The sequence below is a fragment of the Bicyclus anynana genome, chromosome 19 (assembly GCF_947172395.1).
Source record: "Bicyclus anynana chromosome 19, ilBicAnyn1.1, whole genome shotgun sequence".
NCBI lineage: Eukaryota > Metazoa > Arthropoda > Insecta > Lepidoptera > Nymphalidae > Bicyclus > Bicyclus anynana.
This window is the reverse complement of record NC_069101.1, coordinates 1,230,467-1,474,380: the sequence shown is the minus strand read 5'-3', so window position 1 is coordinate 1,474,380 and position 243,914 is coordinate 1,230,467. Positions and strand designations below refer to the sequence as shown.

The 243,914-nt window shown below is 36.9% G+C and overlaps 3 protein-coding genes across 3 annotated transcripts; 2 read left to right on the top strand and 1 right to left on the bottom strand.

Annotated features, from left to right (window-relative positions):
* The first annotated feature begins 20,889 nt into the window (after positions 1-20,889).
* LOC112055646 (serine protease inhibitor swm-1-like) lies at positions 20,890-28,362 on the top strand. Its single transcript, XM_052887585.1, has 4 exons — positions 20,890-20,956; positions 24,232-24,396; positions 26,786-26,977; positions 28,109-28,362. Exons 1-4 carry the CDS (start codon positions 20,890-20,892, stop codon positions 28,360-28,362), a joined length of 678 nt encoding a protein of 225 aa, XP_052743545.1.
* Positions 28,363-28,883: 521 nt separating this feature from the next.
* LOC112055645 (uncharacterized) lies at positions 28,884-34,030 on the bottom strand. Its single transcript, XM_052887583.1, has 4 exons — positions 33,931-34,030; positions 32,738-32,826; positions 29,671-29,856; positions 28,884-28,925 (listed from the first exon to the last, which is right to left on the bottom strand). The coding sequence occupies exons 1-4, from the start codon at positions 34,028-34,030 to the stop codon at positions 28,884-28,886; spliced, it is 417 nt and encodes a 138-aa protein (XP_052743543.1).
* Positions 34,031-40,930: 6,900 nt separating this feature from the next.
* Positions 40,931-229,013, top strand: LOC112055268 (potassium voltage-gated channel protein Shaw-like). The gene is made up of 10 exons (XM_052887287.1): positions 40,931-41,149; positions 77,902-78,051; positions 104,336-104,468; positions 136,548-136,727; positions 151,235-151,453; positions 171,122-171,436; positions 186,340-186,549; positions 224,290-224,437; positions 225,102-225,203; positions 225,931-229,013. The coding sequence occupies exons 1-10, from the start codon at positions 41,106-41,108 to the stop codon at positions 226,488-226,490; spliced, it is 2,061 nt and encodes a 686-aa protein (XP_052743247.1). The 5' UTR covers positions 40,931-41,105; the 3' UTR covers positions 226,491-229,013.
* Positions 229,014-243,914: the final 14,901 nt, after the last annotated feature.

Genomic DNA, 243,914 nt, shown 5'->3' with positions numbered 1-243,914 from the left:
CACCAGACCCTAATATAGTCACAACCCATCTAGGTGGAAAGTTCTCATCAATACAAATTTATCAAGTCCAAACACAAGGTAGCTACTGTGAACCGTCGAGGAGGTTCTCTTCACTGTCCTTCATCTTCATCATCAGACCCTTAATACAGTCACAACCATCTAGGTGGAAAGTTCTCATCAATACAAATAAATCAAGCCCAAACAAAAGGTACCCGTTGTAAATCGTTGACGAGTTCCATCGTCTGTGTATCGGCTCCATCATCAGACCAAATCCAGACCTTCATAAAATTGTAGTGGTTTAAAATACCTTATGGAAACACTAACAAACGCACTAGCCGTCTCTACAATTTTTGAAAGTTCTCCTCAATTTCTCCAGGATGCCATCATCAGATCCTGACATGAAAAAAATGGGACCACCCTGGAATCAAACCCTTCAAAACAAAAAAAAGAATTTTCAAAATCGGTCCACAAATGTCGGAATTATCGCTGGACATACATAAAAAAAAAAAACATACATACAGCCGAACGTAGAACCTCCTCCTTTTTGGAAGTCGCGTAGTAGTTCCGTTCCCGTAGAAATACGGGGATAATATATAGCCTATAGCCTTCCTCGATAAATGGGCTATCTAACACTAAAAGAATATCTCAAAACGGGCCAGTAGTTTCTGAGATTAGCGCGTTCAATCAAACAAACACTCTTGTTCACTTATAGGAAAACAGTATATCGAATAATCCGTCGGTTCGGTCCTTACAACTTCCTACTAATTTTGAGTATGGCGGTTATATAGCGAAGTTAAGTTGTTTTAGCTCAATCTCTGCATTGAGCCAGCGTGGTAGACTTGTATATTTTGTTATTAGCCTAACCCTTCTCATTCTGAGAGGAGACTCGTGTTCAACAGTAAGCCGAATATGGGTTGTTTATGATGATGATAGTGACAACAAAGTCAACCAAGAGCACTAGCGGGTTCATACAAAACATCGTTACAGAATAGTTCCTGAATTGGTGCGGAATTCGAAATTCAAATAAATTATATTAAAAATTGTTCCGGCCGGTTAAAATGAAAATTTGAACAATTTTTAGAGTTCCCAAGTAATGGTGAGTGACTTGTCTATCTATTACTTACTGTTACATCTCTCTTACACTGTAATGTATCTCTAAATTTACTACACTTCAATGTTTTATCTCTAGATGCATTACATATCAATGTAAAAGTTGCTATTAATTGATTATTAAACACGGCTAAAACTCACGTGATATAAAGTTGGAGTGTGTCAGTTTGGATCATGCTGCGTTGCAAGAACCAGCTTATGACTAAGGGTCCCGAAACTAGTGGATTCGAAACTAGTCTGGCATACTCCGACCTTATATCACGTGAGTTTAAGTCGTGTTTTATTATCAATTAATATGAAAAACACTGACAATAGTTTAAATTGTAAAAATTGCTGTAAACCAGAAGATACTTCGCAACTTTCATTTAAATTCAGTCTTTCTGTAATTCTTCGACAACTGCCTTAAGGCGCGGGGGATTTAAGTAGTTAAGGGCCTTTTGTCAAGCGAAATAAACATTATAAATAGTTACTAATTACTTGACTTCTGACGTTTCACTAACTGAACCCCGACTCGAGATTGTAACTACGTCATAGTTTCGCTTCATCTTATCCGGCATGAATAATTTTCCGGATTTCAGTCACCATTATCATAATGAATGCCCCGGGCACGGCCGAAACAAAGTCCATTTCCCCCTTTATATGGAAAATTTTCACAACTTTTAGGGTAAAGTTGTGGTACAAAGAACAAAGTGGCCGCACGCAAACCGGGTAAATGGAAATGGAAAACCCTTTCGCTAACTTTTTAATAGAGTTTTTTATGAACACAGTTTCCTTTTCCGTATCATTGTTTTATTAACCCGATAGTTTGCACAAATTTTATTCATAAACCCGTAAGCTCTCGACATTGACTCATGTATCCCTGAAGGATGACGTATCAGGGGTGTGATTCTGCTATTTTATACTCGTCGATGTAATATTCGTCTATCTTCGTCATTATCATCATATCAGCCGATGGACGTACAATGCAAAACACAGACTTTTTGTAGGGACTTCCAAACATCACGATACTGAGCCACCTGCATCCAGCAAATCCCTGCGACTTTGACGTCCTCAGTCCACCTGATGGGGGGTCGACCATCACTGCGCATTCTAGTGCGGGGTCGCCATTTGTGACGAAAAATAAAAAAAAAATCGCCTATAACAAGTTTTATTAGAATTTGTACTTTATTTCTATGGGATGTTAAAAAAACATTTATTTTTGACATCCCATAGAAATATCACTAACTAAAACGAAGACAGATAGACACGGTGAAACTGTAAGGGTTCCTGGTGGACTACGGAACCCTAAAAAGGCAATCCAGTGTACTCGTAGGTAACGCATCTTCAATGAAACATCGGTTGACTGAGCTAATATAATCATCCACTTAGACCGTTAACCAGTCTGATGTAATTAAATCTGAGATGTACAAATGTGTTTTTTTGTCTTCCCAACGCCCCCTGGCGGGAGGAACGACGATTTGATGGACGTCTTCCGGCCAAGTGGAACTTAACTTAGGCCGTGTACACACCTGACGTGAAATTAACCGCTCTGTGAGCTAGGGTCAGGTATGTACGTCGTTTTATCATTATTATCAGTCTATTTTAATAACCCACTACAGGGACAGGCCTCATTCCTTGTAGAAGAGGAGATATGGAGCTTAGACCCACCACGCTGTTCCAGTGTGAGTTGGTGGGCTATGACGTTCCATACATACGTTACCGTGACTTCTTAAATTCAGTTGAATTGCGTAAACTTTTCCCAATTTCTGATCTCTAATGTTTGAATGAAGAAGGTCTCTAAGAAAAAACTTATACTCCCATAGAAAATTTTATCTACTTCCTTCATTCTAACCATCTCATCTTTAGTCTTCTCTCTCCTCTTGTGTAAATTCTTATTTGACTTCCCTCCCTCCCTCCGTATCTCATACCCATACCAAGCGTTATCGTAAAGCCTTAATTAAAAAATACCAAAAAATAAATCTTAATAAAACCCATATTTTTTGAACTACAAGCCAAACGGGCTTTATTCAGGCTTCAGATTTAATTGGAAAATCCCGCGGGCGATAAATATCGACGCATGTAAATCGCCTTAATAAAACGTGCGAACAAATGATTTCGATGAATGAGGATAATTCGGTGAATTTTTGCAAATACAAAGAATTATTATTAATATCTTGGCTGTATATCTTTGCCGGTAGACTGCTAACAACAATCATGACCCTTATCATCATCATCATCATCATCATCATCATCATCATATCAGCCACACAGTATATGGACGTCCACTGCAGGACATAGGCCTTTTGTAGGGACTTCCAAACATCATGATCCTGAGCCGTATGCATCAGCGATCCCTGCGACTGGCGTCATGTCGTCATTCCATCTGGTGGCGGGTCAAACAACACTACGCTTTCTAGTGCGGGGTCGCCATTCCAGCACTTTAAACTCCACCAAATAAAAAGGTTGACAATGTTTGACATCTTCATTAAAACTATAACTTTATGATGTTCATAGATAATACTATAGATACTATAGTCATTCCGTCAGGCCTTTTGCCGTCATCCTTAAAAATGCCGGAAGGTTCTAATTGTAATTACAGTATACTTATAATTGTTACCAACACATATTCGGGTCACTGCTGAGCTCAAGTCTCCTCTAAGAATGAGAGGCGGATTAGGCCAATAGTACACGCTGGCCCAATGCCGATTGGCAGATTTTACACACATATATATAAGGTTTCCTCATGATAAAAAATCACTTTCACCATTTGAGATATGTGATATTTAATTTCTTAAAATGCACACAACTGAAAAGTTGGAGGTGCATGCCCCGGACCGAATTCGAACCCACACCCTCCGGAATCGGTGGCAGAGGTCATATTCACTGGGCTACCGAGGCTCATAATATGCTTACAATACCTACTCTTAACATAAGAATCGTCACATGATTCTAGAAATTTTTAATCAAGAACCTCTCGGTTACAAAATAACGCATACTGTACAATACAGGCCTTCAAAAGTATACCTGAGTATATTCTCTATCTATAATATATATATATATATATATATATATATATATATATATATATATATATATATATATATATATATATATTTACATGTATTGTGCCTGTATGTTGTATAATGTACACTTATCATACGCACTTATGTATATGTATTAAACATAATGAGTTAATAGCATAGTTAATGTATTATAATTCACATAAACACGTGCGTGCTTAAATTGTGGTGTAATTTATAGACTACAGCGATTTAAAATTTTAATTATAAAGCTGAAGAGTTTGTTTGTTTGTTTGATTGAAAGCGATAATCTAAGGAACTACTGGTTCGATTTGAAAAATTCTTTCAGTGTTAGATAGCCCATTTACCGAGGAAAGCTATAATTTGTCACCGTTTTCCTACGGGAACAGGAACCACGCGGGTGAAATCGCGCGGCGTCAGCTAGTTAGGCATAATAGTAGGACACATACGAGACGAATCACTCAAAAGCAATATTATATAAAAGTCTTATTATACAACCGCACGCTCGTATCCATTAGACCATACAACACCATGACGGAAGGTGAAAATGCACTAAATTATCATATCCTGCCGCGGTTAGGTACTTCGGACACATCCGTTTCACAAATGAACTATGAATATTGTAAAAGCAACTAAATTGTGATGAAACACATCACAATTTAGCTGGAGTTTATTAAAGTGATTTTTCATGATTTTAAATATTAATTAACGGGTATCCAAAGCTGCTGTAATAGGATCTTACCAAATTTGGCTAGGTAGGAAGAACAACACGAGCAGAGAACGGGGAGTGTTGATCGATTGTCAAGGAATTCCTTAACCCTACATCCTGTAGTCACAAGTCCAGGACTCTGCTCGGAGTTTTTCTCTCTACCACGCGATGGACCCGGCACCTGCACGGTGAATGGAATGCTAAGATATTCGTCTCTCTGTTCAAAAATACTACTTGTCAGAATGCCTAGATAACTTAACATTGCTTGGTTTATATCACGGAATACTGTGTCGGACTATGAAAACTGAACTATTTTTTCTTCTAACAAAATTTTTCGTATTTGGGAAAATGGTGGTAATGGAAAATACCTCCGTGCTCACAGAGCATGAGAGGTACCGGTCATTAACAATAAGATCTGGAAGTGATCGTTAATAAGTTAAAAATTATCATCCAGCTTCAGAGCTTTCGAAGTAGAGTTGTGGGTCTAGTAGTGGCCCATTAAATTGAATGATCTTATCTTTAAAAATAAGATCATCCAACCATCAGATCCTATTTCATTTAAAACTGCCGGTGACTATATCAAACCGCCAACCCGCAATGGAACAGTGCCGAGTCTAATTTTCGAATCCCCCTCTGTTAGAAGAAGTCTGCTTCCTTTAATTTAAAAGACCCATAATACAAAACAAAGAAAGGTAACAAAAGGTAAATAGCATGAAGACAATTGAAATATTTAAAGGCGTAAAGTAATTATAATCGAAGAGCTCGCGGTCGGAATGTGCGGCGCGAGCCGATGTCTGTCTGAGTTATTTTCAATTTATCCCGCGTATTATGCCTGAAATACCTATTGAGGTCTTCTAGTAGACCCGACGGACATTAACCTGAACACATAAACAGTTATTCTTGAACTTATAAACTTGACGGTTTCCGTGGCGGAGTGGTAGATTTACAAAACGGAGGTCCTGGGTTCGCCTACAAAATGTAAAAAAGTATAGTAAGCAGTAGTAGCTAGTAAGCATTTTAAAAGCCCTTTTGAAGAGTCGAGTTTGTCTGTTTCATATTATATTTAATTTTGTAATAAAGGTTTGGCTTTGATTGTATTTGTAACGTATACAGACAGGCGTGTGTGTGTGATAATTTGAAAGAGAGTCAGCAGAAACAAATTAATTTATCATTACATCATGGTTATTGGACCCTTGGTAAATAGGTATCGATGTCAAAGGCCTCCTCTTTTAACATTCTAATAACTTAAAATGCGTTTCTGCTTTGCTGACGCGCTTTTCATAAAAATAGACCTGTTTCCTTTAATGATCAAACCTTCAACATATATCTCAATCTATCAGTTATTCAGGGTTATTTTTAATGGGACCACCGTAAGACCACTTTCAAAGTTTTTTTTTGAAATAGTCGGGTATATCGGTGTACATGCATAAAAAATGATCATACAATGAAAATAGAACCCCCTCCTTTATAGAAGTCGGTTAAAAATATAACATCAGATACGACATAAGAGTATCGACATCTCATTCAAACGCATGAAAATGAAATCTATAAAAATGCTAATAACATTCGCGTCTAGTCAAATCAGCATTCATATTTTGCTTTATTCTGACAAATAGAATCCTCCGAGCGCCGACTTCATTTTGCGCAAATGAGATTTGTATTTACAAGGTGCATGTCATATCTGCGCAGTATTTGCGCAGGCGGCGAGTCTAATAACGAAGTATTGGGTAGTTCCATCTGCTCACATGCAGTTGTCTGCAGCGAGACGCAACCTGTATACGATGTGGCGTAGGTGACAAAGCATGAGAGGAAGCGATTGTCCGAGTTTTTTACTACTAGGTGCAGTATTTGCGTAAGCGGTAACGAAGTATTGGCGAGCTCTAGCTGCTCGCATGAACGCCTGCAGAAACATCGACCCTGAAAACGCAGTTTGTTATACACGTTAGATCGTGATCATATACTTTTGACTGAGGGCTAGCTTTAACGTCGAGCGAGGTAGATGGTAATTGGTCTGAGAGGAAGATTTAGGGCTGTCTACGCAGGCGAATTCAACTTCTGCTAGTCTAGTTAATACCATCTTATAAATAAAGTTCCTACTTTCTTTCTTGTCTTGAAATAATAAACTTTGAAAATAGACTTGCAATTCGCTTGTAACTTGTACCAAACACAAACGTAATGCGATTTAGAAGCGCGATAACTCTGTTTGGGTTTGTGAAAAATTCTATTTATCCTACACAAGCTGCGGATACACCGTCTATTGACTATCCACTCAGTTCATTTGGACTTAGGTATCCTAAAGAAATCGTTGTAATAGGTTTCCTATTTTCGTAAGACGATTTGTCGTTGGTTGTAATACTATTACGTGTTACTAGTCGACGCCTCGCGGTTTCACGCACGTAGTTCCCGTTCCAGTGAGAATACGAAGATAAAATATAGCCTATGACACTCACAAATAACATGGCTGTCTAGTGGTAAAAGAATTATCAACATCGGCTCAGTAGATCTAGAGATTATCCCCTACAATACCACAAACTTGACCTTTGTAAAACATTACTATAAAGTAAACACTTCATAGGTGCAAAAATTTAATAAAACTAATTCAACCGACTTCCAACACAAAAATTAACCTTCTACCTTCTGATCAGTTTGAATGCGGTGAGGTTTAATTCAAGCCGTTTAAATTACAAATTTCTGAGGTTCATTCAGAAACGGCTTTCATTAACAGATCCTGGCAGGAAAAAAATGGGACCACCCTTCCAAACAAAAAAGAATTTTCAAAATTGGTCCACAAATGACAGAAATATCGCTACACAGTACACATCCATAAAAAAAACGTATATACAGCCGAAAGTAGAACCTCCTCCTTTTTGGAGGTCGGATAAAAATATTGTCCACACACGTGAAGTCTAATGCAATATGCATGTAGCATATGAATTAGCCTAAATTACAATGCTAAAGTTAGCGTGGGAAGATATACATATTTCATCCACTTTTTTTAGTTTTATGAATATAAAAAATATTATAATGAACTAATTATACTAACGTGCATACGATGTCGTGAGTATGAGTAATGAAATTATTTTAGGATTTTTTATTAGTGGTAGAACTTTTCGTGAGAAAGCTCGATGGAAGCGGTGAGTTGATTTTATTTTCTTTACGAACTGATGGTAACTGATGATGCAATCTAAGATGGAAGCGGGCTAACTTGTAAGGAGGAGAATGAAAATCCACACCCCTTTCGGTTTCTACACGACATCGTACCGGAACGCTAAATCGCTTGGCGGTACGCCTTTGCCGGGAGAGTGGTAACTAGCCACGGCCGAAGCCTTCCACCAGTCAGACCTGACCAAAGAAAACCTCAATAGGCCCAGCCGGAGATCGAGCCTTTTTGACGGCCTCCGTGGCGCAGTGGTATGCGCGGTGGATTTACAAAACGGAGGTCCTGGGTTCGATCCCCAGCTGGGCAGATTGAGATTTTCTTAATTGGTCCAGGTCTGGCTGGTGGGAGGCTTCGGCCGTGGCTAGTTATTATCCCCTATATATATATAATCGGAACGGGAACAACGCGGGTAAAACCGCGCGGTGTCATATATGTACAGTTAACAAGTCCCAAAACAAAACGAGAGTTACATCAAAACTCAGCCCCGCATTAATTACAACTTACTACACGTTCCACTATTGTCGCCTTAATGGAGGATACGCCTTCCCTTTGTAAGCAAGAAACTTACAACTTACTTGTTTCTGCTAACGAGAAAACTATCTTACACTTAAGCTACACGGTTTAATTTGGATTAACACGGAAAACAGTATCATTAATTTCATTATAAAGGGAACTATAGTCATTCCTAATGTAGCCATAAGAGTGTATTTTATAACAGGACATTATTAGGCTTACTTATCTCGTGCTATTAAGAAAATTCGTTTGTCTGATGTTTAAAAACTTTTGAGTTGAGTTGTTCGTTCTAACTCTATTACCGGTTCGGTTGGCCAGAATAAAATAAGTATCAAGAAACCATTGATTTGTTCTTTTTATAAAATCTCCAGATACGAGTATAATAATCATCTTCAGAACATCACTGAAATTATTTAACTGAACTGACACGATAAAAAAAATCATTTGTTTGTACTATCTCTACTAACCGGTTCGGAAGGCATCAACGGAAAATATGTATCAAGAAAATAAACCCCTAATACGTTCTCCATAAAATATCTCCATTTATAATAATCAGCTTTAGAACGTCAATGAAATTATTTAACTGAACTGACTCGTAAAAAAACACTTAATACACTATTTCTTCTTCGGAACTTAAAATCAGAAATTAGGCTGTTTAATGAACTAAACTTGAGACATTCTGAATATTTTAAATTAAATCCACAATTTTTTTTTTGGGATGTTTGTAACGTCCTGGGAAATTTAAATTAATGGTAACATTAACCACTTACGTCATCCAAACCATTGTAGACAAAATAAGGGAGCATGAATCAATTTGTTAACAACATTGAGAATTCAAGAAAACGTATTAATACATTGTCTGATGATACGTTTTTTTTTCGTATTGAGTAAGTGCCGATGGCTCCATGTGGGACCACTACGGTGACACCGGGGGGTTTGGGCGAGCGTAGAAGCATCCCCTGATGAGACCTAAAAGCTGAAATAAAGAAAGAGGACGAAACGACTCTCTAAGGGCGTCTCCTATGAGACTCGGACCTCGACTTTTGGCGACGGCCATTCGGGAGGGGGTAACCGTGACCTGAGTGAATCAGTCCGGGCGCCCCCGAGATCGTGAGTTAGAAAACCCACGTCCGGGTGATGTCAGATATCGGGGACCTCGTCTTCGCCGGCGAAGACGCTGTGTAGCTTGTGATTGTGTTGCCCGGGAAGCATTGTCGGTCGTCATGTCATCGTGGTTTCAATGTAATCGTAAAGGACGTTTTTGGGACGTCTCTGCTGGGAGTGCAGTTGCAGGCCCCAACCACTAGTTGGTTGGGATGAATGACCACGCATTAGAACTATATCGATATATATACCGGCAGGCTTATTCACTAACTGTGACGTATGTTTGTTGTCAAATACGAAGTTAAGATTCTATGTAACAAATGTCATCCGGCGCCTACTGACATTCCTTCGTGGATATCATACAGTAGATGACATTTCTCAGTTGATTTTGTGTTTATTTTAATAGGTTGTTAATAAAAACCAAATAAGTGAGTAGACCAGCAGGGGTTGTCTTAGTCAAGTGTCCTAGAGATACGTATTTTATTCTCTTTAAAAAAAACCCTTGGATATATGTATAAATATTATAAAGCTGAAGAGTTTGTTAGTTTGTTTAATTGATTGAACGCGCTAATCTCAGAAACTACTGGATTTGAAAAATCATTTCAGTTTAGATAGTCCATTTATTGAGGTAGGCTATAGGCTATTTATTGTCCCTGTATTCCTGCGGGAAAGGGAACCACGCGAGTTAAACCGCGCGGCGTCGGTATCTAAAAAGTTAGTATATGTATAAATGTTTACTGTTTTATAGTCAGAACAGTCCAGCCCTCTCGCAAAATCCGTTCTAAATGAATTTCTATTAATTATAAACTACCTCTCTGCCAGATTTCAACTTAATACGTTAAGCAGTTTTCCAGATTTAGGGATAAGTGACCTTTCACATTTATTTAATAAGATATATACGTTATTTATACAAGTTATATCAAGATATATCAATAGTATAGATATAGAAATCCACCCGGTGTCTTACAGTGCGATGGTAAAATTAAAGAATATACAACTGTCATGGTCGAATAGAAACAGATAACTGATTGAACTTATGATAAAAGGAAAATGGTAAATAATGAATTGTCAGCCGTCAAAACAGTGAAAATATCTCCGCAAAAGCTGCAGATTTCGAAAACAACGCTCAAACATAAATCAAATTCATATCTAAATCATAGTTCCTTCTGCCGGTATTGTGCCGATAATGGAGCGATCGAGCGAATATAGCTCTTATGTACATCAGATTTAAGGTATTCATTACCATATATTTTGGTAACAAAGGATTCGTAACGAAATAATCATTTTTCATTTAAAACAAAGAGGTGTCAAGACAACTGTGCTTCGGTAGGGTGACTTGGATTTCTATGCAAACAAGGATAAATGCACTAAGAAATTGTAAAAATACTAGCGGACTCGCCGGGGGGTTAAAATATATCCTTGTTACTCGTTGATAATGTAGCTTTCCTTTGGAGAATGCATTTATTATATAAGTAAATATAAAATGACCAACCTGACAACGAGACACATATTTTTCTCGATTTATATACGTTTTAGTTATAATTTTCTATACAATAAAACTCTAACGCCTACGTTATTAGATATTGTTGTTAGCCTGGATAACAATTGCTATGTGTAATATTGTAGGCGATTCAATACAGCAAATGTGAGGTTTTGTGCAGCTTTATTATTAACTGCACAAAACCTCAAACAGATACTTTAAGCGCAAAGTTTTGTTTAGTTTTCATGTACCAATTAAATATTGCTTATTTAATTTTAAGAGATGTCAGTGAAATATATTAACACTAGCTGAAACCGCGCGGTTTCACCCTCGTGGTTCCCGTCCCCGTAGGAATACGGGGATAATATATAGCCTATAGCCTTCCTCGTTAAATGGGCTACCTAACACTGAAAGAATTTTTCAAATCGGACCAGTAGTTCCTGAGATTAACGCGTTCAATCAAACAAACAACAAACAAAGAAACAAACTCTTCATAATATTAGTATAGATAATTAACGGCCTGCAACTGCTTTCGTGTGAAAATCATTTATTCCATGTTTCACAAATCCTCAAGAATCACAATTTTTTTTCGGGATATACCTAAAGTAAAAATTTAAAAAGTATATTCTGCTCCAAGGTCTATCTTTATTTATCTGTACACTCCTGTTATTCATCTAAATCGGTACAACGGTTAAGCCGTAAAAAGGTAACACACATGACGAACAAACATTCTTTCGTATTTACATTATTATCTATGGATTAGCTATAAAATAAGTTTTAAGTATAAAATTAAGCTATAACTTGAAATAAAACATGATTTATGATAACAATTTCGCAGGTCTCACCTTTGTGTACGTATAGCTTAGTCCGACGTATGGCCTAAATCTGGGTAATTGGTTAATTACGCAAATTAAAGCAACGTCCCCTATTGTTACACGTAATTTATTGCCACCCGGGCATTGTGGCGCTTTCAGATGATCCACAGTTTAGCAATCAAAAGTTTAGCAGCAAAAATATAATCATTTTCAGCTGGTGGATTGAGCAATTTATTCGCATTACTGTTTTGCTAATATATAACTGTTGGGCTTGTAGGCATGTGCTTGCTAGCTAGTCATATTAACAAAGGTTAAATTTATTTCCATGGATTTGTGGATAAGCTGTCACAATTGTGTGCTAAAAACTTGATTTGTCAAACGACCCACGTACTTTGTGACTGTAATATGAGTAATTGAATTACTTAACCAGTAAAAATATTACTAGCGTTAGTCATAATACTCGTAACTACGAGTATGTGCGAAATATATTTTATTATGTACATGAGTTGAAAACGTCATAATTTTCTTACTTATCACAGCAAAAGATCTTCTATTCTCTCTTCTATTGTTGTCTGTTGACCCAAAGTACCTTAGAGTAAAACTCTGGTTTCTAAGCTAGCGTCGTAGTCGTTGTTTCAAATAGATAATGAAGAGTCGAAGATAGTGTATTCCTTCCTTAAAAGCGAACTGTATGTTTATTAAACTGTGAAACAGCGGCATTCTGCCATCTCCTTTCTTACTAATTGTTGCTACAAATAATTTTTCATGTGAAGTTTTCCTTTTTGGGTTAAGTACTTCTTTTTCGCCATTAATTAATGAATGGCGGAAGTTGTGGTAGCTTTTTAACTGCAAATGTTTTGTCATATTTGTGCCATGATACTATTTTTGCTAATAAATTAGTCTGTGTTTTGTTACAGATTGAGAGCCTGTGGTACACAGACCTTCGTGACTTTTTAAAAGTTGAAAGTATGATAACCCAACGGATGGAAATGGAGGCTTTGGGAGGTAGCAGGGTTTAAGTGGACCATCTAGAACAAATAAAATGCTTTTAGTAAAAGTACTAAGTACGCGATTCAAAATTTTATTCCAGACAAGATATCGCGTTTTAAAATGTTACGTTTACTCCTTTTGTTTAAATGACTGTGTAACTCTCCTAACGAATCTCATGGAATCATTTTGTCTGTCCGATCGTGGCCTATTCGATTTCGATTCGTTTCGAAAAATAAAAAATAATATGAGAATGACAGATTCTATGAATAACTTGATCACGTGATCATGTCGATAGCAAATGTCATTTACATTTTACATACATTTTTTTAATTTTTGAAGCGTTTGCGATTGTAGAAAGAGAAACGACGTGTCACATGGCTACGCACCCTGTTCTTAGGAGCTAATGGTTATAAACTGAGATTATTTCAGCTGTTATAAAATGAGGGAGGTCTGGCTATGACAGGCTCTCGTGCTTCAATATAACAGATTAGGTATTTATAAAGCGGTGTGCGTCACCCGGTGTCGCATTACGTAGATTGAATGCAGCAAACAAGCGCCCTCTGTTGACCGAACACACAGCGCTCTATTGTATCGGCCCACGGCCTCATCGCACTACAACTTAACTCTATTAAGTGCTTATCATCTTTTTTAGGATTCCGTGCATCAAGAGGAAAAACTGGACCCTTATAGGTTCACCTTTAGGCCTGACATCATCATCAGCCCATATTCGGCTCACTGTTGAGTTCGAGTCTCTCAGAATGAGAGGGGTTAGGCTGATAGTCTTACACACTGGCCCAATGCGGATTGGCAGACTTCGCACACGCAGAGAATTAAGAAAATTCTCTGGTATGCAGGTTTCCTCAAGAATTTTTTTCTTTCACCGTTTGAAACACGTGATATTTAATTTCTTAAAATGCACACAACTGAGGAGGAGTTGGAGGTGCATACCCCGGATTCGAACCCACACCCTCCGGAATCGAAGGCAGAGGTCATATTCACTGGGGTATCACCGCTGTTTAGGCCTAGCATGCGATCGATTATTAGCGGCAAAGTTGTCTCATTTTTTTACGCGGGGAATACCTCATGGATACTTTCTTGCTACGGGGAGTTGTCTGTCTGTTTCCCAAGACTCTGTACTTCGAGAAATTAACTGAAAACTTATAGTGACAAAATCAAACTTCTAAGTTTATGTACAAAAAAGTCACGGTCGTTTATACCGCAAAATCATACGAGTATACATATTTTAAAGGAGTATTAAACCTGAACTTTGAAGGAGTATTATACCTTAGTGTTTAGAGCAGAGTTTCCCAAACTTTTTTGTGTCGTAGACCCCTTACCCTTACCTTACTTATGTTTTTTCTTGTCGGGTAGACCCCCTACTTATTGATATTGATTTTCTGTATCCTACAACTTACACAATTTTGTAAACATATATAATATTTTTTTTTACTTCATAGTGTTAGATTTATAATTATTTAAATAATTATAAATACATAAGACAACATATAAAAACTCCTTCTTCCAGATAAATATTTTAATCTGTACTGTTTATTAATGATTATGGTTTTATTCTGAGGTTTGGTTGGGTATTTTGGTCTAGAAAAAAGAGGCTGACAGGTCATTATTGTGGCGTTAAGTAAATTTAATTAATGTATTATCCATCTACAAAAGTAACGATTTGTTTAAGAATGAGTATTAAGTTATTTGAAATACAGTTTAATCTTTCCAGCTTGTGTATTTTTTATTCCTATTCTATTATCAGAAGTGAATTACCTACGAACACGATGTCATTACCTACATTAAAGTCGATCTGCAGAAAGAAAATGTAACGGCATTTAAATGAAGTGTAAATTTGGGAAAACAGTGGTTTACATTACGAGAAATGCGATAAAAATCATACGTGTGTACAACCATTAAGTATGTATGCCACTGAACGGCTATGGGACGCACGCCGCACTGGTCCCGGTAAAAGTATTTATGCGATGTCGGTTGTCGATGCTTACAATATCTAACAAGAATGAAGAAACATAAACGTAACACACTTATACCATGTTGACGATATTTATGATCAAAACAGTCAAACAGTCCAACCGAGCAGCGAGCAATCATAAGAGGATATTATTTGAAAAAATGCGAGAGAACAGAGAAGAACGTGTCAAATAAATTAATAACAAAATACAAAGATGCATGTGTTGTGTTAGCTGCAGAGTTATATGAGATGGAATCCTGTTGGTTTGGATGAGAAATACCAATGATGTCTAAATATATTAAACTAGGTGTCTGGTGAGTTTTATTATTTTGATTAAACAGCCTCATAAATTATTCAGTTGTGACTAATATGGAATAAAATTACAAAGAATAAATAATCACTAGGTGAAACTAAGTATGGTTGATAGGTTGTCAGTTTGTCTGGCTTATTGTCAAAACATTTTTGTTAGATGACTATACCTAGGAAACCAAAATCATTTAAGTGAAAAGTACACACACACACACATACACACTGCTCAAGAAATTAACGTATGAAGACAGACCACTCTAGGGTTGTTAGGATGTAGGACTCTGGCATAATATAATATTGAAATATCTTAATTATAGATCTACATTACATCCGTTGCTAACATGGAACTAAAATGAATTAACTAAAATATTGTTTTTTTTTGTACCTGTAACTTCAAACTATACATTTATTATATGTGAGTTTTCATGACTGAATAACATAAAAATTAAAAATATATGAAGTATAGTTTTGATATCATATATACATATATTTTTAATATTTGCTCACATCCATGATGTTATTCATTAATTATGACTTACTGATGATGATTTGTGTTTTGGTAAAATTTTAATATAAGGATAGATGTATTACACAGGCCGACACGATTTTCGTTGTCCAAGATATAATTAATTTTTTTACTGATTTTGTAGTGCTGATTACGAAATCAGACCTAATTTTATCATATCACATCAGATTTTTAGTAAAATTAATATATTCGCTAGTTTTGATTTTTCAGTGCAATTTTCGAGTTTTGGCACTCTTTCTTTGAATTAAGCAATCTCTCATGAGAAATTACTTTAGTTATAACAATGACACACCTATTTGTAACGCGATTCATGGAAATAAGCTGTTATAGTGCCTTTGTTTTAAAAAAAATAGTTAGTTTATTAAAAAAAAATTAGTCAAAATATTTTTTTTTATTAACAAAATATGTTTACGTTTTACTTTTGGTATTTAATATTTTTAATTAATGGTTTTTTGTTGGAAAACGTCTGATAAACATAATGTCTTCTATAAAGTGTCACAATAGTCCAGACATATTTTGTTACATTTGTTCAAACTTTATGATTCTAAGCAAAAACTGGAAAATATGTATAATAAATATGTGGCTTATTTTGATTTCAAAATACAAATAAAATCGTGGATTCTGCAGTTTGTACTAATCGTGTTGAACAATTAAGGCCGTGGACACTGGACATACAGCAAAAGTCAATCTCTACCTTTTGGTACTACCTATGATATAGTGAAAGCAAGATAATCATACAGATATTGTTATTTTTGCTGTATGTTAGAACCTTTTAAAGTAAAACTTGTTTTCCTTTTTGTAAAAAAAAAATTGATGTAATAGAGTAATTGTGCAGGTATTTTTCAATCAAAATACTATAAATTACTGATAATTTTTTACTGAAATCAAAACAACGTTCAAAAAGTTGGCCGGTGTTATTGATAATATTTTGGATAGTATTATAGTATAGTAGTGTTATGACGACTAATATACCGTTATTTGTTTTGTGAATGATTATGGATTTATTTGTTGTATAATAATTTCTCTGTTGATTATTTACACAGCAAAATAAAATAAATAAATAAATATAAAAAGATTCCAACGAATTGATAAACTTTTTTTTTTGAAGTCGTTTAAAAATGTATGTATATGTATTTATATCTGATTTTACATTTTGATTATCTTCTATCACATGTCATCTGGAAGTCTAACACGATCATGAAGTCCTGTAACTATATTAGTTCTGAACTTGATGGTGAGGGGTTCGGTGCAGATGCAACACATCATCTGGAAGTCTAACACGATCACGAAATCCTGTAACTTTACTAGTTCTGGACTTGGTGGTGAGGGGTTCGATGCAGATGTCACACATCATCTGGAAGTCTAACACGATCACAAAGTCCTGTAACTTTACTAGTTCTTGACTTGGTGGTGAGGGGTTCGGTGCAGATGTCACACATCATCTGGAAGTCTAACACGATCACAAAGTCCTGTAACTTTACTAGTTCTGGACTTGGTGGTGAGGGGTTCGGTGCAGATGTCACACATTATCTGGAAGTCTAACACGATCACAAAGTCCTGTAACTTTACTAGTTCTTGACTTGGTGGTGAGGGGTTCGGTGCAGATGTCACACATCATCTGGAAGTCTAACACGATCACGAAGTCCTGTAACTCTACTAGTTCTGGACTTGGTGGTGAGGGGTTCGGTGCAGATGTCACACATCATCTGGAAGTCTAACACGATCACAAAGTCCTGTAACTTTACTAGTTCTGGACTTGGTGGTGAGGGGTTCGGTGCAGATGCCATGAATTGATGATGACGAATTTGACAAATATAAATAATGTTTTGAAATGATGAAAATAGATAAGTTGATTGGCAAAAGCTTCACATGAACATTATGTTTATTTATAATATGTATCACTCTTATTCTTATTTAACATTTTTATGATAAAAGTATATAGAAGAAATCAAAAATTTCATTATAGTTTGATTGGATTCTTTTAAATAACTCATGGGATGCTGTGTGATAATTAATTATAAAATTTTATTGTTAACATTGTTCTATTTATAGTTGATATTATAGTAATGTCATTATTTCATGATATTCTTGTGTTGTTTGGGGACAAACTTTTAGTAAGGATGGCCGAATATTAGAAGATAAAGACATTACATTTGTAAATATTACATATCGTATGTACTATGTACTTAATGCTTTAAATTAATCTACTACTCTGTCTAAGTTAATTACAATATTTAATTTGGATAAGTCAGAGTCATTTGTTTATCTGTTGGAAGTCATAGATAATATTAATCGTTTTATAAATTTTTTTTTTTTGAAGTTATTTAATTAAGTCTCTGTCTAGAGTAAAGCTCCCTCTTGTCATCTGGAAGCTCAGACTAGTTACATAAGACCTACCTCGCTAGATGTTGTTTTTTTTTCGTCAAAGTACATGATTTACTCGTATGATCTAATGCGATAATATAAGAACTGTCTCTGTAGAATCGAGGTTTCATAGTCATAACTTTATATTAACATAACTTTTAGTTTAGTTTAAGAATGACAAAATGACAGAATTCAGTTTAACTGAATTTAAGTGTTTGGATTTTTATCAATAGAATCACTATCAAAATCTGTATAGGTCTGTATTCACAATTTGTAAATATAAAATGAGAAATCTGTTAAACTATAATTATATTAATTCTTAAAGAATAATTAAATGTATTGTAGGGTGTTTCAACATTTTGTTAAATCAAGGTTTAAAATTAGAACGTATCTGTAATGACAAAATTGAATTTTACTACTTGTAAATCAGTGAATTTAGCAAGTAGTAATAATAATAGATTAATTGGGACTCACTTTTATTATAATTAGAAATTATTGGAGAATTAATGAGTTGTGGTAATAAACATAAATTAAAATTTTAAATACTATGAGACATAGTTCAGTGAATCTTTATAATAATGTAATGTTAGAATTTATTTGTGTTTACAAAGTTTGAGGACAAACTTGTGTAGTCAGTATGGCCGAATGTTAGATTTTTAATTATTTAAATAATTATAAATACATAAGACAACATATAAAAACTCCTTCTTCCAGATAAATATTTTAATCTGTACTGTTTATTAATGATTATGGTTTTATTCTGAGGTTTGGTTGGGTATTTTGGTCTAGAAAAAAGAGGCTGACAGGTCATTATTGTGGCGTTAAGTAAATTTAATTAATGTATTATCCATCTACAAAAGTAACGATTTGTTTAAGAATGAGTATTAAGTTATTTGAAATACAGTTTAATCTTTCCAGCTTGTGTATTTTTTATTCCTATTCTATTAATAGTTATTTTTAAAATAATGTATATGTTTTGACATTATAAGATATTATGATGTAAAAAATAGGTACTATCAGTGTATTTGTTATGATCCACTATCGTGGAAACCATTTTCATTTAATGGACTCCCAAATTTTTTGTCGCTGACATAGACCCCTTGCAGTTTGCCATAGACCCCTAGGGGTCGATATATACCACTTTGGGATTCACTGGTTTAGAGTATAAAATACAGACGAGTTCCACCACAGGCTCCATCATCTCTTACTATCAGGCATGTTTGCAGTCAAGCCTTTATAATGAAAAAAATATAGACTCACGCTTTGCTAGACCACAACACAGCAATGCTGTTTGGTGACAGAGACAAGCATAGTATGAACTTTTCCAGGTACATTCTATCTGTAGTAAGTACTACTAAATATTTACTACAATATTTTAATGTATCTACAAAATTATTTTAAGTCCTTGACAGCATGACTTCCTTTTCAACTATAGAAAATTCCTGTCCATTGACAATTTGGAGCGCGAGAACATGAAAAAACTACAGTTAAGGCGCGCTCTCACTATACTCAACTTTAAACCAATGGACACATGAAAATTATTATCGGCTAATATCTATACTAATATTTTTAAGAGGAAAGATTTGTATTTTTGTATGTAACGAATAAACTCAAAACTACTGGACTGATTTGAAAAATTCTTTCACCAACAAAAAGCGACACGGAGTGACGTAGGAGTTATTTTAGCCCGTCTTACCACGGAAATGTGAACTAAGCCGGTGAACCCAGGAGATTATGTTAGTACTTTCCTAATAAACATAGGAAGAATTCCAATAGATAAGTAGCAGCAGCGAAGAGTTCATGCAAGCCGATTCCAGCCTGGTTACCTTTAAAAATCCATATTCATTGTTGTACTGTATCTAGATACATGAGAAACTGGAGTTTGTCCTCTTATCATGCTTTATGAATTTCTTATTCTTTGGGACGGCTTACCTTCATCTAAATTCCATCCTTCGTCACTGATAAGTAGCATAACTATCGAATGCACATACCTATTCAAAGATGACATTGGTTTTTGCTAGGTATCACAAATATAAATTATAACATCCAGTTAGTCATAAAGTAGGTCTGCGCCTAAAAACCTGGTTATCTGTATATTATATAAAAACTTCGCAGTTGTCAGTTTTGCAATCGATTACATAAAAGCCAATACTTTTTGGTACTATAACTGGAAGGCTACCTTTCTTATTCGATGAGCAAAAGCTTCTTTGGTACAGTGGTAAACCTATGTGGCTTCGAATCACGAAGTCTTGGGTTCGAGTTTTGGGTTGTGAATAATATTTTTTTCTTGTAAGAAATTTTCAGTGAAATTCTGGTGTTATGTAGTGATCGTAAAAGATTTTAACTTCGTGATTTTTTCGTGTTTTTTTTCATCTTTTTATGTAACATGGGAGGTAACAGCAAAAATCAATCAAAAATACTATAGTTAATTTAGAAATTACGCAAGAAATGTTTGTTATTTGCGAATTAACTTGCTGGTTCTTCTCCGAATAACTTCCAAACCAGTGGTAGATTCACTACTCACTGATTTACTTGAAGACTTATTTCCAAAAGTGCTTGTCTAAGTCTACTTAAAATAAATAAATATTTTGTATATCATAATAAATCTCATTAATAATAGACTAGTGAAACCGTGGCTTAAAATGCAACGGTTCACTTCAATTCAAGGATGTCACAATTTTTTTGTACCACCGAATTATAACAGCCAATCAACTGTGAAGTTGCCCTGAGGTCACAACCCTGGCTACTGCATAACACTTAGAAATCTCGTCGGTGATAGTTGTTCGAGGCACAAACATACAGAACTGTTTTCCTTCCATAATGTTGAAGTTTGCCTTTATTTTTATAGTTTCGGTGTCCATATGCGGTGGTGTTTTTGTTGCTAAGGGTGAGTATAAAAATCTTTACTTTTGTAGTATTTGATAACGCATTTGCTAAGTAGTGCAGAATGAAGAAGAGAGAATAGAGACTTTTCAGAAGAGAGAAAATTCTCAATAATTATAAGAGGATATCATGAAGTAATGCATTGCGGTCCCGTGCTAACTTTATAGATGAGGCTATTTTAGCTCCTGGAATTCGGACAAGTCTTGTCCATAAGAAAATAGAATAACTATAGATACCAATAAGTACGAGTATATGTGTATAATTATATCCGAAACAGGTAATACTTTAGACATTTGCAAACTCTGCGGGTACTTTCTGTAAGACACCTCTCAGTTCCAAGTCGCGGCACGCCTCTGCCTGTATGCATCTACCATTAGGATATGTGCGGACCAAGCCCTTTCTGAAATTAAAAAAAAACAATACATGAGCCGCCTGCATCCAGCTAATCCCTGCGACTCGCTTAATGTCGTCAGTCCGCATGGCGAGGGGTTGACCAACAAACACTGCGCTTTTTAGTGCGGGGTCGCCATTCTAGCATCTTAGGTTTAGTTAGCATTAAATAAATAGTACTAGATCACATGACCTATAAATTACCTACTCTTACTATTACTACTAGCTAGTTCGTGTTGAAGACTCTGTGCTGGAAATTATAGACAACTATATATACCTATGACACACAGTCCAGTTAGGTAGATCCAATTTCGAGAAAGAGGTGAATCGCCGAATCCAGCTCGGCTGGGCAGCGTTCGGGAAACTCCGCGACAGACGAAAGTCTTCGAACAGTGTGTGTTACTTTATTAGAAGGCTCAAAGTTACTCAGCGGGCGATTGAGCAAGCTATGCTTGGAGTTGCTCTGCGTGATCGAATCAGGAATGAGGAGATCCGCAGACGAACCAAATTAACATAGCTCAGCGAGTCGCGAAGCTGAAATGGCAATGGGCAGACAACATAGTTCGAAGAGCCGATGGACATTGGGGTCCCAAGGTACTGGAATGGCGACCCCGCACCGGAAAGCGTAGTGTTGGTCGATCCCCCACTAGTGGATCGAGGATATCAAGCGGGTTGCAGGGAGCCGCTGGATGCAAGCGGCTCGAGACCGTTGTGCTTGGAGGTCCATGCAAGAGGCCTTTGTCTATCGGTTCATAAGGTAAGTAGGTAAGGTAATAGCTACTTCGTAAGTGTACTTAAAGTTAGTAAATATATCAGCTGGTGGTGTTAACAGTCTGTTCAATTACTATATAAATGATCTGACTTGCAAAAGCACCCTGCCTTGCAGTGCGCCAGCCGTTTGGGCGACGACTTCACCCGCCTTGTGAACCCTTTCGTCTCCCAGCACGTATACTCCTCGTAGAATGAGCATGACTTGTGTATTTCGTCGTGGAGGCAATCCTTTTCTGTACAATTGCTTACACTTTACATTTTGAAAATAGAATAAGGCGGTCTTTAGACCAGCATTGGGACAGGGTAAGCTCCATATCCCCTCTCCAATATGGAGGCCTTGTATTAGGCCGTCAACGCGTTGACTGTGTTAGGGGATTTAAAAGATCATATACAAGACTTTCAGCCAGTGAGGCACCAAAAATTGGGTTCTCTCCCTCTGTGCGGAAAAGATAATCCATAAATAAATGTTAAAATTTAAAGTATAACGTCTTAATTTTTTTTTTATTCTTTAGTAGTTAGCTTAACTACAATCTCACCTATATCGATGCAATCTAAGATAGAAGCGAGCTACATTGTTAGGAGTAGGATGAAAATCCACACCCCTTTCGGTTTCTACACGACATCGTACCAGAAAGATAAATCGCTTGGCGGTACGTCTTTGCCGGTAGGCACTCAAACTTATTTTTGAACGAGTCATATAAAACCCTTATTTTAGGAGATGGCTTAGGTACCACTTATAAGTACAATTAAGAGGTCTTTAATGTACTGAAAAAAAGTCATCAAAAAATGACCCCGCAGTGATAATAGGCAGATAAATTATAATGATAATAAATATTAGATATTGAGAGCCGTGATAGCCCAGTGAATATGACCTCTGCCTCCGATTCCGGAGGGTGTGGGTTCGAATTCGGTCCGGGGCATGCACCTCCAACTTTTCTATTGTGTGCATTTTAAAAAATTAAATACCACGTGTCTCAAACGATGAAGGAAAACATAGTGAGGAAACCTGCATACCAGAGAATTTTCTGAATTCTCTGCGTGTGTGAAGTCTGCCAATCCGCAATGCGGCCAGCGTGGTTGACTATTGGCCTAATCCCTCTCATTCAGAGAGAAGACTCGAGCTCAGCAGTGAGCCGTATATGGGTTGATAATGATGATTAGATATTAACAATATATTCTTACTGAGCATCAAAAAACTAAATTCCTCCACAAACAGACACAACAAACAAAATAAAACACCAACATCCATTTGTGCGGTGAAATGAATCGATGGAACAAACACTGTCGCGATAGAATCAATAGGAAGTAATTTTCATTGTTAATTAAATTTAATTTAGGCGTGAAATTAGTTGGATAACAATTTACTAAACCCAACACTAGAGGAAGTGTTAAATGTTTTGTTATTTTTTGATTTAAATGCATTTATTTTCTCCTATTGCATGAATGAGTAGAGTAATTTTAATTTTTTTGTCATTTGTAATCATTATTATTATCAGCCCATTAAGGGCTCCCACCAGGGCAAGCCTCCCTTTTTTATTCTTTACAAGTTAGTCCTGACTACAATCTCACCTGATGCTAAGTGATGATGCAATCTAAGATGGAAACGGGCTAACTTGTTAGGAGGAGGATGAAAATCTACACGACATCATACCGGAACGATAAATCTGTGGTAACTAGCCACGGCCGAGGCCTTCCACCACCAGACCTGGACCAATTAAGAAAACCTCTATCGGCCTTGTAAATCCACTGCGCATACCACTACGCCACGGAGGACGTCAAAGGTCCCATAAACGAGAGGATTTATAGAGTTGTTAAAATAATCTTTTACTATTTCTTTGTTAAAATCGGTGTTTTATTATCCCAAGTCCTATACGAAATAATTAATAATGTATAGATTAAATTTGATATGAGTAATCCTATTGGCTTCCATACTTTCTTAAGGTACAAGCATAGACTGGACAAACCTTAGTGTTTCGTAAAATGTCATGGTTTTTGCCAGAGCTCTCTTAGTCCATATTATTATTATTTGCTCAGAAGGCTTTACCCTACGAGCTTTACCCTACAAATAGGCAATATTATTGACTGTTCGCCCTTCACATATATATCTCTTTTTTCTAGGCAACTGCCCAACCAACGAAGAGTTTCTTCTATGCGGTTCTGCGTGCCAACAGAACTGCAGCAATCTGAACCCAGGGAATTGCACCGACTGTATCGAGGGATGCTTCTGCTTGCCTGGTTTCTTGAGGAATGAGAACGGAACTTGTGTTAATGCTGGCTTATGTGGTGAGAAATTTTACTTAGTTACTACCTGACGCCGCGCGGTTTCAACCGCGTAGTTCCCGTTCCTGTAGATATACGGGGATAATGTACAGCCTACAGCCTTCCTCGATAAATAAGCTATCAAACACTGTAAGAATTTTTCAAATCGGACGAGTAGTTCCTGAGATTAGCGCGTTCAAGTCTTTAGCTTTATAATATTAGTATAGATTTATTTTTATGAGCCTAATACGAAGGCGGTTATTCATCGGGTTATGGAGCGAGCTATTCTTTGAGTTTCTCTGCGTGATCGAATCAAAATCGACCAAATCTACAGAAGATCCCAAGTCGAACATAGCTCAATGAGTCGTGAAGTTGATGAAAGTTGGAAGTTGTGGTCTCAAGGTTCTGGAATAGCACCTTGCAGTGTTGGTTCGACTCCTCACTAGGTGGACCGACGACCTCTACCGGATTACAGAAAGTCGCTGGATGCTTGCGGCTCGAGACCGTGGCATTTGGGAGTCCATACAGGCCTCCATATAGGCTTATGTCTAGCATTGGACGTCCATCGGCCCTTCCAAAATATCAAGGGCCTTATAAAAACTTTTATAAAAAATCCATAGTTGAAAGCAGTGGCGTAGCGTGCCCTGTATCATAATTAGTTGGGGGGCATTTTACTTAAGTAAAGTCATTGATTCGCTCGACCGCGTTGAGTTTTTTACGTTCCAGCAACTGTCTGGTTTGTTCTAATGGTGTTTTATTGGTATCATTCGATAGCCCTTGAGATCCCGTTTTCAAACGTATATAGACTATACATTTGAACTTGGCATAGCATTGGTGTGGTGACAGTTGCCTTATGACGTCATACCCGACGTCACCGTACCCATGCTACCTGAAAAAACACTTTAGGTTAAGTGACAGTAACTGACATTTTTTTAATATCATATTTAATAAAATACGAGTACGTATTATTATCGTGAATCGCGGCAAACTTTCAAGAGTGAAACGAACTGTCACCGTATCCAATTATCCATGCTATCTTAAAAACACTTCACATAGGGTATTTCCAACGTTTGGGCGCACCAATGAAAAAAAGAGATTGTGTATTACCTACATTTTACTAATTTTTGCTTTCACACGTACGGGGCCCCGTATCATTGCTACGGCAGGCTGATACGCCGGTAGCTACGCCCCTGGTTGAAAGAGCAGTGGAAAATACATTTATTTATTTCATAAGAAACATGCCAGAAGTAAAAGAAGATAGTGATTCTTATCTGACTCGTACATTTTGCGACCTTTTAAATCTTTTCCTGTTTCCTGGTGTATCAAGCGAAATTGTCAAGAAGTTTTTTCTTCGAGTTCTCGGAGTTTATTCGCTCGAATACCAAGGAAACTTTGTTCGTTTTTTATCTTTGTCTAATCTAACTGAAGAGCGCTTCAATGACTTTATTTATGTGTTTATCTGGCCAGGTCGATTCTCTTTCTACAATCGTAAACGTTTCGAAAACTAAAAAAATGTACGTTATGTAAAATAACAGATTTAATCGATAACTTGATCACGTGACCTGTCCATATCAAATGTCATACAATTTTTAATTATCGGAGCGTTTGCGATTGTAGAAATAAAATCGATGTTCCACAGAGCTACAGGCCCAGCTTACTTACTTAGATACATATTGAAAGAAAACGTATCCATCTACACTAATACAGTGTAAACTCTTTATAACGACACTAAAGGGATTGTACATTTCATGGCGTTATAGAGAGTGGTCGTTATACGGAAAGAAGAAGAAATGTATGAGTAGAACTTTTTCACACACATTTTTTTTTAATACACAGTGATTTTCTTTTACTAGCTAAGTTTACTAATTGAAAGATTGCACGTCTCAATCTAGTAGAAAGATAATAAACTAAGTATTAGAAAGAGGACCGATTTACATTTTTGTATGTAACAAATAAATTCAAAACTTCTGAACCGATTTGAAAAATCATTTTATCAATAGAAGCTTACAATATTAGAAAGTAGCATAGGATATACCTTAGACCCATCATCATCATCATGTCAGCCAATGGACGTCCACTGCAGGACATAGGCCTTTTTGTAGGGAATTCCAAACATCACGATACTGAGCCATCTGCATCCAGCGAATCCCTGCGACTCGCTTGATGTCGCCAGTCCATCTGGTCGACCAGCACTGCGCTTTCTAGTGCGGGGTCGCCATTCCAGCACTTTGGGACCCCAACGTCCATCGGCTCTTCGAACTATGTGCCCCGCCCATTGCCACTTCAGCTTAGCGACACATTGAGCTATGTCGGAGAGCTATATTATACCCATATTCCCAAAAAATGGAAAATACGCGGCCGAAACCGCGAGGTTCCGCTGGTTTCAACATTTTCAAAATAATTCGTGTTTTAGCTGCATTCAATTCAACTTGTGGTGCAAACGAGGAGTTCCTGGCATGCGGCAAAGCTTGCCCCGCCACGTGCGCCGTGCCCGAGCCAGAAGTATGTGGACTGGCCTGCAGCGTGGGCTGCTTCTGCACAGAAGGCTTCTACCGAGATGAGGTCACTGGGCGGTGTGTCACTTTGGACAACTGTTCTGCTTCTGGTGAGAAATTTTGACTTAATCCTAACTTCATTATCGCCTATTTTAGCATCCTACTCAGGGTCAGGCCAGGTTTTAGGAGAGGGTATAGAGTTTAGACCAGCAGCTCTAGTGCTGGTTGGCGAGCTAGTTGGAATACTTAAATAAGTCAAATATATAATTATGCTACTTTACTTATAAAAAGAAAACAAACAGTCTTGAATTTTTTGAAATTTTATTCTCTTGCGACGTTCAGGGTTATATTTTTGAATCATTGCCTTGCAGTTTTGCTTATTCTTCAATATTAGATTAATTTGCCTATGTAGGTACTCTTTATTCAATGCAAACGCACGCGACGCGATAAATAAATAAATTATACATCGCAGTGTTGCTATTTAATAATATTTAATTTGTAGATCATCTGTATTTAAGTAATTAGATAGATATCTACCAACTGCAGAATAAAGTAAAGATCGATTTTTTATTTGCGTCATCATCATCATCATCATCATCATCATCATCATCACCAGCCGATGGACGTCCACAGCTGGACATAGGCCTCTTGCATGGACTTCCAGTTTCAAACAAAACGGTCTCGAGCCGCCAGCATCCAGCGGTTCCGTACAATACGCTTGATGTCCTCATTTGACGGCTTCCGTGGCGCAGTGGTATGCGCGGTGGACTTACAAGACGGAGGTCCTGGGTTCGATCCCCGGCTGGGCCGAGGTTTTCTTAATTGGTCCAGGTCTGGCTGGTGAGAGGCTTCAGCCGTTGCTAGTTACCACCCTACCGACAAAGACGTACCGCCAAGCGATTTAGCTTTCCGGTACGATGTCGTGTGGAAACCGAAAGGGGTGTGGATTTTCATCCTCCTCCTAACAAGTTAGCCCGCTTCCATCTTAGACTGCATCATCACTTACCATCAGGTGTGATTGTAGTCAAGGGCTACCTTGTAAAGAATATAAAAAAAAATCCACCTAGTGGGAGGTCGACCATCTACGTCATCATCCCCACACTGGCAAGTGTGGGGTCGCCATTCCAGCACCTTGGGACCCCAACGTCGTTGCGTACTAGCAAATAAAGAACCGATCTTTAATATCAAAACGTCATAATAATTCTACCTATCAAGTCCAACTCAAATATATCATTTTTTAGATGACATGTGCTTCAATAGCAATGAAGTATACGATATATGCAACGCAAACTGCGAGCCCACGTGCGCAGAGCCCGAGCCGATTTGCGCAAAGCTGTGCAAGGGGGGCTGTATTTGCGCACCGGGCCTTTTGCGCAGTCCGGGCGGCGAGTGCGTCAGCGTCGATAAGTGTCCCCCATCAAATGGCACTGCACCTGACGTGTTGAACAAATATCTTACTACTATCAATAAGATACTGCATTTGACTGCGGTGTAAGTTTATACTCTTTGTCAACGGTGTAAGTTTATACTCTTTGTCAACGGTGTAAGTTTATACTCTATGTCAACGGTGTAAGTTTATACTCTATGTCACAGTCGCGGGCATTGGTTAGTTTTAAATAAGTTACTTTAGCTTTATCGGTCTAATTTTTTTTCATGCTGTATGAATAAAATATAATTTGTAGTATTATGTGAATTACTAACATTATATTATACCTAATGCTTAGGTAATAATATAATGTTAGATGCGTGCGTATGACGTATTTATTTATAAATTACTCGTATTTAACTATTATTCAGGTAATTGGTAATTCAAAATATAAATAAAAATAATTATTTATCTCCATGGTTTTATTTATAACAATGTACACCTTAATACTAAAGTAAGTATTTAACAAAATACCTACTTATTTCATGACATCTAATTTCAATTATGTATCATGTATTAAAATCAAACAAAATATAGCATAATATAACTAAAAGTATTAACACGAAAATAGTTTGGCTGTAACCGATCCGTTATCTGATGTTTCTCAATTGAAGAGTGATGATGTTGCTTAACTGAAAAATAAATTAAAGTTTTGATTAATTTATTATAGGCCTGTAAGAGCAAAACCGGGAATAGAACTTAAGTCCTCTTCGTTATCAACTAATACGTTCCTAACGGCAGACTTTTTTTTCTTTGAATCAGTAAAATAAGATCCTTGTTTAAGTTTTAAATTCTTGTATTAGATAACTATTTATTAATAGTAGTGACATCTAGTGGCATTCTCAATAACTACGTGGAAAACCTGAACTTAATCCACTGAAAAGCCATGAAGGAGCGAGATTCCGTAACGCTCTTAGTTTTAATATTACATCATAGATGGCGCTGTTATAAAATCATCGTTAATTATTTTATGCATTCTAATTTATATTTATTTCACGGACCTTCTAATAACTTATAACCGAAAATAGTAATTAATTATTACATTTTTTTATTATGCTTTCTTTCTCTTTATCTTATCTTTTATCTCTTATCTTTCTCAAACAATGTTTTTCTGCTTGTTGTTAAAAACTCAAAAACTACGTACTGATTACATAACTTAGTTTACATAATTAACAAAATTACATTTATTTTTTAAGGTTTTTTTTAGTTTTCTCACGAAACACCTGAAATTTGAAGTAGAGATAGATTATAGTCTGGATTAACATATAGGCTACTTTTATCCCAGAAAATCCATGGTTCCCGTGGGCTTTGTAAAAAACTAAATTCCACGCGGATGAAGTCGCGGGCGTCCGCTAGTAATTATTATATTTATATTACCTTCCTGTATTTATCTTCTTTAATACCATATGCCAGGTAGTTGTAAGACAGGAAATCCGTTTGGTTGGAGATCAACTGGAAGACCATCTTCTTTGAACCGGTTTGACCTTCAACCAGGTTGAACTCTACGCTGCCCGTTATATCTGTGGTTGCCGATACTTGAAGATAGGTTATGACGTAGCCATTCTGTGGAATAATAAGGATTTTTTGAGACAAGTATTTTTTTTCTCTCATTCAATTATTTGTCTGTTAATAAAATATACTATTAAAAAAATACAAATAAGTCAACCCTCCCGCTGCGGGACATTTGAACGCCCAAGCAACCGGTGGTCAGGGCTCTAGAGATAGGAACCTCCTCACAATATGCGCCGTCTCAAGAATATGTATCCGACTCTTGATCCAGCAGTTAAGTGAAAGCTTCTTAAGGTGTCAATCGAATCTTTTTCAATGTATAACTGACTTGACTGAAACGACTTTATCGGAACAATAATAGTTGACTCAACATTCCACATGACGGTAATCTCGTGAGCAAAGTCCAAGTATTTTGATACTTCTTTCTTTTTAGCTTTAACCAAATTCATCATCATCATTATCAACCCATATTCGGCTCACTGTTGAGCTCATGTCTCCTCTCAGAATGAGAGGGGTTAGGCCAATAGTCCACCAAGCTGACCCAATGCGGATAGGCAGACAGACAGATTTGGCAGGTCAGGTGGTGGTCAAATCAGAAAATTAGCCTGCAGTGCACTTTACGAGTATGTTGCAAGAACGCACTGTTTAGGACTTACAAGTTTCTATTAAGAAGATTATTCCATTTAAAACAATTTGGTACGCATAGTGCATACCCGAGTTAAAAACTTGCACTCCGCTGCTTACAACTTAACTAAGTAAACTTAAAATGAAAACTAAGTGAATTCCTAGGAAAATGTTTGTAGAAATGTAGCGCGCAAGCCTTTCTGTCTGGTACAGTTTACGGTCTGATTTCACAAAGGATTCCTTTCTGTTTACCTACAGTGATTCTAAAAGTTTTCGTTATGCACCATAGGTGGTCAACAATGATTTACAAGGGGTCCTAGTGATTGTAAAAATAAGCGAGGGTCCGTGAGGTAGATGTTGGTGCTAGCTGTACCAGTGTTCAAATATGATAAAGATGCTTGGAGGCCGTTTTCTCAGCTTCTTCACACAGGAAGTAAAACTATAAGAAATTGTAATGTTGTCATCAATTGTAAATTATAATATTGTAAGTTTTTTTTAAAAAGAGCAACTGTTGAGTTTCTTGCCGGTTTCTTCTCAGCAGAACCTGACTTCCGAACCGGTGGTAGAATCTTTACAAATAGCCTGACGTATCAAAAGTGCTTGTACACTGAGCATATTTGAAATAAATGAATTTTTATTTTGATTTTGAGAAGGTGGTAACTTCGATTTTGATTTTCTAGTAATCGATTGTCTTTCAATTATTCGAATAAACCGCAATAACACGTAATATCGAAAATCGCTTTACGTACAGAGATGAGGCAGGGAGGTAGTTTAAATGTAGATAGTAGACATCAGCTAAGAATATACAAAGGCCTGATAGGTCTAAGAATTAACAAAGGCGTACGAGGTCGCGGGCTTCCGCTACAGAATAAAATTAAATCTTACTAAATTATTACACCTACCAAATATTGGATTAATATAAAAAAAGCCTTTTTTCTAAAAATCATGTTTTTGTGCTATACTTACCTAACCTATTATAATTAATAATAAAACGAAAACACAAGTTTATTAATTTGCTAAGTCAAAGCTTCACTAAATCCACGAACAATTGAACAATGGCCATTAGTTCTTAAGCCAAAGTTTGGGGACCTTTGGCTTTCGCTTCCAGCTAGAGAGCGAAGGAAATCCTGCGAAATATTGTGTTTATTTATCATATCTGCTAGGTTTCTACCGATTTTGTTCAACATTACATTAGAGAGTTTTTTTTTACTTCTTTGTTTTTTTTATACGAATTTTGCTCCCACTTGACTTGATAGTAACCAAGTGTATCTAGTCTACCTACATAACCAAGATACCTAACTACATAACTAAGATAGAAAACTATAATTAGGTATATTGCCTAGAAAATGCCTCTTAATTCTATTAAGTATTCATACTTAAGTAAAAGTGCCGTGATAGCCCAATGGATATGACCTCTGCCTCTGATTCCGGAGGGCGTAGGTTCGAATCCGGAATCCAGGGCATCCACCTCCCACTTTTAGTTGTGTGCATTTTAAGAAATTAAAATATCACGTGTCTCAAACGGTGAAGGAAAACATCGTGAGGTAACCTGCATACCAGACAGCTTTCTTAATTCTCTGCGTGTGTGAAGTCTGCCAATCCGCATTGGGCCAGCGTGGTGGATTTTGGCCTAACCCCTCTCATTCTGAGAGGAGACTCGAGCTCAGCAGTGAGCCGAATATGGGTTGATAATGATGAAAGCTATTCTTCTCCTTCCCAATTCTTGTGTCTAGTCTTAGTCTAAAAGTGACAACATTCTTAAAATAAAAAAAAACATCGAAGGGTATCCCCGATTGTAGCTAAGTTTGCTTATATATTTCCAGGCACAGATTAAAGAATAATAGGCAGATAGCATGGAACACAGCGGTGTCGTAGCCGTTCCGAATACAAAATTCAAAAAGGAATACATTCTCAAGTCAGTCAATTTTCAATATTATTCAAGAAAAATGGCGCCATATGTTTTTAAACATTTTAAAAACTTTTCACTATAACTAAAGAAATAAGATGGAGTACTTTTTATCAGTAATTATTGATAAATAAATTAATTTACGTAATTGTTATTAGTGTTAAATTTTGAAATACATATTATGAAAAAAAGTTTGTATATGCGGATATCAACGAGACGTGTGACGTTTGTTTTTTTTATTTACATTCTGGATCATTCTTTATTCTGTGTTCCCAGGACTCAAACTCCAGATTACATGATTCAGGCTTTCAGGCTGAATGTGATACATTGATGCTTTAAAGTATACATGATTACAGAACATAGTATTAATAGCGCAATGTATACTGAAGCTATGTTTACACTCACGTTAGCATTAGCTGTGACAGTGATGTAGAAAGGGTCGAGGTTATTCCTGTGACGATACCTTTCTGAACCTCCGCCCATAGGCAGTGAACCTGAAAAAAAATTCAGACTAAGTATATATGGAACGAAAAAAATATGTGTGTATGTACCTGCGTCTCTATTTTTTGGAACTTGGCCCATCCTGCAACTCCAATGCGGTTTGGTGGGTTTAGGAATAACTGTCAGACATGTAGCGCTATTCAGCAATGATGTTTTTTATTGCGAGTTTCTTTTTTCTAGTGACCTAAAATAATGGTAGATTTAAATAGGAGCAGACGGAATTATGAATCGTGAACAATATTTACTTTGCTTATCTATACGAACAAAGTCAACGAAATCCGACAAAAAATCCTCTTCGAACGTTTCAATCCCAAATGCAGCATCCTCTGGAGATGAGATCTTTGCACTTGTAGAGGCAATATTGGGTTTTCGTGGAAAACAGCAAAATAATAAATATATATAGACTTATATACTACATGTAAATACTTATATAATATATAATATATCACACATAATATATAACACATCCAGACAGTGAAAAATCCACCCTCATCATACAAATATTTTCCATACTCCTCTCAGAATGAGAGGGGTTAGGCCTTAGTTCACCACGTAGACTTCACATTTTTTTGATTTTTTACAAGTTAGTCATTGCCAAGTGATGATGCAGTGTAACACGGAAGCGGGCTAACTTGTTAGGAGATGAATGAAAATCCACACTCCTTTCGGTTTCTACACGACATGGTGCCGGAACGCTAAATCGCTTGTCGGTACCGTCTTTGCCGGTAGGGTGGTAACTAGCCACGGCCGAAACCTCCCATCAGACAGACCTGAACCAATTAAGAACATTTCAATCTGCCCAGCCGGGGATCAAACCCAGGACCTTCGTTTGTAAATCCACCCCACTGCGCCACGGGGGCATATCAGACACGTAGAGAATTAAGAAAATTCTCAGGTATGCAAGTTTCCTCAGGATGTTTTCCTTCAAACATGAGATTTTTTAAAATGCACACAACTGAAAAGTTGGACCCCCCGGACCGGATTCGAACCTATGCCCTCCGAATAGAAGGCAGATGTCATATCCACTGGGCTATCACGGCTCTACGGCAATTAATTATTATTATTTATTCGTTATTCAATAATAAGTTTCACAATACCGTGGTATTCAATTCCAGTTTTGAAGGTCTGGGTCGCAAACATATCTGGGTAACCTGCCACTATCACCAAAAATGAGGACAAAATTACCACTTTATACATTTCAATAGATTTAAATAAACCTTATTATATTTTATTTTTATAGCTATAATATAATTTATGAAATCCCGTCAAAAGACAAACACTTACTAATAATATTAGCTCAGAATTTTATCTCAGTTATCGATCTTCCGAGATAAAGCGAGCTCTTTGGAGATTATCTGCAGTTTTTGTCTCAATTCGGCAAATTGTGTGATTTACATTTTTGCGGCGCGTAGTCCGAGTAATTTATAACTACACTCTCCAATAATAGAACATAAAAGTTAAAAAAAATACGGTTCTGCGTCATAGGTTCAGTGGTTGCGATGTGGCTTTATTTCACGAGGTCCTGACTTCGAATCTTTTCTTAATCCTAAGATACTTTCGAAATTCTCAGGCCCTATATCGTTCCCCGAACTCGACTTGATTCATCGATCCTGATCATAATTATTGGCATTGGCATTTGATAGTAGTAGAGTTTAACATTGTCATCCTAAGCTCGTCAACCTTCATTGGAGCAGCATGGTGGGTCTAAGCTCCATATCTCCTTTCCTATAAGGAGAGAGGCCTGGTCATATAATGGGCCCTCGGTGTCTGTGAGTAGGCCCTTGAAATAGGCAGATATTTTTTTTTATTTTAGCAAAAACAGTCGTTACAAAAATTTAATAATAATGGTGATTATGATGATAATTTGATCGATAAATATTGGCCTTATAATAAGGCTCAAAGCCACAACGAGCGATGGAGCGAGCTATGCTCGAAGTAACGTCTTCTGTGTGTACTGTGTGATCGAATAAGAAATAAGGAGAAAAGAACCAAAGTCACCGACATAGCTCAACAATTAATATATCTGAATTATGGCAATGCGCGGGTCATATATTTCAAAAATCCGATAGACGTTGGGGTTCTAATGTGTGAAAAACGTATTGTTGGTGGACCTAGGTGGACTGATGACATCAAGTGAGTCGCTGGAGGAAACAGCTTTTTTTTGTTCTTCAGGCGGGGAAATACTCATGGACACCCTAAAGGGTAGTGCCGGACTCCTACCGGCTAAAACCCCTCCTGCCGCCCTGTTAGTCGTGTACCCTGTCAGCCTATAACACGGTAACATTTTTTGCCTATATCTTAAGTTCTTGTTGTTTTCCTCCTTTTCCTTTTCTTTCATAGAATCATCAAGGAAGTTACTAATCATTTTCCACGTTTTTTCAGATTCCAGCATTTTAGATATTATATTTTCTACATTTATAACCTTTGCAGAAACTTCTCGTCTTTCTGGTGGAAACTGCTAAGATCCCTAAAAATCCCATCGGCTGATGTGATGATTATGATAATATATTTAATTTCAACTTATTTTTATTCCGCGATAGTGTGAATACTGCATGTTTTTCACTGATAGACGTAATGCCATAGAGTTGATACCTTTTGAAACAGTCAGAAATGATTTCGACACACTCTGTTATCAGTTACAGTGAGCCATAGATAGCATTGTAAGTGAAGTGTATGGAACGCTATTTGTTTTATCAACATATTGATAAGGATAGCTTTTACTGAATCATGGTTTATTTGACGACCGCAATGTCACATAGTAGAGGATCCCAACATCTCTGACCTTCACCCATATCTTTATTGGATGAAAAGTTTTTATATCAAATGTAATCAAGTTTGTGTATTTGTTCCTCCTTTGCACTGCGGCTACTGAAGCGATTTGGCTGAAATTTGGAATGGAAATAGATGTTTTTCTGGATTAACACATAGGTTGCTTTTCATCCCATAAAAATCCATGGTTCTCGCGGGATTTGTGAAAAACTGAATTTCACGCGGACGATATATATCAATATAATGCCAATGGGTTGTCTAAAAATTTCTGTTTGGAATATGATTAAATTCTAATTTACTTAGTCTATATAAAAATACTCAGTAAATAGTAGTTCTAGTATACTTTTATTATATTATTTATTTATTATATTATCACTGGTTTGGTTAAACGACAAATTTCATACTAACCGAGCGAGCGAAAGTATGAAGCCTATAGAATATGCAAACGTTAGGTTGATTATTTTTTCCGTCACAACTCTCGTTTAAGTAGGTAATTCGATATCAGTAACTAACACTGATCTGGCTAATGAATTAAAGTTAAGTTAAAATTTCATGACGAACATATATAGGGTTGTCTGGTTGTCTATAAATTTGTCTTGGATTCCGGACATCATATCCTGGACTGAAATTTTTATTGACATATTTAATATATTTATAAAAAATTAAAATATATTTATTGACATATTTAATTTGATTTGGATTACTTTAAATCCAGTAAACAGATGGGTGAAGATCTTTCTGGTTCGGATCTTAGACTAACAGTTATGATTTTTGGAATTTGTTATTTCTGAATTAGCTTACTTAGGTAATGAATTTTCATCATCATCATCATTATATTAACGGTCTACGGCTATGGTGTGCACAAGGTTTGTAGCTGGGGCAGGCACAATTACACAATCTACAGAAAGGATATTTTTATTTTATTTTTTACAAGTTAGCCCTTGACTACAATCTTACCTGATGGTAAGTGATGATGCAATCTAAGATTGAAGCGGACTAATTACACGACATCGTACCGAAACGCTAAATCGCTTGGCGGTACGTCTCAGTCGGTAGGGTGGTACCTAGCCACGGCCGAAGCCTCCCACTAGCCAGACCTGGACTAATTAAGAAAACCTCAATCGGCCCATCCGGGGATCGAACCCAGGACCTCCGTCTTGTAAATGCACCGCGCAGCACTGCGCCACGGAGGCCGTCATATTAATTCTCTAATAATAAAATGCAACATACAAAATCTTTTGTTCTATAAAACTTGACAGTTTCCATATAGATAAGAATTCTGTTTCAGTTGAAACAGACATAACAAGGGCTACATTCACATAACATGGAGTAAGTTCGCATTAACGCGTCGGGAGTCCACGCTATCAGGCTTTACGAGGTATGTGATGACGCCCTCGGGATGAAGCGAGGAAACTTTGTTTGAACACACGAACGAAATAATAACTGCCTGTAGTAATGGCTGGCTTGTACAGCAGATTATGCAGTTTGGGGTTATATTAACTCCCGACGTTAAAAAGAGGGGTGTTCTAAGTTTGACATGTTCATCATAATCATTATCAACCCATATTCGGCTCACTGCTGAGCCTCTCAGAATGAGAGGTGTTATTCCAACACGCAGAGAATTAAGAAAATTCACTGGTATGCAAGAGTCGTGATAGCCCAGTGGATATGACCTCTGCCTCCGATTCCGGAGGGTGTGGGTTCGAATCCGGTCCGGGGTATGCACCTCCAACTTTTCAGTTGTGTGCATTTTAAGAAATTAAATATCACTCAATCGGTGAAGGAAAACATCGTGAGGAAACCTGCACACCAGAGAATTTCTTAATTCTCTGCGTGTGTAAAGTCTGCCAATCCGCATTGGGCCAGCGTGGTGGACTATTGGCCTAACCCCTCTCATTCTGAGAGGAGACTTGAGCTCAGCAGTGAGCCGAATATGGGTTGATAACGACTGGTATGCAGGTTTCCTCACGATGTTTTTCATTAACCGTTTGAGACATGTGATATTTAGGTAATTTCTTAAAATGCACACAACTGAAATGTTGGAGGTGCATGCCGCGAACCATATCGAAATGGCCACATTACCTGGGATTGTACCTATAATGTATTTCATACGTATCAATTGATATAGTCCAATCAGGTCCAGGATTGAATAGGGCTTGCATGTGGTATTTAATATTGAGCCTGCAAGTTTATTTGTCTTTTATTTGTAGTCAATCCATTTTGACCTCATAGGATACATTCTAGCACGGTTCCTATCCAGGGATGTAAGTCAAAATGTCTACTTGACTGTCATTCATTCTGATTTTAATTATTCTTTTTTGTTAGAGATGTAACAACAATGAAAATATTTCGACATCATTGATTGTTTTTTTAGAAATTATACCTCTTTTCTCTCAAAAGATGTAAGTCACTGACTAGTCGAGTAATATGCGGACGAAGTCGCGGGCGTCCGCTAGTTATTAAATTAAAAGTGTATATGACCTTTTGTTCACATAAGCTCTTATTAATTGCACAACGAACACAATCAGCACTTGTCATCCCATGATATTACAGTGCAATTTTCTCTTGTCCGTGTGTATGTCATAGGTACTGTATAACTGACAACACAGTCTGGTATTCATTTACTTGAGTGCTTTAACTTTATGAAACATAACGTTATTTTAGTTGGAAATAATTTTGTTGGTCTGGCCAATAGCAATATTTACCTACTCATTTGGGCATTTGACTGTTTAAATTTTAGCAGTTAAACTAACATCAAATAATTTACATTGGCTACTTACCCGATTGGTGATAGAATAAAAAACTATGTATTGTGACATTTTTAATATTAAATTTTTTTTTTTTTATATTTATTAATTATGTATGTATTTGACAAAAGTACTCGTACTTGCACAGATTGTAATTTTTAACTTTTCATTTAATTTTTATATTTTTGTTTAATCATTTGTTATTGAATTTATTTTTTTATATATTTGTCAATAATATTGTATTTGTAATATAAATTGTTGTATGTCAGAAATGGAAATGGAATACATTACATTGTATGTGTTCTCAGCAAAATAAATGAATTGAATTGAAGGGCTGGCAATTTTGAGAGAATTTTCAACGCGAAAATGCCAACCAGCCAGTATTCTTGTCACTTTTCCACGTGGGCATGATTTGTATTTTTATTAGGATAAGTAAGCTCAAGTTTCTTATTGTATTCTTTCTCTATATAACTAACACAAATTAGGCAAACAATTTAAGTAAAGAAATTTTAATTTAAGTAGTGTATTGAATATAATTAGGAATTACTTTGAGGAAGCTCATCAATTAGTGAGCTTCCTTAAGAAGAAATGAAAAAAACGTTTTTTTTTGCTATATTCCGTGAAAGACCGATGCAAATTGCAATGCAATGCAGCAATGTCATCCGGACCCAACAAAAAAGCTGTTTTAGTTAATTTCATTCTACAATGTTAAATAAAAAAGACGTACGAGTATATAAAGTTATTAAGAATTAAGTAGTAGTAGTACTAAGTAGTTTTAAAACATATCAAACAAACCCAGTAAAGAATACGTATTTAAGAATGAAGTTGTTAAGTTTAAATGTCCAGCAAATGGACTTAAAACGTATCAAACAAACCCAGTAAAGAAGACGTATTTATGAATGAAGTTGTTATGTTTAAATGTACAGCAAATGGACTTAAAACGTATCAAACAAACCCAGTAAAGAATACGTATTTAAGAATGAAGTTGTTATGTTTAAATGTACAGCAAATGGACGTATCAAACAACCCTTGAACTTCACTTAAAACTTGTAGACTTGAAGACACAGAGCATAAAAATAAGTGGAGTACTTTGTAACTTGTTCAACGGATCCAATAGTTATGCTCAACTTTAGCTTTGTTAAGACAACATCACATTAAAAACTGTGGTTAAAAAGTACTGGAAAGTAGTAAACCTTATTAGCTCAATGATTTAGCAGTTGCTTTAAATTCGAAAGGTTCAATTCAAATACGTATATGGTATGGTTGCAGGCTACAGCGGGGTTTTTAGTACGTCAATGGTTAAATATAGAGCCGTGATAGTCCAGTGGATATGACCTCCGCCTCTGATTCCGGAAGGTGTGTGTTCGAATCCGGTCCGGGGCATGCACCTCCAACAGGAAGGAAACCATCGTGTGGAAACCTGCATACCAGAGAATTTTATTAATTCTCTGCGTGTGTGAAGTCTGCCAATCCGCATTGGGCCAGCGTGATGGATTATTGGCCTAACCCCTCTCATTCTGAGAGGAGACTCGAGCTCAGCAGTGAGCTGAATATGGGTTGATAATGATGATGATGGTTAAATATCCTAACCCTTCTATCTTCTCCGAGACCACGGTGTCAAATCGACCACTTTCAATTCTAAGAGTTCATTTACCTATCAGTGGTATAATTTTCTTGTGATTTTTTTACTTTTCCAAGGCGCGCGAAAACTGTGGTGTACCGAAATAAGGTCCTGGGTTCGAATCTTGGATCGAGCTATATGACATACTGAATTTTTTTTTTATTCTTTTCAAGTTAGCCCTTGACTGCAATATTACTTGATGGTAGGTGATGATGCAATCGAAGATGTAAGCGGGCTAACATGTTAGGAGGAGGATGAAAATCCACACCCCTTTCGGTTTCTACACGACATCGTACCGGAACGCTAAATCGCTAGGCGGTACGTCGTTGTCGGCAGGGTGGTAACTAGCCACGGCCTAAGCCTCCCACCATTCACACCTCGACCAAATTAAGAAAACCTTAATCGGCTAAGCCGGGGATCGAACCCAGGACCTCGTTATTGTAAATCCACCGCGCATACTACTGCGCCACGGAGGCCGTCAAATTATAAGTAATTTTCAGTAAAAAATACCAGCTAGGAGTTGGGATGTTCGTGGTGTTACACCCCCTTGCCTCGGAGAGTACGTTAAGTCATATTAACATTATCACCTTAAGCCTGTCAACTCGTACTGGAGCAGCCTGGTGGGTTTAGCCTCCATAATAGGAGGGGTGGTGGGTCCAAGTTTCATATCACCTCTTCTATAAGGGAGGGAGGGAGGGAAAACAGGTTCATAATGATAATAAATTGTGTAACTAACCCGACTGTATTCATAGTAATTGTCCGTAACATGTTGTTTAATTATTGTAGAGACATACTGTCGTAGCACAAGCGTCGCGTCATGCGTGTAATAAGTGTGCCTCCACCATGAAAAGCGTGCCTTCATCAACGTAAAAGCGCAAAGGGTAACTGCAGTGCGTTGTCTACAGGTGGGGGGTGGAACACATCTCCTACCCAGCCTCAGTTGCCTCTGGACCGCCGTCCCGAACGGATGTGTTCCAACACTCGCGGAAAACGGGAAACACGTGCAAAAAAACAACAAACGATCATTGGTGTTCGAAATTTAAATGTGTGAGTGAGTGATCGAAATTGAAGTGGGATTATTAGTGTTGTGAAACGTCGACATTTGATAGTGTCGATGTTTCGACTGTGAGCAGGGATGGATGGCGAGAACCGTATAATTTTGAACGTTGGCGGCATTAGGTACGTTATTTGAGATATTTTATTGAACCGCTATTTGTACTAATGAATCAGTGATGCTCTGGTTTGTATCAATTGATATAATTGCAACGTTAGAGATGTTTATGCATTCACAACTCAGTGGAACGTAAATACTGAGTCGAACGGATGTGGAAATTATTTTCAGTTGTGTCACTATACGTCTTTCATTTATTTATAACTGCAAATAATATGTACTATTGTATATATCAACATACAACTAATTTACTAACTAGCATAAAAACTATGCCAGTTAGTAAGTCAGTTATTTATGATAATATTGAATTGATAGCATAGCAATATTAAGTATGTGTGTAATATAGCAATATTATGTGTGTAGAATTGTTTTTCTTACACAGTGAGTGGGGACAAGGGAGAGTTTTTTAAAAATTTAACAAAGAAAAGGAATAAAAGTTTTATGAAATTTCTTAATTTTTTGTTTGAATAAATATTTTATGTGGGTATTAAATTTTATCTATAATAAACACTAAATTACACTGGCATATAAAAATTATATTTTTAATACTCTGGAATATATTTTCCGTGCCTCGGAGAGCATGTTAAGCCTGGTCATTACAATTAACATATTTTCATAGTAATTGTTCAAGAATATCTTCCTAAGCTCACCAATATGCATTTTAGCAGAGTAGTGGGTTTAGGCTCCATAGCATAGCTTCGGTTGTGGCTAGTTACTACCCTACCGGCAAAGACATACGGCCAAACGATTTAGCGTTCTGGTACGATGTCGTGAAGTAACCGAAAAGGGTGTGGATTTTCACCCTACTCCTAATAAGTTAGCTTGCTTCCATCTTAAAATGCATCATCACTTATCATCAGGTGAAATTGTAGTCAAGGTTTAACTTGTATTGAATAAAAAATAAAGAGAGAGTCCCTAATAATAAGCTGATAATAACTATGATTGTTGCTCAGCTCAATACAGTAAATTGTATAAACAACTGTGTTTCTGATTATATTTAAATAAAGTATTTGATAGGTTAAAATCTGCCTTCCGAACCGGTAGTAGAGTCATCACAAACAAAATAAACGTTTTAAAAAAACTTGCAATCAAAATTTGCCGAAAACAGGTATAAAACATATATAAATAGCCTTCCTCGATAAATGGGCTATGTAACACTGAAAGAATTTTTCAAATCGGACCAGTATTTCTTGAGATTAGCGCGTTCAATCAAACAAACAAACTCTTCAGCTTTGTAATATTTAGACAGAACAGATAACAGATAACAGATATAATTAATAGATACGAATACAATAAAACATTGCTTTCTAACGGCAAAACAAACTTATTACTAATAAGTCTATTGTTTTATTTTATGTCTATTTTCCTTTGCAAGTAAAGATTATTAATATTATTAAAAAAAAAAAAGAAAAATCGCGTATTACAATCACCACTTAACACGAACGAAGACACGGGTAACAACTGCTATGTGATGTTCATTTCAAGAGTTATATAAAGCTAAAACTTTCGACCAAAATCCTATCAAAATTTAACTTGAATTTTAAAGATGATAACGACGTCAGAAACCTCGACTCGCTCGGGGAATAACTAATTCTAAAATTTGGTTAAGAACATCTTATTTTTACCCGATTACAGCAGGAAAGGGTAATGTTCTTTTGGTGTATATTTGTAGCTCTAGATCGTAATAGTATCTACTCATATCATCATCATTAATTAATAACCCATATTTGACTCACGTGATAGCCCAGTGGATATGACCTCTGCCTCCGATTCCGGAGGATGTGGTATCGAATCCGGTCCGGGGCATGCACCTCCAAATTCTCAGTTGTATACATTTTAGGAAATTAAATATTACGTACCTCAATCGGTGAAAGAAAAACACCATGAAGAAACCTGCTTATCCGAGAATTTTCTTAATTCTCTGCATGTGTGAATTATGCCAATCCGCATTGGGCCAGCGTGGTGGACTATTGGCATAATCCTTCTCATTCTTACAGGAGGCTCGAGCTCAGCAAGTGAACTGAATACGGGTTGATAATGATGATTTGGCTCACTGTTGGTGAGTCTCCTCTCTGAATGAGAGGGGTTGCGTTAGTCCACACTGGTGAAAACAGCTGTTTCGCAAAAGATCAGCCTAACTGTCCAAGTGTAGAAAGTATTCTTGTCACCATTCCATGTAGGCATGATTTGTTTAGCTATTAAGTTAAGTTATAGTCTGGCAAGTCGTTGATGACACTCTCATGATATGCGGGCGGCGGGGGGAAAGACTGCGCGGGTGTAAATCGTGCGTGCGGAGAAGTGAGGTGCATCAGTCGTGAGTTTTTCATTCATCGCTACACGCCCCCCTGCCCGCGCGGGCCATTAGGAGTATTACGAATGAAGTTGCCAAGCTATGGCTTAATTTTCTTACTTTAGTCAAAGTCAATGTCGAAATTCATTTGTATCAATTAGACTTAGTTCACAAACACTTGAAACAGTTTTAGTGATGAAGTTAAGGCTTTCATACGCACCTTGGTTCGAGAAAAACTCACAACAAACACAACCAGAGATATTTAATTTCCAAGCTTTTGTATAACTTTTAAAAAATTTAATATTTTGGAAATGCATGTACATTTATATTAACACGCGCTGGTTTGAAGTGGATTTAAGAAGGAATAGTTTTTACTTACTACATAAAAATACACACGGTCGATCATAAAATCAACTTGTTAAAAATTGTTCTTCGATCGTTCGTTTGAAGTGCACACTTTCATGTTCCTTTGAAAATTTAAATCCATTTGTGAACACTTTGTGGATTCGGAAAGCAATTTCCCACAAAAATTGCATGTGACTATTAGACTTAAAAACATCTTCACGTTCCATTTCAGAACTTCCGATTCCGTGAGGGTAATCAAAAATTCCGTTTCTATTTGCGTGAGAGTTAGAATCTTAAAACAAACCTTTGCTCTGCGGAATTTGGCTCGGTTAGTGCAAATAGAGCTCATATACTGAAGTAGCTATATATAGGTGTACCTACATGCCCATTGCAAGCTGTATCAAAGAGATGAGTGATTGGCAAGTATTTTTGAATGTCAGTGGATATTTCGTATTTTTTCGACTTGTGACGTTAGACTTCTGACGTTACATGTAACCCACTCTCTGTACCATTACTACCGTAATTTAATGGCCCATTAGAGGGCCTAGCTACTAATAGAAGGTATGTGGAGGTTTTCGGGCTACGGGTTCAGGTTTTAAATTCTTAAATGAACACTTAGATGTTAATGATAGTGACTGAGACCACAAATTTCAACAACTTAAAAAGAATAATTTCACGTGATTAAATATTAAAAATTTGTTTTTAGTTAATTATTTAAAATTATTTTAGGGCCGAGAAGATCCCATAACAAAACTCAACCAAGGTTTATTTCTGAGAAAAGCCAGTAATAAACTTAAATACATTGGTTTGATTTATTACAATTTGTTTTACTTCCTGTCTTAAGGTGTTCCAATGGCCTACATGCATATTTCGGCATTTTGGAATTCATCAACACCCCCTCACCAGTGACGTACATTCCATAGATGCAAAAATGCTGTGCCTAACCTGACAACTCATTAGAGAAGGAATTTTCCATTTTGTACATATTGTACATACCCTATTCAAACACCTTGTGCACGCCACTGCCCCTCACGGATTCAACCTCGACTTACTTGACCACATATCCTTACGAGTAGGTACTAACCTACTCGTAAGGATATGTGGTCGTATGTGGTCGAGTAAGTGGACCCAAGAGGCTCTCTTCTGAATCAGGTTTTAAAAAAATACTTAACTACACAACCATCATTTTAGCCAGTCGGTTAACTCTGCGGCAGACGGATCGTTGTCAGAGGATTACATTTAAATTTATGGATATGCCTGTGTACACAGCCATTCGTCAATGTCGTATTATACGAATCGACGTTAGAAATTATATGATATTACAATAAGCCTGGATCCCTAGGCTTGGAATGTTTGACCTGGAAATAACAGTTCCAATTGGAACGTGGCATGGCATAGCTTATGATAATTTTTAACCGACTTCACAAAAAGGAGGAGGTTTTTTTAATGTTTGTGTACCACATAAAATCATCATTTATTAACCAATTTTGAAAATTCTTTTTTGTTTGAAAGAGTATACCTACTTCCAGATTGGTCCCACTTCATTTTCGGTTAAGTAATTTTGTGTTAAAATTACTTAACCGAATAACTGAAATACGTCTTTGAAGTCATTTTTATGTTAAAAAGATTATAAAATAATACCTTTTTAATGTAAAGCGAAAGGACATCACGAAATAACGAACATCGCTAGATGTACAAAGATTAAATTTAGCAGGGAGGTAGTTTACCTATAGTTATTAGACGTCCGTTAAAAACGGATTTTGCGACAGGGCCGGATTGAGGAGATTTAAGGGCGGACACGGTTGTGTTTTTTATGTAATTCTTTGTGACATTCATCTCGGTTTGTTATACTGCCAAGCTTCTTTTTGCTTCAAACAAAGTTGCTGTATTTCAAATGAAAAGGTATGATGGCGGTGTAATTACAGGCACGTGAGGCTTCTAACACCTAAGCTTCAGGTTGATAATAATAACATTTGATGGACACATGACATTATTTTGTAACGTTCTTACGAACACGATAATATACAATGAGAAAGATCGAAGTAAGTTCAAAACTTGTGCTTGAGAGTTTCGAATTAAACTCTATCTTTTTCTGTCTAATACTATACAATGAGAAAGATAATATTATAAAGCTGAAGAGTTTGTTTGTTTGTCTGTTTGTGTGTTTGATTGAACGCGCTAATCTCAGGAACTACTAGTCCGATTTGAAAAATTCTTTCAGTGTTAGATAGCCCATTTATCGAGGAAGCCTATAGGCTATCCCCTTATTCTTACGGGAACGGGAACCACGCGGCGTCAGCTAGTACTATACAATGAGAAAGATAGAGGTGAATTCATAACTCGCATTTGCGAGCTATACATAACATCGTTACAGAATAGTACTGCAGCGCTTTTGAGGCGATGTTCTTTGTAAAGTGTTTTTCTGTCTATAGGCGGTGGCAAACCACCACCACTTACCATCAAGTGCATTTGCATAGTCCGTCAATTATAAAAAGAGTAAACAAAAATTCCAGGACAATAAACTAGAGAGTTGGTGACTCGTTTTTCATTATCTATGACATCATCAGCATTCCATTTACGAATTCAAATTTCGAATTCAGAACGAAAAGCGCGATCAGCATTGAATGGCATTCATTGCAACACCGCGAGCTTGGGGCTATCGGCTGCGGGTCTAGAAATCCCTTATAATGATCCCGTGAAGCGCTAAATGCATACAATTAAACTATTAATTCAACGGGTATGGATTCAAACCCAGGGCCTCGTGATTCAGAGCTACATATGCTAATCACTGAACAAGAGAGTTATACGTATATACATTATCTACAGCAATTAAAGACTAAATTATAATTTTAAATATTGGTAGAGTAGAATAGACAGTCAGGTCAATAAACAAGAGTCCAAGGCTCGTTTTTCATTATCTATGACGTCATCAGCATTCCATTTACGAATTCAAATTTTGAATTCAGAACGAAAAGCGCGATCAGCATTGAATGGCATTCATTGCAACACCGTGAGCTTGGGGCTATCGGCTGTGGGTCTAGAAATCCCTCATAATGAACCGTAGAGCGCTGAAATGCATACAATCTTTTCAACGGGTATACAGTGTAAAGCTGTGTGAGTATGAGATAAGCTGGTTGGATGGATGAAATGAGCAGGACTTGCTTACGTGGCTTTATTATGTCGATAATGAATGATATTTTATATTTGAGATAGGGCTAGCGCGTCAAAACTGAGGCGCACAAGTGTGTATAATTGTCCTAATTTCATTTAGTCTCTCATTTAACAACGAAACTTATTTAAACACAGCAATGTTGTGTGTTTAGGAAGTGTAAAAATACAGGGTGCTCGGGTGTATTTCCCATAACTCTAGGGTTATATTCTTTAACAAAAATTAATTAAAAATGTTAAAGGAACATGTGTTCTAAAATTAATATTTTCGGAGTAAATAATATTTCTTTTGTAAATATATCTTAAAATTTGGCCCTTATACGTATCCTTATAATAATGACGTATTTATATTTTTAAATGCTTTGTTCGTGTGTTACATGGATAGTTATTATTATATGAATTACTTTATATGAAAACATTTTTTTTTTGTTTTTGTAGTCAAAAAAATATTATAATATGCAGTTCGGTTCCTTTAAGTGGTCTCGTTATTACCTTGAAGTTATGGGAAATACTCCCCAGCATCCTGTATAAGTACATAACTATATAATGTAAGTAAACACAAATTGTGCATGTGTGCGTCAGTGGAGTCGCTAAATTCGGATCGCTTTTTGCAGTGATGTTGTAGGCACGTAACATGTCTATAGTATTTAAATAATCATTGTCGATAATGGTAATAGGGGTGTTTGTGGCAAAGCCGGTTTGAGGATATTATGATGTCATGAGTTACAGGCGTTTGAGAACAAAACGTCTTAAATGATTCAATTCATTTAAGATGTTTTGTTTGTAATTCAGATGTCATCAACCTGAAATATGCGAATCTAATGGGAAGTCAAATTCTTAAAGCAATTTGATTGATTCATCGTCATCATCATTATCGACCCATATTCGGCTCACTGCTGAGCTCGAGTCTCCTTTCAGAATGAGATTGGTTAGGCCAATAGTCCGCCACGCTGGCCACAGACTACTCGTATAAAAATATTGACAACGTGTAAGATCATATGAAATTCCATTGCATAGTTAAATACAACAAGATGCAAGTGCTTCGATCTTTGTAAGTTCCTTTCAAGATTGAATTCCACTCGAAGGCGGGATTTGCTCGTGAGTCGCGCCAAAGCCAATACAATGTAAATATTTGAGCTTCGTTCAACATCTCATACCGATCTCTAGTCAATAGTTAACTGTTATACTTATAACTTCATATTGTATTACTATCTATACAATATGATAATATGAATAGTTTAAAAAACTAAAAAAAACTTGATACCCATATCATGGGGGTGCATTTCAAACAGTCAGTACGCCATCTCGGAGAGGCCGCCATATTGGATTTGTAATGAAGTTTCTTAGCCATTCATGTATTGTCATCAGAACTCAGAGCGTGTGCAAAATTTCATCCTAATCGAAGACTGGGAAGTGGATCTTTATAAAATTTTCTTACAAATATAGTTACAAGTGAAGTTAATATAAGCGTGTTAACAAAGAGGTAAAGTTTCTGGTATTGTAGGGGTAATCTCTGGATCTACTAAACTGATTTTGTCAATAGAAAGTACTAAATTATTTTATCAATAGAAAGCCTCATTATTTGCGAGTGTCACAGGCTATATTTTATCCTCGTATTCCCACAAGAACGGGAAATACGGGTGAAATCGCAGGACGTCGGCAAGTCCTTACTAAAGGGCTAAGTTTGTGAATATCTGGATTACTGAATCGCTTTTGAAATTATTTAAAACGAATAGAAAACCACGTTACTTGTGAGTGTCACAGGCTATGTATTAAAGCAAGGCAAGAAAGAGTAGCATAATCAACTTCGCAGCTCTGGCCCTCGCTGAGGAGGATGAAAGTTTTATATTCGAACTCAGAATTCGAATCCAGGAACTCTAGGTTAGCTGCACTAAGCTCGGGTTAGGCTAATAATCCCCTGTCCTCCTGGTATTTTATTTTCAAATACGTGGGATACTTAAGTCGTTGTAACGTTTTTAGTAGGTCGTCATCTGTCGACTTTTGTTAATTAATTTTTGCGGATTTTTGGCTATTTTTGGGGGGCGACGTTTGTCTATATATCTGGTTGATATCATGGGCGTTCAAATGGTAAAAAATGGGCAAAAAGCAAAAAAAATTTGGTCGTGGTTTATCACTGAGGGAAATGAAAAAAAGATAACCTATTGTCAGACCTACGGATTTTTTGTATAAAACTTCATCAAAAGAGGTCGAGCCGTTTCAGAGAAGTATGGCTAGTAACATTGTGACACGGGAATTTTATAGATATATATGATTGTTAGATAGGTTTCAGTATAACGCAAGGTATTTTCTGAAGACTACGTATTACCTACTATATATAGCTCATCCGTGCGTTGAATACTAACTACGTACTTGCTTGAAAGCCTTCAAAAACACGTTACGTAATATATAACGTAAAAATTTACGCTCAAAAAAGCCTTGCTGGTGGTTGTTTGCAGACAGTTTACCGCACTGGGCCTTTGAAATGTGGCTTATACACGGCTTAACTATTGTACAGTTGAGGAAAGTTAAATTATAAAAAAAAAACTAAATTAAAGTTAAGTACGAGTAAGTACTGGTAACTAAATGAGGTATATGCATATTTTTTCATTCAATGAAATATTACAACAAATGTACCAAAAATGTTTAATTAAAACTAAATAATTTAGTTCTACATGTAGTAACTAGTAGAGATCACTGTGAATGTGTTTGTGAGGGTGCTGCAATCACTGTTACTTTCGCCCAGCATTGTTGTATTTTAGTCAGAAAGATTGGTTGGCAGTGAAAATACGGGCACACGGTTCAGGTTGACTGTCGCATGGCAACACATTAGCGCACTGGCATGCATTGCAAAATGTTGGTCTGGTACTAGCGATGGCATTCCATCCAAAGTTTTGTTTTGTTTTTAATACCTACGGTAATGCACAAAGTCAAAACATAATGCCTTAAGGCATTTTGCCTTGTTCTATCAATTATTACCAAAAAACATTTTTTTATTTGAATTTGCCGTCAGTTTCCATACTGTACGGTAGCTAGTCTATGTTTTCTGTACGTATGTGAATTGTGAAGCTTATCGGGAGTTTCTACTTCAAAACACAACATTGAGAAGTTTACAGCGCGAAGTTATTTGAATAAACAAATAATGAATAAATTCCTTTCAGGAGCGTAAAATGAGCTTATATTATTTCCAAGTCTAAATTAAGTAAAGTCGAAAGTTAATTTATAATTCACTAAGTCGGAAAGCGTTTCTTTCTTTGTGAATTGAGATCGCAAAAAGTTACTTTATCTAGTGTAGAAAGAGTTTTGAGTTTCGAACGTTTCAAATTAATAATTAATAAATTCCTCACGATAGTGAAATTTAATTTTTTGTAATGAATAACACTAATATTTTATAGGCGAAAGTTTGTGTATATGTTTTTGTATGTATCCTACTGTACTGTACTGTACTTTGCGTTGCGGCTACTGAAGCGATTTGGCTGAAATTTGGAATGGAAATAGATTTTACTCTAAATCCATGGTTCCCGCGGGATTTGAGAAAAACTAAAACGCGGACGAAGTCGCGCACGTCCGCTAGTATAGAATAAAAATTTAATTTATTTAATTTTTGGTTCTGACTTCGCTAGGCTACTCATAACGCTGGTATTTCTATATAATTGTAATACCTACCACTTTCAGTTGTTTGAACGTATTTCAATAATTAGTTTTTTAAAGAAATTATAATAGTTTTACCATTTTTGGTTATTTATTAGGTAAATTAGTAGGGTTTGTAATTTTCACCAACTTCAAAAAAAGAGGAGGTTCTATGTTCGGTTGTAGAATCTATACTTCTATACTAATGTTATAAAGCTGAAGAGTTTGTTAATTTGTTTGTTTAATTGCTAATCTCAGGAGGTTCGATTTGAAAAAATCTTTCAGTGTCCCATTTATTGAGGAAGGCTATAGGCTATATATTATCCCCATATTCCTACGGGAAAGGGAACCACGCGGGTGAAACTGCGCGGCGTCAGCTAGTATGTAATAATCATCTGCAGCCTAACCTTACACTAGGTATATGGTACCTAGAATAGAATTGTTGACTTCATGTTAAAAGTTTCAGCTAAAGCTTTCGTACTTCAGTTCTGTGTAAAGTATTTATAACCCACGCAAATAACTTTGCGTATTCTATGCTGTTGGTAACTTGTATAATAATTGTTGTTCTAACCTTAAGAGTTTTTAACGTAAGGTAAATATAACTTTCGGGATGTAAATTAAATGGATTTAAATTAATTGATTATGGAATGGCTTGTATATAAGAAATTCTATCTATCATCCATCATGTCAAGAAGGCGCTAATAACTTGGAATCGGCTTATTGAATTTGTTTTTTTAAATATAGCTAAGGTCGATCACGTCAGGTTTCAAACAAAATAACCGCATCATAATCTGTCCATTCGTTTAAAAGCTATGAATGATACCACAAACAAATACATAGGCATCTTGAAATTATAAACCCCCTCTTTATCATAATTATATACTATACAAGAAAGGTTGTCACACATAAAGGAGATGTTCCAAAATTGTATGGAGCCCAGGATTAGTCATTGTACCCTAGCGGAAATTAAAGATAATATTTTTTTAACTATTTTTTGATTATAAAAATCTATGAATTTACTTTAATTCTTTCAAAATAATATTCAATAACTCCCAAGAAATGCAACACTAATAAGGGTAACAATGGCGGATTAATGACGTTTTCAATGCAGTAATCGATTTGACGTTTGCTGTCAATTGTCATGTCATAGTTGCTTTAAGGGCGCCATCTTGAAAAAACTAAAAAACTTGGGTTTTAATTTTATTTATATCTTTTTATTTATATTAATTGATTATGAAACACGGCTAAAACTCACGTGATATTAGGTCGGAGTATGCCCGACTAGTTTCGAACCCATACGGGGCCCTTAGTCATGAGCTGGTTCTTGCATCGCGGCACGATCCAAACTCCGACCTAATATCACGTGAGTTTTAGCCGTGTTTCATAATCAATTAATATGAATAACACTCACGATAGTTTAAATTCTATGTTTTTATTTAGTTAAATTTATTCACTTTAATAAAAACCTTTTTTAAATTGTAATGATACGAGGTACAAGAGTGGACCTGAAATGGACCATTTCCTTTATAGGAAAAAAAAAAATGAACAAAAAGTTATTGTTTTTTCATATGAAATTGTATATTTCCAGCGGTAAAAGGCAAGGTCGCGCGTTTTATTGTCGGAACTAAACAAAGAGACAGATGCAAAATTCGGTATACGACAAAAAAGTCACGAATTTGTATCCATTTACGTAGGTTTTACTGCGGCGTATGAAAACTGTGATCCTAGCGGAAACTGGAGGAAAACCTTATGAATATATATCTTGCTTGTTTTGTCCGACTGGATAGTAGTAGTTTTTAACCGACTTCAACAAAATGAGGAGGTTCTCAATTCAGCGCGCATGTTTTTTTATGTTTGTCACCTCATAACTTCTTCAGTTATTAACCAATTTAGAAAATATTTTTTTTTTGGAAGGGTTTTTATACTTTCAAAGTGGATTTTGAAAATTCTTTCACCACTAATAAGTCCCGTTATTTGTTAGTGTCATAGGCTATATTTTATTCCCTCAATGGGAATGGGAAATACGCGGGTGAAACCGCGGGTCGGCTGGTAACATATAAAATTACAGTCAAATAAAGAAAATCTTTCTTTTTAAAGTTGATTAAAAAAAATAACAAATGTTTTCTAACTGGAGTGGGGTATCTTCACACTACGCGCCGTCTCAAGAAACTCTGCCTTTTGTGTTCGACCCTTGACCAGCCGAGAGCGTCTTGAGTCGAGATGTTGGTCGACTGGAGGACGCTTCGCCTTAATGAGGCCAATGACCGATATAATAGGTAAAGGCTTCCATGTAAAACTATGTGTGTATGGCCGGTTTTATTATGTACTACCTACTACATTATTATGTAGTTCCCTTTAGCAGAGACAGTGATTGTACCATCGTTTTGTGGTAGAGGAAACACCTCGAGCAGGTCCCAGGACTTGTGACCTGGGTGTAGGTTTAACGGGTTCCTTTAGAATGCATAAACACTCACCTCTCCTACCCGACATGTTGTCCATGCCCACACAAAAAAAAACAATTCATTATCAATAGTAATTAGTGAAAACACAAACCATTATTGCACAAAATTACTAAGGCAATTAGCGGCGTGATTATAATAATTTTCAAGATTTAATAATTATGCTTGCAAGTATGGTTTTGGAGAGTCTGGAGACCTTTGAAAGCTATCTCTCAAGACCACCACGGCCGTAAATCTATAATTTATTGCCTACCCATAGTAGGATCATGAACTAAAATAATTTTCAGCTTTTATAAAATCACGAAGCACTGGCTAGCTGTCGCTTTATCTAAAGCGTTTGAATTTCAATGGTTTTTGTTTTTCGATTAATTCAATTTAATTTGCCATCAGAATGAAAGCTACCCTATACAGTAGATGCTCGGGAGTATTTTTCGTAACTCTAAACTTATATTCTTTAACAACAATTAATTCAAAATGTTCGAGTAACATGTGTTCTAAAATGAATATTTTCGGAGTAAATAATTTCTTTTGTAAATAGATCTTAAAAAAAACATACATACAGCCGAACGTAGAACCTCCTCCTTTTTGGAAGACGGTTAAAAATGGGCCCCTTATACGCATTTTTATAATAATGACGTATTTATATTTTGAAATACAACGTTGTTGCTTACCTAAAGGTGTGTGTTACATGGTTAGTCGGTATTATATGAATTACTGTGTATGAAAACATAATATTTTTTTTGTAGTTAATAAAATATTAGTAATGTAGTTCGGTTCCTATAGTGGTCTCGTTATTACCCAGAAGTTATGTCAAATACTCCCGAGCACACTGTATATTTTCTTGTAATGCTGATAGCATAATGCTTCAGCAATGTAACTCGCATTCGATGTATCTATGTATTTGTAAGCAGAAACAGTGAGTCATTCAGTATCCTTGTGTAGGTAGATAACAACTGTAATAAAGTTAACTCCCTTTAACTCCTAACATAGAATAGGGTTATTACGGCTTTAATCTCATATTCATTATGCTCTACAGCGTACGTTAGACGCTTACCCCGCGGAGACAGGGTCCGCGCAGTGGGTACATTAAGACCGCGTTTATCGCTGCATAAACTTCATACTTTCTTCGCCTTTTACCGTAGGGCGTGGTGTATGTTATAAGGGGTAGCGTTTTCTAAAACTTTTATTCCTTAAAATTTGGCTAAGTGCGTATCGTGCCACGCGCAGTGTAGATTTCGTAGATTAAGTTAGCACTATAAACCTTTATATAAAGCACTAAAATACCGATAACGATATCCTCACTTTGATGGTAGGGAAGGAACCCCAAATTTCAACTTTCTCGTTTTAACAGAATTTAAAAGCTTAATAATTTACAAACAGATGACTGAGACAGACTTTCAAACACCTATCTAACGATATTCCACGCTAACGAATAAACGAGTAAAAAAAAGTCTTTTCCACTTTACATTTACCCTAAAAAAATATTTTTCAAGATTTTATATTACGACTTTGTGCACATTTCTAATGTACATACTCATGCTAATTTATAGATTTCTAGTATTAATAGTCTCTGCGCTAAGTCGCGGATAGATAACGAACGGTTGGACGGAAAAAAAAGATTTTTCGTAAGGAGCTTAATTGATGAGGAACGAATATCGTTCAAGCGTTACTGAAAATTTGTACGTTTATAGGAAGCCAGAATAACATTTAGCAATCTTTTTGTGTAGTAAAAAAATATCGCGTACGACATTTGCATTACAATTCTCATGATGATGTTGGATGACTTGATGATCATCAGATATCTGTTTTCAATTATTATAACTTATTTACGTAGATTAAGACTTAACACTATAAAATATTTAAACTGACTAAACTGACTACTGACCTATACTGCTTAATATTATTATTCGTACTATAAACATTAAATAGGAATTAAGATGTAGTAGTTAAATGTAGAAGAGAAATAATTAGATTTAAAAAAGGTTAAAAATCCAGCCTTATTGTAACTCTATGAAGAAAAATAAAATACAAATTTCGGCGTACAAGAAAAAACGTTTCTTTAACGCAAACGCCTATGACTTGCACCCGCTAAAAGGCTGTTAAAAATTAACGAAGCCTCTGTAACTTGAACGGCGGAACGATGTTTTTTCTTCGATTTCTTCTCTGCTATTTTGTTTCAGCAATTCTTTACGTCGCCGTTATTTGTTTATTCAACTACAGACTGCTCTTTATGCGCTGGTATAGACGTAACTAAATCAAATCTGCATTAATGTTATAAAAATGTTCTTTTTAAAGAGCAACTGTCGAGTTTCTTACCGCTTCTTCTAAACAGAACCTGCCTTCCGAACCAGTGGTAGAGTCTTAACAAATAGCTGAACTTCATGTTTTAAAAGTTGTTCTAAACTAAGCCTTGAACTGAAAGTAACAACTACACATTGAAATAAATGAAGTTAGGTTTTGATTTTGATGAAGTAAGATTTTGGATTTTACGTTTGCAAATTACCTCAATAGCCATTAAATTTTTAAGACCTGTTTTGTGTTCCCACACCTACACTGTAGGCACACATTTTGGCTACATAGAATTACTGATTGATAGTTAGATGATAATCAATGTATTTATTCAAAATATCTGTCTATTTAAATAATCTGCCTCTCTAACCAGTTGTAGTAAGAGTCACGATAAAAACACTTTTTAATATTTGTACAGTAAGCCTTGAAATAAATGTACCTATTATAAAATTGTGCAATTTAAAATACAAACAAAAGTATCTAAATCCAAAGAAGATAAGAAAGTTAATAATCTTCAGGGAGTTTCAGCTGCTCGCGACGCCTCGACGTATTTAAATGACTTATTTAAATAAATAAAAACAAAGAAACTGCCTATTTGGCGGGGAAATTAAAAGTTTTGAAACGTATACTTTTACCTTCTTTGATTCGTTTTGAGTTTATGGGTTAACGATCTTTACTGTTGTATTTCAAATTCAAATTAATTCATTTCAAGTACCCACGCCACCATGCACCATCATTTTGTAATAGAGGAAACAACTCCATGCCTACAACAACACTAAGCAATTATGATGTATAATTACAACAAAACATTATCAATAATTGATTACAACACTAAACATTATTAATAATTACAACACAAAACATTATTGCACAAAATCACTAACGCAACTAGCAGCGTGACGGTGTACACACTGACTAACAAAGAACAGAACTGAAGTCATCCAAAACCCTCATAATTATACCATCATTTTTGTACAAATACCTCCTTTTTATAATAATAAATCGTCAGCGAATAATTACTGTAAGCTTTCATCCCCATTTATTTATCATTACATTTTACGTTTTCGCAAAGATAACTTTAATTTTTAAATATTTTTTGTCAATACAAGCCAAAACGTCTGTCGTCGTCTGTCGTGATGGTCTATATTTCAACTGTTTCATGACGTCACGTTATCAAACGGAGCGTTCGACAATAATATTAGTTAACAATTACTTCGACGTGTAGTACAACAAGTAACATTGTAACGTCATAAAATGGACGACGGAAAAATACATGATTTTTAAATTGAGTTTTATAAGAAATACTTAGCTTTTAATAATTGATATCTTTATGTTTCGGACTCTTATTCCATGTACTACACGAAATTAATATTGATATTAAATTAGATGTGAGTTAATTATGATAATGTATGTTTTTTTGTAATTTCTGTTGAGTTACTTGCAGCAGAACCTGCCTTCTAAACCGGTGATAGAGGAGTCTTATCAAATAGCCAAACTTGATGTTACAAAAGTACTTGTAAACTAAGCCTTGAAATAAATGAATTTTGATTTTAATAAGCCTATTAAGTAAAAAAGTTCTAAGAATTTTGATTTTAATTTTCACATCCACTGGACCAATAAAGCAGTTTTGTTTGTGACCTAGAAATTTCAGTAACGAAGGATTTTACTATTCTACCTAACGTAGAGCTGTTGCTATTGTGTTGTGAATCGTTAACGCAAGTGTTGATAGACAGTTGCAATAACACAACATTGTAAACTGTTACCATTCGTTGTTTACATTCCCAATACATGATATCACTCGCGAAGATCATACTAGCAGCTAGTCGGTAAACATTCCACGTCTATACTCGTGTAAATTTGCTTTATCTAAGAGCGAGCGAACGATTTTTTCGCTGTTTCTCACCCCAACTTTGACACAGTGCATTTTTTTTCTTAAAAAGTTAGTAGTTAGTTTGTGGAAGTTCACTATGAATGACTAGCAGACGCCATGCGGTTTCACCGGCAGTGATAAAGGATTTTTTAAATCGGTCAAGTAGTTTTTAGGTTAAGTATTAGATTGTAACAGACATACAAACATAAAATTAAATTTTACCTCTTTCAAATTTTAGTTTAGATTGCTTGATTTTTTTGCTAATTATCCGCGAAAAACTTACAAATCTAAGCGACAAAATTACCAAGATGCAACAGAAAATCCTCTTAGTACGTATCACGCCAAAAATTGTGCTTCCCTAGGAGATATTAGCTCTACAATGTTAAATTATTTCAAGATTGTTTAGATTACAGTCACTTTTAGGACGTCAAGCAAAAGGTCAATTGATTTTTTTAAAGAAAAGTAAGTTAAACAATCATCATCCCATTTAAAAATATAAATATAAAGTTAAATGTTGTAACATTAAATTGTAAAAACAATATACCTGACAAATAATTTAACTATATACAAATAAAAACACGTGAAACAAAACAGTTGACCTACTCTTGGAATAAATGCGTTTATAAACATTTTAAACGCTCTTCATCTCAATTCCAGAAATTGCTTTGCATTTTCGTTCTGAAACTATGATATTGTGTAACATAATAAACGTTTGGAAGATGGAATCATCTGGCAGTATTAGGGCCCCCGCACACCCAACAAGGAGCGGCAAATATTACTGTCATACTGATATTTAAATCGCTGGTCTCGTTAGTTTAGAAATTGTCTCGTTAGTCATCTGGCTTCGAGCTCTGAAATACTGAGCCCTTTCTTCTAAGAAATGTTATGTAAAAATTTTCTTTAACCTAAAAATGTCAATTTACAACATACGGAGAATATTAATGGAAATCACACAGAACCTTTACATAGAACATATTTTCAAACATTCCTCTTTTATGAAACGTTAATACGAAAAAGAAGAAGTGACGTTAGGTGTACCATAGAGGCGACAACAAACCCTCGGTGAGCACCTTAAATTCTTTCGGTTAAAGGTGTGGTTAAAGGTTAAAGGTCATTACATCTGATAGTAATAGTACTCTCCGAGGCACAGTGTAGCACCACCAACTATCCAGCTCCGGGCTGAAGAATAATTTTACTGAAAATTTCTTAGTACAAATTTCTGAAACCGCATCGGAGGAGCATGGTAAATCTACATCTTATCTCATGGGAGAAGAGGATCCAAGTGGGAAGGAGGGAAGCCAGACCCGAAGGCCGATAATATAGGCCGATAACGTTGACACTGAATTAAAATCAAAAAATTATATAGTTCACACCTGCTCTGTATGGTTCTGGATTCGAATCCTTGGTAGGGTAGGTATATGAAATATATTATTCTCGGTATTCTCGGTAGTAAAAATAAAACAATCATTGTTAGTCCATCAACTGTCATTGAGCTGTATGATAGGTTATAAGGTCAAGCATCAAATCTCTCTCCTAAAAAGAAAACTGGACGTGGTCCTCCATTAAAATTGGCTGATGATACGTTGTTACGTACGTTGTCGTGATAATTGATTTTCGACTTTACTACAAGGCCACCTTTTTCAATATAGTTTGACAGCTAAAAACGCTTATATGCTATTATTTGATGTGCGGCGGCCTTTATGCCGCTAAAACACACTTGCTATTCCACACACAAAGTTTGCTTTCCACTTTCAAAATTCAAAACTAAACTTTAACCGCCTATGTAACACGTGTAAAAGTTTTAACAGTTGTAACAATATGTCTGCAGAATAAATTAAATGAATTTAATAAAATTATTGGTAATTTTCTTTATTTAAGTATATTTATATTTAAATACGCTTTATATCCGTGAAGTTCCCGTTCCCGTGGGATCATTATCATCATCATATCAGCCGATAGATGTCCACTGCAGGCATAGGCCTTTTGTAGGGACTTCCAAACATCACGATACTGAGCCACCAGCATCCAGCGAATCCTTGCGACTCGCTTGATGTCGACAATCCACCTGGTGGGGGGGTCGACCAACACTGCACTTTCTTGTGGGTCGCCATTCCAGCACTTTGGGACTCCAACGTCCATCGACTCTGCGAGCTATATGCCCCGCCCATTGCCACTTCAGCTTCGCAACTCGTTGAGCTATGTCTGTGTCTTTGGTTCTTCTGCAGATCTCCTCATTTCTGATTCGATCACGCAGAGATATTTGTAACATAGCTCGTTCCAGCGCCCGCTGTGTGACTCTGAGCTTTCTTATGAGGTCCATAGTTAGCTGTCCCGTGGGATAACTTATATTAATTGGACCCTATGACACTCACAAATAACATTGGTTGTAAAAAAAAATTCCAAACCAGTGCGGTAGATCTAGAGATTATCTGCAACCTCACAAATTTTACCTCTATATAATATTAAGTGTAGATAGGCCTTCCAAACAACTCGGTCTTAAGCCACCATCCATCCAGTGGCCTATTGTAACCTGCATGATATCCTCTATCCAGATAGGAGGTCGGTAAAGACTGCGAAGTCGTCATCCAGCACCTTGTGACTCTTAAGCCATCGTTTCTACGAACTATTTACCCCGCCCATTGCCACTCCAGCTATCGAGCTATATAGAGAACTTTAGTTTTAGTGCGAATTTCCCCGTTTTAATGCAAACGTCTATGCCTTTCTTGATGAGTACTGTTTACCAACAAACAAATTAAAAATAAGGGTTTAAATCACTAGTCATTTCACACCTAATAATAATTATAATTAACTTGTTTTTAAATTAATTAAAATAAATTTGATTAATAAGCTTAGAACTATTAGACATGGTTAATATATTTTATATAACATTTTATTGTTTATACCATAAATAATTTAAAATAAATAGGTTAAGAAATGACATGCATTTTCTACTTTCATTTCTAATTGCTCTGTTGGTAAACAGTACTCAAGAAAGGCTATAGTATACGTAAACAATTTTCATATTTAAGATATCAGTAGCATGAATTGCTCCTTTTTCGCTATTCGCCCCATTATTACTTCTGTTTCAAGGACCTCTAAAATTATCATATACCGTACAATTTGCAAACATACGGATAAACTAAATAAATATGTAAATTAGTAAACACCCCTCCTATTACGTCACCAGTATGTTTACGCGTAACATAAACACCTAGATAGCGAGGAGCAATTTCGCGAATTGGGATAAACAGAGGTAAAATGTTTACAGAGGCTTTTTAGTTACGCGTGTGCGTTGTTTATGACATCTCAAGCCAAAAGGAATATTTTTGTTTACTTGTTTACTTAAAAATTACAAGTTAAAGGTAAAGGCGAGTTGCGAATGTTTAACCATATTGTGGCGGTACATTTTAGCCGGAAAGTGGTAAATACTCGGTCGTTATCAATCCATACACGGCTCACTGCTGAGCTCGAGTCTCCTCTCAGAATGACAGGGGTTAGGCTAATAGTCCACCACGCTGGCCTAATGCGGATTGGCAGACTTCACACACGCAGAGAATTAAGAAATTCTCTGGCATGCAGGTTTCCTCACGATGTTTGAGACACGTGACATTTAATTTCTTAAATTGCACACAACTGAAAAGTTGGAGGTGCAAGACCCGGACCGGATTCGAACCCACACCTTCCGGAATCGGAGCAGAGGTCATATCCACTGGGCTTTTAAAATTTCAATCGAAGTTTATATAATAAAGAGGTAAGATTTGAATTTTCGTTTCTTTGTTGGTTTGTTAACTGTTAAACTACACGATCTATTTTAAAATATATACATCACTACCAGAAAGCTACATTATCACTGAGTAATGTAGGCAATATTTTATCCCAGTATTAATACCTACGGCAACTGAACTTTGCGGATGAAACCGTGAGACGTCCGCTAGCGAGAATGAATAGATTGAACAAGAAATCCCCTTATTTTAAACGCCGATTAGAGAGAGATGAGTTGTTCGATCTTTTAAAGTGAGCTGGTGGTTCTTTAGCTGGTGGGAGGCTTCGGCCGTGGCTAGTAACCACCCTATCGACAAAGACGTACCGCCAAGCGATTTAGCGTTCCGGTACGATGTCGTGTAGAAACCGAAAGGAGTGTGGATTTTCTTCCTCCTCCTAACAAGTTAGCCCGCTTTTATCTTAGATTACGTCATCACTTTCTATCAGGTGAGATTGTAGTCAAGGGCTAACTTGTAAAGAATAAAAAAAAAAGAAGTCGAACAACTCAACTGAAAATATCTTAAAAATCCACAAGATATTACAGCCTGTTTCACCCAGAACTAAAACGACTAGTTCTCATAACAAAGAGGTATATACTAAAACTGTACAAAAAATAATAATATGATCCCGACCGAAATGTTTTCACTTTTTCGAAACGGCCAATGTGGTCAATTTCATTTTCAAAATTAACCAAGTACGCAGAAGATACTATAGTGCACAAGTGTGTGTGTGCAAGCACAGGTGCACTCTCTATTCCCTCACTCTCAAAGTCCGATGGGACGGCAGATTGACACGACCGGTGTGAGATCAGGCGCAGGACCGACGGGTTAACGTGCTCTCGGAGGCACGGGGGTGTACCAACATAGCCGATTTCCCAACTCTAGGCTGTTATTAAGATTTTTCTTGTAAGAAAAATCCCAATAACGTATTTAAAAAAAATATTGTATGTACACCTGTATGTCTAACGTAAAAAACCTAATACCTTTTAAATATTGGATAGAAGCAGGCGTTACTTTGCGGAAGTTCATCATGATTATATAATGATTTATTTATTTTGCTATCATCCGCGAACAGTCGACGAACCCATGCGACAACGTCACCCAGGTCCGACAAAATACTCTCTACGATGATGTAGAGTCAACATCCTGAGGATGCTCCGGTTTCGGGGTGAAGAGAGTATTTTGTCGGACCTGGGTGACGTTGTCGCATGGGTTCGACGGCTTTTCGCGGATGATAGGAAAATAAATAAATCATTATATAACCTAATACCTTCTTCGGCAGTTGGGTAAAAACCCAATTTTCTATTATAATAACATTTGATCTTGAAAGGTAAGCCGGTGTCTTAGAGGCCCGCTAGATAACAATATCTAAGCTTCGTATATCAATGGCCACACAAGATAGTTCCAGAAGCCCTGAATTATAAATGTCAAAGGCCAAGCTTTTATTACATTTTTAACGCACTTTTATTACCTTGTAGTGCGGTATGTTTTTAGTTAGAAAAAGGCTTTTTACGTACACCAATAAGTCCTTATTATTGTGTGTGTATCCTTATTAAGTATTAAATTGCTAATAAGGAGTTATTAAGGAAATAAAGGACTAATAAGAAAGGACTTCAGTAGATTTTATTATATTTAGCGGAACCAAATGGGATAGCAATGAACCAATGAGGTAGACGAGACGCTAAATAGCAAAATAAATTAATTATTCATCTATAGTCTATACTAATATTATAAAGAGGTAATGTTTGTGGTATTGTAAGAGGTAATCTGGATCTACTGAACCGATTTTGAAAATCCTTTTACCAATATATAGCGATGTTACATGTGAGTGTGGCTATATTTTATCTCTGTATTCCCACGGGGACGGAAAATACGCGGCTGAAACTGCATTTTTTCGACTAGTCTTCTAATCTTCTTCTTCTATATTAAATAAAAAGGAAAGATTTGATTGTTTGTTTGTATATTTTGAATAGGCTGTGTAACTACTGAACCGATTTGACAAAATCTTTCTCTTTTTGGCTACTCTATCCCCTTATGAGTCACACAGCGAGCGATGAAACGAGCTATGTTAGGAGTATCTCTGCGTGATCGAATTAAAAATGAGGAGATCAGCAGAAGAACCAAAGTCACCGACATAGCTCAACGAGTTGCGAAACTGAAGTGGCAATAGGCGGGGCATATAGTTCGAAGAGCCGATGGACGTTGGGATCCCAAAGTGCAAAAATGACGACCCCGCACTACTAAGCGCAGTGTTGGTCGACCCCTCACCAGATGGACTGACGACATCAAGCGAGTCGCAGGGATTCGTTGGATGCTGGTGACTCAGTATCGTGATGTTTGGAAGTCCTTACAAAAGGCCTATGTCCGTTTGGAAGTCCCTATGTCCCAAAAGGCCTATGTCCTGCAGTGGACGTCCATCGGCTGATATGATAATGATGATGATCTCCTAATGCTATAGGCTATATTGTAGGAACGCGTAAAACCGCGGCGCGTCGGTTAGCAACCTACAAATTGCCTCACTTCCGACTGCCAACGTACATTGTGCTGACGTCGGTTCCGGTTCAAGCGATCAAGTTTACGTACAACCTGCGGTGAACCACTATTCCGACCATTTTGAACTAATATTTCGACCGCAAACCAAATTGATAGATATTTCTGTTTTAGTCAGCAAATCTGTGCATACGACGCTATAACGAAGACTCCTCTAACAAACACTGTATTGTTGCAGCTTTGCCCATGTTACATTTAGTGTGTGAAATCGGTATAATAGGAGTTGGTCTGTTACGTTAATAAATTATTTTTAATTTTAAACAAAATGATTGTAAAAAAAAATGGGACCACCCTGGAAGTAAACCTTTTTAGACAAAAAAAGAATTTTTAAAATCGGTCCATAAATGACGGAAATATCGCTGGATATACATAAAACATACATACAGCCGAACGTAGAAACTCCTCCTTTTTAGAAGTCGGTTAAAAAATTACATTAATATAAAATTCAACGATATACCCTTTGCAATAAAAAAATGAATTATCAAAATCGGACTACTCTGTAAAAAGTTACGCGTGGTTTTATACTACAATATACAATCAATCAACCTTTAGGTTTGGTATTTTTTTACGTAACAGTGGGAGTTTTTGAAAAATACCGAATTAAAAAATTTTGAATCCTACTAACTGTTACTGTTTAGAGCATTAAATAAATTAAGTATTGTATTCCAACATAATATTTTCTAGTTACTGTAAAGAAATTGCCGTCTTAGAATCTATTGGTTCTTAATAATTTCAATCAAGGAACGATCGCTTTATAAAGGTTTCTTTTATTAGTGCCGGAGTAATTCCCATTGAACGGTTGCAGAATATTGAATTTCTCATAATAGAATAGTCAATGGAAGTTGAGATGAAAGAGAAATTAATTATAACAGAATTATGGTACACCTACCCATGATTTTATTGTAATTAGGTCTATAGCAAAATCTATAGCTATTATATTGAATAGTAGACTAACATACATAGGAGATCAACACAAATTATGCAAACTAATTTAATGGACCTTGAGAAAGAATACATTAAGTAACTTGAGCTAATTTATCTTAATATACAAATAATGTCTACTGGGAATGGTAGCAAGAATACTGGTTGCTTTTCCCTGTTAAGTCACGCTTTGTTTCAAAGAAAACATTAAACAATTTCGCACCTTTGGAATTATAATAATAATAATAATAATAATAATAATACTTTTATTTCAAACTTCAATAGGCTCATAGTTATGTTAGTAAAAATACAATGTGTTAGTAACTTATAAACTACTTAAGTATAGTAATATAACTTATTCTATTTCTAGTACTCGTAATATGTGTGTCACTGCCGCTCCAATCCATTTGACATGGAACAGCAGTAATTCACATATTTACAGTCCAACCTGCTCGCAATCATTGCTAGAATGCTGTTGGTGCCGCCCCGCACCCTGCGCACCAAGGATCCACAACGTTTGCGCATTGTGGCGTAAAAACAGTCAACACGCGCATCCGCGAACATCCCCGATGCGCTACAAAAGCGGGGCAACCCCATCAGCACCCTGAATGCGTTGTTATATTGTACACGCAGAGCGTTATAAGATTTTTGAGAGTATTTGGCCCACAGGCTGCACGTGTAGAAACTAGTGCAGTATGCTCTGAACAACGTAATTTTAACGGCATATGAACACCGCGCAAACCTGCGAGCCAGCATATTTGCTCTTACTGATAACGCTCTCCGTTCTCTCTCGATGTCAGTGTCGTCTCTAAGGTCAGGGGTCAACATGTGTCCGAGGTACTTGACTTTATTCACTCTCTCTAATGCTACGCGATTCAGCGAGATAGGTGGAAGGGTTAGATTTTTAGATGTTTTACCCTCTGCCTCAAAGACCATCACTACACTCTTTTTAGTGTTATAGGCAAGACCATGTTTCCCCACATAAGCCTCACATACAGCTATGAGCTTCCTGAGACCACAGATTGACGCAGTCAACAGCACCATATCATCGGCGTAACTTATGTTATTTAAAGACACTCCATCTATGTAGCAGCCGGTTCTGGTGCTGCTGAGCTCGCCTAGCAAGTCATCCACGTACAGGTTGAATAGCGTAGGTGAGCTTAACCCCCCCTGCCTCACTCCGCACTCCAACCCATACGAGTCTGACAATGCGCCTGCCCACCGGACATTATTGACCTGGTTTCTATACCAATATTTAAAAATGTTGGTAAGTTCTGGTGGTAGTTTTGCTTCCTCCATCTTTCGCCATAGGATGTCATAAGAAACCAGGTCAAATGCTTTAGACAAGTCCAGAAAACAGGCGTAAATCTGAGTCTCTCTACCTCTTGGCATAGTATGTGACAGCATGCTTCAGCCCCAAAACAGCACTCTCAGTAGACAAACCATGTCGGAAACCAAATTGGTTGTCGTGTGGTCTAAAGAAATTATTTAAGTGAGAGTTAAGCATGCTGTCAAATACCTTCGCGATGACAGTAGCCAATGAGATGGGCCTATAGTTGGTTTTATCGGATAAGTCCCCGGTTTTGTTTTTCACTATAGGCACAACTATAGTACGCATCATCTCACTGGGCATGTAGCTGTGGCTAATACAAATGTTGTACAACATGGCCAAGACCCTCGGTAGATGTGGCCCAGCATGTTGTAGATGCTCGATGCTAAGACCATCATGGCCCGGGGATTTACCTCTGGTCATATGCTTGATAGTGCTTTCAATTTCTTTATACTTGAATTGTATCCCCACCACCCTGTCAGTCTCAACATCAGGCATCAAATGAGAGGGCCCCAATGGCGATTTTACAAAAAAGTGGTCCTTGAAAACATTGGAAATCGTTTCAGGGTCGCTCACGCCGCTGACGCTCACGGGTATAGAAGGCTTAGCATTTATTTTATTTGTATGCTTCCAAAAACCCCTAAAGTCATTTTTAGAATGATGTGAGGCCAGAATGTCCATTTTTATCTGTTCTTGGTGGTTTTGACACCATTTTAAACGTGCTTTGAAAATTCTTCTGGCCTCAGTCATCTCCGTATAAAACGGCCCACCAGCTGGTTTACCGTAAGATACCCACAACAAAAATTTTTGTCTTGCCTTCCCGTGTGCTTCAGCTACATGCTTATTCCAGCCTATCACTTTGTTTTTAATTTTCCTCTTTCTTGGCTTTCTACTCATTACAGACGCTTCTCGAAGGGCCTGGACGATGTCGCTGTACAACTTTGTAATAGCAACCCTATGTTCTGGATTACTACAAGTACGATCACAGCAATCACAAAGCTCGTGTGGAAAGTCTATTAGTCTTAACCTAGTATGACATTCTCTCTGGTATGTGTATATCTGCTCTTGATTTCTGTCCCCCCATGTGACTTCATTCAGCGAGGTGTTAATAGCAGGTTTCTTTGGTATTAACCCATTTAAGTTGCATTCCACAACCAGAGGGAAATGGTCAGACCACAACACATCATACAACACATAAACATTTTGTACGCAAGCTAAAACGGATTTAGTCACAACGCAATGGTCAAGCCACCGCTTGGAGCCATGAACTTCGCTCACAAACGTGTATGTATCAGACATCAAACCTAACATATCCGTATCAATACAAGTCCATTCTTGCTCTATACAGAACTGAGAAAGTTCGCTATAAAACATTTCAGTTGGATGTGCATTATAGTCCCCTAATATATACACACAACTTTCACTATGAGTGTCAATAATCGCACTTACCGAGCTTAGTGTATCAGTAAAATCCGTTAAATTTGCCACTGAATCCGTAGGCATGTAAAATGATAATTATAGAGACCTAATCCAAAATTTTTAGATTTTGACTTTTAGTCATAGAATGACTTACAATGAACATACCCACCGTCTGTTATTAAAACATGGGCGTATTTTCGTGTAAAAGGAGGGATTAGTTCTCTATCATGACAACCCTTTCCCTGGCATGCATTTTGTTTGAAAGCGACGCAAACAGTAGTGACCCGTCAGTATTTCGAGATGTTGTGCTGCGTGTACATAAATATGAATTGGTTATTCATGTCCGTATTGCGTCTAAATAATACATTACATACAATAAAATAAGGTAAGTAAGTGTAATCTTTTTCATTAACGTAAAGACCTGATGCGTGTTGGGTCTAACTATTTTTAGACAAACTTTTTATTAAATATAAAAATGATATTTAATTAGGCGACATTTTCGTGTCTAAAAAGAGTTAGACCCAACACGCTGTAATAAACAGACTTATTACAAAATGACACGCGGTTTTGTCTAAATTTTCAGAATTACTGAGACTTAACCAAAAAACGGTCTTTTTAAAAATATGTGTATTTAGTCAAACAAAGACCTAAATGGCTATAATTAAAATATATAATACAAATATTTAATAATGATTATTTTCTGATTTTCTATATGCGCTCTTTCCCCCCCTTTTTTACAGTAAATACAACGACAATTCTGTGAGATTTGAATATCGGCTTAGGGGGTAATTCTCCGTGGTTAACACAAATGAACAAGACCCACCTATATAGATAAATAGATAATGATAATGGCATCACCATTAACAGGTCTACAGGTTTTACCTTTTTTTATTCTTTACAAGTCTTTGCTGGTAGGGTGGTAACTAGCCATGGCCGAGGTCTCCCACCAGCCATACCTGGACCAACTAAGAAAACCTCAATCGGCCCAGCCGGGTATCTAACCTCTGTCTTGAAAACCCACTGCACCACTGCGTCACGGAGGCGGTCGAATTTTTTTTCGGTTACACCGTCATTAGTTGAAATATGTCTATTTTTCTTCACGAGATTATCTCGTTGGTTGCAAGTTAGCGCCACAGGCATACACCTAAGGCACGGTTCCGCACAACCTTGACCGAGGCATGCCTGATTGTGAGACTGTCCCACTTTCCTTATTAAATGAGAAATGGTGGATTATGTTTCGGACATAAAGGCCTTTCGACCTAGTGGTTTCTTAACCACAAATTGCATTCGCTTGAGAGGAAATTGCTTGTGGTTTTAATTACTCGAGACTAAAAAGGTGATGATCTGCATCTACAGTGCGTTTGTAGCCGACTTGACTTTTGACGGCCTCCGTGGCGCAGTGGACTTATGAGACGGAGGTCCTGGGTTCGATTGAGGTTTTTTTAATTAGTCTGGCTGGTGGGAGGTTTTGACCGTTTTTTAAAGAATAAAAAAAAAACATAAATGGTGCTTTTATGTACTAGACCCAATTTTTTAAACAAACTAAAAAACGGTTGGAAATGAAATGCACTACTACAACAGGTTACTTAAATATTGTTTAATTGTGATAAATGAAAAAACTGAGTATGTTTGTTTTGGGCTCATCTCGGACAAAGACGCATTTGTTACCCTCGTAACATTAAATTAAATTATAGTATATTAAATTTTAAGTTTTAAAATTATTATATTTATATCACTCTTATAACATTATCTGACGTTACCTGACGTGAAAGTGTAAACTTTGCCTGATAAATAAATTTTGACTTACAAGGTACTGTGAAGACGCGCTAAAAGCACGCTCCCTTCCACCCGCGCAGCAAGTAGCATGCTCATAAATCGCACAACTGTTGATTCTTGAGCAAGCTCGAAATAAGCATGCTCATTATTAGCAATGTTGCGATACACATGCTAATAAGTAGCAACTGCTAAATAGTAGCATGCTTTTGTGCTTGAAATGAGCATGTGTAACAGTAGCTTTACTTTGACATTTATATGCATTATGCATGTTTGTTTATTATACTTATAATCCGGTTTGTTGTAACCCAGTCGCAATTCACTTAGCTTGGCGAACCTTTGAAAAACACTAATAAAGATCAAACTTACCATCTCTGACCATAAAAACGGCATTTTAAGGTAAATACCTATATAGACAGTTCCTAAGAGAATTCAAGCAATACACGATTTGAACGAAATGTAACAGTAGTCACTCTAGTTACTGACCCTCTTTTTGTTGACACATCCTGTTCTCGTAAAGTTAACACTCTAGGGAAATTGAAAAGGACAATAAAATACAAACAAATAGTACCTAATGCTTGAAGGCCTAGTCTGACGGCCTATATGGCCCACTAAAAGGCTTAAAATTTCCATCTCCTGTAAGAAAAAGAATTTGAGCTTAGACTAGACCCACCACGTTATTCCAATGTGGATTGACGGGTCATAGTTTAATAATGTTGTCATATATTGTGTTTGATCCTGTGACGTCACTATTTTTGTTTTACAAATCCTACGGACATCGCTCTTCTCTGTGTTATAGGGAAGGTAATAAATCTACATATTATATTCAAAATTGCAGCAAAATCGATTCAGTAGTTGCAGTGTGCAGTTCATAGATGCAAAAATACATTGTCTACCCTGATGACTCATTAGGAACCTGTGTCGGAGAAGAAATTTTCCATTTTGTAGGTATTTCATTACCTATTCTTATTATTCCTATTGATATTGACTGATATTGATTGCCGTAATAGCCCAGTGTGGTTCACAGAGGGTGTGGGTTCGAATCCGGTCCGGGACATGCACCTCCAACTTTTTAGTTGTGTGCATTTTAAGAAATTAAATATCACGTGTCTCAATCGGTGAAGGAAAACATCGTGAGGAAACCTGCATACCAGAGAATTATCTTAATTCTCTGCGTGTGTGAAGTCTGCCAATCCGCATTGGGCCAGCGTGGTGGACTATTGGCCTAACCCCTCTCATTCTGCGAGGAGACTCGAGCTCAGCAGTGAGCCGAATATGGGTTGATGACGACGACCCTATTGAAAACCTTGTGACGCCACTGAGGGGTACCTGAGTCTAACCAAGATACACATCAATTTTATATCTACAAACGCTAAGAGCGGCACCGCTCAGTAGTTTATGCGTCACAAGGAAGGACACACGCATGTTTGGATTTTTTTTCTAAGTTTATTGTTTATTATGATTTTGGTTGTAAAAATCAAGTACCAACCTATTTTTATTAGTAATATAATAAAATGTTTACTTATTAAATTTTAATTGTAAATTTTAAATTGTAAAGATGTAAATTTTAAATGGTGAAATTGTCATTTGAATCATTAAATCCTTGCATGCAAAATTGGCAAGATACATTTACCATCTACATCTACCGACCCCCTGTATATATATAATGCATGTATCTACAAATAAATAAATTGATTGATTGATTGATTGATAGATGTTATTGATATAGACTCCCTCATAACATTAGTCCAAGAATGGCACCATAGTCCAACGCTGCTACGGCGCTGCTGAGACATAACGACGTTGCGGCGCCGCAACGCTCCTGTGCCCGCTGATACGGTGAAATATTTGCTTTGCGGCGCCGCACCGCTCGTGTGCCATCAGAACTATACAATGTATGGAAATGACATTCGTTATCGATAGGTCACGTGATCAACCTGTCAGTGTCAACCGGTTATGTCAATCCCATACATTTATGAGTTATCGAAGCGTTAGTGATTGTAGATAGAGAATTAACGTGTAACTTGACTCCAGGCCTTGTACAGTTAAAAACAATTGTATATTTTGTAACGGTCCTTTGAATATAGTTTTCTTTCGGGAAATATCAATTACATAAATTATTATCTTGGGAAATCAGATAGATCAGGCGTTAATCAATCCGATGGAATAAGAGGCGTAAATAAATCATCATTTCTGTTGTTATATCGTTTTGATTGATTCTTCGTGATTGGATTATTTCTTCCCTTGGGCTGGAATTTAATACGAGTTAGTAATAAATTAATAATATTCGATTTAGCTATCCAATCCAAGTTCGCACATTCCAGTGTTGGTTGAACCCCCTAAGTGTACTGAAGTGTTACAGAAGGTGGGAGAAGTAAAATAATATTTTCACTGTACACAAATTTATTCGATAACAATTTCAGCATAGCTTCCGCTATAATGTTAATATTACACGCTGATGGTAGTATATCAATGAATCTGCTAAACAACCCTCTATTTTATAATATTTGCAAAGTTAGTGTCTACTGTTGGTAGCACGAATATGTTAACAATACAAGTACGTTTTAATAATAGTTCCGGAGTATTATTATACAAACCAAACGTTATAATTCTATCTAAAACACATTAATAATTAAAAGATATTCATAACGATCGTAAAATAATATTAAAATATCGAAACACAAAGTTGAGAAATTAAATACAAACTAAATCATAACGTGACGTCATAGTTGTCAAGAGTAAAATAACCAATGATGAATTTATATCATGTAAAATAAATAATTATATTTATATCAATAATTAATAATAACCTCTCCACTGTTCGGATTGATAATCATTGTTACTTAATTAAATTTAACTATAATAACCGGAAGTCATAAAAGTATGAAATGAAAGGACGCTACTATACGCTAGGCGGCGACACTTATCTATACGAAATAGGCGGGAAGCAGGTACTATTTGTAACATTCGGCCATCCTGAAGAAGCCGTGTCCCACGGCGTTCTGGTAACACTCTGGTATCTCCCACTGCACCATCATTTATCTGGAAAGAACAGGATCCAGCAGTAATTTGAAACTGACAAGGTTTTGATCAATATACATAATCGAAGTGCTATCATAAAGCCTAATTCGTTTCTGGTAATTATGTTCATGGGTCACTTAGACTTCAAACCCAAACAATAAGTATATTGTGCTATCTATATGAAAGAAATTCAGAAATTATGATAAAACATAAACATCGCTATTAGTACTTCCAGACAGGTACCTAATCTGGAAATACTTATTTTACTATAAAATCACATATTTGAATTTTATCTGCATATTAGTTACTAGGCCATTCCGACTTCAATAAATATGAATCACTAAGATAACTTGATTAATCAAAATAACTCGGACCAATTCAAAATCAAAATCAAAATCTAAAATCATTTATTTCAAGTAGGCTCAGTTTACAAGCACTTTTGACACGAATGTAGACTATATGTAAAGATTCTACCACCGGTTCGGAAGGCAGCTTCTGCTGAGAAGATACCGGCAAGAAACTCAACAGTTGCTCTTTTGAAAAAGTCATAGAGTATTATAATTTACAATTGATAACAATTACAATTTCTTATAGTTTTATTTCCTGTGTGAAGGTGGAAAAGCTGACCCCAATGGCCTCCAAGCGCTTTTATCTTTATAGGAACTCATCAATGTTGTAGTAACCTCGACTAAGTAAATGTTTTTTAACACATTGCTTAAAGCTATGCATTGGCAGGTCCATCACAGTCTTGGGGATCTTGTTATAGAAGAGTACACCCAAACCTACAATAGATTTTTTTACTCTTTGGAGACGATATGCAGAAATAACTAGCTTATGCACGTGTCTAGTAAGACGTGGGTTTAAATCTCCTTTTCGTTTGGAATTCGTTCGTTCAATTTAGGTAAGCACACAAATACTTAGGTATTTCACACAGACAAAAACGTGTGTCACACAGACCCATGTCACACAGACGCAGGTCACACAGACGCAGGTCACACAGACGTAGGTCACACAGACGCAGGTCACACAGACGCAGGTCACACAGACGCAGGTCACACAGACGCAGGTCACACAGACACAGGTCACACAGACGCAGGTCACACACACTTAGGTCACAAAGTCGTATATCATACAGACATATAGTAAAAGGTAAGCCATAGTGGAATATATAGATATAGACAGACGTGAGTCGCATAGAAGTGAATCACTGACGAGTGCCACATAAGACAGAAGTCACGTAGAAGTAAACCAAGAGGAACCGAATCACATATATCGCCACTTATGCATAAGTCACATAGAGAGAATCTTACAATAATATTGTTTCAATTGTGCGTTTTTTTTTTATTTAGAACTGTGAAAATCAATGTTAATTCTCGACTACCGTATATGAGGACATCTGTAACTTCATTTTCCTCCCTATCTACCAGAACAATCTGCAAATACGTAGAACTATTAATCTTGTTAATATTACAAGAATATAATTTAATATCTGTACTTATTCACTACCACATTCTATCAATAGACGAACTTTGAATTGAATTAATTGAATCTGTAAACTGCATCCCATAAGGTCTTAGCCCGCATACATTATAGTACAAATTTTATACGTATCGACCTATCTCATGTTACGCTTTAGAAATCTCTTATGATTAGATTTTAGTATATAAGTACATTTATATTGTAGTTTTCCCAAAAAACATATGTTTCCAAAATCAGTAATTCTGTGTATATCTATAATAATAATATGTGGGTACGAAACACCATTTTCATTACAGACATATTTTTGTTGATATTATTATATAGCTATTGTTCCGTTTATTGTGTAGGTCTTGCTCTTGTACCTACATTAGGTGGCTGTAGTTCGCGGGTTGGACAAACTGACATTCAAACATTTTTATGACTGAACATTATGATGAGCTTACTGGAATAAGGAGTATTAATTCCTCGTGTGATATAGAAAAGTGTATCGTCTCACGTTTTTCCACTATCGGACATAATAACTACTATTTACTCGAGCCATCTCATCTCATGATCGTTTAAATTTACACACACCTGACCATTAGCATACATAAAGTTCTATAGCATTCAATATAACCCTGATTTACCATTCTTCAACAAACTGTTAAATTACGGGTAGTGGAAGCTTTACTCCATTATTATAAAGTAACTAGCTGACCCAACCTTTTAAACCCCAACCAAAAATGTTGCTTTGCTTTAGAAGTTTTACTACTAACCACCCTTATCGTTTAAGGGTATCAAAAATGTATAATAACCTTTTCTCGGACCTACCTAATATTATCTACAAATAAAACTTAATCAGAACCGGTCAAACTATTTTGGAGGATTATAGCAACTAATCATATTATGATAATTTTATATGTAAAGCTAATCCAAATGATATTATTTATTTACCCATTAACTTTTAATCTTTTGATAGTATATAGTGAACTGAAAATTGTAACAGGAATACCCTGACTAAAACACATTTTGTAAGAATAATCAATTGATACAGTTAGCACCATAGTATAAATGGTTCCCTAGTATTTACAAAAGGCCCCTTAATGATGTAGACACATATAATATTCAAATAAATAATTAGAACTCCCTTTAACTTTAGGCATACGATAACTTTCCATAAGCGCATGGTACACAATACTGCATGTATTTTTTTTAATATAAGAAAAAGTAAATCTTTATATTTTTTTTCACTTATTTAAAACCTGTGGTATCAAGTACTTAAATATGATATTTTTGCAACTACTACTAATTGTTAAGTTTTAGCTTAATTAATCGGTCTCAGTATAGTTTTCTTATTTAAGCAGTTATTTTAACTAATATAATAGTTTTGCGTATAGGTGCGATGAAAGTTGTAATTTTCGTATTGAATTTGAAACTAGATGGCCCTGAGCTACAGTAAAATGCGGTAACTTTGGTGTGTTACTTAACCTAAACTAAATGTTGAATTGTGATTAAGGGCTCTTATGTTCAGGGTATAATGCTTATCATTTCTCATCGCGAAAAGAAGACGACTCTGTTCAGTTAGAGTTAGCCGTATACCACTGTATTCTAATTAGAGAGCCAGCTTGAATTGTCAATTTTCTTTCTTTCCTGGCTTATAAGTATCTTATTTGTGAACCGAAATCCTGAATAGCTAGCCACCCTTAAGCTAGGAGTAAACGAGGTAATAAATTATATTAGAACTAAAATAGCCCGTTGAGCAATTGATAAGTACAGACAAACCCTAAGAGCAGATTTTATTATTTATCAAATCTACATCAGCTAAATCCTCGAATTATATGATAGAACTCTTTTGATATCGGTATATGTTAATTTGGTTGTTTTAGGTAACATGGCGTTATGAACAGGATATTATTTATTTTTACTTGGCAGTTGGATGGATCTAAACATAAAAAGGTTTTTTCTAATATTTGATATATTATATGCTGTTTTTTTTTACTGTTTGTGAAAGAGCTCTATTCACTTATCAACTTCGCCAAGGAGAGCTATAATTTACCCAATTAGCTAAACAGAACTTTGTACAAAATGCCTGTTTACTTTTTATTATTACTCAAACAAATCAATAAAATGTAGCTTTGGTAAGAAGTCATACATTTAAAATAAATCAACTAAGGTTATAAACAGTTTTCTTGCTAGAAACTATTATACGACTGCAAGACTTTTGTACAGGACAAGATTACTAATAGGTATTTGAATCAGTGAATAGTTGTACCAGCAACTTGATCATTTACTGCCTTCTATAAAATGTATAACAGTATAATAATCATTACAAACTCTAACTTTCACGTATCACTACTTGAACACATCACGAGTACTTTATCCATATACCTGCATGTCTCGTCACATAGACATATGTAACCTATACCTACTACTCCACTCTAATATTTAGAGACCTCACCTCCAAAACTTTTCATAACAATGGGCGATTTTTACTATTTTTCTGGCAGTATACGCAATTTACTTGTCGTACCAATGTATTATGTAATTTTATATGCACGCGGCACACCAATGGCGAGGCGTTTGTATAAGCGCAAAAAAAAAGTTTACGATATAAAAGTATACATAGCTGGACTAACCTGGACTGTATGTGTTTGCTGCCGCGGAGTTTACGATGTCGCAGCAACCCAGCAAATGGCTCGGCGCGGCGGCGCGGCGGCGCGGCGACTAGAGGCTCGTGCTCCCGCAGGTGTAGCAGGGCCCCAGTCCAGAGGGCTGAAGCGTAGGAGAGGCGCCATACACTGCAAGTTTTCTACATGTTCGCTGCCGCATTGACGATGCTTCTGTCTTCTTAGTTGCTTCTTTCTTGTTCAGATGAAAACCCAAAGAGTTAATCAGACGTTTTGAGGCTGGAAGGCATTTGAACGTAGCTCCATCAGAAGGCTTTTGATGATAGACGATAAAGCGTCTTCTCCAATAATGTTGCACTTCTCGAAGTCTTCCTTAATCCTTTGCTCTTACCGACATGACATCAAATTTTTCAACAAAGTCGACTAGTCGTAGAATGCTGTATCCGGACACGCTTGTATGACGATATTGTAGTCTTCGAAGTCTTTGTACCAGCGTTCATCAGGGTATTGTAGACGAAGCTTGATTACAAACTTCTTTGAGTTTCAATTCTGTGCGTCACATGTAGTTGATTTCTTGGTAAGGGCGTGGTGTAGAAGAAGAAAAAAAAAAATTCCGTTTTTGCTTTCTTCGATTCTTCTTCTTGCCAAGACCCGTAGCGTAGGATCCCAACAGTTTTATGCCCACTTCTGAGATGTTACAGAAGGTGGGAGAAGTAAAATAATATTTTCACTGTACACAAATTTATTCGATAACAATTTCAGCATAGCTTCCGCTATAATGTTAATATTACACGCTGATGGTAGTATATCAATGAATCTGCTAAACAACCCTCTATTTTATAATATTTGCAAAGTTAGTGTCTACTGTTGGTAGCACGAATATGTTAACAATACAAGTACGTTTTAATAATAGTTCCGGAGTATTATTATACAAACCAAACGTTATAATTCTATCTAAAACACATTAATAATTAAAAGATATTCATAACGATCGTAAAATAATATTAAAATATCGAAACACAAAGTTGAGAAATTAAATACAAACTAAATCATAACGTGACGTCATAGTTGTCAAGAGTAAAATAACCAATGATGAATTTATATCATGTAAAATAAATAATTATATTTATATCAATAATTAATAATAACCTCTCCACTGTTCGGATTGATAATCATTGTTACTTAATTAAATTTAACTATAATAACCGGAAGTCATAAAAGTATGAAATGAAAGGACGCTACTATACGCTAGGCGGCGACACTTATCTATACGAAATAGGCGGGAAGCAGGTACTATTTGTAACAGAAGACATTAAGGGGGTTACAGGGAGCCGGTGGATGCATGGGGTTAAGGACTGTTGTGTTTGGAAGTCCTTACAAGAGGATGTCTAGCAGTGGACGTCCATTTGCTGTAATATTAACAATGTTAATTAACATTCCCTCAATAAATGCCTAATTTCAACATGAGACTACCTTCCATAACAAAAATTTAGTTTAAAAAAGCATTATCGAGATTAGAAGAAGATTAACTTTATTCCTAGGTTTTACTCTATACTGACTTGTTTAATATTCGACTCACTTTTGAGCATGGGTTTCCTCTCAGAACGAGAAAGGTTATGTTATAGTCGACCACGCTGCCCAGTGCGGGTTGGCAGAGTTCACGAACGTAGAGAGGGAGAAAATTCTCATATGTGCAGGTTTCCTCACTATGTTTTCCACACTTAAAATGTACATAACTGAGAAGTTGGAGGTGCATGCCCCTAAACGGATTTGAACCTACGCCCTCCGAATCAAAGGTAGAGGTCATATCCACTGAGTCACGGCTATACAATATATACAATTTCTTTTTCAGATACGAAACCTACAAGGCGACTTTAAAAAAAATCCCCGCGACGCGACTGTCGCGGCTGACGGAGGCTCTCGCTAATTACGACCCCGTGCTCAACGAGTACTTCTTCGACAGGCACCCGGGCGTCTTCGCGCAGGTCCTCAACTACTACAGGTAACTTCTTGTTCTGGCGGGGTTTCGAAGGAACTCCAAAAACCGGCCCATAGCTAGCCTAAATGTTCTATCGAAGCAAGGGTTTTCGGCAGCTTGCGTTTCACAGCGTGCCGACTTGCCTCAATTAATAATTACGACAGCTTAATAACAAGAAAAATAATGAGTAACCCGTTAACGGTACAGGCCTGCCGCGGCGATTGTCGCCAGCCGAAGGCGACCAAGGGGATGTAATTTGGTGTAGGTGGGGAAAAGTACAGTCACCCGTCGGTCTCCCTAGTACAGGCTCGCCGGAACCGGTGGACCCCGGCAAATACCACGCATTAATGTTGACAGGCAACAACACGCTCCAAAATCACTGCAGGTGCCGATCAAACTACACTTAGTCTGACTATTCAAACAGTCTGATATTACAAAAGCACACGGCACAAGGCTAATCAAATAACATCACAAAGCGGCCCAAATCGCGACCCGAAACAACAAAAATTCGGCCAACTCGCGCGGACGGCGACTCGCGTGAATTCTTCTCAACTACTACAAGGAAACTCCTTAACTAAAGAACATTTCAAATACAGTTGACGGAGGCGTTCGCCAAGGTATTTCGATAAGCACATCACAAACAACATTACACAGAGAAAAATAAGCTATTTAAATGAGTTGTTTACGTAAGGAGGTTGCAAACTACTACTTACTACAGGTGCAGTATACGTAAATACGTAAAAATTGTAATTTAATTGTTATCAAATGTAAATTATAATACTGTATGACTTTTTCAAAAGAGCAACTGTTGAGTTTCTTGCCGGTATCTTCTCAGCAGAACCTGCCTTCCGAACCGGTGGTAGAATCTTTACAAATAGTCAACTGACGTGTCAAAAGTGCTTGTAAACTGAGCCTACTTGAAATAAATGAATTTTGAATTTGAATTGAACTTTGCTAACTTAAATTAAAAAAAAAATGTTTTTTTACAAAGAAATCCCAACAACTAAAGACAGAGTGGCGGATAATTCAGATACTTCTACAATTATTGAGAAAACTTCGCCGTTTTTGGCACCATTTCTCTCGGAGACGTGAATATTTTCCGCAAGTTTCTCTCGCACACAAATCTACTTAAGTTCCTCTCACATTTGCGCTACGTTGGTAATTTGTCAGACAAATATTGTATTTGAAGCCATGATAGAATTGATCTGACGATTATATGTGGAGTTATGAATTTTGATTTCTGATCTGTATTAAAATGGAAACAATGGAAGCTAACATTTAGTTATTATTTGCGAAAGCTTCAATTAAATGTTTTGAGTTAACATTTCCCGGAGTTATTCCAGTTTCGGGATTGTATTGACATATTTGTCAGGTTTTCGTGGAAAACTACCTAAATGTTTTTCCATGAAACATCTGAAATGGATGTTTTGCAAAAATACGTAAATACATTCTGTTCAATTTGGAAACTTGAAATATAAAGTAATTAAGCAAATCTATACTTATAATAAATCTGTAGAGAGGTCAATTCTGTACATGAAATATATTTCCAAAATAACTATCAGGGGGTGATTAGTGATCGATACTGATGCCAAAAATGCAATCAGTAAATTTTTTGTCTGTCTGCCTGTATGTTCGTTATAGCTAAACAAAAACAACTCGACGGATTTTAACGAAACTTGGCACAATTACTCTTCATACTCCTGGGCAGGTTATAGTATGCTTTTCATTGCGCTACGATCTATAGGAGCAGAGCAGTGAAGGGAAATTTTGGGAAAACGGAAGAAGTTACTCCATTATTAAAGTGATACTACTGTTGGCTGGATTAAAGAGGTCTAAGGACGGACGTGGATTGGCGGACTTGGATGTAGATGAACCACATCCAAGGCCTAGATTTTGTATGAAAAATTTGTCCGGCCCCATTTTAACTAGGCAATCCATATTTCTTTTGCCGGATCTCGTCCCTATAGATGTATAAGTGTCTTCTTGACTCCTAAATGGACGACCGGTCGCCCATCGTATCCGTTACGTGACATGTAAAAAAATATAAAGTAAACTTAGGGCAATAGGCGAGCACAGTATCATGCTCCGCGCGATAGAGGAATATAAAGATTTTTTTAAATGGTTCACAACGGTAGATTAAAATCGCATTCCCTGACTGTCGACTCCTTCAACGCAGACGGGCTTTTCGATAAAATACTCGCGGGCAGCGAATGGTTAAGTAAGTTTTGCTATGAATATAAGCAGTAGCAGGCACAGGGTTTTTAGCTAGGACATGCACTATTGGTACAAAATGGAAAATTTCCATCGCAATACAGATTCGTAACTAGTCCTCAGGGTTTCTACCCTGGATGGGCATTTGTACATCTATGACTAAGTATGCACGCTACTGAAAATAGCGATCTGGCGACTCAGGACATGGAACTGGCAACACTGAGTCCACACGTCACCAGGCTTTCATTAGCATGTAAATATCCCTTTAGAATTTGACCAATCTCATCAGAAACTAGTTTATCTCCACAGCTTTACGACGTTGTTGCGAGCCACGCAACTGTAAAAGCATACTTAACTACCAAGTTTTAATGCTTGCTATAAATCCCTGCTTTGCTCGTTATGACGGCTTTTATTTGTGCAAATAAAGTTGTGTTTTGATGTGGACGGAAAGATTTAGATTGGGAAATTTTCCTTTTGTAAGTAGGTTTTTACCGTATTATAAAAGTCAAGAAATAATTTATTCTTTACAACTTATCCCTTGACTACAATCTCAGCTGATGGTAAGTGATGATGCAATCTAAGATGGAAGCGGGCTAATTTGTTAGGAGGAGAATGAAAATCCACACTCCTTTCGGTTTTTACACGGTATAGTACCGGAACGCAAAATCGCTTGGCGGTATGTCTTTGCCGGTAGGGTGGTAACTAGCAACGGCTGAAGCCTCCCACCAGCCAGACCTGGACCAATTGAGAAAACTCAATCGAATTAAGAAAACCAGCCAAACGCGCATACCACTGCGCCACGGAGGCCGTCAAAAAAATAAAAAAAACCTAACTAACCTAACCTAATCTGCTCGCTGCTTTAACTTCACCCACCTATCTTAGGACACTTGGGTTATTAAGACGAATCTTACGATATCTTAATTAAGTAATGAAGAATATTACATACATACTCGTACATACAAAATCCGCGCGAAAAATGTAACCCTTCTTGCAAGTTGGGTAAACAGAATCGGTACCAGAGTAACTACTCAAGCATGGAACCCGGCACCTCTACAAGGATCATTATCTTTAATTATATCGTATCGTTTTACAAAATTGGTTAGTTCAGAGTAAGTAGAGTTAAGAGTAAAGTTTGTATAAGCTCAGGAGTGCGTTGTACCCACCTCGTTAGTTAGCGAACTTCGTAAATCAGTTTTGATATTATTTGATCTAGCTCGTTACATTCTGATACTACGATACCGTGTTAAGTGCATAGTTATAAATATATACTCAAAGGCACAATTAGCCGCCCACTTTTATGTGATATTTTAAAGTGGGCGGATAATTGTGCCTCTGAGTACATATAATCTTGACGATAACTGTTGTTTGTACATTTTGTTACAATCTCCTCGAGTATAGATTTATTAACATTCATTAATTATGTTATTGTGGAGGGGAGGTATCAGTGTCGGTATAAATAAGAGGGCATTTGATTGCTTGAGCTCAGTTGTTTGTTAGGCAGCGTAGATACCGTCACGCTGCCAGTCGCGTTAGTGATTTTGTGCAATAATTATTCGTGTTTATCATAAATTGCTTAGAGTGGTCATGGAAAACTTGTCGGGCAGGGAAGGTGAGTGTCAATGCATTCTGAAAGGATTTTTTAAACCTATTCCCAAGGTCACAAGTCCTGGGACTTACTCGGGGTGTTTCCTCTACCACAAAATAATGGCACAATCACTGTCGCAGCTACGCGTTACGTCACAATGTGGATTCAAAACACGAAGTGCTGAGTTTGAATCCTGGGTTGAGCTGCGAAATACCCTATAGCCAAGTGGCACATCGATTATCTTTCTACGATCGCAAACGCTTCGAAAATTTAAGAATGGATACGAATGTCATTTGCTATCGACAAGTCACGTGATCAAGTTGTCGATCGGATCTGTCATTCCCATACATTTTTCAAATTTTCGATACGTTAGCGTTTGTAGAAAGAGAACTGACGTGCTACTTACCTACAGGCCCTAGTCCTTATCATTAAAATCTTTTTGTTTAACATTATCATCTTATGCCCGCTAACCTTTATTGGGTATGGTGGGTAAGACAAACGGATATGGAGCTTATCCATCCTTGTCTATAAGGAGAGAGACCTGGCGCCATAGCCCGCCGTTAAAATAATCTGAAAAATATGGTGATTATTATAATTATAATTAATTATAATAATTATTCGGTAGGTATCTATTTGAGGGTCTGAATTCTTGAGAGGGCATCTAAAGTTCCTTTCTAAGGCATGGGGGTGTAATACAATACACCTGTAGCACTTAAAATTTCTAGAAAGATACGGATCTATAGTACGAAGAGTGGATATAAAGCTTAGAAACATAACGCTGGCACAATGCTGGTCGTTATCAACCCATATTCGCGTCACCGCTGAGTTCGAGTCTCCTCTCAGATTGAGAGGGGTTAGGCTAATAGTCTACCACGCTGGTCCAATATGGATTGACACGAGCTCAGCAGTGAGCCGAATATGGGTTGATAATATTGATTAAATGTTAAGGTATATAATAGTATTAATCATATTAAGTAACATAGTAGGTATACGTACCTACATACAATATTATTGTCATTATGCCGGTTCAATAGCGGATCGGATAATGTACGAACGCTTCTAGCGTAATTATGTCCATTAGGAGATAGACTGTGCCCGAATTAATCTTTGTTAACATTCGCTAATGATGTACGTAGTAGATATTCAACAAATATGAAATCTAGGTAGGTATGATAACTACACTTCTAAACTAAATTACATATACAGGTGTCCCGTAAGTAATACGACATACTTTACAAGGTGATAACTGACATCGAGGCCTACTAGATTATCGCAATATATTATGTTAGCCGAAATTTTACGGTTTTTAAGTTTTTTGTACAAAGTACAGATTAGTCATACCATTACGCTTTCAGGTGCGGGGTCGCCATTCCAGCATCTTGGGGCCCCAGCGTCCATCGGCTCTTAGAACTATGTGGCCTGCCCATTGCTACTTCAGCTTCGCGACTCACTGAGCTACTCAGACCAATTATAGAAGGACCTGTATCGCACTCATAGTCATGAACAAAATTGACTGTCATTTTCTGAGGAAAACGAGCTTAGATTTGGTATATATCTTATACTAAACTAGAAGTTTGTGCCCGTTTTTTACACCATTCAATTACACAAAAAGGTACTTTTACGGAGCTTTTTAACCGACGAACACGATTACAACTATGAAACATCGATTATATAGATACAGTTTTTATAATCGCATTAGATCGTTGATCATATACTTTGACAGAAAAGTAACGTCTAACGAGGCGGGTCCTATACAATAATGGGTCTGAGCTGAGCTATGTCAGTGACTTTGGTTCGTCTGCGGATCTCCTCATTTCTGATTCGATCACGCTAATAAAAAATAGTAAAATATTTAATAATTGCTCCCAAACAACAAACAAACGGGAGTCCGGGAGTCCGACTCACGCTTGGCCGGTTTTTTTATTTTATTCTATTCAAATATATACAACGTAAATGTTGTCAGACGCAGGCAAATGTTGGTGTCACATCCACTTTGGCGCTGAAAAGTGAAAACGTGCTACGAAATATTTAAGCGGACATTTAGACGAAGTTTACACTTAACCCTGTGTCATGTCACATGGTTTGTTTCGTACCCTCTCTAAAAGGTTTCTACGTGTTTGCCGCTTACATATTTTTATCTCGATAACTTTACGGTATAGCCGTGATAGCCCAGTGGATATGACCTCTGTCTCCGATTCCAGAGGGTGTGGGTTCGAATTAAATCGAAAAAAATAAGAAATTAAATATGATTTGTCTTAAGCGGTGTCATTCAAAATGAAGTCATTCGGTCCACCCGCGAATGTTTTTGGGAACTAACTCCATTATAGTTAAAGGATTTAATATTAAAAAAGAAGGTCTGAGGTCCATTCTCGACTAGATTTTCAGTACCTACTACATATTAAAGATAATATTTAGAAAAATGATACTAATTTAATTGGCTTATTCATTTTCACATATTACTTCTCTCAATTGGACCATCTTGACTGATCCCTTTGCAGCATCATCCGGTCTTTGTAATATACTAAATGCAATGATAATTTTATAAAATAAATCGGTTAAGTCCCTATAAAATCATAGGCTACAACACTGCGTGCACACAGTCACAATTTTGTCTTAAATTTCATTATATACTTATGTATATATAGTTTTTACACTTCGTGTTCACGCAACTTGACATTGTAGACGGTATTTAGGTATTAGTTTAAGTGTTAGTTGTCTAAATAACGTTCGTTGTTGACCACAACTAACATTGAGTTGACTATTTCCTATTTTAAGCACCTAATTTTTCATGCTCTAGTAACACATCTAACAGTATTTAATATAATTGACTAAATGGCAAAGACAGAAACGATAATTAAATAAGGAGTTTAAAAAATCAAAATTTCTGAATCTAATTGAGCAGTTAACGAACCCAAGTCCTCGAAATTTCAAAGTAACAAATTCTACAGTAACCCTCCAAAAGGTCGTCTAATCGTCTAGTCGTGTTTGTGTAATATTCTCAAGAGACCCTTTTGTTATGAGAAAGTTCCTAACTGAGGGTAGTTGGTACCTAAAAGTACCCCTACATTCGACGAGTCAATACCAAACTTTGGTTACAGGTTAGAAAGCAGATTTTGAATGATTTTGGTAAAATTTGGACTTTGGGATCTTTTTGGAATTGCCTTTATTTTGTAACACAAAAAATAATATAGCAACTAACTAATTTGTTTCGTACATAAACATAAAAATGCTAAAGGTGTAAAAATAAAAATTCCCAAGTTCTTGCGAAATATGTTTTTTAAAGTTATAGATATAACTTATTGATTTTTAAACTTATAGATATAACTTATTGATTTATAAACTTATAGATATAACTTATTGATTTTTTAACTTATACAGAAGGCAGTGATTCTTGAGACGGCGCGTATTGTGAGGAAGTTCCTCACTCTTAAACCCTAACCGGTTGTTTGGGCACTCAAATCTCGCAGCGGGAGGGTTGATTTTTTTTATACATTTTTAAAAGTGTTTTGTATTATCTATACTAATATTATGAAGCTGAAGAATTTGTTTTGTTTGAACGCGCTAATCTCAAAACTACTGATCCGATTTGAAAAATTCTTTCAGTGTTAGATAGCCCATTAATTCAGGAAGGCTATAGGTTATATATCATCCCCGTACTCCAGACGGGAACGGGAACCACGCGGCGTCAGCTAGTATTTTTATATGTTAAAAATAAAAAAAGACAAATAAATAAATGAGAGTAAATATACTTGAAAATATATTATGTTACTAGTATAAAAGCACCACTTGATCGCACATTTAACGACGCGCAACTTCTCTCTGATCGCCTCGGGCACGTACTTAGGTCAGCTTCCCCCAAATATATTCGCGAAACAAACGCAATGTGCTTATGTTTATTTGTGTAGGGGAGGCTTTTGTTTCGATATTTTTGAAATAAATTTGCCGCAAGGGTTTCGAGCTTTTAAATATTTATTTTTAAGACACAGACTTTTACAAAAAAATATCGAAGTTGGTTTTTTAATGAATAGGGCGTCTGAAAGACGTTGTATAGGACAATACAGCTATGATTATTTCGTTTGACAGCGTTGCTGTGTTTCGTACGGATTCGTGTCTATGTATTTGTGGATATAGAGCTTTGGCCCACCACGTTGCTCCAATGCGAAATTGCGGGCTTAGGGTTAGAATTTTGTGACAACTTATATCAGATAGTGATGACCCGGGCTGAGAATTTTTACTAGAAAAGCTCAGTGTTACATAGACCGACCCATGACTCGAATCCAGGACGTCGTGATCCGAATCCGTATCTAACCACTGGAGCAACGAGGCAGAAACCTAGCGTTTCACACTAGTTAAAAAAAGTGTTGATAATCATTTTAACGCGCGGATTATGAAATTTCTTTAACTTTTACCTCGATTGGCTCTGGTGCCTCCTTGAGAGGATGCCCTAAGTGTCACCGCACACGAGCCACACGCGACAGTCACAAACGCCGCCACAAGAAGCAAGAAGGAGCCACAAAAGTAGCTGAAGCGCGCGACAGTCACTTGTGGCTGATGGTTGATACTTGTGGCCGGTGGCGGCTACTTTTTTAACCCATACAGTAGGCGGCGTCGTTTAGGGGGCAGTGCGGGCCACAGAATTCAAGCAACGACGGTTGTAGCGTGTAGCGGCTACCGGCGTCAAGCGTGTGCGGTGAGTCTATATAAAATGTATAAAAACTACAGGAAATATGCCAGTAGCGACGTTTTGTGGTTGTGGTCGGTGGCCCGTGTGTGGGAGCCCTAAACAATTGTTTAAATAGCCTAAAGATCAGTGCTAATCCAGGACCGAGTAAACTTGAACGTGTGTGACCGGTATCTCAGTTACCAAATTGAGGATCTTTTTCGAGAGGTAATTCTTAGCAACTAATGATGCCGCCCGTAAGTTCAAGGGAAGTATATAGATCAATACGGATTACTCACAAAAGAGATAGATTAGGCCGAAATCGTTGCCTCGGGCCTGATTGTCTGGGCCATTTGTATTGTTTTACACTAATTAAATGAGAATAAACAATAGGGTTTGTTAAAGAGATTCTAAGGTTTGTTAAAGAAGTAGATCTCTATCTATCTTACGATTTTTGAAAAAAGATTTATCATTACTACACTAAGAAATCTCTGATTGGAGTGATGCCAATTTGGTTTAGTTCAATGCAAAACTGCTTCTTTCTGAAATATACTCCTATGTCCTTATCACCGATCATATACTCTCCTGCTGGGATATTCACTAATTTGGTCTTTATTATCAACCTATTAAAATAAACATCAAATCAACTGTCATCTGTGAAATGTCATCAACCTAATAGGCACCGGATAACATTTTATTACATAGAATCTCAATGTCTTATATGTCAACTAACATACGTCAAAGTTAGTGAATAAGCCCTCATTCGCACAAGAGTTTTTTTAACGGACGTTAAAATTTACCGTCCGCTATTTAATAGCGTACAAACATAGTATAAAGTTAAATGAAGGTCTATTTTCAACGCCCAAAATTGATTTTTTAACAAAATTTTCTCTCTTTTTCTTCCCGTCTTTTCCCTTTCCTCTATTTTCCTCAGTGTCTCCCTTGTTTTTATCAACCCACTAGCGGACGCCCGCGACTTCGTCCGCGTGAAATTCAGTTTTTAAGAAATCCCGCGGGAACCATGGATTTTTTCGGGATAAAAAGTAGCCTATGTGTCCAGAGTAAAATCTATTTCCATTCCAAATTTCAGCTAAATCGCTTTATTGGCCGCAGCATAAAAGAGTAACAAATATACTTACACACTTACACATAAACTTTCGCCTTTATAATATTAGTGTGATATTCGGCTCACTGCTGAGCTCGAGTCTCCTCTCAGAATGAGAGGGGTTAGGCCAATAGTCCACCACGCTGACCCAATGCGGATTGGGAGACTTCACACACGCAGAGAATTAATTAATTATTAATTATGTCCCTTATCTAGGGTCTGGACTGATTTTGAAAATTCTTTTACAACTAGTAAACCACGTTATTTGTAAGTGTCATAGGTTATATTCTGTCCTCGTATTCTTACAGTAATACGATACCGATACGGAAATAGCTGAGCGTCGGCTTGTTATTTAGATGTGTATACTACTATAATAATAAGTACTACAACTGTAATACTTAGGTCAAGTCCAGTGGCGTAGCGTGTCTTGAAAGGGTCCAGTATCAAAATTTAGTTGGGGGCCCCTAATCAAGGGTAAAGATTTCTTCACAAAAGAAACAAAAATGCTCGTTTAAAATAAATATGACAGTTACTTAACATATGTAAGATATTTTCAACTTTTCGTCCGGAAAAGACAGATTGTTTTTTTATTATGTATTTTCTATAGTCTAGAGCTTTACTACTAAAAATACATAGGTACGTACAAAATCGAACAAGGCTTGCTTCCTGGCATTTTCCCAAAGGCGAGCTGCATACGTAAAGTGCCTCAATGGAGCGATATAAGATATTCATGGAAATCTCGCAGGCAAAGTCGCCTGTCAAATATATGCTCCACGTTTGGTTTAAGTCGCCAAGTTAGCTTCTGCTATAAGATGATATTTGCTGTTAATAAGTCTATAGATATTTAGCATCAGACGATGGAAAAGGGTTAATTAGTTGTTTGTTTTTAATATCGGAAAACGGCTTAGCTTATATACATATTATTGAATTTTTCATGTGATATATGGGGGAAGAGGAGGGAGGGCGTGTGACGTCAAAATCCCTGAAACCGTTGCTTAGCAACCTCTCACATACAGATAAAAATCTATTCTGATATTATAAACGCGAAAGGAAGTCTACCTGTCTGTCTGTTACCTTTCTTGTCTGTCTTTGGCTGGTGGGAGGCTTCGGCCGTGGCTAGTTACCCTACCGGCAAAGACGTACTGCCAAGCGATTTAGCGTTCCGGTACGATGCTGTGTAGAAACCGTAAGGGGTGTGGATTTTCATCCTCCTACTAACAAGTTAGCCCGCTTCCATCTTAGACTGCATCATCATTTACCATCAGGTGAGATTGTAGTCAAGGGCTAACTTGTAAAGAAAAAAAAAACCTTTTTACAGTTAAAAATGAATTTTGGAATTATGACCAAGGCCACGACTACCTGATCAAATCAATGTCAAAAGTCAAGTAGTACTCGTAGAAGCATCAAATGTCATATTTGGTACAACCTTTTTTGGAAAATCTCTGAAAAATTACTAAATGATTTATAGCCTGGTCTACTAAGGTAATTAGTAATTTAGTGCTAAAACAGTATACGCCTAAGGTTATGAAAAACATGATAAAATATTCATGTAAATTTATATTCAAATGCATTTATAATGTGTTCGGAAGACGGCGCTATAATGAAGTTTACTCCACTGATTGCCTAACCTCATTGCGCTGGTAAATTGATGTGGAAAGCGATAATTGAGTGAAATCTCGAGTAGTGCCTTAGTTAATATCCCAGCGCTGGGCGAAGATATTTCGTACAATATTGAATAGAACCAGTTATTTTGTGAAAGTACTTCTATCCAACAAATCTATACTATCTATAAAGTTTGTTGTAGGGGGTAATCTCCAAATCTACTGAACCGATTTTGAATATTTCTTTTCCACTAGAAAGCTATGTTATTTGTTAGTATCGTATGCTATATTTTATGCCCGTATTCTCACGGGAACGGGAGCTACGCTAGTGAAACCGCGGGACATGGGCTGATTGATATAAACTTAATACTTTTTGGTTGGTTAAATGGACACGTGGCTTTGGTACACCAAGTCTTAGGTTCGAGTCCTGGTTCAGGCTATGAAATATTGAGCTCATCCGTCAGAATTATTATCAGTCAGAAGTTGGTATCTTTGAATATTTTTATTTTATTCTGTAAAATACAAAATAGTTATAAGTTGGTGTCACACCCCATGTCTCGAATAGAATGTTAAACTGTCAGTCCCAGGGATTATTATTACCACCTAATATTTATAGATATAAGAGTAAAAATCACCCTGAGCCCGTCAATCCGCATAAGAACAGCATGGTGGGTCTAAGTTCTATATCCCGTCCAATGGCGAGGAAGGCCTGACCCTGCAGTGGGTCATTAAAATAGACTGATAAACGCCATTCCCTTGGGAATATTGGGATAATTGCAAGGTGATTTAACCTCACCGGAGTTGTAAATGAAACTAACTAAAAACCTTCGCATCGTGAAACCAACTATAAAGGAGACCCGAATGTTTTATAGATTTGTATAAAACTATTTTCATACAAATCTATAAAACATTAGGGTTTAATCCCCGCCACAATAAAAATCATGCATGGACAATTGGACATGTATAAAGTTAAAGAATATCATCATCATTCATCAACCCATATTCGGCTCACTGCTGAGCTCGAGTCTCCTCTCAGAATGAGAGGGGTTAGGCCAATAGTCCACCACGCTGGCCCAATGCGGATTGGCAGACTTCACACACGCAGAGAATTCAGAAAATTCTCTGGTATGCAGGTTTCTTCACGATGTTTTCCTTCACCGTCTGAAATACGTGATATTTAATTACTTAAAATGCACACAACCGATAAGTTGGAGGTGCATGCCCCGGACCGGATTCGGACCCACACCTTTCGGAATCGGAGGCAGAGGCTATCACGGCTTTATTCAAAAAATATCGTTTGATTAATTTTAACCTTTCGTAGCTAAACAATCATGGAGGTAAATATACCCAAATAAAGCCAGGGCTTTCATGCCAAAGGAGTGGCGGTAGGCTATTTCGGCATGGCTCTCTTAATGACATAATAAAATGGGCTCTTGCCACCATAAATATTCCTGCGCTAATCGAGCCGTTAGGAATCAGTCGGGATGATGGTAAGAGACCTGATGGATTGACGCTGGTTCCCTGGGAAATGGGGCGGGCCCTAATGTGGGACGCTACATGCGTCGACACATTAGCACCGTGTCATATCAGGGAGACAGAATCAAGACCGGGAGCCGCAGCAGAAAAAACTGAAACCGGTAAGTGGCTCAAGTATGCCTCTCTGACAGAGAGTTACATATTTGTACCTTTTGCCGTGGAGACCCTTGGGCCATGGAGTCGCAGTGCCAAAAAATTTTTCCGTACCATTTCACCGCGGCTTGTTGCCTCGACTGGTGACAGAAGGGCTGGCTCATTTTTTGCGCAAAGGATCAGCCTGGCTGTCCAGCGCAGAAATGCAACCAGTATTCTTGCCACCATTCCACGTGGGCACGATTTATATAGTTATTAGGATAAGTTAGCTTAAGTTCCTTATTGTATTCTTTCTCAATAAAAAAAAAAAAATAATAAATTTAATATAATGTATAATACATATACCTACAAAAAAAAAACTTATTAAATTATAGGATCACACGTGTAGGTAAAGGAAACATCAATATTTCTACAATAGTGTTTTAATAAATCTCAGGCTCTATACAATTTAAACACAAGAAAACTAACAAACAAATGAACAAACAGCTTCTATTCTTATCCCGAAATTACAAGGACATTACATTTCATAAAAATAAAAGACTAAACCCAATATTAACTGAAATGCGTGTTCACTAGCTCGCAGTTGTTATTATGTTATAGCGAAGTGCCGATGTAAATGCAATGTACGTTTTAGGTAATCTTTAGATAAGTCGCTTTCACTTTTTCAAGACGCAGCTGCATCGCACAGGTGGCTGGTGCCTCGAAGTCTATGTTTTGGTCTTTGACATAGCTAACAAAATATTGTTTGATTAATTTTAACCTTACGTAGGCTACACAATCATGGAGGTAAATAAAGCCAAAATAATATCAAAATAATGTGGTCAGCGTCCAACCTCGTTACGGGCCCAGCCCATCTTGCGGGAAACTTAGTTTGTGCGGAAAGTTTCAATTTCCCCCCGGGACGCGGAGAATTTACTGATTTGCTGCAATGTTTGTTACACTAACGGAAACCGTGATGTTATTATACCTTTGTAACTGTAGTTGTTTTGACGGCCTCCGTGGCGCAGTGGTATGCGCGGTGGATTTACAAGACGGAGGTCCTGGGTTCGATCCCCGGCTAGGCAGATTGAGATTTTCTTAATTTGTCCAGGTCTGGCTGGTGGGAGGCTTCGGCCGTGGCTAGTTACCACCCTACCGGCAAAGACGTACCGCCAAGCGATTTAGCGTTCCGGTACGATGCCGTGTAGAAACCGAAAGGGGTGTGGATTTTCATCCTCCTCCTAACAAGTTAGCCCGCTTCCATCTTAGACTGCATCATCACTTACCATCAGGTGAGATTGTAGTCAAGGGCTAACTTGTAAAGAATAAAAAAAAAAAAAAAAAGTTGTTACTTATATATTTTAAAAGATACACTGACTGTGCTTATTGATATTTATTGCTATTGAAGAGATATGTTACATTTTAAAGCTATTCATAGCTACTATCGCGGGCCTTGAGCGCGGGGACCGAATCCAGAAATTCCGTAACGAAAAAACCTCACGCTCGCCACTCCGACGGGCCGGAGGTGTGGCTTGAAGGCCGTTCATCGTTTAACGTCGTTTCAGTTCGGCAGTCTTCGACACGGCGTTTTTTTATTCTTTACAAGTTAGCTCTTGACTACAATCTCACCTGATGGTAAATGATTATGCAATCTAAGACAAAAACAGGCGTATACGATAAATAAAACAAACCTTACCGTAAGAACGTAGCGACATAACATTCCACACTGTATAACTCGACGTTTGATCGCCACAAATCGACCACAAACTACAACCGAACGATAAACGTCGAACCGATGAGATATGACCGCAAACAGTACGTTAAAACGCTATTTAACAAATACATAAAAATGTATCCGTTTTATATCACCAATATTTACTCGTTACTGTAACGGGACGATAAACCTGCTATAACGATCACGGGTAGCTAAAAATAATGTATTATGTTACGGAAAACTGCATTAAATATTATAGTAGGGGAGCCCGGGATGCTAAATTTGCAGTTACTCGAGCGTCATTGAGACCGATTACATTTGGTAGATTAAATAGGAAGAATAAATGGTTATTTACTTTTTCCGTTTTTAGCGGTGGAAAAATAAACTAAAGACTTTAAAAACAATTTTTATTACTTTGGCTTACTGAAATTGTAAGAAAATTTTAGCGATTAATTAGGAGATTATTTCCTTAAAAATAAGTAAAAAATTAATCGCACTCGTACCTCGAGCACTAAAATATAAGGGTTTAATTTTGTAACTTTGAAACCCTCCCATTCCATTACGTTACGCTCAAATCGTCAGATTTTCGAAATGTGCAGTTTTTAGCTATCAACTCACCTTATCTTAATCTGACGTGTTGGTTGAGTATTTATGAAGTTAGTTTTTTTTTTGGTTGCCCTAAACGTACCCACCAATATTAAGGGCTCATACTCGGTGGAGGTAAGGTATAGTCCCTTATGTTTATCTGCCGCGCTCGAGTAACTGCAAAAATCCCCTCTTCGGCTCCTCTACTATTACGCAGCAATTTGGCGATAGTCACTCGGATTTTCATCGCTTTGTCTATACTAAAGAGGTAAAGTTTGTGATATTGTAGGGGTATTATCTCTGGATCTACTGCACCGATTTTGAAAATTATTTTATCAGTAGAAAGCCATATTAATTGTAAGTGTCATCTATACTAATATTATAAAGAGGTAAAGTTTGTAAGTTTGTAAGTTTGTCACATTTTTTAAATGGGGTAATCTTCGGAACTACTGGTCCGATTTCAAAAATTCTTTCACCAGTAGAATGCTACATTATCGGGGAGTGCTATAGGCTATTTTATATTGGTATCGTATATATTAGCCGAGTTATCACAGTTTTTGTCATACAGGTCGGACTGAAAATCCTCTTAAACAGACTTATTCGCATGCGCTGCCTTAACTATTGTGTAAAATTGAAATTAATGTATGGAGACTTTATGTATCTTAAAAAGTTCTACAAATAAGTCCGCGACACCATATATCTATTTTCTATATATTAGCAGATATAGTACCTTTTGTGTTTTAAAAATTATTAATTTTATATACTTAGGTTTACGTCATTATTTATACAACTAAACATTAATCCTTATTAAAATAAATTATTTAATAATCACAAGAATATTATGAAGATAAGATTTGCCCTTTACAGTATGTTAATTACTTAAATAGTTTCGGAGATAATACAAAATTTCTAAAAGACGCAGAAATTCCACTATATGACGCCCGGCGCTTTCATTTACGTAGTTCCCGTTCCCGTGTGAATATGGGGATCAAACATAGCCTATGACACTCGCAAATAACGTAGCTTTCTATTGGTAAAACAATTTTCCAAATCGGTCCAGTAGATCCAAAGATTACCTCCTACAACCACACGAACTTTACCTCTTTATATTATTAGCATAGAAGTCTCTATTTCTCTTGGTCATACCACCACTCTCGAAGAACTGGACCGATTTTGCTAAGGGTAGGAGTAAGATGGAGAAGTTACAGGGTAGGGTACTGTACGGGTAGGGAAGCGTAGGGGTAGTGTAGGGGTAGGGTAGGTTTAGGGCCGGGTTTAGGGTAGTGGTAGGGTAGGAGTAGAGGTAGGGTAGTGGTAGGGTAGAGGTATGGGTAGGATAGGGAAGTGGTAGGGTAGGGGTAGGATAGGCGTGAGATAGGGGTACGGGTGGGATAGGGGTAGGAAAGGGATAGGATACGGGGAGGGTAGGGGTAGGATGGGGGTAGGGTAGGGGTAGGTTTGGGGTAGGGTAGGGGTAGGGTAGGGGTAGGGAGGGGGTAGTTGTAGGGTAGGGTGGGGGTAGGGTAGATGTAGGGGTTGGGTATTGTAGGGTTTGGGTTAGTGGTAGGGTAGGGGTAGGGTAGGGTAGTGTTAGTAGTAAAGTTGACATCGAAATTTCGCGGACGAAGTCGCGGGCGTCTATATTTTATATCAATCGCAATATTTTATTCCCGTATTTTTACGGGAACGGGAACTATGTGGGTATAACCGCGGGGCGTCGGTTGGTAATGAAGAATGTTATGATAAAGTTTATTAAATATTACGCAGCAATTTGGTGACAGACACTCGCAATGATGATCAATACTGTTAGATGTGTTACTAGCGCATTTAATATTTGTAGTCAACTCAATGTTAGTTGTGGTTTTTCGACCTCTATAATAAAACTTTATGTGGTGTGGTACGAGGTCCGTCGACCTAGTAACTCTTGAAGAGGCTAGACTTACGAGGTCAAATGACCTTTTTGCCTGGTGGGAGGCTTTGTTACCAGTCTACGATGTGTGTGGATTTTCATCCTCCTCCTAACAAGTTAGCCCGCTTCCATCTTAGGCTGCATCATCACTTACCACCAGATGAGATTGTAGTCAAGGGCAAACTTGTAAAGAATAAAAAAAAACTAGTTAATTTCATTATCTACAGGGTAGCTTGTCGAAGTTTAAAACGTGACTTTTTTGATATATACTGCAAGTTGTCACTATGCAATACTGTTAGTGCATGAAGTAGATTGTGTGTACAGTTTGTACAGCAATGGCGGCTGCGACGTGCATGTAGCACCACTTGACCCGAGAACAACGTGTCGAGGGTTCTTCCTTAACTGAGTGTTTGTTCATTTTGGGAAAAATAACAATTTAACGAAATATTTTTTTACTACTATTAGTTTTTCACAAATCCCTCGGGAACTATGAATATTTCTGAGGTAAAAAGTGACCTGTGTTAATCCAGGCTATAATATATCTTAATATCAAATTTCAGCTAATTCGGTTCACTAGTCGAGGCGTGACCGTGGCGTGGCGTGGCGTAACAAACATTCATATCATCAAAATCATCAGTTTTCGCAAATCTCGGGAAACCATGGATTTTTTCGGGATAAAAAGTAGCCTATGTGTCAATCCAGAGTAAAATCTATTTCCATTCCAAACTTGTAAAATTCTGTAGTAGCGGCGATAAAGAGTAACAAACATCCAAACATCCATACAAACTTTCGCGTTTATAATATTAGTAGGATTTTCTGTTAAAATATATACCTTAGACTAATAACCTATAGACCCGCAACATCATCATCATCATATCAGCCGATGGACGTCCACTACAGGACATAGGCCTTTTGTAGGGACTTCCAAACATTACGATACTGAGCCGCCTGCATCCAGCGAATCCCTGCGACTCGCTTGATGTCGTCAGTCCACCTGGTGGGGGTCGACCAACACTGCGCTTTCTAGTGCGGGGTCACCATTCGCCACAGCACTATGGGAACCCAACGTCCATCGGCACTTCGAACTATGTGCCCCGCCCATTGCCACTTCAGCTTCGTAACTCGTTGAGCTATGTCGCTGACAACATAACAATTTTTTACTTCAAAATTAAGCCACTTCTGTGGTTATGTGAGCGTCTTAATTTCGGGACACATAAAATGGCTTACGAATCCGTCGACTACATATCTATGTGTCATAAATCTATGAGGTATACGTTATTTGCGTACTTACAAAAAAAAGCTTGTAATAAAAACAAAAAAAAAAATTTTATTTAGTAAGTGTACTCTTAACAACATATTTCGTGATTTAATTTGTGAAATAACAAGATGCTTGTCACAGACACTGTAATTCTGTAATGGCATGAAATAAATTGTGTTCAAAAGTCCCGTGTAATGGTGGCTGCAAACGCCGCGCATGCAAAGCACCACTTGACCCCGAAACGGCGCCAGTGTGGGAAACAGCGTGTTGAGTGGGTTCTTTCATACCAACTGACAGTTCGCTGTTTTTTTTTGATAAAGATAACAATATTACAAGCTTTTATTTTGTATTAATTGATTATGAAACACGGCTAAAACTCACGTGATGTCGGTCGGAGTATGCCCGACTAGTTTAAAACCCATACGGGGCTCTTAGTCGTGAGCTGGTTTTTGCAACGCGGCATGATAGAAACTGCGGCGCGACGCGCAGCTGCTCGCATCGCGCGCTGGGAGAGGGGTTGAGTGGTGCGGAATGAAGGTTCCGTTACACTCAGTAATGTCATCTTCATTAGACTCTTGGTTGTCCAGAAATTAGCCTATGTGGCATCAGATATCGAGGTGCTGGATTCGAGAGTCGGATTAAGTAATACTGAAAAGAAGTACTGGAAATACTTCTTTTTTTCTAGAAATATTACACCCCTGTGGCTTGAAGAGCACATCTAAGTTATTTAAGCTTTATTCATCATCATCATTTACAACCCATATCTCATACAGACTCACTGTTTAGCACGATTCTCATCTCAGAATCAGAGGGGTTAGGCATAGGGAATAAAAAAAATTCTCAGTTATGCAGGTTTCCTCACGTTTATCTTTCAGCGTTTGAGACTCATCACATCTAATTTCTTAATATGCATATATAAAAGGTTGGAAGTACATGCCCTGGATTCGAAAAAACGCCTTTATGTGAATATTAGCGACACTAATGTCAGCCACTGACGATCAAGTAAGCTAACATGCTTGCAGCGCTCTAACGGATTGACAGCCGATAAACGAATCCGCAGAGATCATATCTTCTGCGGCTATCTCTCTAGGCTTTACTATGGCTTTAAAAATATATCCAATACACGTATCTAGATTTTTGCTTTTACGTTCAGCACTGGTAGCATAAATCAATCAGTTTTGGAAAAAGGCCGCATTCTACCGAGCGCTATACTTATCGTAATTGCTACTGGGAGCTGGAATTTTGAAAATGGCTAAGATTTATGTGGCTTGCTACGTATAGGTCGAATGTATTTGGAAATATTTTAAAGTCACTGTTAAATTTATTTTCATCAAGATCGTTCATTTTTTTACGTTAACCTGAATAAAAAATATGTATCTTTTTAAACACACTTATTAGGTTCACTTGTATGTAAGTAAGAAAATCAAATCTTGGAATCTTAATTTGACCCACTTTTCGGTCTTCCGCTCTAAGTTCTGATGACAATACATGACTAGCTAAGAAACTTCATTACAAATCCAATATGGCGGCCTCCTCAAGATGGCGGCTGGCTGAAATCCACCCCATGATATGGATATCAAATGAAAGGGTATGCTGTCAGGAATTCGAAAAAAATAGTCACGTGACTTAAATCCAATATTTGTAATTTTTAGTGCGTACTAAAAACGTGTTTTTTAGTTTTTAAACTATTTAAAGTTATTTTACGATCACATGTGAGATCTAGGTCCGAGAAGATGCCCACAACAAACTTAGACAGGGTTTATTTTTCGTTTTCACCATTTTACAGGTTCGTCGTCATCATCCCATATTCGGCTCACTGCTGAGCTCGAGTCTCCTCTCAGAATGAGAGGGGTAAGGCCAATAGTCCACCACGCTGGATTGGCAGACTTCACACACGCAGAGAATTAAGATAATTCTCTGGTATGCAGGTTTCCTCACGATATTTTCCTTCACCGTTTGAGACACGTGATATTTAATTTCTTAAAATGCACACAACTGAAAAGTTGGTGGTGCATGCCCCGGACCGGACTCGAACCCACACCTTCCGGAATTGGAGGCAGAGGTCATATCCACTGGGCTATCACGTCTCAAGATTTCAAGAGTTTGAAGTACGCAACCTTTAAAACGGAATTTCATTACAAAATCAGATAAATAATTGGAGCAACATAGGAACTTTTTTCATTGATCAGAAAAATAATCCAAAATGAAAAAACAACTTCACGAAACATGGAAAGCTTATTTTTATAAAACCAATCCAATTGCATTAAGATTATGCTTAAGGCCTTGCTTTCCAAAGCTTTTATAGAGCTTATCATAGTATCAGATAAGCTTTCGTATTTTCACTAGCATTGCCGCTACACTCGAAGGCTTTGATATATCGCTATGTATAAGTTGGCAGAGTTTCGTTCGAAAACGTAATTGCTCTAAAACGTTGGCGGTTGGAGTGAATTTTGATATTAAGTAGCGAAATTCAGACGTATCAGGGTTTCAAATATAATATTAAAATCTACATCTCCTCAAATTTGAAATTTATTGGTTTAAAATTTAACATTAATGAAGATCATTAAAATACAAATCTTTCTTCTTTATAATATTACTAGTGGCCGCCCGCGAATTCGACCGCGTGGAATTCAGTTTCTTATAAATCCCACGGGAATCATGGATTTTCCGTGATGAAAAGTAGCCTTTGTGTTAATCCTGAGTGAAATCTATTTCCATTCCAATTTTTTTTACTGTCTTCTTTTGGGAACAGGAACTATGTGGGTGAAACCGCGGGGCGCTTTTAGCGGCATTATTGCATCTTTTAGAAATTTTGTATTATCTCCGAAACTATATGACTAATTAACATACAGTAAAAGGCAAATCTTATCTCTATAATATCCTCTTGATTATTAAGTAATTAATTTTGATAAGGATTTAAGTTTAGTTGTGTAAATAATGACGTAAACCTTAGTATATGATTTAAATAATTTATTAAAATAAAAAAGGTACTATATCTGCTAAAATATAAAAGATAACTGACTGACGTCCGTCTGTGGCCCCATAGCTCCCGAACGGATGAAGCGATTTAAATGTAGTTTTTTTTATATTGAAGGTAAGTTATTTGCGCTTCTTAGATATGTGTGATGGAAATCGGTTGAGTCGTTTAAAAGTACTAGGGGGTGTAAGTGGGGTAACAGAATGTCTGCAAATATACTCGAGTGAGGTCGTCAAGACGAGAAAAGTCGCGTATCTAGGGCACGTGCTACGACACGAGAGATACGAGCTTCTACAGCTCATCTTGATGGGAAAGGTTGCTGGTAGAAGAAGCGTTGGTCGCAGAAAGAAGTCTTGGCTGAGAAACATCAGAGAGTGGACCGGGATCGCGAGCGCCGCACAATTATTGCGCCTCGCGAAGTATAGAGACGAGTTCAAGAATCTGACTGCCAACCTTCGCTAGTCGGAGAGGCACCTTAAGAAGAAGAAGAAGAAGAAGAGGTCGCAAATGAATTCGGGAGTTTTTCAAAATTTTCAATTTTATGTTATTGTATGTAATTAATAAATTCAAAAACTACTAAACCGATTTGAAAAATTCTTTCACCAATAGTCTACATTATCAGACAGTAATATTGGCTATATGTAATTACACGTTCCGGTACAATGTTGTGTAGAAACCGAAAGGGGTGTGGATTTTCATCCTACACCGAACAAGTTAGCCCGCTTTCATCTTAGATTGCATTATCACTTACCATCAGGTGATATACACGATCTGGTTTCGGGTTTGAGCCCTGAGATCAGGCTGTGAAGGACTGAGAAATTCTTTGTTCTAAGAACAGTTCCAGTAAAGATACTCAGTACAGAGTAGGAAAGTTGGTGTTGTGAACTGAGCATGAAAAAGCCTTGGGTCGCGTCCACCCCCATGGAGCAGCGTAGGGTCTAGACTTCATATCACCTCTCATATTATACACTTATACCAGCCTTTGACGGCCTCCGTGGCGCACTAGCATGCGCGGTGGATTTACAAGACGGAGGTCCTGGGTTCGATCCCCGGCTGGGCAGATTGAGATTTTCTTAATTTGTCCAAGTCTGGCTGGTGGGAGGCTTCGGCCGTGGCTAGTTACCACCCTACCGGCTGAGACGTACCGCCAAGCGATTTAGCGTTCCGGTACGATGCCGAGTAGAAACCGAAAGGGGTGTGAATTTTCATCCTCCTCCTAACAAGTTAGCCCGCTTCCATCTTAGATTGCATCATCACTTACCATCAGGTGAGATGGCTAACTTGTAAAGAATAAAAAAAAAGCCTATAGGTGTTAATAATTCTGTGGATTCTTTCCCCTTACTTGGGTTTTTTGGTATTAAAATTTACTGTGATTTTAATTTAACTGCAAAGTCAGAGCATGTGGGTAGTACGTTACACAATTTAAATTTCGAATACGTCAGCGCGTGATACAATATTTCGCAGGGACCTCATTAAAGCGACGGCCGTGACGAGGGGCTGACGTCTCCGCTGCCGGAGATTTAATTTATAGTTCATTTTGCGGCTCTTCATTTAGATGGATACTAGGACATGTCAGTTAGAAGAACAGCTACAACTCATTTAAGGGAAATCTGTTTAAAGAGAAAATAATTTAATTATTTTTTATCGTGTTCTCTTCCGCCGTTTATAAGGATACCATACCCACAGACCTGATATTATTATCTAGTAAGACTACGTCTTCCATTGTGGATTACATACGACAAACGTATTTTTTTGCGGTTTTTATAGTTATTGGTACAGTACCCTTCGTGAGCGAGACCGACTCGTACTTGGCTGAATATTTTCAAGCTTCTAAGTTTGTTAAGAATTTTCAAAATTTTGGATTTTAACTTGTTATTTCGTTTCGCTTGTCACGTTTTTATGCCTTACCATTCAACATATTATCATCAAATGTGTATAAAGCAAACACGCGCAAAACCGGGGCGGATAGTAATAACTAGAGCTAATAGGTTTCGGAACACCCCCTATCATTATACAGCTTCCTACGGACCCAGTAAATAACAAAGTTTATTTAATTAAAAGCTATTAAACGCATTGCTACCCGGCGGAGGCTTATTTGTATTTATAGCTTTTCTTACTCGGTTTACTTTGTCTAGACTTTGGGAAAATAAAGAAAAATGTCCCATTCTTTTTTTCCATTTCTTTGTTTTTCTGCCTTTGTAATCAACAAATATTATTTCCAATACGTAATAATTCATTATTCATGTTTATTTTACCTTAAGAAAACGCCTTAGGGTGTGATTGTCTTTATACAGAAACACTAGCAGATAGCGTCGATTTCGTTCGCGAGGATATCAGTGCAATTTTTCACTGTATCACAATTTTTTTTAAAATCCAATGCGTATAGTTTTAGCGGACTCAGACTTGATTACAAAAATAAGAAAACTAATGTCGAATTAAGGTTATGATTCACAACATTTGTCAGGACAACTTAATTAACAAATCAAACGGTAACCAAAATAACACCCTAGAATAGCAGATAATGACGTTGAGTGGAGTCACGCACTTGTGAACGATGTGTGTAGGGTTAATGAATCCTTTGACTGTTAACAAAGAGGCCCTTTTCTACTCAAGTCACTCTCCCCGCCTATCCCAAGTAAATATCCCCGCCTATTCCATAAAAAATTACACAGCAAGAGATGTGGACGGCTCGAATGCCACGAGCACACTGAAGCCGCCCGTACCGCAAGTCGTTGCAACGCGGCGATAACAATAGTAAGTAAGAAAAAATGGTTATGCCATCTCAGACTTTTTTAGATTTATTAAGACGAATATTCCAACATGTGTGTTTCCTGCCACTTACAATTTTAACACATTCATGGCAAGAATAGGTATATTTTAGGCAAGCGCGTTCCAATACTTAGACCGTATTACAGCTTTCCATTAGGTGTAATTGTAGTCGATTGCGAGCCTATCTTTCATAAATGGAAATATATTGTTTGGTTAAATCTCGAAGGACCTGGAAGCTTTCATGGTTTTCGATGTAAGTTTTAAAGCGTAAGCGTAATGTAAGTTTTTGACGGCCTCCGTGGCGCAGTGGTATGTGCAGTGGATTTACAAGACGGAGGTCCTGGGTTCGATCCCCGGCAGGGCAGATTGAGATTTTCTTAATTTGTCCAGGTCTGGCTGGTGGGAGGCTTCGACCGTGGCTAGTTACCACCCTACCGGCAAAGACGTACCGCCAAGCGATTTAGCGTTCCGGTACGATGCCGTGTAGAAACCGAAAGGAGTGTGGATTTTCATCCTCCTCCTAACAAGTTAGCCTGCTTCCACCTTAGACTGCATCATCACTTACCATCAGGTGAGATTGTAGTCAAGGGCTAACTTGTAAAGAATAAAAAAAAAAGCGGCTCGACATTTCTGACTATTCCAAGGATCGTCATATTTTAAATGATTTACACAAAACCTTGTTAAATTACACATTTAAATTTTCTACATAAATCTATCTATCCACTGGGGATAATTGGATGAAAATCCGTTCAGTAATTTTTTAATTAATCGCGATTCGCGAATCGAATGTCAAAATCGTGACAGACTCAGGACCATGTTTGTTTCATAATAGTATGAAGTCGCGGGCGACCGCTGGTACATAATACATATTATGTACTAGCGGTCGCCCGCGACTTCGTCCTCGTGGAAATCACGGTAAACTGTCAACCACTATTTCACCACTTTAGGGGTTGAATTTTAAAAATTCTTGAATTACATTATATTTCGTATTTTTTTATGATTTATGAACAAATTTTTAAAACTAGAATTACAGTTTTAAAAATTTGTTCATGAAAAAATAAAAGTACCTATAGGACTTTCCATACAAACTTTCAACCCCTATGTCACCATCTTCTATTTTTATTTTAGGGTCAAAAAGTACCCCATGTTTTGCTCCAAGGTCCCATTTACCATTATACCTACCAAAATTCATCTTAAAGACAGAAAGACAGACAGACAGACTTACTTTCGCATTTATTATATTAGTATAGATATATATACTAAAGCCTTGTTCGTATTTTTCGTTCGGAAGAAGGAACAGAATGTTACTTTACATACTTCTGGCAAAATATAAAATCTATAACCAAAATCGATCACTTTTCCATCCAAATCGGTTGAGTTGAGGGTTGAATTTCGTTTTTACAAATATCGATCGATCGCTTTTCCGGGATGAAAAGTAACCTATGTTCGGCTCCAAGGACCATATTTCCATACCAAATTTTATCCAAATCGGTTGAGTGGTCAACCCGTGAAAAGGTAACAGACAGACAGGCTTACATTCGCATTAATTAGGCATTAGTATGGACTTTGACATAAGCTTTAAGAAATGTAAAAGTATAAACATCTTACACTGTAAATAAATTAGTTTCTCCGGCCCAATCGCGCTGTTCGTGCGAGGCAATTACCTCAATTGCCTCATTGTAGACTCTAATAGGGTCAGACCTTAGGGGAATATTCTTTCACTCTGTCTGCAGGAGACATTAGACAGTGATATATAGAGCATTTGCATTGAAATGGGATTACATATTAAAACTATTGCATTTTGTTTATTTATTGAGAAAAAAATACACTAAGGAACATAAGCTAACTTATCCTAATAACTATACAAATCATGCCCACGTGGAATGGTGGCAAGAATACTGGTAATAAATTAAAAATAAATAATATTGCATTTACATTACAATTTAAAAAAATGCATAATTAAGCATCGCCGAAAGATTGCCTGCCTGTCAAAGTGTTGTAATTCTAATTCGTTAATTAATGAAAAAAAAATTACATTTCGTTAAAATAACGTAACTACTTGCTTCTACTAACAAAACTGTCAACGGTTTTTTATAGAAGTATAATAAGTCAGAAAAGATGTTATGTATAACTTGGCAACATAGTTCCCAAAACGAAGGTTTAATGAGATTTACTGTATTAAAAAGCAAGTTTTCGGGCAAAGATCATTTCATTATTGAAAGATCAAATGAGCCAATCAGAAGATAATTAACTTTATTATGTTATGCAAAGGTACCTACATTTTTGGAGAATTTCCAGATGTTTAATTTAAGCTCGTTGTTTCCAGAACTGGCAAGCTCCACTACCCCACAAATGTGTGCGGACCGCTGTTCGAGGAGGAGCTGGAGTTCTGGGGGCTGGACTCCAACCAGGTGGAGCCGTGCTGCTGGTCCACCTACAGCATACACCGGGATACGCAGGTGGATTATTTTTTATTTCAAATAAAAGATCTGGAAGGTGGGAGGTTGAGTTCAGTCGAGGTTACTACATCATTGATGAGTTCCTTAATGATAAAGATGCTTGGAGGCCGTTGGATCAGCTTCCACCTTCACACAGGAAGTAAAACTATAAGAAATTGTAATGTTGTCATCAATTGTATATTATAATATTGAATGATTTTTTTAAAAAGAGCAACTGTTGAGTTCTTTGCCGGTTTCTTCTCAGCAGAACCTTCCTTCCGAACCGGTGGTAGAATCTTTACAAATAGTCAACTGTAATGAGAACTATTTGTAAAATGAATACAAAAGATGTATGAATAAACACTTTAATCAGCGGAATTATGATTAGTAAAGTATAAGTAAAACAAAGATGCGATTTGGATTATATTGGAACCCGTCCGATGCAATGGCAGAAGAGAAAAAAAGCAATAGACAGCACATTTGACAGTGACACATGACATGAGCGTTCCAAATGTCAGATGATGGCTGCGTTCACTTTAACATCCTCCCTTGAACGCAGTCCCATGGCTTCCAGGAACATCTGGTGCTTCGGCTTCGGCAGGGCTTTGGTCAGGCAGTCCGCTATCATCGAATCAGTGCCCACATATGATAGCTCGATGTCACCACATTGAACTTTGTCTCGTAGGAAGTGATGGCGGACATCAATATGTTTACTTCTAGCATGATAGTTAAAAGTACCTGTAAGTTTAATTGCACTTTGATTATCACAGAACATATTTATAGATGTAGCCTTTACACAAGGCCAAAACTCAGTATGTAGCTGCTTTAGCCACATAGCTTCCTGAGCAGCTGCTGCGAGTGCCATATACTCTGCTTCAGTGGTGGATAAGGCAACAGTATGTTGCCTTTTTGAGTTCCATGATATGGCAGCACCCTGAAATTTGAAAATATATCCAGTACATGACTTCCTGTCTTCTGAACACGATGCCCAATCAGAGTCGGAAAAACCTGTAATATCTTCATTGATATTCCTTCTATAACAGAGCTGGAGGTTCTTTGTACCTTGTAAGTATCGAAATAACCTCTTAATAGCATTCCAATGCTCTGCAGTAGGTGAATTGTTATAACGACACAGTGTATGTACAGCATAACATATATCTGGACGAGTTCCCTGTGAAATATATAGTAAACAGCCCGTAGCTTCTTGGTAAGGTATGTTTTCCATTTTTTCAGAAGTTGAAAACTTTATATTTGGTTCCATTGGGGTTCCAACAGAGTTACATTGTTCCATGCCAAAACGTTTCAATGTACTCTCTATGTATTTTGTTTGATCTATAGCTATTCCTTCAGTACTATATGTAATACATAATCCAATATAGCAATAAGCAATTCCAAGCTCCTTCATTTTGAAGTTATTCTTCATTTCAAATTTTATTTTGTTTGCAGACTCTGAACAGTTATAGAATAGCAAGATATCATCCACATAAACTGTTATAAACATAATATTTGTGTTTCCATGTTTATAATAAACACAAGGGTCTATCCTTGACTTTGAGAATCCAATATTATTCAAAAAGTTGTCCAGCTTCAAATTCCATGTTCTACTGGCTTGTTTCAAACCATAGATAGATTTGTTTAATTTACAAACATTTTTAGTCCCATCTTCATATCTGGCTGGTTGGGACATATAAAGTTCAACATCTATGTCACCCTGTAAAAATGCTGTAACAGCGTCCAGCTGTTCTATCATGAGCTGATGTTTAGTTGCAATTGCAAATAGGTATCTTATAGAAGTTAATCTCACAACTGGTGCATATACCTCATTGTAATCAATATATTGCCTCTGCTGATATCCTTTTATAACCAATCTAGCTTTGTATCTAGAAACTTTTCCGTTTGAATCTATTTTAGTTTTAAACACCCACTTGCACGGTATAGCAACCTTCTCAGGAGGGAGTTCCGAGAGAGTCCATGTATTATTTTCCAATAATGACTTGTATTCATCATCCATGGCGTCAATCCATTTCTGTGAGTTTTCACACTGCAACGCTTGCTCTAGAGTTTCAGGGTCAGACTCAATTGACGAGCTCATATCTTCATTCTGACAGAGAAAGGTAGGCATTACTTTGCGTCTTCTTGGTCTTAAATTCTTACTGCACACAGGTGTCTCACTTATAGTAATGGAATGCTCCGGGACATAATCTTCATCATTTGGATTGACAGTCTCCGATGTATCATTAAAGCTTTCTGAGCTGTTTGTGGTATCATCTAAATTCTTTAAACATTCGCTGTCTTGAGATTCTGTAAGTGGTACTAGAATAAAATCTTTGTTCACACTCTCCTCTATGAACACAACATCTCTACTCCTCATGATTTTTCCTTCAGCTTTATCAAACAATCTGTAACCTTTAGATTCTGGACAATAACCAACAAAAATAAGTTCTTTTGACTTACTATCCCATTTCAATCTCTTCTCTTTTGGGACATGCATCATAGCTTTACAACCAAACACTTTCATATTGCTGATATTAGGTTTGATGCCAGTCCATACCTCTTCAGGCGTTTTAAACTGAAAGGACTTTGTAGGACTTCTGTTGATTATATATGCAGCTGTAGCTACCGCCTCGGTCCAAAACATCTTAGGTAAGCTGGAATTCATAAGCATACACTTAGAACGTTCTACTAATGTTCGATTCATCCTCTCGCTCATACCGTTCTGTTCAGGAGTATAGGGTATTGTCAACTGACGTTTAATACCTGAATTTCTACAAAAAATATCAAATGCCTCATTAACATATTCTTTGCCATTATCACATCTTAGTGTTTTAATTTTTGCATTTAATTGATTTTCTACAAAATTCTTAAATTCTTTAAACTTTTCGAGTACTTGAGATTTAGAGTGTATAAAGTAAACAAATACCTTTCTAGAATAATCGTCGAGAAATGTGACATAATATCTGGCACCTCCGAGAGACTTTTCCTCCATAGGTCCGCATACATCTGAATGTATCAACTCCAAGAGGGCGGAAGCTCTTGTACCAGTGTTCTTGAAAGGCTGCCTTGTTTGTTTGCCTTTCAGACATGTGTTGCATACCACATTGTCCTTACTCGACTCTATATCTGCTCCATCTGTGGACTCGTTAAGTTTCTGAAGATCATTATAATTTAGATGACCCATCCTTTGATGCCATAAATGTAATGTAGACAATAAAGCAAAGGTTTCATTATGAACTACATACAAATTATTCCTTGTATATCCTGTGAGAATTAATTTAGAATCTTTATATACTTTGCAACAATCCTTCGTAAACTTCACTTGACAGTTATTCTGTGTTATCTGACGAACTGACAGTAAATTGACAGCTAATTCTGGCACATACAGAACATTTTTGACCTGTATAGTACCTATTTTCTCTTTATTCTCACTATTATATGTTTCTATATTTACTTTACCACAGCCTTTTACTGTTAATATTTTATTATCTGCTACCTTAATGTTTGTTACCGAAGCAGGTCCAAAGTCATATAGCCATTCTCTCTTGTTTGTCATGTGCATCGCAGCTCCTGAATCAATGTACCAGCATCCATTTTCCAACCCAGGCGAGGCTGGAAACGCTGCAACATAGCTGGAAGAAGAAGTATTGTTAATTTCTGACTTATTCTTTTGATTTGAGCTGTTAGATGTACAATATTTGGCTATGTGATTATATTTATTACACCGAAAGCAGCGGGGACCTTTATTGTTTGCTTTGGAACCTGAACATTTGCTCTTTGCCTTGCTTTTGTGAAAGTTTGAGAAAAAAACTGATGAGTTGTCTGGAGCCTTTACATCCTGTAAAATTTTCGTTTTTACCAGATCAGCAGTGATAGCCACACCTGAGCTTTCCATCGCCATAATCATAGGTTTGTATGATTCTGGTAGCCCGGCCAACAAAAGTGTTCCGAGCCACTCATCATCTACGATGAATTTAATGTTACGGAGCTTGTGTGCACATGTGATTATTTTATTAACGTAACTTTCTATGCTACCACAACTCTCCAAGTCTGTCGTGATTAGCTCACGCAAGAGACCTACTTTTCTCAACAGGCCTGAGTCGTCAAAAGCCCTTCTTAAGTTATCCCATACCTCCTTCGCACTCTTTGCGTCCTGTATGTGAATATAATTCATTGGTTCCACAAGAAGGACGATTTTAGATCTTGCCTTTATGTCTTCCTCCTTCGTAAGCGTTGCATCCGGCGCCACGTCGATGCACTTCCAAAGATTTTCGTGCTCCAAATATGTTTTTACGGCAAAACTCCACGTGCCATAATTGTCGCGCCCAGATAATCTTTCAATTGGGGCGAAACCGTGTGCGCCTGCGACGGCCATTTTTGATCGATATTTTAACACCGATCTAATCCAAATGCATCCGCGTGGTGAAACGTTTTTAAAGACTTTTACGTATTCTATACTAATCGGGCGTCTGGGCCCATGACCTAATGAGAACTATTTGTAAAATGAATACAAAAGATGTATTAATAAACACTTTAATCAGCGGAATTATGATTAGTAAAGTATAAGTAAAACAAAGATGCGATTTGGATTATATTGGAACCCGTCCGATGCAATGGCAGAAGAGAGAAAAAGCAATAGACAGCACATTTGACAGTGACACATGACATGAGCGTTCCAAATGTCAGATGATGGCTGCGTTCACTTTAACAAACTGACGTATCAAAAGTGCCTGTAAACTGGGCTTACTTGAAATAAATGAATTTTGAATTTTTGAATTTGGGAGGATTCAGCCGTGGCTAGTTACCACCCTACCGGCGAAGACGTACCGTTAAGCGATTTAGCGTTCCGGTACGATGTCGTGTAGAAACCGAAAGGGGTGTGAATTTTCCTCCCACCTCTAACAATTTAGCCCACTTTCATCTTAGATTGCATCATCGTTTGTTGGTCGGGTAATATAGGCGAATTCAGAAAACAAATTCTTATTTACGGGTTTCCTGATAATTCCTAATTGACCCAGTAGGTATCTGCACCCAGAATTGTCGACACACTTAAATACAATAGTCATTATTTCCCACTTTATACACTCCACCCTCTGAAGGTAGGTACTTCAAAACACAATTTGTAACATCTGCGAAATCTCACCTTAATAATCCTAATTGTTACGTTATAGAACAACGAAATGATTTATTTTGTTAAAGAAAATTAAACTCTATTTACAGATATATTAAGATATAAATTCGTATGTGATCTTTATCTCATGTAAATTTAAAGATGTAATAGGGATCGAGAAAACTTATAGGGTTGTCACCCTTTTTTGTGAATGCAAGTGGCACATTACCGTAAGGTAAGGGATGTAAGGTAATGTATATATGGGTAGACTGTCTTGGTTATTGATTAACCTATGTGGCTTTGGATTAGGAAGTCCTAGGTTCGAGTCCTAAGTCGAGCTATTAAAAATTGTTTCTTTTTTATAAGAAATTGCTGGGTTGGTTAGCTGGTAGTGTTACAACTACGTGCCTCGCAGAGCACGTTTCATACAGATCGTTACAGAATATATAAACATTATCTCTCTCTAATCACATACTCTCACAAATAACGTGACTTTCTATTGGTAAAAGATTTTTCAAAATCGGTTTAGTCGATCCAGGGTCTAACCCTACAATCACAAATTTCAAAATCTATTTATTTTAAGTAGGCTTAGTCTAAAAGCACTTTTGAAATGTCAACTTTGACTATTTGTAAAGACTCTACCACCGGTTCGGAAAGCAGCTTCTGCTGAGAAGAGCCGACAAGAAACTGTTGATCTTTTGAAAAAAATATTTCAATAACTTACAATTGATAACATCATTAAAATTTCTTTAAGTTTTACTTCCTGTGTTTCCTCACAAACTTTACATAGATTTACATTTTATAGGTAAAGTGCTTCCTCTACATTGTACCACTCGAAGCAACCCTAGACTTAATTGTAGTGAACCTTCTTTTAAGCTGATAAACGATACTTTTGTGTGAGAAAAGCATCAAAGCATATTCGAGAGAATTTTCTTTTCATAGACAATAAGTGAAATGTGTTCAGTTTGACATACTTGTGAACATCTGGAGGCTTCGATTGGAAAACGTTTATTGGATGGGACACTTCGTTCGGTTTATAAAGCTTTGGGGTGGATTCATCGTGAATCACGTAGTATGAATTGTATTATGGTGTGATTGGTTTTGTTGAAGTGATATGAAAATATTTTTTTTACTGCACTAGCTCAAAAAAGCGCTACTGCATAGCTTTTATCGCGGGCTTTGAGATCGGCGAGCGAATCAAGAAATTCCGTAACGTAAATAAACCTAACACCGGTGCGGCGTTGAAAGCCGTGCATCGTCTAATGTCGATTCAGTTCGACAGACTTCCGCGGCAGTCTCAGAGTGCCACACCTAATGTTTTTTTTAATTTTTGTTTGCCAACGAACCAATAAAAACCATTAAAAGTCAATAGATATTTTTTACTTATCGATTTGCGATTTTGTCCGCATGGAATTCAGTTTTTCACAAATCGTGCGGGAACCATGGATTTTTCCGGGATGAAAATTGGCCTATGTGTTAATCCAGAGTAAAATCTATTTTCATTCCAAATTTCAGCCAAATCGCTTCAGTAGCCGCAGCGTCAAAGAGAAACAAACATACTTACACACTTACACACAAACTTTCGCCTTTATAATATTAGTGTGATGTAATATGGCTATGGGATTTCATTAAAAAACATAATTGTTTAAAAGGACAGCGTAAAGAATAAAAAAAATACGTTTTACACTTGGACAATTTACATTCGGTCTGGAATAAAACCTGCTACCCCACAAAGCCATCACATACTCTTAGTTCATGTGAAAACACATAAAATTTTGTTACTTACCAACAATAATTTATATTTCGAATAGGCCGCAAAGGTGCTCTTTGAAATCTTTAATGTTTCCGCAAGCGAGTCCCTTCTGAGAAGGGGCTTTAGAAGCGGAAAGATCAACGACGGGACACAATGATCTTATGTTCCGTTTATGACAGGAAAACATCTTAAATTTTCTTTCTAAAACGTTGTATTCCTTAGAATATTTAGAACATTGTATTATATCTAGCGGATGCCCGCGTCTTCGTCCGCTCTTAGAGCTCCCTAATCCGGCCCTCTCGCAAAATCCGTCCTTAGCAGTCCTGTACTACCTATAAACTACCTCCCTGCCAAATTTCATCTTTGTACGACAAACGGTTTTTGAGATTTCGTGATGAATGTCCTTTCACACTTATATGTATATTGAGATAATTCTTTAAATAAAAAAAGGCAATTATGTATTTCAATATTGATGTTTATTGTTCCTTAACAAATTATATTATGGAACATAACCTTAATCAACTATTATTTATAATATATATCTGCTCTCATATCATAAAACTTTACGTGCTCTCTGAAAAACAAAACAAAAAAATGAAATTTTCTTGGAAGGACGGAAAAATCAAAATCAGCTGTCAAAATTAATTTATTTCAAGTAGATTTAGCTTAGAAGCACTTTTGAAACGTCAGTATTATGTTATGCTATTATGGTGATAATTAAAATCGAAAACTAAAAGATAAAGTTACGAGAGTTCCAAAAGCGCCTTGGTCCGAGAAGAAAGTGTGTAAAGCTTAGAAATTCGGAGCTTTCGACCTCGAACCCGAGACATCAAGATCCGAAGCCACATAACCTAACCACTGAACCAACGAGGTTAAATAAAAGCCTGAAAAAAATTCCATTATTGCGACGTCCCCGGAGGTTATGAAAATCCGGATTAAACGGTACGGAAAAGGAGACAATTACGCAAAACAAATGTATTCGCAAGACGGAGTGCCATTCTTATGGAAATCGGCCAAATGCGTCCATGGGGACTGGGGGAGCGTTCGGAAATCGGTCGCCCCATTACTGTTTCCCCGTATTTTAGGTTTAAGGTTAATCGTTATGTCAACGCCGTTCTATCATACCTCATCATCAACTGAAGCACGTTTACCGTTAGATTTTTTTATTTTTTTATTCTTTACAAGTTAGCCCTTGACTACAATCTCACCTAATGGTAAGTGATGATACAGTCTAAGATGGAAGCGGGCTAACTTGTTAGGAGGAGGATGAAAATCCACACCCCTTTCGGTTTCTACACGGCATCGTACCGGAACGCTAAATCGCTTGGCGGTTCATCTTTGCCAGTAAGGTGGTAACTAGCCACGGCCGAAGCCTCCCACCAGCCAGACCTGGACAAATTAAGAAAATCTTAATCTGCCCAGCCGGGGATCGAACCCAGGACCTCCGTCTTGTAAATATTAGGACCTTAGGAATATTAGACCTATCTCTATGCGTCGAGTAAGCCACAACTACTTACGCAACGTTCTGCTTACGGTGCGTCGAACGCATGTTGACAGCGAGGCAATAAAAGAGCGGGTTGACAGCAATGGCGTACACTTCATAAATGCAAAAGTACACTGCCTACTTCGAACTTACTTACTACAGGAATTTTCCATTTTGTCCTCTGTACGTATAGTGCCTTGTACATGCTACTATGTGAGTGGGGCAAACATCCATGAAGCGAGGCGCACTGGTATGGAGAGCCGTAAGCTTTTCCCGAGTTACGATTCGATTAGTTTGCGTTGCAGCAAAGAGAAATTTCATACAATGAATACTAGACCGTGCGAGTTGATACGGTGCCGATCCCTTTCTGAGTTGATATGTGTGCTATGACCCTAACACATCTCCAAACTGAGAGTGACAGCCTAAAATAATATAGCTTACTACATTACAGTAGTTTAATTGACTTACTGCCGCTTGATCCCGTTTTCGGTTAATCTGCCTGTTAACTATCGTTGAAATTAAAACTCAAAATATTTTCTTACCGTAATCCGGAAATTTTAGGAATTGGAGTTTTAAACTATGAGGGTACATAAAAAACTTTTTCCTGAATGGATGGTTTTAAAAAAGTTTCCTTTCTAAGGTGTATTTTTATTCCATAGATAAAGTAGAGTATTAAACGGCTCTAAACTTTGTTTCAAAATTAGGATATTATGAAACCATTTTTAAAGCTGTTTTAAAGTTGCGTAAAATATTTACTGAAAATGGTTTACTTTGATTTTATTTATTTTTTTTTTTATTTAGATTTTACTTTAAATTACTTAGTAAAGTATTACCATACTAATATTAAATAAAATAAATAAATAAAATCTTTATTAACCAAAAATAGATACAAAAACCAAATATTTGATTGCCTGTGGTCTCCACACTAGATTGATCTGTATCGTGGAGACCAGGTAGAATTTTAATTTTTAATTGTCTAATGTTTTCCGTTGGACTAGGACTACATTACAAAAAGAAATACATTACAAAAAGTAAATTAAACATACGGTAGTATTTTAAACATACGGCAATCAAAGACACTGGACATTTTTAAAAATGCCGTAAAGTCTCATTATCTGGTGCAGTAAAGACGATCTGTATATATTATTTCTTTTCAATATAAGGTATTTATTAGCATATTTTGATATGTATTTTATTCATTATTGTAGGTATTTGTGTAATATTGTTTATGTATTAGGATGTAAGTTATTTGTATGTATGTGTATTACTAATACTATGGTTATTTTTGTTTTACGCCACCTGCTGATGTCCTTAAGTTTTCCTAAACCGAAGGTTGCCTGGAAGAAATCGCTACTTAGCGATAAGGCCGCCTTTTGTATGCTGATCTCTTCCTAATTTGTTTTTTATTTCACTTGTTTTTGTCTTTGTGGTGTGCAAATAAAGTATATTTATCTTATCTTATCTTAAATTAAAGTAAAACAGTAGTCAGTGTACATAATTATTTTAGTCTATTTCATATTTGCATTGAGTAATTATTCGGTGTCTGTACAAGTTAAACTTTTTAACCAATTGTTATTGTTAGATTATAAACGCAATATGGATGTTTGTTACTCTTTAACGCCGTAACTACTGAACCAATTTGGCTGAAAATTTGAATAGAAATAGATTTTACTCTGAATTACCACATAGGTTACTTTTCATCCCAAAAAAATCCATGGTTCGCGAAGGATTTGCGACCAACTAAATTTCACGATGACGAAGTCGCGGGCATCCTCTAGTTCCATATAAAATTCAAAGCTTGCTAACTGCTCTTAATTGAAATCTCCAGACATTAGATAACTCAAGGTGAACATCTAGTTTCATTACTGCCCAACTCGACAGTTGGCAGTTACCAGTTGGCAGTTGGCACGCCCGTGAATAATAAACTTGGCACTTGGCGGCAAGTGTTTCAATTGCCAGAGCCGTGTATTGCAGCGAGTGGCGGGACGGTAAATTAGGTTACACTACATCCATTTATTACAAAGTGTTCGACAAAATGGATTGCTGTGAACCTACGGTGCTTACTTGCACCTAACGATTGCGTTGGTAGCGGATGCACTCAAATTCATAACTAATTTATTCAAACCTAGTTGACGTAGTCCCAGTATCACCTGCGTGGTTCTCGTTCGTGGCTTTTTATAGCTAGAAGAATTTTTAAAATCGGTTCATTAGATCCAGAGATTAGCCCTACAACCTCATAAACTTCTTACACAGAATAAAGATGATCCAGAATGAGTCTTTACAAGCAGCGTGGTGAAGCCGACGAAACCTTTAAAAAAACCAAAAACGTCTCCTTGATATCCGCTTAAATAAACTGTTTTCATAATTTGACACCAACAACAATTACGTAAATAGTTATAACAATCAATAATTACCAATAAAAAAATACTCAATTTTATTTCTTTAGTTTTAGTGAACAGTTTTTAAAACATGTAAATTACTGATGCGACGCTTTGACGTACTGACTCGAGAATTTATTCATTTTTGAATTTTGTATTTGGAGCGGCTACGACACCGTGTTCCGTGCGCTCTATTTGCATATTATTCTTTAATCTGTGACCTCTTCATAATAGTATAGATCGGGAATATAGCCTCGGAGCCACAGCCACTTGTTAATAATAATGATTATGTAATTTCAAAAAATCTCAAAAGCGAGACGCGAGTAAGACATCCTGCGTTGATTCGTCATCAAGTCGAAAGCTTGTCGAGAGGCAATCGACTTCAGTTCAATCAACAAATCCAGACATGTCTCAGACGATCAAAGCACAGGTACGGCTGGCTGTGTTCCACAGAGCCTTACACTTGTTGACTGTTTTGAATAGGTCGATCTTGAATAGAGCTCTACACTCTGGACAAGATGAATGTTTTAGCGTTCTAAGAAAATACGTTTTTTTTTATTCTTAATGGACTTGCCCTTGAATGATGCCTGGTGGTAAGCAATGATGAGGTCTAGGTTGGAGCGCGCTTGCCTAGAAAATGCCTATTCACGCTTGCCTTGAAGGTGCAACAATCATAAGTGTCAGGAACCACAAAAGCCGGAAGGGCATTCCACTCCCTTGCTGTTTTTATTAGAAACGTCGAAGCGAAACGTTTTGTGCGTGTCGACTGGACATATTTAAGTTGGAATGGAACCCAGGACTAAAAGCCCAGAGGACAAAAACATTTTAATTTGAGCACACAAATAAATATATATTTTCAATAGATCATAATATAAATTGAAATTGAATAATATTTCAAAGCATTCTGTATTTCGACAATGGAATTGTAATTTGCAATTATTCTGCGGCAGGATGTCTCCTTAAACCCAATTAGCATTTCATAAATTATTCAACAATGACTAATGAATCGGACAGTCCTCTCTGTGAAATACTATGAATCAGTTCTAATTTTTCTTATGTGATTTGTGTTAAAATCAGTCAGATGCGGCACCGCAACGCATCGTGTGCTTTTAGGGAATATTTAGCCGATAAAAATACCTGGCATGGAATGGTACTAGGTACTTAGTTCTAGATAAATTTGTAAAATGATGATAAACAAAAAATAAACGCTGGCTGAATTTGTTGTGGGTTCTTCTCGGACCAAGGCGCATTAATTCGCAAACTTTAATTTTGAGTTTTCGACCAATTATTATTATTTAATAGGGGGGGGGGGGGGTTAGGACAATAGTCCACCACGATGGCCTGGTATGCAGGTTTCCTCACGATATCTTCCTTCACCGTTTGAGACACGTGATATTTAATTTCTTAAAATGCACACAACTGAAAAGTTGGAGGTGCATGCCCCGGACCGGATTGGAACCAACACTCTCCGGAATCGGAGGCAGAGGTCATATCCACTGGGCTATCACGGCTTCCATATATATATAACAAATATAAATAAACTGATCCTGAAAGAGTACCTACCGCTTTTTTCCTTTCCAGGTACTGAACCCTATCTGAATAGAATCAAACAAAACTTTTTCAGGTTCGGAAGCCTTTAATTACTTTGTAATTTTAATTTCGCTGTAATCTGCTTCAATTATCGAGCAATTAATGCGGCGTCACAGCAGATGTGTAAATTAATTACTTTGTTCAACGTGTATTGAAATCCGTCATATCGGAATATGTTTTAAATTACAAAGTATAATTAAATTTGAAAATAATTAAACCACTGATGAACTTCAGACATATCATCATCATATCAGCCGATGGACGTCCACTGCAGGACATAGGCCTTTTGTAGGGACTTCCAAAGATCACGATACTGAGCCACCTGGAAATCAAATCAAAAAATCAAAAATCATTTATTTCAAGTAAGCTCAGCTTACAAGCACTTTTGACACGTCAGTTGACTATTTGTAAAGACTCTACCACCGGTTCGGAAGGCAGGTTCTGCTGAGAAGATACCGGCAAGAAACTCAACAGTTGCTCTTTTGAAAAAGTCATACAGTATTATAATTTACAATTGATAACAATTACAATTTCTTATAGTTTTATTTCCTATTTGAAGGTGGAAGCTGATCCAATGACCTCCAAGCGCTTTTATCTTTAAGGAATTCATCAGTGGGGGGTCGGCCAACACTGCGCTTACTAGTGCGGGGTCGCCATTCCAGCACTTTGGGACCCCAACGTCCATCGGCTCTTCGAACTATGTGCCCCGCCTATTGCCACTTCAGCTTCGCAACTAGTTGAGCTATGTCTGTGACTTTGGTTCTTCTGCGGATCTCCTCATTTCTGATTCGATCACGCAGAGATACTCCTAACATAGCTCAGTCGGTCAGTCACCCTTGAGTTTCCCTCCCTCTTTTCTTGTAAGTCGTGGGAGTAGGATGATGTAATTTTATTTTGTTTTAATCAAATTTAATTGAATTTTCTTTGATGGCAATTGCTTTGGAGATATAGAAAATCTTAGAAAGTCGGATAGAGTTTGAGTCGTCTACGATCTTCCGGCTTTACATTACATTGACAAAATTTATATTTACACGGGCAAAGTTGTGTTTTTGTTTACACAAACTTTTCCTCTTTATAATATTAGTATAGGTAATAAATAATAGTTAGGGAAAAGCATCCATTGTTATAACAATAGGTAAACAACGCCATTACATCAATTATAGTATTGTAAAACCGGTTAACGGCAGTTATACCCGGTTTATGGACCGGATAATGTGACGCATTAATTTTAATAACTCCTCTATAAAGGTGCCTTTATGTACTGTTTTACCGCTGCATTTTCCGATAAGAAAGTGGCGGATTTTTGTTAAGTGATATATTTACTGGGGATTTAGCATGTGTTATTTCTTTGCACCGATTCGTTTGGTCCAGCGGTTAGCATGTAGGTACCTACGGTTTATGGATAATGAGGTTTTGGGCTAAAGTGGATTGAACTGTGATAAAATTACATATCTTTTATAGTCTGCATCAACACTTCACGATGAGAGCCGTGATCGCCCAATGGATATGACCTTTGCCTCCGATTCCGGAGAGTGTGGGTTCGATTTCGGTCCGGGGCATGCACTTCCAACTTTTCAGTTGTGTACATTTTAAGAAATTAAATATCACGTCTCATACGGTGAAGGAAAACATCATGAGGAAACCTGCACACCAGAGAATTTCTTAATTCTCTGCGTGTGTGAAGTCTGCCAATCCGCATTGGGCCAGCATGGTGGACTATTGTCCTAACCCCTCTCATTCTGAGAGGAGACTCGAACTCAGTAGTGAGCCATATATGGGTTGATAACGACAACATTTCATAACAAATAAGAAATACCAAACCAGGCATTTTTTTACATTATCTTTTTGCTGGAATAATAATATAGGTACCCCTTTTTATGTTAAAGACAGTTTATTACAAACCCCAAGCAATTACCTTTAACTGCCTCAACATCAGTCAAGTCATTGTAACCGGTTAATGCTACGTACATCCGGCCCGGTTGTTTAATGTGACTCATTACTTGAAAGAGCCGTGTTCTGAAGGTAAATAAAGTTGATATCCCATTGTCCTAATCGCAATGAATAACCTCACACACCTAACACTTGAAAATGCTACCCAAGACCAAGGTTCGGGTCCCAGTTTGAGTAAATTTAGGATTTATATGTCTCATAAGCAATTACCTACCCTACCCTATCCCTGAGCTATTTTATCTTTCAAGTTGGATCAAACGGTGTTACATTTGATTAAAATTGGACAAGTAGTTTAGGAGTCCATCGAGGACAAATAACGCGACGTACTTTATGTATATGTTACGCTCACAGATTTAACGCTCAGTGAGCGGAAAAAAGGCTCACAACGCGTTGTGGTAACAGTCAAACATCCACATGGCTCTAATGAAAACGCACACAACGCGTTGTGGCAAATACAGAAAGACAAAAAATAGCAAAATTCGTGTCGTGGCTGACATGCTATTCGATCTCAACGCATTGTAGCAATGAAGAAAATCCGGGATTAGATCTGAGACGCTTGATATTTAACTTCTTAAAATGTAAATAACTGAAAAATTGGAGGTGTGACCCCAACCGGATTCCCCCGGATTCGAACCTACGCTCACCGAATCGAAAGCATAGGTCATATCTACTGAGTTATCACGCCTTAATAATAATAATAATATGAATATGTATCAGGATGTCGTTGCAGTGGATAAGGGACTTACCCCGCTATCCCTAGGCAAAGAGAACTGGCGCAAGCCTATAGTAATTAGTAACTCAGATCGTGTGGCAATATGGAAGAGCAAGGAGTTGCATGGACGATTCTACAAGGCCCTTACTGGGCCGCATGTAGATCAAATAACATCTGTATCTTGGTTGCAATTCGGTGACCTCTTTGGGGAAACCGAGGGTTTTGTCTGTGCAATTATGGACGAAGTTATAAAGACGAGAAACTACCGGAAACACATTATGAAAGATGGCACTCTAGACATCTGTCGAGCGTGACATCGTCCTGGGGATTCCCTCATGCATATTGTGTCCGGGTGTTCTCACCTTGCTAACGGCGAATACTTGCACAGACATAATCAAGTAGCCAAGATAATCCACCAACAGCTTGCTCTTTAGTATGGCCTTATCGATTTTGAGATGCCTTACTATAGGTACGACCCAGCATCAGTTCTTGAAAATAGCAGTGCATTGCTCTACTGGGACCGAACGATTATCACTGACAGGCATATTGTAGCCAATAGACCTGATATAGTGCTAGTCGATCGGTCAGTGCGTCGTGCAATAATTGTTGATATTACAGTTCCACATGACGATAATCTGGTTAAAGCCGAAAAGGAAAAAGTATCAAAATACTTGGACCTTGCTCACGAGATTACCGCCATGTGGATTGTTGAGTCAACTATTATTGTTCCGATAGTTGTTTCAGTCAATGGTCTTATAGCGAAAAGCTTCGACCAACACCTTAAGAAGCTTTCGCTTAACTGTTGGATCAAGAGTCGGATACAAAAGACAGTGATTCTTGAGACGGCGCGTATTGTGAGGAGGTTCCTCACTCTGGAGCCCTGACCACCGGTCGCTTGGGCACTCAAATGTCCCGCAGCGGGAGGGTGATTTTTTTTATAAATTTTTAATAATGTTTTGTATTTTATACTTATATTGTTAAAAATTTAAAAAAGAAGAAGTAATAAGTAAATGACAGAATAATAATAAAGCCTTTTATTTCCCGAAATATACACAGTTGTTAACAAATACATTACAATAATTTAAAAATAGAAGTACACATTTAAGAAGAAAAAATTTAAGCTACACTATAGCTATAGAATGTCTCTTATTTCGGTGTGCCTTACGGCAAAGGCCTCCTCCAACTCCTTCCACTGTTTTCTGTCTGCCGCTATCGCATGCCGCATCCAAAGGGGTCCTAAAGTCATTTTTAGGTCATCCTCCCATCTTTTTGTTTTCCGACCTGGGCTCCTAGCACCATCCCTTGGATACCAAACTGTCACCTGTTTGCTCCATTTTTCTTTTGTGCAGCGGAGCATATGTCCAGTCCATCTCCATTTCTGTTGATCAATACGTGTCAGTAAGTTTGTTAATTTAGTTTTATGCCTGAAAAATCAAAATCAAAATCAAAAATCATTTATTTCAAGTAGGCTCAGTTTACAAGCACTTTTGACACGTCAGTTGACTATTTGTAAAGATTCTACCACCGGTTCGGAAGGCAGGTTCTGCTGAGAAGATACCGGCAAGAAACTCAACAGTTGCTCTTTTGAAAAAGTCATACAGTATTATAATTTACAATTAATAACAATTACTGTTTACATTTCTTATAGTTTTACTTTCTGTGTGAAGGTGGAAGCTGATCCAACGGCCTCCAAGCATCTTTATCATTAAGAAACTCATCAATGTTGTAGTACCCTCGACTAAGTAAATGTTTTTTAACACATTGCTTAAAGCTATGCATTGGCAGGTCCATCACAGTCTTGGGGATCTTATTATAGAAGAGTACACCCAAACCTACAAAAGATTTTTTTACTCTTTGGAGACGATATGCAGAAATAACTAACTTATGCCCGTGTCTAGTAAGACGTGGGTTTAAATCTCCTTTTCGTTTGTACAAATTAATATTTTGTCTTACATATACTATACTTTTATATATATATTGACAGGCTACTGTTAGTATACCTATTTCTTTAAACTTTTGACGAAGGGACTCGCGTGATTTTAATTGATATATTGCTCGAATTGCTCTTTTTTGAAGTACAAATATAGATTGTATATCGGCAGCCTTGCCCCACAATAAAATACCGTAAGACATTACGCTGTGAAAGTACGCAAAATAAACAAGCCTAGCTGTATCAACATCAGTAAACTGTCTTATTTTTCTCACGGCAAATGCCGCTGAACTAAGTTTACCAGACAGTTTTTCTATATGAGCTGATATCTGTACTTCTGACTTTGTCCACTAATTTCAAACCTAGCATACTTCTTTCCATGCTTTTCTGACATCTTGCTAGTTTGTCCCTAAGGTGTTTTGTCAAAGCCCAGGTTTCGCAGCCATAGGTAATGCATGGTAGGATACAGGTATCGAAAGTCTTTTTCTTTATTTTAATGCCCAGTTTCTTACTTTTCATTATTTCCTTTAAGGTCCAATACTTTTTCCACCCAGTCGCTATTCTTTTGTCTATTTCTTTCTGCATTTGGTCATTTTTCGATATTATCTGGCCTAGATACACATATTCATCTACGTATACGAGTTTCTGTCCGTTAATGGTTATGTCTATGGTTATTGAGTTAGTCATCATTTTAGCTTTACTCATGTTAGTTTCTAGGCCTACTTTTCCACTTCTGTCTACTAAGGTTTGAATCATGGATTGCAGTTTCATTGGGTCCTCTTCCAATACAACCAGGTCGTCCGCAAATCTTAGGTGAGTTAATCGTGCTCCGTTTATGTTTAGCCCCAGATGTCCCCATTAAATTTTTCTGAACATTTGTTCGAGCACGGCGGTAAACAGCTTTCGATTGGAAAAACATCTCCTGTAGATTCTAGCCTGATTCTAGCTTTACTTTCACTGTAAATATTTTTGATGATATTAACATAAGTGTTTTGGATCCCCTGCTCTTTTAGACTTTGCCATACGGATTCGTGTTTAAGGCTATCGAAAGCCTTAGAATAGTCTATAAAGGCCAGATAAATGTTTTTGTTGTATTCATTGTATTTTTGTATGAGCTGATCGATTGTACTGAAGTTTTTCCTGAACCCTGCCTGTTCCACAGGTTGATTCTCGTCAAGTGTGAGTGATATTCTGTCCAGGATCACTTTAGCGAAAACTTTGTATACATTTGAGATAAGTGAGATTGGTCTATAATTTCCTATATCGTCTTTAGGACCTTTCTTATGTAGCAGTATTATGTTTGATTCTGCCCATTGCTTTGGAATGCTGCCGGTATATAGAGTTTCGTTGAAAATCTTTGTTAATATTGGGCTTAATTCTTCAATTGATCCTCTTATAAGTTCGTTTGTGATTCTGTCTGGACCAGGAGCTTTTTCCATCTTTTGGCTTTTTATAGATTTTTCTACTTCCGTTGCAATTATTTCAGGTATAACTTCCACTTCTTTGCTCATAATTTTTTGTATATTATTTTGTTCGCTATATGGAAATAGTATTTTTGACTCTTTTGGACTTTGTTGTTTGTACAGTAAGCGATAATAATCTGTTGCTATATTTTGGATTTCGCCACGCCTTACGTAACAAAAATTATTCACGTACGTAAATTCAAAAGAATTAATAACAAAATCAACTACGAACAGTTGCAGTAAAAATGAATGATTTAAACGTCCTAAAGATAATAAAATCGGACGGTTCGTAAACATTTCAACGTTTAAAATTTTGTATCGAAACTACCTACTGAGTTTCTTCTTTGATTTCCTCGAAAATGTGATGAATATTATATTAATGGGTATCATCAGTAAAGTTAAATATAAATATTAATATTAGCTACTGTGTTTCTCACGTGGTCATAATATAATTATTTACAAGACCGCCATTGAAGGTCAATTATTCTCACGTTTCTGCAGCGCAAACGGCAGCGAAGACGTTTCATAAGTCGAGCCTTCATGCACGCAGTGATCAATATACGATCAATTACAGTCGTGGGTGCTGGAGAAACGTGAGAATAATTGATCGTCAAAACACAAACAAATGTTTTTTTTTAATTTTTGTCTGTCTGTCTGTTGGTAAGGGTTAATATCTGGAATGGTTGAATAATATTAATATAACTTTCACTGGAAGCTCAATTCCTGTACGAAGCGTGCTCGCGACTTCTTCCACTTGGAAACTCCAGGAATTTTAAAGACCAGGCTATCATATAAAGTTTCTCCACTTATTCCAACCTTTAAAAGTTAATTTAAAGGTTGAAATAGGTGGGGGTGTAGATTTTCATCCTACATCTACGAGTATCAAGTTAGCCCGCTTCCATCTGACTGCATCATCACTTACCATCAGGTGAGATTGTAGTCAAGGGCTAACTTGTAAAGAATGAAAAAAGTAACTTTTGTCACTCTTTATAAGTATGATTATCATAATATTGGTACAAAAATATTTTTTACACTCACTAAACAAACATAAAAAACAAACTTTTCCACTTTATAATATTATCATAAACAGATCACTATTTTATAGTAACTCCTCTTAATTTATACATATATACGTGAGTTCTATGGAAATTTTACTAAATACATTTTTACAGTAAATAAACCGTAAAATTATACAACAAATACTTTATCATAATGTATGATATAAACATGACTTGTAAAAATAATCTTACATCTATACCGTTAAGTGCCCTTAGTTAGAGTTTTTTAAACTATAGTCCAATTGTTTGTCGAATGGGTAACCTTTTTGCTACATCTGTAAAATAGTATAGTTATGTATGTGTAACTGTAAAATTGTAAATACCGTTAGATTATAATCTACTTATCTCGCCTAGTTAACTGTCGAAAGATTGTGAACCGCAAAGTACTGCTTACAATTTAACATGTATTAATGTGTATTTCCTCTATAATAAGAAAAAAAAGAAAGAATTCCTCATTAGAGGGCTCAGAGTCACACAGCGGGCGATGGAACGAGCTATGTTAGACGTATCTCTGAGTAATCGAATAAGAAATGAGGAGATCCGCAGAACCAAAGTCACCGACATAGCTCAGCGAGTTACGAAGCTTAAGTGGCAGTGGGCGGGGCACATAGTTCGAAGAGCCGATGGACATTGGGGTCCCAAAGTGTTGGTTGGCGACCCCGCACTAGAAAGCGCAGTATTGGTCAACCCCCCACCAGGTGGACTGAGGACGTCAAGCGAGTCACAGGGATTCACTAGATGCAGGCGGCTCAGTATCGTGATGTTTGGAAGTTCCTACAAAAGGCCTATGTCCTGCAGCGGACGTCCATCGGCTGATATGATGATGATGATAAGGAATGTGTATTTATTTGTAACGTAATAAAAATATCAGAAAAAATTAAATCGCCGGCGTTTGCTATAAATGCCAGCAATTTTATTATTTATTTTATTTATTGTTATACGCATTAACAATATGTATTCGAAAACCATCAACGTTTTCGAGGCGAGTAAATTCGCACTAACACTGAAAGGTATAGTTCTGATGTATGACGTAATAGTTTTTATGAGGTTATTTTTATGCGAGAGAACTGTGGATTGACCTAATACAGATTCTGTTTATGCCCGGAGGAGTTATAACTGCTTACCTTGATGTGGATAGCAATAGTATAAGAGCCTGTGATTTACAGACCTTTGTCATTTTTAAATGCTCAAATATTGTCAATCTATACATAGGTATAGTACCCTACGCAAGTATGGGGTTTACATGGTTCAAAAGAATTTTCAAAATCGGAATGATAAAAATGCATAAAATAGTGCCCTCGAGTCTTTAAACACATAGTTTAATGGCAACCTTTCGCCTTTTAAACTGAATCTACTCCCTCCCGAAACCACTACGACCCTATGGTTAAATTTTTAATTAGATAAACAAACCTGCCTTCAAAAACACAGACAAACTTGTGGCGCTAACATGCGACCAATGAGCGATATACAAAATTTAACCAATGGCAGTGCAGACGTGAATGTCTCCGTAAACGCTATCTCTTTCACACAGCATTGGTACAAAATAGACTGGACTGGGACAACAACACCATTGGACGACATTCTATACTTGCGTTTCAAAAGTGTTTGTAAACTGTGACAACTTAAAAAAAAATTGAACTTATTATTACTTATCTTTTGATGGCTGACAAATTTTCATCTTTTTATTAAATGACGAAGGCCTAGCAATCACTGGCTCTCGGCCTACAATAACTCTCTCATGCCTAGAATCTAGGAAGTTTCTTCCACAAAGCAACATACCTGAGTATGTTAGGTTCTGGTCGTAATAGCAAAAGTTTTGACATATCATACGAGGAAGTGTAGAGCGAATGCAATCTTCACATGGTATACAGTTTCTGAGTAATTATGAAGTATAGCTGAAGTTATGAGGGAGATATGTTGCAATCTGCACCTACTTAGGTACCTACAGTAGGAACATAGTATGATAAAGGGTAACTTTATAGCATGGAAGCTGGCATGGCTGGCGTTCCGCCACCATTTAGCTTTTTAAACGAAAGCGTATTATAACCTTAAGCATTATTAAAATGGTAGAAGATACATAGACAAAAAAATGTCAAGTAACAAAAAGTAAAAAGTCACACAGCGGGCGATGGAAGGAGCTATGTTCGGAGTATCTCTGTGTGATCGAATCAGAAATTTGGAGATCCGCGAAAGAACCAAAGTCACCGACATAGCTCAACGAGTAGCGAAGCTGAAGTGGCAATGGGCGGGGCACATACATGGATTAGAGAAGGAATTTCGCATTTTGTAAACTTTGTTCATATACTGCTTCATCATTATCAACCCATATTAGGCTCACTGCGAAGCTCGAGTCTCCTCTCAGAATGAGAGGGGTTGGGCCAATAGTCCACCAAGCTGGCCCAATGCGGATTGGCAGACTTCACACACGCAGATAATTAAGAAAATGGTCTGGTTTCCTCAGGATATTTTTCCTTCACCGTTTGAGACACGTGATATTTAATTTCTTAAAATACACACAACTGAAAAGTTGGAGGTGCACGCCCCGGACCGGATTCGAACCCACATTCTCCGGAATCGGAGGCAGAGGTCATATCCACTGTGCTATCACGGATATAGTGCTTACCCTAGTTAAAAAACCTTGTGCACGCCACTATATCCCGCAGCTAAAAGGTTGCAGAAAGTGGTGTCAAACCGGACCGGACAACACAAACACTCAATCACGACGAGAGTGAAAATAAAATGCAATTCATTGTATATTGACAAACAACAAAACAACAAATAGAAAGTAAAAGGTTTACAACAACTGACTCAGCGTCCGCCATTATTGTTGTTGGCAATAAAACGTCATACAATCTCCTATCTATTGTGAAAGTGCTCCTTTATTCCCTCACAATGCCATCGTAAACATTGGGATGTCTTTTGAATTTCCGTTTGCTTCTGTTTATATGGATTTTAAAGCTGCCTTTTCTCTCAATATGAACGTATACTAGTGGACGTCTCGCGTAGTTTCCGTTAACTTGAGAATACGGGGTTAATAATATAGATAAGATAATATTTGGCTCACTGTTGAGCTCGAGTCTTTTCTCAACTAGAGAGAAGGGCCTTAGTCCACCACGCTAGTCATATGTGGATTGGCAGACTTTACATAGATAATTAAGAAAATTCTCAAGTGTGCAGGTTTCCTTACGATGTTTTTCTTTCACCGTTTGAGACACGTGATATTTAATTTCTTATAATGCACATAATTGGAAAGTTGAAGGTGCATACCCCTGACCGGATTCGAACCTACACCCTCCGAATCTAAGGCAAAGTCTTATCCACTGGGCTATCACGTCTCTTACTTATATAAAAAAGTTTAAAGATTTTCATTCATCACGAAACATCGAAAATCGCTGGACGTACTTATATGAAATTTGGCAGGGAGGATAATTTATAGTTACTCGTAGTAGACGTCAGCTAAGAGCGGATTTTACGTCAGACCCGGATTTTAAAAGGTTTTTTTTTAATTCTTTACAAGTTAGCCCTTGACTACAACCTCACCTAATGGTAAGTGATGATGCAATCTAAGATGGATGGCTAATTTGTTAGGAGTAAGATGAAAATCCATAACCCTTTAGGTTTCTACACGATATCGTACCTGAACGCTAAATTGCTTGGTACGTCTTTGTCGGTAGGGTGGTAACTAGCCACGGCCAAAGCCTCTCAGCCAGACCTGGACCAAATTAAGAAAACCTCAATCGGTCCAGCCGGGGATTGAACCCAGGACCTTCGTCTTGTAAATCCGACGCGCATAGCACTGCGCCACGGAGACGTTCGTTAGTTAGTTGTAATTATAGAAATAATTGTCAAAGGAAATTACTAATTTACACTAATTTGTGTATTAAATAAATTCTGATTCTATAAACTAAAACAGGTATTATTTCTAAAGACTGGAATAAATTCAATATTCAGCCATCAGTTACAGGCACATAGTATCGGTTTACTGGCCATTAGCTATTTGGTTTGTATTTCAATCGGAATGCTTTGAAAGCAACTATTTATTTATTAAAGTTGGAAACTTTCGATTTTGCGTTTTAACGTTATAAGTCTTGACACGATAAAAGGGCTGTTTTGATGATTTTAACTGGTAAGGTTGTGTAATAATTTGTTATTATGGTTTTCATAAAATGTTGAAAAATTTTACTGACAATATCTTGGAAGAAACTAAAATTCCTCATTTCATAGCCCGACCGATGACTCGGACCAGCACCTCGAGATCCACATAGGCTGAACTGGAACAAAGAGGTCCTCGTCTTTGGTTTTTTAACTGTTCACTGCTGAGCTCGAGTCTCCTCTCAGAATGAGAGGGGTTAGCGTTGGGCCAATAGTCTACCACGCTGGCCCAATGCGGATTAGCAGACTTCACAGACGCAGATATTTAAGAAGATTCTCTGGTATGGAGGTTTCCTTACGATGTTTTTCCTTCCCCGTTTACGACACGTGATATTTAATTTCTTAAAACGCACACAACTAAAATTTTGGAGGTGCATTTCCCAGACCGGATTTGAACCTACACACTCCAGAATCGGAGGCAGAGGTCATATCCACTGGGCTATCACGGCTCTAACATAACTTTTCCTTAATTCTATCACAATATTTTTTTTTTTTTTTTATTCTTTACAAGTTAGCCCTTGACTACAATCTCACCTGATGGTACAATTTGTCCATTGGTGAAAATCTTACCAGAATAATAATTAATTTAATTAGAAACACAGCAAAAACTAACGTGACACAACGTCGAAGTATGCACGACTAGTTTCACATTAAATTAATATGATTAATACTCACGATAGTTTAAATTATCAAAATAAACTATTTGTCTGTTTCTGAAAAATAAACGTGGTGAAAGGATTTTGTTTATAATATGAGAGTATAATAATTCTTGTAAATAAATAAGAAACTTGCCAAGTCGACTATTTTCTTCGATAACTATTTAAATATGTGACGTCACTATTAAAAGTTATCATAACGGCCCTGTTACTGTGTCGTAATTATAGGAGAGACCGCGGGCGGGTTGGGACATCGAGCGGAGTTTTTAAAAAGGATCCGTTCGTTAATTAATGTAATTTATTAATTAACGGCGTTAATTGTAAAGGACGTTCCTTTCAAAAGGCCTTCTGAAAAGAATACTAATTGTAATTATTTTTTTAAATTTAATTAGATCTAGATTAACCATTTAGTCTGTAGAATGATAAATATTCGTATTTACGGGTTAACCACTGAACCGAATTTGATAAAATGGAGATAATCTACCTTTTTTTTTAGAATACTTAGTACAGAGTATAAAGCGTTTGGAGTGAGAGGACTTTTGTACAAACCAAAAGCGCTACTTATCTCTAAAACACCTAGGCCTGTAGCCATGTAGAACGTCGAATCTCTTCCTACAAACGTTAACGCTTCGAAAACTAACAAAATGTATGGGAATGATAGATCCGATCGACAATTTGATCACGTGACCTGTCGATAGTGAATATCATTCCCATATTTTTAATTTTCGTTAGCATTTGTAGAAAGAGAATCGATGTGCCACATGGCTAACGCCCCTACTCGACGCATGCTAGTAGGTTTCAGCTAAATTGAATTGAACTTTTTTTTTGATTTTATCTTCCAAGGTTAAATCTACACAATAATACGACAAGTTAAATAAATTACAATAACAAAGTACACATACCCACGCTAATAACCTTCACAATAAATGTAACATTTAACCCAAAATCCTACACAATTGAGGTAAACTCCCCCAGGAACCGTCTACGGTTGCCGCCGCTAGCAATTATCACGCAAAAACCCAGCAATACCCCGGCGTACCCCCCAGGTATAACGAACCAACAAAAACCCCGCTGTCGTGGGTAGATTAAACTTTATTTATGACCATTATTAATTTCGTGCCCGCCAGGCAGAAACAACCCAAAAGCCTCCCTTCGTTACGGATTCGAAGTAAAAAAATACTTTGATATTCCTAACATTAGAAACAATATAAATATTTGTGAGATTTCAAAGGTTCAGTAGTCAAGAACCCTTGTAGTTGGTGTGTCCGTACATAACTTAGCTCGAGTGGCGTGCACAAGGTCATAAACTAGGGTAGGAACTGTACGTACAAATTGTGATAAGAGAAAAAAAGCTTTTCCAATACAGGGCAAAAAAGTAAGTGTTATATTTATCATGTAATTAAATTAAAACTATTTTGATATGTGGCTGATTGTTATGATGAATGATAATTATTTTTATAAAAGTAAAAATAAAATTAATTATTCTAACATCTTGTATTTCTTCGCTAGTAAGGTGAAAAGTTGTGTGTGTCACACGAGAGCAAAGTAATTAGTTTCTTTCGCCTTTGAATCCCTTACAAGGATTCTAACTTAGAATCACTCGCTATGCTCGTAATTCAATTGTAGGATCCTTCGCTTGCTTGAGATTCAAACTCGCAGGAAAAGCGAACATTACTGTCTTGATGAACAATTAATTATTAATACACAAATTGAGTGTGTATTTTACTTTTATTACCGACCTCTACAAGTAAAAATCACTTTTCAAATTAGTATCTACCTAATGGAATATCAAGTTTTACAAATATTTGTACGAAATGTTGTTGCCCCTGCCAAAAAAGATTGTAATATACAACAAAGTTATCAAGCGTAATTTGTAGGAAAAATATTATTTATACCTTTATTTAGTATTACCTAAACTGGGCTTGTAGTGCCATCTGTTGCTCTCGACTTTTTTGTGTGGTACAAGACAAAGGCGACGATATACTAACCCTTTTTATGGTCAAAAGGCTTGTTCTTGACAATTATTACAATTATTATGCTTGTTGGAAAACAATGTTGTCATCAAAAAACTAGAAATATACCAATTCTCGCAACTCAGTTCTTCTATCGTAAAAAGTTGTGAGATCCATGTAATACCAAGTCGATTACTTTATTCAGTCCGTACTTAAGGAACCTTCAGTCTCAAGTTATTACGTAATTAGCTAACCTAACAACGTCTTAGTGACATATCAATATTAAAAATCTTTTGTATTTTAAATAATATTTACTGACCTTTAGTAATTATATGTTCACTTACAAGGTTAAATTTTTTTGTTAAAAATTTTTTTGATGGTTTATGTTTCTTAGAACAAAAATGACACATAGACTGTAAGGAATCAATATATCTCTCTTAATTAAGAAGGAATATGCTGATGGGAAAGCATATTTTTCTGACAAATCCTTTATACTCAGGCCACCACAATCGCATCCGCGGAACTGATCCGTTCTAACACACAAATTTACGACTCCATAAACTCCGGTTTTATGCGCCAACAGTCAAAGGGTTCAGTTTGTTGACACACCCAAATCATAGCGAGGAAATATTGGGAAAACTCAATTTTTCCACTCGATGGAAACTGACCTTAATTGTAACTCAATACGAGTATTAATCAAGCGAAGGTATATTATGTTTACGAACCTATCCTCACATGTCATCATTGACACATATTCGGCTCACTGTTGAGCACGAGTCTCCTCTCAGAGTGAGAGGGTTTAGGCCTTAGTTCAACACGCTGGCCAAATACGGATTGACAGACTTTACACACATAGAGAATTAAGAAAATTCTCAGGTATGCAGATTTCCTCACGATGCTTTTCCTTCACCGTTTGAGACGTGACCGTTTCTTAGAATGCACATAATTTTCGGCCCAGATTCGAACCTACACTCTCCGAATCGAAGGTAGAGATCATCGTCCACTGGGCTATCACGTCATATCCTCACATGTAATACGTCATCATCTTCATCATCATCACCAGCCGATGGACGTTCACTGCTGGACATAGGCCTCTTGCATGGACTTCCAAACAAAACGGTCTCGAGCCGCCAACATCCAGCGGCTCCCTGCAACCCGCTTGATATCTTCGGTCCACCTAATGGGGGGTCGACCAACACTGCGGTTTCCGGTGCGGGGTCGCCATTCCAGCACCTTGGGACCCCAACGTCAATCGGCTCCATCCGTCTATGTAATACGTATTAATAAATTATTTGTTTAGCTATTTACACATTTATTTGTTGTATATGCCAAGAATGGCAGTAGAAAAACAACTACCTACTTAGCCTTAGTAAATAAATATGGCAAATTGTTGACTTAACATTCCTCATCCTGTAAGCGAAGTCGATATATTGATACCGCTTCCTTTTCCTACTGAAAACATTATCACATAATATCTGGGGGCACGGCAGTACTCTCGCAAGTCGAGCAAAAAAAAAGGGAGCACGGCCGTACTATACTTTTCTCGAAGCAACTCAAGCCATTTTCGACTCTCTGTAACTTCGTTGTGGATGAAATCAGAAGCCTGAATTTTGAGTACCCAAGCAGGCATTGTACAGACACGATATATTTCATTAGACTTGAACAAGTAATCGACTTGGTATTACATGGATCTCACAACTTTTTGCGGTAAAATAACTGATTGTGAGAGTTGCTACATTTTACAAGTGTTGTTTTTTATGGCATACTATTTGTTTCAAAAGTGGCACACAAGTTTTTCCTTTACGTACATATAGTATAGATTTCGAAAGTAATATACTCAAGCTTTTCTCAAGAAAAATGCCGTAAATAAAACATATCATTTTGCAAATAAAAAACAGATAATGAAAATATATTATATTATATGAACATAGTTTCGTAAATGGACAACTCAAACTTAATTCGACATATTCAACTCTTTGGTCTCTATCATAAAGTTGAATTTTCATTGGCGTACTCTTCTAATACAGTTAAAGGGAAGCAAGTGGAGGGTTGTATGGAATTGAATAAAAGCCTTTTCCTGTCCGCCATTATAAATTATTGTGCGTACTATATGTCCACAAAACTTGAACATGGGATACAAAAATATTTGTAATAAAATAAAGTGGATTTCTTCTAAATATAGCATTTATAAATAGATATAGATAGATTTTGTAAGTAATACTCTAAAAATATCTTGGTCTTCATAATTTAATTTTTTCATCTCCTGCAAAGTCGCTATTCTGTAAGGATATTTTTCCAATTTGAAACTTTTTCCAACAAACTGAATTGGAATTCGTTTCTCTCTCTTTCTAACACGATACTATAGATAGAGAAAAATAGACGAATTCGAAGCTGCCAAGGTATTAAAACATTATTTAATAAAGAACTAGTTATTTAAATCGGAAAAGTAGTTCCAGAGATTAGCGCGTTCAATCAAACAAACAAACAAACTCAGCTTATATTAGTATAGATAGAGTAATATATTATATTTTATACCTACTAGCGGACGCCCGCGACTTCAATGTTTGCGTGGAAATCAATGTAAGCTTTCAACCCCTATTTCACCACTTTATATTTCAAAGTAAATAAATAATTAAAATGAAGCACTTTCTATACAAACTTTCTCTCCCTTCTATTATCAAAATGATATGAAAATTCATCTTGATCGGTTCAGTCGTTCACCGTGACAGACAGATAGACTTATTGATAGATATCATTTATAACATTAGCATAGACTAATAGATCAACACATAGAGGTGTTAAAAGGGTCAACCATACGTGTAAGCCATGCAACATGCACGAATGATTAAACAACTCTGAAAAAGTTTAAAATTAGTCGACTTTTTTGATTTCTTGTTGATATCACAATTGAAGCCGTTCTCATAATAATTTTAATTATAAAAAAAATAATAATAAACAAATAGTTACATTATAATTAAAACTACAAAAAATCATTTCATAAATTAATACCACCCTAAGTAAGCAGAGTGACTAACAAAACATCTTAATAATATTATCCGGGATAATCCAACGTCCAGATTCTAAATACCCGGCAAATGTCGATAATGCACCCCCATTATCTTTGCCCCGGATATTAATAAAAGGTACAGCTGTGAGCGACCTGCTACTGCATTTTGACCTTTATCCTTTTAGTATTAAGAGCTGTGGCGTTTGAAGAATGGTGTGGGTAGGTACTAAATTCTAGGTCACGTATTAGATATAAAATGTCTGTTGCGGTAGGGTTGGCAGTAGTTTTTAATTAATGTATTTTTCTTTGCTTCACTGTTTAATTTTTATATCTTGGCTAATTTCATAAATTCTTTGTTTGCTTTTTTTGTTAAGCTTTTGAATTTTACTTTTGAAATAGATAAATTTAAAATTTATTGTATAAATAAGTAACTGATAGTAGATTAGCAACAGGTACTATGAATATGACACTGAAAATGTTTTACGTTAACACATTAATAGTAGCTTATGAAACAGTTGCTTGATAAGGGTTTTTCTAACCAAGTCAAGCACTACTAGTAGACACCGCGTGGTTCCCGTTCCCGAAGAAATACGGCGATAATATTATAGCCTATAGTACTTGGGGATAGTGTAGCTTCCCAACAGTGAAAGAATTTTTCAAATCGGTTAAGCAGTTTCAGAGCTTATTCAATGCAAACAAATAAACAAACATACAATCAAATCTTTCCTTTACTAGTATAGATTTCATACTCTATGTAATTGTAAATCTAAAAAAAACACAGGGTTTACACTAAGTTAGTTAGATGAGAGCGGATCAAACTCTAGACCTCATGAATTTGAGTCCAACGTCATAACTGTGGAAGTATTGAATGTAATTAAATAAAAATAAATACTAGTACAAAAACATCAAGTACGAGTAATTAAAGTCAGTACCAACATTTGACATTGTAGGTAAAACGTGATTGGCAACCCTGATTGAGGGCTCTCAAAAATAATAAATGTAGGAGACGTTTGTGAAATATACTACCTTATAATATTCAGTATTGCAGAAATTATGTTCTTGTTATGAATATTTCTGTACACGCATGTATATACTGGGACTGTTTCATTCATTTAATGTTTAGATATTAATTACACATTCAATAATACATATTCGGCTCAATGCTGAGCTCGAGTCACCTCTCAGAATGAGAGGGGTTCGGCCAAATACTCGTAGTCTACCACGTGGGCTAAATTGGCAGATAATTAAGAAAATCTCTGATAAGCAGGTTTCCTCACGATGTTTTTCCCTCACCGTTTGAGACACGTGATATTTAGTTTCTTAAAATGCATATATCTGACACGTTATACGCCCCGAACCGTATTCGACTTATCCTTACTTACCTTATCAGGCCTGGTTTTGTAGGGGGCCACTAAAACATTATGATGATAATAAGAAGAGAAAAAAAGTAAAAAAACTAAATTAAGAATTATGTCTATATTTAACAGACGTTTAGTTCCCGTTCATCGGAATAGGGAAATAAAATATAGCCTATGTTAAAGCCTCGGTAAAGACGTAGCTTATTTAATGGTGAAAGAAGTTTTAGAATTGATTCAGTAGTTGTCTTTAGATTGAGATTTGTAACAAATTACCTCAAGTAATTTGTTACAAATCTTACTTCGTTATAGTATTAGTTTGGGTAAACAGCCAAAGGCTTATTATAAATAGATTCCAGGGTTTGATCGTCGAAGCGTTCCTAAACAAGTTTTTACTTCAAAACTGGTACGTAACCAAATTCTCCTTCATTACGACTAAGTAAATTCCAAATCCTAAAAAAATATAGCGAGTGAAAGCATTGATTTTAAAGTACTCCGTTACGACCGTGGTCGAGAGAGCTGAGATTATATGGATTTTACCGCAACCCACTTTATTAACGATTTTAAACAGATGGATTTTATATTATGTTGCTTTTATTTATTGTAGCACACGTTCTGTGGTTTTACATGCGTAGTTTACATTCCAATGGGAATGTGAGGATAAAAATGCCTGTGTTACTCCGTGAATAATTTTTAAAGTGTTTTTCGTCATTAGTTTCGCAGCTTATATTTGTAACAAATAAACAAAAAATCTTACCTCTTTATAATATAAGTTTAGACTATCTTTAGCCCTCAGCTTGGCGTCGTTATGGTCAAGGATCTTGTTGGTCATCTTTTTATGTAGGCAGCATATTTCTTCTCAGCAGAATTTGGTTTGACTATTTGTAGACAAAGATCTACAAATCATCATCATTATCAACCCATATTCGGCTCACTGCTGAGCTCGAGTCTCCTCTCAGAGTGAGAGGGGTTAGGCCAATAGTCCACCACGCTGGCCCAATGCGGATTGGCAGACTTCACACACGAAGAGAATTAAGAAAATTCTCTGGTATGCAGGTTTCCTCACGATGTTTTTCCTTCACCGTTTGAGACATGTGATATTAAATTTCTTAAAATGCACACAACTGAAAAGTGCACGCCCTAGACCGGATTTGAACCCACACCCTCCAGAATCGGAGACGGAGGTCATATCCACAAGTCTGTTACGGCTGGTTTGCAAAACTTTACCACCTTAAAATCATCAAGACAGCCCTTTTATCGTGTCAGACTTATAACGTTAAAACGCAAAATTGAAAGTTCCCAGCTTTAATAAATAAATAGTTGCTTTCAAAGAATTCCGATTGAAATCCAAACCAAATAGCTAATGGCCGGTAAACTGATGCTATGTGCCTGTAACTGATGGCTGAATTTCAAAAATAAATCAGCGTTTCGGATTGACGCATCGCAGAACTTTCACATTTGTGACTTGCGTGACCAAGACCTAAATGACCATTGTCCGTTTATAGTACAACTATTACTAGTCGTCAGCTATTACTATAATGTAAAATTTGTCCACAGAATACCCTGGCAATTCTGGACAAGCTGGACATCGACAGCGAGAAGCCGTCCGAGGAAGAGATCGCGCGACTATTCGGTTACGAGGAGGCCTACCTCAGCGGGGAGCTGGGCGCGTGGCAGCGAGTCAAGCCGCGCGTGTGGGCGCTGTTCGACGAGCCGTCCAGCTCGCCCAGCGCGAAGGTTGGTGGCCCTGACATTGTACACAAGCTGGACATCGACAGCGAGAAGCCGTCCGAGGAGGAGATCGCACGGCTGTTCGGGTATGAGGAGGCCTCATCTTCTTCCTTCTAGATCTTCTAGAAATTGGGTTGTAAGAGAATATTTTAATATTAAAAGTAGTTTTTCTTAATACCTAGGTATATACGCTAAAAATGGCTAAAAAGCAAGTTATACATGTTGAAAATTTTGAGGGAAAAGAGGAAATAGCTATACGAAAAACGTAGAATTAACCAAAAACTAACGGGCAATTTCTTTCTCATTTCATACTATGCATATAAAGTCTTTGTAAATAATTCAGTGGAGATTAGCTTCTCCGTATGGATGTAGCCTTAACTAATTCTCGGACAGAGCGTTTGGCGTAGCATCCGTTACCATGGCAACGGATGTAAAAGCTAGCCCGATTATACTCAACAGCCGGACGAACGAGCTCTTGGCTCTATTGTGAGCTTCGCAAACATTTGATCTACCATACAGCTATAAGTCATATACTTGCTGATTATAACAAATATGTGACGAATAGGAGTTATTACAAATGAGTTTTTTATCTTCGGCTTTCTTTACGGGAATCGGATATCATAAATATATCGATTCCTAACTTATATTTAGTTACATCATTGTCAATTTATGGGGATTTTATTAATTTTTCAACTGAATTTTGGACCTATCCTCAAGGATGATTACAGTATTTCAAATATACTATGCACAAAAATTAAGGGAGCAGAAAAAAAATCCAAATTTTTGGGGGATTTTCAACAGGCTGTAACTTATACAAAAATGGTCGTACAGCAAAAAAATAAAAAGCAAATTGTAGCTCTAAGTGTTTAGTTTTTGGATCTGAGTTTGAAAATTTTTTTTTTAAAATATTTTTCGAGTAATCATAAGAAAACCACCGAAAAAAAAATTTTCGAAATTTTTTTGGTTTTTTTTTTTTAATCTACGGACGTGGAAAAAATTTTTTCGACTTAACCTCCATATGGACCGGATAGCTTGTTTATTCAGATTTAATTTCATTTTTTTTAAAACTCGATACGAGCATTTCTCGCTGAGATATCGATGTTTGAATGGAAAAAGATCATTTTGTCTTTGATTACCAATATCTCAGCAACCAATGATCGCACAGAAATTTTGAGGTTGGTTTCAAAAATTTGAATAAACTCTCTACAAGGATTGGCAATTGAATTTTGAAAAAAAAAATTTTTTTTCAATCATTACATGAATTTGAAAAAGCATCCAAAAAAGGGCTTTATGTCGTTTTTTGGAAAATCAAGCGCCCAATCAAAAATATTGCGGAAACCACTGACGTTAAGTGTGCCTTTTACTGTTCAATATACCCACAAAAACCCTACAAAGTTTCAATTCAATCCAGCCAACCGTTTTTTTTTCCCACTTGATCGAATTTTTGAAAAAATTAAAGGAGCAAGAATTTCGCTCTGAAAATGTCATAATTTACGCTTTTGTGCTTGCGCACGTGTATGTGTGTGTTCCACAGTATTTTGTGACTCCAAACTCACTCTCCGAAGATGTATGTGTGTGTGTGTGTGTGTGGAAGTGACGAACCACAGGGTCTCAATCTCTGATAAAACCACACACATACACGTGCGCAAGCACAAAAACTAAACACTTAGAGCTACAATTTGCTTTTTATTTTTTTGCTGTACGACCATTTTTGTATAAGTTACAGCCTGTTGAAAATCCCCCAAAAATTTGGATTTTTTTTCTGCTCCCTTAATTTTTGTGCATAGTATAGTTTAAAAATTAAGAAAATGCTAATAATAAAACCAATTTTGTAAAAGTAACATGGTATCTGCGACCATTACTCTCAGCGCTACAGGGATTTAAAAGGTCATATCATATTCACTTCCACGGATCGCATAATAACGCCCCATTACAAAATAGCACGAATGAATGAGTCATCGACCATAGTGATCGCTAGATTTGTATAAAAAACATAGAAATATCTTTGATAATCGTGCGTTTATGTTTAAAATTCATAAAATGAAAAATGTCATGTTTAATGTAAAGAAGCTGAAAATATATATAGGAAGCTGATTACAAATTTTGAAATTTTATAATCTTATTTATTTTGCACACATTCAGAGAGTTTTTGTTTTTTACAATATATTCTTAGTGTCTATAACCTAGTCATCATCTCCATTGTGGGAATGAATTCTTTGAGGTGGTTTTTAAAACCATGTAACTATCCATCGATCTATAAAAAATACTCAATAAAATCAATATATTAAAAAATAAAATTGTAAGGTTAAATATGGCAAAAATAGTAATGAATAATGTATTATGTAATTAAATTTTATTAACCATTTTATTTATTTTTTTATTTTAATAATCAAAAAAATCATTTACCTACACTAAAACCAATGTTCCAGCAAAAAAAAAACAATTCTTATTTCTTATCTCTCTTTATTAATGGAAAACCTCAAAAAATTAAGTAAAGAATTTTTTAAATATCTCAAATTAAAAGGTGCACGTCAAAATATCGAATACTCCACGGTAGCAATACTTGTGCTAATAAAAACATCTGCCGGTAAAATAATCTCCTAAAGTTAAATGAAATCGAATCTCAAACCGTAATCCTACGGATTCGTGTTTATAACTAAAGGAGCTATTCCATTGCCGCGTAGACATGCCTATTAATTTCTGTACATTATGAGAATTGATAAAGGTGTATTTCTTCAATTCTTTAATCAAAAAATAAATGCTATTCTTCTATAGATTCGAATCCTAGGTCGGGTTCTAAAATGTTTATCTCTAATAAAATTCTTAGTAGCAACCCGGTTGAGAAGTTGGTAGAGTCGAAGTAGATTACGTTGGGCCCCTATCATTATTATTAACATCTGGTGTCATTCCGCTATTTTATCGTCGATGTAATTAATATTCATCTATAACAACTTTTATTACTTGAAGTTTATTTCTATGGGATGCCAAAAGTAAAATGTCACTAACAATGAAGTTTCCATGGAAACCAACGATGTCACAGCGCTGTAACTTTACAGAATTCGAGGGCTGATATCGATTGCTACAGAGTTGAATATTATCACGCTAAGTCTACCATACATACTAGCTTCATATGACTGTAGCGTCGCATTTTTTTTAAATTATAATTGTCTGCCCACATTCTAAGTGGGAAACCTATAAAACCAAGAGACGATGATGATGATGATGATGATGATGATATACATAGCGCGCAACAATGGAAGAGCGTCTCAACATCCATACAAAGTTATTCAATCACGAGCGATCTCAGCAAATCCCCAAAGCGTTAAATATTTATATTGGAAACGGTATACTCCAATAAATCCCGAACACAGTCGCTCGCAGCGCCGCCCAACGAATACGATCTAAATTTATAATGGTTTATTAACACGTGCACATGAAAATATAGGAAATTATTATCAACCTGATTTTCTTATGGACTGTGATTACCAGATTTCCACTTTTTATAATAACTAATAAGTAGATTAGGAAACGGTTGCATAATGACGGTCATTAAAGCACGAGCTGCAAAACATTGTCAAAAAAACAAGAACCCAGAGATGCTCAAAAGACCAAGAATCCAGAGCTCTAACTGTGCTGTAATAGTAAAAAAGTTATAATAAAACACACTTTCCATACAAAGAGCAGTGTTATAATGTTTTTTTTTTTATAATCTATGCCAATATAATATATTTTTTTTTTAATTTTAAAATTGGAATAATATGACACGAGATTAGAAAAAAGTTTGTTATATAGACCAAGATCCTAGAACGATCTGGCACATCTTATTTTCACACAGATGAAACCTGAGGTTATTGAACAACTAAGGTTACACCTTAGACGATATTGAACACCTAAGGTACACCTTAGACGCTATTGAACACCTAGTTCTCAACTGTGTGAAAATATGTGTCAGATCGCTCTGGGATCTTACCCTATTAGTCCAAGCTCCTAATATACGGTAATCACGACAGGCAACAATGGAATTCAGGCCGATGTGACATTGAAAGAAAGAAAAAGCGTTTATTTCAAAATTATGCCACACATCACAATATCTCCAGTACACATCCAGGACAATAGGTACCCTGCGATGTGTGGCATAACCCAGAAAATGGTCCCAGCTCAGCATAATGCTACGTGACCATTGATATTGGGAGGTTTCAAGGTTGCTTTAAAAGTAGTGTAAAAGTAATAGTAGTACTATAAAAAGTATTTTTATAAAATTCACCTCGTTTTAGGTGTTAAGGAAAATATTCAGAAAGTAACATTTGTACAATCACACTTTGATTTTGAAGGCGAAGGTCTGTGTGTGTTTATTTGTTATTCCACACTGTAACTATTGAACCGATTCGAAAATTGGCTGTGCTCTAGAATCTACGAGTAAAGTACTTTATATCCCGAAAACGTCGATGTTTTCCCCGTGAACTAATTTTGCTTGGTTATAGTTTTGTTAAATGAATAAAACTGTTAAATTAAATTCTCACATATTTTCACACAGTAAAGAAACAGCACAATGTCGGGTCCATTTGGCGTCGCCAATAATTTGTCAAATTTTCGTGAAAAATAGCAAAACTTTGTTCCAAATCTTAAATAAACAAATAAATACAAACTATTTATTTGTTTATTTTCCTCTAGCTTCTCCTCTGCATCAAAATATAAACTACAAACTGCAGTGAGTAAATGTATGCAAATGGGCAATAGCTAGGAACTGTTATATAACTAAGCCCATTCGTTTAAAAGCAACGGCAGCCGCAAGCGTACGTAGAGTTAGAGCTAGAATTCACCGTGACCTACAATGAAACTCGTACTTAGAGTTAGAGCTAGAGTTAGCTGTGAACTACGCGTAGTATAAAGCTCGTACTTAGAGTTAGAGCTAGAGTTACCTGACGACTACGCGTAATAAGAAGCTCGTACCTAGAGTTACCTGTGGACTACGCGTATTATGAAGCTCGTACTTAGAGTTAGAGCTAGAGTTACCTGTGGACTAGGCGTAGTATAAAGCTCGTACTTAGAGTTAGAGCTAGAGTTACCTGTGAACTACGCGTATGAAGCTCGTACTTAGAGTTAGAGCTAGAGTTACCTGACGACTACGCGTAATAAGAAGCTCGTACCTAGAGTTACCTGTGGACTACGCGTATTATGAAGCTCGTACTTAGAGTTAGAGCTAGAGTTACCTGTGGACTAGGCGTAGTATGAAGCTCGTACCTAGAGTTAGAGCTAGAGTTACCTGTGGACTACGCGTAGTATGAAGCTCGTACTTAGAGTTAGAGCTAGAGTTACCTGTGGACTAGGCGTAGTATGAAGCTCGTACCTAGAGTTAGAGCTAGAGTTACCTGTGGACTACGCGTATGAAGCTCGTACTTAGAGTTAGAGCTAGAGTTACCTGACGACTACGCGTAATAAGAAGCTCGTACCTAGAGTTACCTGTGGACTACGCGTATTATGAAGCTCGTACTTAGAGTTAGAGCTAGAGTTACCTGTGGACTAGGCGTAGTATGAAGCTCGTACCTAGAGTTAGAGCTAGAGTTACCTGTGGACTACGCGTAGTATGAAGCTCGTACTTAGAGTTAGAGCTAGAGTTACCTGTGGACTAGGCGTAGTATGAAGCTCGTACCTAGAGTTAGAGCTAGAGTTACCTGTGGACTACGCGTAGTATAAAGCTCGTACTTAGAGTTAGAGCTAGAGTTACCTGTGAACTACGCGTATGAAGCTCGTACTTAGAGTTAGAGCTAGAGTTACCTGACGACTACGCGTAATAAGAAGCTCGTACCTAGAGTTACCTGTGGACTACGCGTATTATGAAGCTCGTACTTAGAGTTAGAGCTAGAGTTAGCTGTGAACTACGCGTAGTATAAAGCTCGTACTTAGAGTTAGAGCTAGAGTTACCTGTGAACTACGCGTATGAAGCTCGTACTTAGAGTTAGAGCTAGAGTTACCTGACGACTACGCGTAATAAGAAGCTCGTACCTAGAGTTACCTGTGGACTACGCGTATTATGAAGCTCGTACTTAGAGTTAGAGCTAGAGTTACCTGTGGACTAGGCGTAGTATGAAGCTCGTACCTAGAGTTAGAGCTAGAGTTACCTGTGGACTACGCGTAGTATGAAGCTCGTACTTAGAGTTAGAGCTAGAGTTACCTGTGAACTACGCGTATGAAGCTCGTACTTAGAGTTAGAGCTAGAGTTAGTTACCTGTGGACTACGCGTAGTATGAAGCTCGTACTTAGAGTTAGAGCTAGAGTTACCTGTGAACTACGCGTATGAAGCTCGTACTTAGAGTTAGAGCTAGAGTTAGTTACCTGTGGACTACGCGTAGTATGAAGCTCGTACTTAGGGTTAGGCCTAGAGTTCCCCAAGAACTGCTAGTAGTATGAAGCTCGTACTTCTAGATTGGATACGTTATAGAAACTGGATAGGTACATAATTACTTAATTTATTTTTTGACAAAATATTTTGTTTAAGACTCGGGGTCCAATATGGTAGCGGATGTTGCTAAATGCCGGGACTACAGTGGCGAGCATAAGGTTTTTAACTAGGGTATGCATTATAGGTACGTACAATACGGAAAAATTATTTTTTAACATAGGTTCGTAATAACATATGATGGTAGGTAGGGTATTATTGCATTTATGAAGTGCAAGCCACTGCAGGGTCTATTAGAATATACCGACAGTTTAGCAAAGACTTCTATTCGAACCCTTCGGAAACGGAGGCAGAGGTCTTATTCACTGGGCTGCCACGGCTCACAAACTTTACCTGTTTATAATATTTATTCCGTATAATAATAATATGCTAATCGGTGGCTCATCTCATGGTGAGATTAACCATGTACGCAGGAGATATTATAGTGCACAAGTGTGTGCACAAGCATAGGTGCACTCTCTCTCCCCTCACTCTCGAAATCCGATGTGACGGCAGACCGACACGACCGGTGTGAGATCAGGCGCAGGACCGACGGCTTTACGTGCTCTCCGTGGCACGGGGGTGTACCAACACCGCCAACTTTCCAACACCAAGCTGCTATTAAGATTTTCCTTGTAAGAAAAATATAAATAACCTATCTTGTTTTTGTTGGCCTGATCCGGGATTCGAACCTTGGACCTCATTGTCCGTAGCTGAACCAGATAACCACGGGACCAATGAGGCAGTTAGATTATTCCGTATATCGATAGTTTAAGTAAGGTTCCAGGGCTTTAAACGTAGCATCCCTACGCTATATTGCTATCCCTAGATTTGTAGACCGCCAGACTAATTTACCGGAACCTAGACCGAATAAGATTAATTGTAACTTGTGAATACAACGCCAGCTCGCAGGGTTAGGCTATATAAATGTACTAGGACCTAGGATAGGGTATTTATTTTTTTTATTCTTTACAAGTTAGCCCTTGACTACAATCTCACCTGACGGTAAGTGATGATGCAATCAAAGATGGATGGCTAACTTGTTAGGAGGGGGATGAAAATCCACACTCCTTTCGGTTTCTACACGACATCGTACCGAGACGCTTATTATTAATCGCTTGACGGTACGTCTTTGTCTGTAGGGTGGTAACTAGCCACGGCTGAAGCCTCCCACCAGCCAGACCTGGACCAATTAAGAAAATCTCAATCTGCCCAGCCGGGGATCGAACCCAGGACCTCCATCATGTAAATCTACCGCGCTATACGAGCTCTAAGCAACAGTACGAAAAAGCGCTATCAATTCTTTTTTTATTCTTTACAAATTAGCTCTTGACTACAACCTCACCTAATGGTAAGTGATGATGCAATCTAAGAATGAAGTTGGCTAACGTGTTAGGAATTGCATGAAAATCCCTTTCGTATCGACATCGCACCGGAACGCCTTAATTGCTTGGCGGTACGTCTTTGCCGGTAAGATGGTAACTAGCCACGGCCGAAGTATTCCACCAGCCAAAAACGTTGACGTGCCAAGGGCTGTGGTGGTACTAATAAACCCCAGGCAAAATACTGGCGTAACTTAAAAATATTCCCTACAATATTCTGTTCTGTGCCTGTCGACCTGAGGTATAGGTACCTCTATTGAGCCTTATAAATGCCTGTGAATTGACCAAAAACTGAGACGGAAACAGTAGTTACTGTTAGCACAACACAACTATTGGAATTCTCAAGTAAATGTAGGCACAGTTTTAAAATTAACCTTTAATTTTTCTCCAAAATAAAAGGTCTAAAAGTTAGATAGAAGATTAAAACTCGACCCAAACATTCAAAAGAACTTTCCAACCGAAACTAAGCTTGAACAAATAAAAGTTTTCAAATATTTAAACTGGGAACTATATTTTTAATCTCCGAAAGTAAAACCGCTTTTTTCGGCGCCGTGCTTGGAATAGCTAGCTAAGGAAACTAGTCTAGTATGCGTTTGGCGTGATTTTAATTCTATTTTACTTTGCAAAGTACTGTATTTAGATGGCGTAAACAAGAATAATTTTAAGACAAAATAGCTACGAAAGACGAGATATTACTTCATCATTATCAACCTATATTAATGACACATTTCCCCCTTGGCCCTTTCCTCATAGAAGAACGGACGTTAGTCCTACCACGCTACAGCCATGTGGGTTGGCGGGCATAGGATAATAATCAATGCTATCTACACTATCTATACTAATATTATAAATAGGAAAAATTTCATCCTTTGTTTGTTTGTTTGCATTGAAAAGACTCCGAAACTACTGAACCGATTTGGAAAATTCTTTCACTGTTGGGAAGCTACACCCCCAGGTGCTATAGGCTATATTTTATCCACGTATTCCTACGGGAACGGGAACTACGCGGATCAAACCGCGAGGCGTCTAAGTTAGTGTTATATACTTTTACGATCACTATCAGATATATATAATCTATATATAATCAGATACGACAAGGACCGATGTCATAATTTTCCGAGGCACTTTTACTCCCAGACCAGGCTGAGAATTTTTACTGAAAATTTCTTAGAAGAAAGAAAAGCTAAGTATTTAATATACCAGGCTTTGAACCCAGAACCTCGTCATTGCAGCCACATAGGCTCAGCACTCCACCAATGAGGCAGTTTACGTAGCGTTGTTGAGGAATAATTAAATTTTCCTCACTAAAGGAGGAGTTATTGAGTTTTCACAAAGTTAAACTGTCTTCTTTCGGAATGATTTATTGCCGGCGAAAGTGGTTGAGCGAACAAAACAACGTTTGGTGGATTTCGCGAGAAAGAGATTGCGATAATTTTACAATATTATGAATGTAAAAACATTTGACAATTTTTGCCATTCAATTTTTTTTTAAAAACCTACTTGTTAACCTATTGGACTAGAACATGAAGTCTTGTGTTAAAATTGTTTATAAACTAAGCATAACTGAAATATGACTTTAAAAAATAAGATAAATGGGTTTCCTTACTTTAAATCCTTCCAATATTATAAACGCGAAAGTTTGTATGGATGTATGTGTGTTACTCTTTACCGCCGCTACAACTGAAGCGATTTGGCTGAAATTTGGAATGGAAATAGATTTTACTCTGGATTAACACTTTTTAACCCGAAAAAATCCATGGATTTACGAGATTTGCGAAAACCTGATGATTTTGATGGTATGAATGGTTGTTACATCCCTAGTGTCTCGGCTACTGAACCGAATCACCTGAAATTTGAAGTAAAGATAGATTATAGTCTAGATTAACAAATAGGCCACTTTTAATTCAGGAAAAATCCATGGTATCTGCGAATTTGGGAAAAAGAGAATTCCACGTACGACGTCGCGGGCGTCCGCTAGTAAGTTATAAAGTAGCACCTCCCAGCAGGGAGGTTAATTAATAATCATTAACAATAAAATACACCCTACCGGCAATGACGTACCGCCTAGCGATTTAGCGTTCCGGTACGATGTCGTGTAGAAACCGAAAGGGATGTCGATTTTCATCCTCCTCCTAACAAGTCAGCCCGCTTTCATTTTAGATTGCATCATCACTTATCATTAGGTGATATTGTAGTCAAGGGCTAACTTGTAAAGAATAAAAAAGAGAGATACCTTCGTTAAATTCGTTAATTTTAGAGCCAATAGCTCAACGGTAAGAGCGGTCGGACTCATCACCGAGGGGTGGTGGTTCGATCTTCGCCCCGTTGGCCTATTGTCGTACCCACTCCTAGCACAGTCTTTCCCGACTAGTTGGAGGGGAATGAGAATATTGATCATATTATAAAAGATATGGCAAATATTCTTTAAAAAAAAATAATAAAAATAAGGTATATCTGGGTATTGCAGGCTCATTCTACTCGTATTACATAACGCGCGACGTAAAAGTCATACCAACCACACAACTATTGTTATAAACTAAAAAAATGTACGTGTTTTAAAAGTAAAACTTTTAGGATAGCACGAGTTAGGACTTTTTGTTTCAAACAGAAATGTAGAGTTTCTATGGGACATGCATTTCGAATAAAAAACGAAAGGTAGGGTACAACTCGGCCAGATATAGTATGAGAACCGGCATTAAAATATATATCCCTCATCTATAATTTAATTGGGATGAGAAATAAATGATAGAAAATATTCACATTGACACATTGCTAATAGGTTGCTTGGTTAAATTACGGCTGGATTGTATTAAATGATACTTTTTTTAATTATCTTAAAAAGTAAAGGTTGCCAGAAATAAACAGTTAAGTTACGTTATTTATAGATCCCTATCAGATATTTATTAGTTTAGCCTTTGGTTCATGGTTTCCTGGATTTTGTATGAAAAATGTTTTTGACCGCAATTTAACTAGGCAACTTATTTGCAATCTGTCACTGTAAACATTATCTATTACATTTATTGTTTATCACTAATGAATAATAATAATAATAATAATTTCGTATATTATTTTTAATAGATTAATTACTATAGGTATGTTATATTACACTATCCGCTTTCCTTTCTATTAATATTTAATTCAAGGTTGTCTGGAGGAGATCGCTTTTAGCGATAAGACCGCCTTTGCGCATCTTACTTTTCTGTTGTACTTTTTTTCTCTTATTTTTTGTTTGTATCTTATTTATTCGTGTGCAATAAATAATTAAAATAAATAAATAACAGATGAGTGTATATATTCCTAATGACGGCTCTTAGACCAGTAGTTCTAGCTTAAATCTACCTCTCTCTAGTACCTCGCTAGTTTCAAATGCACGGGTAGGAATGGCGTAGAAGTAGGTAAAACTCCAGCTTGGAATTTTGCCATACCTCCTCGCGTCGCAAAGGCAGGTAATAAACCCAAACGTGTAGTAATATCTACGTAGTATTATTAGAAACTTCGTGAACAGAATATTAAAATAAAAAGAGAAAACTGAACAATACAATAAATATGTTTTCATCACTTTACCTTGCAATTATAATTTTGTGGATGGCAAGACTTAGAAATTGTAATGATGTTATCAATTTTACTACTGTAAGATTTTTTAAAAGGGCAACTGTTGAGTTTCTTGCTGGTTTTTATCAGCAAAACCTGCACAAATAGTCTGCCTTTACAAATAGTCAAACTTGCAACAATAATGTTTGTAAACTAAACCTCCTCGAAATAAAAGAATTTTGATTTTGATTTTCTTTAAAACATTGTATGGGATTGACATATTCGATTGATAAGTTGAATATGTGACCTATCGATAACGAATGTGTTTGTAGAAAAATAATAATATATGTGTATCTTGGCTACATCATCATCATCATAATTTCAGCCGATGGACTCCACTGCTGGACATAGGCCTCTTGCATGGACCTCCAAGCATAACGATCTCGAGCCGCCAGCATCCAGCGGTTTCCTGCAATCCGCTTGATGCCCTCTGTCCACCTAGTGGGGGGTGACCAACACTGCGCTTTCCGGTGCGGGGTCGCCATTCCAACACCTTGGGACCCCAACGTCCATCGGCTCTTCGAACTATGTGGCCTGCCCATTGCCACTCTTCATCTTGGCTACAAACCTTTGTAATTATCATTATATTCTAATAATGCATCGTTAAAGGAGTCAAAAATTATCACCCTAAGCTCGCCAACCCACATTGGAACAGCGTGGTGGATCTTAGCACTATATCCTCTCCCTATATTCATGAATATTAAGGTCACGCAAACAATCGTATAGCCTTGTTAGCACCAACTACTACTATTTTGTTTGAAAGTGTTTCGTGCAAAATCTTGCAAAGATAAAGTTATTCAGCGAATAGTTTAGTGCTTCTTATACAAGAAACAAAGCAAGTAAGTCCTTGAACAAACTTGGTACAATTTGCGTACAAAATAAACAAGGACTTGGGCGGTTTTAAGTGAAATTATATTAGCGGCATACAATAACAGCTAGCTCGAATTTTCCGTGTGTATTTGCGTCACAATAATTTGACAAATTGTGACGGTGAAGTGTTGTTTGGACCAAATTATAAGCGACTAGCGGACACTCGTGACTTTGTCCGCGTGAAACTCGATGTAAACTTTCAACTACCCTACCCCTACCCCTACCCTACCCCTACCTTACCCCTATCCAACCTCTAACCTTAGTTTTTTAAATTTCATAAGAACATAACAAACGAATTCACATTTGTATTTATCCCATATTCGCCTTACTATTAATGTAGATTTTTATTAATAAAAGAGTCTTTAAAATCGCTCCAGTAGTTTTAGAGTTAATTCTTTACTTGTCTGATGAAACAAAAAATCGAATCATACCTGTATTTCATTCTCTCATTTATTTATTAGTTCGTTTTTAAAATTTTTAACAATGTCAATATAAATATAAAATACAAAACACTTATAAATAAAAAAAAAAGTACTAGTTGGCGCCGCGCGGTTTCACTCGCGTTCCCACAATCCCGTTCCCGTAGGAATACGGGAATAATATATAGCCTAGCCTTCCTCAATAAATGAGCTATCTAACACTGAAAGAATTTTTCAAATCGGTCCAGTAGTTCCTGAGATTAGCGCGTTCAATCAAACAAACAAACGAACTCTTCAGCTTTATAATGTTAGTATAGATTAGTTTAGAGTAGTGGATTTAGTGATTGCAAAAACTTTTCTCCATGCATCGCAGTATTCCTTAGAGATGCACCGTTTGAAGAGAAATGGACCGTCATAGAACACAATGATTGATGGAGCGGCTTCCTGTCCGCGAAAGCTGATTTTTGCGGAACTGGAAAACGCTGTAAATGGAAATTGAATCATTTTTCTTTTATGTTCAGTAACAAGATAAATATTTATAGACATGCTTACTGGTGGATTCTCATAGTTGGAGAGTTGGTCAACAATTTTGGGTAGGTATTTTATTTGAAGCAATCACTTCATTCCTCTTGTACTCCCCCAGTACTACCTTAATACAGAAGGACTACTACTGGAGACCAGACTGGAGAGTAATGTTGCTAAATCCTATCACTATATCTCCAATAGAATATCTTTTTTCGCATAAAATATCAATGTATTTTATAAAAGCAATCTAAACCTGCTTTAAAATTGGATGTACCTACCTTTAAATTGGATATTTACGATGGAGTTAAAAAATAAATAATCCAGCAGGATTCTTAGCACTTATTTTGCAAAATGCACGCATCTGGCAAAGTCAAAGACCTTACTTAATAATTTGACTTAATTATTTGTTTACTCTTTAAATATTCAGAATATAAATAAAATTTCATATTACTAAAAAGACAATTTTTGCAAAAGAATTTGATTTAGCCCCTCTTTTTCAGCTTGCCTCAATAGCTAGGTAAAAATATTGGCCAGCTCTCAGATCATTCGGTCAAAGCTTTTAGAGAATAGGTAAAAAAGTGCTTAGTCAACGCTGTGTTGTGATTTGTGATAAATTAAAATTGATGATTATTATTTTTTCTATGTTTATGTTAGTTACGTATGTGATCACTCAAGTGCTTTATCTGTTCTGTGTGATATCTTTTTGTCGTCATTTGTAAATTGTGTTTTTTGACTATTTGAATTTGTGGACGTTTTAAATTCCAGGATCCGTAGAAAATTTTTTACAACTAATTACTATTAAGTTAATTTTTCGTTAGTAGTTTCATCTCGATCTCAATCGATTGAGACAATTCTTGATTCTGGTAGCTAACTGAGTTACCAGGAAATACAAATTTCCGGGCGTCGGAACGAGATAACGTACTACGCAATTTTCAAGACATTGTGGCTGTTAAGTTGTATAACTATTAATTAAGCAACAGTAAAAAACAGCTGGACTATTGGCCTAACCCCTCTCATTCTGAGAGTACACTCGAGCTCAGCAATGAGCCGTATATCTATACTAATATTATAAAGCTGAAGAGTTTGTTTGTTTGGTTGAACGCGCTAATCTCAGGAACTACTGGTCCAATTTGAAAAATTCTTTCAGTGTTCGATAGCCCATTTATCGAGAAAGGCTATAAGCCGTCCCGTTCCCGTACTCTTACGGGAACGGGAACCACGCGGGTGAAACCACGCGGCGTCAGCTAGTGGGTTGATAATGATGATGATGATGACAATGTATTGTTGCAGGTGATATCAGCCATATCCGTGTTCTTCATCTGCGTGTCGGTGCTGTGCTTCTGTCTGAAGACGCACCCCGACCTGCGGGTGCTGACACCGGAGGAGCAGCCCAACAGTACGGCGGTGGCCCCGCGCTGGGAGGACAACGGGCAACCTCACGTCGCCTTCTTCTACATAGAGCTCGTGTGCAACGTGTGGTTCACTATTGAACTGCTCGTTAGATCGGTGGTGAGTTTCACTTTCATTAAATCTGTGTTCCATATGTGTCACCTCGCCATTTTCTACATATAACTGGAGTGGAATAAGTGGTTCACTATTGAACTGCTTGTTAGATCGGTGGTGAGTTTCACTTTCATTAAATACGTGTTCCATATGTGTCACGTCGCCTTTTTCTACATAGAGCTCGTGTGCAACATGTGGTTCACTATTGAACTGCTCGTTAGATCGGTGGTGAGTTTCACTTTCATTAAATCTGTGTTCCATATGTGTCACCTCGCCATTTTCTACATAGAGCTGGTGTGCAATATGTGGCTCACTATTGAATTGCTCGTTAGATCGGTGGTGAGTTTCACTTTCATTAAATCCGTGTTCCATATGTGTCACGTCGCCTTTTTCTACATACAGCTCGTGTGCAACGTGTGGTTCACTATTGAACTGCTCGTTAGATCGGTGGTGAGTTTCACTTTCATTAAATCTGTGTTCCATATGTGCCACCTCGCCATTTTCTACATAGAGTTCGTGTGCAATATGTGGTTCACTATTGAACTGCTCGTTAGATCGGTGGTGAGTTTCACTTTCATTAAATAGTGGTGGGTAACTTTCATGATACATAGAAAAGCAGGGAACACAACAGAAGTATTCGGTATTCAATTAGTTATTCTACCACATTTATTTATTATATCATCGTAAGCATGAAATTTAATTAATATTTTGATTAATATAAAATTAAAACGTAGCCTTGCCTCGGGGCATGTAGAACGAATGGAGGTCAACCTCTCGATTTGTTTAGAGGCATTAATCAAAACTTCGCTAATTACCTACTAGCCGAGATAACAAGTTAATTATTTAATTAAATCTTAAAACATAATAATTTATTATTTTAGTTTTTTAATTATACGTCAGACGTATAAATCATTGGCCTATTTTAAATTTCAGTGGTCATGTTTTTATTTTGTTAAAAATTATTTTAATAAAAAAGTATTTGAATCGATTTTATAAAGCAACAGTAAAAGAAATAGCTGGTTAGTAACAACTTTTAATCGTATCAAAAGTTGTTACTAACTAGATGTTGTTTTTACTGTTGAATAATTAATAGTTATACAATTTAACAGCCACAATGTCCTACAAATTGCGTGGTACATTATATCGTTTCGACGCTCAGAAATTTTCGATTCCTGGTAACTCAGTTAGCTACCAGAATCAAGAATTTTCGTAAATAAAAAAGTTGATCGTCTCATCGAGTTGAAGCTACTCACAAAAAATTAACTTGATAGTAATCAGTTGTACAAAATGTTCTACGAATCCCTGACTATACCGTATATTCTGTAAAATATTATGTTGTTTTTTTACATAGCAATAGTAAGCTTAACGTTTAACGTACGAATATGTACTCATAAATAACGTATTATTTCGGATTAGGCCAATTTTGATGAAATTGTTCTTTTCTTGTGCCATTTCCGGAGTTAGCTGACGGCCTCCGTGGCGCAGTGGCATGCGCGGTGGAGTTACAAGACGGAGGTCCTGGGTTCGATCCCCGGCTGGGCCGATTGAGATTTTCTTAATTGGTCCAGGTCTGGCTGGTGGGAGGTATTGGCCGTGGCTAGTTACCACCCTACCGGCAAAGACGTACCACCAAGCGATTTAGCGTTCCGGTACGATGCGATGTAGAAAACGAAAGGAGTATAGATTTTCATTCTCCTCCTAACAAGTTAGACCGCTTCCATCTTAGACTGCATCATCACTTACCATCAGGTGAGTTTGTAGTCAAGAGCTAACTTGTAAAGCATAAAAAAAAATAGCTTTGTAGGTGGCGTTGTGATTGGGTTCTATATTTTTTTTCTAATCTCTATTTTAACTGTCGAATTTATTTACTTTCTTTTACATATTCTATAAATAAATAAAAATAGGTGTATAACTTCCATAAAAAGCTAACTTATGAATAATTGTTAGCCAAATTGGACTAAGTAGAGGTCATTTTGTCTTATTATGGCGAAAAAAAAAACAAACGAACAAATTCAAATTTTACCAGAAATGCACTTTAATTTACTACTTTAATCGATGTGGTTCCATTATAATAATTACAATAAAATTAAACCAATTATAATTTATATAGTATAATTAATGCGATATTCGAAATTGAAATGCGACCGATTCAAATTGTTATTATTTATAGATTCAAAGTGTGGTGAAACTAGGTACGTTTGAATTGTTTCAAAAAAAGTCGTATGTATTTTTTTTTTAATATTTATTCAAATCGGTGCAGTAGTTTCAGAGCTTTTCCAATGCAACCAAACAGTTTAAATCTTTCCTCTTTATAACATTAGTATAGCTGCGCGGTTTCACCCACGTGGTTCCCGTTCCCTTAAGAATACGAGGATAAAATATAGCCTATAGCCTTCCTCGATAAATGGGCTATCTAACACTGAAAGAACTTTTTAAATCGGACCAGTAGTTCCTGAGATTAGTGCGTTCAATCAAACAAACTCTTCAGCTTTATAATATTAGTATAGATTAGAGCTGAAAAGATTTGGTAGGTTAACAGTAACAAGTATGTACATAGGCTTTGGCCAAGGCGTAACAAGTTTCAACAAATATTGGATCAAACGTTCGGCAAGTTGCCAGCACATTAGCTTGAGTGATAGGAATATTATCTTTACTTACTTGCACCTGGGCTGAAGATAAGTGGTCTCGCACCATTTATATTTAACAAGAACGTTGTTGACGCAATTTATAATAGACTCTTACGTTTCATGACGTGTGAGACATCTTAACGCAATTGGAAACATCTTAGGATACAACCGAGAAGTCTAGGGTTCGATTTCTACTTCAGGTTAGTTCAAAAATTTCCAACTTAACTCTGGACTGGCCTGATTGGCCTTTCGGCAGTGGTTAGTGCTCGCCAAGAAATAGTTACCACCATTCCAATACAAATTCAAATTCAAAATTAATTTATTTCAATTAAGCTTAGTTTACAAGCACTTTTAAAAAGGTCAGGATTATGTCACAACTTAATTTAATCCAATGGTGGTAATAAATAATAGTCGAAAACTTAAAATTTATCATGTATATAATAATAACACACGATTATTTCATTGTTTTTCAAAACAAATCCACGTTAGCTGCCGTAAACTAACCTAGGGTAAGTATTAGTTTCAATCTCATACTGCAGCGTCACTTAACATCAAGTGATATCGAAGTTATCTTGTCGTTAATGTTATCGCCGTGTAGCAATGACTTGCGGTACGGACCGTTTCAGTGTGCTCGTGGCGTTCGAGCCGTCTACATCTCTTGTTGAGTAATTCTTTGTGCTACTTGGGATAGGCGGGGAGTGACTTGAGTGGAAAAGGGGAGTGTTCGATATCAGTCAAAGGATCCTTTAACCCTACATACATCGTTCACAAGTACGTGACTCCACTCAAGGTCCTTCTCTGCCATTCTAGGGTCTTATTTTAGTTACAGTTTGATTTGTTAATTAAGTTGTCCTGACAAGTGTTGTGAATCATAACCTTTGTTTGACATTAGTTTTCTTATATTTGTAATCACTTTTGAGTCCTATAATATTAAGTAAATATATACAGACAACAAACCTCCATCGCTTGAGTAGAAAATTTAGAATGTACAAACGAACCTAATTTGGGCGGGGCCCAATCTAATCATTTGAAATTCAATCCGACCAATCGATCCCTGCGAAAGCGAAACACAAATTCAGGCCACGATTTTGCTTAACAAATTATTCAAATAATCACTTATTTTATCATTCTATCATTAAATCTGTGGTTTTTTCCATTTCTTCTATTTTCAAATCTATACTAATATTATAAAGCTGAAGAGTTTGCTAGTTTGTTTGATTGAATGCGCTAATCTCAGGAACTACTGGTCCGATTTGAAAAATTCTTTCAGTGTTAGATATCCCATTTATCGAGGAAGGCTATAAGCTATATATTATTTCCATATTCCTACGGGAACAGGAACCACGCGGGTGAAACTGCGCGGCATCTGCTAGTTTCCAATATAAATCAATTACGTACTTAATTGCGTGCGTTTCACATAAATAACGAACGCGATTCGAAACTCCGGTTCACTTGATGTAATGAATCCTTTGATCTTTCAGCTATCGAGTGGTGTAATTTAATTGTACACAACGTAGTTCGTAGATCGATTGATTGACTCATTAATTTAATTAAAATGACTGTAAACGACTAGTAACTTTGACGGCCGCGTGCCTCAGTGGGGTTACCTCCTTTCTGCATTCATCGCCGTGGGTTCGATTTCCACTACTGGAAAATACTTGTAATATCATGCCCACGTGGAATGGTGGCAAGAATACTGGCTGCATTTCCGCGCTGAACAGCCAGGCTGATCCGTTGCGCAAAAAATGAGCCAGCCCTTCTGTTGCAAGTCGAGGCAACTAGCCGCTATTTTAGACTGTCTCCTTTAATCCTACTATTTGAGTATCTTCACAAAACAATTGTAAATAGACAAGTTGGAGGAAACGTCTTCATTGATTGTTTATCAAAAGCTTAACATGACCAAAACATTTATTTTATTTAAACACATAATTCCAAAACTCACGGTGTTTTTTCAAACTTCAAACAAAAACGAGGCCACTTAATTAGGTTATTGTTCAAAAGCGTATAACAACCAACGTAAGCCCTTTTTAATGCCCGATTATGAAAATAATGGGCTCTTAAATCTAATTAATCGCCGACAAAACTGTCTCACCATTACGTTTTCCGGGTATAAAATTTCATTAGATTGCTTTTAATTGATGTAAATTATACCGATTTTATTATAGCCGTGTGGTTAGTTTGTAAAATTTTCCTTAAAATTCATAGTTGTTTCAAGAAATCCATTCAAGCTTTCTAACTCTAAAAACTGGAAGTGTAGGTAGCTATTTCTCCATCTTCAGAGTGCCTCGGAGACGCAACAGCTGTAATTAGATAGAAAAGCCAGTACTTTTCATAAAAATACTTTCTATTTGCAGAGAAAAAGGTTCACCGTACGCTACGTTAATTTGATAAAATAAATACACTTTTATTATTTAATTAAATTTTCTCTTTTAATATTTAAGTTAAAATTAAACTTTCCTTATTATGATAGGCATATTTAAAAACATCCATACGTAATTGTTCAGATGAAAATAAAAATGTTCCATTAGTAAGGTTGTTTATACTTATGCTAGTGCCTAATTTTTCAGCGATGATAACTTTCATCATCATCATCATCATCATCATTTGTCAGCCGATGAACGTCCACTGCAAGACATAGACTTTTGTAGGGACTTCCAAATATCACAATCCTGAGCCGCCTACATCCAGCGAATCCCTGCGACTTGATGTCGTCAGTCCACCTGGTGGAGGGTCGATGGTAACTTTACAGTGATTGTAATAATTATTATCATCTATAAGAATCCTACTAAAGTTAATATTTGTCATAAAATTAAACAAAGGCAAATTTATTAGCGGTTAAACAATCTCCGTAGCTAAGGTCTACGAGTCTCTACGAAGCCATGTAGCATGGACCTACGGCGATGACGTAGCAGTGGATTTCTAGTGCGTGGTCGCCATTCTAGCACTTTGGGACCCCAACGTCTATCAGCTCCTCGAACTATGTGCCCCGCCCATTGCCACTTCAGCTTCGCAACTCGTTGAGCTGTGTCGGTGACTTTGGTTCTTCTGGGGATCTCCTCATTTCTGATTCGATCACGCAGAGATACTCCTAACGTAGCTCGTTAAATTGCCCGCTGTGTGACTCTGAGCCTTTTTATGAGGCCCATAGCGACCAAGTCTCGGAACCATAGGTCATCCACTGCCAACATGCACTGTTCGAAGACTTTTGTCTTCAGACACTGAGGAATATCGGACGAAAAGATGTCGCGAAGTTTCCCGCATGCAGCTCAGCCGAGTTAGATGGGGTGACATGGCCCAAATAAATTCGTCACAGCTATATTATCATTTCCATGAAATCAGGGCTTTTTCGATATAACTTCGTTATGAATAAAGCTATAAACCTCCATTTGAATTTTCTCGATGTTTTCGTCCATTTGTATAGATCCGTTCCTGATAATGCAGAGAAGTAGTAGAGTCTTTTTTACAGCATAATGAGCATTCCCCGGACCGGATTCAAACCCACAACCTCCTGAATCGGAGACAGAGGTCGTATCCACTGGGCCGAGCCTTGATAGGCTCTTAATATTCTATAATGAAATATACAAGTAAATTCTTTTGGTCGCATATAACCAGAAACAATAAAGAATGAGAGTGGAACTACACGGACGCTGCCATGCGCTGTGATTAATCGTTTTTTAGCAATTTTGCTCCCTTGTTTTTTGCGCCGATGTTGACAAGCATCGAACTAGCCATCATGATTTATAGTTCTGTAAATAAAGTTTCATAAAAATATTTACAAGATGGGTTTGGCGACTGTAGATATTAATTCCTCATGATATCCCATGGTGGAAAATATAAGCAAAACACGTTTTACTAATCGACTATAGAGGATCTAGACCCGTGGTTGCTTTAGAAGGGAGCTTCAAATGTCAAAAGTCTACAATTGACTACTTTACTAGTATAGGAGCAATGGGCGAGCACTGGACTGACTGTTTATTTTTCTTAAACTGAGGTAGGTCTGGCTCCGCAGGCTCATGTACTAATTAACTAGCCTCGATAAGAGAGCGGTTTTTTATTTTCACTCTTTATTTTATTAATAACTTTTTCCATGGCTTCGCTCTCGTTTTATACTACCACCTTCGCAGTTTCACCAGTATAATTTCTATTCCTTTAATCATCGTCATCATCAGCCGATAGACGTCCACTGCTGGACATAGGCCTCTTGCACGGACTTCCAAGAGCAACGGTCTCGAGCCGCCAGCATCCAGCGGCTCCCTGCAACTTGCTTTATATCCTCGGTCCATCTAGCGGAGGGTCGACCAACACTGTGCTTACCGATACGGGGTCGCCATTCCAGCACCTTGGGACCCCAACGTCCATCGGCTCTGCGACTCGCTTTTCAAAATAAATACTTCAGCCTTTGAGAATACGGAGATAAAATATAGCTTATGACACTCACAAATAACGTGGCTTTCTAGCGGTAAAATAATTATCAAAATCGGTTCAGTAATCTAGAGATTATCCCTACAGTATACTACAAACTTTACCTCTTTATAATATTAGTATAGATAATTATTATTTACATTTTATTACGATTCTGTAACTAAATTATACTGCTGATTTAGTATGTCGCAGTACTTATTATATGATGATACTATGTGGTTTGAAGTACTACGATATAATACACTGGCTGTGGAGTATATAGACCTAATAAACTGGTGAACTAGTGTACCAATTTCAAACTACTACCAAGTACTACAAAGCTTTTACTAGTTACAACGTTTAATCATCGTACAGTGGGTCTTATGAATAAATTTCTCCGAAGTATATAAAAGACAACCGTTACGAACTGCTCTATCAAAACGTAGCTCAAATCACTAAGTGGATTCAATTTAATTGTAAATTGAAGATAAACTTGATTAACTTAGAGAATTCGATGTCTTGTTTTTCATATTTGTTGATTGTTATTTGACCATTGGTTTTAATAATGATAATATTTTCAGTAAGAGAGAAGAGTAACATGAAATTTTCAGCAATTACACTACTCATAGATTATTGTTTATTCAACATCATGTATATTCAACATCAACATGATTTTCAATACTGAATGCAGCAAAAATTTAGTAATTCATATTTTCAGATTTCGCTATTACGTTTATTTATGAAATAAATAAATCTGTAACTGAATCGGAACTGACGAAGTTTAATGATTAAAATAGATTGTTATTTATCAATGATAATTGACGAACACGTCTCGCGAGAGCTGGATATTTGATTTATCATATTTGACTGTGTGTTAAAGCTCAAAACTCAATTATTCTTGTCAGTATTATCGTAATTAATTAAATAATAAATTGTCAATAATATTTTTTTAAATAATGAACCTCTTTAAAATATTTTAGCACTGAAAACTCTATCCAAATGGCAATGATATTTTATACTAGAGATGGGACACTAGCACATCAAAACTAAAACAGACTAATGTGGAAAATTTACTTAATTCCATTTAGTTGCTTATTGAACAACGAACGTTATTTAAATAATACCTAAATATCGTCTACAATGTCGAGTTGTGTGTGCAGGAAGTTTAATATATACATAAATATATAATGGAATTAAAGGCAAAATTTTGCAAGTGTACGCTCAGTGGTGTGGCTAAATTCGGATCACTTCTTGCTATATTATAAAATTATTATTGGTTATAGGTACAAACTTACATAAATATGTACTGATCAAAGATAAGAACCTCATTTTTTACAATCTGCTAAATATTAAGAACAGAAATTTAAGTATCGTTCTTTCCTGAGATAGGATACAATAGTAACTTAAACTAACATAACCTTATTAGGTTATGTTAGTTTAAGTTACTATTACTACTACACAAATCATGTCCACCTGTAATGGTGGCAAGAATATTGGCTGCCGTTGCGAATTGGATAGCCAGGCTGATCCTTTGCGCATAAAATGAGCCAGCCCTTCTGTCACTTATACTGTCACACATCTTAGACTTTACCGTTGCCTAACTGTAGACTTATTAAACCGTGTCAGGCCTAATGGTGTAAACGGGTTTCAGTAGTTTATAGCCCCTCGGGACAAATTAGACTTTGTAACATAAGACCCAAGATCGACGAACTTTGACAACTCGTAACGTTTTCAGCATAAATTCCTTATGTTCTTTGATAACTATTAAGGATTAATGATAAAGCGTTGAACACACGGACGCTGGGGCGGGGACAGGACTTCGTGGGATAATTTGATAGTTCAAATTAAAAAAAGAAAATACGCAACAATTCTGAATATTTCATCGCACGAAATGAGTTATAAGCTATATATTATCCCCATATTCTCACAAGAATGGGAACCACGCAGGTGAATCCGCGCGGTGTCAGCTAGTACTTAATAAGATTGTATTAGAACGATTGCCAAGTCAATCTATTTTATTAGATACTAGCGGACGCCCGCGACTTCGTCCGCGTGGAATTCAGTTTTTCACAAATCCCGCGGGAACCATGGATTTTTAATGGATGAAAAGTTGCCCATGTGTTAATCCAGAGTGGAATCTATTTCCATTCTAATTTAAGCCAAATCGCTTCAGTAGCCGCAGCGTAAAAGAGGAACAAACATACTTACAAACTTACACACTTTCATACTTACACACAAACTTTCGCCTTTTTATTATAATAAAAAGGTGAAACTTCACACCAATAATTATTATATATTATATTTATTATAATTATTGGTGTTAAGTGTGATAATGTATCAGTCACAGAAAATGTAAAATACTAAAGCTAATGCTTTTATATCCATAGTATAAACAATATTTATATAATACTACGTAAATAAACCAAAATTAACGATTTTATGTGTTTTTGTTCATGAGTACTTCTGGCTCGCTCTCAGCCTCGGTACTTGTATGTTTTATATCTGAAAGTTTCTTTTATTTCTAGCTAATTTTAGTCTAGACATTAAAAACTTTTATAGCTACTCTGTTTATAGCATCTTATATGAACACGTAAATAGGCAAAAATGAGCGATCGTAAAGTTTTATGACTGCCGATAGTTTTAGGAACTATAGAAATAGAAAAATAAGTTCGATATATCATATAATAAAAATTTTCAAATTAAAAAAGCATTTTCAGACTAGCGTTTTTTTTAGCGTAAATACAATTTCGCGCTCCATATAACCTCGGATACAAGGGCTTATTCCGGTGTGTTTATAACAGTGAGTTAGAGTTTGTAGTAGTGAGTCAACATGAAGTTCCGACGAGCTTAACTCTCGCACGAATTGCACGTTTGGTAAAATTAACGCACTTACTAAACGCGCTTCCAAAAACGAACTTAAACGCGCGTAATAATAACGCTAGTCTGAAACCGCGCTAGATGTTTTTCTTGAATCATCATTATCAATATAATACAGCATCATTCATTATCGTCAATAGCCGATGGACGTCGACTGTTGTACATTGATTAGTGACATGGGCATCCTACATAGGTAACTCTTCGAATTATGTGCCATGCCCCTTGTCACATAAAACTCGACTCACTGAGCTATGCCAGTGACTTTCTTCATCTCCTCATTATTTATCCTCCTTTTATTTTATCTTTAAAAAAAATAGGTTAAGGTAGTTAATTTAGTTAAAAATTACTGTTTTATTTATTTTAAGTAAGTAACTTTTTCAAACAAAAATAAATAAGGATAAATGTACTTACGAAAAATACATGCACTCGGATATAGCTTACACCTTATACAACGGTACATAAAATAGAATTTATTATGTTATTGTGCACCCAACAGTCGTTGTTAACAGAGATAAACTAACAAATGCAGAGCAAATTAAGCGTCTTGATTGTACACTCGTAGAGAGCGTAGATGGCTTAATCAATGTACGTTCAACACATTGATATATTACAATACATAGATAGGTAATGATGCCTTATAAAGGGGATGATGACTAGGTTTGAATATATTGATTTTTATGATACATTCTGGTAAATAGGGTCAATGTTAACTAATATATACTTATAAAGCAGAGATTGTCTGGATATTTGCAAAATAAATGAGATTATAAAATTTCAAAATCTATTGAAAATCTTTTATCGTAATTAGATGAAAATTCATACACATTTAGATTCCTTTCATTAAATGTGACATTTTTTAATATATAAACTATAAACATAAACGCACAAATAACAAAGATATCAGTAATTTTGTTTGAACGCAATATACAAATGTAACGATCATTACATTACCTACGACGTCATTAGTTCGTCCGCGGCAGCGCCGCAAATCTGACCCTTTATATCCCTGTAGCTCCGAAAGTAATGGTCGCAGATACCCTGTTTTTTTTACAAAATTGCTTTACTATTAGCATACTCTTAATTTATATACAATTTAAAAAACTGTCATCATCCCTAATGACCAAGTTATTATTTAAGTTAAATAAAACTTTATATATCTGAATGATTAGTTAATGCAGAAAATTCTATAATAGAATGTGTATCAAAATCTGTCTATAGGCCTTATTAGAAGGCTCAAAGTCACTCAGCGGGCGATGGAGCGAGCTATGGAGTATCTCTGCGTGATCGACTCAGAAATGAGAAGATCCGCAGAAGAACCAAAGTCACTGACGTAGCTCAGCAAGTCGCGAAGCTGAAGTGGCAATGGGCAGGCCACATAGTTCGAAGAGTCGATGGACGTTGGGGTCCCAAGGTGCTGGAATCGCGACTCCGCACCGGAAAGCGCAGTGTTGGTCGCCACTAGGTGGACCGAAGACATCAAGCGGGTTGCAGGGAGCCGCTGGATGCTGGCGGCTCGAGACCGTTTTGTTTGGCCATGCAAGGGGCCTATGTCCAGCAGTGGACGTCCATCGGCTGTTAATGATATTGATGATGATGTGTATCCAAAATCTTTTTACTCTGCTGTGGAAAGCACAGATATTTTCAAAACGAATAGTAATGGAAACCACTGAGTTTACTAACACTATACAGGGTGCTCGGGAGTACATCCCATAACTCTAGGGTTATATTGTTTAACAGAAATTAATTCAAAGTGTTCTAAAATGAATATTTCTTTTGTAAGTAGATCTTAAAATGTGTCCCTCTTTTATTAAGTTCGAAGATGTTTTGTTAAGTTTCTTACTAACTTTTTATTTAGTTAATAAAATATTATTTTGGTTCCTGTAGGTGGTGGTGAAGTTATAGGAAAAATCATATCGAGCACTCTGTGTATGTAAATTACGTATGTTGTGTGTTGTTATGGTGATAAAAAAATAATAATTTCACGTTATTTAGCACTAATGGCTGAAAAACAGTTTGTTAATATATTATAATTTATTATTTATTATTCATTCATTCATAACATAAAGTAATTTTCAACAGAAATATTTGACTTTTCATAAGTATTTTCAATGCAAGCTAACTTTAAAAAACGATTTTGAATTCATAGCAACAAATTTTGCAGCGTATCTAGACACATATCAATGGCACATCGTCTATATTTTCACCATAGACAAACACAGAGTAGGGATATTAGATATTCATGGAAACCTGAGAGGGAGTGAACTGTCGTTCCCGGAATATTGTGCCTCGAAGCTTCGCTTTATAATCATGGCTTTAATGAAGAATTAACATTATTAAATTCATCATATTATCATTGACTCTAGTTGAATTAATCTATTCATATTCAATTATGTATACTATCATTATAAAGCAAAATGGTTTATTTGTTCATCTGTCTGTAAGTTTCAACGCATCAATCTCTAATTTATACTAGTTGAAATTACTCGCATTCGACTGATCAATTAATACTAAAAGATTGTTGTACAAGAGGCTAAAAAGACCTATTATTATTTTTAGGTCACGAGCCGTAAAGTGAGGGCTGCTAAATAAAAACCGATAGTCGAGTACAGTATTAAATGTTAAAATTCTTTTTTGTATACGCAGCTCGTAAATAAAAATAAATTAATATCATCAAATTAATAACCCCGGATTAAGAATCTCTTGGACAGAATAACATGCAAACCCAGGACCGCTTGATTCAAAGTCACTAGACCAACAATCATTTATCAACCCATATTTGGCTTACTACTGAGCTCGAGTCTCCACTTAGAATGGGAGGGGTTAGGCCAATAGTCCACGTTGGTCCAATGCGGATTGGCAGACTTCACACACGCAGAGAATTAGGAAAATTCTCTGATATGCAGGTTTTCTTACGATATTTGAGACACGTGAATTTAATTTCTTAAAATGAACACAACTAAAAAGTTGGTGGTGCAGGCCCCGGATCAGATTCGAACCCACACCCTCCGTTATCGGAGGTGGAGGTCATATCCACTAGGCTATCATGGCTAGACTAACAATACAAGATCATATTTATTCGTATTACGTAATCATGAATACATTGTAGGCAGAAATTAAGTAATTTCGAAAAAAAAAAATAAAGGAGCGATAATTAAAAATATTTACCACCGGCCAAATTAAACTTTATAAAATTATCTCACCGAGGTTCGTTACGGCGTATGAATATAAAACAGCGAAAAAAGAATGCCGCTGAATTTTAACGTTCCCGTTTTAATACACCTACTCTTTATCGGGAAATAAAATATTGAATACGCTTCAAGCGCTGGAAATTCAAGGACAAAATGATTTAAATGCTCATTTAAATGGAAAATATTGCAACGGATTTGTGAGGCGATCAGTTTGTTACGATATTTATATATAAAACTAGTAGACAGCTCGCGGTTTCACCCGCGTTATTCCCGTTTCCGTAAGAATGTGGGGATACAATAAGCCTATAGCACCCGGGTTAGTGTGTTTACGGCCTCCGTGGCGCAGTGGTATGCGCGGTGGATTTACAAAACGGAGGTCCTGGGTTCGATCCCCGGCTGGGCAGATTGAGATTTTCTTAATTTGTCCAGGTCTGGCTGGTGGGAGGCTTCGGCCGTGGCTAGTTACCACCCTACCGGCAAAGACGTACCGCCAAGCGATTTAGTGTTCCGGTACGATGCCGTGTAGAAACCAAAAGGGGTGTGGATTTTCATCCTCCTCCTAACAAGTTAGCCCGCTTCCATCTTAGACTGCATCATCACTCACCATCAGGTGAGATTGTAGTCAAGGGCTAACTTGTAAAGAATAAAAAAAAAAAAAAAAAAAGAAAGCCAAAATAATCAGCGAATTATTGAAACGATAAAATCCAAAGGGTATACAAATTACCTACCTAAGGTAATTCTTAATCCCGCCATTTGCGGTCTTCATTATCACAAGTAGGTATTTTCTCACCCCTATATCCGTTTCACGAGGAGCCCGCAAAGCCACCGACAGATTACCGAGTGGTCCGTTCCGTTAAACCGTCCGTTCCGATCCGTTGTTGTGTTGACCCTTTACACTCGGACGCCGCTCGGAAACTCCGATTCAATTGCTCGATAAACATTTCGTTTCCCGATTGTTTGCGATTGTACTTAGGGCGCTACCTAAGGGTTGAGAGCATTCTTTTAAAATATTTTTTTTTAAATAATGGTATTCTGAATTCACAGACTCTTAATCTATATTTAATCTATTATAATAAACTTAATATATATATATCTTATATAAGTCTTAGGTTATATGTACTTAAACTGTATCTCTGTATTCCCAAGTGAATGGGAACTATGCGAATGAAACCGCAAGGCGTCTGATAGTATTATATAAGACAGCCTCTTAGCAGCTGTTGTATAACAGTGTAAAATATTTTTTTTTTTATATACCGATTCTGTTCTGATGCGTCACAACACGACACGTAAGACAAATGTAAATTAAATTATAAAGAAGAAGAAATATAATTCCTCCTTCAGTTTATTACAATCATATAAAACTAGATCTATGTTGATTGCGAGTGCACTCCGCAATAAACTGTAGTAAAAACAACAAACAGTCACACATTTTAAAATAATCGTTTCTCTATAATAAAGTAATCTAAACAGAAATAATATTGACCTGCAAAGAACCCACCAAGGTTGAGCTGTCATCAAAGGGGCATTCGCTTAAAGTGTTTATATAAAAATTTTGTTAAAATAACTTCCACGGAAGCGTTGGTTTATATAAGCGATACAGATTTATAGTAACGGAAAATAGTTTTCTGTTATTTTTGAAATATTGGCTATCTCTGTAGTGCTTACCTACTATGATAATAGCTACGATGATAGTTGCTACTCGTACATACTATAATTAACATCAAACCAACAAGTGCATTTTCTTATTCCGTAAAGTCCATTGTTAACAATAATCACAATGTGAACTGGGAAATGTCATCTACATACACATCAATAATATCCACGAAGGATTATCAGTAGGCACCAGTTGATATTGTTACCTATATTGATATTGATGCACTCAACATTCATTTTGACTTCTGTCTGTTCTTGTTCTTTTAGATTTTAGTAATGCTTTCAACACGGTTGACTTGGACATCCTTCTTGCTATATTAAAATTCCTCAATATGTCTCAAGTTCCATTAAATTGGTTCTATGGATACTTGAATGGACGCTAGCAGCATGTACTTGATAACAATAAACTCTCCTCATATTCATCGCTTATTGCCGGGGTCCCTCAAGGTGGTATTCTCTCTCCTCTTCTTTTTACTATTTTTATTAACATAGTCTCTTCATACCTTTCTTCTTCCTGTCATTATTTTGTATTTTAGTATTATGCGGATGACCTACAACTATATGTTGCTGCTCCAGCAATAAGTATTTCTGACGCCATATTTTTTAAGTTGAATATAGACTTGCAACGGATTTATACATGGAGTCATTCTTATGGATTAAGAGTTATGGACCACTTAAGTCAAATTGATAGTGATCGGCAGCCGTTTACAGTTGGCTAAAGTAAGCTTAAATTCTTTGCCATCTGTATGTTTTAATAATATAGATTTAGAATTTAGCACTTGTGTCAAGAACCTAGGAACCTACTGCAGGACACATGCCTTTTTTAGGGACTTAAAAAAATCAGCACCCAGCGACTCGCTTGATATGCACAGAGCCAACATGTAGGTAATATTAGGTAACTTAGGTAAACTACTTTGGTATGGTAATAAAGTCTTTAGACTTACCATTACTTACCCACACGACCGGCTCAGGTCTCCATTATTTACAAATTTATCATCAAACCCTCACCCTTTAACCTCAAATTACCTCGTTACTTGGAGCCTATAAATTGACGATTTAACACGGGTCCTATTTTTTGGCTTGTTCGCCTTTTTTAATACCGACCTTATTTGTATTTTACTTACACGACTTTTCTGGTGCAATTGGTAGTGCTAAGGTTCCCAGAAAGGTACTGTTTTTGATTCCTAGCTCAGGTTAGATTGGGGTTCTATAATTTCTGAATCGGCTCAGCTTTTTTTATTCTTTACATGTAAGCCCTTGACTACAATCTCACCTGATATGAAGTGATTTGTGCTCATGTATTATTCAATTTGTTGAATAATACATACGTTATTTCATAACTTTTTATTTAAATTTTTAGACCTTGTAACTTCAAAATGGTCTTTTTACAATGTCGCTACAGTACTCGTATAAATGCGCGTACAATGAATACTGACTAATTAATCACATCGGGTTCAGTAGCGAGTAGGTACATGTGAATAGATGTCACATTCACGGTTCGTGTTTGAACATTGAATTACAGTAGTTGTTCACAGGGCGAAGACGAGCACTCCCCCAATTTGTAGCGATTCGTACTGCATTGTGTATCGAACGGGTGATGAATGAGGACGTACTTTAGAGTTTGTACAGTTGGGAAATAAGCAATTTATATTGTTTTTTAGTTGATGAATTGAGTTGGTTGTAAGCATTGGATAGCAGGCGTTACTTGGCGGAAGTTCATTATGAATACATAAGAATTTATTTATTTTGCTATCATCCGCGAAAAGCCAACGAACCCATGCGACAACGTCACCCAGGTCCGACAAAATACTCTCTACGTACTTTTCACCCCAAACCGGAGCATCCTCAGAAGATGTTGACTTTGCAATTGCATATTGTAGAGTCAACATCTCTAATAGCAAATAAATAATAAATATAATAGCAAAATAATCATCATCACGATCCTGAGGCGCCTGCATCAAGGGCCGAGCATGTACACATAGCTCGTTTCGTCGCCCGCTGCGTGACTCTGAGCCTTCTTATGAGGCCCATAGTGAGTGACCAAGTCTCGGAATTTTAGATATATTTTCAAAACACCACAGTACTTCGTCAACTTTTTTTTTATTATTTACAAGTTAGCCCTTGACTGCAGTCTCACCTGATGGTAAGTGAGAATTCAATCTAAGATGGAAGCGGGCTAACTTGTTAAGAGGAGGATGAAAATCCACACCCCTTTCGGTTTCTACACGACATAGTAACTAACCACGGCCAAAGCCTTCCACCAGCCAGACCTGGACCAATTAAGAAAACCTCAATCGGCCCAGCTAGGGATCGATCCAAGGACCTCCGACTTGTAAATTTACCGCGCTTACCACTGCGCCCCGGAGGCCGTCAAAATTATATGGAACTAATATTATAAATGCGAATTTGAGTTATTACATTAATAGTCCAATCTCACAAACTTAACAAAACATATTGTATCAAAATCCGTACGTCATTTATAGCACCGTGAAAATTAACCTTTACATTCAATATTTTATTTCATAATTTGATAATGTGTTTTATAAAAATCCGTAGATAATTGTCATGTATTTTTATTCAAATTCCAATTAATTGTAGTAATTAATTCCATAATTAAATTTAAACTAAGAATTAATAGTAATCTATACTAATATTATAAAGCTGAAGAGTTTGTTTGTTTGATTGAACGCGCTAATCTCAGAAACTACTGGTCGGATTTGAAAAATTCTTTCCGTGTTAAATAGCCCATTTATCGAGGAAGGCTATAGGCTACATATTATCCCCGTATTCCTACGGGAACGGGAACCACGCGGGTGAAAACGCACGGCGTCAGCTAGTTTTATAATAAAGAGCTTTATTACTAATAAAATAAATAAGTACGAGCAAGCAATGCGAGATTTCCGTCACGATGTACCGTGCAATCATCGAAATGTTTATTTACAAGTCGGCACGGGTTGTCGTGATCCTAATTCCCAAGTACTCAAAACTTTATTTTTAAATGCTTTGTGACCATTCAAACAGAATAAGAGGGTATGCATTAAAAAACATCACTTTGATTTTTTGGGACACCCTAATGTTATCGCCGCGTTGCAACGACTTGCGCTACAGTGTACTGGCGTTTGAGCCGTCCACATCTCTTGTTGTGTTATTCTTTATGGGTTATTTGGGATAGGCAGGGAGAGTGACTTGAGTGGAAAAGGGGAGTGTTTTTTAACAGTCAAAGGTACCTTTAACCCTACACACATCGTTCAAAAGTGCGTGACTTCACTCAAGATCATTCTCTGCCATTCTAGGGTGTTATTTTGGTTACAGTTTGATTAGTTAATTAAGTTGTCCTGACAAATGTTGTGAATCATAACCTTTGTTCGAAATTTGTTTTCTTATTTTTGTAATCATTTTGAGTCTGTTAAAACTGATACGTTATTAAGCAAAGTAGGTAGGTACGTATAACTAGGATATACTAAGAGTATCGTCAAAATATAATGCAAAACTCAAATATGGTGCATAGATTTGGCAGCCGACTTGGTCTGAGAGTTTCGCTTGAATATCTTACGACTCTCCATTGAGGCACTTTACGTATGCAGTGGTTGCCCTGGAGAGCATGCAGGCAACGAAACCTTGTTCGATTCGATACGTATTATATTAACTTATTTGGTATTCTTTTGTAAAACACATGCTCTGAATCTCAATAGATAGATATAATAAATATTATCTTCTCAAAAAGGGAATGCCTATCATGTCAGCCGATGGACGTCCACTGCAGGACATAGGCCTTTTGTAGGGACTTCCAAACATCAGTGGAATCTCTGCCGGAGATTCTTAATACCCCTTGCCCCGCCGTTACCGTAACCGCTGCCAGGAATAGCGGGGCTGCCGGGGACTAGGGGCTGTGATATATTTTGTTGGTCCATATACAAAGAATTGCCCGATACTGACCACGCTGGGCATGCGGGTTGGTCAGCGCAGGGCCAAATTTCTCGCACCGGTGTCGCTGCTGCCCGACACCGGCCTGTGCCATTTAGAAATCTAGCCATTGTGAATGGATATATATACCTGTAATGGCCTGGAATTGCCTTACTTTACCTCCCGGCAATTTATTTATATCTAAAAAAGTCTTGATAATTCTACTTTAATAATGAAATAATTTTTTTAAACAAAAAGTTTGCTGCAACGTTTTACGACATTTTTAATCGTTTTTAATTTATTAACAACAGGGGGGGGGGGGGGGACAAGCTAAGATTGTTGAAACGATATATTTTGAAGTCTTAAGGTCGCCGCTGACGGTCTGAAATGAATTATTCTCACGTTTCTGAAAAGCAAACGGCAGTACCCACGCGGCATACCTACTATAAAAGTCATGTACGCAGTGACCAACACACGATCAATTAGTCGTGGGTGCTACAGAAACGTGAGAATAATTGACCGTTTGTGGCTAGCGTTATGATTGGTATGTTTGTCCGTTATCTTGTTTGTTAAGATTGGTGGTAATAGAAAAAAAATATAAAATAATAGTACAGCTTCTAATACTTACGCTATACTTCGCCGCTTTGGTACATCGGCAAACATTTTGCCCTAGAAGAGTGATAAAAAAAATATTTTTCTTCAAGAAACATACCTACTTTTATTTAACCAGATCATTATTTATACATCATATTATCATCTCCATATACCTTTATACGGGGGTATACCTGGGTTCCCTGGGCCGACGTTGTATGGGTCGATGGGCATTCCCCTTTATGCTTATCTCATCTTCGTTGATTCCATTCAGTCGATAGACGTCCACTGCTAGACATAGACCTCCGTGGCGCAGTGGTGTATTTACGATGTCCTGTACAAACCGAACTGGTTGTGAATTTTCATCCTCCTCTTCATCCAGCAGCTCCCTGCAACCCGCTGTTAATTATTAATATATTTTCTCATTGTTCCAGGTAGCACCGAACATCATAGAATTTGTAAAATCACCAGTGAACATAATAGACTTCATAGCTACATTAAGTTTTTACATGGACGTCGTGGTCGAGTTGGCCGTGGTCAAACGGAATGTAGACCGAGCTGACATATTAGAGTTCATCTCGATAATCAAGATCCTGAGGCTGTTCAAGCTGACGAGACACAGTCCCGGGCTGAAGATCCTTGTGCACACCTTCAAGGCGTCCGCTAAGGAGCTGACTTTGTTGGTCTTCTTCCTTGTACTTGGCATCGTGATATTCGCCAGTTTGGTTTACTACGCTGAAAAGTCGCAGGTGAATATAAACTTATTTATCTATTTATGTAATACCTACCTGTATTCATCATCATCATCATCATATCAGCCGATGGACGTCCACTGCAGGACATAGGCCTTTTGTAGGGACTTCCAAACATCACGATACTGAGCCGCCTGCATCCAGCGAATCCCTGCGACTCGCTTGATGTCGTCAGTCCACCTGGTGGGGGGTCGGCCAACACTGCGCTTACTAGTGCGGGGTCGCCATTCCAGCACTTTGGGACCCCAACGTCCATCGGCTCTTCGAACTATGTGCCCCGCCCATTGCCACTTCAGCTTCGCAACTCGTTGAGCTATGTCGGTGACTTTGGTTCTTCTGCGGATCTCCTCATTTCTGATTCGATCACGCAGAGATACTCCTAACATAGCTCGTTCCATCGCCCGCTGTGTGACTCTAAGCCTTCTTATGAGGCCCATAGTTAGCGACCAAGTCTCGGAACCATAGGTCATCACTGGCAACACGCACTGTTCGAAGACTTTTGTCTTCAGGCACTGAGGAATTTCGGACGAAAAGATGTCGCGAAGCTTCCCGAATGCAGCCCAGCCGAGTTGGATTCGACGGTTCACCTCTTTCTCGAAATTGGACCTACCTAACTGGATCATATGTCCTAGGTATATGTATTCGTCTACAATTTCGAGTGCAGCGTTCTCAACTATAACTGGGTGGAGCGATACATGAGCATTACACATTATTTTTGTTTTGCCCATGTTCATTTTCAGGCCCACCTGTTGAGAAACGCTGCTGAGGTCATTGAGCATGGTACTAAGGTCATCCAGAGTCTGTGCCATGATGACTACATCATCCGCGAACCGCAGTTGAGTGATGTACTCGCCATTGATGTTGATGCCAAGTCCGCTCCAGTCCAGAAGCTTAAAGACGTCTTCCAGTGCGGCGGTAAATAGCTTCGGAGAGATCACATCTCCCTGACGCACTCCTCGCTGCAACTGGATTGGCCTCGTAGTCTGATCCTGAATACGGACTGACATAGTGGCGTTTTCGTACAAGCACTTCAACGCTTGGATATACCTGTAATCAATTCGGCATCTCTGCAATGACCTTAGCACAGCCCAGGTTTCCACCGAATCGAAGGCTTTCTCATAGTCCACAAACGCTAAGCAAAGTGGCTGGTTATACTCGTGAGTCTTCTGTATAACCTGCCGCAGCGTATGGATGTGGTCTATGGTACTAAAGCCTTTTCGGAAACCGGCTTGTTCGGGAGGCTGGAAGTCGTCAAACCTATTAGCGAGACGATTCGTAATGACTCTCGAGAACAATTTGTAAACATGGCTTAGCAGCGAGATGGGTCTGTAATTCTTCAGCAAGGTGTTGTCACCTTTTTTGAAGAACAGAACCACCACGCTCCTATGCCACGCCTCAGGCGTCGTGCCCTCGTGAATGACGGAATTGAACAATCGCTGAAGGACTTTAAGTATCGGTTTTCCACCCGCTTTCAGGAGTTCTGCTGTGATTCCGTCCTCACCTGGCGCCTTATTGTTCTTCAGGTGTTTGAGAGCCACACTAATCTCGTATAGGCTGACGTCCGGGATATCTTCGGTATAGTGTCGGGTCAACTTGGCTCTGGGGTCTTTAGCCAAATTGGCAACAGGCTGCTGAGTAGTCGTGTATAGCTGTCCATAGAACTTCTCGACCTCACTTAATAACTCGGGCTTGGAAGAAATTAGATTACCGTGTTCGGTCTTCAAACGCGTCAGCTGCCTCTGTCCAATAGACAGATCTCTGGCGAAAACTTTCGAGCCTCGATTGTTTTCAATCGCATTTTTAATACGCTCGGTATTGAAATTTCGCAAGTCGCTGGTTTGCGACTTAGAGATCTGTCTACTGATTTGTCGGTATTTTGACGCATCTGCTGAAGACTGTAATCTCATTTCTTGCCTCTCTTCCATGAGTTTAATAGTTTGGTCCGAGAACTTTTTGGTTCTTTTCGCACGGTGGGTCTTATAGAACTTAGACCCAACGGAATGGACAGTTTCCACGAACCTGTTGTTCAGATCGTCCACAGTTTCGCAATTTGCTAGGCAATCAAAGCGGTTCTGCAGTTCTAGTTGAAAGGACTCGGGGTTTTGAATATGGGCACGAGTAGGTCGGAGCGTAGACTTCACCAGTCGATACCGTTCCAGCTGAATGTTGATATTCAACGTGCCTCTAACCATTCGGTGATCGCTACCGGTTTTCACCCTATGGATCACAGAAACATCGTTGAATATTTGCCGTCTGGTAGACAAGATGAAGTCGATCTCGTTTTTCGTGGAACCATCGGGGCTCATCCAGGTCCATTTCCTGTGTGGTGGCTTCTTGAAGAAGGAGTTCATCATAAAGAGGCCCTCCTTCTCCATGAAGTCAGCCAACATTTGGCCCCTATCGTTCCGTTGCCCATATCCAAATCGTCCCACTTTCAACTCTGAACCGCTACGTTCGCCCAGCTTTGCGTTAAAATCCCCCATCACAACATTGTAATAAGAGTTTGAGGCATGTATGGCTTTAGAAATATCCTCATACAATACCTCTACCTCCTCGTCGGGATGTGTCGAGGTCGGTGCGTAAACCTGTATAACCTTCAACGAATACCGTTTGGTAATTCGGAGGACCAGGAACGCTACCCTGCTCGACACACTCTCGACTTTTACAACATTGTTCACGAGGGACTTGTGAACGATAAATCCGACACCACCCTGGGACTGTTGGTCGCCCTCCCGGTAGTAGAGCATGTTGCCGGATTCAAGGATTATCGAGCCCTCCCCCTCTCTTCGGACTTCAGACAATCCTATGATATCCCAGTGCAACTTGCTCATAACTTCTTCCAGCTCGATGACCTTTTCGTCGGACCTCAAAGTGCGTGCGTTGTATGTTGCCAGGTCTAGTCGTCGGGGTTGGCAGCGGAATCTCTGCCGGAGATTCTTAACACCCCTTGCCCCGCCGTTACCATAACCGCTGCCAGAGCCAGGAATAGCGGGGCTGCCGGGGACTAGGGGCTGTGTTTTGTTTTTGCCGTCCATACAAAGTTTTGCCCAGTACTGACCACGCTTGGCATGCGGGTTGGTCAGCGCAGTGCTAGATTACTCGCGCCGGTGTCGCTGCTGCCCGACACCGGCCTGAGGCATTTCGTAATCTAGCCTGTGGGAATGGATATACCGCCATTCGTCGGTCGGTCTACCTGTATTATGTACCCTTATTTATCTCTCATTTATTTATTACTTCTTACTAAATTTTTAACAATGACAATAAAATACAAAACACTATTAAAAATAAAACAACCCTCCTTCTACGGGACATTTGAGTGCCCAAGCAATTGGTCAGGGCTCCAGAGTGAGGAACCTCCTCACAATACGCGCCGTCTCAAGAATCACTGCCTTTTGTATCCGACTCTTGAATCAACAGTTAAGCGGAAGCTTCCTAAGGTGTTAGTAGAAGCTTTTCGCTATAAGACCATTGACTGAAACAGCTATCGGAACAATAATAGTTGACTCAACATTCCACATGGCGGTAATCTCGTGGGCAAGGTATTTTGAAACTTTATTATTTTTACAGGATCCTCGATTGCGGGTGGTAGGTATTAGCAATAATTATTTATGTTATTGTGCATAGGAGCCATCAGTGTTGGTATAAATAAGATGGTTAAATTACAGCTTGTTTCCTAAGTTACAAAATATACATAAAAAGGTGAGCCGCGATAGCCCAGTGGATATGACCTCTACGTTCGATTCAAATCAGGGCATGCATTCAGTTGTGTGCATTTTAAGAAATTAAATTTCACGTGTCTTAAACGGTGAAGGTAAACATCGTGAGGAAACCTGCATACCAGAGAATTATCTTAATTCTCTGCGTGTGTCTGCCAATCCGCATTGGGCCAGCGTGGTGGACTATTGGCCTAACCCCTCTCGTTCTGAGAGGAGATTGAAGCTCAGCAGTGAGCCGAATATGGGTTGATAATGACAAATATATTATTTGGTTGGATAAATTACAATAGTACGAGTAGATATTTCTGCGTGCGCTCTAAGAGCGAGAAAATCCACATTACATCCACATAAAACAGCTGGGTGTTAATTAAAACTATGAAGGACAAACATATATTCTTTATTTAGAAAAATCTCATCTGTTCACGAACGAAGTTCGTAGAGGACCGCTAGTAACACGAAAAAATGCCACAATACCAAAGTAAATCCAGATTCCATTGATGTCCCTTATAAGAACCCTTTATTTCTTTTCTTTTGATAAGAAAAAAAAATATAATTTCCTCGCACAAAAACGATACAATTTCCCCGAACAAAGGTAAAGACATCTCGAGCTCAATATCTGAGGTAATAAGAGACGTGACGTTGAAGACTTGCCTCGGGGTAAATATACCTTAGTATACGTACACGTATCAGTATGGCGATAGCTTAGTATCTATTTAATACCATAAGGCAGCTTGCGCACTACGCGACCACAACCAGTGGCTGCGAAAACCAGGTTATCGGAAAATACCGATCAACTGTCAACAATCCAAGCCAGCACGACTGGTCGCTGCGACCAAGTCGCTTATAGTTTGCTATGAGTCAAATCGTTAACAATCCATATTCGGCTCACCGCTGAGCTCGAGTCTCCTCTCAGAATGAGAGGTGTTAGGCCGCATAATCCACCACGCTGGCCCAATGGATGGATTTGGCTGGATTGGCAAACTTCACACACGCAGAGAATTAAGACACTTCTAGGTATGCAGGTTTCCTCACTATGTTTTCTTTCACCGTTTGAGATACGTGATATTTAATTTCTTAAAATGCACACAATTGAAAGGTTGGACGTGCATGCTCCGGACCGAATTCGAACCTACACCCGGGCATCGGAGGCAGAAGTTATATCCACTGTGCTTGCTATGAGTGCTTCTTTTTAACGTGGTTATGTGATTGCCGTAGGCTTTTTAATGAGACCTTAGCGGCGCAACTGGCGCTATTGGGTGAGCAAATAAACACCATCTGGTGGGGCCAAAAGGCAGAAGAAGAAGAGATTGGTGGAACGACTCTCTAAGGGTGTCTCCTGTGAAACTCGAACCCGGCTCAATGGGCCTTTAGGGATGGGTGTGTTGGCTTAAGTGTATCTGTCTGAACGCCCCCTTGGTGGTGGACGGAACCCACGCCCAGAACGTAAGTCAAAGTAAAATTTCATTTATTTGAAGTAGGCTTGGTTTACAAGCACTTTTAAAACGTCATATTATGTTATGAAATAATAATGATAATAAAATAATGGTGATAATTAAAGTCGAAAACTTAAATCACGACCAAATGTCATGCCTAACGACCAACGACTAGTTATCGCAGCCGCGTAGTGTATTAGGTGCCTAACGAACATTGTTCTATTCTATGAACATCAATTTATTGACAAAATTCCATTGCCGTTGTTCAAAGATCAATGGCCAGGAATATGTTGATGAAATGATTTAGAGTAACTGCCTTACGATGCCAGTCTCGAGTACTCATATGCTATATAAATCACAAAGTTCATATGTACAACTTTTTCAATAAAACAAAAGCACTTATAAAGAATTACTTTTTCATTGGGTGTTATTTGGAAGTTTATAAATCTCTCAAAAGAAAACTCTCCTAAGAATGCTTGTGAAGACTGTAGTGTATATGAATGAGCTCGTATTTAACTGTGACTTCAATTCTTGCGATTCATAGACGCTATACAAGCACAGTATGAATATGTATTGATGATTGATATGATCGACAGAAAAATAATAATCGAGATAATATATTATAGAAGAGTTTTAAAAGAATCTCTTCTATTCAACACTTTTATATTTTAAAGGCGAAAGTTTTTGTAATAGTGTACCTACATATTAGGTTTGCTAGTTATTCATGTCATAACTGATTTATCTATTTCATAAAATTATGAATGGTGTTAGCTAAATTATAACCCGGAAATAACTTTGATAACCGCACAGGTTTTAATAAAAATAAATTTTACATGAACGGACGGACATTTCCTAGTAATGAAGAAGATTTTTTCCTTAGAAGCCATTAATTATTACTGAAACAATGTTTCATCTTTATTAGTAATTATATGTATAACCAATTTTAAAAACACTAATCTAACTTCTATGAGACCGAGATAGAACAATAATATTAAGGTTAACGTCTTTTGTATTCAAGGAAAATAATGAAAATTTCAAAGAATAAGATAAATAAGCCGTAAGAAATATAAAAAGCCCAGCTTATATTTTCCAAAGCCAACAAAGCGAAACCCTGAACTAATTTTAAGCCAATTTCATTTAACTTTGAATGCAGGAACGAATATTTTCCGTTATTACTTTCTTATCTGCATTCATTATGAATGCAAAGCTTTTGGTTATTTTCCTATCTGCATTTATGGCCAAATGAATGCTTTGTGACAGCTAACTCGTTTATTTAGAGATTAAAACATTCATCATTTTTAATCTGTGAATGAAATTATAGACATTTTAGGGCATCTGTAATAAAATGATAAGAATATTATTGTGGTACGTTACTTGTATGGCTGGCTGTGTTTGTAGTGGGCTCTTCTTGGACCAAGGCGCATTTGGAACCCCTGTAACTTTAATTTTAAGTTTTCGTCTATATATTTTCACCATTATCTTATAATATTATTACTTGTAGTTTCGAAAGTGCTTGTAAACTAAGCTTATTTGAAATAAATATATATTGATTGGATTTGATTTGATATCGTTGTCGTCGTTATCAACCCATATTCGGCTCACTGCTGAGCTCGAGTCTCCTCTCAGGGTGGCCTTAGTCCACCACGCTGGCCAAATGCGGATTGGCAGACTTCACACACGCAGAGAATTAAGTAAAAATTAATTAAATTCTCTAATATGGTTTCCTCACGATGTTTTCCTTCACCGATTGAGACACGTGATATTTAATTTCTTAAAATCCGCACAGCTGAAAAGTTTGAGGAGCATGACCCGGACCTGATTTGAACCCACACCCTCCGGAATCGGAGGCAGAGGTCATATCCACTGGGCTATCACGGCTCATTTGATATATGGCTGATTTAATATATGGCGGTTTAAATACAACGGTTGTTCTTTTACAAATTTATGAAATACTTTGTAAAAAAATGTTACTAATATTTTGTGTAAGCGTTTCTTATACATTTTCTGAAACAATACCTTTATTATTGAATGTCAAACCTTAGTCTAAATAAGTTTTATATAAGTTTATCTTAACTGAAAATTTGATTAAAAAGTCTCAAATTCTTTTCTTATTTCTGAGGTCACGAAATGCACATACTCGTAGAGGTACGATAGAAGACTTGCTTTGTTATATTAAAAACCTTACTCATAGTTTCGAGGGATAGAGATATTGGGAAAAGTAGTAGATTAATAATATTGTACGCCTTGTAACACCCATTTTTATACGTAAACTTTTTACTTAGTTGAAGGGAAAATAGTCGTAAGCTGTGGACGTTGTTTCTATTATAAAGTTAACATTTCTATTAATTGATTATGAAACACGGCTAAAACTCACGTGATATAAGGTCGGCGTATGCCCGACTAGTTTCGAACCCATACCCTTAGGGGCCCTTAGTCATGAGCTGGTTCTTGCAATGCGGCACGATCCAAACTGCGAAGTGGCGGCGCGACGCGCAGCTGCTCAACAGTGAGCCGAATGGGTTCAAATGATGATGAATCTAATTTAACTAAATTTACTTTTTACCTAAATTTATATAAACTTTGAGATTAACTTTATATAAACTTTTTGTAACACATTTTTTTTATTCTTTACAAGTTAAGCCTTGACTACAATCTTACCTGGTGGTAAGTGATGATGCAGTCTAAGATGAAAGCAGGCTAACTTGTTAGGAGGAAGATGAAAATCCACACATCTTTCGGTTTCTACACGACATCGTACCGAAACGCTAAATTGCTTGGCGATACGTCTTCGCCGGTAAGGTGGTAACTAGCCACAGCCTGGACCAATTAAGAAAATTTCAATCGGTCCAGCCGGATCGAACCCAGGACCTCCGTTTTGTAAATCCACCGCGCATAACACTGCGCCACGGAGGCTGTAAAAAAATTAAAGTTAAAGTCTCTTACAGTGGAATTCATAGACGTTGTAGGGGCACTCCCAGGGGATCAGTCAGCCGCTGAATGTCGAATTTAACCTCTATTTCTTTGAGAATTGGACACTTAGCGGGTGAATGATCATCCACTGTTAAAGTTAGTAATTTTCATGCATCATTACATCGGAAATGAAAATCTAAAAAATGGAAATTCACGCAGACAGCACCGCAAGCGTTCGCTAGTAGTAAAGTAGTCAAATAAAGTTATTCATTTTTGATGCTGAGCCAAAACAACGTGTCAACATAACAGAGAACTTTACCAATATACCGGCCGGTTTGCTATAAAAATTTCGCGCTCCGATGTTCGTGTAACTTGTTTTAAAATTTTTCTTCGCGTTTTGCTTCCACTTTAAAACTTATTTAAAAAGCAATAAACTTGCGGTAGCTGACGCAGACTTTGTGTATTCTGTGAGGAATTTTTACTCGACGACGAAATTGTGTTTTGTTTTAAACAACTAGTTTAGTATAACAGTGTGTTGATAGCCAGTTTGAAAGTTTGTATTCGATCGTAAAGTAAACTTGAATTTTTATGGAAACTAGCTGAAGTTTCAGCTAGAAGTGGTCTGCAGTTACATCCGCGTAGTTCTCGTTCCATGAAAATACGGGGATAAATATAGCCTATAACACTCACAAATAACCTGGCTTTCAAAGTGGTAAAAGAATTTTCGAAATCGGTTCAGTAAAAAAGATCCTTACTTAATCAACAGGCTTCATCAGAGGCTTATCCGAGAAAATTTAATAAACAGACGTAATTTCACAATTTGAATATTACCTTATCAGCCAATGGAATCCACTGCTGGGTATAGGCCTCTTGCATGGACCTCCAAGCAACGATCTTGAGCAACCAGCATCCAGCGGCTCCCTGCAACCCGCTTGATATCCTAGGTCCACCTAGTGGGGGGTCGACCAACATTGCGCTTTCCGGTGCGGGGTCGCCATTCCAGCACCTTGGGACCCCAACATCCATCGGCTCTTCAAACTACGTGGCCCGCCCATTGCCACTTCAGCTTCGCGACTCGCTGAGCTATGTCAGTGACTTTGGTTCGTCTGCGGATCTCTTCATTCCTGATTCGATCACGCAGAGAAACTCCAAGCATAGCTCGCTCTATCGCCCGCTGAGTGACTTTGAGCCTTCTAATAAGGCCCATAGTCAGCGACCAAGTTTAATATTAGTAACACACTAATATTAATAAAGGCGAAAGTTGTGTGTAGGTATGTGTTTGTTCCTCCTTTGCTCTGCGGCTACTAAAGCGATTTGGGTGTAATTTGGATTGGAAATAGATTTAGCTTTTTAAGAACACGTAGACTACTTTTCATCCTTGAATTTAAAGACATTAGATATTCAAGCGTCTGAACATTAGATATTGAATTTTAAATTATAATGAGGTTTATATTTCAGTTGAAAAAATACAGTAGCAATATAGATTGTTATCATGCAGTCCACTCCGAGGTTGGACTGACAAATTGTAGTAAGATACTGTTAAAATGGACACGGGTCTTTTGAAATATATTCCTGATTACAGCTGTAACTTATAAATCATACGTGTAAATGGTCAAGCATAAATCGGCTTTACTAAAAAACTGCTTTATCATACTAACGACTTTGTATTTTGTAAGGTAATTTGTAACTTTTTACATATAGAGTAATACAACTACCCGGTTAACCCACCTGATATCCAAAATACCGTGTGTGATTAATCCCAGTCATTAGTTGTTGGTTAAGTTTTTGAAATAAACTCCGACTTCAAGAACCCGTTTTTAAAATCTACTATTTTTGTCTTTATCGCGACACTACACTTTGACGGCCTCCGTGGCGCAGTGGTATGCGCGGTGGCTTTACAAAACGGAGGTTCTGGGTTCGATCCCCGGCTGGGCAGATTGAGATTTTCTTAATTTCTCCCGGCAAAGACGTACCGCCAAGCGATTTAGCGTTCCGGTACGATGCTGTGTAGAAACCGTAAGGGGTGTGGATTTTCATCCTCCTCCTAACAAGTTAGCCTGTTTCCATCTTAGACTGGTGAGATTGTAGTCAAGGGCTAACTTGTAAAGAATAAAAAAAAAAAAAACTACACGCGTGACCATGAGCAAGCATAAAGCAGCATTAATAAATATTCACTCTCAACGTACTTGGTTTATCATCCTAACGACCTTCCATATTTTGTCGGTTAATATGTAATTTTTTTCACAAGCCTGCGACAGCCTCCCAGGAGTCACGTAGAGGAGTATTACCGACGACGTCTTGATCTTTATTTATATGAAATTATATCACTTTTTCATGGAGTCTGCTTATGAGATTCGAACCCTGATTCGAACCCACACCCTCCGGAATCGGAGGCAGAGGTCATACCCACTGGGCTATCACGGCTCATTTGATATATGGCTGATTTAATATATGGCGATTTAAATACAACGGTTGTTCTTTTACAAATTTATGAAATACTTTGTAAAAAAATGTTACTAATATTTTGTGTAAGCGTTTCTTATACATTTTCTGAAACAATACCTTTATTATTGAATGTCAAACCTTAGTCTAAATAAGTTTTATATAAGTTTATCTTAACTGAAAATTTGATTAAAAAGTCTCAAATTCTTTTCTTATTTCTGAGGTCACGAAATGCACATACTCGTAGAGGTACGATAGAAGACTTGCTTTGTTATATTAAAAACCTTACTCATAGTTTCGAGGGATAGAGATATTGGAAAAAGTACTAGATTAATAATATTGTACGCCTTGTAACACCCATTTTTATACGTAAACTTTTTACTTAGTTGAAGGGAAAATAGTCGTAAGCTGTGGACGTTGTTTCTATTATAAAGTTAACATTTCTATTAATTGATTATGAAACCCGCTAAAACTCACGTGATATAAGGTCGGCGTATGCCCTACTAGTTTCGAACCCATACCCTTAGGGGCCCTTAGACATGAGCTGGTTCTTGCAATGCGGCACGATCCAAACTACGAAGTGGCTGCTCAACAGTGAGCCAAATTGGTTGTTAATAATGATGAATCTAATTTAAGTAAATTTACTTTTTACCTAAATTTATATAAACTTTGAGATTAACTTTATATAAACTTTTTACAACACATTTTTTTTTATTCTTTACAAGTTAGGCCTTGACTACAATCTCACCTGGTGGTAAGTGATGATGCAGTCTAAGATGGAAGCAGGCTAACGTGTTAGGAGGAAGATGAAAATCTACACACCTTTCGGTTTCTACACGACATCATACCGAAACGCTAAATTGCTTGGCGATACGCCTTTGCCGGTAGGGTGGTAACTAGACCCAGCCTGGACCAATTAAGAAAATCTCAATCGGTCCAGCTGGATCGATCCCAGGACCGTTTTGTAAATCCACCGAGCATACCACTGCGCCACGGAGGCTGTAAAAAAAGTTAAAGTCTCTCACAGTGGAATTCATAGACGTTGTAGGGGCACTCCCAGGGGATCATTCAGCCGCTGAGTGTCGAATTTAACCTCTATTTCTTTGAGAATTGGACACTTAGCGGGTGAATGATTCTCTGAGGGTGCTCCTACAACCTCTATGAATTCCACTGTTAAAGTTAGTAATTTTCATGCAACGGAAATGAAAATCTAAAAACATGGAAACTCACGCAGACAGCGCCGCAGGCGTTCGCTAGTAATAAAGTAGTCAAATAAAGTTATTCATTTTTGATTCTGAGCCAAAACAACGTGTCAACATAACAGAGAACTTTACCAATATACCGGCCGGTTTGCTATAAAAATTTCGCGCTCCGATGTTCGTGTAACTTGTTTTAAAATTTTTCTTCGCGTTTTGCTTCCACTTTAAAACTTATTTAAAAAGCAATAAACTTGCGGTAGCTGACGCAGACTTTGTGTATTCTGTGAGGAATTTTTACTCGACGACGAAATTGTGTTTTGTTTTAAACAACTAGTTTAGTATAACAGTGTGTTGATAGCCAGTTTGAAAGTTTGTATTCGATCGTAAAGTAAACTTGAATTTTTATGGAAACTAGCTGAAGTTTCACCTAGAAGTGGCCTGCAGTTACATCCGCGTAGTTCTCGTTCCATGAAAATATGGGGATAAATATAGCTATAACACTCACAAATAACCTGGCTTTCTAGTGGTAAAAGAATTTTCAATATCGATTCAGTAAATAGAGATCCTTACTTAATCAACAGGCTTCATCAGAGACTTATCCGAGAAAATTTAATAAACAGAATTCATCATTTTCACAATTTAAATATTACCTTATCAGCCGATAGACGTCCACTGCTGGACATAGGCCTCTTGCATGGACCTCCAAGCACAACGATCTTGAGCCGCCAGCATCCAGCGGCTCCCTGCAACCTAGTGGGGGGTCGACCAACACTGCGCTTTTCGGTGCGGGATCGCCATTCCAGCACCTTGGGACCCCAAAGTCCATCGGCTCTTCGAACCATGTAGCCTGCCCATTGCCACTTCAGCTCTGCGACTTGTTGAGCTATGGTTCGTCTGCGGATCTCTACATTCCTGATTCGATCACGCAGAGAAATTCCAAGCATAGCTCGCTCCATCGCCCGCTGAGTGACTTTGAGCCTTCTAATAAAGTCCATAGTCAGCGACCAAGTTTAATATTAGTAACACACTAATATTAATAAAGGCGAAAGTTGTGTGTAAGTGTGTGTTTGTTCCTCCTTTGATCTGCGGGTACTAAAGCGATTTGGGCGTAATTTGGTTCGGAAATAGATTTTACTTTGTACACATAGACTCTTCATCCTTGAATGTAAAGACATTAGATATTCAAGAGTCTGAACATTAGATATTGAATTTTAAATTATAATGAGGTTTATATTTCAGTTGAAAAAATATAGTAGCAATATAGTAGATTGAATAGATATAAAAAAATATAGTAGATTGTTATCATGCAGTCCACTCCGAGGTTGGACTGACAAATTGTAGTAAGATACTGTTAAAATGGACACGGGTCTTTTGAAATATATTTCTGATTACAACTGTAACTTATAAATCATACGTGTAAATGGTCAAGCATAAATCGGCTTTACTAAAAAACTGCTTTATCATACTAACGACTTTGTATTTTGTAAGGTAATTTGTAACTTTTTACATATAGAGTAATACAACTACCCGGTTAACCCACCTGATATCCAAAATACCGTGTGTGATTAATCCCAGTCATTAGTTGTTGGTTAGGTTTTTGAAATAAACTCCGGCTTCAATAACCCGTTTTTAAAATCTACTATTTTTTGTCTTTATCGCGACACTACACTTTGACGGTCTCCGTGGCGCAGTGGTATGAGCGGTGGACTTACAAAACGGAGGTTCTGAGTTCGATCCCCGGCTGGGCAGATTGAGATTTTCTTAATTTCTCCAGGTCTGGCTGGTGGGAGGCTTCGGCTGTGGCTAGTTACCACCCTACCGGCAAAGACGTACCGCCAAGCGATTTAGCGTTGAAAAGGAGGAGAAGTTAGGAGGAGGATGAAAATCCACACCGAAAGGGGTGTGGATTTTCATCCTCCTCCTAACAAGTTAGCCCGCTTCCATCTTAGACTGCATCATCACTTAACATCAGGTTAGATTGTAGTCAAGGGCTATCTTGTAAAGAAAAAAAAAAACTACACGCGTGACCATGAGCAAGCATAAAGCAGCATTAATAAATATTCACTCTCAACGTACTTGGTTTATCATCCTAACGACCTTCCATATTTTGTCGGTTAATATGTAATTTTTTTCACAAGCCTGCGACAGCCTCCCAGGAGTCACGTAGAGGAGTATTACCGACGACGTCTTGATCTTTATTTATATGAAATTATATCACTTTTTCATGGAGTCTGCTTATGAGATGGCGGATAAAAGCTAGTTATTTATTTTCGGGGAGATGGCTATTGTTATAGATTTCTATCTATACATCTGAGAAGATGTGTTTTTAATAATATAGATTTTTGATCTATATATTATTTACAAGGGAGTTTATAAGGAGGTTTTTTTCAGTTGAAATTCTCTATGTTCTTTAGTGAAGTAAAACGGAAAAGTGTTTGAGGTAGGTATTTATCAGTAGGTATGTATGTATATGTAATGTAATGTTCATAAAAAATAGTAAAGATTTAATACTTTTAGTATTCAAATAGATATACAGACAAATAAGTATTTTTAACCAAAAAGGAGGAGGTTAAGGTTTTTTTTTAATGTTTGTTACCTCATTACTTCCAACCAACCAATTTTGAAAACTTTTTTTTTTAAAGAGTACTCTTTCATATTAGTTCCATTTTATTTTCATCAAAATCGGCTGAGTAATTTTTTTTTATATTTGTTAATGTCATAATTATTGAACGTAACTACTACGTCATTGAAGTCGGTTCTATTTTTATGTTAAAAAGATTATGTGTTCTATAACTTTTATAGTAATACGCTCCTTTCTTTTTACATTTAGTTAACGTATGTATCTGGATAAATTAGACAACTAGAAGAAAGAAATAGAACAAAGAAATAGACAACTTTTCAGGATAAATTCCTGAAAAGTTGTCTATTTCTTTAAACAAACAAACATTCCCCTTTCTACTATACCTATAGAACACTTTAAGAGTTGTCGCCCGGGAAAGAAATGCTTATCCGTCCCTGGGTCACTTACTATGTCAAACCCTCAGAATACGTTTTTCTGTATTCTGAGGTCAAACCTATGTCAAATGAATTTGGAGGCTTTAATTTTTGGAAAGCTATCAAGTTAACAAATAAAATTGCTAGCTAAGCGTCAGCGCGGAACAGGTAAACCCTTTAATAATTCATTGTTTTCATTGTTCCAGGACAATCCAGACAACCAGTTCAAATCAATACCCCTCGGTCTATGGTGGGCGATCGTGACCATGACCACGGTGGGCTACGGCGACATGGCGCCCAAGACGTACTTGGGCATGTTCGTGGGCGCTTTGTGTGCGCTGGCCGGCGTGCTCACGATAGCATTGCCGGTGCCCGTCATTGTCTCCAACTTCTCTATGTTCTACTCGCACACACAGGTAAGTGAAACTTTAAGGCCTCTCAGGCTCTTTTAAGACTGCTATATTGATGTCAATGACCTTTGACACATCTAATTGGAAACTTCCAAAAGCATCATTGATTGCAAGATTCTCTGTTTTTCGCGGGATTTCTTCTTTATTTCATAAATAATAATTAACAAACCAAACAGTTAGTAATTTTGTTGCAAAAATTGTAATGTGTAAATTTTACTTTAAAAAGACGTTTTCGAGCAAAAGTGAAAAGCCAAATACAGCACTTTTTTAATTTGCTATTTAGCAAAAATGTATCTTCTTGTATAATTTAGAGAAATATAAAACGGTGACTTTATTCTTCAGAAACTTAGGTTTTTATGGTATTTATTATAAGGCACGGGCACGTAACACCAACAACTTCTAAGGTTTATTACCCGGGGTTCAGAATTATACCGAGAGTTTCTATGTAAAAACATACTCTCAGGACTCAAATTCAGGACCTCATGATGCAAAGCCACATAGGGTATCCACTAGACCAACACGTGGTGACTCATAATTCATCATCATCATTATCAGCCTATTTTAACAGCTACAGGGCTATGTCTCCCTCCTTAAATAAGAGGGATATGGAGTTGAGACCCACCACGCTACTCCAGTGCAGATTGGCGGGCTTAGGAAGATATTAAATTCAATTACGACCACAATCAAATGCTCTCCGTGACATGTAAGACCACCAGTATTCCAATTTGTGCTGAAAATTTGATTGAAAATTTAATTACTTACAATAAAAAAAAATTCAGTAGCACGACCCAGAATTCGAACCCAGGGCCTCATGATGCGAAACCACATGTGCAAACCACTAGATAAATAAGGCCGTTGACTCATTTTAGTGATTCACAACGCTGTATGCTACATACATCACTACAACGATAGTCAATATATTTAAAAAATAACAGCAAAACTATTTTCCGTTACTATAAATCCGTATTGTTTATATAAACGCTTCCGTGGAAGTTGTTTAAACAAAAAAATTATATAAACACTTTAAGCGAATGCCCCTTTGATGACAGCTCAACCTTGGTGGGATCTTTGCAGGTCAATATTATTTCTGTTTAGATTACTTTATTATAGAGAAACGATTATTTTAAAATGTGTGACTGTTTGTTGTTTTTACTACAGTTTATTGCGGAATGCACTCGCAATCAGCATAGATTTGGTTTGGAAATTTATGACTATATTTTGAATTTACCGTATTACATATCTATGCTAATATTATAAAGCTGAAGAGTTTGTTTGTTTGAACGCGCTAATCTCAGTAACTACTGGTCCGATTTGAAAAAATATTTCAGTGTTAGATAGCTCATTTATCGAGGAAGGCTATAAGCTATATATTATCTCCGTATTCCTACGGGAACGGGAACTACGCGGGTGAAACCGCGCGGCGTCAGCTAGTTTTATAATAAAACTTATGTTACTTTCTGATAATGAAGTTAACCATTGATGGCTGCGTGGCGCAGTGGGTAGTGACTCTGCTATCTGCATCGACGGCTGTGGGTTCTATTCCCACAACTGGTAAATATTTGTGTAATGAACATGGTGTTTCTCAGTAACTGGTAGTATTTTTAAATTAAAATTATAAGTTTATATTTGTAGTAGTGAAGGTAAGCTCCGGGGAAAACACCTCCAATTTTTTTTTATTTATTTATTATTCTACAGAATATATAACGAAGTTAAGCCTAACCATAATGCAACACACACAATATGCATTTTAAGAAATTAAATATCATGTGTTTTATACAGTAGAGGAAAAACAACGTAAGGAAACCTGCATACCTAAGAATTTTCTTAATTCTCTACTTGTGCGAAGTCTGCCAATCCGCATTGGGTCAGCGTTGTAGAGTATCTAATTAGCCTTACCCCTCTCATTCTGAGAGAAGACTTGTGCTTAACAGTGAGCCAAATATGGATTGTTAATGATGATGATGATAGTGCAATATATGTTTAAATGTTTAAACACCATAAAAACACGATAAAACACCCATGTACAGGCTATTAGTGAATTTACTTCGGGCTAGATAGTGATGAGTTTATTTAAATAAATATTTTGTGAAGTAATTAAGAACAAATGACTATACAAATTGTAGCTGTTCACTTTTCAAAATTACCTTCGTAATGGAAACAAAAAAGATGTAATCAAGTCCTTAAAGGCTAATGTTATTATAAAAAGGATAATCATTTTAATAAAACCTCCTTTTCTTATCTTAGCGTCACGTTTCATGCATGGTAGGTAGGAGTAACTTTGTTCTTTCAAAATATTAACCACGCGAGATAACTTTAAGATTAATGAAGCGAGCCGGCCACTCAACCGGACAATTTTCATCCTTATAATCGTATTCGTATCCGTTATTCGACTTTAAGCAATTAAGATAAAGCATATTTTCATGTGTATTTCATAATTAGTATCTTTAATAAGAAGACTAGACGTCAGTTTTCAAATGAGTTGAAAATCTTTCTTGGAAATCTTTAGTTTTTTCAAAAGCTAAAATGTTGACACTTATTCCATTAACCATCTTAGGTAAATAGAGTTGGGAACTATAGCTTGGCAACTTCGTTCGTAACACTCCCGATGGTCCGCGCGGGCCGGGGGGCGTGTAGCGATGAATGAAAAACCCACGACTGATGCACCTCATTTCCCCGAACGCACAATTTCACACCCGCGCAGTTTCCCCCCGTTGTCCGCTATCATGAGAGTGTCATCAACAAACTTGTCACAAATTTTGTTTTTCACAAATCCCTTGAGAATCATAGATTTTTCCGGGATAAAAAGTAGCCTATGTGTTAATCCAGAGTAAAATCTATCACCATTTCAAATTTCGTCCAAATCGGTTCTGTAGTTGCAGCGTTAAAGAGTAACAAACATGCAAACAAACGGCCAAACAAATGGTTAAACAAACATTCATACAAACAGCTACACAATCTTTCCTATATTAGTAGGAAGTAGGATTATTGATTAATTAGTCTATTATGATATCAATTTATGTAATTGTTATTTTTGTTAAATCTTTAAATACAAAATATGAAAAAGTTTTTTTTTTCTTTACAAGTTAGCCCTTGACTACAATCTCACCTGATGGTAAGTGATGATGCAGTCTAAGATGGAAACGGGCTAACTTGTTAGGAGGAGGATGAAAATCCACACTCCTGTCGGTTTCTACACGGCATCGTACCGGAACGCTAAATCGCTTGGCGGTACGTCTTTGCCGGTAGGGTGGTAACTAGCCACGGGCGAAGCCTCCCACCAGCCAGACCTGGACCAATTAAGAAAATCTCAATCTGCCCAGCCGGGGATCGAACCCAGGACCTCCGTCTTGTAAATCCACCGCGCATACCACTGCGCCACGGAGGTGTATTAGCGGATGTCAAGGAGACGCGTAACGCTAATTTTTTTATGGGTTTCACCAGCCTCACCGCGCTGCTAGTATAGACTCATTCTGTATCATTCTTTATTCTGTGTATGCTACCTAAAGCCTTGCAGTTTAAATTGTACAGTTAAACTGTGAAATGATTTTTGATTCAAAATTCGATTTAGATAAAAATTAAGGTCTGTAGCGATCATTAGCGGTTTCTTTGTCAAGTAGGTTTCTTTGTTATAGTTTGTCCGGGATATATAGGTATCATTATACTTACATACTTATTTTTCCTGCCAAAGAGTATTGTTTTTTCTGTCTTAATGGTACGGCTGCCGGTGTAATAACGAGCACAAATGAGGCTTAACACCTATTAATTAGGTTGATTACTTACAGTTTGTGCGCTGTAGCATGGTGGAGACAGTTGCCTTATGACGTTCAGAATACGTACTATTATCGTGAATCGCGGCAACTTTCAAGAGTGAAGTGAACTGTCACCCGCACTATGCTACAACGCACGAATTGTAATCGATAGATTTTTATTTAATATCAGATGAACTATTTACTAAGTTCAAGAAGTTGCATCAGCTGCTGTAGTTGTCAGATAAACAATAAAAACATACTTAGCACTTTTTCTAATATGGTGGCCAAAAGACAAGGGTTGCAACCCCACAAACTTGGATTTAACTTTGCACTAACCTCTCTTTGAATTATTTGTCATGTCATTATCAACCCATATTCGGCTCACTGCTGAGCTCAAGTTTCCTCTCAGAATGAGAGAGTTTAGGCCAATAGTCCACCACGCTGGCCTAATGCGGATTGATAGACTTCACACACGCAGAGAATTAAGAAAATTCTCTGGCATGCAGGTTTTCTCACGATGTTTTCATTCACCGTTAGAGACACGTGATATTTAATTTCTTAAAATGGACACAACTGAGGTTGGAGGTGCATGCCCCGGACGGATTCAAACCCACACCCTTCGGAATCGGAGGAAGAGATCATATCCACTGGGCTATCATGGCTCTCTATACTAATATTACACAGAGGAAAGTTTTGATTGTTTGTTTGCATTAAATAGGCTCCGAAACTACTGAACCGATTTGAAAAACTCTTTCTCTGTTTGACAACTACACTATCCCCGAGTGCTATAGGCTATATTTTATACCCGTATTCCTACGGGAACGGGAACTATGCGAGCGAAACTGTGGGTGTAGTCAAACCGAAATGCTGAAAAACATCAGTTTGATGACAATTCTTTCACCGCGGTATCAAGAGAGACGTTGTTGGTTACGATACCTGTCGGATTCGTGATCTTTGTAACTATACAGGGTGCTCGGGAGTATTTCCCATAACTTCAAGTTAACGAGTCCACTTATAGGAGCCGAACTTCTTTCGCGTATCTAATATTTTTTAACTAAAAAATACATTTTTTTCATGTTTTTATACAAGGTAATTTAAATAATTTCGACCATTTTTAGCCCTTGACTACAATCTCACCTGATGGTAAGTGATGATGCAATCTAAGATGGATGCGGGCTAACTTGTTAGGAATAGGATGAAATCCATACTCCTTTCGGTTTCTACACGACATCGTAATGGAACGCTAAATCGCTTGGCGATACCTCTTTGTCGGTAGGGTGGTAACTAGCCACGGCCGAAGCCTCCCACCATCCACGTAACACACGAATTAATCTATCCTTGCATTTTAAAATACGATAATCTTGGTTACGTCATTATTAAAGGACACGTATAAGGGACACATTTAAGATCTATTTAAAAAAAAATCATTTACGCCGAAAATATTAATTTAAGAAAACATGTTCCTTGAACATTTTAATTAATTTTCAGTAAAGAATATAACCCCAGTTATGGAAAATACTCCCCAGCAGCCTGTATAATTTACTAGCTGACGCCGCGCGGTTTCACCCGCGTGTTTCCTGTTCCCATAGGAATACGGGGATAATACATAGCCTATAGCCTTCCTCGATAAATGAGCTACCTAACACTGGAAGAGTTTTTCAAATCGGACCAGTAGTTTCTGAGATTAGCGCGTTTAGTTCGCTTCAGCTTTATAATATTAGTATAGATTTTGAAAATAGAAAACAAATATTAACTAAAAATTGATTATTGTCGGATGCATTTTTAATGTTCTTTAAGTAGCTATTAGGTTTCTGTTTGACCTGAATACCAGTAATAGGTCAGACTTTGAAAAGGTCAGCAGTGCATTTGTCGAAACAAAAATGGCTCCGTTCGAATACAGCACTTACCTGTGGCAGTTCACGTTAATGTTTGGTAGATTCTTCTCTTTATTTGACCTTATTTACATTAAATATAAACTAAGTAACCTATATTCGGCTCACTGCTGAGCTCGAGTCCCCAATAGGGTTTAAGGATTACACCAATAGTCACCACGCTGGCTTCACACACGTAGTTAATTAAGAAAATTCTCTGGCATGCAGGTTTCCTTACGATGTTTTCCTTCACCGTTTGAGACACGCGATATTAAATTTCTTAAATGCACTCAACTGAAAACTTGGAAGTACATGCCCTGGACTGGATTCGAACCCACACCCTCCGGAGTTGGAGGCAGAGGTCATATCCACTGGGCTCAAAAAAAATCTTTTACCACTAGAAAAACACGTTATTTCTGAGTGTCATAGGTTATATTTTATCCCTGTATACTCACGAGGACGAAAACTACGCGGGTGAAACCGCGGGGCGTCGGCTAGTTAGTTGATAAAAGCGAACTAATGATAATGAACTTTAGCTGTGTCAAATTTTGACATTTCATAAGAAATCAAGTTTTGGTTCAAGTTATAATATAGGTATAGATTATAATCTCTAACCCACGAAATGAAGGGGCCTTCATCTAAGATTAACCGAGACCTTTGTTACATTGATTTTGTAATTAAGAATCCCGATAGATTTGTCCCGACCAATTAGAAGCTGTAACTTTTGCTACAAGATTAATAGCTATCAGAATTAAAGGGAGGCCCCAAATTGAAAGATATTGCAGCGTAGAACAATTTATTGCTTTGGTAATAAAAGGTACTTACGAGAAAATATTGAGAGGTATAATCAATGATATTTTTATACTATAGATCCGTTACGTCCTTACCTATTTATTTAAATAACTTACGTTGTATATACGACTCAATGAAATTGAGACAATTAGCGGCTTTTGATCACCTCAGTTTTGACGTGCTGGTGACACCATCTCTATTAAAAAATCTTTGGGTTAGGCTAATAGTCCACCACGCTGGCCTGATTCGGATATCGTATTAAACTTTACACACGTAGAGAATTAAGAAAATTCTCAGGTACGCAAGTTACCTCAAAATGTTCTTCCTTCACTGTTTAAGTCACGCAATAAAATGTTTTAAAATGCACTTAATTCAAAAGTTGGAGAAGCAAGCTCTGGATTCGATCTTACGCCCTCCGAATCAAAGATAGAGGGGATATCCACTGACCTATCACGGCTGTAAAAATGCGTTCAAAAAGCGATTAGCCAAACTGAAATAACACACATTTTAAATCCATTAAAATATTTAAAAGCCCTTCGCAGGCGAATTGAAATGCAAGCTCTAACCTAAATACTCCAGCATTCAGGCGCATTGGCTGTGAAAATCCATAAAAATCCACTTCAATATAATTGAAATAAAAATTGAAAATGTTCACTCAACGTTTGCTATTCGCGAAGTGAAATTCACAGGCTATTACGTTCCCCGAGAGCCTGGAGGTACGTCTTATCTGTTTTATTTAAGATCTTTCGAGTTATCGGTATCCCACTAACAGTACCTATTGTAAATGTGAAAATTTATAATTTAGCCAACTCACATTAGAGCTTATCAAGGGCTAACTTGTAAATAATAATAATAATAAAAAAATAACTATAGCCCTTGAAAATCTCACCTGAAGTGATGATGCAATCTAAGATGAAAGCGGGCTAACTTGTTAGGAGGAGGATGAAAATCCACACCCTTTTCGGTTTGTACACGGCATCGTACGTAAGTAAGCCTCCCACCAGCCACTCCTATAAGGATCCCTGCTTGCCTATTCACTAATTTGGTATTTATTAACAACCTAATAAAATAAACATCAAAACAACTGAGAAATGTCATCTACCTACTGTATGATATCCACGAAGGGTTGTCACTAGGCATCGGATGACATTTGTTACATATATTAGAATCTCTAATATACATATTTCGTATTTATGTCCACTCACATACATCAAAGTTAATCAATTAATTAGAAGCTAATTCACTATCTTTGACGTATGCTAGTTACCATAAGTGCCCCCCTTATTCAGATTTCATCTATTCACAGTACACCTCTGCAATTGAATCACAGAAATTGATATGTGTACCGGGCGAGAATCAAACCACGACCTCTCAGTGATGGTTCCCGCCCCTTTACCGTTGGTCTATTGAAGGTTTGTTAGAAACTTAGCAAGTAAGCAAGGCAGCAATCAAAGCAAGCTGTATGTGACCTTTCTCTTTGACATATCATGTGGTCGTTAGCAAAAGAGCCAGTGGTCAGTTTAATTAAGCAATTAGGCCCCAATCAATCATTACACGCTCCGGTGGTCACTTTACGAGCACTAATTGCCTGCGAGCGATCCATTATCTGTACTACATTTTGTTACTGGTGAACTGTGGTAACCAAAATTTAACAATATCATGCAACATCTCATGCAAATAATAAAGGATCATCGTATTAACTGAGAGTTCGAATGGACGTTGGGGTCCCAAGGTGCTCGAATGGTGACCCCGCACTAGAAAGCGCAGTGTTCGTCGATCCCCCACAAGGTGGACTGACGACATCAAGCGAGTCGCAGGGATCCGCTGGATGCAGGTGGCTCAGGATCGTGATGTTTGGAAGTCTTTACAAAAGGCCTATTGCCTGCAGTGGACGTCCATCGGCTGATATGATGATGATGATCGATTCATTCATCATTTCATTCATTAGACTCTTTTATTAGTCTTCAAAAATGATACTTATTGATATATTATACCATTTTGAACAATAATTTGAAAATAAATTATTAAATAAAAACTTCTCTCAGGTATGACTTCCTTTTTATAGCAGCAACGTAGTTTATTATTTATTTTAGTTATTGGTTTTGCAAATTTTATGTTGAACTTAATTAAGTTAATTATTTTCAGTTTTTATTTAGGTACCTTTCTTGGTAACGTGGTTAAGAAAGTACTACCTTCCAAATGTATTGAACGTAATAGCATGGAGCAAAACGTATGATAGTTACTTGTATTTTTTGTTCTATTTCAGTAATTTTGTTTTTTAATAACTTACGAGCAGCATAAAAAGCAACGTAGTTTTTATTTATCCAAGCTTTTATTTAATAGAATTATTTGTTAGAACAAATATCGCATCTAAATAAAACAGTTGTCCAATATGTGCATAATTTTGCATAAATGTTTAGTTTGGATGACAGTGTTTGTTTAGATACTCGTACGAATAAGTGACGTCATTGACAAATTTGACTGAATACTCTGGACGCATTTTGTAATGAGAGGTCATGAGTTCAGTTTATGTTGCGTTTATTTGTCGGACATTATCCGACATACTCAACATATCTGGTGGTTAAAGCTACGTTTTTCAATATTTGAAGATCTTAATCTCAATTTAAGCAGCTCGCAACTCGAGCCAATTTTGAATTTTTTATTTTATAAATTATCTCATGTCTCAGTGATGGATAGTTACGGTCTACCACCTGCGGCCTGCGGCCTACCGCCTACGGCCTACCACTTATGGCTTTCGCCTACGCCCTGCCGCCTACGTCCTACGGCCTATCGCCATGGGATTTCGCGGTTTAGCATGATGCCGCGTAGATCGTCAGAGGTTTGGTATAAAATAAACTAATACCTCTTCCCGCTACCATCTTAGATTGTATTGTTACTTAACGCTATGTATCATACGATATCGCAGTCAAGGAATAACTTCTCACTGAATACTAAAGGCTATGTCGAACCAAAAATATCGTAATTATAAATTCCAGTCATTTTAATGTGTCATTTGCTCTTCAACGACGAGTTCAACGGCGAGTGCATAAAACACTTACAGAATAGGTCGCCAGTTTCAACTGTCCTCCATTTGAATGTTTCGTTTGTTACACCTGACATTCGCAGATAAACACAGCTCTAGTGAAGGGACTTTTAATTAATTAGAAATAACTTTGTAAATTGTTTCCTGCTCTGTTATTTCAAGCATACTATTTTCTACTATAGAATGTTATTTTTTTTTTGGTTATTTAATACATTATCTTAATTAGTACATTATTATATGTATTTCTTTGATGTAAACTGCCTTGTTGTAAGGATTTAACGCGGATGAAGTCACTATCGTCTGTTAATCATCATTATTAACTAATATTCGATTCACTGCTGAGCTCGAGTCTCCTCTCAGAATGAGAGGGGTTTGGCCAGCAGTCCACCACGCTGGCCCAATGAGAATTAAGAAAATTCTCTGGCATGGTATGGTTTGGTTTCCTCGCGATGTTTTCCTTCACCGTTTGAGACAAGTGATATTTAATTTCTTAAAATGCACACAACTGAAAAGGTGGACATGCATGCCTTGGACCGGATTCAAACTACTCTGGAATCGGTGGCAGAGGTCATCTGGGCTATCACGGCTCGTCTGCTAGTATATTATAAGAAATAGTTAGTAATATTATTTAAATTTTAAATGAAAATTAAATATTACAATACCAAATTAATATTAACAAAGTTAAAAACATTACTTCGGTCATACAAAAGGCCCCTAACTTTTGATTGAAAGCTTCAATCGTGTTTAACGGTTGTTATCAAAAAGTTTTCCGTTTTGTAAGACGAATATTTCATTAAGACCCGTCAGTCTGTCGTATACTTTGTATTATTGTCATTGTCAAATGAAAATGTCATTAAACTGAGTCAGCTTTCAAAACAATCGAGTTTTAAAAGAAAGAAAATAAAAGCTTTATTTGTTCAGAATACAAACAAAACAAAAGTTAGGTATCACAATTTTTTCTTTTCAAAGTAATCGCACGCGTAATTTAGTTTTAGGTTTATTTTTTGTGTTTAATCTAAAATGTAGCTAAGGTATCTATATACGTTCACGTGTAATATGGGAGAGCCGTGATAGCCCAGAAGATATGACTTCTGCCTCCGATTCCGGAGGGTATGGGTTCGAATCCGGTTCGGGGCATGTACCTCCAACTTTTCAGTTGTGTGCATTTTAAGAAATTAAATAGCACGTGTCCCAAAACGGTGAAGGAAAAACATCGTGAGGAAACCTGCATACCAGAGAATTTTCTTAATTCTCTGCGTGTGTGAAGTCTGCCAATCCGCATTGGGCCAGCGCGTTGGACTATTGGCCTAACCCCTCTCATTCTGAGGGGAGACTCAAGCTCAGCAGTGAGCTAAATATGGGTTGATAACGATGGGAGAGGCATATAGTCGAAGATCCGTGGAGTATTTTTACTATTGATGACTATCAAGTTAATTTTCCGTGAGTAGCTTCATCTTGATAAGATGATAAACTTTTATATTTACGAATACTGTGTTATCAGGTAATAAAAATTTCTGAGCGTCGGAACGAGCGAATACCACGCAGTTTGTAGGACATTGTGGCTGTTAAGTTGTATAACTATTAATTATGCAACAGAAAAAAAAAATGGTTAGTAAAAATTTTTGGTAAACTACCCTCCTCCCAATTTGTATCAATAACGAGGTTGTTAAAAGTTGTTACTAACCAGCTGTTTTATTTTTACTGTTGCTTATTGTAAGTAAAAATAAAACAGCTGGTTAGTTAAAACAGCTGATTTGTTACTGTTGTTTGTTTTAAGTAATAGTTATACAACTTAAAAGCTACAATGTTCTACAAAAACCTTGGCTGAGTTTCTTGTGGGCTCTTCTCGGACCAAGGCGCGTTTGGAACCCTCGTAACTTTAGTTTTAAGTTTTCGACTATTATTACCACCATTAAATTAAATTAAATTATGACATAACCTTGACCTTTCAAAAGTGCTTGTAAACTAAGCGTAATTGAAATTAATGAATTTTGACTTTGACTTTGACTTTACAATGTTGCGTGGTACATTATCTCGCTCCGACACTCAGAAATTTTTCCTCCTTTCCCAGGCTATCTCCTTTATTATCTTTAAAGATAATAAAGGAGAGAGCCTGGTCCTTAAGATTGGTGATATTAAAGAGTACTATTTAGTTGATATTTATCTATTTTTTTTTTTATAAATTACAGCTTCCTAACAGATCTAACGCTACCTACGTCTAAGCGCTTCTTAACTCCAAGTTGTCTAACAAGTTCCTGTCGATAACGATGTCAAATGTTAGGGCGGGACGCGTTCGAGCACAAAGTAACATAAATTACCTTCCGTTTAAAAAGCTCTCTGTGTGTAGCAATGTAAAGTCCTATCGTTCATCATTACCAACCCATATTCGGCTCACTGCTGAGCTCGAGTCTCCTCTCAGAATTAGAGGAGTTAGGCCAATAGTCCACCACGCTGGCCCAATGCGGATTGGCGGACTTCACACACGCAGAGAATTAAGAAAAATCTCTGGTTTGCAGGTTTCCTCACGATGTTTTTCCTTCACCGTTTTAGACACGTGATATTTAATTTCTTAAAACGCACACAACAGAAAAGTTGGAGGTGCGTGCTCCGGACCAGATTCGATTCCACACCCTCCGGACTCGGAGGCAGAGGTCATATCCACTGGGCTATCATGGCTCTGTCGTTCAATTGTTCACTTTTAGAAGTTAATTTTAGAGCTCCGCACCTTTTTTTTCTTAACAAATTAGCCATTGACTACGATCTCACCTGATGGTAAGTGATGATGTAAATTAAGATGGAAGCGGGCTAACTTGTTAGGAGGAGGATTTTCATCCTCCTCCTAACAAGTTAGCAAGTTAGGGGGGAATACACCCCGGTTTCTACACAACATAGTACCGGAGCGCTAAATCGCTTGGCGACAAGTCTTTGTCGTTATGGTGGTAATAATTAATCACGGCTGAAACCTCCAACCAGTCGAATTTATACCGATACTAGCCACGTGGTTCTAGTTTCCGTAGAAATATGGGGATAATATGTAACCTATAGGCTTCCTCGATAAATGGGCTATCTAACACTGAAAAAATTTTAAAAATCGGTCCAGTAGTTCCTGATATTAGCGCGTTCAATCAATCAAACAAACAAACAAACTCTTCAGCTTTATAATATTAGTATAGATGTAAAATTCTAGGACATGTTTCTGTACTTAATGCATGCCCAGCGATGGTCAATTCTACTTAACATCGGACAGGCAATTTAAAAATAAACATTATACAAAATGACGTCAGCGTAACGTAATAGCCCCGCCCTTAACCCTTCGCAGCCTCTCGGCGCTAATGACCCGGGACTGTTGCGAGGGAATTTTTTCGAATTTCCTCGATTTTCGCACAGTAAATAATTTGTTATTAGGGCCGTCCCAAAAATGTCAGCCTTGTCGCTTTATATTATACAATACACGACCTTCCTGAGGCGTTTTACGCCATTTCACCGGTTTTTTGTAAGTAGTTGTTTTTTGTGAGTATGTGTTTTGGAATTTTCTTTTCGTATCAGTATCTGACTCGTTGGGACGTTAAGTTTGGCTAGTCACTATAATGTGGTTCATGGTTCAGGTATGATCTGCAAAGCGTTGCTTTGTTTTAGGCAAAGGCGTTGTTCGTTCCCATTGACTCAAAAAAATCAAAGTAAATGATTTTTAAAGATCCATCAAAAGGAAAAAATCGGAATCCTTTTTAGATTGTAAAAAAATCAAGCTTAAATTTTTAAACGCAAAAAACTTATTAAAATGTATAAATTTCCTTTGACCTAAAATAAAATCTTTATTTACAATGCACGATGAAATACCTACACATTTGTACGGAACCCTCGGTGGACGAGTCTGACTCACACTTGTCCAATTTTTTTACTATGACTTTTCTTTATTTTACCTTACTTGTGAGGATTGTGTATTTACCTAAAATCTATACGATACCAATAACAAGTCCTCCAGGTTTAGGAGTTAACTCATAAAATCCCCAATAAACCAACCCCAATCCGCCTCTACGTATGAGTAATTTCATATACCATAAAACTAAACAGAACTTTGGCACCAACGCCAACGTTCCACAGCTTAGCAATAATACAGTTCAGTCACAGACGTAGACAGTAGACATTTGATTTAATAAAAACATCCAATTTTAAAATCATTACATAAGATACTGGCTTTAAGAAATACAGGATGTATCTCGAGATAAACTTTATTTTAAAATTAATTTTTATACAGCACTTCATCGACGTTTAGTCAACATACCCTATCTTTCTAAGATTCTCTTCCCTCTCGCTCACACACATCTCTGATATTTCACCCATATGAAAGTTCCATTCCACTCTAACATTTGTTTTACTATATTATCTGCATGACACTGAGTTACTATAATAATAGTTAACACAATCGACAAATCAAAAATGTCCATTTCCCAAATTTTACTAACAGTGGACTTATAGCAGTTTGATTTTTATCAACTCAAGTAATGCTTTTATAACGCATAGTTAAGGTTGAGGTTACTTTTTGCATACCTATTCATATCCACAATTTTTTCTCTTTCTCTAAAAAGAGGTTATTCCATCCTTAAAAAAATATTCGCAACTTAATTATTATTTCAGAACAAAAAGACAAAAGAGTATCTATTTATACTCCACTGTACAGTGCTACGCTGTGTTGTAACCCAACGTAATTTTATTAGTGTACCCAGAAAACACCTTTATATTTATTAGGAGTAAGATTAATTTTGGTGTGCACAAGTAAAGTCTAACTTATCACTGGTGACAGGCTTTTGGGCGTTAGAATTTAATTATACGACCGTACCGCCTCAGGGTTTTGGACTTTAACCAAGATATATTCGCAGAAGCGACATGTCGGTCAATTAACTACTGGAACCGTAGCGCAGTTGCAGTTGACGCTAATTGGCCAGTTATATGAAATATTTTAAGTTAATTGTACCATATGCGCACTCTATACCTACTCGCGTGCAATCGCTGTGAATTCTTAATTCGAAATAGAAAAGGATGTAAGCATGCGGGTTATCATTATCTTGGTAAATAAAAAAAAAACACCGACACTTATCATGGGGTCAATCTATTAGTGAAATTCGAACGTCGATATTTGCGATCCCCTTTCTCCGTTAAGTATCGGTCTTTGTCTGACGACAAAAAGTTTGCGACGTTATTGATGCCTGAACGCGAAAATACACACTCAAACGCATAATAATTAGTAATTAATAACAAATAGTCTATAATGAATAGCCGTGATAGCCCAGTGGATATGACCTCTGCCTCCAATTCCGGAGGGTGTGGGTTCGAATCCGGTCCGGGGCATGCACCCCCAACTTTTCAGTTGTGTGCATTTTAAGAAATTAAATATCACGTGTCTCAATCGGTGAAGTAAAAACATCGTGAGGAAACCTGCATACCAGAGAATTATCTTAATTATCTGCGTGTGTGAAATCTGCCAAACAGCATTGGGCCAGCGTGGTAGACTATTGGCCTAACCCCTCTCATTCTGAGAGGAGACTCGAGCTCAGCAGTGAGCCGAATATGGGTTGATGACGACGAGTCTATAATTTTGGTTAAGATCACGAGCCAAACTGCGAAACTTTTTGCAGAGGGACACATTTTAACGCGATTCGCGGCGTAAATTTCCGTTAGAAACCGCACAAGGATACTTGCGTTTAGCAGGTAATAGCGTAGTGAACGCGAACGTACGAAATTATTATAGTTATTGCGAATCTAGAACGCGTTAAAGTAAACTATCTATGCGAAGTCTACATATTTAGGACAAAGTAGAGGTAAAGGGACGAACTCAACACCGAGATGTCATTGATTCGATTATCAGCTAAATTATTGTCATACTCACTCTTAACACGCTCTTTCCACTAATTTAACAAGAATGAGAGTATTAGTCATATTTGAAAGGTAAAATAAAGACCCTCTAAAAATAATAATTAACCCACAATTTTCCTCGAGTGAAAAAAATTTTTTGACGGGCTTCGTGGCGCAGTGGATTTACAAGACGGAGGTCCTGCCTTCGATCACCGGCTGGGCTGGTTGAGGTTTTCTTGATTGGTCCAGGTCTGGTGGGAGGATTCGGGAAACCGAAAGGGGGTGTGGTTTTTCATCCTCCTCCTTACAAGTTGAAAACTAATAGTCAATTGTTTGAATATTCAGATAGTAAACGCAGAAAAAATAAAATCTGTTACACATGGCATAAAACATCTTTATATAATAATAGCATATTTCACATGGCGCCTAAATTGTACAATAAACTGCCTCCAGAGTTAGCCGACAGAAACTTGAGTGCTGCCGGATTTAAGAATAAGATCAAAGAATTTTTGCTCAAGAAATGTTATTATTCTATTAAAGATTATTTAATTGACATTTTTTAATAAACTTTGACGTAATTTATTGACACTTTAGAGAATAAGACATTTGAAAATATATAAATAAATATAGTGCGCATATGATATTGTAAAAAACTAATTTAATATTGTATTTATTTTGACTAGTGATTTTTAGATAGTGTTTTAAGAAATTTGCATGCCAGTATATGGCGAATTGTATAATGTACCTATTTCAACATTTATTGTATACCAGCTAATGTAACTGTACAATTGCAAATAAATAAATTGAATTGAATTGAATTGAATTGAAGTTAGCCCGCTTCCATCTAAGATTGCATCATCACTTACCATTAAGATTGTAGTCATGGGCTTACTTGTAAATAATAATAAAAAAATGCTATTTAATAATTAAGCCCATAAATTATGGGCACGCCAACAGGGCAGAAAATAGAAATTGTATAATAATAAAATAACCGGTAACTGCTAACCCATAATATTTTTTGAAGCACAGCGGAGAATTGAACTCTGCACCTTCACTAAGCCGTAACTTTAGCCAAACTCGATTACCATTCTGACTTCGAAAAGCTAAATCGCAAGGTTCTAAGCCCGTACAAAGAAATCCCAGGGGCATCCATTTAAGTAAATTTATTTAGGTTGTGTGTACAATTTAAATTATCGTTCCACGGAGTTAGGAGTTTGTTTTATGTTCCATTAAAACTACAGAAACTAGGTTTGTTCTGTCTGACCGTTGACATTCGCTTTCCAGTGACCATTGATAGATGACAAGTGTCATAATCGAACCTAAACAAACTTGACAAAATTTTCGTGTTAACATCAAAGCGAAAGATGTGACGTCATACGGAAAATTGACAGAATATATCATAAGAAAATATAAATAGTTCATTGAAAAAAAAGTGACTAAACCAAAGTTGTAGAGAATTTAATTTGCTAAAAAAATATTAACTAATTTTTTTATCAGATAAATAGTTTACGAGATATATCGTAAAAATCATTTCAACCCTTATTTTCAAGATGGCGGCTGCGGGACAAGGGTGGCGACCCGACAAACTTGGTTTTAGCTTTACACTGACCCCCCCTACACAGCAAAAAAATAAAATTGCGTCCTCTAAAAAACGCAACTCCAAATGTAACTTTTCAACGGACTAAAATAAAATGAATGAATTTGAATTTCATTGAAAAAGCCATATACTTAATTAACAGATGTTATTAATATGGGTTTTTCTAACAAACCTTTAAAAAAGTCTCTCTCGAAATGAACAACAAAAAGCCTTTTTAAAAATTAATATAAGTCACGTTGAATGTAATTAACTTCAACTGCGTAAGCTAACTTATGAGGGTAGGACAAAAATGGATTAAAATATAAATAAGCCAAATTAGCGTCATTCCAGTACCTTTTAAAGGGTAAAAGTAAAATGTCTCGAAGTCTAGTGGTAGCTGATGTAAATGCTCTAACTTAGGTACCTAGTGTTACAAGATCCTCGATTACAGGGAGGTATAAAGTGCAGTGTTGATATAATTAAATGGATATTTGATGACTTGAGCTCAGTTGTTTGTTAGACAGCGTGGACACCGTCACGCTGCCTAACAAACAACTGAGTCGCGTTAGTGATTTTGTGCAATGATGTTTTGTGCTGTAATTATTGATAATTATTTGTGTTGTAATTATTGATCGTAAGTTGGTTCAACCAACTGGTTCTGAGACAGCTATTGCGACTCGACCAGCAAGTATTTCGCGGACAGAAACCAGCTGACAATTTGATCAATATAATAGTATACCAAAGAATCCAATCGAATGTAAGTGGTTCTTAATTAGCTTCCAAGATTTAATGTGCAAATTTAATTGACAAAATATTGAAATAATTGATATAATGGCGATGATGACTAGGTTTGAATATATTGATTTTTATGATACATTCGGGTAAATAAGGTCAATGGTAACTAATTTATACATAAAAAGCAAAGATTGTCTGGATATTTGCAAAATAAATGAGATTATAATATTTCAAAATCTATTAAAAATCTTTTATCGCATTTAGATGAAAATTCATACAGTTTTAGCTTCTTTACATTAAATGTGACATTTTTTAATATATGAACTATAAACATAAACGCACAAATAACAAAGATATTAGTAATTTTGTTTGAACGCACATACAAATCTAACGATCGTTACATTGCCTACGACGTCATTAGTTCGTGCCATTTTGTATGGGGCGTTTTTCAGGGATCCGTTGCAGCGCCGCAAATCTGACCATTTAAATCCCTGTAACTCCGAAAGTAATGATCGCAGATACCCTTTACAACATTGCTTTACTATTAGCATACTCTTATTTATATACAATTTAAAAAACTGTCATCATCCCTATTAACTAACAGGGCAAGTAAGTTAAAATAAAAGCATGTAAAAATAAGTAACAAGCCAGTTATGAACTACTGGCTTTATGAAACATCAACGTGAACATTTTTAACGGAATTTTACCGCCAAAAAAAGCAAAATTAACCACGCCTCGGTACACTCGAGCACCAAAGTGTTATTGGCAATTTTTAAAGCCCCAGAACACTCGACAACGAAAGTGTTTGTTTTTAATCTAAATAAACGTTTACGCTCAATGGCTGAAAGGCCGACCGAACTGAAACTGAAATGAAAAATATATTTTGCATCAAGCAGCATAAAAGCTGGTTATGAGAATAATTATTTGCACCAAATTTGGCGTCTCATCTGTACCCAAAAACGCACAAGTCTTTAACAGATACATTTATTTCAATTCTATAAATAATAATATATGAAACTTATCTACGAGTTTATTTCATTAAATCAATGCTATACATGTAAGTAAAATTAAAGTGAAATCAAAAAGAACAGAAGAAAAGAGGTAATGTTTTGTGAAATGTTTATAGTATATATACGATACTAAAACACATACAAGTAAAACACAAATATTACATTTAATTAAGTAAGTGTTGACATATAATTGTATACCTAAATGTTATGTATGCCAAGAGTTTAAATACATATCGGAATCTTTTCAGTTTTTTTAAAGTTTAATATATGTATTGTTGGCGTGCTTTTATATAAATTAAATAAATAATGTTATCGCCGCATAGCAAAAAAGGGGAGTGTTAGTTAACAGTTAGAGGCGCCTTTAACCCTACACACATCGTTCACAAGTACGTGACTCCACTCAAGGTCATACTCTGCCATTCTAGGGTCTTATTTTGGTTACAGTTTGATTTGTTAATTAAGTTGTCCTGACAAGTGCTGTGAATCATAACCTTTGTTCGACATTAGTTTTCTTATATTTGCAATCACTTTGAGTCCTATAATAATAATGTTTTTTTTTATTCTTGTCTGTATTTTTGTTCCGACTAACCTCTGAAACTTCGTCCTCCCGTCAAAATCGTTCTAAATGGTTACAACCATTTTGACTTTAACCGGCAATTAGCTGGTGTTTTAAGGGTTAACTTAGGCTTGTTTATATTCCGATATTTCCAAAAAAACGATTTAAGCGGGTAAAATGATAAGACATGGCCAGTTGTTTAAATAATCCCTTTTAAGGTGCAAATAAATGCGAAAGATTGTAATAAAAGTATGATTGTACATTTTTATCTGCTCGGCTTCATAATCTTAGAGATCGTCAATCAATCAACATCAAGCCGTGTAATGGAACGTGAACTCAAAGGTTCAGTAAGCCCTTTTGGCATTTAATTCTTTTTGCATGATTTTTCGATTTGACATCAAAAGAACCTCGTAATCACTAGCCATTTCTCGTCGTATTATTTGGATCTTAAGTTACCGTGTTCGCATGATTGGTAATTTCAGCCGAAGAGCATCCACTGCTGGACAATGGGCATACGTGAGGAAGAAATATTAATTAAAACCGCTTGTAACCAGAAACTTCTTGCGAATCAGTTGATGTCTTCCGTCTGAAACCCTGACTTCTTGTGACTTAATTGATTGCTACCTTCTACGTTTTCTACCACGCTGGTCTCGCTGGTACAGTGCCGGTTGGTGCACTTAGGTTGATAATGTTTGGTTCCTTTAACTTTCAATTTCAAGAATTCGCTCGAATATTATAAGCATAAAGAGCTATACATTCAACTACTGCAATCCTTTGACGCATTTATCAAAGCAACATACAGAAACTGTGAAACTGCATTTCGGATCGATAACTAGCTGGATGCAAACGGCGCGGCCTAATCGCGCCATTTAGGGAAAATGCGATCTAGAAACGCTATTAAATGCTCTTATAACGAGCGACGAAGTGCCGTATTTCACAAGCGATAGCGGAAATTCACATAAACAGATGATATGAAATATAAGAGCGTTCAAAAACTCAAATTCTCGTATGTTATGAGCTAAAGTACCTCCTCTGTAAAGTAAAGTATAGTTGTGTTATTTTAAAGTAATTTTAGACAGATTAGTATTGTAATGATGCCAATGTATGTTAATCTAATTTTTTATTTTTTTTCCTGAAGTTTTGTAGTAAAAGGCATTCTTCTTTGGTATTTTATTACTGGCCTTTGTATTTAGTGTTAATATTTGAAAAAAATGTTTTGACAGACATTGATTTTATAAGGATTCCATTATTATTTTGCGGTATGGAACTTTCAAATATTGTACAAGACAACATTTCCGCTATCTCTTGTGGCTTGTTCGCTGAGCGAGCAATCGTTCGTCTTAATTTATTCGGTTCCAGACGCTTGCGACCTACGTGCTCCAGTCTAGGGTTTAATGAACAATTAGTGCATTTCATTTTGAGTGCTCACCTTGCTATGAACACGTATTAGGACCGCCAGTTAACCTATCACAGGATCTAACAACACTTTAGTATTGGGTGTTTTAAACTAACAAAATGATATTATTTCACCAAAGACCAATTTATCAATTAATTAGAAGACTAATTAATAATTAATTGGTTTACTAATTAATTCGATCAGATTCAGACGTTTAGCGGTTAACGCAATGTAACCGTTAGTAGTAAGTAGTGTTTGGATCGTGCCGCGATGCAAGAACCAGCTCATGACTAAGGGCCCGTATGGGTTCGAAACTAGTCGGGCATACTCCGACGTAATATCACGTGAGTTTTAGCCGTGTTTCATAATCAATTAATATGAATAACACTCACGATAGTTTAAATTCTAAAATAACCGTAAGTAACTCTTTTGGGCGCAATTGTGAGTATTGAGGTGACCCCAACCCCATAGATTTCATACTTTTAGATATGTTATGTCAATATAAAGTCACCACAAAAGTGATTTTGTGAAAAGTGAAAATTTGAAAAGAAAAGCTCAGTAATTCATAGTCTTACCCAGGACTTTAACCCAGGAGGTTGTGGGTTTATTACCACGCTTACCACGTTAGGTACATACGAGACTACTCAACAGAGGCTTGCAAATATTATCGATGTTTTTTCTCTCTTACCCCAAGCAAAAAAAATCATTAACACGTTCGCGCTGCGGTACGAGGTCAATTGACCTCGTGAGTCTAACATCTTCAAGAGTTACGAGGTCGACGGACCTCGTACCACACCACATAAAGTTTTAGTATGAGGTTAAAAAACCTCGTAACGCACCAGTGTAAAGTACAGAAAAATGAGTGCCGCAGCGATGGTGTTAAAAGAGAGGAAGGGATATACCGCTAATCACTAATAAAGCTTATGTGTTCATTTATCGACTGCTTCTATTAATAAACCACCCCCGGCTCGGATACAGAGGTGACTTGCGGTTATAGATGCGAGATAAATTGTCCGGAAAGCTGATATTGTTACTCGTATAAAGAGCTAGCATTTTTCGCGGCATCACTTGCGTTAACTTCATCGTCCTCAGTATTATCAGCCGATAGGAGACTGCTGCTAAAGATAAGCTTTCTGTAAAACTTTAAGCTTTGTAAATACCACCTGAGCCAACATCATCGAGCAGCTCCCTTCCCCTCGGTGTCATCTGCCAACCAACCAGGTCAACCAACACTTAGTTAACCAGTCCAGTTAATAATATATTGCGGTTATTTATACTAATATTATAAAAAAAATTATTTCGTATGTAACGAATAAAATTACATTTAAGGTTACACACAAAATACCTAGGTACCATTAAAAAGAACTAGCTACATTATTAGTGAGTAACATGTTATTTTATTATGAAGCATGACTAAAACACGCGATACAACGTCGGAGCATGAGATAAACTATACATGTCCGAGCAAAATAGGCTACATTTTATCTCTTTACCCCCGAAGTTCTGCTAGTTTCAAATAATTTGGGTTTAAATTATCAAACCAAAACAGTAGATTTAAATTTAAAAAATTAAAATTAAATTTAATTTCCAAACCATAAATACACAGTAGTTATATAATTACAGTGACAGGATAACTAAGTATAAGAATAGGATAAAACAAAACAATGCGATATTACAAATTACACAGAATACAATCTTACAGTAATCTTAAATATTTTACAGTCTTCATTTATTTATATATTTATTTTTAATTAAAAGTTACAGTATTATTACGTAAAACTAAGATGTATGAAACGGTGCATAGTAGGGGTAATTAAAACACAAGTGAATTTTATAAAATGAAAGGACTGAAATTCAAAATAGAGACATGAGAGTTTTAATAATACTAATAGATAATAATTTAATTATTTTGCTATCATCAGCGAAAAGCCGACGAATTCATGCCTCAACGTCACCCAGGTCCGACAAAATACTCTCTACGTACGTTTCACCCCGAAACCGGAGCATCCTCAGGAGATGTTGACTCTACAACGTGCAATTGCAATGTAACGCCTGATTCTATCAAATAATTTAATACTTAGTTAAACGTTTCATACTCTACTTTATCTCATACGCTTAATTAAGGTTCCGTAACTCAAAATACAAAAAGCGAAGTCCTTCGTGATTCTATGATCACTTTGTTGTCTGTCTGTCTGGAAGTCGAGGGCGTAATCGAACCAAATATTAATACTATAGCACAGTAGATATATTACAAGCAGTAGTTGGACTTCATACTAAAGGTCGAAACGCGAGCTATACCTACGCAGCTCGTACGTGGGGTGATCGTGGGGTGAAGACCGTTGCGACTGTGCCGCGGTGACGAACGCAGTGTATTGGATTTTTTAATTATGACGACTAGGAAAAAAGTTATTATTTTTATAAAGTTTGATTAATATTTTGTATTCTAAAGGCATAATTTAATAAATATATATATATATATAAATAAATGCTTAAATGATAAAATTGTGTAAATAGGTAAATGACGTAAACGGTAATATAATATTATTAAATAATTATTTATTAACTTCTTCATTTAGGTTGTTTTCTTTGATTATTATGTAATACATAGATTTAAATCTTATGACATGTATGTTTTGTATACCTGTATTTTAAGGTAATAAAGAAGTTACGTAAAGAAGTTGTTTGAATTTAACAACATTATTGTGTTGCTCATACTTTAATGTATTTGAATAAAAAAAGTAAAGAGCCAGCTGATATCAATATACCTATCCAGATTTTTTTATTAAACGACTAGCGAACCCGGTCAATCTCAATTTGTTTTTTGTAGTTCCTTCCCTACATGCCAAGTCAGGGTCAATTTTTTATCGTCTATTCTATAGTGTGGGGGTATCGCCATTGAGGTTATATATTTTAGTTTATAGTTATGAAGACGACGATGTTGATTGGTATAGGTATTTATTCACTTTACTGATTGTAACAATTGTAAAAGGATATAAAATAAAAGGTTAACAAATAGATGAAGCGGTGTGGAATGAAGAGCTGGTAAAGATGTAATGAATGGGCGAAACAATATATCCACGCATGCGCGGTCGAGGGAATTCTAAATATAAAATAAATCTGGAATGTGAATATAGATGGCCTAACCTAAAGTGGGCGAACGAAAGAGTTCGTTCGCCACAGGGGTATCGTTATCGGTATTTTTGTACATTACATAAGGGGTTAAAGTGCTAACATAATCTACGGAACCCTACACTGCGCGTGGCCCGACACGCACTTGACCGATTTTTTTTATTTGGTCACCTAGTGTGGTGGTAATAGATAGATGGCATCACCAAAATAAATATATGAAGGTCCTTCAAGATCATTGATTAGTATCAGCCTTATTTAAATCTACCAATCAAAAAACAACACTTCCTATTTTACTACAATTTACAAAGTAAATTGTAGTAAAATAAGAAGTGTTTATTTGTTTATTTAAAAAAAAGTATATTTACAATCACATAACTAAATGGAAACACAAAGTTGGCAAATGTAATTAAAATGCTAAAGGCAGGCAGCCCTATCACATGTTTACGGAGCGCGCGGCTGTAGGTATTTATTTCAAAAATATGGCCGAGTTATTATACTGCTTGTAATATATCTACTGTGACTATAGGCTATAGGTTTCCGCCTCAAACGCTAAACTTTTGTAGGTATGTTGAAAAAACCCACCCCTTGCCGTGGTACTCAACGAAATTAAAAAAAATATATAGAACGCTATAGTTGCCCCTACGATTTTTGAAAGTTCCCCTCAATTTCTCCACGATCCCATCATCAGACCTTGAAATGGTGACAATGGGACCACCTCAGGAGTATACCCTTTCAAACAAAAAAAGAATTATTTAAATCAGTCCAGGCGTCTTCGAGTATTCAGGTAACATACATACAAAAAAAAAAACATACAGACGAATTGAGAACCTCCTCGTTTTTTTGAAGTCAGTTAAAAAGAATAAAACATTATGCTTGTTCAAATTCAAAAACTAAATTTTAAAATATGAATTCAAAAACAACCATTTAACGAAATGAGTGTCAAGAAACTCGAAGCTGTTTATTAAATTATAGAAAATGCGGTTATTCTGTTTATTGGATGACCTTGTTTACGTTCAACGTTGATGCATCGATGAACGCTGTGGTTTTAGGAGTGACAATTATTTTAAGCAGCGAGATACATTATTAATCATCATAGCCACAGAAAAGATATTCATAGCCATCGGTGTCCAGTATCGACCGATTCTAATAATAAATCTACCCTCTGTTTGTGTGGTTACGACGCGCGGTGGCTATCGAGGTGTGATAATTGATGGAATGGCGTTGACTGAGGTACTAAGCACAATAAACAAATCATCATTATTTGCCTGTTATAACATTCCAATAGGTCGGGCCTCTTCGCTTATTCGAGAGAGGATATAGTGTGTTATACCCACCATCCTGCTTCAATGCGGGTGTGCTCTCTGGAGTCTGTAATGATCATTATCAGATGTTAATGGTAATATTCGATACTCTTTGAGGCACGGGAGTGTAGTTACCTATTTCCCGACTTCGGACAGACATCTTTACTGAGGATGTCGTGAAAAGAAAATTGCCTTTTTCTTTGCCTACGTCCAATCATTAATGAACATTATGCTCCACACTTTGCTTATTCTATATAACATCACACTTTACACTGATATTATAAAGGTGAAAGTTTGTGTGTGATTTAGCTGTCCAAATGTATTTGAACATTGGAGTCTGTAATGATCATTATCAGATGTTAATGGTAATATACGATGTTCTTTGAGGCACGGGAGTGTAGTTACACTTACCTATTTCCCGACTTCGGACAGACATCTTTACTGAGAATGTCGTGAAAAGAAAATTACCTTTTTCTTTGCGATCTGATCATTAATGAGCATTTTGCTCCACGCTTTGCTTATTCTATATAACATCACACTTTACAGTGTTTATGTATGTTTGTTCCTCCTTTACGCTGCGGCTACTGAAGCGATTTAACTGAAATTTGGAATGGAAGTAGATATTACTCTGGATTAACACATAGGCTACTTGAAAAGTAGCCTGTGTTAATCCCGGAAATCCATGGTTCCCGCGGGATTTGTGAAAAATTCGCGGGCGTCCGCTAGTTTGACATATTCAAAATTCGCTCATGAACATACACATAAGGATGACAGATTATTATTATTAATTTATACCTATTATGTATACAACGTGTTATAGCCAATTATTTTTGAAAGACATCGACGGTTTCATCCTTAGGAAACTAAGTTGTCTTTTGCATAACTTTCAGAATACCAAAATGGCCATCGAGTTGATATTCAGCAGAGCTATCAATGCAATGACGCATACACAATAAAGGCAGAAGGGACATCACTTCCTGCGCCAAAAACTCTACCGGATGGGACTTTAATCAGTGGTGGTGCAAATAAGTCCCTACCAACTAATTTACGATCGTCTACTATACTCACAAAAACACCGTACCATTTGTCTAACTCGAAACTCGATTAAGCATATTTTTCTCGTTTCTTTTCAAGCGGAACTTCTTAGGTAACTCGATAATAGGTAGACGACGATTGAGAGTGAATTTTTAAGGACGCGAATTTCTTTACACGAGATAAAAAGAAAGGTTTACCTATTTAGTCTTAGAGTTCCCAACATATTGGAAATAAAACCCGGGCCCATATCATAGTTGACAGAACATAATGATAACTACTAATGTGCTTTCTTCACTTATTTCCACTACCACTGAGATTTCCATTTTTGAAGGGAAGATGGAATGGGGTAATAAAAATCGCTTGGTAACTTAACGCGTTACAGCTCACGTCGCTCGTTTGACACTAGCACTTGATTGAGCAAACTTTGGATTGGATTTTACGACCACAGACTATTTTAAAAGTTTTCAAGTGTCTTCTGTCGAAATTTTTTTACACTCCTCCGACAAAGGAGGATTGTTAATTAAATTCAATCTATACTAATATTATAAAGCTGAAGAGTTTGTTTGTTTGTTTGATTGAACGCGCTAATCTCAGAAACTACTGGTCCGATTTGAAAAATTCTTTCAGTGTTAGATAGCCCAATTATCGAGGAAGGCTATAGGCTATATATTATCCCCGTATTCCTACGGGAACGGGAACCACGCGGGTGAAACCGCGTAGAGTCAGCTAGTAATCAATAAGATTCGATAATTAAATAAAACAATTAGTTTTATAGGAACTACTATTTCAAACACGTACACTATTTATACATTTTATTAAAGAAAATTATGGTTATACAATCAAAAACTGGGGTTGTTATTAATATTACGTAAATATTAATAACAACCCCGGACGCACCCGAGTGCGTCCGTTCGCTATTCAACGTTGTGACCGACTGCCTAATACCTATGCGCGACGCGCGGGCGCCGCGGCTTATAGTGTTGCGAAACGTTTATAGTGATGTGCTATAGTTTAAATTATCACTTTTGTCGTGCGCCCACATGTTTTTTTGTGAAAATTAAGGATAGTATTGGCACTGCTGGACGTCAGGGGTGCCGGCACCTGCTTTGGGAACCTCTATCCTACAGAATGACTAGAGGAGACAGTTTATAGCGAAAAGAACACCTGAACTCACTTTTATAATTTGGCAGACACGCGGCCGCGTGTCTCGATCTAGAGCAATTATCTAAAATCAGTTCAGTGAGTATGTACTATCGCTATTATTAGACTTTATCCCCCACTGCAGCTCACAGCTTGTCTGTCACACGGAGGGAGGATTTAAAGAGCTTAAGGACGTCTACCTCGCTGCTCCAAGCGGCTGTTACAAACTACGAGTAACTCAAGCCTCTTTACCCTCATTATATAAATACTTTTAACAAATAAAACTTCATACTAAGATGCACAATAACTGTGATAGAGATACCCGTAATGGCCCAGTGGATGTGACTTCTACCTTCGATTCAGAAGGTGTAGGCTTGAATTTGGTCCGGCATGCATGCTCTAATTAAATATCACATGTCTCACACGGTGATGATACCTGCACACCAGAGAATTTTCTTAATTGTCTTCGTATGTAATGTCTGCCGATCCACATTGGTGGACTATTACGGCCAGTTTCTTCATCGCAAGTAACAGTCAAAGTAACGTCATAAATCAAAAGTGACGGTCTTATTCACTGAAAAATAGTCTTCTTTACTACTTACTACTTTTACTGTTACTTTAGCTTTACACGAAGAAACTGGCTGTTAGTCTAATCGTTCCGGACTGAAGACCATGGTTGACCGTTGACCGGTATAGTAACAGGCACATGGGGCATCGTTGTAGTGTTTCCATAGTAATATTTAGTTGTTAACTTAAGGTTAAGTTACAAACTAAAGATTGCTATGGATATGCTATACCGTCACAGATAGATGGCGCTTTGTAAACTGTGTCACTCTTGTTATATTATAGGGTATAGGGTGCCCCCCCCGGGGGGGGGGGGAGGGGTTAGAGCCGTGATAGCCCAGTGGATATGACCTCTGCCTCCGATTGTGTGGGGGTGAGTGTGGGTTCGAATCCGGTTCGGGGCATGCACCTCCAACTTTTCAGTTGTGTGCATTTTATGTAATTAAATATCACGTGTCTCAATCGGTGAAAGAAAACATCGTGAGGAAACCTGCATACCAGAGAATTATCTTAATTCTCTGCATGTGTGAAGTCTGCCAATCCGCATTGGGCCAGCGTGGTGGACTACTGGCCTAACCCCTCTCATTCTGAGAGGAGACTCGAGCTCAGCAGTGAGCCGAATATGGCTTGATGACGACGATAGGGTGGGCCAACTGCTTGGACCGTCTATATTACTTAGGATCTTAAGTAAATGGTAACTTGATCGACTTGTAAATTAAATCCTCGTAATTATTTACTGTACAATATCACTTTCATTAAATGTAATGTTGTCCATCCAACTGAAACGATATCGCGAGTGTAAATATTAATAAATGTTGCAGTAAATTTAACACTGCTTTTGATTGTGGTAATCGGATTGCTTTAAATTCATCAAACCGCGCCGAGCTCTCTGTGGATCACTGCCAAAATAAATTTTAGTGATAATTTTAAATTTAATTTTGAAAAAGCCCTTGTGATATAATTCATTCAATACCTAATTGAGCTAGAATGGCGACTTATTTGATTTAAATACCTCCTGTAATAATGGAAAAATAATCATCATCCAATGGAAGTCCACTGCAGGAGGTCCACAAAGGCCTTTTGTAGCGACTTCCAAACAACACGATCCTCAGTCGCCTGTATCCAGCAAATCCCCGCGACTCGCTTGATGTCATCACTCCAGCTGGTGAGGGATCGACCAAAATTGCGCTTCCTAGTGCGGGGTCGCCATTTTAGCTCCTTGGGAACCTAACGTCCATCGGATCTTCGAAATACGTGTCCCACCCATTGCCACAGCTTCGTGACTAGTTGAGCTTAATTTGAAAATCAGAAATGTAGGCATTTTTATTGTTTACTTCAATGTTGTCACACTCGAACCCAAAAAAACATTGCATCTTGTGTGTTACAACAAATATTTTGATAACAATTTTAATATGTGGTGAAAAAAATAGGCTAAATTATAAACTAAAGATATTTTTCGGGATTTGCCGCTCGTCTATTGCTCAAAAATATAATAAGTGCTTTTAGTGGGACTGCAAACTAATTTTGATCCTGTATCAATGTATTCTTGAAGGCACGCTACGTCACTCATATTCTGAGAGGAGACCCGAGCTCAGCAGTGAGCAGAATATAGGTTGATAACGATGATGACAAGCTAATATAACTATAAAATCTGCAAACAAATAAACTGAAATGGAAACTACAATACCACAGGTCTAGACAAACAAATACAACGATAAAACTAAATACTGAACAAATATTAGCAAGACAAGTCGCCAACCGATTTATGTTTCACTCGATCAGACTTGTTTGTAATGCTGAGTGCTATCCAGAATTAGTAAACTAATTTATAGACTCCCTGGTAGCGTCTACTCCATTAATGTACCATTGTGATACTAAATGGGCTCCCCGACTTAATCTAATCACTATCCTAACTGTACTTAATTAAGTTACGTCTTGGGTATATGAAAAATACGATTTATAAGGATTTATTTCTTATATTTTTGTAAAAGTAGAGTAGCCTATATCGTAATATATTTATAATATTATTATAAACGCGAAAGTTTGTATGGATGTTAGGATATTTGATACTTTTTAACGCCGCTATTTTTCTCGCGCTTACAATTTTTTTATAATTACAAGTGTAATTGATTAACCAAGCCTGAAAGATGGTAAGTAAAAAATCATCAAGATCATCGACAGAGGACACAGGGTACATCCTTTAAAGTGCTTTTGTTCATTGTTGGACTGTTGTAATTAGTTATGACCATTATGGGACTTAAGGCTCTGCAAAGCACGGGGGTGAAACACCATCAACTTCCTAACTTTATAGCTTTACTAGCTGACACCACGTAGTTTTAACCGCGTGGTTTCCTTTCCCGTAAGAATACAGGGATGATATATAGCGTATAGCCTTCCTCGATAAATTGGCTATCTAACACTAAAAGAATTTTTCAAATCTGACCAGTAGTTCCTGAGATTAGCACGTTCAAGCAAACAAACAAACTCTGCAGCTTTGTAATATTAGTATAGACAACTCGAACCCAGGACGCAATTAGAAACCACATTACGAACCACTGTACCTACCAACAAGGCAGTGGAAGAAAACTTAAATTAAAATTTATACAACTTAGAATCACGATAAAATATCGTTAGAATATGATATAAAAATTTTATCCTAAGCAATCTTGTACATGAAAATAAATGTAAATATATCGCTTTCCTATAAAAACATCCGCGTTCAATAGGGGTGTGTTATTACAGGGGTGTAGGGTATCGTACTCATAACACGTTAAGATGGAGGATCCCCCTATTTTTCACCTGTCATTTGTTTTACCCCTCCATAAGGCAATATACGGGAAGAAAATTTGTTGAGTGAACCTTGAGCTCTATATTGTTTTGAACATAATGAGGTTTTGAGAAAATCGGTTTTTATTCCTGAGGTTCTGAGTTCGAGTCCCAGTTAATCATTTTTATATACTTATACTCAACATATAGTATATTATAAAAAGAAAATATTTATTCACTGCTGTCTACACTATCCCCAAGTGTATATTGTATCCCCGTATTCCTACGGGAACGGTAACCACGCGGGAGACCGAACGGCGTCAGCTAGTGTCTTATAAACTTACAGTTGATAAGTTTTTACCTCAAAAGATAAAGAGATAACTGTAGCCCTTAAAAATTAGGAAAATGCTTTACCTATATTTATAACACTCTCGTAAAGTATCACTTATTTCACCAATTTCAATATTGTAATGTATCTCATTACGCACATGTGCCGTAATGTAAAGTAAAATGCACGTGACGTGCCGTAATGTAATATAAAACCTTTATCATACGTCTAGTAGCGAACGGTACTTTTTAATTAAAATTTTGGCTTGGAGTTTTTATTATGTCAGAAAAGTGCTCAACATATAATGAATAAAATAACTCTGCGAATTAAAATATAATAAAAAACATTTAATTATTTCTTATTAATAATTTTGACAAATGACAACCATTTATCTCTAACAGAAACACGAAAATATTATTTTAAATACTTTATTAGTAATACTGGCTGTTTTTGGTGCATTTGACTAAAAAGAACAAACGCTAGTGTACGCACTTCGTTATATGTGCAAAAATGACAAGCTTATCAAAATGTCATCATATGGAAAACAGCCAAAGAAGCAAAATTTATTTTCAGAAAGTGTGTTCAAAGTGTGTTTCCTCGCAAATGTGTTATAAAACGTCGTATGACATACGTGCGCTTTTATAATTACAGCCTCTGCTTCCTTACTATAGCTCTCACCGAGGCTTATTGCAAAATTACAGCCGAGGCGATATTGCAAGCGAGCCTTGCAATATCGCCTCGGCTGTAATTTTCATTTTACCTCAATTATATCATAATGTACTATTAGTAAATGCAATACTAACTTGAAAGTATGATCCCTTAATAATCTGTCTACGGAATTTCTTTTAATTAAATTCATATTAATTAATAGATTTGCTCTTCTTACTTTTAAAAAAATGTGTTTATATGATTGTCGATTGTTTTTACTATAAATTAATATCTGCGAACTTGTCAAAGAATATCTGTAAGTACTTAACATTTGGTAACAACTTGGTGGATTTTTTTGGATCAAGCCACTTTCATAAATAATACAAATATACTTATTACCGAATTGAACCGCATCAAAAAATATAAATTCGATTCGCACAAACAACATATCATTCATAGTGAGTAAAAAAGAGATCCTTTGAAAAATAATAGATGGTTTTATTTTGAACCGTACGTTTCCAAACTGTGTAAGTGGAAAATAACATAAGCTCCACATATCGCGGGTTTATTTCATTACGGGGCGCCTTTGTGAGATGTTGCGGTGATAATTTTTAGGAAAATTGCACGGAAAAATTGGCCGGATGTTTTCCAACGTTTTCATTTATGTGGTTATATTTTAAAGAGGTTAATATTTTAAGACAAGTGGTGGGATTTTATTGTCTATTTATTTAACCTCCGATGCAAAAAGAGGGATGTTATAAGTTTGACAGAGTGTTTGAGAGTTTGTTAGAGTGTCTGTAAGTCTGTCTGTCTGTCAGTCTATCTGTGGCACCATAGTTCCCAAACGGATGAAGCGATTTCAATTTTTTTTTATTTTATTAAAAATGACTTATGTGCAAGTGTTCTTAGTAATATTTGATGAAAATCGGTTGAGCCGTTTAAATATTGTGGGGGAGGGGGGGTGAAAGTGGGCAAGAATAACCGAATGTCTGCAAATATGCTCGAGAAGGGACTCAAATAAAAGCGTACTGAAAAAGAATATTGATGACGACCTCCGTGGCTCAGTGGTATGCACGGTGGATTTACAAGACGCAGGTCCTGGGTTCGATCCCCGGCTGGGCCGATTGAGATAATCTTAATTGATCCAGGTCTGGCTGGTGGGAGGCGTGGGAACATCTTCGATCGCATCATCACTTACCATCAGGTGAGATTGTAGTGAAGGGCTAGCTTGAAAAAAAATATATTGATGACTTGATCGAGAGTGTAATTAATAATTTCATGACATTCGGGGGTTTTCAAAATTTTCAATTTTATCCCATGCGTGCCTAGTTGATTTAGTTGTCAGTACTATGGTTCATGACTGGAGATCGGCCTATGATTTTTTTTCTTTGAGTAAATTATCAGTATCAGTATTGAGCCCGTGACTGTAGGTTGTAGTTCCCGTCGTCGTTCTCATGAATATCTGATAATAGTGATCAGTGTTAAAAGTTACCCTACCCATAGAATCTGACACTGTATAAAAATGCAATTTTACAAAAAAAAATCTCAGTCAAATGTATTTACGATTACGTATGTATATGTACAATTACGGATGTATATGGTAAAGAATAACACAGAATAAAGAACGATCCACAGAGAGTTGTAGCGCCGACAAATTTTAGAAAGTAATAAGTCCTCTTATAATAATAATAATAATAATAATGATTTTTAATAAAGGCAAAAACACCCAGTATACAATATACATATTACATAAAAATTATAAAATAAAATAGTGCAAAAAATAATATATAATACAATTTAATTTTTACAATTAAAAACTTACGTGCTAACTGGGAAGGTTAAAAGACTCTTCCCAGGCGTCATCTTAGTCCGGAGTAAAGACTATTTTCTATTATGGTCTTGATGCACAGATAGCCAATATGTAAACAAAGGGCTGGGCATCCCGTCACAAACAGTCTGTAGAATGCTATTACGCGCTGTTCTAAGTCTCTCCCAGAAGGAGGCTACGCGTGTTCTTATAATAGCATAAAAGTCAGGCACTCCCGATTCTGCAAACATGCCTGAGGCACTGCAATACCTAGGCAGACCCATCAAGATGCGAAATGCATCATTGTATTGCACGCGTATTGCTGTGTAGGACTTTCTGCGGAAGTTTGTCCACAGTTGACAGGTATAAAAACACTGGCAATACGCGTTAAACAATGTTTGCTTGACGGGTCTGCTACTTTTGCCAAATCTGCGTGCTAGCATATTACATCGAATCGAAAGTGCCCTCCTTTCCCTCTCAATGTCATAGTCATCCCTCAGACGTTCATCGAGTATGTGTCCCAGATATTTAAATTTTGATACAACCCTAACCGCTGTTGCATTCAGTCTTACTTCAGGTATCCTCTCCGGACCTTTACCTGCGCGAAATACCATCATTTCCGACTTTTTAACATTATATTTCAGTCCATGGCCATTAGAATAATGCTCACACACTGAAATTAGTCTCCTTAGGCCGTTGATAGAGGGGCTGAGAACTACCATGTCATCCGCATAACTAAGGCTGTTAAAACAAGTACCTCCAACGTGACATCCGACTTTGGCAGCCCTCAGCTCCTGTATCAAACAGTTGATGTAAATATTAAAAAGATCCGGAGAGGTAATACCACCCTGGCGAACACCGCATTCTAATTTATAATTATTAGACGTCGCGTCGCCCCATTTTACGCTATTAATTTGATTTCCATACCAGAATCTCAACAGACCCACTAATTCATTGGGTACACGGGATTCGTACATCTTCGCCCAGAGAATTTCATAATTCACTAGATCGAATGCCTTGCTTAAATCCAGAAAACACGCGTATACCGATGTTTCACGACTCGTGTAATAGCTTACAGCGTGCTTTAAAGCAACAATAGCCGAGTCCGTTGAAAGACCAGGACGAAAACCAAACTGTGCATCTTCAATGACTACATTCTTCAGCAGTTCGGGTTGTATCAAACGTTCTAGAATTTTACCTGTAATAGTTCCCAACGAGATTGGACGGTAGTTATCTGCTGAGCCAAGATCTCCAGTCTTATTCTTAGCAATTGGGACAACTATAGTCTTCATTAGGTCTTGCGGGAGGTAAGAAAACCTTAAGCATAGATTATAAAAACTACACAATTTACTGTGCAATCTATGACCTCCATATAAGACATGCTCTATACTAAGCTCATCATGACCCGGCGATTTACCTCTTTTCATCTCACGGACCACTTTCGTGACCTGATCAGGAGTAAACTGTATAGGCGGGTGGTCGAATGTACCTGAGGAACGACAGTTTAACTGTGTGTTAACTCCTAAACTCGAGTCTACAGGACGCGGATGTACCCTGAACTTATTACTAAACATATTAGCTATCTGTACCGGATTTTGCAGACCATCTACTTTAATGGGCAGACGTGGCTTAAAATTAAATTTTTTGGTTTCTTTCCAAAATTTTGAAAAATTTGATTGTCTACGGTAGAGGGCTAGAATGTCTAGTCTTATGGATTCTTCATGTTTTTGACACCAACGCAGTCTATTTTTAAAAAAAGTTCGAGACTTTGTCATTTCTATGTATATATGACCCGAGGAGGGCTTCCCCGCTAATACCCACGTTTCAAAGTGTTGTCTATACATTTGATGGCTTTCCTGTACATGAAGATTCCAACCAACTACTTGTTTACGTTTATTGTCACGTACATAATACCGATAAGATGAATTTATTGAACCTAATTGCATAACATTAATAATGTCACTGTATAATTTGTCTATTAAGATATAATGATCCTTAATACTATCACAGACTTTATAATTATCACAATATTTACATATAAAACTATCTTTTACTTTAACTAAATGCGTATCACAATAATTGAAGTACTTTTCAATTTGATTATTATTTTTTATACCCCAACGAATACCCGTTTTGTTGACTTGGATGTCGTCGGTTGTAAGACCTTCTGTGACTTCGTTGAGGTTGCAAGTCACGCGCAGTGGAAAGTGGTCCGACCAAGAGACGTCATAAAGAACGTTTGCAGTTAGTATAGTTGACCAGGCCGCTTCGGTCGTGATGCAGTGGTCCAACCACCGACGACTTCCATGTGCCTCACTTAAGTAGGTGTATGTGTCTGAGGTAATGCCTAACTTAACTACGTCTGCCCATATCCACTTCTGCTCTTCGCAGAAATTTCCTAATTCCGTACCAAAAGCAGCACTCGGGTGTGCATTGAAGTCCCCTAATGCATAGACTGCTGCTACGTCACACTCCTCCGCGATAGCACTAATCCTCGCCAAGCAGTTTGTAAAGTCCGGTAAGTTAATAAACTCATCGTTTGGCATGTACACATTAAACACTAAAAAGGATCTTAAGTTTAAAGTGACCCGAATAGCCATAATTCTGTCTGAAAAACAATTAATTACAGAGACGTCAGAGAATTTACTTTTTTTCCACAAGATAGCAAGACCGCCATACGGCCGCCCGCGTAATACACCCGTGGAAAGGTCCACCGAGGATGTCGCGGCACAAGCAAAGTCGTCGTCTATGCTGTGTACGTAGTCTAAGTCGTGGGGCAACAACCATGTCTCCTGCAAGGCTAGTATATCTGCCTCACGACATAAATCACGTATACATTGAATCGACCTTTTAATCGATTTGCAGTTAAAAGAAATCATTGTTGTTTTAATTGTAGGCGTACTGTTCATAGTTTGTTTATAGACACTTTCTTTACATTGTTTCTTTCTCTAAAAACTCGATACTTAATACCTTCCGGCCAAAAGTCATTTTTAAGAAAATGTTCTAGTTTACTGCGGGATACTTCCACTTTAAATGAGTTGAAGGACGTTTCATACTTTTGATTTAACAGTTGAACATCAACGCACTCTTGTCCCATGTCACGTATGTGAGTCAGCATATCTTGAGCAGTGGTCGTCTTCGCCAACCTCGAGACATACACAAATGCGGGTATATCGGCTACTAGAATTGTAGACACGCGCTGCGCAGTACCGCACAAGTTACTCCGTGGCTTACGTTTTTTCTTTTCGACTAGTGTAAAGTCCGAATCGTCATGCATTACATTCTGAACCTTCGTAGCATGAGGCGTACGGTTCAATATCGTCTGCGTCTTACTTGTGTTGTGCACGATATCACGGTAAGTCGGTGTGTGCGCCGCGGCAGGTACGGCGCAGTTGTCAGTTGGTCTAATTAAAGGCGCCTGGCGAGGTGTATTTTGTCTTATGTATGTTAATGTATTATAAATACCTAATTTAAAATCGAAATGATCTGTTGAAAATAAAAGAATGTATTAGATAGGTTAATCGACTAAATAAAATTCTTATAAAAATAAAACAATTTTTAAAATAATTTTCCCGAACGAAAAGAAGTTAAATGAAGGCATAAGTCTTGGGCCGAGTAAACACAATTAACATAATGACCGTAACGCTGGAGTCCTTCAAATAATGTTATTTTAAAAAGAAATTCCCCAAACTTCGGGGCTTGATTAAAAATATATCTGCTTCGGGTCCAAAAATTACCTCGTACAAAATAATTGGCTTGTGTTGGAAAATTGATACATTAGGTACAATTATTAACAAAATTCTTCAACTTTATACTTATTTCAAAATTGAAAATTTTGTGTGGTAAAAACACAATAGGTCCATATTTTGATACTAATTTCGCTTTAGAACGGCTTTTATGTTTGGCTTGAAACTAAACATTAAAATACTTTGTTGCTAAAATTGTACCTAAGCCTACTTGGCTTAGGTACAATTTTAGCAACAAAGTCAACTCTTTAGGTTTTAAATAAGTTCAGCTTTTGAATTAGGTACTAATTATTAAAGTAAAATCATAGTAAAGAGTCAAAAAATGGAGAAACGTGTTTTCGACGATTTTCAACGATCCTTATAGTTTAAGGTGCCTAATTACAAGTTTCTTAGTAGCCAAAAAATTCTTTAAATATCTCCAAAATTTCATCTATTATAATATTAAAATGTCATCATCATCATCATCATTATCAACCCATATTCGGCTCACTGCTGAGCTCGAGTCTCATCTCAGAATGAGAGGGGTTAGGCCTTAGTCTACCACACTAGCCCAATGCGGATTGGCAGAAATTAAATATCACGTGTCTCAAACGGTGAAGGAAAAACATCGTGAGGAAACCAGAGAATTTTCTTAATTTTCTATGTATGTGAAGTCTGCCAATTAAAATGTAAATAAACTGAAAACCAACGCCATCTATTTTCAGGCGCGGTCAAAACTACCCAAGAAGCGGCGCCGAGTCCTCCCCGTGGAGCAACCCCGACGTAAACGCGACGTCAGCGCCTCCAACCGTCGCGTCAACGCTGTGAAGCACCCCGTGGTTCTGAAGGAGCTGCCAGTTAACAACAAATTCGGTGAGTTTCAAGTTAGTTTCATTGTTGATTGGTAGATGGCGCGAATTATTTTATCTATAGGTAAAAAAGTAAAGAGGGTTTTTGTTAACACGTTTCGATGTTACCCCTGTGTAAATAATGTTAAAAACATAAAAATAAAAATATTTTTCTGTTTTTTTTTTATGCTCGTTTAGTTTACACACACAAACGCATTAAAACGTATCTTGTACACTTCACTAACGCAATAATGACTTGATCCAAGAATAAAATAGCGCCAATCTCAAACCTTTTATCTTATTACAATGCTGGATGTTCTTAATTTCTATTCTACCATAATAATGTATTCGACATATGCATAGTTTTAAGATATACCACGCTGTTCTATTAACCATAATTAAATTGATTATGTTTTGATTATACTATTATGTGTTGATTATTAATAATAATAACCGGGAACGACGGTTCAACTTGCTTGAGTAATGGTAACCACTACAAAACCTCTTAACTCCAAACTCCCTGCCCGGTACTGTGAGCCTAGGGTTGGGCTATGAAATTTTTACTTATTCGTAATCTATAGCTATTAGCCACATTCGACAACGTCTGGACCAATCAAGCCAAGTTTTAATGTACTCACACTGAACCTAAAAATTTCATTTAATAAACTTCTTTATCATACTGTTTCCAGGTGTTAACGGCATGAACATGATCAGCTTAGCACTCCAAGGTCCATCAAACCTCCTGCGACCGCCTGCAGCGGCCGCACCTTTGCAAGCGAGGGCACCGATAGGTAAACCCAAACAACCGATCATTGTCATGTACGCTTCCCCTCAGAAAACGTTGAATGCATCTCGAAAGCATGTTCCCTTTTAGCCCTTTGACCGAATTCCTTTGACCACTAGATTTCATACGTTGTTTGTTTGCTTGATTCAATGCTACCGTCTTATCGGTCTTTGAAGAGCTTAGAAATCATCATCATCATTTGATCATCACGACATAAGTCACAGACTCTTCTATAAAAGTTTGGGATGGAGCAAAGACACTATTCTAACGAGCTTAATTATTTTTGATTTTCCTATTGCTATTAGCTATAAATGATTGTTATCTGAACCAATAGATTTATGTACCGGAATAATATGATCATTGCATGATCTCTTTTTTGGTTTCCTATTCTACGAATAGAACCAATCTTTTATTGGAGTCGTAAATTCAATTGAAGCAAATAACTCAATAATTTCTATTTTAGATTAATCACAACAATATAATGATTCTTTATAAATTATGATACACCTCGATTATATTTATTATTTTTTTATTGTTTTGGCTTTAATTGTAGCTAAAAAAATCTTTAGCGATACGTTACAATAATTCCGAATAATAAGTAGTTATGTTTAAAGTTTGAAATTAAATAATCACATGTTCAGCAGGGGACCCTAGGCATTTAGTGATGATGATGATTATATTATAAATAAGTAAATCCAAAAACGTAATTCTTACTTTTCCCCTATTTGTTACAGTCGAGAGTCCTATAGTCAACACGCAGTGCGGCGCCATTTCCCTGGCATCTCTGCAACCACCTCTGATGACCGTCCCGCCCCTGCAACCGAGACCTGCAACCACCGGCTCCCTAGACTTGATGTTACCTTTACAACCAAAACTGTTACCCGGTTACAATCTACAATCGTCGTTTCTATCCAGCACCCTATCAACAGTACGTCCACCAGATTTACCAAGAAACGGCAAAACCGACTTTTACAAACCCAGTGTTGAAATTATAGTTGAAAAGAGAGAATCTCTATCAGATTCAGTAAAAGAAACTAGTAATGTTAATATTAGTAATTCGGATAATATAATAAACTGTGAAAATTTAGATAGAGATGTGAATGTAAATAATTTAGAAGATTATGAAATTGATGATGTGAATGAATTAGAATTAGAAATTAATGAAAATGATGATGAGTTAACTACCAATGTTTCCAAAGATGTAATTAATTCTAATGTTATGGAAGTTAATACAGTTAACACAAGCCTCAATTGCAGTTCAAATGAGAACAGTCCTAATAATAACTCTTATTAATTATACATTATTATAATAATTAGTTAATGTACATACCTACCGATAATGAATGTTTTACTAAAAAATCTAGCTATGAAACCCCATTTGTTAAAATTTAAATGTCTAAATTAAAGGTTAGATATAAAATTAAAATTTGAACAATCCTTAAATTTGTCACAAACAGAAATTGTAATGTTAAAATTGTAAAATAAAATAAAAAGTTAATGTAAGCTGTAACATACTTTTAACTTTCAACAATTTAAATCTACCGATTTAAAGGTATGATACTGCCATATTCATATTTCAAACTAATGTATTGATGTATTGTTATTAAAATAGGATTGAAATAGCGATGAAAAATATGGGACCGTAATCTTTAACTGAAATGTAATATGAATAGGGTAAATATAACGACAAAACAAAGATAACGAAATTAAAATTAACAATATAAAAGCGTGAAGGCGATAGATTTGGCTTGAAAACTTATTTTTTAAAGTCACAACTGTCACAAGGGACAACTTTTGTAATAATACTTTTTTGCCCTTATTAATCTATACTAATATTATAAAGCTGAAGAGTTTGTTTGTTTGTTTGTTTGTTTGTTTGTTTGTTTGATTGATTAATCTCAGGACCTACTGGTCCGATTTGAAAAATTCTTTCAGTGTTAGATAGCCCATTTATTGAGGAATGCTATAGGCTATATATTATCCCTGTATTCCTACGGGAACGGGAACCACGCGGGTGAAACCGCACAGCGTCAGCTAGATTCTTATAAAACAATCATTTCTAATTTACATGGTTTCGATAGTTCGTTACAGAATTATTTTCTAAACGCTTGGATGCTTAAAAAAATAATTTAGAAAGAACTAAATAGAAATTGCATTATATCAGCATTTTTATTGCATAGATTGGCAATTATTATCAGTTGTTATATCATATTTCTGCGTTATCGAAAATTCTCATGTTAGCTGTATTTATATAAATTTAGGAAATTTCAAACAACTTGAAATAATATGTTTTAGTCAAAAAATTAAAAAAAATAATGTGTTTCCATAACGTGGCAGAGTATCAATATTTTAACACAATTGTTTTTATTTATGAACATACTGGGGTAATTATGTACATTATTTATTATATCACGGGGTAAATATGTGCTATTCAAAAGGGCAGTGGATTTTCGTGTAGGTGTAGATCATCTAACATTGTTATTTCGATGAAATTATGTTAATCATCGAGTGGCGTAAATGTAAAGTGGTAGTGGCAAGTGGTAACATTATTTTAACATAATAAGTAACGTTATTTTTGTTGAGATAATCATTTTAGATGATTTCACATCAAAACAAAAAAAGAATAATGCACCATTGTTAAGGCTCATGTGTTAATTTGTATATAATACATAGTTATCTCTTAGGTAACAATTATTGTAATATTTTGATCAGTTGATTTTAATCAATGGCGTGCAAAAGGTTATTAATTAGGCACCATACGTATAAATTGTAGAATATGGAAAATTCCTTGGCAATTCAGGTTCGAAATGAATCCATGAGCATTTAGCTTCTTAAACTCTTGTTAAAAATCTAACCAACTTTCATCTTGACCAAAATCTAGCTTCTAGTCACTAGTTAGTTTATAGACAATTTTTGTATATTTTGTAAAATGAAAGACGTGACAGTGATCAAAGTGTACATTGTAATAGATACATAATTACTATTTTGAAAATAGTTCAATATTTCTTTTATTCATTTACTTATATAAAAGAACTAATACGTACCCATGTAAAATATCCTATTAAATATTAAGGGTTCAATAACTTAATTATAATTCTTTTATAAAAACTAATATTGTATATGAATGTATTTATTTTTAATTTTTAATCTATTTCTGAAATTTTATTTTACTAAATCCCGTATATAACATGAAATAGCCAGAAAATTTCGGCCAAGTGTATGATTATGATGATATACGGAATGCAGAACTGGTTTTCCGAAGACAACCCGATAACACCGTTTTCCTAAAGAATAAACCAGACCAGAGCTGGTTACTAGTATCGATTTAACTGCTTATATCTGACTACCCAAGAGTTGTGAGGGGAAAAAATGTCAACCTAACGTTTACATATTCTATAGGCTTCATACTCGCTCGATTGCCTAGGGGTTACGCAACTACTTTATACGCCTTTACCGGTAGGGTGGTAACTAGCCACAGCAGAAGCCTCCCACCAGCCAGACCTTGACCAATTAAGAAAACCTCAATCAGCCCAACCGGAGATCGAGCCCAGGACCCCTTTCTTGTAAATCCACTGCGCCACAGAGGCCGTCAATTTTCGAAATAGTTTCATGGTATTGGCTACAAAAATTCAGGCTTCCTTATGAGTCAAAATCTAGGAAACCACGCTGATACAAAATCGAAGAGGTCATGCCTAAAGCCAGTTATGTATTATTTGCCAAGTTTTGTTAACTCTTTTATTTCTTTTATCACGGTCGTAGAAAAAGTTTTGTAAGCAGTATGCTTAATTAACAGTAATATTTTTATATTACTAATATTTTTTATCTTCTTAATTAAAATCAAGTAAGATTTTGATGTTTTAATTTAATTTTTACATTGAATTGAATAATTTCATTTAACAAAGAATTAAAAAAAAAAATACTAAAAATTGATTGGCTGTGAAGTTTTTCGCTTACTAAAATTGTTTACTCATTAAAAACATTGACTCTAAAAATTTATTATAATATTTAAATAGAAATTTAATTGTAAAAAGCTAAAATGTGCCAAAGAAAAAGTAAAAAAAAACTCTTGTCAGTTGTTTAATATACCTGTAATATAACTTAGATTATTATAGTTAAATTGAGGCTGTTAAAAATATAGCTGAGGTTTTAGTTAAGTTTTATACTAATTATATAAGTCATAATTTGTGTAATATTGTTATTTTTTTAAACTGCCCCGTCAAATTAAAATAAGTAATTACACATGTAATATTGCTAATTTAGTAGATTCACGGCAACCCTTACAAAAACATCATTAAAGATCAAAGTTTAAGGATTGCCACGAAACTAAGAGTCCGGCCGGAGACGTAATATCCTTTCTTCCTCATGAAAAAATAAAAAATCAAGTTTATATTGTGGACAATATTGAGGATCTGGGTCCTTGAAACTTGCTAACGTCTACAGACAACCGTACTTATTCGTACTTAAAACACGTTCGCTGCGGTACGGGAACTTTAGACCTCATATCGCTCCTACTTGCGTTGCGGTTACTAAAAACATAGCGTAGCGTAGCGAGGATTTTTTGGTTTAGAATTTAATTTATTTATTAGGTTTATTTACAATCACTTACACTAACTAAAATAGTAAAATGTAACTAAATTTTAAATCAATATATAAGTGTAGTAATTGTTTACAAATAAACACAGCGTGGAATAAAGAAGAAACTAAATAAAAGATATGATAGTAAATAGAATTGAGAAGAGATAATTATAATTTATTCAAGATGTGTTATTAAACAAACTACGAGCAACTCGCTGTTGTATGTCTTAAGGCATAGATCAGTTGACGCGTTTATTACTATTATCAAAAATAAAATCCTTTGACTATGTTATGCTTATATTGAAGCCAAAAAAGGGATTTTCGGTATCTTACAGAGTAAAATTTTTTGACTGAAGTTTTTGGAACTTTAAAGAGTAACGAGGTTTAAAGACCCCAAACCGTGTCATAGAAATTTATATTACGGGGTTAAAATACCCCGACCCTCACCAGAAAATATACATAAGTTAGTGCCGTAGCGAATGTGTAGTAGGAGCAAGGATTGACAAACTTTCAGCCTTCTTATAATGAGTTATCTCTATCTAGATATACATCAATTTATCCTGAAATCTCTCCTAATGTATAGGAAAGAATAAATTGTCGGTCTGAATAATAATTCCTTCGAAGTGTAAGTGTTAAAATCGAAATGTTTGTGAAAAGCAATCTACCGTTCACTGTAATTGCCATGGGTGGTGCAGGGTGCTAAAGGATGCATTTTCATCTCTAAAATACACTATAAAAAATTATTTAAAAAAAATGTCTCAATGCCTTCCTGTTCTTGTCGACGTCTCAGGCTCAGTAGATGAAGCTAAAGTTTTCAACTAAGAGGTTCTTCTTCTCAGCTCGGGTCAATTTAAATGCATCCCTTGTATTCAGGCGACACCAATGGTAATCGATATTAAAATAGATATTTTTACTGTACCAAATATTTTATTATTTAAATAAATCAAAATGAATAAAATTGCATTTTTTTCCCCTGACTGCGATTGATCATATTTATACAGGGTCACTAGGAAATACATAAAAATCCCTTTTAAGGGGTGATAGTAGGGATCATTAGCTATAGGTATGCTGATAGGTTGTTACCAATCTAAAAACACCAAAAACTACATTAAATACGTAATTTTTATTTTATAATCCACTTGGCAGTAATGTTAAAAATTACCCACATTTATTAAAATAAGAAAATTTTAATAAAAAAAATTCAACCGATTTCCCATTCAAAAATTAACTTAAACTAAAAAGCAAAAAATAACATCTTACCTATGTGCTACTTTCTGATCAGTTTGAAGGCGGTGCCAATCCAGTGTCGTGTTTTAATTATAGCTGTTTCTGAAAGAACCACAGAAATTTTGTAAACGGGTTTAATTAAAACATCATACATTATCATTAAATAAAACATTAGGTTCGAATCTGGTCTGGGCTTGCCCCTCCAACTTTTGAGTTGTGTGCATTTTAAGAAATTATATATCACGTGTCTCAAACGCTGAAGGAAAAACATCATAAGGAAACCTGCATACTTGTGAATTTTCTTAATTCTGCATGTGTAATGTCTGCCAGAACAGCGTGGTGGACTATCTGACCTAGTCCCTCTAATTCTGAGACTCGAGCTCAGCAGTGAGCCGAATATGGGTTGGTAACTTGATAATGATGATTACTATACCTCTCGTTATGGGTATGACTTTCTCGTTGGTCCAATGTTGAGCCTATTTGGACCACATGGCTCTGTTTCGAGTCGGGCGTGCTATGGGACATAGAGCTATTTTTCCAGAACAATCTCAGTTGACGAAAACTGAAAGTAAGGAAGTTGGTGGTGCGGTGGTGTACCTATCATGCCTGGGAACAGACCGTTACAGAATCTCAACCTTATCACCAGCCCGCCAACCCGTATTGGATCAGTATGGAGGATCCACATGTTTTTAAATTCTGACATCGAGCCACAGCTGCTCGATATTTGACTCCGACGTGTTGCCAAGTGAGAAGAGATGTCACGTGCCCAGTGGATACGACCTCTGCCTTCGATTTGGAGGGCTTAGGTTCGATCCGGGGCATAAATGTCCAACTCTTTAGTTATGTAAGTACATTTTAAGAAATGAAAAGTTACTTGTCTCAAACGATGAAGGAAAAACATCGTAGGGCCAATCCGCTACGCACGTGGTGGACTAAGGCCTAACCTTTATTCTGGGAGGAGACTCGTACTCAAGTTAGCCCTTGACTCCAATCTCACCTGATGGTAAGTGATGATGCAATCTAAGATGGAAGCGGGCTAACTTGTTAGGAAGAGGATGAAAATCTATACCATTTCGGTAACGACATCGTACCGGAACGCTAAATCGCTTAACGGTACGTCTCTGCCGGTAGGGTGGTAACTAACCACGGCCGAATTCAGGCATAATCTTCAAATTTTAAGCACGTTTCCATTTAAGGTTGATGCCTACATGGCGTCTTACATTTTCGTATGTACGGTACACACGGGGTGTATAAAATGATATTTCGCTGCATACTTAACGTCTTACATTTACGTATGTATACGTCACACGGGTGTATGAAACGATATATCCAAAAATGCAACTTTCAAAACTTCCACATGTCCTCGAGATAAAGTGTCTTGACAGACTGATGGATGGACAAACCAACAAATAGATTAATAAAGTGAATCTATATTGGTTCTTTTTTCTCTTATAGAGGCATGGAACCTTAAAAACATACCTAACAATGGCTATATCTACGTGTCATACAAAGCTTTCAGTCCCATGCTATTTTAAGGTAAATGCGTCGACATTATCGTGGTCAGTCTGCAGGTACGAGGCAGTCTATTAAGTTGCGATGTCTCTTTGAGACTCGGGGCACAAAGCCGCCAGCGCTACAGAGAGTAATTAAATTTTCGCCGGACAGACTTTAATCAATCGCACGCCACTGCGTACCGCAAACTTGCGACTGTCTGGCTATCTAAAAAAAAAAGATAATTTATAAATATATGTAAAAAGAAAACCTATTATTTCTTTTTGGTATTTTACTTTTTGTCATGACATTGTCACATTTAAAATATTCGACATGTTATTGACATAACAGCAAAATACTGTAATTTTTATTAAAATATAAAGTATTAAGAATTAATGTAAATAATGGCTTTGAATGTTGTTTTTATATTTTATTGATAGAAACGCTAGCACGCCTTTTACTACCTATCACATTCGTGTGATATAATTATCATTATATATATATTGAACATCACACTGGTAAACTAAATAAATAATCCCCATGACCGTGTTACCCAATCATCATCATGACATCAGCAGATGGATATCCATTGTCTCCTGCTAAACATGATTTTTGCAGGGACTTCCAAATACAACGTTTTGAGTCGCCTTTTCCTCCCTATCACACATTTAATGTTGTTAGTCCTTCTAGCCTAGAGGTAAGTCAACTAACACTGTGTGTTTTTCGGTGCGGGGCTATTTTTTAGCACCTTGGGACGACATCCATCGGCTTTTCAAACCATACACTTCAGCTTTGTCACTTAATGAATAATACCGGTAACTTTGGTTCTTCCGCAGATATTTCAGGCATGGTTTACTCCATTGCCCATTTACAGGGCCATATTCAGGCAACATAAGGGGCATTAATCAACAGTAGCGCTCGTAAAATAAATAAATACCCCACCACCATACCTACCTAAAAGAAAAATAATAGTGTTACAAACTATGGTTCGAAGATTTGGAATGAAACACGTATGAGACTTTATTCAACTTCTTAATCCAAGTATCGTTGTCCAAAATTGTAGTCGAGTTCACTGTTGTTCTCTTGTATCATTGGTATTACTTGATGTTACTCCACTTCGTTCTGAAATTAGACTGCCCCGAGCGTCGCATCCATTGCGTATTTAAACCCGTGGAAATGATTCTAGACCATTCTGGGAACACCAGTATGCGTGTTGTTTATTCCATGAAATTCGACAAAAACAATAACAAAAGGTTGTAAACAACTCAAGTCGTACACAACTCGATATGGGCGAATGATCTTGAACCTTATGTCTCTAATAGGGTTCTCCGTATAATAGTGTAGATTTTGCGCGGAAAATAATATCAAACGAAAAAGTATAGTTATCATTTTAATTTCATCTATTTTATGAAGATTTCTATGTAAATACAGTCATGACTTAACTTTCCTCTTTTCCTCTCTTACTCCATCCGTTAGCGATTGGCGACAAATAGTCGCAAGTCTGCGCCGCCTGATCAATAGCGCAGTAAATATTGACCGTAACAGGAAACTGGCCAATAAAGCGGCCGACGAATTATTGTGGAACAATATTGACTGTGAGATGGATGGTCGAACTTGACTGGAGATAGAGATAGACCGGAGATAGCTCTTAAGGAGGATATTAGATATTACGTTATTTTGAAGAATCTTGTCCTAGTAATATTATTTTGTTTCTAATAATGAAATTGGTAATCTGTAACTGCCTCGATGGGCCTACGTTGCTGCGGAACGAAAAATGCTAGTTTTGAGTATTGGAGTTAGAACCTCCTTTATAATAATACTAGCGGACGCCCGCGACTTAATCCGCGTGGAATTTAGTTTTTCGCAAATCTCGGGAAACCATGGATTTTTTCGGGATAAAAAGTAGCCTATGTGTTAATCCAAAGTAAAATCTATTTCCATTCCAAATTTCAGCTAAATCGCTTCAGTAGTAGCGACGTTATAGAGTAACAAACATCCAAACATCCAAACATCCATACAAATTTCGCGTTTATAATATTATAGTAGCATATCTAGATCAAAAAACTGGCGATGCTACGTAACCTTTTCGAGTCTAGTCGAAGTCGAAATTAATTTACTGTCTGAAGAATATTTACTTTTTATAAACAAATATCCCTTTTACATTTTATGAGGACATTGCAAAAGAGATGAAAATGTTTTTAGGTAGGAAAATGAACGCAAAAACTGATGTTCATCCATTCCGAAGTAGTTTGAACACGGTTTGAACTGTTCAGAACAAAGTGCTTCACCCTATTTCTATAATAAAGCCCAAGAACCCTTGTAATTAGCGTTCTTTGCGTCTTTCATTAGTTGTTTCCAGTTCGCGGCTCAACAGTGTTAGGCTGTTTTCATAATGACCAACAATTCACTAAGACTTATTTTTTAATTACTTTTTAACCGACGATAAAACGGAGGAAGGTTCTCAATTTGATTTTTTATTTTTTATTGGAAGTTGGTCTCACAAAAATTTGAATAAAAACATACAACCCTAAAGGTAGGAAAACAGGGGATGATTGAATGTTTACCCAATAATAATGGTAATTAAGACGCATAACTTTTTACAGAAAAGTCCGATTTTGATGAACACAAACGTAGACAGGAAACTAAAAAGCGAAAAATAACATCATAATATTTTCTATTTACTGATCAGTTTGAAGTAGATGCCAAGTTGATTTAATTGAAGTCGTTTCTAAAAAAACACATAAAAGACCTATTATTATTATTTGATATGACAAACATTTCTTTTATATTTCAGATAAGCTCGCACTTGGCTACGATCGCACCTAACATAGATGTAATAGATAGTATACCTACCTATGAAACACAGTTTGTAGACAATGCCTACTAACTACGAGGAACTATAATTATAATAGATTATATATCTGCCTTCCGAACCGGTAGTAGAATCTTTACAAATAGTTAACTGACGTATCAAAAGTGCTTGTATACTGAGCCTACTTGAAATAAATGAATTTTTGATTTTGATTTTGATTTTGATAATACCCAATAGTTCAGAATCAGAAAAAACCAAAAACTAGAATGACAAACATTATGCAAAAACTACCGACTTATTTATTACGTGTTTAATATTCATGTAGTGTAAATTCAGATATTTCTTGTTGCTTGATTGATGTTGGAAGGATGTTGCTTGATTTTGTTGAAAAAAATGTCTTGCGATTCAAAATAACATTTAGGACGCCTCTTTACCCTCCTTATTATGCATTGCATCGTCAAAACAAGGTTCCATTTCAGCACGTTTAGTACGAAATCGTATCTCGCAAGGAGCAACTGTTTTCGAATATAAAATACGAGAATTCAAAAGTAAATTAGTTCCTTCCCTGAAAGTATTTAGTCACAAAATGCTATAACTAGTGAAATTGAAGACGAAGCTCGAGCAGAATATCGATGATTAAAAGACAGTGCTTAGATATTCCAAAGCAAACGTTGTTTGGAAAGTTACAAGGCCATTATATTTACATGACCTCGTATTAAGGGGAAGAATGACATTGGGAAAATTTCGTTTAATTATAAAGTTTGTAAGCTTGTCTATCGCCTCGCGTTAGATTTTCTGTTGCGAAAAATGTTAATTAATCTAATTTTATCATTAACGGTTTATTTTGTTTTTTAGTAAGTAAAGGACAATAGACGTCAGTAATTCACTTTCTTTCTTTCAGCCACACCGGAGGATTCATTAATAGTTTTTCGATATTCGAAAGCCATCGTCGTTTGCGTGGTCTGCAACCTCGTACTAGGGGCGCAGGCTGGAGAGAAATTGGGTGAATTTCGTTTATATAATGTTTGTAAGCCCGCCCGCCGTCTCGCGTCAGCTTCTCTGTTGCGAAATGTTTTGTTTAATCTCGTTTAACGGCATCCATTTTGAGGATAGTTTGTGGATGTAATTATAATTTTGTTGGAGTTTCTGTCAGTTTGTTTTCAAATTCACATTTACGTGTCCAACGTTATTTTAATGGCCGTATGAGTTACTCTGGTTAGCGTTGAAACAAAATGGGATAACTCAATAATGATATAATAAAGAGACAAATTAAGGCCACAGTTTGAACTAATTATTTTAAACACTACCCGCGAATTAGACTGCGAGATCGGTATAAACTTTAATTGTACATGATATAAGGGTAGTTGTCTCATATCAAATTTAATATAAACAATTTTGCATAGAACATGGAATAAGGGTCCGAAATATATCGATATTAATTAATGAAAGTTAAGAATTTCTTATAAAAATTAATTTTAAAATCATGTATTTTTTCAAACGTTAAAAACGCTGTCGTCCATTTTGTGACGTCACAATGTTACTTGATCTACTAAAACAAACGTCAAACTAAATCAAACGTTATTGAAATATTTGAGACCATTAAAAAAAGTGAACTAGCCTATTGTTTTAAAAGATATAATGGTTATAATAAGCAAAGTACTATATTACAATATACCTAATATACAAAAATACTTATAATATTCAATCGGAAGGCTCGCGATTTTATCTGCGTATAGTTCCCGTTACTGTGGGAATGCGGGAATAAAATATAGTTTTTTTTTTTGAATTTAAATTATCGTGAGTATTTTTCAAATTATTTTTTATGAAACACGGTTAAAGCTTACGTGGTACAACGTCGAACTATGCCCAACTAGTTTCGAACCCATACAGGGCCCTTAGTCATGTGCTGGTTCTTGCAACGTGGCAAAACTGATGACTTATGTTACTCTTTGATAATGTCCATGCTCATTGGTGAAAGAAAGGTTTAGTGGTTTAGGAGTTAAAGTGTAATAAATAAACAAAATTAAATTATCACATATAATATTAACTAGTAGACGCCACGTGGTTTCACCCACGTGGTTCCCGCAGGAATATGGGGATAAAATATAGCCTATACCCTTACCCAATAAATGGGCTACTAGTTCCTGAGATTAGCGCGTTCAAACAAACAAAGAAACAAACACTTCAGCTTTGTAATATTAGTATATATTAACCAAATTACTTTTACACCAAAAAACACCCATGCTCATCACACGAAGTTCCAGTAGTGGGCACGGCATAAAACCCCGTGCCACCTGCGCCAGTCGACACTTTAATAGTTTATAACCTTTTAGTATTGCAGAAGAGGTGACAATTATTATTAATTAAAAGCTGTGAAGTTACGTCATCACCCGGATAGGGGTCATAAAATACCACGGTTATGTGGTTAGGTCATAAACGGGGTAGCATCCCGGAACGCAATAAATTCTGATATTAAGTTTTGTAATAATTTCATAAAATCTAATACTACAGTCTGCTTTTATGCAGCTGCATTTACGTAATGCAGGTGGCAGTATTAATTAGCTTTAATAAGCTTTTTATTTACTTCACATCATAAAACTTATTATATATGGTGGTTTTATTACGTTAAACAATAGGTCCCGGCTATTATCATTAATAACTGATAGTGGTCGTAGGGATGATGACAGATTTTTAAATTGTTTTTGAATGAAGAGTATGCTAATAGTAAAGCAATTTTGTAAAAGTAACAGGGTATCTGTGATCATTACTTTCGGAGCTACAGGGATTTAAAGGGTCAGATTTGCGGCGCTGCCGCGGATCCCTAAAAAACGCCCCATACAAAATGGTACGATTTGTATGGGCGTTCAAACAAAATTACTAATATCTTTGTTATTCGTGCGTTTATGTTTATAGTCGAAATATTTAAAAAAAGCCACATTTCATGTAAGGACGCTAAAATTGTATGAATTTTCATCTAATTACGATAAAAGATTTTTAATAGATTTTGAAATTTTATAATCTTATTTGTTTTGCAAATATCCAGACAATGTTTACTTTTTATGTATAAATTAGTTAACATTGACCTTATTTCCCCGAATGTAATAAAAAAATAAAAATCAATTTCAAACTTAGCTATCATTCCCATTAAACATTATCAAGCTCCATATCTCCTCTATTGAGGAAGGCTAGGTCTCTGTGGTCTGTCAGTTAATTATTACAACAAAAACGAAAAAAAAAACAAGCAAGGGGCTATTATAACTTTCAACCCCTATTTTACCCCCTTCTTATTTTATTGTCGCAATAGAAAGTATCCTATAACCTTTTCCGTACTATGGTCTTAAACCGTGCTAAGTTTCATTTGAATTCATTTAGAAGTTTTAGCGTTTCCCGGTCAACAAAAAACACGGACAGACAGACAGACAAAAAATCGAAAAAAAAAAATTTTTGGCTTCATTATCTCATAATACACTCCAATTAAAATTTTCAAAATATCTTCAATGTACAGAACTTGACCAGTTACAGTTTTATTAAATGTATAGATAGATTATAAAAGATGGAGAGAACATTAGTTAGGGAAAATCACATATTTACCCTAAAACCGGAATGCCGACGTGTGACGTATTAGGTACACGTTAGTACCAGGACTGCATGGCCTGAAAGGATATCTGTTCACAACATAACATGTCTATTTGTATGAAGCGTTACTCTCACACAGTATGTGGGTACACACTACACACACGTGGAAATCGGCTAGAATTATATTGATGAATGCATGCATACAAAATTTTGCGCTCCGAGGCAAACAATAGACGGAAATTTCTCTGTCACGTTTTACAAAAAGGTTATCCATCATTATATCCAAAGCGACTGAATAAAATATAAGCGTAGGTGATAAACCTTTATAGCATGCGTATAATTATGCAAGGATATTTCAACTTCTAATAAATTCAACCTCCTGATTCAATAATAAAATTTGAAGGAGTTAAAAGGAGGCACGGAAATTCGTACGCATCCATGATTTTTAAGGATAGATAATTAATACTAGTTTTTCATAAAGCCAAGTATTTAGAAACTCAGCCAAGTTCATTTTATTATAATAATTTAAATTAGAGTTAATTTTGAGTAGGGTATTTCATTTGGCTTTATGTTATTTATTATAAAAAAAAAAATACAAAAATAATTTATTTCACAATAATTTCTAAGGCGTGTTAGAAGAGCATGTGTGTGGGATATAGTAGTGTCACGTCGGTGGAGGCATGTGGGTTATATGAGTCACGTATGTACCAGGAGAGCAGAAGCGACAAGGAGTTATCCGACACGTATTATGGGTTCACGCACGCGCAGTGCATAGGGATACGAGCTGGGGTTGTGTGTCAGCTGTAACGTATCGCATTTGTACGAGTGTGGTTACTCGTTTCACACGTTATTGGAAAATCTATTTTATTTTATTGTTTTAAGGTCTATTTTAGAATGGTGTGACTGTTTGAAGCCTGAAACACGCATTTATGGATGGATAGTAAAACACGTTGTCAATAAGGCCAAAGTTTTTATGAAACATAGTAAAAGTGTTATTATGCCTCAAATATCAAATTTGTTCTTGTTGTGTATCTCATATTAAGGATATACTTATAGTTTTTTTTATTGTGTTCATATAAAGAATGTAATTGGAATAGTCACTATTATAGTCGGAACAAGAAAGAAAAAAAAAACATTTTTGGTTTCAGTATCGATTATACTCTAATAAAAAATTCAAAATATCTTCAATGTACAGAATTAATCCTTCTTTAGTTAAGTATATTATTAGAATATATTTAGGGGTATTTAGTCGTATTAAACCTCATTTTCTAGCTTCTAGCAGTGCTGATTAAAAAAATTTCATCACAATCGGATAAGAATGCATTTAAAGAAGAATCATTTCGTGTCAAAGTACTTGTAAACTAAGTCTAATTTGACTTTTGGCAAGCTTCTATCTATATCAAGTATTTTTTTTTATTTTTATTATTTACAAGTTAGCCCTTGACTACAATCTCACCTGATGGTAAGTGATGATGCAGTCTAAGATGGAAGCGGGCTAACTTGTTAGGAGGAGGATGAAAATCCACACCCCTTTCGGTTTCTACACGGCATCTTACCGGAACGCTAAATCGCTTGGCGGTACGTCTTTGCCGGTAGGGTGACAACAAAGTTACCAAACTAGCCACGGCCGAAGCCTCCCACCAGCCAGACCTGGACAAATTAAGAAAATTTCAATCTGCCCAGCCGGGGATCGAACCCAGGACCTCCGTCTTGTAAATCCACCGCGCATACCACTGCGCTACGGAGGCTGTCAAAAGTATCAAGTAAGTACCTAATATAATATTTGTAGGTAAATTTTCTGAAGGTAGTTTCATTTAGTTTCTCCAAGACGCTTTCTTATATAATTTCCTTGAAGTTTATTATTTCTATTACGTCATTTCACCTGACGGGGAAAATAATTTCGCTTTGTAAAAGGAAACTGAAGACAAAGTGTATTGTTTTAAAAAGGGCCAGCAGCTGCATCGGAGTCTTTGTAACAAGTTCTTTAATTAGACAAGAAAGAAATAGAGTTAGGGAGAGTTCACACTTGATCAAAATCGAAATCAAAATAATTTATTTTACTGTTACAGTAGCTACGAGTGTGTTGTGGCTGAGACCATCGTTTAAGTAAAACTAAATGGTACATGGATTTGAACCTCTATACCTCAACGGTAAAGGGGCGCACACCGAAAGCTCATTGATTCGATCCCGCCTGCTGGATTATTACTGTGGTACCCACTCCTAAAAAAAAATTTAAAAAAAAAATGCTCTTAAAAAAAAAGTTGATGTTTATTTAGTAGATTTTTTATTGAATTTCAGTACATTCCATACATACTAAAACTGAAGCAATGATGATGATGATGATAATTATGACATATTAATTGATTATGACCTTCGATTAAGAGCCGTGATAGCCCAGTGGATATGACCTCTGCCTCAGATTCCGGAGGGTGTGGGTTCGAATCCGGTCCGGGGCATGCACCTCTAACTTTACAGTTGTGTGCATTTAAAGAAATTAAATATCACGTGTCTCAATCGGTGAAGGCAAACATCGTGAGGAAACCTGCCCAGAGAATTATATTAATTCTCTGCGTGTGTGAGATCTGCCAATCCGCATTGGGCCAGCGTGGTGGACTATTGGCCTAACCCCTCTCATTCTGAGAGGAGACTCGAGCTCAGCAGTGAGCCGAATATGAGTTGATGACGACGACGACCTTCAAATTTCTTTCAGGGGGCGTAAGTTTCAATGGTCTGCTCCAATTATGTGCATTTTACCCGTAAGAAAATAAATATATCGTGCTTCAAACGATGAAGGAAAAAACATCGTCTGGAAACCTGCATATCTGAGATTTCTTTTTATTATTGAGAAAGAATACATTAAGGAACTTAAGCTAACTTATCCTAATAACTATACAAATCATGGAATGGAATGTCCCGTGGAATGGTGGCAAGAATACTGGCTGCATTTTCACGATGGACAGCCAGGCTGATCCTTTGCGCGAAAAATGACCCAAGACCCATCCCTTCTGTCACCAGTCGAGGCAACTAGCCGCGGGCCGCGGTGAAATGACCCAAGGGCCTACTCGGCAAAAGGTACCAATATGTAACTCTTAGTCAGAGAGGCATACTTGTGCCACTTACTGGTTTCAGCTTTTTCTGCTGCGGCTCCCGGTCTTGATTCTGTCTCCCTGATATGACACGGTGCTAATTAGTCTACGCATGTAGCGTTCATTTAATTTTTTAATTAGAATTTTCTTTATTTTCTTCGCATGTGAAGTCTGCCAATCCGCATTGGGCCATCGTGGTGGACCCCTTCTTATTCTGATAGAAGTCTCGTGCTCAGAAGTGAGCCGAATAAGGATGACTAAAACTAAAGGCGAGTCTGCTTATTTCCTATCTACGAATAATGTAAATGTTAACAGACTGACATATTTAATTGACGACATTTGACGTTAGATGTGAATGCAGCCTTAGCTACAAAGAATTAACAGGCTTGCACCTAACTAAGTTAGTGCTAGCGACAGGAAGAGGGGAGACAGGGGGAAACTGACGCATTTGGCTTTCTTTTATTTTCTGATTGCATATTCTTGCGCTTTCTTTGATTAATGTTCTATTTTGGACCGATTTTAAATAGGAAACTCTTTTGGCAGAAAATTTTTGTTTTCCTTTCTACCGAGTGATTTTCTGTTTTTTTTTTAATTATTAATGTATGAATGACCAAAATAAATTAATTACTATGTGTATGAATGTCCTCATAAGTCAGCCTATGTGGCTTATGCCACCATGTTACACCATGCGGGTTTTGGGTTCTATTCCAAGGTCGACCTTGAAAATATAGAGCTTTTCTTTACTTCACGAATACTCACAAATCTCAGTAGCTTCCCAGAGTAGATGAATTGTTGTAACATGCCCCTTGCATGGAAGACCGTCACACATCGGATGAGCGTGGTGGGCTTGAACTCCATATTCGCTCGCTCTCCTGTAAGGAAATTGAAATGATAATGATTTTTAACCCCAGAAACTCATACTTGTAAAGTAAAGTTAACATGCGTTATTTATTGCATATGTGCCGACAGAGTCACCTAAAACTTTTGCATAATACAAGGCCATCCATTTCGGACTGGACTTAGGGTGAAGTGGGGCAAGTTAATCATTTCTAAGAACGCCCATCATATAAAAGGCCTGCGCAGACTAGGGACAGTTCTTGAGGACTTTAAATTTTGTTAGTCAAAATTAGAACCAGATCCCTCTATAGAATTTTATATGAAAGATAGTTTTAAATAGAAGCAGGCGTTATTTCGCGGTAGTTTATAATGAGTAGTAATTATTGTTCGCGCCCGAAAATTCATATGAACAAAGTTGCAAGCATCAACAAGGTAGATTTAACTAAAGGAGATGGGCAAAAATTGTATGGAGCCCAGGATCAGACATTGTCATCATCATCATCATCATATCAGCCGACGGACGTACACTGCAGGACATAGGCCTTTTGTAGGGACTTCCAAACATCACGATACTGAGCCACTTGCATCCAGCGAATCCCTGCGACTCGCTTGATGTCGTCAGTCCACCTAGTGGGGGGTCGCCATTCCAGCACTTTGTACCCTGTACCATTGTATTGTAGTCATTGTACCCTGGCGGAAATAACAAAAAATGTTTTTTTTTAACTATTTTCGATGATACAAATCTACGAATTTACTTTCATTCTTTCGAAATAATATTCATTCTCTCCCAAGGAATGCAACACTAATTTTGGTAATAATGGCGCATTGATGACGTTTTCAACGCAACAGTCGTTTTGACGTTTGCTGTCAAATGTCATGTCATATTTGCTTTATGGGCGCCATCTTGATATAACTCAAAAACTTGAGTTTTAATTTTATTTGTTTCTTTTTATTTAGTTTACTTATTTAACAAATACCCTGTATTTTTTAATTTTTATTGATACGGCGTACAAGAGTGGACATGAAATTTACCATCTCCTTTCTCTGAAACAAATCGTGGACAACTGCTAGTGGAAATTTTCTTCCGTGCTTTGTATACGTACAAATATCCCTC

What these genes read in the sequence shown, in the direction of transcription:
- LOC112055646 (XM_052887585.1), top strand. Translation starts at nt 20,890, where the DNA reads ATGTTGAAGTTTGCCTTTATTTTTATAGTTTCGGTGTCCATATGCGGT. An exon ending in TGGTGTTTTTGTTGCTAAGG is followed by an intron (nt 20,957 to 24,231) that starts GTGAGTATAAAA and finishes TCTTTTTTCTAG; the next exon opens with GCAACTGCCCAACCAACGAA. An exon ending in GGACAACTGTTCTGCTTCTG is followed by an intron (nt 26,978 to 28,108) that starts GTGAGAAATTTT and finishes ATCATTTTTTAG; the next exon opens with ATGACATGTGCTTCAATAGC.
- LOC112055645 (XM_052887583.1), bottom strand. Translation starts at nt 34,030, where the DNA reads ATGTATAAAGTGGTAATTTTGTCCTCATTTTTGGTGATAGTGGCAGGT. An exon ending in CTGTCACAGCTAATGCTAAC is followed by an intron (nt 29,857 to 32,737) that starts GTGAGTGTAAAC and finishes ATTATTCCACAG; the next exon opens with AATGGCTACGTCATAACCTA. An exon ending in AAGAAGATAAATACAGGAAG is followed by an intron (nt 28,926 to 29,670) that starts GTAATATAAATA and finishes TTTATTTTTCAG; the next exon opens with TTAAGCAACATCATCACTCT.
- LOC112055268 (XM_052887287.1), top strand. Translation starts at nt 41,106, where the DNA reads ATGGATGGCGAGAACCGTATAATTTTGAACGTTGGCGGCATTAG. An exon ending in CAGGTCCTCAACTACTACAG is followed by an intron (nt 78,052 to 104,335) that starts GTAACTTCTTGT and finishes CGTTGTTTCCAG; the next exon opens with AACTGGCAAGCTCCACTACC. An exon ending in AACTGCTCGTTAGATCGGTG is followed by an intron (nt 151,454 to 171,121) that starts GTGAGTTTCACT and finishes TCATTGTTCCAG; the next exon opens with GTAGCACCGAACATCATAGA.